Genomic DNA, 282917 nt, shown 5'->3' with positions numbered 1-282917 from the left:
GCTAACTGGCAGACCCCAGCTGATCCTTGAGGCTCAGACCTGGACCCACTTCCCCCCCAGGAAGCTCCCTAGGCCACGTCCTTGCTTCTTGGGGTCCTCCTCACACCCTGAAAGCAGCTTACGTCACAGCCTGTGGAAACTCTCTACTGGACCGTGCCCCTAGTGGACAAGAGAAATAAAGCTTCTGTATCTCGAGATCCCCAAAGCCAAGGTCTGCCATGTGGGAGGCATCAGGAAACGTGTGCAGACGAACAAAACTGTTATTGAACAAGCACTTCCTGTCTAGGCACATATTTACTGCCTCTTCACTAGGATGGGAGCCCAAGGCCCGTCTCCTTTATCTTTGTTCCCCAGGGTCTAACACCGCTTGACACGTAAGAGGCAGCAGGGAACGGGTGTGGAACAAATGAATGAACAAGCCCTTCCTCCCATCCATCAGAGCTGCCTCTTGCACTGGGAGCTCCATGAGGTCAAGGAGCAAATCATATTTCTAGTGCCTCTGAGCCCAGCCTAGGGCTTAGCCCAAGGGAGATGCTCGGTGGGTGTTTGTAGATGGATGGAGGGAGGGAGGGATGGGCTGGTGGGGATTGGATTTACTGATCGATGGAAGAATGGAAGGCTGCACGGGGTGATGAATGGGATAGGTGCATGGAAGTGTGGGTGGGTAGATGGGCGGCAGATAGATAAATGGAGAAATGGAAGATGTGTGGATAGACTAGCGTCCAGGTTGAGAGTGCGGGAAATGGTGCTTTCTACGCCCTGCCCCCTCCACGCACGCACCAAGCCGCCATTTTAGAAGAGCTAAAATGGATCCAAAGAATGACTCAGCTAGAGTTTCCAAGTGAAAGGTATTGAGGAGAAAAAACGGGAGAAGAAGGAACCTCTGAGCCTCTGAAACGTGCAAGCGAATCCCTGTAAGTTGGCCATGCTTTCTTGCACGTTTCCGTTACTTCTCGAAAGCCTGCCGTAGGTAGCGCCCCCGGGTTTGGTCTGGAAGTGGAAAGAAGTTTCCGATGTGGACTCTGATCCTGGGCTGCTCCCAGTGTGGTCAGAGAGTCAGACATACGCCCTTCAGTGGGTCCTCTTGTAAATGGGGTCTACTGACTCCTTTGCTGTGTGACTTCAGGTGACTTACCTGACTTTTCTGAATCCCGGTTTGCTCACCCTGCTTTGTAGGGTTGTGGTGAGCCCGTGATTATGAGTCAGGCCTGGACTACAGTAGGTGACTGGTAAACAGTAAGCCGGGCCTCCGCACGTGATGCTGGCTGAACTTCTCAACTTTCCCATCTCTTCCCGTCAACTCAATGCAGTCGCCCACAGTGAGGGCCACGAACCAGTGAGGGGATCGGACTGAGACGTCCAGTATACTTGGGTTCAAATCCAGCCTCCCCCGCTGCCCAGCTACCTGGTTTCACACGACCCCCTTGCCCTGTCCGAACCTCAGTTCCCACCCCTACCTCTCTGGCCTCCTGGCTGTCGCGCCTGCATCCAGCAAGAGAGGCTGAGAAAATGAGTTTTCTGGCATCTACCTCGGGGAAGCGTGGGCTCCTAAGGTGGGCGCTGTCCCCCCAGATCTGCTCTGAGACACAGAGCAGGGTGGAGGGAGGTCTGGAACTGCAGGCGGGAGATACCTGCCTCTCACCCCATCTGGAGGAGAAGCATCATCCCATCGTCCCCCACTATGGCACCGTCCTACCTACTAATGTGTCCAACGGTTTATACTCTGTGACTTCACTCCCTTATTGTCACTTATTTTCTTGTCTATTCTCCCAGCACTGATAATTGTCAACTCCGTGAGTGGCAGGCCTTTCTCTTGATCACTTCTGTGTCCTCAGGGCCCAGTCGGGCACATAGTTTGTGTCAAATAAATGGTTGAGTAACTAAAGATAGATGATTGGATGGATGGATAGGCGGATGATGGATGGATGATGGATGGATGATGGATGGATGGATGGATGTGTGGAGGGATGGACGGATGCATGTGTGGGTGGACGGGTGGATGGACGGATGGATGGATGGATGGATGGATGATTGGATAGATAGTTTGATGGATGGGTAGATAACGGATGGTGGATGGATGGATGGATGGATGGATAGAACGTAGATGGATAGATGATGGATGGTTGGATGGATGGATAGGCAGATGATGGATGGATGATGGATGGATGGATGGATGTGTGGAGGGATGGACGGATGCATGTGTGGGTGGACGGGTGGATGGACGGATGGATGGATGGATGGATGGATGATTGGATAGATAGTTTGATGGATGGGTAGATAATGGATGGTGGATGGATGGATGGATGGATGGAACGTAGATGGATGGATGATGGATGGATGGATGGATGGATAGGCGGATGATGGATGGATGATGGATGGATGATGGATGGATGGATGGATGTGTAGAGGGATGGATGGATGCATGTGTGGGTGGACGGGTGGATGGACGGATGGATGGATGGATGGATGGATGATTGGATAGTTTGATGGATGGGTAGATAATGGATGGTGGATGGATGGATGGATGGATGGATGGAACGTAGATGGATGGATGATGGATGGTTGGATGGATGGATAGATGACTAGCTGGATGCATTAGAATCAATTGAAGAGCTTAAATGGCTCCCCCACACACACACATGCCCCAGCCCTGCTCCAAAAATAAAAATAAAAGCCAACACTTAATGAGTGCTTACTGTATACCTGGCCCCATGTGCAGCCTATGATGTAGGGCATTTCACTGAACCTCCCGGCCACCCTCTGAGCTAGTCACTAATACTAATCTTTCTTTTTTAGCGGACCAACCTGAGGCTCAGAGAGGCAGCCACTGACCCCAGGTCCCACAGCCAGGAGGAGGAAGAGCCAAGGTTCAAGTCGAGATGTGTTTGGTTCCGGAACCAAGCTTGGCCTCGCCGGGCCAGCGCTCCCCAGGTGATTCTGATAAGCGGCCAGGTGGAGAACCCCTGAGCGGGGCAGTGAGTTCTGGGAAGAGTGTGCTGGCTTTGGGGCCAGCCGACGCCTGCACCGCCTTGCGGCCTGCCTCCTCCTCATCTCGGACACGGAGCGGGTAGCACTCCCTGCCCCGCCCCCCGGGTTTCAGGAGGGGGGAATGAGCTGAGCAGCGTGCCCACCAGAGAGCAAGCTCTGGGGACACGTCCTGCAAACCCCACAGGTACCAGCAGCGGCCACGCTGTTAGTCCCTGGACTGAGGGCCGGGGGCCACCCTGCTCCTTCTCCCAGCTCCCGGGGGGAGAGACAAGTCCCCGGCTTCCTAGCACAGAGCTTGAGATGCGCTGCGGAAGACCCCTCGGGGACAGTCGGAGGCCACAGCGTGCGGGTGCAGAGCAGGGGTGCTGTGGCAAAGTCCTGCCTAGACACCCGTCCCGCACAAACACGCGTGTCCACAGGTATGCGACACAGCTGACCCCTGCCGTGCAGCTCACGACAGCGACAGCCAGGAAACAAGCCTGATAACGGTAACAGCTGATGTGTGTTTACAGCAGGATTTCTCAACTCAGAACTATTGACACTGGGACCGGATCACTCTTTGCAGCGGGAGTCTGACCCGCGCATTGTAGACTGTTAGCATCCCTGGGATCGGTAGCACAGCCCCCGTCCCCCGGTTGCCACGTGTCCCCTGGGGGGCGAAACCCCTCCCCTGGCTGAGAAGCTGGGCTCCACAGCTTGCTCTGTGCAGGGCCCTGGTGCACACACTTCAGGGAAGCGACCTCCTCCTGCAGCCCCTCCCAGCTGGAGACGGTTCCACTGTGCAGAGGTGAGATTCGCGGTCTGGCCAAGGTCGGGGCGCGGACACTCCAGGAGCGCTGTGATCTGAACCTGTGACACGTCCCAGGCCCCTCTCTTCCGAGCCAATTTTTGCGGGTTCCTTGGGCGTTTCCCCGGTCCCAAGCATGTTGTCTGGGACTGGATGTCGTCTCATTTCTGCTTTTCCCATCTGGCTGCCTTGGCACGTTCGAGAACAGACTTGCGGGGCACGAATACTGGCTCGAGCAGATTCTGTGACGTGCGCAGCATTGTTTCTTTTAGGAAGTTAAATGTGCTCAATTATCAACGACCTGGAAAATGCAGAATACAAAGAAAAAAATAAAATGTCCCACCGGACTTCCCACAGAGGCCCACCTTTCAGCAGCTTCTTCCCCTGAGGAGCTCCCTCTGTTTTGAAGTTTTGTCACAAAGTTGCAGTCTCACGATCTATACAACTGCAAATCCTGCATTCCCCAAACTACGAAGCTGGTTTTTTTTTCGTGTTGTTACAAAATCCTCTTGGACGTTGTTTGTAATTGTTGCCGATGGTGGCAGAGACCCCAGTTTCTCCTCCATTCCCCTGACCTCTCCCTCTTCTTTCATAATAGAAATCTCAAGTTTTAGCTGGGCACGTGGCCACCCAGAAGAAAAAAAAAAAAAAACTACGTTTCCCAGCTGTGTCCATGTGACTCAGTTCTGGCCAATGAGACATAAGTAACTTCTAAGTAGTGTCCTCAGGGCGAGGGTGCCTGCTCTTCTTCCTATCCTCCTTGCTGCCTGGAATGCAGATGTGATGGCCAGCATCTGAGTGGCCATCTTGGGCCATGGTGGCGCAACAAGAGAAAAGACACGCGAATCCCTGACGAATTTATGACGACACCCTACCAGCCCTGGACTGCCGCCTCCACACTTCTCTTACATAAGGGAGAAACAAACTTCTGTTTCATCTAAGCCCCTGGCATCTTGGGCTTTTAGCCGCTCAAAGAGGAACCTAATCCTGAGTATTGCACTAATATTTTGCTGGAGGAATTGTCTCTAATTCTTTTAGGAATTACCACCTAATTAGCTCAACCGTTCCCTGGTCATTGAGCATTTAGGTAGTTTCTGACTTCCTGCTACTCATAGCCATTATCCCAGGTGGGCCCCAAGTCAGGACGGCAGGCTACGCAGCCAGGTACGAGCTGCCCAAGGAGCCTGCTTTGTTGCTGAGGACCCTCCCACTGCATCTGCTAGATGCACAGTGCGTTCTCCTCCACACCTCCCCTCCTGTCCTTCTCTTCTGTTTTTAATGTTCATTTATTTATTTATGAGAGAAAGAGAGGGAGAGTATGAGCGGGGGGAGGGGCAGAGGAAGAGAGGGGGACAGAGGATCCAAAGCAGGCTCTGCACGGACAGCAGAGAGCCTGACACGGGGCTCGAACTCGGGAACCGTGACATCATGACCTGAGCTGAAGTCAGACGCTTAACTATACCTGAGCCACCGAGGCGCCCCCCCCCGCCCATCTCTTCTAACGGCACATCTCAAGGAGGCCTGTCTCACTGGTGAAGCCCAAACCCCACGCCTGCCCCAAGTTGCAAGGGAGGCTGGGAAAGTGAGTTTTCTGGCATCTCCCTCCGGGAGTGTGGCCACTAGGGAAGGAGTTTCCCTGAAGCGGGTACGCAAGGTGAGGCGTGGCCAGAAAGCAGGGCGAAGCTGAGCTCACTAGGCAAAGACCCGCCAGGCTGGGGAGGAGTACGGAAAGCCTTCTGCCATCACTTTTCATTTCTCCTCCTCTTATCCCGAAAGGACAGTAGGCAGAACTAAAGAGGACCACTGGTGTCACCCTGGCAGTTTACCCAGCTCTGCAAGGGATGCGGCAGAGCCGGGGGCCCACGTCTATCAGAACGCAAGCCTGGTTCTCGCCCCTCGGCCCGCTACCCACAAGTCCACCTGGATGTCATTACCTGATGTGAGTACGTCGCCCAGACCAGTGAGCACATCCCTCAAGAGGAGGGCCCGTCTGCCTTACCCAGTGTAGTACTCCCAGCACCCAGACAGGCCCTGGCACACACTAGGTGCTCAAGAGATAAATCTTGAATGAACGAATGAATGATGGCCATCAATCTTCAGCCTCGGAAGGAAGCTTGGAATCCTGAAATTAACATTTACTGATGCAGCCAGTATTTCCTGAGCACCTACAAGGCTCGTGCCCTGTTTGAGGTCCTGGGGATACTGTAGGAGAGAAGGAAAACTAAGTTCCTTCCCTCAAAGTGGGGGAGATGAACAGTGAATAAGAAAACCCCAAAATACTGATATAACTTAATAGGATAGGATAGGATACCAGATACTGATAAATGTTTTATGAAGAAGCGTAAAACTGGATAAGAGATGCTAATTTAGAAAAAAATGGTTACACAAGTACTCTCTGAGAGGGTGACACTTGATCAGAGGCCTGAAGTAGGGAAGCTGAGTAAATATCTGTGGGAAGCAAGGGAACACCCAGTGCAAAGGCCCTGAGGTACGAACGAGCGAGGTGTGTGCTCTTTGCAACGAGACAGCCAGGGAGGCAAGGGTTACACCATTTCCCAACTTCAACAAATCCACAGAGCCCTTAACGGTCGGAAACAGTGGGGTGGGGGTGGGATGAGTTCTTGACTCCTAAGCCTCTCTGGAAAAACATGATGTCGGGGGCAGACAGTAAATCTTGACTTGTCCCAGAAAACAATGGGCCCACAAAACCAGTGAAGTGTCAGGCTGAAAGTAAATGGCCAAAGGGCTGGGGCACAGGAGGATCATATGGGATTTGTTAACAAATCTGCTTTTGAAAAAGAATTTCCCAGTTAGGGGCAGAAGCTTCTGGCCAGCATCAAAAAGACGTTTATTGTGGTGTCTCCATGTAGACATGAAAAATGGAGATTTGCTGTCTAGCTGGAGATGTGGGAAGATGTACCCGGTAGGTTAAGTAAGATAAATAAGTAAGTAAGTAAGTAAGTGAGTAAGTGAGTAAATAGGTCACGGGGTAGTGTCATATATTGTACAATCCCTTTTGTAAACTCATTCATTCACTCATTTGGAAATTGTCCACTGCAGGCCTACTGTGTGCCAGCACTCTGCTGGGTGTGGGGGACCCAGGCATGGCCGTCCCTGTCTCCTGGAACTCACGACACAGGGGGGAAGGCAGAGGGTCATCAGATCAGTACACAAATACATCATCAGCAACGTGGGTCAGCGCTAAGAAGAAAAGATGCCTGGTGCCCAGACGTCAAGGGACAGAAGAAGCCTGCGAGGGTAGACTCCAGAATGTCGAAGGGGTCGTAAGGTTTCAGGTAATTCTCTTTCCTCATGTTCCCTTTCCTTTTGATGGTCTGTATGTTCTCGGTTTTTGGTACCGTCATGCTTTGCAACTGAGTAAATTAAAGCACACAAACAAAACCCAGATGAAGAGAGGGGTTAGGAATCACGGGTCTAAAGGTGACTCGACACCAGGAGAGGAAGGAAGGACACACAAGAAACTGCCCACTGTGTTTGCTCCCGCAAAGGGGACCCGGGGGCTGAGGTGGGAAAGAGCCTCTCCCCTCGCTGGACACCCTTTGAACCTTTTGAATGTGCGTGTATGTTTTTTGAAAATGATAATAAAATAAGCCAAGATCTTTTGAAATAAAACTGCAAGTCGGGTTCTATTTTCATGAAAAGTGAAAAAGCAGGCCAGAGCAGGATCTCAATATAAAAACATTAACTGAGCTGAATTTCCACGAAAATCTTAGAGCGGTTCTCTTTGGGCGACCTTGGTTTTTTTGTTTTGTTTGCCTTGTTTTGTTTTTTCTCGGTACTTTTCTGTGTTTCCTAGATTTAAAATTAGAAGAATAAAGGAGACAAGAGAAAAGGTGACTGTTCTCTGTAAACATGGTTTTGCTTCATCCCCGCCGTTGCTGTCTAAGGCGTGTATGTTTATCATGCCCATTTGATAGATGAGAACACTGAGGTTCAACAGGTAAAGCCAGTGGCCCAAGGTCACACAGCTGGATCTGGGCGAGGCTGGTCTAACCCCGAAGTCTGTTTTTAAACCAGGGTGCTCAGATGCCCTTCAAAATGTCCTTCAAGGAAATGGCATTGCTTTGAAAATCCGAGGGGGGAAAACCAAACAAACCAGACAAGAAATATTACATTTTTTAAGCCACTTATTCAAGCTCTGATGGGGCCTGAGACCAACTCGGCAGGGGCACTGTTTACATTTCAGGCGGGGCACTCCTTCATCGTGCCTGGCTGTACCCCCATGACAAGTCCCTGCCCCTAAAACCCCAGCTGTGTCACCCACATCTGTCACCCGGAACGCCCCTCACACCTCTCCAAACCTCCCCGGGTTGACGAATGCTCGCTGGGACTGAGCAGGTGGGGTCTGGGTGAAGGAGGGGGATGTGAGAGGCCGCAGCCCCCCAGGCCCTCGGGCCAGGTGGCCACCAAGCGCCATCCGCTCTTGGGCCAGCTGAGGCCAGGCCGGGAGGACTGCAGCCCGGAGCTGGGAGCCGGGCGGGCAGCCACCGCAGTGGGGACCGGGAAGGCGTGCACTCCCTCCGCCTGCCCGGCAGCGGCCCGTGGCCGCCCGCCAGGCCCTGCCTGACGTCAGGCTCTGACCAGGGACATAATGTGCTGGCTGCAGGGAGACAGGGCCGCGAGGCGGGGCGGTCGGAGAGAGGCAGGCCAGGCGGGGAGAGAAGAGGAGAGAGAGAAACACAGTGAGAGAGCGAGGGGAGAAGCAGAGATGAGAAATACAGAAACAGAGAGAAGGAAACACACACGCAGAGACAGAGACAGAGAGACAAAGAGGGAACGACGGGGAAGGGGGCGGCGGGGCAGTGGGCAGGGCCGTGAGGTTAGCGTGGGAGACTCCAGACCCGGTGACTCAAGCCCTTGGAGCCTCTGGCTCCTTACCTGGGCAATGGGAGCCTTACTGGCTTGTGGAGGGGGCAGAACGCCCTCCCCGATGGGGGTGGGGGGAGCCAATCCGCATAAAGTGTTTGGGCAGAGCCCTGAGCGTAGTAAGTGCACAAGAAAGTGGGGGTGACGGGAGAGGGGGGTGGGGCAGGGAAGGAGAGATGCTGGAGGGAGGGAAGCGACCCCGTGAGAAACAGCCCTCCTTCCACAGGGACCCCTTTCCTGCGGCCGCCGAGCACCTCTCTTCCCACCCCCTTCATGACTCGGGCAGCCGGCCACCAGCACAGACCTTGGCCTGGCCTTGCCTGTCTCGGGGCCCAGCCCCCTGTTTATGGGCTCAAGAAGGCCATGATCCCAGGGCCATCACGTCACCAAAGCCAAACAAGGCCAGGCCTGGTCACTGCGGGCCTTCCAGCCTCATCACCCCCTTTCCCAGCTTAATTATTAAATGGCCCAGCAGGGCTGAGGGGCTGAACCAGCTAGCCTCCTGGGTGTGGGCAGCTGTGCCTCTGTGTGCCCGTCAGTCAGGGGCACACACTCTGGAGACCCCAGGAGGAACTTGCAAAGTGCCTTTTCTCTACTCCCACTTTTTCCAAGAGCCTTCATTTTCCTCACCCCTCACCCTATTTGTCAGAGTTCCCGTTTATTGAGCACTTACTGTCTGCCGGGCATGGTCTTTAACCCTCCTGAGAGCCCCAAGAAAGGGAGTGCTATTATTATCCCATTTTTCAGATGAAGAAACTGGGCTCAGGGGTTGCAGTTCCTTGCCCAAGGCCACCTGCTAAGGAGTGGCGGAGCCAGGATTCCAGCTTGGCCACCCTCTTAACCAGACAGCAGCAGCTCCCGTGCCCCGAGCAGCTGCTGAGCGCCAGGCCCTGTGCCAGGCTCTGTGCCCACGTCACCTCTCAACCCCCAGGAGGGCCCTAGGAGGCAGCCGAGGACGATCTTGGCCCCCAGGAGACGTTAGGCTCTATCTGGGGACATTTGGGGCTGTCACGACTGGGGGGATGCTGCTGGCCTTGGGTGGGATGGAACCCACGGATGCTGCTTAACTCCAACAGCACAGAATTATCTGGTCCCAAGTGTCCCTAGCACCGAGGTCCCCACCACAAGGTGAGCCCTGTTGTGCTCTCCATTTTACAGATGGAGAAACTGAGGCACAGAGAGAAAGCGCCTCTTGCCCAGGTGGCCCCCTCCGTGCTCCCGCTCTCCATCAGAAGAAGCCACTGCTGCTCCTGGTGGCTCCTGTCCTCAGGAGAGCCCTGGCTCTCTTCTGGGCCCACATGAGTCCTTGCTTGCCTAGTATAGATGATGCCTCACCAACTTTTGACATCTGAAGGCAGTGTCTTAATCATCGACTAGGAAGATAAATCAAACCAAAAAGTCACTGGGAAGGTCAGAATGCCTTTAAGTGAACGTGTATTTTATTGACAGCAGCGTTGAGGGACATTTGAAATTGGCAACCCACGGATTCATGAAGCAAGTCTTTTCTGAGCACCTACCGTGTACCAGACCCCGTCCTTGGTGCCGAGGTCCAGCAGAGGAGCACGAGCCCCTCCTGGGTCGTCAGGAGCTAACACTCTAGTGGGGGAAAGTGGACCATAAACAAGAAAGAAGACCAGGGTCATTTCAGACGGTGGCAAATGTGGCTGTGAGGAGGCGGAAGGGCTGTTACAGAGAGGTGTCCGAGAGGGGCTTTCTGAGGAGGTGAAGCCTGAAGGGTGACAAGGAACCAGCCTTGGGAAGAGGCAGAGTGAAAAAGGTTCTAGGTAGAGGGAACAGTGTGTGCAAAGGCCCTGAGGCAGGCGTTTGCATGGACCGTTGAGGCACAGCAGGGAGGCCTGTGGCTGGAGCCAGGTGAGGGCACAGGAGAGGAAAAGGAAACGAGGTAGAGGATGTGTCAGGGCTTTGCATGTACTTGGGGGGCGGGGGGGGGTGTGTCAAGGGGGTCAAGGGACACAGGTTAGGTTCTAACAGGATCCCTTTAGAGGCAGTGGTCAGCTGAATGATGTCCCCCAAAGCTGCCCACATCTTAATCCCCCAAACGTATGAATGTTAACTTTCTCAGGCAAAAAGGAATTTCACAGCTGTGACTTAGTTACAGAGCTTGAGGTGGGAGATTGCCCTGGATTATCTGAGCGTGCTCAGTAGAATCATGGAGTCCTTGTAAGATGGAAGCTGGCGGTGGGGGGGGGGGGGGGGCAGGAGGGGGCGGTGAGGGGGCGGCGCCCGAGTGGCTCAGTTGGTTAAATGTCTGACTTCCAGCTTCAGCACAGGTCCTGATCTCCCAGTTCATGAGTTCGAGCCCCGCGTCAGGCTCTGTGCCGACAGCTAGAGCCTGGAGCCTGCTTGGGATTCTGTGTCTCCTCCTCTCTCTGCCCCTCCGCTACTTGTGCGTTCACTCTCTCTCTCTCAAAAATAAATAAATACACATTTTTTTTTTAAATGGAGGCTGAGGGAGGGAGGTTTGACTACAGAAGAGGAGAAGGCGGGGAGAAGAGAGAGAGAGTGACAGAAACAGACTGGAGGGACACACTTAGCAGACCTAAGGAAGGGGCCACAAGCCACGGAATGCAGGTGATCACGGGAAGCTGTGAGAGGCAAGGAAACATCATCTCCTGGAAGCTTCCAGCAGGAACCGGCCCTGCCAGCACCTTGACTTTAACCCATCAAGACGGATTTCAGACTTCTGACCTCCAGAACTGTGAGAGAATACATGTGTGTGGTTTTAAGCCTCGAAGCTTGTCATAATTTGTTACGGTGGCCAGAGGAAATGAATGCGGGTGCTGTGTCGGGGACAGCCCCGGGAGGGTGAGGCCAGAGCAGGGGGCCTGACCTGGAGGCTACTGCAATAGTCCAGGCAGGAAATGAGCAGGGACCCAAGGAAGGGGCGGGATCCAAGGGAGACTTCAGGAGCCAGAACGGGCAGCTTTGCTGATGGACTGGACACTTAGCGGGCAGGAAGGAGAGAGCCAGGGTCTCTGGCTCCCTCAGTCATCCCCTGGCCGGGGCCCAGGATGGAGAGCTGGCCCCGCGTGGCTCCTGCTCTCAGGGAAGATTCAGCTGCACGAGGCCCAGGAATAGTTACAAGGTGATGGGAGGGACCGGGCTCAGCTGCCCCAGGACCTTTCATCTTACACCCTTCAGGCCTCTGCCCCGGTGTCCCGGCTTCAGAGAGGCCTCCCTGACCACCCTGTCTCAGAGAGCCCCTCCTGCTCTCTCTCCCTCCCCCTGCTTTAGTTTGCTCTGTGTATCTTCCTGTCACTCTGGGTGCTACCTGTCTGTTTCTTTGCTGGCTGGCTTCCGTGCTCCGTGGTCGGCCCATGAGAAGGACTCCATCCAACTTCTCCAGCACCGACACGAGTGTGTGCAGTGAATGAACGAATCCCCATTTTCCAAGGGGGACACTAAGGAAAGCTATAGCAAAGGAAGCGACACTCTCAGGGTCACGCGGTTGCTAAGTGTGGAGTCAGGATCTGAACCAGGACGCAAATTCCAAAGTTTGCGTAAGTAGCCTGCCTCCCAACCCCAGTGAGGCCGCCTGCAGTCCGGGAATTTCCACTCTGTGGGTATAGTGCTGGTTCCCTCCTGAGGTTTCAGACGTCTTTAGTACAGCACCTCGGGGCACCCGACCTGGCCCGGGGTGTTAGTAGGTAGGGAAACTGAGGCTCAGAGAGGCTGAGGTCTTCCCCGAGGTACACAGCTTGCGAGTGGCAGAGCTGGGATTCAGCGCCCACCAGTCCCTCAGTTGGGATCCTCTCTCACATTTCCAGGGTGCTCTGGCCCCTGAGAAATAAGGCAGAGCAGGTACAGCCCCTGCCGCCCATTGTCCAGGCCAAGCCTGGAAGAAGCCTGGCAAAATACCTCAAGTTGGGAGCTTCTAGAAATGAGGGTTGGGGGATAGGACCTGGGGCCCTGCAGGCAAACCCCAGCTCTGCCTCTCCTCTGCTGTGTGGCCTCAGGGAAGGGGCCTCCCCTCTCTGGCCCAGGGTTCCTCCTGTAACTCCAGCTGAAACCCTGGACAGGGGCCTGGGTGGCTCAGTCGGTTCAGCGTCCAACTCTTGGTTTCGGCTCAGGTCGCGATCTCACGGTTCGTGAGTTCGAGCCCCACGTCCGGCTCTGTGCTGATGGTGTGGAGCCTGCTTCGAACCCTCTGTCTCCCTCTCTCTCTGCCCCTCCCCCACTCGCACTGCCTGTGTCCCTCTCAAAATAAATAAATACACTTAAAAAAAACAACCCTCTGGACAAAGTAGACAAAGACATATCGAGCACATTTTAAGATAAAAAGACGCAGCATGTACTCTAGCTGACGTTTTGCAGTAGAGCATGCTGTTAGGACATACAAATATAGTCAAAATAACATATAATAAATTGAATTTTAAAAATCAACAATAAACAAAAGAGTTTATTTTTCTCTCGTGTGAATGAAGTCCAGATGTAGGCAGTTCAGGGCTGGTTTGAAGACTCCACAAAGCTGTCCCAGGCTCCTTCCTGGTCACAACTCTGCCGTCCTTAGGGTGTGACCCTCCTCATGATCCAAGGTGGAGGCCACAGCGCCAGCCTTCTCGTCTGCCTTCCAGGGGGCAGGATGGAGAAGGAAAGATGATGAGCAAAGGGTGGGCCACAGCTAAATCCCTAGGAAGGATTCCAGAAACTGCCAAGCACACTCCTATTACGACCCATTGACTGGAACTCAAGTGTATGGCTGCCCCTAGCTTCTAGGGAAGCTGGGGAAAGCTGTCTGTATTCTGCATGGCCATGAACTCAGCTCAAGGTTGATCAAACATTTGTAAATAAACAAGATAATTTTAGACAGCGATACATGCCGTGAAGGAACACAGCAGGGCAAGCTGAGGGAGAACGGGTATGGGAAGGGTCTGTCCCGGGCCACAGGGCTGGGACCCGAAGGACAGGAAGGCCTGGGGGAGAGCATTCCAGGCACCCGGAACAGAAAGTGTGTGCCCTGAGGCAGGAACAAGCCCGGTGTGGTGAAGAAACGGGAGGCCAGCGGAGCTAGGGTGGGGGTGCGGGTACGGCCTGGAGCAGCGGAGCTCAGCTGGGCTGGACCCCGGGGGAAGCTGTGAGGCCCAGCGTGGCATCTGGGACTTTTTTTCCAACTACAGTGGGGAGACACTGGAGGGCTGAGGCTGAGAAAGGAGACCTGATACGATATCCCTTTGAGAGGAAGCTGAGCTCCCGAGGCCTGTGATATTCACCTGGAACCCTTCTGAGAGCTTATCATTCAGTCATTCAGTCATTCAGTGAACGGGCTGTGGTGGCCGAAATGGCCCTCCCAGTCTCCGCTCTCAGGAGAAGGGCAGACAGATCCAGAAACAGAGCACGTCAGACCCAGCCCACAGATGGCACTGAGCGCTCTGAGGGAAAGATGAACAGGACCACAGGAGGGCCTACCTTTGCTGGAAGAACAGAGAAGGAGGTGATCCTTGAGCCGAAATTTGAACCAGCCGGAAGCGTTACCTTGGTGAAGCCTGGAGAAAGGGAGAGAACATTCCAGGTGGAGGGAACAGCCTGTGCACAGTCCTGGAGAGGCAGGAAGAGAATTGCGTGTTCGAGAAATTCACCGGTCTCTGGCCTGGCAAGAGGGAGGTGGGTGGGAGAGGTCAGCAGAGGTCAGATCTCAGAAAGCCAGGAGGAGGGCTCCAGGCTCGCATGTGCTGGGCAGGATGATTTATTAAGCGCTCTGACCCCAAATCCCTGGGATGGGCCTGTGGTCGGATCCAAGACAAGCAGGGGCCTTGCTGTCCTTGGAGGCTGTTTACAGGCTCGCTGATGACACAGGCTGCTCCCCTCCTGTGGCTTGCAAGTCACTGGGCACTAGAGGCAGGTCTGTTCCCTTGCTCTCAGCCCTGACAGTGCCTCTGACTCAGCCTCCTGCCACAGCCACCCCTCCCATCACCGCCGAGGCCACGATCTCACCCTTCATCCCTCCCTGCTAAGGCTCCACAGGACTGCATGACCCTGGCACTTGGAAGAGATTCTCCAGCTCCAATCAGACCTGCCCATTTCACGGAGGGAGAAACTGAGACCCCCACAAGGAAGAGGCCCTTCCCCCAATGTCTCACTCCAAGGTTGGAAGAGAGCCAGGGCCTCGCCCCAGGCCTCCTGACACCTGACCCTAAACCTCTTTTAAAAAGAAGAAGAAGAAGGGGGGGGGGGGGGAGGCAGTAGAAAAGAAGGAGGAAGGGAGAAAGAACTTGAAAAAGTAACGTTTATTTATTTTTTGAATCCTAATCGCCATTTTTTAAACATGTAATGGATATCAGACACGGTGTAAGCTCGAAACATGAATGATCTTAATTAATTTCCATAAAGCTTTAAGGGACAACTATTTTCCCTCATTTGATAGAGGAAGCTCGGCTTAGAGAGATCAGATAACTTGCCCAAAGTCACCCAGTTAGTGTCAGAGCCAGGATTTGAACCCAAGGACTGTGACTGCAATGCCTTATGATTTTCATCATTACAGTTTTTTTTTTACATTTTTAAAAATTGTATTTAAATCCAAGTTAGTTAACATATAGTGTAATAATGGTTTCAGGAGTAGAATTTAGTGATTCATCACTTACACAGAACACCCAGTGCTCATCCCAAGTGTCCTCCCGAATGCCCCTCCCCCATCTAGTCCGCCCCTCCCCCACCTCCCCTCCAGCAACCCTCAGTTTGTTCTCTGTATTGAAGAGTCTCTGATGGTTTGCCCCCCTCTCTGTTTTTATCTTATTTTTCCTTCCCTTCCCCTAGGTTCATCTGTTTTGTTTCATCTGTTTGTGAAATCATATGATAAAAAGTAACGGTTAAATGGGACTTAGTGTGAGCCCTTCCCAGGGAAAGGAAAGGGACTGGCCTACAGTCCCTTGGTCCCAGGCAGTGACTTTACCTCTGCAGCTTGTTCTGTGGAAACCTCACAGCTACACAGTGAGATGGATGGGTATGATTACATCTTCTAAATGGTTTAGAAAACAGAGGGGCACCTGGGTGGCTCAGTCGGTTGAGGGTCCAACTTCAGCTCAGGTCATGATCTCACGGTCTGTGAGTTCGGGCCTCACATCAGGCTCGCTATTGTCAGCATGGAACCTGCTTTGGATCCTCTGTTTCCCTCTCTCTCTGCCTCTCTCTCTCTCTCTCAAAAATAAAGTCAACATTTAAAAATGGTTTAGAAAACGGAGAGCCTCTGCAATCCGCTTGTCATCACACAGCAGTCATCTGGAAGGGGAGAGATTCGAACCTAGGTCTGGCTGCAGTTCCTGGCCCCCAGCACTCCCCACTTGCCAAAGTTGCCTCTCCTCTGCTCCCCTCCTCACAGGGTTGCAGGCTCCTCTTTCAAAGCTACACAGCAGAGACTTTTCCTGGCTGTCCACAAGCCTACAGATATGTTTCCTTTGGCCCGTGTGGCATTTTAATAAAATCTAAGCCAATGTTCACAAATCAAGGGATTTTTACATGAAAACCCAGATTTCAACCTCCCTTAAAACACTGGGAGATCTGACTGGGCTGGGCCCGTGTTCTGTCTGGCAAAAATCAACAGGGTGTGGGAATGTTCGAAAGGGATGCCCCAGTTCTCCACACTCCCCACCTCTCCCTACTGCCTTCCTGGCCCTTAGGCTAAATGCCAGTTGCCTTTATCACAGTGCAAACACAGTTGTTTTCCTGAGAGCTGGGAAGTCTTCTCAGTACCCATATTTCTCTCAAAAAGAGGAAAACAATAATCCAAGAAGGGTCAGGGTCTTGAAAAATGGGGGAACACATATTTCTTTGTGGAACTGAGGAATATTCCTTGGTGTTTATTATACAAGCGAAACGTGGCTGAGCCCCCATACCACTGTTTAGATTTCTTTCTTGGTTACTCTAGTAGGATTGTCAAATTTAGCAAATAAAAATACAGGATGCTCGAGGCACCTGGGTGGCTCAGTTGATTAAGCATCTGACTCTCTCTCTTTTTTTTCTTAATTTATTTATTTATTTTGATGGGGGGGGGGGGGGAGGGCAGAGAGATGATTCCAAGCAGGCTCTGTACTGTCAGCACAGAGCTGATGTGGGGCTTGAACTCACGAACTGTGAGATCACGACCTGAGCCAAGATGGAGAGTCAGACGTTTAATCAACTGAGCCACGCGGGTACCCCAAGCATCTGACTCTCGATTTTGACTCCGGTCATGATCTTTCGGTTCATGGGGTAGATCCCTGGGGGGGGGGGGGGGGGGGGGGTGTTCTATGTGCTGACAGTGCAGAGACTGTTTGGGATTCTTTCTCTCCCGGACTCCCTCTGCCCCTCCCCCCACCTCTCAGAAAATATATGTAGGATGCTCAGTTAAATTTGAACTTCAGATCAGCAATAAACTTTTTTTTAGTATACGTATGCCCCATGCAACCTTTGGAACATACCTATACTAAAATATTTTCTTCCTTTATCTGAAATTCTACTTTAACTGAGCACCCTGTATTCTATCTGGTAACCCTACCCACATGCTTTGACAGTGGCTGTCTAAGGGGCTTGCATTTGAGTTCAGGTTCCTCCTCTCCTGCTTAGGTGATTCGGGGTAAGCCCTTGACGTTCTTTGGGCTTCTAATTGTGCATCATAAATAACAGCGTGAAGACTCAATGAGACAATATATGCAAAGAGCTTAAGACCAAGCCCGGCTCCCTGGACGCGCTCCGGAAACGTCGGCTTCCGTCTCGTCATCGTTGGTGCCTACCCAACAGCCACCCCTTTCTTCTTTGCTGGCCGAACCCCGGTTTGTGCCAACCACGCTGTGCCCCGCCCCAGGTCATGGATGTGATTGGTCTAGCCACCACGACACGCCCATTCTGGCCCGCTAGTGATTGGTGTGAGGTGAGCACGTGACCTGGTTCTGACCAGTAGGACGCACCGGGGGCGGAGGCAGGAGGCGTGCTCCCGGGAGATTTTCTCAGCCGGGGAGGCGTGGCCGTGCTGCCCCCGCCCCACTCTTCCCGCCTTGGCCGCAGCTGTGGGAGAAGGGGACGCTTGACCCTGGCTGCCATCTTATGCCAGTGACGTGGCACCGGGCCAGCGTGCTGAGGATGGCAGAGGGCAAGGTCGGAGGGCTCCGTGGCTGACCACACCGAACTTCTTTTAAAAGAAATGATAGATTGGGGCGCCTCAATGGCTCAGTCGTAGGAGCGTCCGACTTCGGCTCAGGTCATGATCTCAGAGTTCGTGAGTTTGAGCCCCGCCTCAGGCTGTGTGCTGACCCCTCGGAGCCTGGAGCCTGCTGCGGATTCTGGGTCTCCCTCTCTCTCTGCCCCTTGAACTTTGGAGTCAGGTACCAGGCGTCACGTTCCAGTTATGTCACCCCAGGTGCCCTATCTGAAGAATGGAGGGAAGATAAGTATCTCCTTAATGGGGCTGTTGTAAAGATGCAATGAGTTAGTGTAAGCGAAGTGCCTGCGAAAGTACGTGGCAAGCTGTACTAAGCACGTCGCTGTTAGTCATCGTGATTCTTCTGGCGTCAGAACCCAAGTCAAACATCCTCCAAACGCTGCGCCACTCCGAGTTGATAATTCCTCGAAGAATCGAAGCTCCAACGTAGAAGCAAATGTTGCACCCCTTGAAGTTGAGTAACTGTCGAACGTCCTCCCAAGGAATGCTTTGTAGGTTTCTTTATATGTCATTCATCCTGCGAGGATCCGAGCAGACTCATTGGGCTGCTCTCCATTAGCTTCCAAGGGAAGGGTAGGGTGTTGGCCACTCACGGAAAGAAGGGACAGTCCTGCCATCTGGGATTTAGGCAGAAACTCCAGGGCCAAAATATGATGGGCAAAACGTAAGTGTACCAGTTAGGAATGCCTTCGTCCGAAAACTTCAGAATATTCCACTAACACTGGTTTAAACAGTAAAGGCATTTCATTATTTCAGAGGATGAAAAGCCTGAAAGTAGATGGTGTCAGGGTCAAGGCAGCATCTGTCTCGGTCATCTGTCTGTGTCATCCAGTATCCAGCCATTTGCAGCCCATCTGCTTGGCCATCCTGGGTTTTAGCTTTTGTCTTTGGTCTTGTTGCCTCATGGTCACAAGATAGTTGCTCCAGTTCCAAGTGTCACATCATTTAAAAAGTTCGAGACACGAAGGAAGGGTTGGGGAACAGTGGAATCTCCCTTCTCCTCCAGCTCTTTCAATCTGGAGAGGAAAGTTTTCTCCGCAATTTTTTTGGAGGGATTTCCCCTTACGTGTAATTGACCAGAACTGGTCATGTGTCTGCTCCACACTGCAAAGGAGGCTGGGAAAGTGAGTTTTAGCAAACGGGAGGTGTGACAGCAATGGTAACGTGACTGTTTCAGCCCAATCTTAATCCCTCCTCTGGGGCCGAAACTATCCGCTCGTATCCCTAAATAAAATCAGAGTGTCTGCATGTAAACCTCAGCTTCTGCCAAAAATCCCACTAACACCACAGTAAAGAGATTAAAACAGAAGAGGATGTAAACACACAAGGGTAGAGAATAGGCAATGAGAAGGTGAACTAGCAATGATGTGGCCCAGGTTTTAGAAGCTGGATGACAGTGTTTCTCCGGGGCTCCTCATCCGGGGGTCTTAATCCTGTGTCTGCCAAGAACAAGCTGTGCAGCCTGGGGAAAGATGCTTCCCCTCTCTGAGCTTCAGTTTTCTTGAGGTTCAGGGGAATCTTTCTGGCTGGGAATTTGCCTCAGCACATCTCCTACTAGGGAATGGAGAAGAAAGCAGGGCCATGAGTCCCTTGCTCTGCTTGAGAAATGATCCTGAAAACGAGGTCACACCTGGATGACCTGAAAAGTGTGGGTTTCAGACGCTGAAAGAAACTCATCAGTCCGGGAGGTGCAGGGAGACTTCCAGCGTCGTCCCCCAAAGGAGACCCTTGAAACTGATAAATTGCAGTAGACGATACTAAAAGGATGTGTGTGAACGGGGTTGAAGGATAAGGCTCGCTTTAGGCACCTACGCTTTATATACATGTTTTTACTTTATTTAGTTATTCTCTGTGGGACCTTGAAGAAGCCACTCAACTGCTCTCTGCCTTACTTTCTCCATCTATGAAATGGGATGTGGTCGAGACTGCCAGTTGTCGCTTAGTATCCATCCTCCCCTAGTCGCCTAGCAATAGATTTGTAGCAGATCCTGGCGCTGCCTCGATAAAGACTACATTTCCCAGCTTCCCTTGCAGTTAGATGTGACCAATGGGATGTGATCCTAAGATCTGGGGCCAACTTCCAGGTTGTAGTCTACAGGGGAGGGAAGTGCCTTTCCCCCTTTCCTTTTCCCACTGGCTGGAGTGTGGATGTGAGGCCCAGGCATCTTGCACCAAGAGACCAGGGCAACACCCCAAGGGACTGTGACCGCATCACGCTTCTGCGGCTACCCCCGCCGTCCCCAACCTCTCCCAAGGCGGTGAGGGACACGTTCAAAACCCTGCCTTCCTCCCCACCTGCCCGTCGCCACCCAGGCCAGTTTCCGGGTGGTGGGCAGGGGGCACGGTACCACCCAAGTGCGCTCCAGCATTCCCAGGCAGGGGAAAGAGAGCAGGGCTTTGCTCCTGGAATGCAGGGCGCACACCATCAGGCCGGCCCAGCCGAATAAGAGAGGGCCGGACGCTGAGAAAGCCTAGTGGACTGTTGGAGAAACTGTGTCCTAGAGAAAAATGCAGAATTTCCTCTTCCCAGTTTCCCGGGGTGTGGTGAGCCCAGCCTCCTGAGTTGGGAGGGGCAGGCTTCCAGAAGCTTCCATCCTGGCCACACAAAAATCAAGAGACTGGAGCAGGAAGTAGTCCTCCAAGGAACTCTGAGGATTCACCGAACACTCGAGAGGAAGTGGTGCCCACGCTAATGTGCTCGGAGGCACTTTTCTCTCTGTTCGTCCATCAGTAAGTAGTCATTTATTTACTTAAATACAGACTGCGCCCCTCTGCTCACCGACCCAATGGCTCCCAGTCACCAGCGCCTGCGTCTGTTTGCTAAGGACTCGCTTGGGCCACCAGAAAACCCTTGGAGCTCATGCGGGATGAGCAGATAATGCCCAAGGGTTCATGCGTCTGGCAGCCACCAATGACGGGTGGGAGATAGTGGACAGAAACCCCCGTTTCCTCACCTCTTGGTGGGAATACCATGGAGGCATGTTCACACAGGTTCCAGGGCTCCCCAGTGGGATAGAGCCCCAGTTTCCCAGCAGTAACTGGTTCAGAATGTACCCTGGATCGGCTGCCTTCCCTTCTCTGTCTCCTGTCCCCACTCCCTTACTTCCTGGGATCACCTCCCAAACAGACAACTTGAATCCTTGCCTCAGTGTCTGTTTCCGGGGGCACCCAGCCTGAGACCTACATGTACTATGAGTGAGACACACAGCTAACTTGGGGATCAGAATGGACGTGTGTGTCCCATCTGGGAACTCAGAAGGAGACCCAGACAGCACCCCAACAGTTATGCAGAAGTAGAATTACAAATCATGATGAAGGTTGCAATTGTGAAGAAGCACAAGACCTCGTTGTTAAAACCCTTTGATGGCAGCCCTCTGCTCTAGGTCAAAACCCAGAGTTCTCACTGAGGGCCCAAGGCCCTGCACAACCTGCCACCACTTTACCTTTCTGGGCCCACTTCTCCCCGCAGTGGTCCAGCCACAATGACCTCCTAGCTGTTTCTCAATGTTCCTGCCTCAGGGCCTTTGCACTTGCTGTTCTCGCTCACTGCTATGCTTTCCCCAGACCTTTCCCATGACCAGCTGCTGCTTCTTGATTCAAATCTTGATTCAACCATCACCTCCTTAGAGAGGTCTCCACCCCCTCCCACTGGTCATTCTCACAGCATCGCCCTTTCAGTTTCCTTCTCAGCACATGTCTGTGTACTTGTTTATTGGGTAATCCCTAAATGTGAGCCCCGTGAGGGCAAAGGTGGTGTCTCCGGTGCCTGGAACGAATCTTAGGGCTGAGTAGGTGCTGTTCATTGGGTAAGTGGTTGGATGTTGAAGTGATGGAAAGAAACAATGAATGAATGAATGACATAAGAACATTTGACAAGGGGACCAAATCTTGTTCGGAAAACCAGGGAAGGTTTCCCTGAGGAGGTGACACTGGAGCTAAGATATGAACAGGGATGGGGTATTAACTGGGCCAAAGAGGCTGCAAAGACTACCCAGGCAGAGAATGTAGTGTGTGCGAATGCCCAGAGGCAGATCTCAGAGGTGACGTCAAAGCTGTGCAAGGTAACAAACCAAATATAACCCAGGACTTTTTAATATTTTTTTTTGAGGTACAATTGACATGCAATATATTAGTGTCAGGTGTATGACATAATGATTCAATATACAAATATACAAATATACTGCAAAATGTATACACAAATATACTGCAAAATGTATATACAAATATACTGCAAAATGATCACCACATAAATGTAGTTAGCATCCATCACTAGGAATAGTTACAAAAATTTTTTCTCGCCTTGAGAACTTTGAAGATCTCTTAACAACTTTACGACATGCAAAACAGAATTATTAGCTATAGTCACCATGCGGTGTATGACATCCTCATGACTTAGCTTATTTCATAACTGGAAGTCTGTACCTTTTGACCCCTTCGCCTCTCTCCCCCGCTGCTGGCAACCACCAATCTGTTCTCTGTATCTATGAGCCTTTTTTTTTTTTTTTTAAGATTCTACATGTAAGTGAGATCATATGGTATTTGCCTTCCTCTGTCTGACTTCTTTCACGTATAGCATTATGTCCTCAAGGTCCGTCCACATTGTCACAAATGGCAAGATTTCCTTCTTTTTATGGTTGAGAAATATTCTATTATATATGCAGATGTATATATATACATATAGATGTATATCTGTGGAAACATCTTTATATCCATAGATCTATGGAACCATATCTGTATCTATCGCATGTTCTTCATCCATTTATCTGTTGGTAGACAGGTTGTTTCCATGTCTTGGCTATTGTAAATAATGCTGCATTGAACATGCGAGTGCGGACATCTTTTTAAATCAGCGTTTGCATGTCATTTGGATAAATACCCAGAAGTGGATCTGCTGGATCATGGGTCAGTTCTGCTCTAATTTGTGGAGGAAGCTCCATACATTTGCCCCAGTGGCTGCACGAGTTTACATTCCCCCCAACAGTGCACGAGGGTTCCCTTTGCTCCGCGCCCTCGCCAACACTTACTATTTCTTGTCTTTTGGACGATGGCCGTTCTGACAGGTGTGAGGCAGTACCTTACTGTGGTTTTGATTCGCTAACGGTCGGTGATGTCGAGCGTGTTTCTGTGTACCTACCTGTCGGCCGTCTGGGTGTCTCCTTTGGGAAAATATCTGTTTAGATCTTCTGCTCGCTTGTGAATCGGATTGTTTTTTTGCTATTGAGTTGTGTACGTTCTTGATATAGCTTGGATATTAGCTCCTTATCAGATGCCGGAGTTGCAAGTATTTTCTCCCATTCGGTAGGTTGCCTTTTCGTTTTGGGGATGGTTTCCTTTGCTGTGCAGAAGCTTCTTTAGTTGGATGGAATCCCACGTGTTCGTTTTTACTTTTGATGCCTTGGCTTCCGGTGTCAGGTCTAAAACGTCACCCCCTAGGCTGATGTCAAGAAGTTACTGCCTGCGTTTCTTTCTAGGAGCTTTATGGTTTCGGGTCTTACATTCAAGCCTTCGATCCACTGGCATTATTTTTTGTGTATGGTGTACCTTCACACCTACACACGGGAGTACCCGGGGAGCAAAGCAAGCCTGTTGCTCTGCCCCTGGAGGTACGAGCAGGGAGGGCAGACCGCAACCAAAGAGCTGGAAAGATGTTTGTTCCCAAAGATGGAGTTGCCCTGAGAGTGAAATCACACTGTAGACTCTCATTTTCTAAAACACCCAGCTAGATGCTGTATAGAAACACACGTAGCACACACACACACAACAAATGAAGAACTCCCTGAATTTTCCCCATCAAAAGGAAGTACTGTACATAGTTCCTTTTCGTTTTAGTAAGTCACTTAATCATCCTGCACCAGTGCGATCACCGTGAACACAGGGTTGCACTTTCCTAAGTTCAAGGAGAAACGAAACAGGTCTACACCGTTTAGATGTGCAGCATAGGCCCACAGACGTTCTCCCCAGTTCCGCCCTCCAGTTTGGCACGGCCAGGCCCAGTCACCTAATGGGTTCTACATGGAGAGCTGGGAAGGTGCCAGGTTCCATCTCCTGGCCTCCCAGTTTGGAGCCCACATCTTGCCCCTGCCAGCAGCCAGAAAAAGGCTCCAGCTGGACAATCAGGCCTCCCCTCCCCTGTGCGGCCACAGCAGAGTTGGCCTCACTCCATGGCCCCATTTCCTCCCAGTGTCCATTACCAGCATCTCCAGAAGGGACTTTTCCCCCTGCCTCACTGGGGCCTCCAGGAGAGTCTGCCGGCCGCGGGCTTGGAGATCAAAGATGCTGTCTCTTCCCCAGGGAGCTCAGCAACTGGCAGGGACCAGAGGACTCTGAGACCATCAAGCCTGACTTTCTTCTGTCTCCCGGAGAGGAGGAGTCACTTGCCTCCACACATTCAGGTCCTTCAACAGAGGGAATTTAACATGGGAACTGGTTACATGTAGAGACTGTAGAGACAGGAGACAAGACAGAACCTCAGAACCCAGCGGGCCGCTGAAGGCTAGGACAGTTTGCAGGCACCAAGTAGCATGTCTGATGCCTGAGGCATGGGTGGGGGAGAAATGCCCTGGCTTCTCTCCTCCCCTCCCCTCCCACCCTCCCATGCCACCTCCCCCAGGCCAGACCCCGGAGGAAGCCAGAGGGCAGGGCTTGCCATAGACATGCTCCTCAGATCTCCACCCTGGACCTTCTTACCAGCATATCCTGGGGATCGAAAGCCCAAAAGCCTTTAGGAGCCTGGTAAGAGTGAAGGGGGCCAGGTGTAAGGAAACCACGTGGTACCGAACAGCAGCTGACTCTCATCTCAAGGTGGAGCAGACAGCAGGGAGGGGTAGAGACTGGGGCAAACTGGTGAGCGTGTGTCCCATCTGAAGGGGCAGCTCCTCCCCAGCTGCACGTGACTCCTGCCAGTGAGGAATGCAGGCCCATGGCTGCCAGATCATTCCCTTTTGTTCCAGAGAAGACGGGAATTCAGATATTTGTAGGAAGTCTCCCAATTTCTAAAGGTTGTCAGTCAGTCTAATCCCTGTGTGTGTGGCTTTTCAACACTGTGAAGAATAACCCAAATACGCATCCGTGGCTGGAACTGGCAGTTTGTGACATCTATCTCACAGCCTTGGGAAGGATGGTGTCCCACCACAGCCTACCAGACAAGACTATGCACTGGATGAATGTTTGTTGACTGACTGACTGACTGATGACTGGCAGTGGGCTCCCTGAAAATCTCTGAAATGGGACCATCAGTCCAACAATCCCCATCTCCATTCCAACGCAACTTTACTTTTCCACGTCACCCTGTCAACCGTGTGCCTTTGCATTTCCATAACTACTTAGGTCAACGAGTTGTTGAACTTGTTAAATACCTACTCCGTGCCAGGCTCTGGGAAACAATTCTGATGTTAAGTTGAATTAGCTGAGTCCCTGCCTCCAAACTGCTCAGAGTGCGGGACCGTCCCATGAATAGGTGACCAGAGCCAGGGGCTGCGTGTACCACGTGTCCTCTGTGCCTAGAGCAGGGCCCAGCACGTGGCGGGAGCACGACGCATTCCGTACAACCGGGTGAACGCAGGACAATAAGTTACACTAGCGTGTATTCTCAATAGGGGCAAAAAAAAATTGGGTATTACAATGGCCTGTGGCCCTCCAAAGGACCAGAGCACATAAGCAGGTACATAGTTTTTCTGTGTATTAAAATTTCACTGCGGGAGAGGAGACGGCAGTTAGGAAAAAAGTATATTAAAAGGCTCCTGGAGGGGCACCTGGGTGGCGCAGTCGGTTAAGCGTCCGACTTCAGCCAGGTCACGATCTCGCGGTCCGTGAGTTCGAGCCCCGCGTCAGGCTCTGGGCTGATGGCTCGGAGCCTGGAGCCTGTTTCCGATTCTGTGTCTGCCTCTCTCTCTCTGCCCCTCCCCTGTTCATGCTCTGTCTCTCTCTGTCCCAAAAACAAATAAAAAACGTTGAAAAAAAATTAAAAAAAAAAAAAAAGGCTCCTGGAGTGGGGGTAGGTTGAGAAACGCTATTTTAGAAGGAAGCGTGGGGCTATGGGAGCACATAGTAGGGGCTCTTAATCCAGCCTGAAAAAATCACAGAATGCTTCCTGAAGGAGGAGGCATTTCAACCCATTCTGAAAGGATGTGACGGTCACCTGGGTGGCTCGGTTGAGAGTGAGACTCTTGATTTCGGCTCAGGTCACAATCTCATGGTTCGTGGGATCAAGCCCTGTGTTGGGCTCTGTGCTGATAGCACGGAGCCAGCTTGGGATTCTCTCTCTCCCTCTCTGCCCGTCCTCTGCTCACGCGTGCACGTTCTCTCTCTCTCTCTCTCAAAATAAATAAACATTTTTTGAAAGGATATGGAAAAGTCAGCTAAATCAGCAGTTAACAAACCTTGTCTGTAAAGAGCCAGAGAGTAAATATTCAGACTCATCAGGTCCGTTGCAACCACTCCATTCTTCTGTTATAGATCAAATGCAGCCATAGATAAATACGTCGACAAATAGATGTGGCTGTGTTCCAGTAAAGCTTTACTTACAAAAGCAGGTGACGGGCCAGACTTGGTCCCGGCCTGTAGTTCACTAAACCCTGATCTGAATGAGGAGAAAGGGAAAGACACCAGAGGGAACATCTTGAGCAAAGGCACAGAAATGTGAAGGAGTGTGGAGAATTAGGGAAGAGTCGATGTGGTTTTTCTTGTCCCTCAGGCACAGAGACACCTATATTTACACAAAGACTGTGCTCTCACACAGGCTAAACACAGCATCCTGAATTAGTTCAGTCCCCAAGTCTTTATCAAGTGCCTGCTACATGCCAGGCACTGTTCTGGGCACGGGGGACGCAGCAGTGAACAAGATCACCCAGTGTCCTCAGGGCCTAAAGCCCAGCCAGGTACACAATTTTTGTTAAGTCAATGTATTGAGTAAATGGGTAGATGATTGGATGGATGGATAGATGGATGGATGGGACAATAAACATTCAGACAAATGAACTAACAAATCAGCACAGTGCTTCCTCACTAGCTGTGTGACCTCGAAGAGGTTATTTAACCTCTCTGTGCCCCCAGGAGTTGATACGAGCGAAATGCAAGACCAGCACACCCGTGGCTGCTTTATAAATATAGCTGCTGGTATCATTGAAGGTTGACATGCTGCTAAGTAAATACGTGATTTAAAAAACTGCTAAGTGCCACACAGAAACAGAGCAGGTGCGCGCACGAGAGGTGAGGAGGGTGAGAGGAAGAGGAGGGGACTGCTTTGGATCAGGTAGTCCGGGAGGGCCTCCGAGTGGGTGGCGGTCAAGGCCGTCCTGGCCACATCCTGTGAGCATATCCCAGAATTGGAGGCGTTTGTAGCCCCATGCCCTGCGGCCTTGCAGAGGCAGTTAATTACAAATACCTGCCTCTTGGGAGTGCAGGAAGGTGTCTTCTCTAATTAGAGTGTGTGTGGAAAGTGCTTTGAAATCTGAGGATAAAAGGGAGGAAGGGGTGAAGCTCTGGTCACAGGGCCAGGGTGCCCGCTGGGAACCCAGCCAGGACTGAAGTCTGAGGACCGGACTCATGCTCTCTCAGGCCTGTCCGGAGCTGACCCTCTCTCAGGTCCTAAGCGGGAAACACACCCTCTTAGGGCAGGGGCTGGGGGGGGGGGGGGGGGGCAGCAGCGCAAGGGTGTTGGAGCCAAAGTGGGGATCACGCACTTAAAGCGGCGGGCCCAGCGTGTGCCCACTCGGGTGCTACGTCGGTATTAGATGTTCCCAACCTTTTCACGTTATCGCTTTCATTGTTAGTGTTACTGTTGTTGCCACCTACTAGCTGGGCAACACCGGGCGAGTCACTACCCTCTCTGAGCCTCAGTTTTCTCTTCTTTAAAATGGGCTGATCATGGTACAGCTAGATGCAGGCAAAGCACGTGGCACCGAACAGAGATGGGAACGCTCCTCTTGGTGGGCACTCAGGAAACCACTGCCCTGCACCAGGCACCGCCTCAAGCGCGTTGTGCGTGTTAACGCATTTCATCCTTGCAGAGACTGTCCTCGTTTTCCAGACAAGGACCTCAGGGCCACCAGGGCCGGCCGTGCCCCGCCCAGCTCAGGGGGCACCGATCACACAGACCACGACAAGAACACCACCCTTGAAGCTCCGACGCACAGAGAGGTTGAGTGACTTGTTCAAGGTCCCACAGCTAATGTACAGCTCAACCGGGATTCCGGAGCTTGGCTCCTGACCCTGAATCGCCATTGGCCATCAAGACGGTTGTCGTCATGGCGGGTTTCTGAGATGCAGGGAAACTGGTGTTCCCTTTGCCCGGCCGGGCAGGCGCCAAGTCTCAGTCGGTCTTTTGTTTCTCTCTACCCCAAAAGTCTGCATATTTCTGGGGACTTTTGATATTTTTCTTGTTTTTGAATTTTACAAGAGCAATACATCTGTGCTTTGGTTTGTTGTACGTACTGTAATCTAAGGAAACGTGTGAAAATGCCAGGACCTCAGACCTCAGACCCCGGCACTGGCCGGGTCCCCCTCCATAATCACGTGCATAAGGCCTCCACCTGACAGACGGGTTTAGAGAGGCAAGGAGACTAGCCCAAGGTCACCCAGGTAGGAAGCGGCAAAGCTGGAACGGACCTACCTGACGCCAGCCTCTCCTTAATCCCCGTGTCTGCCCTCCCACACTGGAAGCCCGTGAACCAAATGCAGCCTGCGAACTATCTGATTTGCCCGCATGGTGTTTTCATAAATTTAGAACTTCTCATCAGCACTTAAAGAAAGGGATATTTCTAGGAAGAATGTTCAAAATATTTAACCAGACTGGCGTGGGCATCGGCTGTTCAGCGTGGACACTGGCAGTCCAGTCACAGCTGTGGGTATTGCAAGAAAAAGAAAAAAAAAAAAAATCAAAAGGTCTAGAAAAGGTGAAATTATGGGCACAATCAAAAGATGAGTGGTTGTTGCTCAGGGTGAAATGGGAGAGGACGATGGATGGGCAGAGCAGAGATTTGTAGGGCAGGGAAACTACTCTCTATATACAATGACAGTTACACGTCATTTTGTACCTTTGTCCAAACCCACAGAATGTGCGACACCAAGAGTGAACCCCGACATGAACCAGGGACTCTGGGTGATAATGATGTGTCCGTGTGGGTTCACCGATTGTAACAAAGGTCCCAGCCTGATGGGGGATGTTCACTGAGGGGGGGGGGGGGCAGGGAGTATATGGGAACTCCCTGCACTTTCCACTCCATTTTTCTGTGAACCTAAAACGCTCTAAAAAATGAAGTCTACTTAAAACAATCAGAAGGTCGGACTACCCTGCTCCCACATTGTCATGGGGCCACAGTGGGCTAGGGCCGAGCCCCAGCTGCCCCCTTAGATGGAGTGTGTATGCTGGGGCCCGCCTCCCTCCAGGCGTCACCTGCCTGGTCCCTGCCCGTGACTCAGGCACAAACAGGATCCTTCAGAAGTTCTTGGTGTAGGAGAGAACGGGACGCGAGTGTGAGGAGGAAAACGAGGAGGAAAGAGACCCGGTGACGGCTGCTCTCTCAGACCCTGCTCATCACCTCCCTGGGCTAGAGGCTCCCGTGTGCTTCCCATGGGGCAGAGTGAGCCACTCCTGATTCACCGACATCTGTCCGGGCCTGCGGCGGGCGGGGACCCGCTGTGGGACCGACCGTGAGACAGCGGCGCTCTGCACCAGGGTGGGCAGAGTCCAGGCTTGGCAGTTTGGAATGATGCCAACCTGTGCATTTAGAATAACAACAAACAGGGGCGCCCGGGTGGCTCAGTCGGTTGAGCGTCTGACTTCGGCCCAGGTCATGATCTCGAGGTTCGTGAGTTCGAGCCCTGCGTCAGGCTGTGTGCTGACCCCTCGGAGCCTGGAGCTTGCTTCAGATTCTGTGTCCCCTTCTCTCTCCACCCGACCCCTGCTTGTGCTCTGTCTCTCTCTGTCTTTCAAAAATGAATAAACTTTAAAAAAAAAAAAAAAGTAAAAACAAATGGGATGTGGGCAATCAGAAGGTGCCTTACTCCTCCGAGGAACTTATCCCCAAAAGCACGCCCTTCCTGATAAATCAGATGGACTTTTAGTAGTTTACTTATACACTCACTCGTTCATTTAAGAAGCACTGAGCTCAAAGCATGTCCGAAAGAGGCCTGGGAGTAGAGATAATAGACAGTTGAGGGGGGGTGTTCAACTGTTGTTTGTGCCTGACCACCGTCCATCCCCTCACCTTCTGGAGCAGCACCCTGTTTTCCTTTGGAGAACCACTCCTCCCCAACTACCACTCCACGTGGCTCAAGAGGGAGCAGGCATTCTTTACGACAGGAGCAGTAGGACGGATCAGGCGTGGGTAACGAGCATATTCCATCCCCAGAGCCTGGAGATTGGTTCTGACAGGACATGGGACCCACGTCAGGCCAACCAGAGTCAACCCCCAGACATGTGCTGGGGCAACACAGAAAAGTCTGTTTCTATCTCCTTGGCTGGCTGACCTGGCAGAGTGGGAGCCCAGGGAATGCTGAGGACTATCTTTGCCACCCTGTGGGGTGACCCTGACACGAAAGAAAAAGGGGTGAGAGTTGGAGAGAGCATGAAAACAATAGGGACGCGTCTGGATCCAGCCATTCCTGAAGCTGAAGCCCTCTCTAAACTTCATTTGTGTAAAACCAATGCGTTCATACACACGTTTTTGTTTTTGTTTTCCTTATGTCACTTTGAGTTGGGGTGGTTTCTGTTGCTTTTCAACCAAAAGATCCAGACTGTACAAGTGGGTAAAAAGCTATTTCCAGGCTGGAAAACAAATAGCTACAGCAAAAACAGACCATGAGAAATCCATGTCAAGTGCTCTGGGAGTTAAGAGGAGAGAAAACTAGACACACTTCAGGCAAGGGACAGCCCTTTGTTTTCATCCCACAAAAAACGTATAATTCATTCAGAGTTTTGATATTCTCCTACCGACTCTTTGCTGAATGGCTCACCAGGCATCAGGCCCTGTGCTGAGGCTTCTCCCAGTCTCTTCATCCTCACAAGCACCGTGAAGTAAACACCTCTGTCCTTGTTTTACATAAGACAAAAACTGAGGCTCAGAGAGGTGAAGTGACTTGCTCAAAGCCACACAGCAAGATGAGGAAGCACGGACTCCAAAACCCAAGCTTTTCACCGCTCTGCCGCCCCGCCCCATTTTCACGTTGCCAACCGTCTAAAGTTCTGCCCCCAAACGTGTTACCAAGCGGTGGGAAACAGACACCTGGAAGCAAAAATAAAGTAGGCATGGAGATGTGTCACCCACAGCCCCTTCCAGGAAAGGCCTTGCGGGCTCAGCCACGGCGACGGTGGTCCGCACGCAGCTGCCAGCTCCTGCAGGGAGTGCCTCGGCTGCGGAGTGCCACCTCACCCCCGATCATGCCCTTCGGAGGTGACCGCTCGGAACATTTAGAAGAAGGGTGTCCAGCGGGAACGGAGCGAGCGGGAAGTAGGGGAGGTCAGGAGAGGAGGCGAGGGAGGAGCAAGGAGGCGGCTCACGCAAGGCCTGGAGAACCGTGCGCGCCCCCCCCCCCCCCCCGCCCCCCGGCGCAGGAGGAGCACGCAGGGCCCCCGGCTCCGCAAGGAAGAATTTCTAGATGGCGCTCGCAGAGCATTAGCCCAAGCGCAGGGCCCCGGGAGCGTGGGGTGCCGTGACGGCCGGGCCGCTCCCCCCGGAAATCAGCCCCGGAGTCACGGTTTAGGAGTCGGATTTTATTTTCCGTCCAAGTGAGACACGACGCGTCGGAGGCGGGATTCAAACTCCGGTCTTAACTCTCACAACTTAACGCCGTACCCGGGAGGCCCACAGGTGGAGCGGCGGCTCCAGACGCCCAGACCTTGGGGGACCAGAATGTGGGGTTCGCTGCCCTGGGACCCTGCGGTCGGCAAAGCCCACAGCCACCGCCTCCTCCCGCCTCTCGCCTTTCACAGCGGCGCCCACGTCCTCCCTTTCCCAGCATCCCCTGCAGCGGAGGCGGGCATGTGACGGGTCATGTGACGAGCTCTGCCCAATGAGACGCGAGGAGAGCTCTTCCCAGGGTTCGGGGAGAGATTTCCCTTCGGCGTCAAGGGGGCCGGGGTGGGTGGCGCTGCCGTCCTTCCTCCTCCTGGTGCGACAGGGCCTGAAGCGGCTGTCCTGGAGCCAGGAGGAGAAGGCGTGAGAATTGCGGAGACGCTAGCAAGAGCCCTCATTTTCTGGAGCGGCTAACTCGAGACCAACAGCCGCCTCCCTCTGAACGTCTTAGTACGTGGGGGAAGTGAACTCTGGCTTGTTTGAGCCGCAGTCAGTTGGATTTCCAGTTCCTTGCAGCCAGATGCACTTCTCTCGGTCTCAGCCACCTCCTCAGAACTGTGGGTCGCCCTGGGTCCCCGCAGTCGATATGGGGATACTGAGGTCTGGCACGGAGAGAAAACTTGCTCGGATCACATGGTGGAGTCACAAGTTTACTGACTCACCGTCTAGTGCTCGCTCCTTCTGTTCACGCCACACCTCCTGTTCTGTTTCCTTCCATTCAGGCTGCCCGTAGACATGACCAACAGCTGCTTGGTAAAGTAAACATAAGGCAGAGATGACCTTGCTCTTGAATCCTTCCAGTCTCTTACATAAATAGCCCCCAGGCCACTGTCACCATGCCTTTGGACCCAGGACAGCTTCCCACTTCCTTTAAAAAGATGAGATGACCAAATGTAGGGCCTATGCTCCTGGAAAGGTGTGAGTCATGAATCACGGAGCAGAGAGTTCACAGCCAGGATTCTGCCGATCACACTGGTGGTCCAGTCCCCCGGGCTTGCTCTGAGCCTGTTCTCTGAAGCACTGACTCATCTGCAGCTTGCGGTCAGCTCTGACGCTCAGATCATTTTCTGCTCTTCTTGTGCCCAGCTGGTGGCCTTTAGTGAGGGGCTGTCAACTTTCTGTCTTTGCCCATGTTGCCTTTCCCCTGTTTGTAGAGGATTATATGAATACTAGAGAAATCAATATCATAATAATAACAATGACTATATTGAAGCACTTTATTTTTTTTAATTTTTTTAAATGTTTATTTATTTTTGAGACAGAGACAGAATATGAATGGGGGAGGGACAGAGAGAGAGGGAGACACAGAATGGGAAGCAGGCTCCAGGCTCTGAGCCGTCAGCCCAGAGCCCGACACGGGGCTCGAACTCAAGGACTGCGAGATCATGACCTGAGCTGAAGTTGGACGCTTAACCGACTGAGCCACCCAGGCGCCCCTGAAGCACTTTAAATGCATTAAAATTTTTTCATTAGAAATCACTAAGATAAGTATCGTTACTGTTTTTTTGGTTTTTTTTTTTTTTTTAATGGACAAGAAAACAAAGGCTGTGAAAAGTTAAGTCACTTGCCCAGGGTAACAGAGCTAGGAGTATTTGGTGGAACTGGAAGGTGACCATGAGTGTATTTGACCCTAGGGTTTAGCTCTAAAGGACAAATCCAATTGGATCCATTAGGGCAGTTAGGTGAGACTATAAAAACTTTGTTTATCTAAAAGACATCTGGACACTCTAGGGTGTATTTGCCATGTTAAGGTTGTCATAAAGGACCAAGGCTCTTTGTACCCTCCTTCTCCCCCCCCCCCCCACCCCCCATTGAACATCAAGTCAGCAACTTATCCCTAGGCTGGTCACCTAATGGCACAAGATGACTGCCATAGCTCACTCATCACCTCTTCACACACCAGTGTTCAAAGCAGGAAGGAAAGGAGAGGAAGGTCTCTCTTCATGTACCTCTTTCTTATCAGAGAGGAAATTCTTTCCCAGAAGTCCCCAGCAGAGTTTCCCTTGGGCCAGAACTGGGTCATATGACTACCCCTAGACCAATGTCAGGTCTGGGAGAATAGGTTGGCCATACTTGGCTTGAACCAAATGTGGCTTAATTCCCCGGTGCTGGGCAGTACCTTCCTCAGGGTTCTGTCAGCAGGAAGGAAGGGGGAAATGGCAGTTGGCAAGGCAACCCCTAGTGTCTGATACCCCAGCACTTAAAAATATTTAGGACAGTCGCCACTGTTGGTTTGCAAGATTATTGTAGGTGGTACACGGATGAAGTTGTGTGTGTGCGTATGTCTGTGTTTTAATTTTAGTATTTATTAAGTATTTACGAGCATTTGAAAAATTACATATATAACTAATTCATCAGAATCGTGAATTCATGGATATCACTTCTCCAGATGAAACTATCTAAGGGTCTTAAATATACATATATGCGCTAAAGAAAAATGTTCAGTAAATAATAGTTCATTTACCTCAAGATATGGCAATTGGAAGGGTAGGAAACACTGTTCTATGTTAGCCTGCTTGGCATTTTTTCCAGCTTCTCAGAGGCCTTCTGCCTTCAACCTCCCTCTTGAGGAAAATAAACACCCACAAAGATTTTTGCATCATCTGCAAATATGATTCAAATGAAGCCTCCAGCTCAAATCTAATCCAGGCTTCCTCGGCCGGGAAGGGCAGGCTTCTTGACTCCCAGCCTTTGCTGGTATTTCACCTCTGCCTTAGTGGTTTTATGGTTTTACTGGGTCTGCCCCTCCTGTTGTAAGCTGCAGCAAATCCTATTTCTGAAAGAACGAGATATAAATAATAAACAAGTTGACCACCTGAGATTTCTTGTTCTTGTCAGGAATTGTCAAGCTTTCTTACAACACGAACTCCTTTCCACTTAAGAATTTGGGGCTTCGTTGTAAGAACCGGGTAAATAAAGCATGGCCCAGCACTACAGTGAGAGATGCAGGAGCTTTTGTTAAAAGGAATGAGGTAGATCAGTGCGCTGATTCCAAAGATCTCCAGGCCCCCAGGGTTATGTGAAAAAAAGGAGAGCAAGATGTATAGCCTACACCAGGAGCCAGAAACTTTTTCTGGAAAGGGCCACGTTGTAAATACTTTGGACTTTGCAGGCCATGTGGTCCCCGCTGCCACTGCTCAACAGAAACAGTGTTACTACGGCTCCTAGCCCAGGAGCAGCTGTAGACGACGCGTAAACACACACGGACAGGACCGTGTGCCAATAAAACTTTATTTATGGACGCTGAGATTTTAATTTCATATAATTGTCATGCGTCATATGGCACTTTCCTTTTGATTTTTTGCGACCGTTTAAAAATGTAAGAAAATGTGAAAACCATTCTCAGCTTGTAGACTCCACAGAAGCACACAGCAGGACAGATTTGGCCTGAGGACTGTGGTTTGCTGGTCCCTAGTATAAACCTTTATGGTGCAAAAAGACATGATAAAGAAACATAGGAAACGTAGGGTGCCCTACTGCGGCACGTACACGTGTGTGTGTGATGTGTGTATTTGGAGGAAGAGAGAGGAGAGAGTTGTTGAGATATCTAAGGACACACAAGAAACTGGCAACGGTTCAGTGCTTCTCGAGAGAGGATCTTGGAGAGGTCAGATCAACGTACGAAGGACACATTTTTCGCCTCAGCCCTTTTATACTGTATGGATTTTTCTCCATGTGCTTGGTTCCTTGTGCAAAGCAGAAAGACTTTGCCGAAGCAAAACAGGATTCCACTGGCGCCATCAATGAAAATGGAATGATCTAAATAGACACATACAGGGGCGCCTGGGTGGCTCAGTCGGTTGAGTGTCTGGCTTCAGCTCAGGTCACGATCTCACGGTTCATGAGTTCGAGCCCTGCATCGGGCTCTCTGCTGTCAGTGCAGGCCCGTTTCGGATCCTCTGTCCTCCCCCTCTTTCTGCCTCTCTCTTTCTCTCTCTCTCAAAGGTAAATAAACATTAGCAAAAATTTAAATAGACACCTATATAGGCCACAGCACAACTCCAGGGGGCGCCACTTAGCAGGTCGTTCCTAGAATGGAGCCACCAGAGTTGTGCAAAGCCCACCCTGCATAGCAGCACTGTTGGCGACAACATTAACACCAAGAATTCGTACCAAGTAAAATTAGTGAGCAAATATTGCGGGAGTCGATTTGGAGTGGAAGCGGGAGGAGGATCAATAAAATCTCTCCGTTTCCGTTTCGTGCTGTTCCTCATCCGGGCCACAGGAAAACTAATGTTCTGGCAATGTTCTCTTCTGATCTTTGCTCCAGGGTGGAGGAGAGATGCCCGGGGCCCCGTACAAATATGAGGGTGGGATCATGAGTTTTGAGAAGAAAAAGGAACCCGCCCCAAATAAGATCATCTCAAGAACCTAAATATGAAAGTGTCATTTGTTTCCCAAAAAACACTTCGAGGTCAAGTCTACTCGTTCAGCGCCGTATCTTGGAACTCCGGCCAGCTTCCCCAGAAATTCGAGGTTCTCGAAAGTTCACGTGGAAACATTTTGACCCAGGCGAGACCACGAAAGGCAGCCCCCCACCTAGGTGAGCAACAGGTGTGGATTTTTGATCAGCAATGGTTTATCGAGACATGTCACATAAATATAGAGGTTCTGGCTTCCGCTGAAATGGAGCTCAGCCACCTGGGCCCACATTCCCACCACATGGAAACTTTAGGCTGTGGGCAGGCGGGAGTGGCTCCTTTCAGATAGGACCAAGGCCACCAGCTTGCCAACGTCCCCACCATTCCCCATCGCCCTCCATCAGAACTGCTTCAGTCACTCCTTTTTTATTCTATTTTTTTGAGAGAGAGAGAGAGAGAGCACACGTGAGAGTGGGGGAGAGGGGCGGAGAGAGAATAGCAAGCAGGCTCTATGCTCAGCGCAGAGCCCGACGTGGGGCTTGGTCCCACAACCCCGGGATCATGACCTGAGCGGGACTCAAGAGTTGGATGACTGAGCCACCCAGGTTCCCCTTGCTCGCTTTTTATTTATACTTCATTCACTGAGTACTGTGTGTCAGGTACTGGGTTTACGGATATGAACAAAACGCACAAAAATTCCCTACTTCATGGAACGTACATTCCAGTTGAAGAGCAGACAGAAAGGGAACACGGACAATGAGTTAAAAAAGAGAAGAAATTGTGGCGCCTGGCTGGCTCAGTCAGTGGACCATGTGACTCTCAATCTCGGGGTTGTAAGTTTGAGCCCCATGTTGGGTGTAGAGATTACTTAAAAATAAAATCTTTTTTTTTTTTTTTAAAGAAGAAACAATACATGTATATTTAATGCTAGATAGTGATAAATTCTATGGAGAAAAATAATACAGCAAAGGTGGAGAGGAAGTGTCAGGCCAAGCAAGGCCTGACTGGGAAGGCGACATTTGAGCAAAGACCTGAAAGAGATAAGGAGGCGAGTCTTGAGGAGACCTGTGGGAAGAATGCTCCTGCCACAGAGAATAGCATGTGCAAAGGCCCTGAGACAGGACTGTTCCTTGTATGGTCTGAAGAGTAAGGAGGCCAGTGCATCTAGAGAGGAGTGAGAGAGGAGGCGAATGAGAGAGAGAAGTCAGGGAGGTGACAGGGGTGTGATTCTTGAAGGGCTTCATAAGATCTTTGACTTTTACTCTGAGTGAGGTGGGAGCCATGGAGGTTTCTGAGCAGAGGACATGGTTGGACTTAGGTTTTGACAGACTCCCTCTGGCTGCATGAGGTGCATGGACTGTGTGTGTGTGTGTGTGTGTGTGTGTGTGTGTGGAGAGGGCAGGGTGGGGGACAAGACCAGAAGCAGGGAGACCAGTGAGGACCTACTGTAATCATCCAGGCACAAGATGGTGGAGGTGGGGAGAAGAGGTTGGATTCTGGACATACTATTTCCCACCTGCCCCCTTTTGGCTTTTGTCAGAAACTTCCCTCACTGACTCTGCTCCAGCCACAAATGTCCTTCCATAATGAGGCCTTTAATCCCCTGAAGACACAATGAGTTCATTTGATTATTAAATAGTCCCATTTTACAGATGAGGATACTGAGGCATAGGAAAGTTGCTCCTGTACGCATCACGTATGTTCTAAAGAGACTCACGGAAGCATCTCCTCTCCCTCATGATATTTTTCTTCTTCATTTTTCTTCAATAGCTTCTTTGCGATAAAATTCACATACTGCAGGACTCATCCTTTTAAAGTATACGATCCAGTGGGTTTGGCATATTGTCAGAACTGTGCAGCCATCACCACGAGCTAATTTTAGAACTGTCATCACCCCGAAAAGAAACCCTGTGCCTTTAGCAGTCACTTCCCATTTCCCCCTCTCCAGACTCTGGCAACAGCTAACTGGCTTTCTGTCTCTGCGGATTTGCCTCTTGTAGACGTTGCATATAGTACTCTGTGTGTGTGTGTGTGTGTGTGTGTGTGTGTGACCAGCTTCTTCCACTTAACGTGTCTTTGTGGTTTGTCCGTGTTGTGGCATGTACCTCATTAGGTATTCCTTATTAGGGCTAAATAATACTCCATTGTATGGGCATGCCACATTTTGTTTTTTCCATTCATTTGTTTTTGTGTGACATCCATTTCATTCCTCTTGGGTGTGTGTGTGTGTGTGTGTGTGTGTCTGTGTGTGTGTGTGTGTTCCTAGGAGTGGAATTGACTGACTGGGCACAGGATACCTCCGTGTCTAACCTTTTGAGGAACTGTCAGACTGTTTTCCACAGTGGCTGCACCATTTTAAAATCCCACTGGTCGTGTGTGGGGTTCCAGGTCCACCACATCCTCCTCCTGCTGTTCGTACAGAGTGTCTTTGAGTGGTGAGGTCTCTCCCTCCCTACTTGCCTCCTCCCCTTGAACCTTGGGTGACCTTTACGACTACATCAACTGCCAGAGCACAGTGGAAATGATCCTAGGTGACTTCCAAGATCAGACCGTAAAAAGACCCTGCACTCCCAACTTGCTCTTTGGAAAGCTTGCCCTGGGGACCCAGCCGCCATGTTGCAAGGAAGCCCAAACTAGCCCGAGTGAAAGGGACACGCGGAGAAGTCACATATAGGGTGTCTGTCTTGGCCCAGGCAAGGAACCAGTTGCCAGTCAAACAAGGAAAGCCTCCAGAGGATGCCAGCCCCCGGTCACCACGTCATCCCCAGCCTTCAAGTCTTTCCGCTGAGACTCCAGACCTCGTGGAGGAGAGACCAACCCTCTTGCTGGGCTTTGTCTGAATTTCTAACCCGCAGAATCTGAGAGATACCAATCCGTGAGACTAGGACGACTCTTTTACGCCACTAAGTTTTGGGGAGTTTGTTAGGCAGCAGTGGTAACCAAAACACACAGCGGGCAAGGGGCAAGGTCAGATTCCATCCCCAGTCTCTCTGCCCTCAGGGCCGCCCCTTGAACCACCATAATGGCTGGTGACCCGATGGGTACCACCCCACAGCACAGGCCGGGAGGAGGAGGTCAATGCTCCCTTCCCTGACCTCAGTGTGCCTGGTGACAGACATCCCCTGTCTCAAGCTGACCAGAAACGTCTTCCTTTCGCGTGTCAGTCTGTTGCTGCTGCCGTCGTTGTTGTTCAGTACACAAGAATGGTTATTCTTTGTAGAAAATCCAGAATAAACAAATAAGGAAAAATAAAGTCCACCGGTCATCCTCACCAGGCAGGAAGAGTCTCCACGAAACCGTCGACTCTGTGGTAGAATCATAACATACAGGCATTTAATTCACACAATGTCACCTTGCATATGGGGCTGAAAAGGGAGGGGGGAGGGGCAAACGAGAGGGAGGGAGGGGGAGAGAGAGCGGATCTAAATAGTGCGGGTGAGCAGACAAAGCCTGTCTTTTCTCAGCCTAGTTCCAAACACAGAATACCCAGTGGCTATTTCGATTTGCTCGGAGATCATAGCGCACCATGGCTGAGAGAAAATTTGTTTCCCAGGACCACTTTGACTCGACATGAAAAGAGACCTCCCCCGCCCCGCACCCCGCCAAGAAATGGGATTGCTTTACACGTATAATTTTGTACCTGCCTTTTTGCTGTAATGACATGCTCTGAGCTGCTTCCTGTGTTAGCTACTTTCTCCCGGCCTTCTTTGCAAAGAGGGAAGTTTTCCTGGGTTCACGCACTAACTTGGTCCGTCCCGGAACACAGTAAAAGTAAAATTCTACTGAAATACCGTGAATTTCCCCATCATAACGTTAGTTCAGTGAAGGACACCAGACAGGAAAAGAGCACATGTTGTATGATTCCCTCTATATAAAGTTCAAAAGCTGTAAAATTAATATATGGGGTTAGAATTCAGTACAGTGGTTAGCTGTGGGGGGAAGGGGGATTTAAGGGGAAGGGACATGAAGGGGGCTTCTGGAATGTTCTGTGTTTTCATCTGGGTGCTGAGTTTGTCCACCTGGTAAGGAATCGCTGTTTGATGTGTGCACTTTTCTGTGCACTTAGAAAACACACACACACACACACACACACACACACACACACACACACACACGGTGTTCTCAGAATATGGGCTGTGCTATCTGGAAATGCGTGTTTCGTGTTTTTGCCACATGGATACATATGTGGATGTTTAGAGGACTGGATATGGAGTCGGGAAAGCCCGGTCTGAATTCTGATTCGGCCACTCTTACATGTGTCACTGTGGGCCAATTATTTAACCTCTCTGAGCCTCAGTTTCTTCATCTGGACCCCTTCCCATGTCCACAAGGCCCAAAGGATCGGCCTCTGCCCAACCCCCCAGCTGGATTCCCCACCGTCTGTCTGGCTCCAGCTCGAAGCTCCAGCCACACCTGCCGTCATCCTGTTCCTCCCACAAGCAAAGCCTACTTTCAGGGCCTTTGCACTGGAACTACTCTCGCCCCGATTGTCCTGTGGATGGTTCTTGTTTTTCATTCATGTCTCCGTTCAAGGGTCCCGTCAGCCATCCTCGACTACATTCCCTGGTCTCGTTTTCTTCTCAGGGGCTCTAACCGTCTGAAACCGTCATATTCGCTTTTTGTGTGGATGTTTCTATCTACTTGTTACTGTTCAGTACTCCCTGTAAACCCATCGACTCCATGAGATCAGGCATCTTGATGAACTTGTTCTTGGCTGTGTCCTCATCACCTAAAACAACGTATTTGTTGAATTAATTAAGCAGTCTACACAGTGATCTGACTCCACTTTATAGAATCCTCAAGAGGTTCAATGAGATGATGTTTGGAAAGTGCAGCTTAAGCAGCTAGGTTTATAAAACGCAAGAAAGCACGAGAGAGCTTTGAAAGCCTTGTTTGAATGTGGTTCCTGCCACTGAGGGAATCTAATGAGGCTTAGGTTTCCCCTTGAGCTAGACCTTCAATAAACTGATCTGTGCAGGGGCGCCTGGGTGGCTCAGTCGGTTGAGCATTCTACTTCAACTCGGGCCGTGATCTCACGGTTTGTGAGTTCAAGCCCCGCATCGGGCTCTGTGCTGACGGCTCAGAGCCTGGAGCCTGCTTCGGATTCTGTGTCTCCCTCTCTCTCTGCCCCTCCCCTGCTCACGCTCTGTCTCTCAAAAATAAATAAATGTAAAAAAAAATTTTTTAACTTGATCTATGCAAAGTCTCTAAACCTTCTGCAGTCATTCCCCGCCCCCTCATCTTTGATGTTATTGGCCATTTACCTAGAATAAAAATCACTAATACTCTTATTTAGTTTATTTATTTAGATAACAGTACGTTGCCATGGTATTCAGTAATTCAAAAGGTACAAAGAGTGTATAATGAGAAGTCTGTCTCCCTTTGACTTCTGCCCTGGAGGCAGCTAATACCTCCAGACACCCCGTAAATGCTTCCAGAAATTTTTTCTGCATAAACAGGCATGCAGAGATATATGTGCCCACCTTTTCTGTTTATACAAAAAGGATCTGATTATACACAAGGCTTTATGGCTTTGCTTTTTTCTTCCCCCCGCTTTACAACCTAGTTCCATATCACCGCCTATGAAGTGGTTTGTTCTTTTTAAGGGCTGTATGCACTTTATTATTTATTGATCCGTCGTAGTGACAGACGCTGGGGGCGGCCGGTCTTCTGCCAACGTGAGCAGCGCTCCGGTGAACGTCTGGCACAGGCATCTGGGCAGGAGAGTCCTGGCGTCCTCCTGAGCCCGGTAAAGGAGGAAGGAGCCCTTCCTTACCCTCATCTCCACCCTTGCCCCCTGCATCCACCCTTCCCGGTGTTTGTGTTTGGTCTTTTAAAGACTTTTTCAAAATTGACTTTGGCTTCTTGGCCTGAACTCTGAAGTGTTTGAGCTGATAAGATAGCGTGCTTGGCTGAGGGGGACTGGAGTAAATAGTTACCTTAGAGGCCCTGGGCCCGAGCGGAGCGGAGGAAGGGGCCGCGGCCCTCAAAGCCCCTCCCCACGTCTAGCAGTGGGTGGTGTGGACGGGAGGAGGCCGAGCCCCAGCCAGGTCCCAGGTAGCCTGGGGAAGGGGAAGGAGTGGGAAGGTGGCTGCACGCAGGCCCACTCCTCACCCCTTCCTTGCCACCTTCGAGAGCAGCACGGAGAGGGCCCAGCAAAGGTTGGCTTATTCTCCCGGGCTTCTCCTAAACCCAATAAGACCCGTGGGCAAGTTAGAGCAAAGTCTTGGCACACCTCGAGACCCGGGTACATCCTGAAGAGGCCTGGCACCCCGAGGGGCCCGAGGGGGCCACAGAAGGGGCCCTGTCTCCACGGCTGTGGCAGAGAACATTGGCACTATCTTGAGACACCTTGTGTTGTCCGCTGTTGTCTCATTCCGAGGATTTTATGTGCGCAGCGTTGATCTCGGTCCTGGGCCACGGTCGCGAACAAAGCAGTCCAGATTCCCACTTTCCAGAACTTTCTTCACTCTGGAACAGCAGACAGGCGACAAACAGGCAAGAAGTGCCCAGGGGGCTCTGTGCTGCAGTGGGGGACAGACTGGCCGTGGGGGCCAGAGCGAGTCGGGGAAGGCCTCCCCAGTCCCGCCACACCCCAGCTTCACACCCCTCTGCGGCTCCCCGGGGTTCCCAGGGCCCACAGCTCCTGCACGATCTGACCCTGCCCACCTCTCCAGCCGGATTCAGTGCCATCAGCTTGTCAACCCCCCATGCGCGCCCCTCCCTCAGGTTCTCGTGTCACAGCCGCCCTCTGCCTGCAGCGCCCTCCCCTCCTACGTCCTCCACCGGAGTATCGTCTCCTCCAGGAAGACTTCCGTGATGTTCCTGCACGGACCGGGAGCCTCCTCGGGGCTGACACGTGTTCCTGTACATTCCCTGTTCCAGCTCTGATCACTCTGGGTAGGGGTCACCTGTTTGTGGGTGACAGAGTGGCCCAGCATGACCAAAATCTGGATTCTGTGACCGGCCCACCTGGATTCAAATGCTGGCTGCTGGTCTTAGCTGTGCTGTGTCGGGACACAGCTTTCTCATCTGAAGCTGTGGGCATTATGGTGAGACGCACCTCACAGGATGGATGTGAAGAAGAAGGGAGATCATGCAAGTGACGAGAACAGTACCTGGCACAGAGTTTGCACTGGGTAAAGGTTGGCTCGATCGTGACACTGTCCCCCTCCACAGCCTGTAGCTGGTGCTCGCTTCACGTTTGCTGGAAAAATAAACGCAGCCCTTCAAATACGTTTATGAAGATGAGCCATGGAGGGAGAATACTTGGGATAGAATGGAGAAGTTTCTAAAAACACAACACCAAATAGTTGGGCAGTATGTTTTCTAACTATGCGCACGCACACACACACACACACACACACACACACACACACCCATACCCCGGTGTAGGAGAAAGAAAAAAACAGAACGTTCAGCGTGGTTGAATTAGAAGGATAGGACAAAGAATAATTTTTCTTCTTTCTTGTTTGATGTGTTTTTTTTTCTAATCTTTAATAAGCATGTTTTCAATTTAAAGGGGAAAACATAACAACAAATCTGGAGAAGAGAGAGCCCGCGAGCCCTTTCTGTTCCATACAGTTTTCCCACAAACCCAGGGCGGGGTGGGCGGGGCAGGGCGGTCCGAGAAAGGGCTGCCCTTTAGAAGTGAAGCAAGAGTGGGAAAACCAGCGCCTTCGGGGTGGCGAGGGTGTCGGCCGACCAGGAGGAAGTTGTGCGGAAGGAGGACACAGCAACCCGTCTCCCAACATGGGGCGCCGTGGGACAGTCTGGGCGCCACTGCCCCCAGGAAGCCTCCCCAGACCGGGCAGCCACCCTGCCTGCCGCCACAGCCCGTTTCCCTGCAGCTTAACGCGTCGCATACCGCTGTGTCTGTCAAGGCCTGCCTTGTGCCCCACTCCACATGCATTGCCGGACCTCCCCTAGTCCTGACAGCCTGCCGGGGAGCGAGTGGGAGGTGACTGCTGCTAGCCCCATTCCACAGAGGGAGAAACTGAGGCTCAAAAGATTTAATACTTGGCCCAAGGTTGCCCTGCTGGTAAATGTCTGAACTTAACACCGTTTGGTTCCATCCTCGTCTGTGCTCGCTTCTCCTAAACTAGATGATGAGTTTCCAGAGGAAAGGAACTGAGTCACAGTTTTCACTACGTCCCCAAGGCCTGGCCTAGGGTCGAGCACACAATGCGGGCCTAATAATAATGGTTGAGTAAATGAACCAACAAATGGATAGGTGACTGATGGATGGATGATGGATGGAATGAATGGATGGCTGAATATGAAAAAGAATTAATTACATAAAAGACGATGAAAGGCAGAGGACTCTAAAAGGATGAAAATGTTTGTTCCTGTACATCGAATATGCCCTTCCAAAAGGTTGCAGCTGTCAACTCTGAGGCCAAGTCAGGCTCCAGACGTGTTCTGTCTGGTTGTTGCAGGGTTTTAAATATTTTAAATTAATTGCCATTATATAAAAATCAGAAAAGTTCACATTAGAAATCTAGATGTCTGGCTTCCCTTGAACAATCAGGCCAAAGAGACTCTTAAAAACTGAGAACAAACTGAGGGTTGATGGGGGGTGGGAGGGAGGGGAGGGTGGGTGATGGGTATTGAGGAGGCCACCTTTTGGGATGAGCACTGGGTGTTGTGTGGAAACCAATTTGACAATAAACTTCATTAAAAAAAAAAAGAAAGAAAGAAAGAAAGAAAGAAAAATCAGGCCAGTGCATATACTAGGGACCCCAGGGCCAGGGCTGGTGGGGCCGCGCCCTTTAGGACACCTCAGGCTCCCCCGGTCCCCCCTGCATCGCTGATCTTGAGGTTCAGTATCAGCTGCCGTGTATCATTACACTTTGCGCTCGTGTTTTCTCATAGCACAAGGATAAGGAGACTGAAAAATCTGTTGTACATGACTCTCCATCAAAAGTGGGAAAATGAGGGGCACCTGGGTGGCTCAGTCAGTTGAGCATCCGACTTTTGGCTCAGGTCACGATCCCACGGTTCGTGGGTTCGAGCCCCACGTCGGGCTCTGTGCTGACAGCTCGGAGCCTGGAGCCTGCTTCGGATTCTGTGTCTCCCTCTCTCTCTCTGCCCCTCCCCCATTCATGCTCTCTCTCTGTCTCTCCCTCTGTCTCTCTCTCTGTCAAAAATACATAAACATTTAAAAAAAAAAAGTGGGAAAATGAGGGGTGCCTGGGTGGCTCAGTCAGTTAAGCATCTGACTCTTGGTTTTGGCTCAGGTCATGATCTCACGGTTTGTGGGTTCGAGCCCCATGTCGGGCTCTGCGCTGACAGCATGAGCCTGCCTGCGATTCTCTCTCCCCTCTTTCTCTACCCCTCCTCTGCTCTCTCACTTTCTCTCAAAATAAATAATCTTTTTTTTTTTTTTTTGAAAAGTGGGGAAACGGAAACAGGTAAAGAGGAAACCTGAAAGAAGTCTTTCTTTGGAGACGTAGAGGATATTCCTGCAAATCTGACCCGTGAGCCGTGCCTATTTTCCCGAGGGCCAGGAGAGGCCAGTGGTTAAGGGCACAGATGCCAGAAACCGACAACATGGGTTCAAGCCCCGGTTCCAGCACACACTGCTGCTTGCGTGGCCTCGGGCAACTCACCGAATCTCTCTGGGCCTCAGTTTCCCCCTCTGTAAAGCAAAGATGGTGTCGGTCCCCGCCTCCCAGGATGTTAATGAGTAAGTTCCTATATGTGAGGCTCTCTGTGTGCTTACTTATGCACCACTGGCTTTGGTGGTTGATGGGAACTGCCTGGGCCCCATGGGTCCACAGCAGGGGTTCTCAACCAAGGGCCATTTGGCAATGTCTAGATTTGGCAATACCTAGAGACATTTCGGTCTGTCACAACTTGAGGGGAGGTGCTACTGGCATCTAGTAGGTAGAGGCCAGGGATGCTGTCAAACATCCTACATCACACAGGACAGACTCCCACAGCAACAAAGGATTATGCAGGATTCCTGGTCCCAAAGGGGCCACATTGGGGTCAGACATGTGGAAGGCCCTAGGGCTGCCAGCGGTGGTTCCCTCAAGGGAGATCAAGGCTGAGGCCACTGCCTTGGGGGGTAGCAGGAGATACTCCCTCTGGCCCTGAGCCACCCCAGCCTCCAGGATCTCAGACCCCAAGGGTGGTCGGTCCCCTTCCAGGATGCCTGGACCCAGCCTGTTCCCAGAGCCACGGACTGGGCGAGCGATGTGTCCCTGGCGCCACCTGGTGGCTCCGTCCCTGAACTGCATGATACTCCCCAGCCTGAGGTAGTGGGAGGGAGGAGAGGAACTTGTCCCAGGGCCACCTTCATCCAGGTTCGTTGGAAATATGGAGATTTAAAGTAATGGAAGGTGGCAGCCAAGGCCTGGGAGACAAACTGACATGGGTTTGAGCCCCAGCTCTTCCACAGACCAATAGGGAGACCTTGGACACATCCCACCGCCCCCCTGGACCTCTTACTTCACCACGGAAGATTAGATTAAGTGACAGACAGAATAGATGGCACATATTACATGCTTCCTAAGCCTCCTCTCTGACACTTGTGTTCACATAAATCCATAATCTTGTACCTTTGATAAACTCCCAAGGTACCCAGGGGACTTCTAAGTAAATATCAAGTACATAATTTTGGTGCCACTGACACATCCACTGACATGGAAAGGGATCCACAATATATTGTCAAATACCCACAGGCCTCAAAAGCATTGTGCACAGTGGGACCCCCATTTTTGTTTGATAAATCCATATTTTTTTTTTATTTTTATTTTTTTAGAGAGAGACAGAGAAACGAGCAGAGGGGAGGGGCAGAGGGAAAGACAGAATCTTAAGCAGGCTCCATGCTGAGCGTGGAGCTCGATGTCATGACCCTGAGATTATGACCTGAGCTGAAATCAAGAGTCGGACGTTTAACCGACTGAGCCACCCAGGCGCCCCGATGAATCCATATTTTAAAATACGTACATTTGTAACATATACGAGAAACAAAGACCTCATTGTCTTAGTGTAGAAAGAGCCCTTGCAGATGAATAAAAAAGATGATCACGCGACAGAAAACCAGGCAAAGGACGTGAGTGCTTGGCTACCAAAGAAACGCAAATGGCCTTTACATATATTTTTAAATTCTGAATGTAGCACAAAAGGAAAGACTATGTGCATTGGAAGTATGATACATGCCTTTATCCCCATCTGCAGGGCAGAGATGGAGAAGTCTGATAACAGTTGGCCTTGGCTGGAGTGTGGGGAAACCAGTGCTCACGTAGGTTATTGGTCTGAATGTCAATTGGTAGGTATGACCTTAGAAAGCATTTAGGCAATAAGTGTCAAAATTTTAAAATGCACTTGCCCTATGACTGGGTAGCTCAGTTACTAAGAATTTATCTTACAGAAATAGATCCACATACATAGAAAGACTCCTGTGAAAGGAACACTAATGGCAGCATTGTTTGCACAGCGAAAGACTCGAATCGCCGACCTGACTATCACCAGGGACTGTTTAGATAAATGATTATATTCAGACAATGGACTATGTGAAGAATGCTCTCCTACTGCTGATCTGGAAAGATCTCCAAGGTATATTGTTAAGTTTAAAAAAAAAAGAAAGAAAGAAAGAAAACCAGCGCAGAACAGGGTGTGTAGTGTGCTTCTATTTAAAGAAACAACCACAGGAATTCATGCACATGTTTGCTTATCTACATTCTGGATATCTCTGTGATGATCCCCAAGAAGCAAAACCAGGATGGCTTCTGGGGAGGGAGCTTGGAGTTTTGGAGCTGCTGGTGGGGGCAGAGGAGGGGGGTGAGGATTATGAGATTATCCACTACAAATCTTTGGTACCCTCTCAATTATTTTTCATATGAATATGTTTCCTTATTTATGTTTTAAAATGTTTAGGGCACCAATCGATGAGAGAAAGAGAGAAAGGCCTGGAAGGATGTGCTCCAAAGTATCTCTGGGAGGCTGATGTTAAGAGTGACCTTTATTTTCTTCTTTTTACTTCGATAGTTTTCTAATTTTTAAAAATAATTATCAAAGGGGCGACTGGATGGCTCGGTCGGCCAAGCGTCCAACTCTTGACTTCCGCCCAGGTCACAATCCCAGGGTCGTGGGTCTTCGCTGACAGCATGGAGGCTGCTTGGGATTCTCTCTCTCCCTCTCTCCCCCTCCCTTTCCCTCCCCTCCTTCTCTCTCAAAGTAAGCAAGCTTTTTCTTAAAAAGTGAGAAATAATGCAGCCCTCCTACCATGCACTCGCTAGGTATTAAAACCCAAGCTTCTAACTCAAATCTGGGTTCAAACCGAATTCAAATGGGCATTTTCTCAGCTGAGCACGTGTTCTAGGCTCTTGACCTGCGTTTCCTCCGCTCTGATATGCGAAGACCATAGGGGTGCAGGGAGGCTTGTGGGAGACAAAGCCGGTCAAGCACTTAGATCCTGGTGTACGCAGCGCGACACGCACAATGGGCACACAGGGAACAGGAAGGAATTCTGCGCACGCAGGGGCGACAGGACGGATGACAGGATGGAGGCCCTTTGCTTCCCTGGGGATCAGTTTGCATCTACTGGCTCTGTCCGGAGTCCCCAGGACACGGCCCAATTCCGCGGGGCAGTCTCCCGACAGTTTGGAGAGAGTGACACCAAGTGGCCAAACTTGGAACTACACCCTCAGGCGGCAGGTTTCCCCGGAGCAGCTCCCAGTCCCCTCCAGCCGTGGTCTTGGCGCTGGGCCTGAACCTCCCTGGATCTCAGTGTTCTCAGCTGGAAAATGGAGATAATGCTGCCTACCTGGCAGAGCAGAGGCGAGGATTAAATAAGGTAACCCGCAGACCTCGTCTGCGGGACCATTACGTCACGCAACTTAGGGTGGGCCCCTGGGGGAGGGAGGGGTGGGCATTCAGGAAATTGCGCAACAGAGCAAGCACCTCCGATGGTGGGGCCTTCGAGATCATCGTCCCTCAAACTGTTCGTTTCCTTCCACCCTCCCCCCAGAGTGATTCTAAAGCGGAGTCGCCCGAAGTGTGGACAAGTACCAACGGTGCTTTGCGGGAAGTTTTTAGTGGGTACAGAGCTGCCCCCATCAAATAACATCCCATTTTCCTTCGATCTTTCTGATTACATCTCGGCAACAGTGTCAGATTGATACTGGTGTGCCTTCATGCCTTTCCAAGGCTCACCCATCTCCCGTTTGAACGGAAGGAGAGCAGGCCTTAGAGCCTTCGGAAGGCACGGCTGTTTGGCCACAACTTAATAAAGTAAATGTTTTCATAAATATTTATTTTTTGTGGTCACCTTCTACTGAGGGCAAGTGGTGTTGGTTTTCCATTTATAATAGATGTGGTAGATTGTGTGATGGTCAATGTTTATCAGTCCTTCCTACTGGCAGTTCCCTGGTGACTCTCTACTGACGTCAGGCTTGGCTGCGTGACACGCTCTGACCAACAGAATGCGCGTTCAGCTTCCAGGCAGAAGTCCTGAGAGCCAGCATGTGCTTCTGTCATTTGCCCTTTTGTGTCTGTCAGAGAGATGGGCAGGGGGGAGGGCAGGGATGGGCTGCTTCTTCAACCTGATTCCCAGAGTGTAAAATAGACACATGGACCACAGCTGCAGCCAACCTGCAACCGAAATGAAATATGCACGAGAAACACACCTTCGTGGTTAACAGCCCGCTGGGCTGTTTGTTATTGCAGCCGAACCTAACCTGAGTTGCCTGCTACAGTAGAGATAAAATGTCTCCACTGAATATAAATACACTTAAGTAAAATTACCATGTTCATTTAAAGAAAAACATTAAGTAGATAAGGTGACATGCATGAGGAAGGTCGTGGGTGGATGACTAAAGTTTAGAAAACACCGGTGCTGGAGTTTTAAACGTGAAAAGTTGTTACCCTAGGTTGCAGGTGGCTCATTCCAGAGCCCCCCAAATGCCTCCCAACTCACATTTTAAACTCCGGTCCGCCTCCTACCACATAGCCAGAATGAGTTTTCTAAAGCGCCGATCTCATCAGTTTCCTCTCCTGCTCTAACTTCTTTGATGACTCCCTCGTGCCCTCAGATAAGTCCTCAATCATCCTCATGGTGTACCCGGCCTATCATAGTCTGTCCATTCATCTACTTCTCTCCCTCCTGTGCTCTCTGCTCTAGCCACACTGATTTCTTTGTTATTCTTCAAACACAGCAAGCACGCTCTTGCCTCAGGGCCTTTGCATCTGCCATTCTCTCCACTTGTGATGCCCTTCCTGGAGATAGGAACATGACAATTCCCACACTCCGTAAGGTGTCTGCTTAAATATTATTTACTTGAAGAGTTCTTTCCAGACCATGCAATAAAAAATAGCAATCCCTTATTCTCCTGCCTCCGTATTCTGGATTCTTTCTCCATATCACCAATTACCTTCTGACCATTTTACATATTTCTCTCGTGTCTGTATCCCCCATTAGAATATTGGCTCCCTGAAGGCAAGCATTTTGTCTGGTTTTTGTTGTCATTTGCTCGTTTGTTTGTCTTTTTGCTGTTGTAGTCCCAGTGCCTAGAACACCACCTGGCACATAGCAGGTGCTCAGTAAGTACTCGCTGAACGAAGGGATGAATACGAGTTGGCAAAGATGGGCACCAGCAGTGCTAGGCCCGTGGCGCCAGCTCCAAATCCCTCTGATTAAGAACTCCTGTTGCTAATGGTTCAGAATTGAGTCTCATTGGCTACCTCAGATCACATGTCTCTCCCTGAACCAATCGCCACGGCCCAAGAGAATGGAATACACTGATTGGCCAGGCCCAGGTCCAATGCCCATCGTTCAGTCCAGAAGTAGGCTGGGACCGAGGAGAAGCAGGAGTGTTACCTATGAAAACTGTGACGCTGTTGTCGGAGAAAGAGGAAAGGGATGCTGGGTAGGCAAAACCAAAAAGGTAAATGATTCACCTGGCTGAGCCCCCTCGGACTTAGCGAGGGTTCTGTGAACGAGTAGCCTTATTTGGGATAAAGTTGTAGTCAGGTGGGGGGTGGATAGGTGTGGAGAAACTCTGTTAATACCAGAGCCAGAGCTAGAGTAAGGAGCAGGTGAGCGCGGCAGCCCCTAGATGCCAATGTATCCATGGCATTAAAACCTTGTTGAAAGAGATTAGAAGTTTGGATCTAGAAGTGATCTTGGGTTTCCGCATGCGCTTCTTACATAATCAACAAATATTAATCTCTCTTCTGACACTGAGGATGACACCCTTGAGAAGAAATTTAAAAATAGACATTGTTGGCTCTAATCTGTTACTGTTGATTAGTTTGAGAACCCACATGTGCTTATTGCATGATATGACCATAAGGCAGACCACAAACCCCACAACCAGCCAAGTGGGGCCTCCTGAAATTGGCAGTCATGGTCAGCTGAAATTCTGAAACCATATGGCATCGTGCTGTTATTGGGAATGAGTAATCTATTTGGTTCCAGCACCGAAATTCTGAGCTCTTTAATAATGTCTCCAGTGGTAGAGTCTGGGAGTTGTCCCCCGATATCAGTTTTCCCCTTTTATAATTATAAAGCAGCACATGGCTGCTCAGAATGAACTACACTTCCCAGCCTCCTTTGCAGCAAGGAGTGGCCATGTGACTGAGGCGTGGCCAATGGGATGTGAGCAAAACCTGGAAATGCAAACATGGCGGTCAACCATTTGGCTTTCGGGATGGGGACAGTATGCCGCGGCTGCTGGACAGCAAGTTAGGGGCCCAAGCCCCTGACAACCTCACGGTGTAGAGCCACCACCTTAACGCAGGCTTTTGGGGGAAAATGCACCTTGTATTGTAATTTCTGTCTCATGTCTCTGGACCCCACAGATGAAATTGTATCCAAAATAATACACCTCTGAAGAAGTTGGTCTGGCTTGGAAAAGCCCAGAAAATACACACATGACAGAAAAAAAGGAACAGAAAGAAGCACGCAGCTTTGATTCCCGTGTACCAATGTATTCCTTTTCAATACACACATACATAATACATACTTTCAGTACGTGCTTAACACCATCTCAAGGGACATACCCTGCCCGGGGCCCCCCTATAACTTAGCTTCTGTAACAAAACTGTGCTCTGGGACCTTTAACTTAAGTCCTCCCGCCTCCTCATTCCCAAAGTTGGCCGGCTACCGGTTGCATATGGGCTGTCTTTTAGAAATACAGATTCCTGGGCCTTGGCCAATTCATTTGAAGACGTGGAATATTAGGAATTTGTAATCTTAACAACACTCCCCATCTCACTAGCTGTGTGGCCTTGGGCGAGTTATTTAACTTCCCTGTGCGGCTGTTCCCTTGGCAGTTGGAGGGAGACAGTCATCGTGCCTGCCACCGCGGAGCTGTTGTGAGGGCACGTGTATGTCCCGGGTACCAAACACCTAGCCTAGTAGCTGGAACGGAGTGGGAACGACATGTGTTACCTACCGTTACGCCCGTTGGTGGCAGTATAAATCGATGCAAACTTTCTGGAAGCCCATTTGCACTGTCTACCTGTTGAAAGCTTAGCCTGCGATCACTCTCACCGTCTGCGTGCACAAGTACACAGCACACACTTACTCAACGAGGGTGGATTGAGCACCCACAATTTAGTCAGGATGAAAGAGGCAAGGCTGCAGTAACAAACCCCCAAATCGCAGTGACTTAATACAGCCAAGGTCTATTTCTTGCTTTCGCGTCATGATGCAGGCTGAGTACCCTTCACCTTGTTGCCGTCTAGAACAGGTGGTCTTGGAGGTGGACACGGTGGGCAGAGCGAGCTAGAAGGTTTAATGGCAGGTTTTATGTTTTTTTAATTTTTTTTAACGTTTTATTTTTTGAGAGACAGAGCATGAGCAGGGGAGGGGCAGAGAGAGAGGGAGACACAGAACCCGAAGCAAACTCCAGGCTCTGAGCTGTCAGCACAGAGCCCGACGCGGGGCTCGAACCCACGGACCGTGAGGTCATGACCCGAGCCGAAGTCAGAGGCTCGGCCAGCTGAGCCCCCCGGGGCACCCTTCTAATGGCAGTTTTTAAAGACTGGGCCAGGAGCTTACATCACTTTTGCCCATCCCGTTAGACAGAAATGAAACGCACGGTTGTAACCTAATTGCAAGGGAGGCTGGGGAAAACAGAGAGAGTATGGATGTTGAGTGAGTGTCGTCTCTGGGGTATCTATTTACAGGGGACTGTTGTGGGAGCTGGGGACCCAGAGGTGAGCAAGACCAGGAGGCTCCCAGCCTACACAGAGCTTCCCTTATAAAAACCTCTCTTCTGAACATGACTCCAGGTATATATCATTTTGTGCTTGAGCAAGATTATCTGAAGGAAACATTTGCAGAAGACATATACATTTGTCACTTTGATAGATACAGTCCAACTGCCCCCCCCCCCCCCCCCCCCCCCGTAGGATTGTGCCAGTTTTCACTTCCACCGACAGGGACAAGAGTGATTCTCGTCCCGCAGCTTTGCCAACACAGGGTGTTATCAGACTTCTGGATTTCTGCCAATCTGATAGGTGAGAAATGATCTCTCTGTGTACTTTTAATTTGCATTTTTCTCATTGTAAAGGAGGTTGAACACCCTTTCGTATGTTTATGCGCAATTTGTATTTCCTTCTCCGTGAACTGTGTGTTTGGGTCCCTCGTCCATTTTCCTACCGACATTATTAAAAGACAAAATGAAGGGGTAGAACAGAACGCATGTTGGAATCACTGTGGTAAATTAAGAGCAAAGCAATATTTTGGCATACACATGTACGTATTCTTGCATAAAAGGTTGCCACAAGCAACCACAGGAAAGTGTTAAGAAGGGAATAAGCTTGATGCCATTTTTTTAAGGCGTGAGCTTTAAAAGGGTTAATTATTTCCCGGCCCCCCGGGCGGCTCAGTCGGTTGAGCCTCCGCCTTCAGCTCAGGTCACGATCTCACGGTTTGCGAGTTCGAGCCCCGCGTTGGGCTCTGTGCTGCCAGCTCGGAGCCTGGAGCCTGCTTCCGATTCTGTCTCTCTCTTTCTTTCTGCCCCTCTCCTGCTTGCACTCTGTCTCTCTGTTTCTCAAAAATAAATACACGTTAAAAAATTTTTTTTAAGGTTATTTCAGTTCCCTGAATTTGAGGGTGATTTGTTTACGCCTGAGTGCTATTTTTTGAGCCTTTCTGAATGACATCACTTTTCTAACCATGTACAAGCATTACTTATATTTTTTGTTAAATGTCAATAAGGGTTATCTGAACTTTGTTTTGCCTTTATATTTTTTTCTATTTTAAAAGTTCTAATATATGTTATTTTAATTCAAGAGATTTTTAGAAGCACGCTGTATCTGCAAAGAATCACCATCAGGAATTGAGGCCAGCCCCAGAATTCAGCTCAAGTCCTACACTTTATATATATAAGTGCTCAAGAAAATTTGTTGGATCGAAAGAAATGGAAGCTTCTCTTTAACTGAAAGATCCCAGATGTGGAATTGCACTATTCTTTTATTTTTAAGATCAACAGGAGAGAGAAACTGGAGTTGCCTCGCCTGGGATTTTTCTTTTTTTTTTTTTTTTTTCCCAGGTGAGGAGCCTGGTGCCTTTGTCCCGTAAAGTCAAAAGCTTTAGGAAACACTGGAAGGGAATCTGAGAAGGATGCCTCCCTCTCAGTGCTGCCTGGGGTCCCGAGGTTTTATATCATTGGTTCCGTTGGGGTCATGTGCCCGCCCCAGCCAATCACCAGGGAGCGGACCACTGATTGGTCACACCCCGTTCCTGAAGCCAGAGGTGGAGTTTACACTGCCCAAACCAGGTGGACCAGGGAACCCTGGCTGTGTGGGTTTTGCCCAAAGGAAAATGGGAGTGCTGATGCCGGAAGGAACAACAGATGCTGGAAAGCAAGGGCAACGTCACCTCCACCGCCACATCACCTCCACCGCCACAGACACCTACCATGCCAGCTGCTGGGGACGTGGTGGTGAACAAGGCAGACATTGTCCCAGCCCTCAAGGAGCGAACATCTTAAAGAGACGGCCGGGGGTGGGGGGGGGGGGCACCCAGATGTTTTTCAACTTACAGACTGCAGTCAATTCTGCAAAAGCCACAGACAACGGGCTGAGTTAGAAGATACCTTGACTAGGTTGGTCAGAGCGGAAGTGAGACAGGATGGATCAGAAGAAACAACCAAATAGTCACAGATGAAAAAAAAAAAAAAATCAAGGTGGATTCCTGACTTCACACCTCAGCCAGGACAAACTCCCACTAGATCATAGACTTGAACGTATAAAGTGAAACCACAGATGTAGTAAAATAACCCAGGTATTGAGTATTTTGGAACTTCAGACTGTAAAAGACGTTTTCAATAAGGAAGCAAAGCCCAAATGTCCTAAAATGAAAGATGGACAAATTTAACAGCCTAAAACTGTTAAAAACAATATTTATGGCTAAAAATAACCTTACTAGATGAAATGCCAAAAGACAAATTGGGCTTATTTGGGCTAATCACAAAGGGCTAATTTACTTAACATACAAAGTGCTCCAAAAAATTAATAAGAAAGAAACCACAGACAACTCAGTAGGTAAATGGGCAAAAAAGACTGTTCACAGAGAAGGAAAAACAAATGGCTTGTCAGGTATGAAAAGATGTTCAATTTCATGCATAATAAGAGAAATGAGATATCATGTTCCTCCCCATTAGATTAGCAAAACTCCCAGCTTGACAATCCACTGTATTGGGATCAGAAAATGAGTGGGGCGCCTGGGTGGCTCAGTCAGTTAAGTGACCAACTCTTGCTTTTGGCTCAGGTCATGATCTCCTGGTTTGTGGGATGGGGCCCTACACTGGGGTCTACTCTGACAGCTCAGAGTTTGCTTGGGATTCTCTCTCTCCTCCTCCTTTGCCCCTCCCCGGGCTCATGCTCTTTCTCTCTCTCAAAAATAAACAAGGAAACATTAAAAAAGAAACTGAGCCACTCCACATTAAAAAAAAAAAAAAAAAACAAAAACTTTAGCAATATTCGTTCAATGTAAAATGCCCATATCTGTTACCCTGACAATTCTAGTTTTAATCATTTCTTTTACAGGTTCGTCGATACATACACTAAATGATGTATGTATATAGTCATTCACTGTCATGTTGCTTTTAATTGCAAAAAAAAAAAAAATAGGAAACTGCCTACTGATAGCAGAATAAATGAGAGTCTGTCTGCACGAGACAGTGTTCCCTGGTATAAAAGAAAGAGGTGGCTGTGAGCGGGTAAGTGAAGCTCATGCCAGGGTTTCCTAAGAAAACAAAACAACTTGCACAACCATGTGCTTGGCATGTCTCATTTGTAACATTTTAAGGGAGTGGAGGGGAAAAGAATATATATTCGTATTTGCTCATACATGCAAAAAACATATTAAAAGGACAAGGAAGGGTCTAATAACTGGGTGCTAGAGGAAATAGCATATACAAAAGGCCCCAAGGTTAAAAAAAAAAAAAAAAAAAAAGTGGGGGCGTGTAAATTCCAAGGATTAAGAGTGTGCCTTGGAAAGATGACATATGTTACAGGTGGTGGCCAGATGCTCCAGAGCCTTGTAGACCACCATTTAGGAGACTAGTCTTGGGTCCACATGCAGCGGGAAGACATTCCAAAGAACACGACCCAATTCAGATTTTAAGAACATCTTGCTATCGTTTGGGAGAAATTGTTGGAGAAAAGCAAATTGGAAGCAGGGAGACCAAGTAGGAGACCGGACAGTTTTCTACCGGAGAGAGAAGGTGGACTGGACCTGGCCGTGGCCATGGAGATGGCGAGGAGTGGACAGGCTTAAAAGAGAGCTCCAAGTTGGAATCCGGGGTTGGGTGTGGCACCAGAAGGGGCAGTAAAGCCAAGGGAAGGCTGGAGCCTGACCTCTGGCTCACGTGTAGGTGGTGACAGTGTTGACTGGGCTGGGAAGGGGCCTAGGGTTGGCTTGGGATGGAGGTGCCCTCCAGGATGGGGCATGTTAAGGTTGAGATGTCAAGGTCGGTAACACGTCTAACTGGAGACATCGAGTGGGCAGTTGGGTGCTTGAGCCCGCAACGGGGGAAGCCGGGAAGAACTGACGCGACCTTCACAAAATAACAAGGGCAGACCCTGCGTGGATTCCAAGTTGGGGCCCCACGCCTACCCTAGACGAGGGTGGACGCACACCTACCCAAAGTCAGGTTCCAGAGTGTTCATAGCAGCTTTAGCCACGACAGCCCTACGCTGGAAATGGCCCAGGTGTTTTTCAACAGCAGATGGATAAATAAATTATAATAGAGAAAGAACAGATAGATAGAGATGATAGATAGGAGATACAGGCTAAAATAATGAAAAAGAAAGCTACTGACACACCCAACACCATGAACGAATCTCACAGACTGTGCAGAAGAAACCAGGCCCAAGGAATACATACAGTATAATGCCAGTTATAAGGATTCGAGAATCAGCAAAACTAATCTCTAGTGATAAAAGTCACAACACGGGTTATGTCAGGTGGGAGAGAGACAGGGAATAGACTAGAAAGGCAAGGGGAATTGGGGTGTGGGAGTTGAATGTTCTAGAAATGAGTGGTGATTACCCAGGTGCGAATTTATGGAAGAAGCGTTTTAGTTATGTTATACCTCAATTTTAACTAAAAGAAAAAAATCTTAAAAGTGGGGGGGGGGCGGCGCCTGGGTGACTCAGTTAAGCGTCCAACTTCAGCTCAGGTCATAACCTCGCATGAGTTTGAGCCCCGCATCAGGCTCTGTGCTGACAGCTCAGAGCCTGGAGCTGCTTCAGATTCTGTGTCTCCCTCTGTCTCTGCCCCTCCCCTACTCATGCTCATGCTCATGCTCATGCTCTGTCTCTCTCTCTCTCTCAAAAATATTAAAAAATATTTAAATATTGTTGAAGAATAAGTGGACCAGCATTATCATCTTAGTAAAAATCAACATAATTCACTTCAAAAGAGAAATAATTTCAAAAGTGCTGCAATTATCTTATTATTTTTATACCACTTTTCCTCAACTTTAGAAAAAAAACAATACTTCTAGGGATAAAAGATTTTTTTTAATGTTTATTATTTTGAGAGAGAGAGAGAGGAGAGAGAAGGCATGAGCAGGAGAGGAGCAGAGAGGGAGAGGGAGAGAATTCCAAGCAGCCTCCATGCTGTCAACACAGAGCCCGACGCGGGGCTCAATCTCACGAACCATGAGATCATGACCTGGGCCCAACTCAAAAGTCGGATGCTCGGCAGACTGAACCATGCAGACGCCCTGGGATAAAAGTTTGTTTGACTTGAATTTTGAAAATTCCTTCATCGTCATTTCTTTTTCTCCTGTTAAATGAACAAAATTAAATTTAAACATTTTTTCAGTAAGTCATGTCTTCCATTTAAAAAATACTATCTTGGTGGCCCAGATGCTTCTGAAGGTGGGGGGAAAGGGCCAGACTGAGCATAGGGGCCTCGGCTAGAAGTTGGTATAAGGCACCCAATCCCCCAGCCAGTCTGTAGAGCCAGGCGACTGCCCCTCCCTCTTGGCAGAGGTCTGGGGGCCACGTTCTGCAGACAATGGGATAGAGAAGAGGTGGGCGTTGGGACATCAGCCATTGCTGAAGCTAGGGACGAGGCAAGGAGCTAAAAAACAGAAGGGTCAGACCCAGCTCCCTTTCCTAATTCAGCTTCTAGAACACAGGCAGCCTGGCTCCAGCAGGAACCCTGGAGAGCCCTCTGTGGAGAAGTAGAAGTGGGCCCACTCAGCAAAAAGTCTGATCGATAATGACATTCGGGTCCCAGAGTGAAAAAGCTGGCTCACTGCCCAGCCACATTACAGGGAAACGCACGCAGCTTCCAGACAGTTCTTAGAGCCTCTCCTCAAATACGAAAAGAGCTCCAAAGAGTCCCTGACATCTGAGAAACACTTCTAGCATGAAAGACAGAACAGCATCAACGAACAGTAAAAGGGGTCTGGAAACAAACGGAGACGTCGCAGGGAGCAGACGAAAGGGCACCCAGGGAGGAACCCAGAGTCCGAGATCTGCATCCCAGCTCCGTACCCTTGGGGTTGCACAGTGCATCACTGTATATGGGACCCTGTCCCTGGACAGTGTTGACAATAGAACCCCACGCTGAGGGGCTCCTGGAGGGCAGAAAACCATCCTGGCTGTTTCGTAACACCCAGGTCTAACATAAGTCTATTGAGTTGGCTCCTTGTAAATGTTTGTTAATCAAATACATGAATTCATAAGTGAATCGGTAGGTGAGGAGAGAGTGAATATGTGTCCAGTGAGTACGGTGTCCTTAGCACTCCCACAGCCATCAGAAGAGCATCGTAAAACAGGCAGCATAATATGGTAGCTACGCACACAGGCTCTGGAGGCAGAACGCCTATTTCAAATCGCTTTGAGCCGCTGTTCCCTCATCTATAAAATAAAAGCGATAAGAATGATGGAAAGTGTCATTGTGAGGATTAACTGAACGCATAATAAGCACTTAACAGGGGTCGGACCAAATCTTGTCAGTTAGAATTAGATCTGGCTATAAAAAACAGGAAACCCAAATCAGTGACTTAAACAAGGTGGAGCGCCCTCTCTCCCTCCGTGTCCCTGTACACATGGATGTAAGAAATCAAAAGGTGTGGTGTCCAGGGTTGGGATGATGAACAGTCATCGGAGTCCTAGACTTCTACTTTTTTGCTCCACCAGCTTCAAGATTGCCTCATGAACCAGAACAGCTGCCAGAGTACCAGCCATCAGGTCCACAGTCCAGGCAGGATGAAGAAGGAAGCAAGGGTGTGTACCTGCCAACTATCAGCTCCACCCACCAACTTCTGCTTGCTTCTCCCCTAGCTGCATGGGAGACACATTACTGCCCAGAAGGAAATCAGGGTCTGTTAATGGGGAACGCACTGAGAGAGCAGCCAGCCAGCTGGCACAGGAAGGCTCAATATTCACTGTTATCAGTGTGGTTAGCCCAATTTTAGAGAGGAGAAAAGTCAAGCTCAGAAAAATTAGGGAATCTGCCCAAGGTCTCATTCAATTCATTCAAGAAGTGTTAACTATATGCCTACTATGTGCTGGTCTCTTAGGATACAAACGCGGAATAAGACATGGGCTCTACTCTCAAGGACACGAAACCCAGTCATTTTCAAAGAGCATGGCAAGAGCCCTCGGCCAGTGGCCCAAAGGACGGAGCACGCAGCGTGGAGTGAGGGCATGGTGCTGGCGTCAGGGAGGGCTTCCTGGAAGAGGCGGTGATCCTCGCCACGGGGATAACAACTACACGTATTTCACAGGGCTGTGGAGATTAAATGAGATCTGTGAGTGCAAGCTCAGCACAGTGCTGGGCACACAGTGTTCAAATCAAGGCAGCGCTTACGCTCCTACATCGTCCTCATTATCTTGCTCTCTTTGCAGAAGTAAAAATGGCCACGTCTTAACTTCAGAATATCTTACAGCTGAAATTGTCGTCAAAGGGCATTGACCTCTAATATGTATTTAAACAGCAGAACAACAGGAAATGAAAATTCCTCCTTTTCTGTTGACTCTAGGCCAGAAACCGACCTTTAGGAATGATAAATTCATACCCTCTCGGGAAAAGTTAGATTTTTGAAAGCCGGTATCTGAAGTTTTTATCTTAAGCACTTAACCACCGTCCTCTCAACTCAGTCATAGGAAAGAAACAATAAAGGATTAACAAAAAAAATTTTTTTAAACATCAAAATAAGGTTTGGTCCTCCAGAAAAGGCCAGAAGGACTGAACCTCATTCACATTTTACTCAAGCAAGCCCAAGAGAAACCAAGTTGCCTAGAAGAACAAAAGGCAAAGTCAGGAGCTGTTTAAAAGCAAGCTCAAAGTGAAACCAGATTACGTGGGGGCCACGGGCGGGCCTTTAAGCTGAACCTCAAAAATAGCGTCTGTCCCTGGATATTTTGGGAGTGTCCTCGGCAGAGCGTGGCAGGAGCCCGGGGCCTCTTTGGACATCTCCAAGGACGCACCCAAAGAATGTATCACCCGGCCTCCCCTTGACCCCAAGCCCCACCCGGGGCCTAGCGCTGTGTCAGCAGCAGCATAAACAGTACAGAGATAAAGGGAGATATTTAAACACCCAGAAATCATCTTCTAATTTAGGAACTGAGCTACAAAATATCTGTCTCCCTTAATGGCTTGAGTTCAGAATTTGGATTTTGAACCTCTTCCCCTGCCAGGCTGCCAACGCATTTTCATGTATTAATAGACAGCAAGCGTGAGGCTTCAGGGACAGGAGGGCTGTTGGCCTTGGATGGTCTGGAATCAGAAGACGAGGACCATCAGAGCCCTTTCTGGGCCTCTTTGTTTACGCTGCACCTTCCGGTGCGGCTTCGAATCGCCTCATCGTGGCTGCTATTGTCACTGTGATAGATTAAGTACTTTAAAACTTGGAGTGTGGAATCCTTTAATTACGTCCCTCCCTGCATCCTTGTCGGAGGCAAGTTAGAATTGCTCTCCCTGTTTTGCACAAAAGAAGATGAAGGCCTGGGTGAGTGAACAAGTTCAGGGTCAAAAATTAGCACGAGGGACATGGCAGGATGTGGGTGGGAGTCGGGCAGGCACTGATTCCAGCCCAGTTTAAAATCCTGGCAGGTCTAAATTCGAGACGTGTGCTTTATTCCCCACAAGAGGCGGTTGAGGAGTGTGTGCGTGTGTGTGTTTTCTGCGGGTGTCTGTGTTTCTATGTGTGTCTGTGTGCCGGGATGCCTGTGCGATGTTATGTGAGTTGGTTCGTGTGTATTTTGGTGTTTGTGTGTCTGTTTGTGTAAAAGGAGGAGGAGAGGGAGGACGATCCAGAGACAAGGAAGAGAATCAGTTAGTAAAGCTCAGAATGGCAAAGCCAGAAGGCCCTTAAGAATCATCTGGTCGAAACTAAGATCTCCCTGTTAATTTCGGCAGGTGTGAGAATAGCAAGGCGATTTCATTAAAAATGTGATTATCACATATTTACTGGTGAAATGACAAGGTCCCTGCTTTAAATTTGCTTTAAAATACTCGCGCAAACTGAGGAGAAGGAATAAAAGTGAGATGGGCGAAACGTGGGTAATTATTGAAGATGGATACTGAGATGTTAATTACATGATTCTATTTTTGTGTATGTTCGAGATTTTTCACAATACACTGTGTTTTAAGTTTATTTATTTGTTTTGAGAGAGAGAGAGAATCCCAAGCAGGTTCCACACTATCAGCACAAAGCCCCACACGGGGTTCCATCTCATGAGCCATGAGATCATGACCTGAGTCACTGCAAACTATCATCCTGCAAATGTCACTTGTCAAAACCTTTGTAAAAATTGAACTAGTTGCCGGTGCATACGAGGTGGGGGGGGGGTGCACCTGGATTTCCAGCTTTTCTGGAAAAAAACAGAAGCTCTAGTGACTCTGATCCCATACTCCCTTTCAGTAACAAAGCTGGAAAGCACCCCTTTTAGTTGGGAGCTTTTGTTCTCACTTTGCCACAGTCCCCACCATCCTCTATTACCCCTGACATTAACACTGCCTGTCATCATTCTCCTGTCACTGTTTCTCTTTTAGTAGAAATAAGAGGAAAGCGAACACATTCTCTTGGGACAAAGACTGTTACTTGCCACCCAAATGTCCAGTCTCCGCTTCCTTCTTACTAACAGAAACTCCTACGCTATGATGGGTGATGGACGGTATATTCAAAAATCACATTGCCCAGCTTCTCTGGACTCCATGAGTGCCCTGATTTTTCTCTCTCTCTCCTTCTTTTAGAGTTAGCTAGGTTTATTTTGTTTAATATGAAATTTATTGTCAAACTGGTTTCCATACAACACCCAGGGCTCATCCCAACAGGTGCCCTCCTCGATGCCCATCGCCCACCCTCCCCTCCCTCCCACCCCCCATCAACCATGCCCTAATGTTTCTCAATCAGGGATGATTTTTAGTTGTCACAACTGGGGAGGGGGAGACTACTGACATCTAGTGGGTAGAGGCAGGGATGCTGCTGAACATCCTACAAGGCACAGGACAGCCTCCCATAATGGAGAATTATTCAGTCCGACACGACACGTCCCTAGTGCTGCAGTGGAGTGGCCAGTGTGTTGTAAATTAAGCTGATGGTGGGGCTTCCAAGAAAGGCCTCTGGCATCTTGCCATTCTCCTCCATTTTCCCTACAACGCAAACGTGGCTGGAACTCAAGTAGCCGTTTTGTGACCTCAAGGAGGGGCGTTCCATGCTAAGGACGGAAGAATGATAGCCCCGACGACATCACATGGGGCTACCACACCTGCCAGAATGCTCGCCTCCAGCCTGGTTTTATGTGAGAGAAATGCATCTCTAACTTGTTTAAGTCACTGGAGTCACGTCTCTGTTACTGTCAGCCAAGGGCGGAATCTACACGATGTATCTCTGTGCCTGATTCTCTATGCTAGCGAGGCGAGGAAAGATAGACAAGAGGGCCGAATGTTTACAATAAAAAAAGGGGAGGGGCGCCTGGGTGGCTGTCGGTTGAGTGTCTGACTTCGGCTCAGGTCATGATCCCACGGCTGGCGGGTTCGAGCCCCGTGCCGGGCTCTGTGCTGATAGTGTGGAACCTGCTTCGGACTCTGTGTCTCCCGCGCTCTCTGCCCCTCCCCCACGCATGCTCGCTCTCTCTCTCTCTCTCTCTCTCTCAATACATAAGTAAACTTGAAAAAGCAAAAGGAAAAAGAATGTGGTTGCCAGAGCCACGCTGCCTTGGTTCAGACGCTGGTGCCACCATTGACCGGCTCTGTGACTTAGCTCACTTCAACTCTCTGTCCCTCAGTGTCTTATCTGGAACATCGGGATGATGATAAAGGCATCTACCGCTTGGGATTGTTAAGAGAACTCACATCAGCCAGGGTCCCGGCAGGAGGAGAATTGTAAGAATAAACTGTAAATGAAGGTGTGGACGGGGTGTAGGAACCTGCAGGGACACAGCAACACCCCAAGGCTAATAACAGAGGGCATGTTACCACCAGGTAGCAACTGGGGGGGACGGGGGGCTCCAACCCCTAGATAGAAACGGTGGAGTTGTTATCACTTGGGCCTGAAGGGCCAGATCTGGAGAGAAGGAGCCCTATGGAGAGGGAGTCTGAAGGACTTGTGACCTTCAGTTGAGGGACACAGGAGCCCCTGGTGACCCAACAGGACAGCTGGGCAATAAATACCCAGACCTTCTCTGCTTCCTTCTTCCTATCTCTTGCCAATGTCTCTCATTGGTCAAACCCAATCAGAAGCCAGCAGGCATGAGAGCCCGTTGATGTTGTCCACACAGGCCACTGAATGGAGTGCACCGAGGAGGAGGCTGGAGACCAGGGCTTTGCATCCCCTACTGTGTGACCGCAAGCTTCTGGGTTGTGCAATTGTAGGGAACAGAAATGGCCTCTCCCTCTCCTTTTCTCACTCGTAGGAAGGGATACGGATATGATGGCGGGAGCTCAAGCAGCCCTTTTAGGCCACAGAGTGGAAGTCACGTGTCGAGGGTGCTGAACAAGATAGTAAGAATCTGAAACCCTCACCAGGTAGAACCACTGAGGCCTACCGGACACTAATCCCCGGACTGTTTCACGAGAGAAGATTAAACTTTTATTTTGTTCAAGCCAGTTATTTTGGCTTTTATTACAGCAGCTGAACTGATATCCTTAGTAGTACAGGATTTAAATCAGGGATTTGCTCAGCTTTTGGAACTATTTTAGGCTGAGCTTTTTAAAACAAGAAGTGACTGGAAAGTTACCGACTCTGCTCAAAAGTACCATTAAGGAATCTGTTCTCCAGGGAAATGCAAAATAATACAGTAGGGGGCAGTGTTTGGTGAAGAAAAAAAAAAAGGACATCAAAAACTCCTTTGGAACTGAGATAGTAAGTCAAGATCACTTGCCAGGGTCGCAACCACTCCAAGCTCCCAGGAGATAGCTCCCTCCCGCCAGCTACCAACCAAACCCTGAGATGAAATCAGCTTGCACCAGTGTATTGCGGGCATCCCTGAACCCATCGTGACGGCCATTGGACTTCAACTGCTCTGATTGGCTGGTGCTAGGTCACGTGCTCTGTGGGCGTGGGGTGTAGCAAGAGCCTCCTGGACAGGGAGCCCTCCAGGCCTGGGTAGTTGGGCTCCGGGATGGCAGGGAGCTTGGCCCAGGAGGGACCGCGGTGGATGCAGGAGAGTCCCAAGTAGCCAACATCGTTTATACTCACCTGTAGAAAAGAAGGAAAATCTAGAAAATAACCTAAAGTGTCATGGTGGCGGGAATAGTTGCTGTGGGATTTCCCATCAGCCGCTCTGCAAGATTTGTTTTTGGCAAATGAGAGTATTGAGCCAGACTGGCTAGAGACCCAAGGGGCATTTCCAAAGCTGCAAACAGAGTATCCCCTGTGTTTCCGTAATTTCGTCAAACTCAACAAAGGAGTTCAAGGGAAATACAGGAGGCGATCATGTACCCAAGGGGAGGGTGTGAGGCTTGTCATGAGGGCTGTCCACCCAGTGAATGAGAGCCACTAGCTTCGGCTCCAAATGCAGTTCCTCCAGGAGTGCGGTTTCCTTGAAAAACGGCATGTTCCGCCCTGTTCTTTGGGGAGATTTAAAGCAAGACTGCGATCGGATCCAATCGGTATCTTAGTCCGGAAACCCCCAGAAGCCGAGCTTGTGTCTTCCTTGTGGTTTCCCCAGAGGAACCCTCCAGGACAAAGATTCAAGGACAAGTAATTTACTTGGAAGGCGAAAGATACACCAACAGGGAAGAGGAAAGTGAGCCGGGGAAGGGAGGGCAAAGGAAGTCAAGCAAGTTATCAAGACAGTTACTCCTGTGGGCAGCTGAAGTCTAATCCTGCCAGTGTAGAACGTGTGCCTAGGAGTCACCGTGCCTGAGGGAGCAGGGCACCGGGATATCCATACGGCACCTCCTTCCAGGCGCTGGTTGATGGCTGGCTGCTGGGGGCTGGGGGAGGGAGCCCGAATTCTCCAGCACTTGTAGCCCGCTCGACTCCAACAATGGGGGGAGGGCGGGTGTGCAAACTCACGCAAAAGAATGCAGATGCTAGCAACTGGAAGCTGGCACATGGAGCTGGGCAAATGGTAAGACCCAGGGCGTACAGATGGTCACTGCTGGTCCCGAGAGGCAGAAGTTTCAGGAGACGATCTCAGGGAGTGGGAAAGGGAGATGGGGAAGGGAGGACCGCCAGGAAAGGGCATGTCAATGAGCTGGTTCCCTTCCTGGGCACCGGGGGCCCAAATCCCAGGGGGGACCTTTGGGGGACGATGTGGAGCGTCCTTCAGAATTGTCTAGCGCAGCAGCAAGGAAGCCGGGACACTTAGGAACAGCGCCCGTCTCTCCGGTGGAAGGCTGTGGCTAGCGTCATCACCTCTCAGGCGCTTCTCCTGTGACCTGCCTTGTGCGCGCCAAGCACACAGGCCCTAGGCAGGGAAGCCGATGCTGGAGGTTGGAAACCATACGCAGCAAGCTGCAGGCAGTCTCCCACGGTGGAGGGGTCAACGGGCGCCCGTGCTTGGCCAGGAAACACAAGACGAGGCGGGAAAAGGCACAAAACCAACGTGGACAAAGTGCAGAACACTTGACATCCCTTAGCGCACTTAGGCGTGTTTTTATAATTCCCCTTTTACGGATGAGAAAACGGGGTCAGACGGGTGATGGGACTTGCTCTCGGTGGCCTGGCGGTTAAGGGGCAGCCCGGGGAAGTCCAGCTTCAGGTGTACCTGTGGCCCACCCAAACCCCAAGCGAAGTTCATCTTTCCAAAATTTTCTTTAGCGTTTGTTTATTTTTGAGACAGGCAGAGCACGAGCGGGGGAGGGACAGAGAGAGAGAGGGAGACACAGAATCCAATGTGGGGCACGAATCCACAAACCGCGAGATCATGACCTGAGCCGAAGTCGGCCGCCCAACCGACTGAGCCACCCAGGGGCCCCGAAGTTCATCTTTTCAAATGAGATACTTCGGTGCCGATAACAATAAAGACGAATGAGTCAATGACCCTTGCAATTTCAAAACTGCAGTTTTCGTATTATGGCTCATGGGGACTTTCTCAGTGTTGGCACTGGAACAACTAAAAGAAATATAAATCGTATACTCGTGGTATTTGTGAGCATAACCATAAATGGCAAGGTCAGCATATGTCCCTGGCTCTGCCATTTAATAGCTGTGTGGCCTGAGGAAGTCCCTTCATCCCGCTGAGTACCAGCTTCCTCAATTCTAAAATGGTAGTAAGACCTGCCTCATAGGGTTGTTGGGAGAATTCCGAAAGATTCTGTGTGTAAGATGCTCAGGGCGCGATGTGGTAGTTTCCTGTGGCTGCTCTCACAGATTAGCACAGATTTGGTGGCTTAAAACAACAGAGTTATGATCTTATACTTCTGGATGCCGGAAGTCCAAAAAATGGGTCTTAAGGAGCTCAAGTCCAGGTGTTGGCAGATCTGCATTCCTTCTAGAGGCTCTCGGGGTGAATCCGTCCCCTTGCCTTTTCCAGCCTCTACAGACCAGCTTGGCTCACGGCACACCCTCCATCCTCAAAGCCAACGGCATGGTGTCTTCTGATCGAATATTTGTGAACATTAAAATAGAACAATCTTAATTATATATGTATTTATTTGATATTTATGTCGATTATGTATTGTTTTGGCGGTCAACTGATGCAGGGCAGACCACCCCAAAACTCCGTGGCTTAAAAACAATTAGTGATCACTCACAGTTCTGTGGGTTGACGAGGCTCAGCTGAGTGGTTCTCACTTGGGGTCTCTCATCCGGTTGCAGACTGATGGAAACCAGGGCCCGTGCCACCTTGACTTGGATGGGACGTCCAAGGTGGCGTCTCAGTGCTCTCTCACTGGAGTAGCCTGGACTTCATCCACCGTGGCTCAGGGCTACATGAGACAGGAAGCCCAGAAATGGCCCAACATCAACTCTACTGTGTTTGATTGGTCCAAACAGACACAAGGTTGTGGCCAGTCCAGATTCAAGGGGGTGGAAAACTAGACCCCACATCTCGAGGGGAGAATTGATGGCAGCCATCTTTGAAGGCAAGTTAATGTCTGTTTTACTCTTCCTCAACCCACCCCTCCCCCATACCATCCCAGGAGGTTACATGCTATCCCCCTTCCCCCTATCATTCTGGGGTGTCTCCCTCTTCGCCTTTGAGGGGAATACCACTGAGGAAGTGCATCGCAGTTTTGTGGGTTTCCGGACAAGACATGAAACTTGCCCCCTCCAGCAGCATCAAGAGTCAAGTATTCTTTGAGACATTGAGGTGGGCTTTTTCGCTTTGTTTTGCTTGTTTAGTATCCCTTCCCACTTCCTGTCCCAGGATCCCAATCTTCCTGTGGGGGAACTCGTGGGGGGGGGGGGGGGTTGCACTCTATTAGCCTCTGAATGGGCAAGTGACCTGGACCACCAAAAAAACCCCAAAAAAAAACCAAAAAAAAAAAAAAAAAAACTCTCCGAAATTTTCATCTCAAATGGAGTGACAAAAAAATTCTGAAAAAAGTTTGCAATGGACACTGTAGGTGACTCCCCACCAGTTATATTGTACCCCAGGTGCAGAGAGGGCCCGGTTAGTCTATCTAGAGGTTCCCCAACCTCTGTACTGTTGACATTTGGGACAGATCATTTTCTGCAGTGTGTGAAGAAGGGGAGGGGCTGTTCCGGGCCTTGTGGGATATGCATCTGTGTCCCTGACTTCCACCCGTGAGAGGCCACTGACACGACCCAAAAATGTCTCTCCACGTTGCCAAATGTCCTCTGGGGGGCCAAGAGTCACCCGCTGTGTCTCTTGCTGATGACTGATTCAGGGGTGAACAGGCCCAAACCAGCTGGGCCACTGAGACACCTGGATAGATTTCCTGGGCCTCTCTTTCTTCCCTTATTGGATGTTAATAACGTTACAGCCTGATTACTACTGGCAGCCATTTTGCAGGCATGAGGGAACGAGCTTTCAAAGGAAGTTAATATGTGGATGGTAGAGGGAAGAAAGAAAGAGAACCCGGGTTCTCAAGTACATGCTTAAACCTCTGAGTCAACCAGCCCCAGAATTGCCCTACCTACCAACTTCCTTTCTGCTTGAGCCAGTTTGAGTTGAGTTTTCTGTTACTTGCAGCCAAAACATCCTAAGTGACACATCCTCAGAGAAGAGAATACTAGCCAGTTTATGCAACCAACCCCCCACCCCCACACCCCTCTCCCCGCCCAGGGCATCCTCTTTCCAATCCTTTCCAAACTTGCTTCGGGAGCTTTCCCTCCAGAAAGTTCTTTCTCTCCTTCCATTTCTACAAAGTGCCTTGCGTCCTTCTAGCAAGTTCCTCTTCTGTTCCTGTTGGTCAGAACCAATTTCGTGAGTTGTAGTGGGAGAATTCTATTACCTCAGTTGACTAATTTCAGCCCCAACCCGCGCCCCTCCCACCATTCCCGGCCACCATAACACCACCACAGAGCTACCTTGGAACCCGTTTGCTGAGTGTGACCGACTCACCTCGTAATTCACACATTTCTTGAGACCTCAGAAAGACTGAGCCTCGTGTGATCAGGTTGATGGGCAAATCAACACAGAAAACAGTCTGGTAAGTTCTAAAGACAACACCACACAGCAGGGTTCGTGCCAAAGGCAGCCCGGTGATGTCACCCCAGAGCATCCGGAAGACTGCTAGATCCAGCAGGGGCTGAGAACTGGGTCAAAGGGCAAAGAGAAGGGCAGGATTCCATGGTCAGAGAGAGTCCCTGGCTCCACCATCAACCCCGTCTGTGGAAGGAGCTGCTTCGCCCTCAGACCTTCAGCTGCCTCGTCTGTCAAATGAGCATTATTGTATTAGCTTGTCAGGGTCGATGTGCACGTTCACTGAGATGACACGTCAGACCGGTTTAGTGATGTGTCCCGACTCGTTGAGGTGCAACTATGAAATCGTTTTCTTTTTATGATAACTATTACCGAGTATTCTAGCATTGGCAGTAGAGACCAGAGTAGAGGTAGCAGCAGGCTCTCACAGAGCGCCCCCTAGGCACCAGGCACTTCCTTTCTGCGTGAGCCAGTTTGAGTTGAGTTTTCGGTTACCTGCAGCCCAAACACCCTAAGTGACACATCCCCAGAGACGAGAACACTCAAAATGACCTTAGGAGGCAGGGACCCACGTTATTCCCATTTTATAGAAACAGAGACACAAGAAGGTAGGTAATTTGCCCCAAATCGTGCAGCTCTCTTGGGTTGGGTTTCCTTAACCTACTTTCTGCAATTCCATGACTCGTCAGGCTCTGGTGGTTCAATTCAGCTTTTAAAGCTCAAAACGCTTCAGGGCACCTGGGTGTCTCCGTTGGTTCCGCGTCTGACTCTCGATTTCGACTCAGGTCACGATCTCACGGTTCGTGAGTTCAAGCCCTGCATTGGGCTCTGTGCTGATGGCATGGAGCCTGCTTGGGAGTCTCTCTCTCTGTCTCTCTGTCTCTCTCTCTCTCTCTCTGCCCCTCCCTGCTTGTGGTCGTTCCCCCCTCCCTCTCTCAAAAGGAATGAACTTAAAAAAAAATCAAAATGCCTCAAATTAAACTAGTAGTCTCCACCACTGAGCCACAACTACCCCCAACACAAATGAATCTCATGGCCGTGACGTTGTGCGAAAGAAGGCAGAAATGAAAGTGTGCACGCTGCATGATTCCATTTACGTAAAGTTCGAAACCAGACAAAATGACTCCACGGTGTTAGATGTCAGGATCATAGTCGTCCTTGAGCAGGGGAAGGGATGGGAAGGGGTGCAAGGTGGCTTTCTAGGGGGTCTGGTAGAGTTCTGTATCTTAGTCTGGACGCTGGGTATAGGAGCATATTCAGTTCGGGGAAATTCTTTCAGCTGCGTACTTACAACGTATTTCTTCTTCTGCGTATGCGTTCTGTTTCAACAAGGAGCACTTGAAATAATTTCAATCTCAGATTCAATTCAGAGTTCTTTCACACCCTCCTTCCCTTCCATCGCTCAGTTCGAGCTAGACTCACAGCTCTAGGGACTTGGAACCGGGGGCCAGGTAGGAATGGGATGGGATATGCCATTTCACTGAAATGGCTGTACAGCGAGCCCTGAAGAAAGGCGGCTGTCCCCAACTGCTGGATGACCTCTGGACTTAGCCGAGTGATTCAGAGGGCCAGAAGGCTCCTAACATCACTTTGTTGTATACGAAAAGAGCCTGGCACAAAGCAGATATAATTGGGGACCCTAGATGGAAACCCAATATTTGTAACATCTTGAGGACTAGAGGCTGGGATGCAGTGCTATTTTAAAGAGGCTAGAGGTTCGTGGAGTCAGAGTTGGTCAAAGAGGTCGCTTCTATTTGAAACCTGTCTGTTAGACAAAAGGAAAAGTCAAAGTGTTCTCTCTTAGGCTGAGTTCCTCTAAAAGCCAACTCCGAGGCAAGGATTTGAATGCAAGTAACTTATTTAAGAGGTGATCTCCGAGGGCACCAGTTCAGGAGCGGGGAAATGAGATGGGGAAGGGAAGGGACATTCACGAGCAGATCTGCCACTGTGGGCAAGCGGGGTTCCCTCCCCTGGGGGGACCACTGGGAGACATTGCAGAACCCGCCTCTGAGTTGCCCCACCTGAGGAACGAGAAGCTGGGGCACTTCTTCACCAGCTTCCACGTGTCACTGGTTGAGAGCTGTCTCTGGAGACACGAGCTCCCCAGCACTCCCGGCCAGACCCTGAGGGGAGCCGAGCCCGCTCCTGTGGCCAGAGAAAGCTTCCAGCCGGGGAGCTGCAGGCACACACACGGTGTGCCGTGGATGTGCGGGCAGGTTGTCAGCACCACCGCTGACCACCTACCCCCAGACCTCTTCTGCGGAGAAAACAAACGCTGACCGGCTTAAGCATGAGTCAGACCGGGTGTTCCTTGCGGCCAAAAGCATCCCACACCGGTACGTGAAGGGCAGGGGGGAGCTGGAGAGGAGACTGAAGCAATGATTTAGAGCCAAGAAGAGGCAGCGGCAGCCAGAGTTCGAGGACATTGTATTTGGATTTCTAGAAAGCACCATGGAGCAAGGTGACTTGATTTGCAGCTGCCTCATAAGATGGGAAGTAGGCCACACTGATTGGTTCTTTTTTTAAAATCTTTTTATGTTTATTTTTTGAGAGAGAAAGAAAGAGAGCAGGGGAGAGGCAGAGAGAGAGATACACACAGAATCCGAAGCAGGTTCCGGGCTCTGAGCTGTCAGCACAGAGCCTGACGCAGGGCTTGAACCCATGAACCGTGAGATCATGACCTGAGCTGAAGTCGGACGCTTAACCAACTGAGCCACCACACTTGATTGGTTCTTAAATGGAGGAATGACCCCCTCTCAAGGGCGAAGAACTTGGAAGCAGTTAAGTTTGATAGAGAAGAAGAGAAAGTGTCAGAGACCTGGAGAGAGACAGAGAGAGACAGTGGAAGAGAGGAGAGGGGCTGAGGTGGGGGAGACGGAGGGTAGAGAGGAAGAGGCGGAGAACTCAAGCCACATGAAGACACACACACTAAAACGTTCACAGTGAGCCTCATAAGCGGTGTCTCCTTCACATGCGCTTTCCAAGACTTGTTCATTAAATGTGTATTACTTTTGTGATTAGAGAAAGAACTGAGAAAAAAAGCGAAAAGAAAAGAAAAGAAAAAGAATTGAGAAAAAGAAAAAACGCCCCGCCTCCAATGCTAGAATTACAACCCTGAGCGGAGGGAGAATGCCTGCTCTAGATTGCTTCTGTCCTTACTTCCATGTTTCTGGAAGTGCCTTAACTTCTCTCCCCCCTCTCTTTTTTCCCTTTTTTGAGAAGACCTGGGTCAGAGCCAGCTCAGTGCTGAATCAGAGCTGAGGCTGACCGTGGGTGGGTTAAAGGGATTTTAAGGAGAGGATTAGAAGCTGCTTTGCAAGGAGAGTTGGATTAACTTTTTCTTCCTGGCTCTATTTCTGCAAGAACTGGCTTGTCCCAGAGTAGCGTAGGAGGACAGTGAGGAGGGAGATCAGCTCTGCTCAGGGAGGTGATAACATTGGGTTTAGATGATTCATTCTTTCATGTATTCATTCAACAAGCATTCGGGGAGCACCTCCTCTCGCCCAGGTCCTGAGCTACCCTGGAGATGTGCCAGGGTGAATACCAGACAGTCCATACCTGTGAGGGGCTCCTAGTCAGCTGAAGAGGGACACTTGGGGGCCTGATAGGACCAATACGAGAGGATCAATCCATTCCAAAATAGAAGTTTGCACGAAGGCTGAGGTTCTGCTTTTACTCCACCCCGATACAGATCTCACTCCTGAAATGAAGAAGTAAGGAACGGCGGGAGGTTCTTATGTAGGACAGTGGTGACAAGTTGGCACAGCTGGTTTCCAAGAGATCTTGACTTCCAAAAGAAGCTGGTGCTCTGGAGAAGGAATGCGGTTAAACTTGAGACCCATAGGGCTGGAGGAAGGTGGAGACAGAAGACAAAGGCAGTGGATCAGTTAGCGTGTTTTAGGCTGCGAGTAACAAAAAAGCCAACCCCGAGTGGCTTTAACAACAAAAACACGTATGGCCTTTACAAAGGGCCGTACGTCGGGCTCAAGAACCCAACGGGGTTGCCAAGGATTCGGGTGCTGACTATCTCTGTGCCCCTCCAGCCTTAGCCTGGCAGAGGCACACTTCGTCTCATGTGTCTCTCTTACAAGAGGGAGAAATCGTTCCATGGGAACGATGGGTAGGTAGGCAACCAAAAGTTTCTGCCACAGCCCGGGTGAGGCCAGCTTCAGAGCATTAACATTGGTTGGGTGCTGTTTATGACTCCAGCTATCCCCCAGAGTTCCAGCGTCCCCTTTAGTATCTAACAAACAATAGGACCCCATGACTGTAAGAAGACCACACTTTTATGAGGTTCTTCGTCAGCGCCTCTGGTGGGATGTTCACAGGTCTCACCGACCATCCCTGGCACTGCTTGGCAATCACAGTGAGCCTCCTCTCTCAGGACTTCTACAGCCCCCATCTGCCATGTTTTAGCCGCCACCATCCCGACCCAGCGGCAGTACCCAGCTCTCTTCCCTAACAGACCCCAAGATCATGCCTGGGTTAATTAGAATATAGGTTCAGCTACTATAGCTGAGACCACCACTAACAGTGGCTTAACCAAAGCCGTTCATTTCTAACAATCAGAACGATGAGGGGGCGCCTGGGTGGTTCCGTTGGGGAAGCGTCCGACTTCTGCTCAGGTCATGATCTCGTGGTTCATGAGTTCGAGCCCCGCGTTGGGCTCTGTACCGGCAGCTCAGAGCCTAGAGCCTGCTTTGGATTCTGTCTCCCTCTCTTTCTGCCCCTCTCCCACTCACCTCTCTCGCTCTCTCTCTCTCAAAAATAAATATAAAAATTTGTTTTAAAAAAAGAACGATGCTCATAAGCAACCAGGATAACCAGACCCATGCGTATCGATCGAATATCAGCTCTTTTTTTTCTGTCTCTCTCATGTAACAATCTGTGTGTGATCAGTCTGGGGATGATAGGGCAGCTCCACTGAGTCAGGGTCCAGGCTTCTCCTACCTTGTTCTCTTCTTTCCCTTGCACTGTTGCCCTGGAAGGCCCACTATGTCCACATTCCAGGCAGCAAGATGGAGGACAAATGTGAAAGAAAGAACTTCCCCTGCCACCCACCCCCAGGACCTCCTGAGTGTGATTTAGAAGTGAATCACAACAGGGGGGCCTGGGTGGCTCAGTTGGTTAAGCATCTGACTTTAGCTCAGATCACGATCTCGCGGTTTGTGAGTTCGAGCCCCGTGTCAGGCTCTGTGCCGACAGCTCAGATCCTGGAGTCTGCTTTGGATTCTGTGTCTCCCTCTCTCACTCTACCCCTCACCCACTCACATTCTGTGTTTCTCTCTAAAATAAATAGACATTTAAAAAAATGATTTAGAAAAAGTGGATCACATCACTTCCGCCCATGTCCCATTGGCCAGCATGTAGTCGCATGGCATATCTAGCTGCAAGGGAAGCTGGGAGATGTAGTCTTTTGCTGGGGAGCCATTTGCCTGGCTACAATCCTATTTCTAGAAAAGAAGGGGAGATATGATATTGGTGACAATATCTGACCCAATTGGTGATAATATCTGACCCAAAAGCTAAGACGAGCTCATAGCAGGGAACGAAATTTTATTGAAGCCTTGGAGATAACAGGTGGGAGCCACAATGCAGAAAAGGAACACAGAAAAGGAAATTGTAAACAAATAGTTCCTGCAGCCCATGTACCTAGATCATGCTTTCCCCTCCCACCAGTCTTTACCCTCCCTTCTCTCCAGCCTGCCATCACGATGCGGGAGCCAGCCTGTCTCTCACGGAGAGAGGTTTCCTGATCCTTTCTTTCTAGAATTTTAGAACCCTCCTCTTCCTCACCTGCCCCAGATATGGGCAGTGGGGAGAGCTCTATCCACTGTGTGGTCTCCCACAGCTAGGTGAGGCCAGCTTCAGAGTTTGTAAGCACATTGCCCCTAGTCTGGGTCCCTCTGCATTCGGTCACTCCAAGGGTGGGTCCACTGGACCCTCCCTCTGGAGGGGTCCATATGTCCCCCTCCAACAAAGGGGAAAGAAAAGTTGGGGCCAGCTCTTCCCTCTCTGCACAGTCGGGTCTCAAATGGAAGGCTACTCCATCTTCAGTTACAGAAACTACTAGAACAAAAGCCTGATCAGAAGACACACATCTCTCCCAAGGATTCCCAGAACATTCCTATCTAAATGTAAGCTTAGAACTTCATTCCTTTTCTCTAAAAGGCTGCTGTCTTTAGACCCACTCATTATGCCAATCCTGCTGCGTGACAGTGGACAGGTTACATAACCATCCTGTTTCCTCATCTTGAAATGAGGTTCATGACAGCCCCTCCCATGGGGTTGCTGGGTCCAGAGAGATGGTGGAGGTAAAGTACTAGCTTAGCACAGAGCAGGACCCACAGCTAACACCCAATACACGTAGCTAGTCTAATTTCTGTTACTAAACAGTAGTATACAATCCAACATGGGGAATCTGTATCTGAATAATGTCGCGGTTTTAGGACTTCCCCCAAGTGCAGTGGTTCCTCCCAGAATATAGGGGAAAGACCATTCCCATTTTCAAAGACAGAAACTGTTTCTAACCCACTTCAAGAATTTGAAAATCTAGGGGCGCCTAGGTGGCTCAGTTGGTTAAGCGTCCGACTTCGGCTCAGGTCATGATCTCGCGGTCCGTGAGTTCGAGCCCCACGTCGGGCTCTGTGCTGACAGCTCAGAGCCTGGAGCCTGTTTCAGATTCTGTGTCTCCCTCTCTCTCTGCCCCTGCCCTGCTTGCGCTCTGTCTCTGTCTCTGTCTCTCTCAAAAATAAATAAACATTAAAAAAAAGACTTTGAAAATCTAGACCTCGCCTCCAGGACTAGCTACATAATTTGGGTGCCCAGTGCAAAATGAATACACAGGGTCCCTTGTTCAAAAATTATTAGGAAGTTCAAAATCTTCATCAGGATGCACACAGATTGCACACCCACGAAGCAGGACAAAAATTAGAGATGGAAGAAAGCAGAAACCATGGTGTGAAGACATCTCGAAGCCCGTGGCAGCCTGCTTTTTCCACTCAGAACACAGTCATAATAGCAACAGCCACGTTCATTAAGTCCTTGCTGTGAACTGGAGGCTGGGCTGGCACCATTTCGTCTGACCATTACATCCCTGCCCGAATGGCAAAGGTGGAAATCCGAGGATCACGGAGGATAAGGAACCCGTCCAAGGGCACACAAGCCCAAGTCAGCCGGATTCCAGGACCTGCGCCCAGAACCACTACCTGTGCCATAAAAATGCCTCCCCCCCAACCTCCACCCCTCTAAACTGGAGGGTAGGGGAAGTTACAGTGGCCTCTGGAAACCCTCTCCGACTCCTCCTTTGCTGAAAGCATGGGGCCTGGTCTATTTCCATCCTTGGGTCTAACTTCCCTCCTGGAACCTTCCCCCCTGCCTCTGACCCTCCTTTCCCAGAACACACGTGATTCCCCTAGCTGTCCCTGAGCGCCTTTCCCTCCCCCCGCTGGGCAGGGGCCCTGTGCCGGACAGGCAGCTCCAGATCAGATTTATGTATTTATTTTTGTTTTTATTTTTAATGGCTTGGGGTAAAGTCTAAAATATTTTCCGGGGGGAGTCTTCATAAGGGTGGGGAAGAGCCCAGTAAGGATGTGAGTGAGGAGCTTCTGGAGTGCGAACCTTGCTCCGAATTCTGAAACCATGTACAACTTCTGTCTATTGACAGAATTTCAGACGTGGGAGCAGCATCTAGAGGATGAACCTGGGTTCAAATCCTGGCTCCACCCTTTCTCAGCCACGTAACCACACCACCATGTTGTCTTGTCATAAGTGACAATTATTATCATTATAATTACCTCTTTGTTGTCATGATTATTTGTTTAGAGCTCAGGGGAGTTCTTGAGAGACGGGACAGCATCCATGGCTGACAGCACAGGTGCTGAAACCGGTCTGCCTGTATTTAAATCCCACCTCACTATTGATAGCGGTGTGACCTTGGTTAGGAAGTTGGCTTCTCTGGACCTCAGTTTCGTCATTTGCCAATATTTCCCTCGGACAGAGAGACTGATGTAGAGATAGCATGTGAGACTCAGTTGACCAAGGAGATTCAAGACCAGACTTGTGCTGAGACCACCAGGGAAAAGAAGTACTCTTTCCATTGGAGCTGCTGGGTCACCTTGATGACCTCAGGGGAAGAGTCTGAACGTGAAGGTAACACAGCAGGAAGCAGATGAGAGAGCTGGAGAGACAGCCATGACAATATGGCTTGAGCTCCTGGATACAGCTATACCTGAAGCAAGCCACCTTTGGACTTCTCAGTTTCATGAGCCGATAACTCCCCATTTTGTGAAAGCCACTTTCAGCTGGGTTTTTCTCACTGGAAAGCATCCAGACTGACACCAGGGGGTTAAGCAACTTGCCCAAGGCCTGAGAGCAAGTAAATAGGAGAGGCAGCATTTAAAGGCTTCTAATCTGCTGTGCCCAGGCCAGTGTTCTGTATTTGGGTATTCACTGATTTTGCCTCTTTACGCTCCCTGAGCAGCCATTTTCTCATCTGTAACATGGGATAATGCCAGGTTTGCAGGGCTGCTGGGAAATATAAAATGCAAGATCACACTATTATGTAGTGCTGTCTGTGGCTGGAGACTGAAACGCTGCTCATCCAGTCTCCAGTGCGTGGACCTTGACTTTGTTCCCAGTTAGCTCTTCAGTCTCAGGGATGTGTTTAGCCATACGTCCAGTCAAGGTGCCCAACTGTGTTAGGTGCCCAACTGTCTGTGTGATTTTCAGGCAGAAGGACCACTTCGTTTCCTGGCCCTGTGTCCTCATTGGTGTACAAAGGGACCTGGGTGACCCTGAGGACTCTTGAGCTCTGAGTCTGTAAAGTAGAGATAAGCCCTAACATCTTGTTCCGGAACCTTCCAAGGATTTGTGTGTTCATGTGGGAATGACCTGTTGCTCAAGAAAGACAGCATTGAACCAAATCAACGTAGTCTCTTTACCTTATGATGTTTACATTTAACACATAAAACACATAAAACAAATATAGGACATAAAACCACACGTTAGCAGAGGGAGAAAATATGTCCTCAAATGCCTAGTAAGTGCTAAGAGGGAAAAGTGATAGAGTGATGAGACATCATTTATTAGAAGGCATCAGAAAGGGCCTCTCTGAGGAAGTGACATTTCATCAGAGTACAATTTGGTCTCGCTCTGGATTCCAAGCTCTTAACCCTGGGCTATCTCCCAGAAAAATGACCAGGACAGATTTTATCAGGAAACTCACTGCCAAGTTAGGAGCAAATGATCCTTTGGAGGCTTGGTAAACAACCATCCTTCTCCACTGACAACTCTTTAGGACTTTTTAAAAAAGCTGATTGGGTCATTGATTTCCTTCATTAGCTAAATCCACAAAGGAAAGGCCCAAGAAATTGTGTGAGCCCATTCCTCAGGCATGTTTGCCGGGAAAAGGTTTTAGCTGTCATGACACATGGTCATTTGTTTATTTTCTAAACAGTCATCACTAAAAGATTCCCAATCATCACCATCAAATCTCTGAGGGATACCAGGACTTGGCTGGTTCTAGGCCAGGCCTTGGCAGGAACTGGCAGAGCTTTATAGACGAGAGGCAAGCCTCAGAGAGCCACAGAAGACCTTGGGTCCCTCCGCCCGACCAAATATCAAGTGCTTAGGACACAGACAAGAAATCAAGGTCCCGGCCCCCATGGAACATTATAGTGGCGGGCAGGAGAGGGAAGCAAGCCAACAAATAAATAAACAGGAGAACTTTAGACAGAGATGAATGCCGTGGTGCATAGGTCAGAGAGTGGTCAGAAAAGTCCTGTCTACAGAGGTGACATTTGACCTGAGACCTGAAGGGTGAGAAGATCTGTAAGAAGAGTGGTCCAAGCAGAAGTTATAGCTGGTGCCAAGGTCCTGAGGTGGAAACTAGTTTGATGTATCGAGGACTGGACCGGAGTAGAAGAGGGGAGAATGTGGGGAGGTGGGAAGCAGCCAGGTCACATGGGTCTTATGGGTCAGTGTTAGGATTTATTTGGGTTTCCTTCTAAGAAGGATGGGAAACTATTGGAGGGTTTTACCAAGAAGAGCTTTATGATCCAAACATTAAAAGCTCTATCGGGCTACTTCTTTGTGAATGAATGGATACAATGGGATTAGCAGATACCTGAAATTAGGGATTTCATTCAGGATCAATATTTGTAACAAAGTTGCACCCTCTGCCACTGCAATAGGTTCAGGGGGGCCTCCAAAAAAATATGTCCAAGTCCTAACCCCCAGAATCTGGAATATGATCTTTTTCAGAAGAGGGGGTTTTGCAGATGTAATTAATTTAAGGATCTTACGATGAGATTGTTTTGGATTAGCTGGGATTGCTAGATCATCCTGGAGTAGGGTAGGTCCTAAATCCAATGATGGGTATCCTTGTAAGAGTGAGGCAAAGCGAGATTAGACAGACAGAAGAGGAGAAGATATAGAGAAGAAAACCATGTACAGATGAAGCCAGAGAGACGCCACAAGCCATGGAACATTTGAAGCTGCAAGAGGCTTCAGAAGGAGCACCCCCGGCAGCACCTTGATTTCAGACTTTGGGCCTCCACAACTGTTTGAACATAAATTTCTGTTGTCTGAAGCCGCCACATTTGTGATCATTTGTTACAGCCGCTCTAGGAAATTAATACAGCCACTAAACAGCCCAAACTTGGACCCTGCTAATGTTAGCTTCTTGCAGCACCCCCCCCCCCCCCGCTGCCCCCCACACACAAAGAACCTGTACATAGTTTTGGATCCATCCACGTTGAGACAGTTCCAGTAACTGGCTGGCACTCCCTGCAGGCACTTGGGCCACCTAGACTCCAGAGTGATATTTGACTTATTTACTTAGCTCAGCTCGGGAGGACAGGAATGAACCAGCTCTGTTCTCTGTGCGTCCAAGGAGCTCTCAGTTCTTTGAGTTCCAGACAAACTAGCACTCAAATAAATAAGGGCAGGGAGAGTGCAGGAGCCTGGAGAGTTACCTAAACGGCCAAGATTTAAATCAGGCAGTTTCCAAATGTACGGGTTCCCAAACTTTTCACCAGAATGGGCATCTTCTATTAATTTTCCCCCATGGAATACTCAGTTTCTAAAGACATTGGCTATGAAATCAATTGCATTTATTCAATAACCACTTGTTTACCTCTACCATTTGTTATTCTTCGTAAGTATATAATAACGTGGGCTATTTGTTGATCCACTCACTATACTAAAAGCGGTATATGTAGCAATGTATATACTGTGTGTTTAAAAAAATTTTTTTAACGTTTTATTTATTTATTTATTATTATTATTTTTTTTAGTGTTTATTTATTTTTGAGACAGAGAGAGACAAAGCATGAACGGGGGAGGGTCGGAGAGAGGGAGACACAGAATCTGAAACAGGCTCCAGGCTCTGAGCTGTCAGCACAGAGCCAGACGCGGGGCTCGAACTCACGGACCGCGAGATCATGACCTGGGCGAAGCCGGCAGCTTAACCGACTGAGCCACCCAGGCGCCCCACGTTTTATTTATTTTTGAGACAGGCAGAGACAGAGCATGAACAGGGGAGGGTCAGAGAGAGGGAGACACAGAATCTGAAACAGGCTCCAGGCTCTGAGCTGTCAGCACAGAGCCCGACACGGGGCTCGAACTCACGGACGGCGAGATCATGACCTGAGCCGAAGTCGGCGGCTTAACCAACTGAGCCACCCAGGCGCCCCTATACTGTGCGTTTTATATACAGTCATTCTGTCTTCACACCACCCCTATTATCTTCATTTTACAAAGGAGGTAACAGAAGCAGAGAGGTTAGATAATTTGCTCCAAATTGCACAGCGAGGATTTAGTAGAGCTGGAATTTGGACCTGGGCAGCCTGGCTCCAAAGCAAACGCTCCCCTGGAGACCTGGTGAGAACCTTGGCTTCCGCGCCAATGTGCAACGCTGCTAAGGACAAGTGATTTTGCCTCAGTGCACCTCAATTTCCTCGTCTCTAAAATGGGAATAATAATAGTGCCTACATTGTGGGATTACTGTAGAGATTAAATGAGAATGTGTACTTGGGATGCCACACACAGTGCCTGCCACAAAGCAGTCAGGGAAGGAGCTAGAATTCAACCAGTGATATCAAGCAGCTTCTCTGGGCAGGCTGGAGATGGGAACGACGAACAAAAGATGATTTGGTTCCTTAGGTTCTCTGACCCCATGGAGTTCACCATCTTCACATAATGTGCCAAGCTCAGAAATGGAGGACTTAAAGTAGAACCCACGGGAAGGCAACCTGAGAAGTCTTTCTCATACGTGCTTCAAGGATCCCAGGTACAGTAGCTGGAGTTGCTGGTGAATAATACAGATTCCTGGTATCTGAATCCTTTTAAGGTGATTCCAGAAATCTACATTATTCAACGCGTGGATGTACTATGGGATTTGTGCTCCACCGAGTCCAGTTCGAGCAGGAGTTCCTTGCTACTTTGAGAAATACTGACAATCATTCCAAGACCCCAATCCATTCATTTCTGTAGCGCCCAGGCTAGGAGACTTCAAATAGAAATCTTGCGTTTCAGACAAGGCGCGTACCCTCAGAAAAAGGGGCAGACATCTGGCCTAGAGATGGAAGGCATGCAGCCCTCGGCCCATACTCCAGCTTGCAGCACTAAGGCCAGGGCCTTGGCGCTGCAGGAAAGATGCATGACTACTTCAAGGTCATTCTGACTCAACCGGCCGCGTCGAGACTTGAACCCAAGTTCCACTGGGGCCTCGCAAACGCACGCTAGGTGGGCGGGACTCCCGGGGTCGCCTAGGCAACGGGCGCACGCCACGCCCAAGCCCCGAGCCCCAGGTCTGGAGGCGGGGGGGAAGGAGGGAGCGCACGCTGCTGGATATCTCGCGGGGCTGAGGCCACTTCCCCAGCCCCTCCCCCCGACTCCGCCCCGCGGAAGTGCTTGCCGAGATTTTCGAGTGCTGATTGGCTCTCTCACGCGAGGGGCGGAGCCTGCGGCAGAGCGGTGCGTACTTCCGGCTGCCGGGTTGACATGAAGAAGCAGCGGCGACCAGGACGGCAGTAGCGGCGGGAGTCGAGGCTTGCCGCGGGGCTCGGAGCTGAGAGCGCGGCGCGGCCTAGAGCGGCAGACCGTGCAGTGGGCCCAAGAGGAGGCGCAGCAGCCGCCCTGGCCCGTCATGGAGATGGAAAAGGAGTTCGAACAGATCGACAAGGCCGGGAGCTGGGCGGCCATTTACCAGGTGGGGTAGCGCCCCGGGGCGCGGCAGGCCCCTCGCTTAGGCCGCGTGAACCTTCCCCTCAGACCCCCGGGCCCCGTCCTCCCTCTGGGTCTCGCCCTCCGCCTCGGCCCTGCCGCTTGAGGATTCGGTCCGACGGCGACGGAGGCCGGCCGCCTCTCTCTTTGTCCCTCGGGTGGGCCTGCGTCTCTCCCGGGCCTCACAAACCCCTTTGATCCCCCCCACCCACCTCATATCCTCCTGCCCGGCTGACCTCTCAAGCCTGGAGGCCGCCGGTCTGGGTTCTCAGCGCGAATCCCTCGCACCCTGACCCCGCCCCCCTGCTTAGCCACTCTTTGTCCCCTGGGGTTGGTAGAACACCCCCACGACTTCCTTTTCCAGACCGGACCACCCCAGGCTCTCTTCCTTTGTCTCCCTGGGGGAAAGGGTTACTCCCCCCGCCCTCCTTCGCATTTCCTTTCCCCCGGTCTCGGTGTGTGTCAGGTCCCACGGATGACAGTCCCCTTCCCCCTTCCCGTTCATTCATTTAGTGGACATGCATTGACGTGCCTGTTCCATGCCGGGCATGGCCCTGGAAGTAGTATTTGCAGAACAAGACAGACGAGACCCTGTTTCTCGCGGAGCTTAGAGTCGAACAGGGCCGTCAGACACACGAGCAAATAATTTCGGGTTGCGGCCAGTGCTGTGAAGGAAACAACACCGCATACCCGGGTAGAGCCGCTGCGCGGAAGGTGGGTGGGCTACCTCGGAGGGGATCAGGGGCGATCTGTCCGAGGAGCAGACCAGCTTTGAGCCGAGTGAGAAGCAGCGGCAAACCCTGAGATGGTCTGGCTAAAGCGCTTTGCAGCCAGAAGGCCTGCAATACCCACTCCTCTTGGGCCAAAATGAAATACCTTTCCAGGCAGGGAAGGGCAGCGTTGTTGCCCTCTCTAAAACCGCTTCTTTCCCCAACGGACGTCTTCTCCTCTTTGGCATGGCTGAGTCTTCCCGGTCCTCCTTTCCTTGTGGGTTGGGCGGTCCATAAATGAAAGTTAGGAAGGTAGGATCTCACCTGCCTCTGCAGCACCCCATTGACAACACGAAAGGGCCTGCTTCCGCAAGCAGCTAGATCCTGTAAGGAAAATACGCGCTCCCGATTAAATGTCATTGCGGGGGTTGCGAGGATTCACCAAAACCACACTTGGCATTTTAAGTGAGCGATGGACAGAATGGAGAGATTTTGTTACTCGTGCAAAGGGAGAATGCACTTTATTCTGCTTTCAGCTTATAGGCTCAAAGGGCAAATTGTAAGATCCATCAGCTGGTAGCATTAAAATCTATTTTGAGCTCCACTTAAAAAGGAAAAAAGCTTTAAGCAGTGCTTTGGTATGCTTGACTAACAAAAGCCTTTTTTTGGCAGGCTGGGCTTCATGTGGATTTGCATCAAGCTTATTTGACAGGATTCTTCTTACTAGGACTGTAATGGATACTAACTTCTGATAGACTAATATTTACAACCACTGTAATCTATATAAGTATGGGGAATCAATATATAAAATTTGTATTCTGTCTGGTCTCTGAGTTAATTGAATGAATTCCACTAGTGACTTTGAGAATGTGTAGACAGATTTTCTGCATCAGATTTAATACAGTAGAATCCCAAGTGGCTTTAAATGAAAAAATTGTTAGTTTAAGTGTTGATTGTGACACAGCCCATCACGAGTGAAGGTGGCCTCCGGGAAGCGCTGGGGAAAATCTTTTGTAGTGGAACTGGGTTGGCAACGACAGATTTATGTTACAAAAAGTTCTTGGTTGATTTTTATTTCTTACTGTTTTAGGGCAGAGTGGGAAACCCATCACCCAAGCATTGTCAGTACTGTGTTATCCGTGCCACCAGCTTGAAGCATGTTGGTCTTCGGTTAATTTCCCTCCCTGTTTGTATGTTAGCCTACCACTTTTGAACACCAGGAGTTAGTCAAATGGCATCGTGTGGAGATTCTCCCAGCATCTTCGTGGATTGCACATTCCTGGAGGTGGTTTCTTTAAAAAAAAAAAAAAAATTTTTTTTAATGTTTTTATTTATTTTTGAGACAGAGACAGAGCATGAGTGGGGGGAGGGGCAGAGAGAGGGAGACACAGAATCTGAAACAGGCTCCAGGCTCTGAGCTGTCAGCACAGAGCCCGACGCAGGGCTCGAACTCATGAACTGTGAGATCATGACCTGAGCCGAAGTCGGACGCTCAACCGAGTGAGCCACCCAGGCGCCCCAGAGGTGGTTTCTTTTTATTTTAGAGAATTGTCTGCTATAGGATTTCTCACTTATACCAGCCAGATATTTTTCTTTTCTAAAATTGAAATCAGAATCTTCGCTCCTTTTCGAGTTTGGAGGCGGCTCTTTATTGGCAACTGTAGCATTTTTAAAAACATAGAATACAAATGACCTTGAGTCTCCAGTGGCAAAGTTCCCAAAGTATGTGTCAGTTTACCAAAAGCCATTATTTTCAAGCATTCAGAAAAATGTATTTACTGTTTGGTAGAAAATAGAAGTAAAAAAATTAATATTTTACAGCATGGCACAATGAGGGTAGCCTTACACGAAGTCATTTTGAGCTTGCTTGTTGGTCTATTGTGATGAGAAAAGTAATATGCAATTTTGGCTTAAAACTTTGTAAGTGAGGCAGTGCGGTTGTTTCTCACTATACTTTCCTAACTAAAACAAAAGATGCAAAAACTTGGAAGCAATTGGGAAAAGAACAAAGGGCGAAGTAGACTTTTGAATGTGGAGGAATGTGGCTGCTCAGAGAACAAATGCTCAGGCAAGGATTCTGTGCTGCTCAACCTGATAAACTGAGCAGAAATGAGTGTTTAATTGTCAATCCTGACAGCACAGGTACCAATAAGCATTTAGTATCTATAAAAAATGAGCTTTGATCGCTTATGTAGATGGCTTTAAAACGTGTTGTCTGTCATTTAAGCGATTGTCTGTTTTGAACAGTGGACGTAAGACTTAGGGAGCCCGGAGTTTGAGGTGGGCTGGCTGGCCGGAAGAGCAGAGAGACTGCAGACGGGGAAAAGGGATTGGTATTGGGAGCTCGAATGAGAGGGGAGAGGGCTGCAATGAATGAAAACGGCTAAGAAGCTGTCCTCCGTGTGTAGTTTAAGGTTTGGGTCAGGTGTTTTGCCGTGTGTCTTTTCTCCCGTTCTTCGATTCTCTGACACCATTTCTGTTCACCATTTTCCGGCGTGAATGATTTGATTGTTTCAGATAAAGAAGATTGCAACAGTAGCTCGTGACTTGAAGTCAAGATTTATCCCATGTTAGAGGCAGGCTTTGTAAAATGGGCCACTCTTCCAGTTGACATTTGTTTTTATAGCTGCTTTCATTATGAAATGCGATCTAATGCCTGACTAGGTTAAAACCATGTTGTAACAGTAGTTCACTAAAATTCCTACTGCTGTATGCAGCTTATGTTGTTACAATTCCAAAATGATGAATGTTAAAATTTGCCAATAATTTTTATGTAAATACCATTCTCTTCAGGGAAAAACTGTATTTTGTGTAGAGGAGAAAGATCTATACGCTATGACTCACTTAAAAAAAAAAAAAAGACAAACGGAAGTGACACGGAGAGATTGGGAAGTTCTAGTCATCTTGAGTGACCCATCAGATCTAAATGTTCTCGTGTAGCCCTGGTTTGAGTGAACTAAATTTAGGTGTCTGATCACCACTTTGGAAATGGTGTGAAAACCTTTGTCATTGTCTGGACTCAAACTAACGGGGAGCACAAGTAGAAAGAGTGGAGGAGAGGACGCCTTGTGATCATTATGTCTTTGGCATCCCTGGCATGCTTATAGGTATACTTTGGTACTTTGGGAAGTATGTAAACTGTATCAGGAGGCTCTGAAAAGGCAGCTGGGCCATCGCGGTAATACGGCCGTTTCATTTGCCGTGATCTCTCATGGGTGGGGAGAGGGAGGGCACCGCATTTGCATTTCAACATGAGCAGCTTCCCCAAACCTGTAAAAATGCCTAGGATTCAATAATGTAATTGAGTGTATACTGCATTTCATCATAAAGGCACATTTAAAAATGTCTTCCAAGAAATTTTCAGACTATCCAGTGTTGAAATAATTGTGCCTTTTCTCCCCCCTCTCATGCCCCCCTTCCCCCCACTTTTTGAATGGCCTATTTTCTGACCTTTAAATTGCAATTTAAATCCTTTTGGCGATTTATGTCCTATGCGGTGGTTTGAATTGCAGGTACTTTTTTGTCAGCCTGCCTGAGCCCATGCATATCTTTGCCCGAGCTGGCAGTCCTCCCCGGTGTTCATGTTTATTTGTTCATTTTTGTTACTTTGTCAATTTGTTAGTTTGTAACCAACAATACTGACTAGTAGGCTGGGTGTGCTTCCTCCGGCTGCCCACGTTCTGGAAGATGGGAAGACTCGCTGGGTCCTTCTTCCGGAAAATGGGAAGTCTAGCTGGGTTGTTGTTTCCAAGACAATGTAGTTTGGTACCAGTCATTTGATGTGCGTGTTTTGAATATCCATGAATGCTGGGGACAGTTCTCGATTCCCTCTACCGCATCGCGTGGATTGGTCACCGTGGCGTCCTTCCTACTATCCCAGTGGTCTGAGTTCTCAAATTTTGCCTATAATAATTCCTGTCGTTTCTAGTTTCACACTGCAGAAATGAGGGAAACCAGTCATGAATTGGTACGGTGCCCACATGGTCTCCTTGCACCTCCTCCCCGCCCCTGTCCCGACCGTGTATGTTCTTCACAGTTATCACTAGAGTAATTGTGTCTAAAACAGACCCCAGCCTGTCACTCTGCATAACTGCTTCTTGGGCTTTCTTGACCCCTGTAAGGTCTAGACTGCGTAGCATGGCAGCCGGGTTCCGGCCATCCTCTCCCTGGCCCCTCTATTGTAGCCACGCCAGGAGTGCAGCGTCCTTCAGACTCCTCTTCCGCTCGTGCGTCTTGACTTCCCCCTTTGTCCAGGCTGCCTTTCCCACAGTCCGGCTTGCGCTGCCCGGCTCAAACGTGTGCCTCCTTGCTTTGGATTTTGCTCTCTCACCTGTGTGTGTGTGTGTTTCCAGACAGCTTCGTACGTGCCTCATCTAAAGCCACTGTTCCTTTCTATCCGGGCCTGTGTCCTCTGGAGTCCACGCTGTTGAGGTCAGCTTTTCCCCTCTCTCACTCCTCTTGGCATCGTCTGTACCTGGCACCAAGTGCCTAAGAAATGTGGGGATTAAATTGGTTGGCAGCACTTTGCCAGGCCCTGGCAAAATATAAAGCTGAACAACACATGTTTCCCAGCTCCCATTCTAGGTGGGGAAGGAATGATAGAAACAATTAGATTATCCGCACTAGTACTAGGAGCAGAGGTCAGTCTTGGAGAAAACCACCAGTTTTAAGGTACGGCCTCCTGAGGCAATTTAGTACTGCCTGTGGTGGTGGCTTGGAAGAAGGGCTTCAATTCTTACCTAGGAGGAGCGGACACCGCCAGCTTCTTTCGCAGGAACTTTACATTTAATAACGAATTTGCGCTTGCCCTCAGGCAAACTTAATGGGAAAATTGGAGGTGCTAATATCTAACATTTATTGAATTACTCTGTCCTCCTCCCTGTTGACTTGTTCTCATGTGCCTTCTAGAAGGGCTGTGCATGTAGTTGGTTTGTAAAGTATTTTTGATTATGGCATATAAAATACGGTTCTCCATAAAGTAACATCCCTTATGAAGTCTTTGATTTTTTTTTTTTCCCAAAGTGTAAATGGTAAAGGCAAACATTCTTGGTCTTTGATCAGACCACCCTTCTGCCCGGGAGAGTAGCTTAATCTTTTGCTTTCTGTTTGGTCCCAGCTCTGCCACTAAGTATGCTAAATGGGCTCCTTCCTTTCTTCTTTAGTCCGTTCCTTTGTCAAAAATGATCCTGGCCTAACTGATCTGAGTTCATGTCAAGTGATAAAAGTCTTCAGTGTGCTCACAAAGAGAATTTAGTGTTCCCGAAGGAATCCTTGTAAACGCTGTAGTGGTTCCTCGGTTTTGTAAGGTGTGTGGGTGTTGGTGAGCACAGTTAGGCTCAAAAATTTACAGGAGTTTTGTTAGCATAGCTGGAGCTTCAGAAGAATTTAGTCTTTGTTTTTTTCCCAAGAGGTATTAAGCACTTTTAATAAGAAAGGTTCACTTGACCTGACACAAGAGATATGCTTGCAGTTTTTCTCTAAGTAGCAATTGGGTGGTTTTTCCTGTAAGAGATAGAGGAACTGATTCTTGAGAATTTACGAAAGATTCAACCCCAGCTAGGTACGCGAAGAGTAGCTGCCCTTTATGATGTAATTTTAGAAAGAAACCTACATGTGGTCTAAACTTCATTTGAATAGTATGATAGTTTACACAGCTGCCATGTTGGAGAAGAAAGTACCTAAGTCTCCAGCGTTTTAGAAATAATTCTTTGTAGAAGTGGGCTTCATGGTTTCCTAGCTGCTGCCCTTTTAACTAGGCAGCTTGACATAATCACGAGTGTCTTACTGACAGTTTGTAAATTGTGAATGTCTGAAAACTGGACCTTTCCAGTTTCACATGGTAGATTTTTTTTTTTTCTTCGAAATAAGCAGCCAAGGAAAAAAGTCCAGTTCCCCAAATCCATTGATTGAGGCGGACGAGTCACACTGCGGACAAAATAGTAACTGTTGATGAATGATTTCTGGTATTAAAAAAAAAAACTGTGACATGATTCAGCTTGTAGTTCTTGAAGGCTTATGATTCTACCCAAGGCAGTAGGTTTCGCAGACAGTCCTTGGTAATTAGGTAGAATTGGTGCTTCAAGCTGCCATGTGCACTGACAAAGTACACATGGCTTGTTAGCAAAGTGACACTTAAGGGCTGTATTTTCTCCGGAAACGTACATGTATTCCTTACTGCTCTTCATCTGGTGCTGTGCCAGGAAATTCAGGATCCTAATTGAGGGTTGACCACTTGCTGAAGTAAACCTTCGGGCCCGTGTTGGCTTGTGTCCTGGGCTCCTTCTCTTACTTGCAGAAGCTTCTTCCCGAAGACTGGGTGAGACATGTTTTCTTTTACAGATGAAGAAGGAAAAGCCTCGACTGTGTTTGTGGCTTTTGTGGGCAAGCGACACCACTTGCAAAGATAAGATGAGCATAGCAAAACTAGGTTTCCAAAATTGTGTTTTTAAAACGTATTGGTTAGTGATTGGAGAAGGAAAAAGTCTTCCTGATCGCTGTTAATCTCATGAAATGGCCCCCCACCCCCGACTTTTCTTACCTAATCGATCTCTTACTGGTGTATCTCTTCCTTTTGAGGAATCTCATTTTAAAATTGCCACAGTAAGTTTCACTAAACAGCTTAGCTAGTTTTTATTCTGATGAGGACTGATTACTCAGAAAATGATACACTGTCGTAGATGGCTTACAGGAAAGCAGACATCAAGTCATTATTCCAAAAAGTTGGAGTTCTCTTAAGCACAGGAGGTTACTTAAAAATGTCCGTGGGTGAAATCATTTCTGAATATAACTTCACTCAAGAGAGCAAATAGGCAAGCTGCATTTAACATAATGTGGTAAATCAGCTTTAAATTCCCTTGATGGTTAAACATTTGTCACGGTTATATTTATCTTCTAGATTTTGTACCGCTTCAGTGTTCAAAGAGGGCTTCGTTTGCTTCCGCAAGGGTGAAGGAAAGAAATGCCTTCACTCGGTCATAAATATCCATAAATATCGTAGATATTTGTGTGGCTTGGAGAGAAGGTGCCTCTAAGGAGACACTTTGTGGTCTTCTTGAGGGGAGGAGATTTTGTTTGTTGCTTCTTGGTTGTTGATTCCCGTTGGTTTTCCTCTGATTTGAACTGCCTTTTAATGGCGTCTTAAAGTTAGGAGCCTTGCCATTATTCTTCTCCACGACATGGACACCCACGTCCCTGTTGTCAGGGTCGTTCTGATCATCCTCGGAGGTGGGGTGAAGGGGTGAAGCACAGGGGTGCGAGGTCAGGTTTCAAGCCCCAAGCCACATTTCTGGAGCAATCTCTTCCTAGTACGCCAGGTGATGTAGCCACACTGAGGGATAAGCTGGTCATGTCTGTTACGCCTTCCTTGAGAACCCACGTCCCTGTGATGCTGGGTTTTAATGAGCCCTTTGTGTGCCCGTCATGGTACTGTTTCCAAATGTATTAAATATTCCTTCACATCCTACTGACAGTTTTTCTCAATATACCCTGGGAATATCAGCATCACCAGTGGTATTTTATTTCATCTGTCCCTGCTGCGGGTCTGCCCAGGTCTTTCCCTTGTCATCCTGCCTGCTAATGAGAATGCTCCTGGGGCTTTGGGTGACAGTGTATTCAGTGCGCCTCAGACAGAGGTGGTTGGCAGATCCTGTACTCACCTTTATTTGACCACTTGTTTCCATCCTTTGTGAGCTTGTATTTTCCCCAGAAAACTTACCAGAGCATAGTCATCGTGCAGAGAGGATGACCGTAAAAGAAGCTGAAATGTAACCGAGTCCTTTTTTTTTTTTTTTTTTTTTTGCGAATGTGTATTTGTCAACTACGCTTCCTTTTGCAACTTGTTCCACTACTTGATGACAAGAAACTTTTGTGTTTCCCAACCGACTTTGTTTGTTGGAAGCTGTTGTTTTTGAAAGTAGGAAATAAGTGGTTTTGGGAGATGGAGGCAAGCTTTGGTTTGAAGTAGGAGCTGGTGTGTCCCTAGTTCTCGGTGTGAAAGGCAGCTGGAGATGGGTGTGGTCCGTCATCTAAAATTTCCTATCTTCAGTTTGAGGAGGTGGTTACCATTCTAACCACTTAAGAACAGCTCGGTACTTGCTGGTTTATTTACAGGGCAAAACTTAGCTCGAATGGTTTCCCTCGTACTTGCCTTCAAATTAATAAAATGTCATTTTTTAGTCATGTTTACAAGTCAGGGCTGTTTTAGAAGGAGGAAAGGATACAGCTGGAGTTAAAGGGGTAAATTAGCATCACACCCCTAGTTTTGTAAATGCTTCTAGTGTTTGATTTTTGTAGGTTGATCATAAGGAAGTGATAAGTATGTTAGGTTATTTGTGGTTTGAGCTAATTTTAGTCTCTGTTCACAGCTTGCTTTATATCCTTTGACATTAAAACACGCTTTCTAGAAAGACACATTTTGAATGTAGGACACAGTCTATATTCTCCACTGGCCTGCATTTCACAAAACATTTTCTCAGGACTTTGGAAGTTGGACAGTTTGAAGCCTAGTAACATTATTTAAAATCATTGATTCCTTTGCTTAGGGACATACATCTCTGCTTCTCCAGTGAGTGAATTAGATTCTTTCGTAGAGGCTTGGGGCTCTTGCTTCAAGCCGGTGGCCAGAAGGGCACAGTTAATGTTAGAGGATTTTCAGAAGACCACGACGGACTGTGAGATGTGCTAGGCAAGCACGGCTCCGAGTGGCTGTTTGTCGGAAGCCTTCCCCACCCTGCCCCCGCGGTCGATAGGATGTTTTGCTCCTAAGGGCTGGGCCTTAGATCTGCCTCCCGTGCTGGTCGGTTTCACACAGAACAGTTGTGTTTCCCAGCTCTAGTCCCAAGCTGCCTTGCTGCCCACCCTTAACCAACCGCCCTGAACATACATCTCCCCCGGGATTTGTGAGGTAATGGAAAAAGACGCCTGGGTCTGGGTTCTCGGTAGGCCTTTGACTGTTGTGGGGCCTTGACAGAGGTACACGCAGAATCTGTAAAATGTGGTGATTAGACCGGATGGCCCTACAGCATGACCGGGAGCTGGCATTCTACAACCGCACAGTCACATGAGGAGCCAGGAGAATGGGGCAACTTTTCCGGAAAACTTGGGGCTTCGTGTCCTACTCTTGCCGGATTTGGCAGCTCTTTATGTTATGTGCTCCCCTTTACCTAATGGTGAGATGGATCTTTAAATTTTCATATTTGCTCAAATTAAAACTTTAAAAATCCACTATTACGTCTTTAAAAGTAATGGAAACGCCCTGTGAGAGCGTAAATCAGATTATTTTATAAAATTGCTGCTTACCACGTTGATGAATGTCGTTTCTTTAGAAACTGCTTCCTTAGAAATTCTTTCTGTGTCTAAAAAGGATTATCGGGTTTTGTAATTGGACTTAACATCGCCCATCCAAGGGAGAATCGCACCGCCTGATCCACGTTCTCTCCTCATTCACAATAAAACCCCGTGAATAGCCAACGTTTACTGGGTTCTGTTATGTGCCCCAGGCAGCGTGCAAAGTGCTTTACGTGCAGTCCCGTACGTGGCACGCCACCAGTTGGTCTTTAATAGCAGGAAACGTTTGCGGAGGACAATGAGGTGTCGGAGCCTTGATGTTCTCCTCTGCCGGATCTCCCGTGTCCCGTATCCAGCTTGGCAGCAGCTTCGTGGCCACGTTCATGCTGGCGCACGGCTGCCACGAGAGACGAGGAATTGTGCGAAGCTTCCTGATCTGTTAGGACATGGAAGAGATAGTCTGTAGATTTAGACCGTTACTCCGTTTTCTGTCCTCTTGCCTACCTGTCACAAACTAGCCACCCACAGCCCTGTTTTGCTTGGTCCACACAGTGGTTTTTTCCTTAAAAAAGTTAAAATTTTTGTCATTATTTCTAACTCAGGAGAAGTCACATACAAATCTGAATTTCTGGTCTTCTCCTGAAAAATCTGAAGACTACACTGTCTGAGCCTACCTTGGCCGTGGCCTGCTGGGCTGAGGGGTACCACTCCCGCCGGCCAGACGTGTGTGTCCTTCGGATGACCGCAGCTCCACGGCAGGTCACGCTGTCCTCCCTTATATGAACCACCCAGTCCTTGGAGGTGCTTGGGTTTGCGGCCTCTAGTCCAAGTTGGTTAGCTCTTTTTTTCTCTTGGCATTTGATATTGGTATTAGAATTAAGATGATTTAAAAAGTTTAGCCTTGCCGAGTAGCTGGTACATTATCATTAGGTGCGGATCAAAGCACAGGAAGGCTAGCCAGAGATAAAGTTTGATGACTCGTGGGAAAATGCCCAGGAGGGTGCCCTTGACATTAAAATCTTAAAGCAGGTGCTTCATCCTGCCCTTCCTCTTTCCCTTTTCATCTTTAGCCCCCTTCTGCTATTTTGAGGAAGTTGGGAGCCGCCACTTTTTTCCACCTCGGGTGACTGAATGTAAGTGTATTTTCGTCCCATGTTCAGCTCTTTCCACGAACTATTTTTGATGAGCAACTTGGAAATTGGGTGGTTCCTATGGGACTTGATAAAAAGAATGAGTTGCCCAAATATGCTTGCATTGAGAAATCGAAGAAGTGTTTTTAATGACTCGTTTTGTGACTTGGATAGGGATGATACCGTTTATCATGTGTCTGAACTCATGATTAGATGGCTTCTCTACCAAGGGATGAAATAAATGGCAGCCATCATAAAAGTAAAAGAAATATAACGGTTACAAAGAAGGTGTGTTGCTAAGGGCTCTAGCCCTGTTCAGCAGCAGCAGGACAGGTTGTATTGTACGTCATGCTTTTTCTGTGACCCATCTCGAGCATCTTTTTTACTCCGTAGAGGTATGTTGTAGAGGCCGAATTAGACCGAGCAATGGATTGTTTACCATTCGGATTCTTTACCATTCGGAAACAGTCAAGGCCTTCGTTCCGAGTTTTGTACCTTTCCCCCCAAAGCTGAATCCCAAAAGGAGATCCCAAGACCAGGTCAGTGTTTCAGCACTCCTAAATCATGTGACGTGATGGCATTAGCCATTTTATACTTTTCTGTATTCGTGAAATGAAAATCAGTAACCCGAAGGCCAATTTCTCCATAAAGCTTTTCATCCACCCCCATTTCCTCTTCTGTTCTTAGATTGTAAGCTCCTTGCAGGCAGAGTCCATTCATTCAGTCATTAAACAAATACATGAACAGCTCCTAGGTGCCAGGGCCTGCACTAGACAGTGAGGATGAGCACTGACCAAGATACAGTTGGTTCTTGCCCTTAAGCTTAATAGTCCAGCCAGCAAAGGGGCTGAATGGGGACAATCCCAGTTCGGAGCGATGAGAGCTCTCGCTGACCCAGGCCCAGGCCACGCTCAGGAAGAGGTAGCCAATCCAGACTGAGAGCAGGAAAACACAGATGGAGGAGCTGTCAGGCAAGGATAAAAGATAAAAGTAATGTCTAAGTGGAGATCCCAAGAGCAGGCAGGAGTGAGCCCCGTGTGTCCTCCCGACCCCTAATCTGGGCATACTCCTTCTTGCCCTTCCTTCCCGTTCAGTATTACATTACCTACATTTGAAAGCATGGGAACATGTTTAACTTTCTTCCTCTTCAGTTTTAACCCTCCTCCTTCCATCTCCAACACACAATTCATGTGCGTTTGTGTGCCACACCCCCCCCCCCCCCCATATATTTCCTCTCTCCCTTCTGTTCTGTTTCCTGTGCCATTACTTCTTACCTTGACTGTGCTAATCGCCTCTGAACCCTTCTAATAGGGTGGAATAGTGGAGGTTACATCATGCCGTTGACCACATGCCACCATGTAGTGAAGTCCCCTTCCTCGGGGTGGGGGTGGGGTGGGGTTTGCCTGCCATCAGCTTACAGCCCGAGAGCACTGGCCTCAGTGTGCTGCGCTTAGTGGGCAGGTAAATGCAGTGCGTTCACTGCAGTGATGGGTAACTTTGGTGTAAAGAGTGTATGCAGAGCCTCGTCATTCTGTATAAAGAGCAGAATTATTATATATTTTAACAGGCATAATAAAGCTTCCTCAGAAGAATTAAGTCTGGGCCTGACTCACTAAGAATAAACGGACAATACGTGGTTAGACCCCTGATTTGCAGCTGATACTATGAGAATAAAGGTCTCAGTTCTTCACTGTGAATTTTAAAGGATATTTTTAATGATGTTGGCTGGCTCATCCCATTATGTGGTCTATTATTTATTAGCAGTTTTTGGTACACAGATGGCTTTGGGTGATTTCTTTCAAGTCAGGTACCGTATAAAATAACATAAATTTGCTGGTAATTATTCTCCTTTTAAATGGCTAAGTGGTAGGCTTTAATTTTTAGGCATTTAAACATTTTGGACGTGATTACAAATTGTGAGACTACGATTGCTTAAATTTAAACATGAAAACGATCATGTTGAGAAATTCTGGGGATTTACTGGTTGCTGCCTGTTTGTCATTCACACACTTACTACACCCTTCTCGCTCTATAGAAGCGGTCAGAATTAGTATCTGCAAACCATCATGGTTGTGAAACCTTTTCCCTCTTTTCCTTCTTGTAATTCTAGCTGTGAAGATTACGTGCAGAAGTAGTCCTGGATTTGATAAAAAATAATTATTGATTACTTAAAGAAGAAGACCGTTTCCTTTATCAATAGATGGCAGAGTAGAATAAAAAGACATTTTGGCTATTTTTTCTTTAACCGTGAGCAGGATGATTGTGTGTGTGTGTGTGTGTGTGTGTGTGTGTGTGTTCGTTCTTGTTTTATTTTGGAATCATGTACATGTATGTAGAATGTACAGAGCAGAAGTAGATGTATGGAATGTAAAAAGAATAGTTCACAAGCCTGTCAACAGAATCACTAAGATCTAGCCATTATATGACCAAAATACTGAAAGGCAGGGGGAGGGAAGCAACCATTTTTAAGATAGATGTGAATGAGAAAGAATTATAAAAAGGCATTCTTTATATAGAAGTCTGGACACTGGATGTGACCCCTGGTTCGTTGATTTTGCTTTGTCTTCAGATTTGCCGAGGAACGTGAAAACACTTGGGTTGGAGGGGAAGTTTTGGGGGCGGGGGGGGTTGTGTGTGTGTATTTTGGGGGGGGGGATTTTTTTTTCACATTTATTTATTTTTGAGAGACAGAGACAGAGCGTAAGTTGGGGAGGGGCAGAGAGAGAGGGAGACACACAATCCGAAGCGGGCTCCATCCAGGCTCTGAGCTGTGGGCACAGAGCCCGACGCGGGGCTCAAACTCACGAACCGTGAGATCATGACCTAAGCCGAAGTCAGAGGCTTAACCGACTGAGCCCCCCAGGCGCCCCATGTGTGTGTCTTAATCGTAGGAGTCCTTCAAGCTTTTTTCCTCCTAGTCAATAAATGGCCATATTGGGGAATTGTTTAATTACTTGCCTTTATTATGCTAGTTGTATTTTAAATGGGTCCCTCTGCATCCCTCCCTCCTCCCCTTAATTTACCTGGGTCACAACATGTCTTCCGTTTCAAGGCTGCTGTCTCCCCTGGGCCATGTCAGTGTTCATTTGGGCGGTCCCCCCGACATCCCTACCTCATCCGTGGGGACTGCATGTCCCTCTCCTGTCACTGCCTTCCTCTGGTAGGCAGGTCCTGGGCCTCGGGATCTGCTCTCCCTTAGACGTATCATCCAACCCAGACCCTCCTGTGGGGGTCACAGCCTCCACTCTGACCCTCCATTCTGCAGTCACAGCCTCCTGTGCTCCACACCCTCTGCCTCTGGGTTTTCTCCTTCATCTGGTTTCCAGGTGCTCCTCCCCAGCCCCAAGCTCTCTCTTCCCTTCTTACATAGTTGTCATTATTGGAGTTGTCCCTCCAATTTGGCCTGTCTGCTCTCCATTGGCATCCGTGACCAGCTGTAGCCCTGGACCAGCTTTTGTCTCCCTGTGCCCGGGCTCCTAAGTGCTAACTGAAGAAAATCTGTGTGGGGAAACGGACCTGGTCTCAGAGGTTGAGCCACTAGGAATCCCGTCGTCAGCCTCAGGCCTGTCTCTCTCAGCTCCGGGCCATCAGGTCTGAGACTTGCCGCCATCCTCTCTACTTCATTTGTCTCACGAGGTCAAGGAGCCTTTGTTCCTATCTGGGGCCACCCTCATGTCTGTGCTCTGCACACCTTCTGACACCTTCCCCTGTCACCTGGTCAAGGCATCTTGCCCTAATGGTCTAGTGTCACACTTTAGCCCTCCCTCTCTATTGCTCTTCTTACTTCTAAGCATTCTGAGGCTTTCTTCAGCTGGGACTGTCCCTCCAGCCACTGCTCTTTAGTTTCCTTCTCCAGTGGAAATGTTTGAAATAAATAGGTCACTGTGTCCATTGTTCACCTTCCAGGCACTACTACTCCGGGAAGTTAGGGCCCCACCCTGCCAGGCCACGAAAATAATTCTTTTTTTTTTTTTTTTAATTTTTTTTTTAACGTTTATTTATTTTTGAGACAGAGAGAGACAGAGCATGAACAGGGGAGGGGCAGAGAGAGAGGGAGACACAGAAACTGAAATGGGCTCCAGGCTCTGAGCTGTCAGCACAGAGCCCGACGCGGGGCTTGAACTCACGGACCGTGAGATCATGACCTGAGCCGAAGTCGGACGCTTAACCGACCAAGCCACCCAGGCGCCCCGAAAATAATTCTTGAGAAGGTCACTCTTAGCCTCTTTGTTGCTAATCCAGTGGAGTCTTTGCATCCTTATCATAGTACTGTTTAACATGGCTGACCTGTTTGCTTCTGGAATGTTCTCTAATCCCTGTTTCCATAACTCTGTCTTATTTCCTTTTTCTCTCCTTTTAATAGCTTCTCTGTCTCTAGCTAGTCCTGGCGCTCCCTCTGGGGCTGCTCCTCTTATCCTCTACTGGGGAAGTTCCTCAGGGGGTCGTCCCGTGTCTCCCTCTCCCCCACCCCCCCTTCATCTGACTCTTGTTCTTCCGGGGGCAGTCTCAGTTAGTCAGGAAGTAGTAATGGCCCTTGATCCGGGGCATGCACACACACATTCTTGCACTCTGGTGTGCCTTTCAGAACCCCCTTAGTTCCTGAAATGGTAATGCTCTCTGTCTCTCACAGAGCCTTTGCATACACTGTTTCTTATGCCTAGAACCTTCTCCCTTGCTAATCCTACTTCTTCCCTTCAGTCACATCTTGGGCATCCTCTTTTTGGATGCTTTCCCTGACTTCCCCTTTCCCCGGATCCGAGTTAGGAACCTCTCATAGGTCTTCCCGTGGCCCCTGTATTTCCCTTTCATAGCATCTTGGGTGATTGTACTGTGACTGTATCCATGGTTCTGTAGCTGCTTGCTTATTGCTTTGCCTATTTTCATGTAATCTGTCAAGTCTTCAAAGGGGCAGGACTGCTTTTGTCTCAGTCATTTGTATCTTTTCATACCCATTTTAGCACCTGATGTATAGAAAGTACTCAAAAGTAGTTCCCGACCCAATAGATGAGCTATGCTGTTTAGAAGGTTCATGAATTTGAAACTGCTTGGTAGGGAGACATCGAGCTTACAGTATCGCACGAACCACGCGTTACTTTGTTTTCTCTACTACACTTTATGTTAGTTTTCTGCGTCTGACATACCCCCCCTTCCCCAGTGAGATTAGAAGCCCCTTGTGAGTGACAACCGTGTGTAATTCCTGGTGTCCCCCTCACAGTGCCTTGTATGTCCTTGGACTTCATTTCACTGGGCCTGATCCCGTGTACATACGTACGTACTAATACGTGTGTACGTATATGCAGTACACTTAATGGAACGAAGTCTCTTCTGTAATCCGTCCTTGTCTTCCTCGGGTGGCCCGCCTCTGTGCCGTGCACAGACCCTGCCACTCCGGAGGGGCGCTTTCCCTGTGGCTTAGCAGCTTGCTGTGTTCCAGCATGCTGGCCAAGTATGAGCGACAGCTGTGGTATGAAAGTCTCCCTCATTCAAATTTCATAGGTTTGGTAGCTGAGACTGACCAATGCTGACAGGAAATAGAGGCATTTATTAAAAGCCAGAGAGTTGTCAACTTGCAGGAAGCAAAGCTCTTGTTAGCATATGATTTTGTGGTTGGTTTGGTGCAACTCTGTAAAAGTAAAGAAGGAGGCAAGAATGGGGGCTTGTGTGCTTGGGTCTCTAAAGTTAGATCCTTTTTCCTAAGTAAGTTGCCTTTAGAGTTTCATTTGTTTGGAATTTCCTGAGATGTTGATCTTGCCAGAAAGTTCATAGCGCAAAAAAAAAAAAAAAAAAAAAAAAAAAATTCTGGGCAGGTGAAGCATTTGCATTTGAAATGACATCTCTGTTTTTGTTTTCAAAACTTTTTCTTAACATATTATCCTTGGTTCAGCCCTGAAGATTATTCTATTATTTATGGATCTCAACTTTTCCCTCATCTTCTGGATCTTACGAAACGAGTGGTATTATTTGAATGGAGAAGAGGAGGAAGGGAATAAAAATAAATGTGAAAGTCTTGTTCTTGCCTAGGCAAGCTTGGCTTCATGGCTTGGAGCGCAGTGACACATCCTCGTCTGGTGAAGCAGGGGTATTTAGGGTTGGTTTGGCTTCTTATTGTATTTGATTTTTCTTTAGGTTTGTCTTTTAAACTGGAATTTTTATGTGAGTGTAGTCAAATTTAGAATAAAAGCACTTAGTTTTGTAATTTCCAGAGCACTTTTTGCAGAGCAGCTACTTTAAATTTTTTTTAAATGTTTATTTATTTTTGAGAGAGAGCGCGCGAGCGAGCAGGGGAGGGGCAGAACAAGAGGGAGAGACAGAATCTGAAGCAGGCTCCAGGCTCGGAGCTGTCAGCACAGAGGCCCACACAGGACTCAAAACTTGTGAACCACAAGATCGTGACCTGAGTCACCCAGGTGTCCCGCAGAGCACCTATTTTAAAACACGGTCATTATGGTAAACGGGTTGGGGCAAGGATTGTTCTTCCAGTGAACTGAGACCCAGTGTGATTCAGTGGTCACAGAGCAGATCTCTGACCCTGACCAGAAGGGAATCCTGTTCTTCCTGGTCCACTGTGTTACTCTCCTGGAGCCCCGGGATTGCCTTTTGTCAGAGTAACTGAGTCTAAACAGAATGGAGATTTCCTGTTAGATTATAGCACTTGCCTGCCTTCATTCTGCTTATCTCAGTTAGAGCAGCAGATCTGAACCGTCAGTGTTATTTACTGAGATTTTTTTTTTTTTTTTAAAGTAATCTCTACAGCCAACGTGGGGCTTGAACTCACGACCCCAAGAACAAGAGTGGCTCTCCGGACTGAGCCAGCCAGGCACCCCTATTTACTGAGATTTTTGTTACATATGAAAATGCCTATAGGTAAGGTTGAAGGCCAGAGGTGGAACAGTTGAGAGCAGAGTAGAAATAGCTTTAAAGACGGGGTCGTGGGCAGGAGTCTCACAAAACGTGTCGAAGATTGTGTGGGAAGCAGTAAGCGTTTGTGTTCCACTGTGTTGGGTTCGAGCATACTTACTCAGTCCCCACGTTGCAGGCTGTGTGTTGCTGAGTCCCCACCCACGGTCGTCCTCTTTGTCTCGTTTTCCCCCTTCCTTGCTTCCCCTCCTCGCCACCCTCTCCCCCCGGGGCTGCCGCAGCCACCACTAGCAATTAGCGACATGTTGGATCTTGAGGCCGCTTCCCTATAAGGATACAGGGCCTGTGGTGTTGGCTACAGACATGGTAACCAAGCTCTGTGGGTTCCCTCCCGTGTACCTCGTGAGTCTGACTGCCTGCAAGCTAGCAGTGAACTGCCTCTCCCGCCGTCTGCTCCATGTGTCGTTGCTTGCTGCCTCTGTATTTAGGGTGCGTCTAGAATCTGCCAGTGCCAGTTGAAGAAGATGATAGGAGCAAGCACATGCTTCAGCAGGGTGGGAGGGGTGTTCATCAAAAGCCGGAAAATCGACTGCAGTGTCTGTCAAGAAGAACAGGGTCGGTTTGTGGCAGAATTTTGCGAGTTTGGTTTTTCGGTTTTTTAATATCCCTGTAGAGTCCTTTTTAAGTCGACGGGCCTAGGGAAAAGCCATAGCCAGTCACATGTGTTCGAGAGTGCCTCGAAAGGTGTTCCTCTCCGAAGCGTCCCCTCCAGTCTTTTTGGGTCAGTACGCAGGAACCACGTTCACATGGCTGTTTCTGGCTGGCAGAGACTCAAAATGGTAACCAAGCATGAAAGTACAGACGGGCCCTGATACACAAATGTGTCTGCTTCGGAAGTTTGCAAGTTGGTTGTCTGGGACTCTGGACGTATTTTTCTATAGAGGCAGTGTTATAAATAGTGGGTAAGCTCCAAGCTCACCCATGGAACCTTTTTAATCTGGAGTACATCTGAAATATTCCTATTAATATAACAGATAATTTCCCCATGGAATTAGTGTACATGATAATGATTACATACTACTTAATATTAAAATCACATGATAGTGATTTCACAAGTAAAAACCCATTCTGGATTCCATCTAGGGGGTAGTGTGTGTGTGAGTGTGTGTGTGTGTGTGTGTGTGTGTGCGCACGTGTGTGTGCGCATGCACGCGTGGAGGGTGGGGATGGGTATGTATTGATACATCCTTTCCCTTGCAACGCTGGCACTCAGAGGGATTTTTCTCCTCACCTCCATGTAAGTATGGACTCCTGTGGCCTTTGGAGGCAGACTGGATTCAAGGTTGCCGGGGGTAGATGAAAGCTGAGAGGAACACACTTAGGCTGGAGTTGAGGCCTAGTCTCTTCCTTACCCCTTTTTTTCCTCTGGGGTCCCCAGGCATTGGCCTGTTTTTGCTTTGGTTGCCATTTTTTTTTTTTGCTTCTGAGCAGGGTTTCTGCCTCTGGTCTATAACTGAATCCCCTGTCCGTCTCCTGCTTTTGAAAGAAATCTATGGTCTTTTTGAGGTTTTCTAAATTAAGTGTTGCGGCAGAGTTATCACATGTTATTTCTGCTGTGAGAAATTATAGAATCCCAGATGACTAAACTTCATAAACTACATGTATTTCATTCTCGTTCTCCTCTATTGTGTATCCCATTGCAGAAAATAACGGCTTTTATAATTAACATTGCCGGGCGCCTGGGTGGCTCAGTCGGTGAAGCGGCCGACTTCAGCTCAGGTCACGATCTCGCGGTCCGTGAGTTCGAGCCCCGCGTCGGGCTCTGTGCTGACAGCTCGGAGCCTGGAGCCTGCTTCGGATTCTATGTCTCCCTCTCTCTCTGCCCCTCCCCTGCTTGCTCTCTCTCTCTCTCTCTCTCTCTCTCTCTCTCTCTGTCTCTCAAAAATAATAAAGATTATAATTAACATTGCCTCCCTCGGTTGTATTTCTGATTTCTGATTCGTTTTCACAGGAGACCTTGCCAGGACAGGACAGGACACTGCAGTGCACTTCCTACTTGCGGCCTTTAAAACTGTCGCCGCAGTATTTCAGAGTCCAAGCTGTCTGCTGCCAGGATGGGATAAACCTTGGGTGGGGCTTGTCTATGGTCTCTCTCTCTCCTTTCTTTTTTTTTAAAGTTTATTTATTTTGAGAGAGAGCAGGGAAGACGGAGAGAGAGAATCCCAAGCAGGCTCCACGCTGACAGCACAGAGCCCGATGTGGGGCTTAACCCACAAACTGCAAGATCATGACCCGGTCAGATGCTTAACTGATGGGGCCACCCAGGCGCCCCTTGTCCGGGGTCTCTTAGGGCTTGATTTGTGTTTCCTAAGGTGTAAAGACAGTTGACGTTTTGGGGCAGGGACTGGCAGCGTAAGGCGGTGTGCAGGCCGGGCCTAGGGAAGGACTGAATGGCATGGCAGGGCCTGGCCCTGGCAGTGTTGTGGAAAAGCATTTGCTCCAGAGCTCTCCTCTCCTGCAGATATCCTCCCCCGCCCCCCATCCCGTAGTCACTCAACCTGTACCTCGCTTTTGTCCTCAACCAAACACTGCCAGGATGCCGGTGGGTTGGCTGTTAGCTGGAGGAGAGGGTGAGCCTGAGTGTCCCCCTTTAACAGCTCACACTTTTTTTTTTTTTTAATGTTTATTTATTTCTGAGACAGACACAGCGTGAGTGGGGGAGAGCAGAGAGAGAGGGAGACACAGAATCCGAAGCAGCCTCCAGGCTCCGAGCTGTCAGCACAGAGCCCGACTCGGGGCTCAAACTCACAAACTGCGAGATCGTGACCCGAGCCGAAGTCAGTCGCTCAACTGACTGAGCCACCCAGGCACCCCAACGGCTCACACTTTTAAATGGGCTTGTGGAGACCAGAGCTGGAGATTCCCTGCTTATTCACACACAGATTTTGTCCCTGATTTGATGGCTGCCATTTCCCTTCTCAGCAGACAGGGACACCGCGCACACCAGAAAGGAAGGCCTGATGTACCATTTCTGAAGGGTGCAGTCTGGCATCATTGTGATCAAGACGATGGGTCAGGTGGAGCCGCAGGAGGAACGTGGCTGTTCCCCAGAACTACAGATGGGGTCACAAGTGCGTTCTGGTGTCGTGTGGTGGAAGTTTCTGGCATTATTTTTCCCCCTTAATAATCATGGGCAAAGGGGTGCCTGGGTGGCTCAGTGCTGACAGCTCAGAACCTGGAGCCTGCTTCAGATTCTGTCTGTCTGTCTGTCTCTGTCTCTCTCTCTCTGCCCCTCCCCCACTTGTGCTCTCTGTCTCTCTCTCTCTCTCTCTCTCTCTCTCTCTCTGTCTCAAAAATAAATAAACATTAAAAAAATTTTTCTTTTAAATCACGGGCAGAGAAGAGGGGGAGGAGGTTGTCTGGTCATAGAGGCTGTCCTCTTAAATAGCACATCTTGCTTTTAGCAAGTTTTATCCAAATGAGACTTTACATTTTTCTCTGATTTACTGGCAGTTCTGAAAATGTGTAATTATTTTTGCCAGAAAATCACTCAAGCACTTAAGTCTTTTTTCTACCTGTGCAAATATGCTGCGTTCTTTTAAAATATATCAGCCATGGGTTACCCCTAAGATTTTATACATTTTCGAATTCTTTTTGTGTTAAATAGGTTTCTGGAGACTTTTGCCTGCCTTTTGAGGATATGTTTTGCGATATAGAATGACTGCTTTATCTTGTCTTGTAACCTTGGTTATTTTTCTAACCACTAAGCATTCTTGTTTCTGCATTGAGAAATCCTTTGGGTAATTATAAAATCAGTAGATACTTACAAGTATCTGTCCTTAGTCACACTAACTCAAAACCTGATCTCCAGCTCTCTGACTTGCCCTGACATCCAGCTGGTTGCCCAGTACTCCACCTTCATTCTTTTTTTTTCTAATGTTTATTTATTTTTGAGAGAAAGACAGAGCATGAGTGCGGGTGGGGGCGGAGAGAGAGGGAGACACAGAGTCCGAAGCAGGCTCCAGGCTCCGAGTGGTCAGCACAGAGCCCGATGTGGGGCCCGAACCCACGAACCGCGAGATCGTGACCTGAGTCAAAGTCGGACGCTCAGCCGACTGAGCCCCCCCAGGCGCCCCTCCGCCTTCATTCTTAGGCGTATGTCTGAACTGCCCTCATTTCCTCGTCTCTTCCCTTGACGGCATCCAGGCCTTCCTGGTCTCTGGCCTCTCGCAGTGGCCTTCAGCTGGTTTCTTGTTCTCTTTGTCCCGGTCCACCTGAGGAATCCTCTGCCTAGGGGAAACTCAGGATTTGGTTATAGAAAGAAAGCCACTAGAAAGAACCTCATCAGCTTCTGATGTGCCAAGTGGTGGTTTTTTTGCAGCACGCTATTCCTTTTTATACTTAGCAACATTTTACATGAAGTAATGTTCTTGTTCCTCATGTATATTTATTTTCTTCTTAGCTAGCATGTGAGCCCTCTAAGAGCATTGGGCTCGAGTCTTCACATCTTTGTGTCCTCAGTACCTCAAGTACTCTGGTGTGTGGCCCACATCGCCTCGTGGACTTGTATCGCACCCACATTTAACCTTCCGTAGTTAAACCGTACGCAGCGTTACCCTCCACACCCCCCGTGGAAGAAGAGAGAGAGGGAGAAATTCCTTTAAATGCCACATTGTCCTGTCAGACTACACCGTGATATCCTGTGTAGGGAAAGAGAGGCCACGGTTGAAAGAGAAACAAAAGAGGTTAAGATCTGAGCTTTACAATATCTATGGCTTCTATGCTGGCAATTTACGGTATTTTTTCCCAGGTCAACCTTAATTGCATGCAGTTTCGCTTCTTGCTAACTATAGAACTTAGTTGCTGTTCAGAAATGGTTGTGGAATTAAATAAACCATATGAAGGACTCCGCGCTTGAGAGTACTCTACCTAACAGTTATTCTTGCCCAGAAGGGTCCTCTAATTTCCCTAGAAACCATTACGACGGTCTAATGCAAATTTATCGAAGTCATGCTGGCGCGAAATTCATCACAGCCTAATTGGGCAGCTCTGGTTGCCAGGCAGTATGCTAGGCACTGACGAGGACGGGAGTGATCAGGAGCGTAGACCTGTGGTCTTTTTCATGGTCACAGGGGGTAGACGGCATGTAACAGTCACACCGATGATTAATCTTGTGGAGGAAGTGCCGTGGGAGAAAAGTAAGAGGTGCCAGGAGAGTGTTGAAGCTTGGGGCTTTCAGCTGGTTTGAAGGGGTCACTGGATGCTTAAGCGAGGCCTGAAGGAAGGGGTGGTGAGCCCTTTGGTTAGAAGTGGCTTAGCAGTTTGCAAGGACACAGGGGAGGCATGTGTGGCCAGGGTATTGGTCTTTAGAGTATGTCGTCTCTTGACGTAATGATTCCTGGAGGTTTATTTATTGCTAGAAAGTCCCTTGGATTATACAGATTTTAGAAATTAAGGATTTGTTTCGTACTAGAAGCCTGTGATTTGTGAAGTCATATCACTTCTACTCCTTGAGATTTTGTAAGGTATTTGAAAAAAAATTTTTTTTAATGTTTATTTTTTGAGAGAGAGACAGCGTGCGAACAGGAAAGGGGCAGAGAGAGAGGGAGACACAGAATCCGAAGCAGGCTCCAGGCTCCAGGCTCCGAGCCGTCAGCACAGAGCCCGATGCAAGGCTTGAACCCACGAACCGCGAGATCATGACCAGAGCCAAAGTCGGATGCTCAACCAGCTGAGCCACCAGGCGCCCCTGAAATTTTTTTTTAGTGTTCATTTTTGAGAGAGAGCGTGTGCAAACAGGGGAGGGGCAGAGAGAGGGGAGACACAGAATCTGAAGCAGGCTTCAGGCTGCCAGCACAGAGCCTGATGCGGGGCTCGAACTCACTAACTGTGAGATCGTGGCCTAAGCCGAAGTCAGATGGTGAGATCATGACCTGAGCCGAAATCAGATGCTTAACTGACTGAGCCACCCAGGCACCCCTATAAAGTATCTGTTAAAAGTCTGAAGTCTTGAATATCTCCTTTTAACCTTGTTAAGAATGATTATATTTCTAATTTATACTGGATTCCATTATAAAGTAATATGTTCACTATGGAAAACAAAGAAAAGAGTAAAAATTATCTTTATCCCTATCACTGTACAATATAAGTACTATAAACATTTTGTCTCTAATTCTGTCAACCGTTTTTTTTTTTTTTTCCTAAAGATTTTATTTCTGAGTGATTTCTACACCCAATGTGGGGCTCGAACTTACAACCCCGAGATCAAGAGTCACATGCTCTACTGACTGAGCCAGCCAGGCACCCTGTCAGTCATATTTTTAATTATCATTTTTATGGAGATAATTGTAGATTTGTGTGCCGTTGGGAGAGATAATACAGAACGCCTTGCACACTTTGTCCAGCACCCCCTGCAAAAGGTAGCATTGTTCAAAACTATGTCACAGTCAGCAGGATAGTGACATTGATACAGTTTGCCCATCTTATTCAGATTTCCTCAGTTTTACTTGTACTCAGTTGTATTGTTTTCCGTAGACTCTTGTATCAGCAAAAAGCTATTTTTGATGGTTTACTTCTACTTTTTTATTCTGCTCCTTAAGAGCGTCCCTCCCCCTAATCTTATATCCCTGTCATGCTCATGTGTTTTCTCTAAACCTGTTTAAGAAAGCAGTTACCTGTGAGAGGAATAAATAGGTCGGAAACAGAATTGTCCATCCGGTTGTACTTTCCTAGCCTGCTGATTGTTTATGGACTGTTAAGCTAGCTTATAGTTTCTGACCTGGCTGCTGAAAGATACTCTGGATTGTTTCTAACCGAGAGAGAACCATTTAGTGCCATTCGGAATGGACTAAAGTCAACATGTCTGAAAAAGGCCCAACGGTGATAGAAATGTCAAGTTGCCTGTAATTAAAAAAAAAAAAAAAAAAGTAGAAGAGAAAACATATAGGGAAAGTACCAGTAATACAGGAGGCTTTGAGAATCTTTGCTGTCACTCTTGAGTGAATGTTCTCAGGTGGTAACAGATCATCTGACGATCCATGACTGCTGCTCTGTGGGACAAATAACCCAAAAGGTATGCGCCACCCACGTTGTTACAGATACGGGCAGTTGACTTTCAGTGGTCATATGATTTTCACGTGTCATCTGGTTTTCAATGTTGTTCAGATTTTCTTTTTTTTTTTTTTTTTTTAATTTTTTTTTTTTTCAACGTTTTTTATTTATTTTTGGGACAGAGAGAGACAGAGCATGAACGGGGGAGGGGCAGAGAGAGAGGGAGACACAGAATCGGAAACAGGCCCCAGGCTCCGAGCCATCAGCCCAGAGCCTGACGCGGGGCTCGAACTCACGGACCGCGAGATCGTGACCTGGCTGAAGTCGGACGCTTAACCGACTGCGCCACCCAGGCGCCCCTGTTGTTCAGATTTTCTAAATGAGGATTTTTCAATGGGGGGGGGGGTGTAAAAAGGAAAGAAACAGTAGATGGGTGAAAAGGAAGTTGTTTTAGAGTGACTGAGTTCAGAAAGCATGACAAGAGCAGGAGAGAAGCCATCGGGATGGTTGATACTGCTTGCCCAGTTGTATGGGCTAGCTCGAAAGCACATCGGGCAGATAGTTGACTCGAGAAAATGTAAAAGCAGGGATAACAGCCATTAGTGTCTTTATCCAAGCAAATGGGAAAAGCCTGAGGAGAAAAACTAGTTAGGTATGATTGTGAGGTTAGAGTCTGGGCAGTGAGAGAAGGCAGAGAGCTTTTTCTGTCCAGAAGGACAGAGGTTAGGCTCTCCCTGGTGAAAAATAACTATTGAGTTCTAGCTGGCCTTGTTCAGCAGCTCTTAATAATTAAAATGTAATAACATAAGAATAGAAGAAAGCTACGAGAACCTAAATCTCAAACCTGTTGAAGTGCTCAAGTTTTGCTTTAATCAATCCAGCTCTTATTGAACCTTGTTATGGAGGTTCTAGGTAAAGTAATACGACAAGAAAATTAAATTATTGCAAAAATATTGGGGGAAGCAGATTTAGTCTATTTGCTAACGTGATCGATATGCCCGGAGAACGCAGTTTTTTAAACAAACAAACTACGAGTAGACGAAGGCAGGTGAGGTGGCTGGATTACGAGATTCTCTTTATTCTAAGATAACGTGTGTAGTGTGAGCCTGTGTGTAAAAACCAGCAGAAAGAATCCATGATTTATGTCTGCATGTGTTTGAAGAGAAGTTTGGAAGAGCAGACACTACTAGATTGTTAACCTTGGTTAAGTTTTTTAATTATAGCTTTGTATTCTCTACTCTGGACGTGTTATTTTTATAATTTTTGAGGAGGGACTTTATAAATGGTTAAGTCCTTTGGTATTTAAGAATTTTTGTGTTTTGTAATGATTCCTTCTATACCAGTATCTTTATTATGTACCCTGAATGTTTGGCTGTCACTGGGTTTCCCTTCTGTGAGCAGCATTGACATTATGTAGTGGTCATTCCTGTTCTCTTCTTTCTTCCCCGGCATCTGATTTGAGGTACTCTCAGGTGATATTTGAAGATTCTCAGTTGATACCCATAAAACTGATCAGCAAGATAAAAACTCTTCCTGGGATGCCTGGGTGGCTCAATAGGTTGAGCGCCCAACTTCGGCTCAGGTCATGATCTCACGGTTCGTGAGTTCCAGCCCCGCGTTGGGCTCTGTGCCGACAGCTCGGAGCCTGGATGGAGCCTGCTTCGGATTCTGTGTCTCCTTCTCTCTCTGCCCCTCCCCCGCTCACACTCTGTCTCTGTCTCAAAAATAAATAAATGTAAAGAAATAATTGAAAAAAGATAAAAATTCTTCCTGTTCTGCTTCCCCCATTCCCTTTTGATGCTTGTTCTCTACATTATGACACGGTACATTGTCCTCCTTACCGCTGACCTTGTGTCTGAAATCTAGTAAATACTAATGCTCACTATCCGTTCTTCCCTAAGCTTCCCTCCTCGGTTTGGTTGCCTGATGCTCATTCTCTACCAGACTTCTCAGGAAAGGTTTATGGAATTAATGGTGCATGTTCTTAACAGTGTGTCTGCAGCCTTGATATTTGAAGGCCACTTTGAATATAAAAATCTTTGGATCACATTTTATTTCCTTACATAACTTAAACGTGTTACTCCATTATCTTCTGGAGCAAAAGCATTGCTGTGGATGGCTGACAGCCACGTTAGCCTTCCTTTAAAAGTAACTGGGTCTTTTTGCTAGATTCTCAAAGGATTTTTTAACCTTTTATTTCAGAGTCTGATTCATTTATTAAGTCATGCCATGGTGGTAGCTATTTCAGTCATTCTTCCCCCAAATCTATGTGTTTTTTCAATGTATAATTTCAAACCTTTCCTTTATTTAAATAAACCTTGGGAATGCCTTGAATTAGAGTTTTCAGTATTTTGTTACATTGCTTTGGTTTCTTTTTTCAGGGACTTAGCCTGTTATGTCTCTGTTTGATCTTCTTTGCCCATCATCTGTTTCTTTCACTCTCTCTCAAAAACTTTTTAAATATTTCATCATTTATTTAAAAAATAAAAAACTATTGGGGCTCCTGGCTGGCTCAGACAGTTGAGCATGTGACTCTTGATCTCAGGGTCATGAGTTTGAGCCCCACATTAGGGGTGTAGATTACTTAAAAAAAATTACTAAATACAATTTTTTAATTTTTAAAATTTTATTTCAAAAAGTTTTACAGAAAAAATTGTAGTAATAGTGCAACAAACCTATTTGTCTTTATTTCTTTTAAAAAAAAAATTGTATTCAAGTCCCCCTGATGTTTCTTTTAAGGCGTTAAACATGTTTGTTTGCTCTCGCGGTCCTCCTTGTTGTGTCTTCATTTCTGAAACTATATCTCTGTTTTGTTTTTAATTCTTTCCTGATTTCTTTTCCTTCTCTTTTCAAATCATTCTTTTTTCCGGCCACCTTGATTCTTGATTCCTCACTCTCGTCTGTATTGTTCTTCTATAGCTTCTACTGCTCTCTTAATCTCTGTTGGCTTATTGGCTTGGTTTTCGTCTGTCTTGGGCGTCTTTCCAGCTGGCTTTTATTTTCTTCGGAGATACTGCTGTGTCCCTTATTCTCTTTCGTCCAGTGATGCTGTGTGAGAAGCTCAACTACTCCTTGTCTTCAGATCATTTTTAAGCGAACGGTTTCCTTGTAGTTTGAGGAAGGAAGGGGTGGGTCCCATACATGCTCTAGCTCAGGGCTCTCCGGCTCCCTCTTGAGATGCCTTTGTGAAGTTATTTTAAACCGACCTTGGACTTTCTCTAAGATCTGCTTCCCCTGTTCCTCCCATCTGACTTATCTTATCTCAGCCTTCTCTTTCCTTAGCCCCTTTTCCCCATATCTTGCTCACTTTGTTCTAGTCCTAGACGTTTCTCCTCCATGCAGGGCTTTGTCCTAGAAGGGCCTTTCTGTGCTCAGTTTTGAGAGTCTGTGGGACCTGGATGCCCCAGCGCCTTGGGTGGAGGAAGAGCCTGTCACAGCCCGGGAGTTGGAACCCGCAGAATTTGTTTCCAGTTTGGCCGCTAACACAGACTGGCTGACAAGCTTTGCGGTGAGCACCTGCTGGTGACCTGGGGGTTCCGCTGATCCCAGAGCTGTCAGAACCCTCTGGGGTCTTGAGTCTCCTTCCTCCCACACAGGTGCTATGCCACTGTGGCTCTCAGTGTCTGGTCCCTGCGTCCTGTACTTTCAGGACTGCAAGGGTGCCTTGCCACTGGTTTTGTCTTAGTTGTCCGAGTTAGTCATCTGCCCTTGTCGCTTCGTGTCTCTGTGTGGAGGGCTCAGGAGGAAGGGAAAACCGTGTCACTGGGGCTACCACCTCCCAGATCGTAAAACCAGAGTAAGCACTCAGAAACCTGCATCTCAGCCTGTCATCCCCCTACTTGGAAAAACTGAGTCTTAAGAATCTTCTTCGTGAAAAGTTTCAAACGTACAGAATAAGAGAGATGAGTATAATGAGCCCTGACCTATCCGTCACCTGGTTTGAAAAATTACAAACTCAGGGCCTGTCTTCTTTCATCTAAACTCCCCACCCCCCACCCCATTAACCCCTCCTAGCCCTGATAGGTTTTGAAGTAAGTCCTAGCATCATAACAAATACTTCTTTTAAAAAAGAAGACCAAAAATTGAGTACTCAGGGATAGGAGAAGCCAGAAGCACCTCTCCTTTGGCCTCGGAGAGGAAGATGAACTGTCAGTGAAAGGAGACGATGATACCATCCGGAGTCTGGGCCAGATGCCCGTCGGCCTGGAAATGTGTTCAGAATACAGCCTCTGGGGGGCTGGTCACGGTGGAAGCTCTGCTGGGCACAAGGAGCTGGGCACAAGACAGTGCTTCCCATTCCTGCCTGAATAGTGTTGCTAGCGGAGGGTCCCCGTATGTCGTGATTTGGGAGTGCTTTGCACTGAGTCCCTCCCCGGCCTGGCTTGGCAGCTCCCTGTGAAATCCTTCCTGTCGTCCCAGCCGTTGACCCTGCTGCATCCCAGATTTGAGGGAAGGGTGTACATTCTGATGGAGCGTATCCTTCTCCGGGAATGTATCCCATCAGAAAATGGTTCTGCCTGCAGGAGACATGGAGGTGGGGGTGGGGGAGAGGCACATCCTTCCAAGAAATGTTTCTCTCACACCCAGCCATTCCCTGGGTATCCTAGCAGGAAATTACTCATTGCTGGAAAACCACCCTTGTGCCCTGTGCTGAGGAGGTCAAAGAGAGAGCAGAATTCTCGAAGTTAGTTGGGTCATCACTACTTTCTTACTGCAGTCATGATTTTGTATTCCACGGTTGTCCTCATGCTGTTGCTCTTTTCTCAATTCCGGATTCATAGCTCTCCCTTGGTGGTTCTGACCTGCTTATCATTAGCACACTCACCTAGTAACTCCTTATTGAGGGCCCCGCTGCAGGAATCGTGCTGTGCTGGGGAACAAGCTCGACCTGGTGTCTGCTCCTTTGAGCGGCGGAGACCTCTGTATCATCTTTCCCGGAAAGCCTCTCCAGCCCCGTTGAATGCAGGCAGGAAGTTTAGGAAGTGTTGTGTGTGCCCTGGGCACACCGATGTGGGGCACAGGCCGCTGTAGTGTGGTACGGGCCTCCTCTTCTTTCTGACCTTGCTGTGATTACAGGAGCTGAGTCAGTGGCCCAGGCGGCGAACTTCTGAGGTTGCTCTGAGGAAGAATGGTCATCCCTTTTACACCCCAGGCCTCAGTTGCCAAGGTTTCCTGTCAAGCAACGTCGCTGGGACATACTGGGCAAAACAGCTTGGATATAACCGTCTGATTTATTTCCTCCAGTTGACGCCAGTCCAAGCCTGCAAGGAGAGGCGACTGGTCCGCAGAGCCAGGGCGAGCTCTTTCCTCCGCACCAGGTCTGGCCGCTCCGCCGTTAGCTACTCCTGAATTTACTGTTCCCATTTTTGCTAGCCAGCCTTGGTGTCTTTCCCCTTTTCCTTTGGAATAGATTTCCCGTCTGATCAGTACTTTCTGCAGTATTTGATTGTGACTACAGGTGCTCTAACCCCACTCAGTGGGAAATTCATTGAGGAAGGGACCGCGACCTAACCACCTGCCTCATCAACATTTGGCACAACTTGAAACGGAAGGGCAAAACCGGGCTTGCAAGTACAATGATATATTGTGGTCTTGATCCTGAAAGTCGTTGTCAAAACTTGACTTTGGTGTCTTGTGTAAGAGTTTGCTTTAAGGAGTAGATTTGTTTGGCAAAGCCAATTACCTTTAAAAGAACTTTACGGTTCTGGCCTTTTAGCTATCCTGCCATCTAGTGAATGTATCTTAGGAAAATTTTATACTGTTCACTCTGAGTAGTCTTGCCAAGATTGCTTTTCGGCACAGTAGGGAAACAAATGTTCTGCTAGTGATTTGCTTGAGTTTATATAGTGCTATTACATGAAAATGTCACTAGATTTAGTGTCTCTAAAGTTCTTTATTTGAAAAAAAATTGTTTTTAATGTTTGTTTATTTTTGAGAGAGAGAGAGAAAGAGAGGGAGACAGAGACAGAGCACGAGCAAGGGAGGGGCAGAGAGAGGAGAGAGAGAGGGAGACACAGATCCAAAGCAGGCTTTGAGCTGCCAGCACAGAGCCCGATGCGGGGCTCAAACCCATGAACCGTGAGATCATGACCTGACCCGAAGTCGGACGCTTAACCAACTGAGCCACCCAGGCACCCCTAAAGTTCTTTATTTATCCTGATTGTTTGATCCATTTGGTCCTTTGGATTTGTTTTCCTGCTAGTCATTTTGTGAGAAAGAATATCTAGCTAATTGTAATATCTTTAAAGGATATTACCTCTCCAGTAGCTTTCAGTTATATATGTAATCATAGTGACTCCAGTTTGTATCTAGCAATATGTGTATGGATTTTGGTTTCTGTATAGTTTTAGTTGTGGCATTAAGATATTGAGCAAACCCTCTTGAGGAATGGTTGGGCATCCATCAGCCTTCAAAAGCTTCTAAAAATTGATCATATGTTATTAGCAAAGGTTTACTGCCTCTTTCCATTGTGTAGAGAATGTACTTTTTATATATTCAGCTCTAAGAAGGGAGAACCCAAAAGCCCAAGGCTTTTGACTGGAGAGGAGGAAGGGATAGAACCTTTAAAAAAACAAACAAACAAACAAACAAACACCTCATCTCACTAAATATGTTGAAAAGGTGGGAAGATGTACTAATTTAATTTGCTAAGATACTGCTACTTGGATATTATCTGAAAGTTGCTTTTTTAATGAAATACACTTAATAAAGTAAAATAAACTAAAATTTGCTTTGACCAGAGTTAGAAGTCAAGCAGCTGACATGATGAGCTATGTTTTGCCATTATGTTTGTAATCGAACTGCTTATGAACATGGTGAATAGAAATAACTTTTTAAATTGTTATATTTGGTACAAGTTTATATGCGTGGTAATGCATACTAGGTAAATATGGGAGGCGGGGATTTTTCTATCAGAGCCGTCTTGCCCATTCTTTCCTTACGGAAGAAGAACGAAGTAACAGTATTCATTCTAACTACAGAACTACTATTGTAGGTTTTAAAAACTCCCTATTATTTTAATCTCTTATGTTCCTTTTGATTTTTAGTTTGCTAAATAGTTGCAAAAAATGAGTCTAGGCTGCATCACCATCTTTAAAGAACAACTCTACCTAATTGTCATGGTTCGTCTATCTCTGAAAAATAGTGATTTGTTCATTCTGAAGTCAGAATTACCAAATGCAGCTGTGTTTTGTTACTGTTTGAATTTAGGAAGAGGAAGGAGGAGCTTTCTGTAATATACAATTTGAGCTGCTGTGATACACAAGCACAGATTGCACTAAGTGCGGTGCAGCTGGTAAGCTGACTGAACCAGACTCAGTGTGAAGTTTAAGGGCTAATAATGGGTGTAGTTGATAGTTGTAGCAGGAAAATAAACTTCAGATAGATTAAGATTAAATGTTTTTTTTGAAAAGTGACATTACCATATTGAGGAAGAAAGATTTTCTACTGCTACGAGCAGTAGAGGAAATTGCACAGGAAAAGGTCAATAGATTGGAATGCATACAAATGTAAAACTACTTTTAAACTTCTAATTGCACAGGCAATGCATATTCCCTGTAGGAAATACGGGAAAGCAATAGGAAAAAAAAAAAAAAAATTCATCATCTTGCCAACTAGCAGTAGCTGCTGTATTGCTAATATATTGACAGTTTTCTGATCATCCTCCCACATTTAAATTTCATTTCCCATACATAAAGGGTTTTAAATGTACAAGTAAATTGGAAAAGTGGTTTCCAGCACTGACAGAATTGATGGCTTTAAAATATGTAAAGAGGTTGGGGCGCCTGGATGGCTCAGTGCGTCAAGTGTCCAACTCTTGATTTCAGCTCAGGTGGTGGGTGATCTCACGTGATCGAGTCTCACGTCGGGCTCTTTGCTGACAGCTCTGAGCCTGCTCGGGATTCTGTCTCCCTCTCTCTCTGCCTCTCCTCTGCTTATGTGCGTGTGTGCACGTACTCTCTCAAAATAAACAAACATTAAAAAAATGAAATATGCATCGAGGTTGTATGAATAAGAAAAATGCTAATATTCTCAAAGATTGGTAGGCAAAAGACAGAGATCACTGTGTGTACATCATCCAGCGGACACTTAGCACCTGCTGTGAGAGCTGTGCTTCCTGGGCACGCATACAGCTGCTGCAAGGGATAGACCTGTGACATTGTTGTCTGTGTGTTTTATGCCAACGTTCTGAGGCATAATCAAGATACAAATTAAAATGAGTGGACAACGTATTTCTTCTTCATTTGATTTTCAAAAACCAAGGTAGGTGAATGTATCTATGAGCTTGAGATGGGCAAATATTTCTTAAGACAGCCCAAAAAGCGAACCATAAAAAGGAAAAGATTGATAAATTGAACTTCAGTGACATTAAGAACTTCTGTGCATCCAAAGCGACCATGAGGTTGCAGAAGTAGCCCCAAATTCCTCCCACCCCTGTCTGCCTGCCCCTCCCAGTGTGATTCCCAAAAAGAGGCAGAGAACCACTTTCGAATTTGTGTTTGGCTGTGTGACTTGCTTTGGCCGATGGAATACTGGTGGTCACAACACAAGCAGAGGCCTGAAGAAGTACTTGAACATTGAGCCTTGCCCTCTCTTGCTGCTTTCGGCAATTCTACAATCACTACTCTGTTAACAAGCTCAGGCTAGCCTGTTGGATGATGAAGGACATGTGGCTTACTTCTTGCTTATCACCCTTGTCAGCAGCTAGCCAAGCATCAGGTTTGTATGTGAGTGAGGCCATTGGGCCACCAGCTGACCACAAGTGCATATTTGAGTCCAGTCAGTAACACATGGAACAGAGACAAGCCAGCCCAGCTCAAATGGCTGACTTCTAGAATCATGAGCAAATAAGCAGTTGTTGTAAGCCCTGTGTTTTGGGGTAGTTTGATCCACAGCAAAAGCCAGATGATCCAGAGGAAGATACTTGTGACATTATATGACGACCAAGGGACTTGTGCCCAGAGTCCATCAGGAACACTGCATATTGTTAAGAAACAGACAGCCTAATAAAGCGAGGTGGACAAAGGCTACACAGGATGTCACTCCAACTATATGACATTTCTGCAGTAGGCAAAACTACGGGACGGTAACAAGATCAGTGGTTACCGGGGGTTTGTGGGGAGAGAGGGCCAGCTGACTAGGTAGAGCATGGGGATTTTAGGGCAGTGAAAATACTCTGTTTGATATCGTAATGGTGGGTGCATGCCATCATACATTTGTCAAAACTCCTAGAATTGACAAAGCAAAGAGTGCCGCCTTTCTCCAAAAACGCTTCAAGTATCCTCTGGCCTATAGCAATGTGCCAGTGCTGCTCCTCGTCCAGATGTGTTGGGAGTAGGTGCGTGTGACGTGTGCCACTAGTTAACGACTTTTCAGTGCTGATGTAATGAATAAGGGACTTTAAAATAACTGCGTTAAAGTGGCTGTAAAGTCATTCCCATGGTGTTACTTGCTTTCTTGGGTAGTGATTTCAAGTAACTCTGCGTGTTGCATGACTTCATGGTACAAAAACAAAACTGCGGGCTGTGGGCTCACATGGGTTTTTGTCTCTTGGAACCCCATATTAAGACTAGCTTGTCTTGATATGGTAAATAGTAAACAGACGCCAAACCGATGACTTCAGTTTTTGTCAGCGGGTCCTCTCTCAACAAATTGGCCTGAGGAGATTTTCTCCTAAAGCCCTGAAGTTTTGGGGACCTTTGCTGTTTGTGTAGCAACATCCTTAAATTAGCTTTATGTCTGTGGGGTTGCATCTCACTTATGAATTAAGGTCTAAAGAAAAAAGATGAGAAATCTGTGCTTAGATCAGGTTATCTTTAAATTGCCCATAATGTCTGATGCATGTGATTTTTTACCTGTAGTGTGGTACTGTTGCTCTCAGGCACATTTCAGTGCTGGAACCCTAAACTTAATCCACAGGAAGAAGCAAAAAAGACAGATGCAGGTGCCCGTAGAGGCAGGGGCTTTTGAGCCAGTCATTCCGCCTTCCCAAGAGTGTTCAGACCCTGAACACTGGGGAGGGGGGAGTAGGTAGAATAACGTCCAATTGCTTGGGGGCTTTAATCTGCCTGTGTTCTTGTTAATCCTGTATACCCCTGATGAGTCGTCCCAGATGTGTTTGTGAGAGGTCCACATGACAGCACCTAGCTCGAATCGAGCATCTGTTTATCTGGCAGTCTTCCCTAGGGGAATGCAAGGTCCGTGATGGCAGGACTTTGCCTCTCTTGTTCTTCTTTATATCCTTAGTACATCCTTATATGTACTGCCACATAATCAGTACTCAGTAGATACTTAGATGAGTTGAAGGGACTCATAGTGAATCTAAGCCTTGCTTCCTTAATCCTTACACAGAGTTCTTTGGAAAGCCATATGGGAGAGCGTGGTTACCTGCTTCCTCTCTTCCCCAAATTCTCACTTTATTTTTATGGCCTCACTGAAGAACTAATCACTTCACAGTGCTTTTAGGCATTGGTAGTGCCTTCCTTCTTCATCCTGATCCTCATAATGGTGTCTAGAAAAGCATATTACATCTAGAAAGTATTTAGAAAATTTACTTGTTTGGCGATGATAATGCAGAAGCCTTGGTTCAGGCAACAGAAACTTGGAATATTAAAGAAATTCTTAACCAGCGCTGTTCTCATTTTGATGTTGTGTTTGCCTCCTGTTCACACTCCTCAATTATCCACGGGAGTATCCTAGCAATTTTATAAGCGTTGTTCTCCGTCGTTTCAGAGTGGGAATATTGTTTGGGTTCCTAAGGTCCCTCCCTGTGACCCCTGAGCTTAGGGAAATTAACCAGGGAGGAGGAAGCTGGTGGTTGGCAGTCTGGTTCCCTGTAAAGGAAGGTGTGAGCCTTCCGCTTTCATGTGTCTGCCAGGACTTGTGTCCTTACTCAGCTGTAGCCCTGTCCGCCAGCAGAGTGCCAGAACCCCAGGGCCTGAGTGAAGTACTTAAACTGTCCTTATGGAAAGCAGAAGGTAAACAAAACAGAAGCGAAAGTAGGTTCCGTTTTTGAGACTGTTCTCTTACAGGAATGGCTTTGTGGTTCTCAGCATTTAAAAAGGTACTGGTTCCAGTGTGTTTTATTGACATCAATTACTGTAAGTCTGATTCATTTTCTGCCTATTGATTTCTGCCCAAGGTGAAAGTCATGACATTTAACAGAAAACGTAAGTGATTTAAAAAAAAAAGTATTCTTAGGACTGTGAAAATGAAGTTTAGAGTCCGTGACACTTAAAAAAGCAGTTTTTATACCTCTTTGTTAATGATTCTATTTCATGTACAAGTAACGTAAAGGTCGCAGTAGCTTCCTATAGTGAACTCAGTGTTGTTTCGGAATTAATTTTATCTGCGTCAAAAGTTTTCAGTAGTAGAAGACCATGTCAATATGCTCTCACTAATCACAAGGTTTTCTCAAAGGTAAGATCCTTCATTTCTAAATGAGTCCTATGACTGCAGCTGGAAAATAATTTTCAGTTCTGAAACTGCATAAGACCTTACAGAATCAAAAATAGCTATGAACCACAAATACATAAAGTGACTTTGTTCTTTTGTAAATGCCCGAGGGTCATCATCAGTGACAGGGGTCCCTTTCTATGTTTTTAAGATCTCTTACTTTAAATGGCTATGTAACCATGGAGTTGTTAAAAATGGAGTGATAATGTTAAAGCTCTGTTAAGCTCCCAAAAGATACTCTAATTTAAAGATTCTTTATCCTTAATAGTTTGCAGCTTAACCCCGACCCTGCCGCGTCTGGGTACTGACTTACTGTTCAGGTTGCCCTGTGGCCGTCCTCCTCTGTCTAAACTGCTCCTTCACGTGTCCTATTTCTCATACTCTGTTCCTCCCTCCTGGCTTTCAATTTACTCCTCCTTTGACCGTGTGCAATATAGCGTTTATTAACTGTCCGTTGAGGTTTTGTGTTTTGTTTCTGTTTTTAAATTTCGTTTCTAAGATTTCTCATTTGTTCTTTCCTATCTACTTCTTCTGGTTTCATTTCTCCCTCTTTTTACTCATGACATCTTTTTAAAAAATGATTCCTTCATTTATCCCCGGTCTCAAATACGTTTATCTATGAAGTGCCTGACAGGGTGTATAATAAATTTCACGGGGGATGGACTTATTTTCTAGCCGATTTGTTGGTTTATCTTTTTCAGAACCAGTACTATTCTGTGTTTTTGGTATTGTGGCACAGGCCATTTTGAGTGGGAGGGCTTTTGTTTCCTTTGCATTCATTCTTGTTCTGTGTTTGAGCCGAGCTCTGCCTTTGTGTTTTTCTCTGTATGTAATTGACCATTTTTTGTATTCAGAGCAGAGGGTGTACATCAACACGTGGAATCTGTTCCACCTTCTCCACCAGATTGTTCCCCTAGCCAACTTGATGAAGGGTATTCCATACCCCCCATCCCTTATCCCCTTGCTGGGGGGGCGGGGGGGGGGGGGGCTGGTGGTGGTTTGTAAAGCAGTTTGATTCTGCTTTTTTCCATGTCGTTTCCCAGATGGACATAATTGTTCTTTTAGTGATTTGTAGCTCCATTATTTTAACCTTGCCCCAGACCAGCGACCCAACACGGCCTCAGATGCTGGCAGGGATGATTTTTGTATATCTTGCTGCCTTTTACGTGCTGATCAGTTTTCCCTCCTTTCTCTGGCTCTCTTTCAGGCACCGCTGAAGATTCGGAGGTGCTGGGTTTACTTTTCAGCATCTTTCTTTATCTAATACATAGTCATTTTAAAACCTAAACCAAAACAGCCTTGGTATTGGTTAGCTAAATTTTAAGCTCTTGCTTTGTTATCTAAATGTTGTAGTTTGTCCTTAAATTTAATGATACTGAGTATATGGTTTCTCGTATGTCAATTTTATAAAGGTAAATATAATAAAGACATTTTCCTAAGGTTTTTGTAGTAAATAATATCGTTCTAGTAACTTCCATATATAGAGAATACTGTATTGCTTTTAACTCGAAATACCTTAGCCTCTGACTTGGATGATTTTTATATTTCTTAGAGTTACACAGAAACGCTATACTTTGTCAGACAGAAATCTTATGTTCTCCTTAATAATGAGATTGATGATTAACAAGATTTGTCCCACATGTTCCTTTGAAGATTTGGTATTTAAAATTTTAGGCTGGCACCCCCTCCCCCTGCTTCTATATATATCTCCCTGTTCAGCTGGCAGCCGCAGCAAGTGTCCAGGAAACGTACACCCCTGTATGCTCACTTACTGCATTTTAAATTCTTGCCTTTACTGCGCGTCCGCATTTCCCTTCAGTCTAGCTTGCCTTGTCCATCTCTGAGAGCCAGGACCTCCATAAAGTACTAGGCAACAGCTCGAAAAATCAAATTAGGCCGCCGTTTGTATAGTGGGGGTAGGGGGGCATATAGATGTTGAAGGTGCTGAGGGACTTGGTAGTTCACCTCAGTCCTGGTGATGAGTGCACAGCACTCCTGGAGGTTTTTCTTCCTTTAGGCTTTTAAAACAGATCACTGTCAGAACCATTAAAAGCTAGCCCTTTCCGCTTTGAATCGATGTATTAGTAGCTATTCCAGTGCTATCTTATCGTAAGACTCTATGTCCCAATTGCAAAGCAAAATAATAATTATTATTACTCTAGTAACTTTCATTTTGTAACATGATTGAAAATAGGATTGGATCAGACATTTGCTAAACAGCCTCCCTTTCAAGTACATTTCTGTCCCACGATGAAATGAAGCATTTGGTGTAGAAGCAAGGACTCTGATTTTTGGGAGCCTTTGGGGCCATTCGTTAATTCAGTCCACAAAATCTAGTTGAGTCCTCTGGGCCTGGGCCTGGGCTTAGGAGGGGTGGAGAGGCAAGGACCCAGGCACTTCTGTCAGCCTCCCAGCTGCTGATGGATGCCATGCTGCCTACCTCGTCACATGTCAAATAGTTTAAAAGTGACTAATGCATTTTACCGTGGAGCCAGTAAGGGACACCCAGTTGTGGGACTGAAGACAAAAGGGTGTTAAAACCAAACCTGTACTTAACGCAATGATGTGCTTACTATAAACAGGAAACTATGTCTGCAAGGCTGGGCTGGCTTTTATGCCTGTGTGTTTTAAGATAAAAATTAGAAATCTCAAACAATGTCAGCTTTTCACCCAAGTTTTACTTCACCTAATTGGATTTGGGAGGTATTTGAATAATGGATGGTGAGCTTTCATGAGTACATACAGAAATCAATTCACTCTGGGCCCTAATTCTTTCTGTTACTGGAGCTTTCTAAGTATATGAGTCCTTCGTATTCACTGGGAGGTTGTCGGTTACCTCGTTAAATGAGTGGGTCAGGATAGGAATCAAGAACTAGCCTTAGAAATTATTCAGGTAATGTTACTTTCTGTCCTGTTCCCTTCCTTGCCTCGTGTAGAATTTCTGGTTCAGCAGATGTTTTGTTTATCATTTATCAAGCATTTGTAGCACAACTTTCTAGCCCAGCTCAGTCATACTTTTGGAAGAATTTAATTTTTTCTCGTGAAAAATTTAATTTTCTTCATGAAAATAGTTCACTATGGAGATGATTCAGATCAGTTTGAGTGCCCAGTGCCTGTATAAAATGATAATGTAATTTCAGTCATTTACCTGTAAGCTTTGACCAAACTTGAGCCTGCTTCAGTAACCCATTATCGCATTATCTCTAGGAGAGCATGAACCTTGGACATCTATTACACATGCTGTTGTCTTCTGTCACATTTCTGAAATCTACACTAAGAATATGAAGTAGGCTCTTGAAAAGCCAGTAAAGAACTGGCTAAGAGAGGGTGAGGGTAGGTAAAGAATCTATTTGTTCTGCGTTGGTATATTTCATGAAATGAGATCCTGTCTCATTTAAAATGCTGAGGTACACTTTGATTTGGAAATGTTGGCATTTCTCTTTAAGGGATGCTTCTGGAAACCTGTTTAATGGCAAGTTTTTTATTTCCCTCTTGGCTCCCACATTTCCCCTGGCATTCAGCTTCTCATCATCCACTTTAAGGGTTTTATTTTATTTTATTTTATTTTCTCTGTGGAAATTTTACACACTTGTTAAGATTACTTAATCTCGGTCAGCATAGTAAATGATGTAAGGATATGTTATGCTAGCGATGGAAGTCTCCTTAAACTTGTTCATTAGTCAGTGTTCTGCTCTTTCTACAGCTGTTGGAAAGTTAGCTTACCTTCACTACGGTTTTACATTACAGAGATCTTATTTTGCTTTAATTCTGTGAAGGTTTTTGGTACAGTCCATTTTACTTCCAAACTGCTGTTATTAGTTGCCTTTAACTTTAAAGGTACTTTATCACTCCTCAAGTTTAAGACTGTAATCCCGGCATTTTATTTTACTAAATGAAACGTAAATGGCTTGTATTCAGAACATGCATGTATTTCTCATATGATAGATACTGTAATGTAGGGAAACACTTAAATGGGTATATTTTCTTATTTGTAGGTTAAAGTTGGTTAGAAAAACTTTACTGCACTTAAGATCTGTGCGTTTCACTCTTATGAGTTTACCTTCATTTTAAAATCAATTTTGAAAAAAGTATTGTATGAATACCTCTTATTTTCTCAACATCTTGACCAAATGACCACTCCAAATTCTACTTCCTCTTCCTCAGGCAACAAAACAGTATATATTAATATAATCCTTTGGCTGAATAAAATCAGTTGCCCACAGTTACTCATATCTTGGCCCTTATTTCCTCAGAGTGAATATTTGCTGGTTCAGTGGTGTAACTGGATCAGTTATTTCTTCGGTCTTTATTCAGTCGCACCAGCTGGATTGACCAAGTTTTTTCACACACACACCCCCCCACCCCCAAGGCCGAATTTGTATCTGCTGCTACGTGCTTCCAGTTAAAGAGAACAACAAATGTGAGACTTAGATTTTTACTCCTTTGAGTTATTTGTGTTGTATAGCATTTCCCTGCAAGCTTAATTTCATCCACAAATGATGTGATGAGTGTGTTCTGCTGGGTTATTTTGCTTAATCTCAGATAGGTTTATAATCCGTAAACATGCTTTTTCAAATTATTAGTTCATTTGTAGTGTGAGTCAAAAACACCCCCCGCCATTTTGCAGTTCTTTAAATAAGTAGAATAGCAGAATGGGGGATTTTTTTTTTTTAATCCAAGTTGATCTACATGTGATCTGAGAAGCGAAAGAGGACCATAATAGGTCTGTGATAAAAGCCGTTGCTCTCTTGCCCACACCTCAGCCCATTACCGCAGTCTCTTTGCTCGAAACCATTTTCAACTCTGCTGAGTCTCATTTGTCTATGTCTCCCTATTTCCAAGGAAAATGTTTATTTTCTGATTCATTCATTTAGACCTTTACACAGGCAGAGAGGATTTCATTTTCTTGAACAGCCATCCTTTCTGTTTTTTCCTCCCCTTTGCTTCCCCTTCCCCATTTTCCCAGTATCTTACACCTTTTGGTTAAAACGATATTCATTTCCATTATTTGCCTACACACATAGTCACAGGTAGCATTGTCCTGTAGTTTCCTCTTTAAAGTTTTCCCGTAGTTAATAATTGCCGTATGTACTTTGATTCGCGTGGCGTTCTTTCTGCCTGTTGATTCTTCCCGTGCCTCTTGTAGCCTCTTGGACGGTTTTCCACCAGGTCAGTCAGCACTGACCAGTAGGAATGCACCCCACATGTATAATTTCACCCTTTCTAGTGGCAAAAAGGTAAAAAGAAGCTGAGATTAATAGTAGTTCGTTTAGCCCAGGATGTCCAAAATGTTACTTTAACGAACACCACTGAAAATACTTACGATACTTTAGTTTCCTTTTTGAATACTGTCATCAAAATCTGATGTGCATGCACTTCAGACTGCTACTATTTACATGCTCTCAGGAGCCACATGCAGGAAGTGGCTGCTGTAGTGGACAGAGCAATTTCAGCTGATTTCTTGGTTTTAGTTTTTGTCTTAGAGGCTTTTGTACTGGACAGACACCTCCATTCTCTTGGATTGTTTGGTCTCTGGGCCTGACACACACAGCTGTCATCTTAGGAACTCCTTCTGCTTTTCTTGATTGGATTCCCTATTTCCTGGATTTCAGGTCTTCTCCTTACTTTTCTCTGGTGGTTTCATTCAGTCATGGTGGGTACAGTGGACAAAGGCATGTCATTGACCCATTCAGTCTCCCGAGTCACACTGCTCCAGTCTGGCCCCCTTGCTCCGAGGTCTGGTATATACTCATCATCCTGCGAACACCTCCCTCCACAGTTTCTTTGGAAATTGCCTTTGCCTTTGGTCTTGTGTCAGGTTTTTGGTTGTTTTTTGTTTTTTCTTTACTACATCTTCTATTTTTCTCTTTCTGGGCTTATTTCTTCCCTCACATGGAAGACCTGATGCTCAGTGGATTGCTGAGGACCAGAAGCATGGGTGGTAAGGTGTTTGACATCTGCCTCTGTGCAATGTTTTTATTACACCTTCTCACTTGATGACAGTTGGGCTGGATATAGAATTCTAGGTTGGAGATCATTTTGCTTCAGATTCTAAAGGCATTGCTCCATTGCTGTCTTGCTTTCAGTGTTCTGGCAAAGTCTGAAGTCATTCTGATGACCTTATCCTTTGAAAGTGCGTTATTTTTTCTTTTCAGGGACTTATAGGACATTTTCTTTGAGAGATTCTGGAATCACGTATTAATGTGCCTTAGTATAGATCTGTTCTTACTATGATGAACACTTGATAGGTCTGAAGATTTCCTTGAACTATTCGTTTTTTGTTTGTTTTTTTTTTTTTTCTTTGTATTTTGTTTTGCCTAGTTTTCTATCGGGGGTTTTTGGGGGATAGGTGGTGCTTTCCTTTCTGGGAGGATTTTCTTCTACCTTTACCTAACATCTTGTTCTTAATTCATGGATACAATATCTTTTCTTATCTTACTGAATATATTCATCTCTTTTTTAAAGTTTGTTTTCTCTGCAGTTTATTTCTTCCAAGGGGCTTTTTTCCCTGTCATTTTTCTTGTAAATCTATTTGATATTAGAGGCTTTCCTCTTAAATCTTAGAATCAGTGGTTGTCTGTGCGTGATGAAGAGTCGGGGCTCACAGGGCAGATTCAGAGCTCTGACAGGTGGAAGGGGCTCATTATCCCTGACCCAGGCGCGAGCCCTCTAGCGGGGCTGTTGATTGGTTGTTGGTTATGTGCCCTGGTGATAGTATCTTCCGGTCCTTCCTCTTGTCTGCTCACATCACCTAGAAAGCACTCTGCCTCCTGATTTACGTCCTCCAAGAAATGATTCTCCAGAGTTCTGTGGTGCGTGGTGGCAGTCACCCAGCAGCGCGGAAGGGGTACGGCGGGGTTGGTGGAGATCCCTTTCTTCCCAGACAGCCCCAGCCCTGAGCCCTGTGGCGAATCCCATCCTTCCATCCAGAGGCGGCACTTCTGAGCCTCTGCAGGAGTCTGTGCTGGAAATCAGGGTGGTTCGCTGCTTTTCCCCATTGCTGGCTTGTAATCGAGCTTTCTCAGACCTGCCAGCTACTAATAAGATTCCCAGCTTCCAAAATTCTGTTGTTGCTGTCTTCTCTTGTTCTCCCTTGTGAGTTTGTCTTTTTTTTTTTTTTTTTAATTGTAGTGAAATATACTAACAAAATTTACCACTGTAACCATTCTTAGGTGTACGGTTTAGTGGCAGTAAGTACATGTACATTGTTGTATGAGCTTATCTTTTAATAATAATAAAATACAAGTTAAGAAGAAAAGATTTCTAAATGGGAGTATAGTGGTGTTTTAGGAAAGCAAAGTTAGATGTGTGTGATCAGCAGGAGGCATACTTTGGGTCTTCTGTTACTCCAGATGCTTGCTGTTAATCAAGACACTCTCTTTCCGACCCGTTTGGTATAGTGGGATTTGTCCGTCTCCTGGGAAAGCAGTCGAATAGTTGTTGGCATAAAGGTGCATTTTATCTGCCCTCAACAATTGTAGCTTTACACAAGGTTACAGATGGAACTCCCAGGCATGACGTTCAAGGCTCTCCGCGATCTGGCCTACCCACCCACGTGCTCCAGCCGTCTGTCGTTGCTCCCGCCAGCCCCCTCACTGTTCCTTGCAGAAGATGTGCACTCCAGCCTTCGCTGGGCCGGATGTTCCCGAACGAAATGCGCCCCCTCCCCTCCCCGCCCCGCTCCTTTGCATCTCCCTGCTGTCTTCCGCGTCTTTCCAGCTCCCAGCCCCACGCCTTCCTCCCACTGTGGCCATGTGGTTGTTCCTCTTCTGTTTTCCTCTCATGACCTTGTACGTGCCTCTGAATTATCACCTTGCATTTCCCACACTGCCCAGCTCTCTTTGATGTGTGTTTCTCTACTGGGTCTTCTCAGTGCCTGGCACATAGCCCGTGCTCGGTCAAACGTCTGGATGGATTCCTGGTGCGAGAGAGTTCAGAAGAGAACTCTTTATCTTTTTCTTTAACTTTTTTTTTCTTTGCAGGATATCCGACACGAAGCCAGTGATTTCCCATGTAGAGTGGCCAAGCTTCCTAAGAACAAAAACCGAAACAGGTACAGAGATGTCAGTCCCTGTAAGTATTCACATCGCCATTACCAGTCTCACTGCTTCCACTGCGTCGGCTTCTCAGTCAGGACCCCTTGAGCCCCAGGGTTTGGCAACAGATTGATAGCAGTAGAGGTTTATGACTTGATTGTTTCCTATTATAAAGGCATTAGAGACTTACAGTGATGGTTCATTTTTTCCACGATTGTAGAAGGAGTAAGATTTCAGTTTCTGGAAAATGCAGCTGAGTTCAAAGCACCGTTTTTAGCTTTGACTATTTTTATGATGAATCCTTTTCCTACCAGCTGAAGCAGAGTAGAGTGGGCACAATATAACCTTTTCTGGATGACTCAGCAACAGCGTTATTAGACCCCGAGTGAGCGTCATACTGAACTGTGACGGTGCCCCGCCCGGGCATTAAGGAGCCGGAGCCGGTCCCCCTCCACTGAAGACAGCTCTGCTCCTCACGTCCCACCCCTACCGCCAGCACCGGTCTTCTAGCCCTTTCTTGCCATTAGCTCTCATTGTGCCTGCCTCTGACAACCTCCGCCTTCGGAGTGACCGGCTCTGAATCTGCTGCTCTCTCAAAAGGAAAGAACTAACCGTGTTAGAATTTGGGTAAAGCGAGAAAAACTGGAGCTGAGTAAAGAGCACGACCTTTGCCGTTTCCTCTAGGCCCCACAGAACCTTTTGCCTCCCCTCCCGGGTTTCTAGACCCTGTCCGTCAGGGAGGGTTGTGGCTGCCACCGTCCCCCGTGGCGGTCCCTTCCATCTGCCAGGGACACGGACGACTCTGGCCGTCATCGCTCACGCTGGCACTTCCCGCATGCCTGCGAAGTCACGCCTGCCCCGCGGCAGTGGGTGCCGCTGCTCAGTGCTTTCCAGGGGAGTTGGCAGCGCTCCCCCCCGCCCCCGCCCCCCAACTGTACAGCAGCAGGTTCCGGGGAGGGGAGCGGAGGTGCGCCTAGGCTGGCACCACGCGGTCCGCCCGTGAGCGCTGCCCCGGTTCCCTGCCCGGGGGTGCGTCTCAGCCTGCCGCCTGCAAGCCGTGCGGCTTCGGGCGAACGGTTCCCTTCTCCGGTCTTCAGTAAAGCGGGAGCCGCGCGGGTCTCAGGACTCCGTGAAGGTGAACTAGAATAGCACGAGCCGCTTGGCTCCGTGTCTCGCTCATAAAGGCTGGCTGCGCTCGAGGCGGTTGCTGACGGGCGAGCGGAAGGCGCACGCCAGGGGCGGCCGCGGTGGAGGGCGTCAGGTGGCACGTGATTGCGCTCCAGCCCCCGACGCCCTTGGCTAAGCGTGTCGCGGCCGTGGCACCTAGTGGGCTTTAGTAAAGAAACAGCGCTCTCCTCCGGTGACGGTGCTGTGAGGTCCCGGCCAGCTGCGCCGTGTGTCACAGAGCAGTCCTGTCGGCGTCCTTCACACGGAGCGAGGACACCTCCCCCCCCGCCCCCCCCCCCCAGCTTTGCTCTGCAGTACGACGGAGTAATGTCGTCTTAATACTCCTCTTCTGCTTTCTCCTCAGGACTCCTCTAAATGGATTCCTGAGCCAGTTTTCCACAGAGAAAACACAGCATTTGAAATATTCTTCCCGGGAAACAGCTCGCAGCTTTTTCACCCCGGTGTCCCTCCCAGTTTTTCTTTTTTTCCCCCACCTCCACTATCCAGCAGGACAGATAATTGGCTTTTTAGGGCCATGGGGGATCGGGGGAGAATGAGTCAAGGTAGAAAGTGAGCTTGTCGTCTGTCTTCCGTTTGGCAACTTTGAAAAAGCCCCAGCAGCTCTCAGAGGAGTTGTTTTTCCAGGGTCACCCGGTGCTGTGGGAGCCCAGTCTTCTAACCCACCAAGGAGTTGTATGGTCTCATAGCCTTTTGGGGGATCTTTTGTCTCCATGACTTAAATGCTACCGAACTATCCCAAGTTGTATTACTCCTCTCTGATGAGAAACATTCTTCCAAATGGTGGCTAATTTTTCAAAACATTTCTTAGAAATCTTTTAAAAAAATGTTTAATGTTTATTTAATCTTGAGAGAGAGAGAGAGAGAGTGCGTGAGCAAGGGAGGGGCAGAGAGAGAGGGAGACAGAGGATCTGTGCTGACAGCAGAAATCCTGATGCGGGACTCAAACTCCCAAACCGTGAGGTCACGACCTGAGCCGAAGTTGAACCCTTAACCAACTGCCCCCCTCCCTCCCCCCCACCAGGCACCCCTTCTTAGAAATCTTTTACAACAAAAAGCCCCAAACCATGTGTCCCCGTTAACTTGTCCTTTCCCATTGGTAGGGAAGAAAAGATACTATTCATGAGCGGTCACCCGAGTTCATCATCCCTCGTGTCAAACCAGAAATAAAAATGCCCACCTGCTCTTGTTAGTTGCACTGGCAGGATAAGGAAAGTGGCCTCAGGGAAGCACTGCTTTTGGGACAAAGTCATGGTAAAAGGGGGAAAAAAAGTGGCCATGTGTTTTCAGTAACCTGGGGCAGAGCTTCCAAGTGAGAATTTCTTTTTAAAAACCATTCTGGGGGGCACCTGGGGGGCTCAGTCAGTTGCGCATTGGACTCTTGGTTTTGGCTCGGTCGTGATCCTGGGGTTGTAGGATCAGGCCCTGTGTCAGGCTCCGTGCTGCGCATGGAGCCTGCTTGGGATATTCTCTCTCTCTCTCTCTCTCTCTCTCTCTCTCTCTCCCTCTCTCCCTCTCCCCCTCCCTCCCTCCCTCCCTCCCTCCCTCCCTCCCTCTCTCTCTCCCGCTCTCCCTCTCTTTGCCTTCTATCCCCCCCCCGCAGAAAAAAAAAATTAAATGAGAAAAAAACCTATTCTGACAATTACATTTAATGTACCTTCAGAGTTTTGGATTCAGGGTTTAGTTTTTCCAGTGAAAAACTCTCTTTTAAATGTCTTTGGTCATGACGGTTTCTGAATTTGAAATATTTAGAATCACTTAAGTATATGTTACACTTGAAACTTAAAAGAAACAAAAACAAAAAACCTTATATGAAGGAATTAAAGATAGCACTTTTCACACCACTCTATATTTAGGTCATTTTCATCTTCAATCCATTAGACACAGGGTAGGTGGAGATAATGATCATAAATCCTACCAACTGCAGCTCATTGTACCAACTAGAGCTGTAGGGGCTAGGTGAAATTTTTGGTGGATTTTTTTCTCTTAAAGATTGAAGCCACTATATTTGATTACCTAGTAAAAATATATATTAGGCATCTGAGCACAGATCCCTTGACACCCTCTCCCCATAATCTCCTGATTTGTGGCGCAGTGATAAGGAAGATCTGACCTAAGAACAGGTTGCCCAGTTAGGACATAACCCATGTTTTAATGTAGTTTGTCTGTTACTATTTAGCATTAGCTTTGAAACACTTCCAGAAACCTTTCTCAAAATACTAAGTTGTCCCCGTAGTGATGACTAATCTCAATTAAAACACCATGGCCTCAGCCAGTGTGAACGCCCTTAATGCCACCAACTCACCTTTTTCACTTTCCCCATGGGGTGCGCTGCCTGTGTAGACACTTTGGTCCTCCAGGACTAACCTTTGAGTTCTGGTTTGCCTTTCAGTTGACCACAGTCGGATTAAACTACATCAAGAAGATAATGACTACATCAATGCCAGTTTGATAAAGATGGACGAAGCCCAAAGGAGTTACATTCTTACGCAGGTGAATGGATTGTCCACATTTTTTTAATGGCTCTTGGCCTTACTTGATATCAGCCTAAGAACTTTAGAGTACTGTCATTTATACCTCAAATAAGATCCACCGCATCCTTTCAAAGGTCAGGTTTTACGCAATCCAAAACAGCAACGAGGAAGGAAAAGAATCTTCCTTCAGAGATTCAGGTTGGTTGTCACCCGCGTCTTTTCTGGGAAGTATGCCACTTGCTGGGCTTCTAGAAAACAGCACGAAATGCCACAACTGCCTGTGGTCTGTTGATAGAGGCAGCAGAGCCGTGGCAAGAGAAGCGCCCGTACCTGTGTTGATTCCATAATTGAAGAGGGTTAGCAGTAGACCAGTAATCTCTGCCCAGGTAGCTACTCAGAATTTCTCAGCATGGTCCTCATTCTTTGGCCCAGAAAAAAAAGCATCCTTAGATTATGTGGACAAGCATGCAAAACCGTTCAAAATTCCCATTGGCTTTTGACATTTTTATGGGAACAAATCATAAAAATGATCTAACACTTGATCTTCTTGTGAAACACTTACTGGCATATGACCCCAAGACCACGGGTATCTAGGAAAGACGATAAAGAAATTTCTTTTTACTTAATTTTCTCAAGTCTTAGTCTGTTACCTGTAAGTTGCTCTAAACACTCTGTGTTTCTCTTTTTTTTTTTAATTTTTTTTTTTTAATGTTTCTCTTTTTTTTTTTTTTAGAGACAGAGCATGAGCGGGGGAGGGGCAGAGAGAGAGGGAGACACAGAATCTGAAGCAGGCTGTAGGCTCTGAGCTGTCAGCACAGAGCCCGACACAGGGCTCGAACCCACCAACTGTGAGACCAGGACCTGGGCCAAAGTTGGATGCTCAACTGACTGAGCCATCCAGGTGCCCCTGTGTTACTCACTGTCTTAATCAAACAGCAAGGGGAAACTACTGGAGTGTTTATTTATTTTTTTTTTTAACGTTTATTCATTTTTGAGAGACAGAGAGAGCGCATGAGTAGGGAAGGGGCAGAGAGAAGGAGATACAGAATCCGAAGCAGGCTCCAGGCTCTGAGCTGTCAGCACAGAGCCCCATGAGGGGCTCGAACTCATGAACTGCCGAGATCATGACCTTGAGCCGAAGTTGGAAGCTCAACCAACTGAGCCACCCAGGCGCCCCTCTCTCTCTGTTTTTTAATCATAATTTTTGCTTTCTCGTTCTATATCAGTTTATCATTCTTTAAAAAAAATTTTTGGGGGGCACCTGGGTGGCTCAGTCGGTTGAGCATTCCGACTTCGGCTCAGGTCATGATCTCGCAGTCTGTGGGTTCGAGCCCTGCGTCGGGCTCTGTGCTGACAGCTCAGAGCCTGGAGCCTGCTTCGGGTTCTGTGTCTCCCTCTGTCTCTGCCCCTCCCCTGCTCATGCTCTGTCGCTCTCTGTCAAGAATAAATAAACATGAAAAAAAATTTATTAAAATTTTTTTTTAGTGCTTGTTTATTTTTGAGAGTGAGAGAGACAGAGCGTGAGCAGGGGAGGGGCAGAGAGAGAGACACACACGCAGAATCAGAAGCAGGCTCCAGGCTCCGAGCTGTCAGCACAGAGCCTGACACGGGGCTCAAACCCACGAACTGCGAGATCATAACCTAAGCTGAAGTAGGACGCTTAACCGACTGAGCCACCCAGGAGTCCCAGTTTATCGTTCTTTTATATGGCTTTGGCATATAGGGTGATTTTGAACATCGTACTTCTGTTTAACATTTAGAGATTAAAATAACAGTGAAGCCAGAAAGCATATGAACAGAGGCTGCTTTAGGGCAGGGAGCTGGGTCAGAGCAAATCTACCGTGGCCCTGCCTTACTGCCCTGTCTTGTCCTGTTCCCCTCCTCTCTGTCCATGAGGACAGTCAGTCTGAGTGCCTCCCAGTGTACAGAACAACAGCCATGCTGTGTTCAGTCCTGGGACCCATTCAGGAAGTTCTTGGTGTATGCACAGGGGGCGGGCCTTTACAAGGCCTCAGGTCAAAGTCTTCCCAGCACCCCTGGGGTGGTTGGGGTAGAGTGATAAGGAAGGAGATCCTGGTGGTGGCAAGCTGGCGGGAAGAGGTTGAGGGAAAAGCAGCTTCTTGGTAACTTCTCTTTTTAGAAGAAGCCAAGTTTTTTACTTCCTGATTTCAGCCGTTCAACTTTGGTGTGGGGTTAGGCAGTCCAAAGCAAAGATAGATAGGGGTATAAAGTCAAATGGAGCGCCAGGATATCACCATGGAAACTTTTACACCACTGCCTTCCCCATCCCCGTGCCCTAGCAGTTATTGGCACATCTGAAGGTCTCTCTGTTTTGTCAGGTGGTACCATGGACATATCTAGCTGCCTGCACGTCACCCTTTGCCCTGGGATTTATAAAAGGGACTGAAGTAACCTGGCCCCAAAGTTATACCTCTAGACAGTAGGAGTGAAACATTTTCCAAGCTACAAAACCAAGAAAACCCTGCCCATTTTTTATTTTCGGTGTTCATGATGCAAATAATACAAGTCTATAGTCTTTTTTTTTTAAGCCAGTGATGTGGAACTATAGAGAATGATGGCAAAGGTGCCTCTGTTACCTTCACAGTGAAGTGTTGGCTAAGTTGCTGTGTCTCCTTTCAGATTTTATAGGATTTAAAAAAAATTTTTTTAACGTTTATTTATATTTGAGAGAGAGAGGGAGATAGACAGAGCATGAGCAGGGGAGGGCAGAGTGAGACAGAGACAGAATCTGAAGCAGGCTCCAGGCCCTGAGCCGTCTTCACGGAGTCCGACGTGGGGCTCGAACTCAGGAGCCGTGAGATCGTGACCTGAGCCGAAGTCGGACGCTCAACAGACCAAGCCGCCCAGGTGCCCCACTTACATGATTTTTCAGTCCCTGAGACCCATCCTAAACTAGGGTGATGGGAGGTGGGGAAGGTGGCAGGCTGGGACCTGGTGGGAGCCGCCCCTGTGAGGCCTGGCCCTCATGCCCAACTTGCAGGATGAGAGACCTAGTTGGCCAGCCGGGAGGCCTGGGGCTGTTGTCTGAGGCTCTGGCTGGAGCGCAGATGTGTCCGGTTTAGGCAGCAGGAGGAAGAGGAGTTCAGGAAAGTGAGTGGGCACTGAGGGCCCATGTGGTCAACAAAGGTGTGGTGAGACTTGAAGGGAAAGGAGGCAAAAAATCAGGAGAATTTGGATGAAAATAAGTGAGACTGGAAACCATTCTAGAAGTGGTGCTGGCCGGAGGAGGTGATGCGTTCTGTCACGGTGGTGAAAGGTGATGTCCTTTCCAGGCAGTACTAACAGTTGAGACAAACTGGAGGCGTCCATACTCTTGTATCCAGTAAACACCTATGCCTACTGCCAGTCGGCCCGTACCCCACCATGTCCCGGTGCCCACGCTGGACCCCTTGGGCTACCTAACTGATCATTTGTGACTACATCTTTTATGTTCTTTGGTCCAAGGATGAAGGTGGTCCGTAGTCAGGCATCATTTTTTTTTTTAAGCTTATTTATTTATTTTGAGAGAGAGCATGCATGTGTGAGCAGGGGAGGGGCGGAGAGAGAAGGAGATAGAGAATCCCCAGCAGGCTCCATGCTGTCAGTGCAGAGCCTGACGTGGAGTTCGATCCCACAGACCGTGAGATCATGAACTGAGCCGAAATCAAGAGTTGGGTGCTTAACCGACTGAGCCACCCAGGTGCTCCGGGTTCATCATTGTTTATTTTTTTTAAGCTTATGTATTTTGAAAGAGAGACAAGGGCACCTGGGTGGCTCAGTCAGTTTAGTGTCTGACTTCAGCTCAGGTCATGATCTCATGGTTCATGAGTTCGAGCCCTTCATCGGGCTCTGTGCTGACAGCTTAGAGCCCGGAGCCTGCTTCAGATTGTGTCTGCCTCTCTCTCTGCCCCTCCCCGACTCGTGCTCTGTCTCTCTGTCTCTCGAAAATAAATAAACATTAAAAAGGGAAAAAAAAGAGAAAAGAGACAACACGAGTGGGGGAGGGTGAGAGAGGGAGGGAGAGACAGAGTGCCAACTGACTGAGCCACCCAGGGGCCCCTCATCGTTAGTAATAGTGATAATAGCTAACATTCCACTGGATGTGTACCATGTTCCAGGTGCTACGGTAAGACCTTGACATGAACGGATATAGTTAATATTCCCTTCACAGCCTTGTGAATAAGCACTATGATTGGTTGAGTGAGCTGGGTGGAGAAACTGAGGCATAGAGATGTGAAGTGACTCATCCCAGGTCACGCGGACGATCAGTGATTGGAGCTGAACTGAAGCCACCAGAAGTGTCACCGATGATCACTTCCCCATACTGCCTCTTCCCAGCACCCACTAGCTTTGTGCCATATTCCACTCACCGTCAAGAGGGGCCTCAGTGGAGCCCCTCTGCTAGCCAGCTCAAACCGGAAAGCAGAATCCGCATTTTCTGTCTTCTGCTGGTCAGCCCGGAACCAGCCCTGAGAGGCAGATACAACCTTCCACCACCACTAGGCAGGGAGGGTGGCACCTGTCCCAGCCTCAGCTGCCCTCGTGCCTAAGGGCACTGTCGTCGGCCGACCGCCAGTGGTGAGCTCTCGGTGGAGCGAGTCAGTGTAACATCACGCACACTTTGTGGATTGTGTATTTGCAGGGCCCTTTGCCCAACACGTGTGGTCACTTTTGGGAGATGGTGTGGGAGCAGAAAAGCAGGGGCGTGGTCATGCTCAACAGAGTGATGGAGAAAGGCTCGGTAAGTGACGGATTTATCTGCTCTTTACGTTACCGTCCGTAAGCGTGCCGGTCCGTGAAGTTGTCATTTTTGTCTGAGTCGATTTCTTGAAATTGCTTTTGTATTTCTTTTACGTAATGTCCTTTTTAGTAGAAAAACTTAAAGAAGTGATATACACATACATGTTTATTGTAAACGAGTCAGAAAAGTAAATGAATTAAGAAGAGGGGAAAAGGTCCCAATTGCCCTTGACCTATCCCTCACTCATCAGTCAGTCTCTCTCCAGAGTGTGTTCATATTTGTTCAGGAACACCCTAGCCTGCGTGCATCTGTCCCTTGAGTCACCGCCCTGGCCTTTCGACTTGTTCTCCTCAGCGTATCCTACACCGAGACCAAGTGTCACCACCCCTTTTCCCAGCTGAAAACCCTTGTGGGGCTCCCACCGCCTCCTGGGATGTGCCCGTTGTGGCTACAGGACCAGTTAACCGGGACCCCGGTTTCCCACATCCATCCCCGGACTCCAGCCAGAACACACGTCTGTTGTTTCAGTTCTCTGGACCAGTCTGAGTCACTGTCCCACCCCAGCCCTCTTGCAGGTATCTCCAGTGGCTTCCCTCGAGTCAGCCACGGCTCATGCTCTCCCGCCCATCTCATCGTGTGGGTTGCCCGTTACAGGCCCGTCTCCCGTGCGAGGTGATACAGTGTGCGGGGCACAGTGGCGTCAACGTAGCGAATAGACGCCACACCCCTGCTACCTGGCTCCTTCCCTCCTCTCCCGGCCGGGGGCTCTCCAGCCTTGGCAGTGGAGGCCCTGGGAGAAAGCGAGCAGAGGAATGCGGACACCAGTAGGAATGAGTGGCCAGGAGCAGAGAACGGCGTGTGCCCAGGCTTTGCCAGGAGCCGGCCCTGTGCTCTGGGGCTCACCCGGGCCACTGCGCTCACGGCTGTCCTGGCCGCCTCGGGTCCCGGCTTGCCAGGAGAGCAGAAGGCTCCAGAGAAGCCGACCCTCCAAAGAAAGCACACTCGTGGCCCTAGAGGGTAAAAATACAAGTGCAGAGAAGTAACATCGAAGGGGACTTGAGCTCCCCCACGGAGCCCCCCCCCCCGCCCCCCCCAAGAACCATTCGTAGTTACAGCCCACGGCACGACGGCGCATGTTGAAAATCAGGCTTTTTGCCTCTGCGCCCTTTTCTTAATCTTAAAGTATTTATTTGCTCGATAACAACAGATGGAGAACTTACCTGAGCGTTCAAAGAATGAAATCCTGCTTCTTAGAAAATTGTTTTCAGTGAAAGTGGTTTTTCATGTTTTCTGCTTCAGTGGCTTGATTAGTAAAATGTGAAGTTACAAATGTGGAGCCACCTCCCACCTGTCACCACTCTTGTCAGCAATTTAGAATAAAGAGACAAATGTTAGGTTCCCACAGTATACACTCTCTGCGAGGGAAAGTGAAACGTGGTGGCCTGGCCACACGTTCAGCACCCGGTAGCATCCAGGGTCTCGAAACATCAGCACCGCTGACACGGGAGGACACGGGAGGCTGCTGGGCAGCGGCCCTGGCCTCCACCCACGAGATGCCGCTAGCCTGCCCGCCCCACCGGCGGCAATCAGAAGGTCTCCAGACATTGTCCAAATCTGTGCAAAATTGCTCCCAGTTGCGAAGCACTGTTCTGGATGGTTTTGAGGGTTGGGAAGTTTCTTTTTTATAAATTTTTTTGGGTTTGTTTGTTTTTTGAGAGAGGGAGGGAGCACGAGTGTGAGCGGAGGAGGGACAGAGAGAGAGGGAAAGAAAGAATCCCAAGCAGGCTCCACACAGCGCGGAGCCCGATGAAGGGCTCCAGCTCCCAAACCGCGAGGTCACGACCTGAGCCAAAACCAAGAGTCAGACGCTTAACCGACGAGCCACCCAGGCGCCCTGAAGGGTAGGGAATTTTAAATCGAGTTGTTTATCCAGAAATCATTGGATATGGTAGCATTTCCTTTTTATTTGGTACTGAAGGTTTGGGCGAAACCTCTTTGCCGCTGGCACAGTCCCGCAGGGGCGCTGTCGTGACGTCGGCACTGCGTGCTGCTCACCGGGCCTGTGCTTGGTTGCCCGCCGTCCAAGGCTGACCGTAAATGGACCATCCATCCTCTGACAGTTTTTCCCCTTGGCCATTGAAAGAAAAAAAGGAAACCTGGCTAGTTGATTCTCTCGTACTTTACTGTGATCGTGTGACGTTAGTCTCGGTTTTCCTTTGTAACTGTCCTTCCCGCTCAGGGTCGTGCACACCGACGTGGAAAGTGGTGAATGGTTTGAGGTTCTTAAAGCTTCTTGGGGTCAGCAGTTTCAGTCCAGCGTCGATATTATCATCCCCATTAGAGCTGACTGGGGAAAATTGTAAGAGGCTGCAGTGCCTTATTTGCTTAGCTAATCTAATTATAAACCGTGCAGCCATCCCACGGTACGAACCAGCTTGCAGAGCGTTTCCGTGTGATGCGTATTTGTTTTCTGGTTTCCTTCCTTCTCTGAGTAGTGTAGGACATGCCCCTCTTATTTCTGGCAGAGCTGGCCGTTAACCCTTTTGGGACCTTGTGCTTCCTGGAAAACAGTAGTGCGGGAAATGTGTGTTAGACTGCGCTCATCCAGGTACCCGAAGGTCTCGGTTCGATTTCCAGCTTGAGCGGAGACGTGTCCGTGAAGAGTGTGTATGTGGGGAAGGGCAGGGGTGGTGGCTGTTTAGGCAGGGCGGACAAGCAAGGTGCTGTTTAACCAGAAGCACCGCCTGTATCTCTCTCCCGAAACCCCAGCTAAAGGTGCTGTTTGATTTCAGTGCTTTTGCACACGAGACGCTCCGGATTTGTATCACGGGAACTTCAGGCTTCATCCGTCTGCTCAGTTAGCTCTCTGGCTTGTCACTCCTTGGGAAAGCCGACTCCTCCGTCACAGGGTCAGCCCAGGTGTCATTCATGGATTTTTCTAAAGGTGCCTGGCTGTTTTGGAAGGCCGGGGCCTCTGTCGCCCATCCAGCTTCCAGGTGGTAACGGCAGCCACGACAGCCACCGGCGTGTTGGTGCTGCCACGGTGACGTTTGGTGCCGACCCAGGACGTGGCACGATTTGAATCCTGGTGAAGGACTGCTTTCGAGTAAGATAAATCTCCTTCTCGGGTTGGTGTGTGTCAGTTTAAAGGCTAGCAGGAAGTAGTGATCTCGTGCTTCAGTTTTTTGTTTTGTTTTATTTTGTGTGTTAAAACAAAAATTCGTACAGGAAATGACAGCAAGCAGAGCATGGCATGTTACCGCGAATGCCTGAGAGCTCTTAAAAATAAACACCGCTCGATGCACACTTCGTGCGTGCCAGGATTGCACACTTCTTGCGGACTTTCTTTGGAGGTAGTAGGCGTCCAGAATCTCGGGCTTGTACCTGATCGCGGAGGTTTCTTAGGCTTTATATGCAGTTTTGAAAGTGAGTGTTTGCTGTGTGGAGGTGAAATTTGAAAGACTCTTTCTTCCCTGCCCATGAGACCCGAAAGCATTGGCCTCTTCTTTGGCAGCGACCGGCCGTTCTGCCTTCCCGCTTCTCTGCTCGCTCGTGGCCCTGGGTGCGTGCTCCAGCTCATGCGGTGTTGCGCCCGCCAGGGCAGGCTCTTTGGTTCTGGGCTCTTTAGGAGCCGCATGGTCCTGATGGTTGGAAGCGTGGAAATAAATGCATCCTTTAAACCTCTTCTGTCGCCAGTGCTGGCTGCCCTGCCCACTTTGGCTGAGCAGGGGGCCTTGCCTCGTCGCTGATGCTTTGCGTCCCGAGCGGCAGAATTACCTTGAGGCCGACAGATTGGCCGTGTTCCGGGGGTTCATCTTTGGCGTTCAGTGTCAGGGAGGTGATCTGGGTGAAACTGGCCGGGTCTTTCAAACAGGCCCTGTCCGGGCTCTTTCGAAAGCCGTGTGGGCCTTCTGTTTCGGAACAGTGACGTCGATGCTACGCTGACATCACGATCTGGTGTCTGTTGGGGTGTTTCTCCTTTTTCTGTGGTTGCAGAACAGCTGCAGCTGGGCCGCGTGCGGCTTCGTTAGAGCAGGCCTGGTGGGCCTTCGTGCTTCTGTCTCTGGTCTGCTGAGGAGCATCCTGGCTCTTTGCTGCCCAGGGGACGCCGTGGGCTCCTGGGCCTTCTGCCAGAGTCACCGTGGTCTGTCCCTGCCCCCCTGTTGCTCTTCTGGCACTGGCTTCTGGGCAGTCACTGCCTGGGAAACCCCAGTCACCCCCCCAAGTGCACCCCTGTCAGAGGCCACTCCTTCCGTATGGTTTTCCCTGATCTCTTTCCTGTAACCTCAGCTGGCCTGGAACATTATTCCCCTCTTCTGAATTCCCATTGCACGCCCACAGGGGTTCCTCCTGCCACACCACCTCGTCACTGCTTAGCACGAACAGTCTCTCTCCTGACCGGCAGGCTGGCCCTGCAGGGTTCCTTCCACCTCCTGTGGCATTTCAGACACAGCACCCTGTGCCTCGGAGAAGGTACTGAGTGGGCCAGCGCGTGTTCAGTTGCAACTGGCTTGGATTTGTGCCATTTCCCAAAGAGCTGTTTACGTCCACTGGTACTTCATGTGGCGGAAATCATGTCTTTGGGGGTTCCCTCTTTCTGGGCACCTTGTCTGACTTTGTGGTTCATAGACCTTCAGCTTAGCCCCCATCTATCAGCTGTTTTGGTCCAAAATGTTCACCAACAAACAGAAATGTCTGCCGTGGAAACCTAGTTGAAGGTATGCCGCTAAATTTGAGTCCCAATTTTTTCTTGAACTCTAAATAAAACCAAATTTGGGGGGTTTGCTTACTTTGAAGAAAAAGTTCATGAGCTACATTTAAATGAAGACCTGAAATTATTCCTGAAATTCTTAAACTAGAAAATCAAAAGGATTTTTCAGCACCCACCCAAACCAGAATGAAAGGGTGGGATACAGCAGTGGGTGATCCCGAGCCCCGGAGGAGCCCGTCTCCTGCCTTCTCTAAACATCCAGCCTGTTCACCGTGTTCCACTGTCTCCTCTAGACGTGGTTATTTTCCCCAGGGTAAGGAGTCTACGTTGTGCCAACGGCACTGACCAGTTCTTGGTAGTCTTCCAGATGGCTGTGCAAGTAGAGTCTGTGAGAGACTAAAGCTTTTGTACGGTTTGACTTCGCTTCATAGATGGTCTGGAAGGACCAGACCCCTGGAGCGCCTCATGGTGGGGAGAGCCAGGGAGCGGCTGCGTTTGGAGGTCCGAGCCCTCTCTGCCCAGCTAGTCCTGGTTTGGGTCTTCACCCCCTTCCCGTCTCCCCAAGAGGCAGGTTGTGCTGACGGTGACTTCCAAGGTCAGAAAACTCCCGGTTTCCCCGTTGGGTTGTCCTAAAGCGCGTGGAAGGCACCTTGTACCTCCCTTCATAGGAAAACCGTCCGTGGCTCACAGTAATGCATCCTTTTCTCTTCTAGTTAAAATGTGCGCAGTACTGGCCTCAGAAAGAAGAAAAAGAAATGATCTTTGAAGACACAAATTTGAAACTAACCTTGATCTCTGAAGATATTAAGTCGTATTACACGGTGCGGCAGCTAGAATTGGAAGACCTTACAGTGAGTATCGCACGTGCTGTTCCGTACTTCGGACGGGCCCTGGCTGAGATGTCTTTTCACCTGGGTCATACTGCCTAACCCCGGTTTTTCCGGTCCCTCCCTCGCCACAGAGCTCCCTCCCTAAACTGGAACGCCAGTTCATCACGGCTTTTAGGGAAAGGGGGGTTTCTCATCTAAAACTTCTCCGTTCCTGTCTTTGCAACCGCAGAGGGACTGAAACGGTGGCCTGCATGTCACGTAGCAGCCGCTGCCTCTTTTGTCGTCCACGGTCTCTTTAGCGCGAAGCGAGGGAAGAAGGGCCCTTCTGGGGCTGAGTTCACGGTCGATGAGGTCTTGGGTTTGCTCGTTGCGGAAGAATTTATAACACCAGCTGCTGGCTGTCATTGCAAGCTGGTCTTGAAACGGGCCAAGGCGCGGGGCTGAGAAGCTGTACCGCACAAGGCCCGCGTGGGGGTTCCAAACAGCCCAGCAGGAGCGCTCGCCTTGTGGGGACCCTCTACCAGTACTCGCAGCCACGGGCGGGAGCTCCCAGCAGCTCCCGGGGACGTCCGCAGCGAGGGCGGCCAGCCACCACCTTCTGGAACGTAGCTGCGTGGGGTGGATTCCTGGCCCCGCCGTGTCAGACTGTCAGACTTCGGGTGGAGGGGCATCGTGTCTCCCCGTGTCTCCGTTTCCCCTTCGCTCAGAGGGGGGTTTTGTAAGGGTTCAGAAGGTAACATAGGGGAAGAGGTAGAACAGCACTGGGTCAGCAGGTACCGTGGAGTCGAAGTAACGGGTTTGGCCCGGGAGCAGCGCGCACCCACAGATGGAAGGGCAGGCGGGATCGCGGCTCGCCGGGCTGCGCCGAGGTGAGTCTGCCCCCGAGGTTTATTCACGTGCCAGTTTTAAACTTCCTGCTTTCCAGTGCACATGACTCCTGTTGTTGCATTGCTAATTGAAACAAGATCTAGCCCTCCGCGCGGGTGACCACGAAGCAGAGGAGAGGTTGAAGTCGCGTGGCTTCCGCGAGCACCGCGGGGCACTTCCCGAGTGCTGTCTCTTCTCTGTGTGACGGCTCTGCAGCCGTGATCCTGCTGCAGCCACACACGCGGGCTCCAGGGCTGTGATTTATGGAGGGGTTTGACGGAGGATTTTCAGGAATAATGTTGGCAGCGTGTTGGAATGTGCCTGGAGGATTATGCACTGGACTTTCTTCTGCATGCTCTTTAAATTTTGCAAGCCTAACACGAAGCGCGACTTCTGGTAAACTCTTGAGACGATATCTCCGGCTCGTTGAGGGAAATGGAATTCTGACCGAGCAGAAGCGGCCCGTGCTGTGTTTGCAGAATACGTGCAGCAGTGTGGAGGTTTTGATGTTGAGAAGATCTGGTCGCTCTAACAGACTTTGTTTTGAAAAATTCTTTTCTCAGCCGTGTGTCTGTTGAGACACAGGTCTAGAATGGATTCCTTGAGAAAGAGGTGGGCAGGTGTGCGAGAGGGGATGAACAGGAGATAACCGTCCCTTTTTAAGGATTGAAAGAAAGAACTTGCTTTTGGTATATTCCCCCCCCCCCCCTATTTTTAAATCTATTTTTAAGTGTTTTTCTTTCCCTAAAAACCAGAAAGGGCATTTCTCATTTTCAGCCACCCAAGGAGACCATTTTCTAGGGAGGAAGAAAATGGCATTGCCTAGTGTGGTTCTATAAATCATCTTCATGTCACCGGCAGATTCTTCCAGTTCAGCAGAAGGGTGTCTGTGTGTCAGAGCTGGTGCAGGGTTACATATGTATATGTGTTGCTGATGTAAAGTCACTGGGGTTTTCTGTAGGCTCTCTCATACGTTTTCATCCCACTGAGCCCCAGGAAGGCGGTCACAACTAAAGCTAAGCTCTGGGAGGGCAAGGACAGTGTCTTTGCCACATGGCTGGCACATGGCAGGCACTTTGGGCACATTTTGTTAAGTGAGGGGAGGCATGGCATTGTTGGTGAGCAGGCCTCTGGCCCAGGCCCAGGCCTTTGCCGCCAGCTGCTCTCCAGGTGACCTAGGCACTGACATGGCCCTTGGCACTGCGTGGCAGGGAGATAGATGCTCAAGGCGGTGTGGTTCCTGTCTGCATGTCTTCTTCCTGTGCCCACTTTGGCGAGGCCGGCGGGCGTACCTACCCCATAGTAAGACTGGCTCCCGTGAATGGTGTGCCCTTCGCCGAGCAAAATCTTGAGTGCTCTCCTCCCACTGAGAACTACGTTTTGATCATTTCTGCCGGAGGCCAGGTGTCCACCCTGGGGGTGGACTCTTTGTAGGTTCAGAAGGAGGAGCAGAGCTGAAAGTGGCACCAGAGGGCCACTCTTCTTGCTGTTGCACTGGGAGCAGACCGGGCCAGGGGAGAAACACTTGGGGACGAGGACCAGGGTCTTCCTTGCAAAAGTTCCTGCCGCAGGCTCTGAACACAGGGGCTCTGGAGTCCAAACTGAAACTCCTGCTTCCTCACTTAATGGAGGGTCAGCCTCCGAGCCTCAGTCTCCTAACCAAGAAGAGGGGAATAGTGGGCGTACACGCCCCCAAAGGGTTAACGTGAGAATTCAGTGAGCTGATGCGTCTGGCGCTAGAACGCGGTGGGGCGGGTTGGGGCTGGTGGGGTCGACACCCTCCTCCTCAGCTGGGTCATCGAGCCACACGTGGCAGCCACCGAGCCTTGGAGACGGAGCTGGTTCCTTTTTTTCTCTAAAATGGCAAGAAGCCCGGGATGACCCAGAGCTGGTGCCACATGCACAGAGTTACGTTTTTCCTCTTTCGTGGGAAGCCTTACAGGGCTCGAGGACAGGACCGCCGTGGGCGGTGACGCGGCATCATTGTGCCTCGTGGGGCAGAGAGAAATCACTTGTAACCGTGAAGACGGCAGAGGTGATAGGGGCACCGGAGGAGAGATGTGGGTGAGGATGTTCCATATGCTAAAGGAAGGGACGTCAAGGCAGGTGTCCAGTGTCGGGCACCTCAGTGCTTGGAATTCCTTGACTCGGCGAGTGGACGGGAGGAGATCCGGAAATGTGAGAGGTGAAGCTGCTCTTAGAGTGAGATGGGGGCCTGGTGGGGGCGACTCTTCGTGCGTACTCGGAAGCAGTGATTTCTGTACAGATGATTATCTCAGAATTGGCATGAGGTGTCTTTTTGGTTTTGTTTTTGTTTTTCTTTCAGTCTCAAGAAACTCGAGAGATCCTACATTTCCACTATACCACGTGGCCTGACTTCGGCGTCCCAGAATCGCCAGCTTCGTTCCTGAACTTCCTTTTTAAAGTCCGCGAGTCAGGGTCACTCAGCACGGAGCATGGCCCTATCGTGGTGCACTGTAGTGCGGGCATCGGCAGGTCGGGGACCTTCTGTCTGGCTGACACCTGCCTCCTGCTGGTGAGGAGGCCCCTGAAGACCCTGGGAAGAGAAGGGAACCCATTGAACATCTCTTGTGGCCTCTGCCCACGGCTTCTCTGCCATGGTCTCTGCAGTGAACTAGCAACGATCTTCCATTTTTAACACTTGCCCTCCTGTGAAAGTAGCTCTACCCTAAGAAGCTTTTGTTCAGGGGGATATTCTTCAGTTGAATTGCAGAATCGAGGAAGGTCCAAAGAATGCTCTTCTCTCATTCTTTCCCCTGTGCTCTGGTGGTCCCCATTTTGCTGCATTTACTCACATTGTCTCCAATTCCGCCTCCCCACGGCCATTTTTGGCTGAGTAGAAACCAGAGCACTCCTCCAGAACATGGAAAAATCACATTGTACTTGAGAGTCGGAGCTGACTCGGGGTGTCTCCTCTCTGGCTTTCAGATGGACAAGAGGAAAGATCCTTCTTCTGTTGATATCAAGAAAGTTCTGTTAGAAATGAGGAAATTTCGGATGGGACTGATCCAGACAGCAGACCAGCTCCGTTTCTCCTACCTAGCTGTGATCGAAGGTGCCAAATTCATCATGGGAGACTCTTCAGTACAGGTAAGCATTGCTTCCGCTTTTCATCCAGGTGTGTTGATCTCGAACTTTTGTCTCTGAAGAAGGAGGCTGTCAGCTGTGAAAGTTCAAACCCTAGCACGTGTCAGAAGAAATAGCTGTCCTTCGTGTTTAAAAAGCTAGAAAGCTGCGGAAACGTTCACCACGTTCCGGTTTCTGCCTTTGACGTGTTGACGTAGAGAACGTTGATGGGGAGAGTAGACTTTATTTTCGAAAGATTTCACCTTCCGAGTATATGTGTCTGCAGCCCCAAGGAGCAGAGAAAGCCCCTCACCTCTGCTCGCCTAAAGGGGAGCAGATTTCCTGACACATCAGCCCAGTGTGAATACGAATGGAACTTTCTCTCGCTGCTTTCTCCAGGAGCAATGGAAGGAGCTCTCCCACGAGGACCTGGAGCCCCCACCCGAACACGTCCCCCCTCCTCCCCGGCCGCCCAAACGAATCCTGGAGCCACACAATGGGAAGTGCAAGGAATTCTTCCCAAACCACCAGTGGGTAAAGGACGAAACCGGGGAGGATAAAGAAGACTGCCCCGTCAAGGAAGAAACCAGAACCCCCTTAAACGTCCCTTGCAGCGTGGAAAGGTAAGGCGAGGGGGGCCTGGCTTATTGGGGTGAGGGGATGTGACCTTCCAGTTGAGAAACGCGTGTTGCCATTGAAACCCTGTGGACACAGCCTCCTCTTGGCAAGCGTAGCTTCTGTGTCTTTGAAGAATGAGGCCCCAGAGACATCCAGCCACAGGTTGGTCCGGTGAAGTGACCCAGTTCGGTGGGGCTCTAGCACCACCTTGTGGCACCCATTGGAACCAGAGATTCGCAGGACAGTCCTGCTCGGAAATGACCTTGCCCTCCCTCAGGCTTCCAGCCAGTCCTGAAACGTGATATCCAGGTTAGACCGTTACACTTTCAGCCCCCAAATGGTCCTTCTGGAAGTTTCACCTTTTCGTGTGCTCTTGATTAACTTAATGCCATTTAACCAAGATTATTGAGTACCTATTGGTACACGTGAAGTACTGAGATCGCTAGAACATGGCCCCTGGTCTGTGTTCTAGAAGATTCTGTGGGGACAGAGACCGTAGGTTATGGTTGGGAGCCTGGGGACAGTAAGGAGACGGAAGTGCAAGCTGTGGCGGTCAGCCCTAGCAGCGAGACGCTCAGCCTTCTCCGGGTGCTCAAGGAAGGCTGCCCACATGAGGCGTGGAAGCTTGGAGAACAAAGGGAGGCAGGCCTGAGCCAGAGCCTCTGGAGGCAGTGCCCTTGGTCCCTGATTTTTGGATGAGTGTGTGCTGTGCCCCCAGCATCTGTCCACGTCTAGAAATTTAGTGCGTGGCAGTTCGCAGACAGGTGTGCAAGAGATGTACAGGTGGAGGTGTTCGTTGTGGCATCGTTTGCAATGGTGAAGAATCAGAGCTGAGCCAGTTGTATATCCAGGGATTTGATAAGTTGTGCTTTCTCCTACCTTGGGATGTTCTGGAACTGTTAAAGGACAGGATCGGGAATTATACTCAAGAAAGCAGGTTGTACGTGGTGGGTGCCCCAGTGGTCCTCTGGCTACATCGATCATCAGAATCTTAACCTGGGCACCTTGCTAAATGCTGGTTGCCAGGCCCCAGTCCTGACCTATGAAGTTGAGTCACCAGGGTCCTCCTGCAGCTGGGTGCCTGTCACAACAACATCCCATCTGGTTCTAGGGCTTGAGGAAGGTCTGTGCAGCGGGGCCTCCCAGAGCAGGTCCAGGTGACGTGCAGAGCGATAGCTCGGTGACGGTCCCCCAGGGAGACTGTGCCTAGCTTCCAAGGGCCTCTGGTGACGTTCTCAGGGCGGGCCAGTGTGCTGCATCTGAGGGCCTGCTGAGAGTCGAGGGTGAGAGAGGAGAGAGCTGACACGTGACTGGTGTCCAGTTTGTCACCTGTACTGGTTGAGACTGGCGAAGAGTGGTGGCTCTCACACTGTGTATGTGAAGGTGGTAGGGAGGGAAGGGCGGATCTGGGAAGATAGAAGCCAAAGAGCTCCAGGAAGAAGCGCAGCCATGCTAAGAACGTACCTGCCTCCGGACAGCAGTGGGGGCCCGCGTGCACACAGACCTGGGCCCCGCGGCCAGGGCTCGCGGCTGCGTGCCAGAAAGCGGGTGCTTTGTACCGCCTCCTCCTGTCTCCTGGGAAGGGGGTGCCTCAGGGTGGTCCTGCCAGTCACACAAGATGCTGCTGGGGTAGAAAGACCCTGGAGTGGCCTGTGAGAAGCAGGACGTGTTGTGGTCAGGGCCTCTCGAGGGAGGCCAGGGTGGAGGAAAGGGAGAGGCCTGGAGGAGGTGGTGAGGAGAAGGGGGGCCTCTGTTGGCCTCTCTGAGACAGCCCTGGAGCGAGAACACCGTGCACATCGTCCCCACAGGGTGTCTCTGGCTCTCCACCAGAAGGGCAGCCAGGGTCCTGTGTGCAGGATCCCTGAGCAGCGGTGCTCCTGGCAGGATTGGGTTGATGCTGGGGACGCGAGCCTGGCACAGGGCGGGCTGAGGGGCAGAGGGATGTGTGATGTCCCCAGGTCAGCCAGCAGCGACAGAGGCTCCTGGGGAGAGGGTGGTAGAGTGTGGGCCACACCATTGCCTTCTGTGATCTAGAACAGAACGTTCTCCAAGCAAACCCCAGGACAAACAAGCACCTGTCTTTGCACCAGTGGCTGTATTTGTCCTCGGAGTCTTACCCACCCCCATCACCAAGGAGTCCACTGGTCTCCGGAACCATACCTTGGCGATGGAGACCGCCTGGGTCTCGGGGCGGGTGGCTGTGGGGGTGCCAAGTGGGCTTCAGGTCGGTGTCCCCATCGCCAAGGTTTCTTTACACATGGCTCGTTTTTTTCTTAGAATTCCAACTGTCATCATAGCGTCCTCGGCATCGTTTTCCCTAGAGTGGGTAACCAGTGTCCGTCCCTCTCCTCCCTCAGCACGAGTCCAGACACTGAAGTCAGAAGGCGGGTCATGGGGGCAGGTCCTGCCCAGGGGGAGCCATCACCGCCCAAGGAGGAGCAGGACCAGGCGCTGACTCCCTGGAAGCCCTTCCTGGTCAACATGTGCATGGCCACGGTCCTCACGGCCGGCGCGTACCTCTGCTACAGGGTATGTTTTCACTGATGGACGTGCTGGCAAGACCTCGTGTACAGAAAGCACTGGCCGACAGCCCGGCGTTAGCATTCAGTGCTGTGGAAGGATCTGAGCCAGTCTCAGAAGAAACAGAGCAGAGGTTTTTAAAGTCTGGAACTGTGAAGGGCTAACGAGAGAATTGAGGATTGATGCACCGGGGTTTTAAGGAGCCCTGTGGTCCCAAGAATATACGAGTCTAATCTCAGGGCCTTAACCTATTCAGGAGTAAGTAGAGAAAATGCCAAATACGTGTCTCTCTGTCTCTCTCTCTCTGTCTCTCTCTGTCTCTCTCTCTTTTTTTTTTTTGCGTGTGTTATTATTTGTTTTTGAAAAAAAATAGAATTACAACACATTGTTGTTTTTAACCTTTATAAAAAGCAGCTTTTGTTATTTCTGGAAAAAAAAAGAGACTAGGCACTTACAAAACTTTCTTGTACCCTTAGGTGGTGTAACCAGATACACAGTTTATATTTGATTTCCCAGGGAAAGTCTCCCACACTTTTCCGAATGTAAACTCCTTTGGAGAAGAGGGTTTAAGGGTTTAGGGCACCCTCTTGCTCAGTCGCTTCCTCCGCTGTGTGCATACTGAGCTTGGACGGTGCCCGCGAGCTTTCCTGTCGTAAGAAGACAAACAACAAAAGGCCATCTCTGGAAAACAAAACCCAGCTTCTGCTTTTGCTCAGGGTGTCCCCGCCGGTTTTCCATTGTTCATTTCTCCGTTGATCCCTTCTTGTTCCAGCCATCTGGGTCATGCCCCGCCCTCGTCACCCCGCCTCCATAGACGGGGTTTCTCAAGGCCCCTGCCTCAGGGTCAGAGGTCACAGCAGGGTGGCCACCAGCTTTGCACCCTGCCCTTGAGATCCAGAAGGAGCAATTTCCACTTCCTTCGGAATATAAAGTGAGGGGAGGAGGGAGGATTGGCCTCAAGACACTGCTCCTGGAAATCACCTCCCAAGACACTTTTAAATCCTTTTGAACATCCTCTTTCCCAGCGACCGTCTTTGAGTAGATCAGACGGTTTAGCAACGCGCAAGCCATTTTTTTCCTTAGGGGTGATTTTGGGAAGGGGGCCATTGTAAAAGAAAATCGAAACCCCCTTCCCTGGAGGCCAGCTTGGGGGCGGTGGCGTGGCGGCCGGGGGGGCGGCCTGGGGCGGCCGGGGTCGTGCAGGGCTCTGCAGCTCCGTGGGGGTGGGGCCGGGCTCATCTGAAAATGTTTGGTTTCATTCCAGTTCCTGTTCAGCAGCAGCACATAATCTCCTCCACTCCACCTCCACCCCACTGTCCGCCTCCGTGCGTAGAGCCCGCGCCCGCCTAGCAGGCACGCCGTGGTAGGTAAGGGCCGAGGACAGCGTAGCCGGCCGTGACCTGGACGGACGTTTGTTCTGCACTAAAACCACCCTCCCCGGGCTGTTGGTCTTACCCCTTTTGACGGTGTCCCCCCTCCCTTTCCTTTGAGCACCAAATCCGCAACCCGTTTTTTGAGGAGAACGAAGGAGAGTACGGGGCCGGTGGCCTGTGCGGGTCGCGAGGCTCGCCCTGCCCGGAGCGTGCTCTCGGCGTGGCCGGCGCGTCCGGGTGGGCGGGCATACGCTGTCCTCCCGCGGACCTCTGCGGAGACTCCACTCCATATTTATTGTTTGGTTTTTCCCCAAAGGCGTCCGTAGTGCACTAGCATTTTCTTAAACCAATAATGTATTAAGAACTTTTGATGTCAGCCTTGCATCAAGGGCTTTATCAAAAAGTACAATAATGAATCCTCAGGTAGTGCTGGGAACGTTAGATTTTGCCATGAGCCTGCTGCGTCAGACCAGTACTAGGAAGGAGGACGGTTGTAAGCAGTCGTATTTCGTGGCATTGTGGGTAACGTGAGAAGAGGTTTGGCATATGTTTATAGGACATGGGATAATATATAACGAACACTTGGATATTTAAGATACGTGGTGTGAGATTACTTTGTCCCAGTTACCCCCTCCCAGTTATCTGCTAGAACCTTGTTCTCAATCACTGCTTTCCCTGTGTGTATTAGAATATGCATGTATGGTCGTCTTGTGTCCTGATCCAGTACCACGTGCTTGAAATACTTAGCTCTCTGCTTATTAATGTGCCCCGTGTACAAGTCCAGTCTACCTTTGCATGACCTGATCGTTACGTGGCTGTGGTTCCTAAGGCTGTTGCTGAAATAATCACCATTCCGCAATGGGGTGATGTTTTTCAGTAACAGATATTTGCCTAATACCTGGCATGGCACTCTGGTGACTTCCTGGTGAGGCCCCGGCCTGTCCTTGTCCAGCTGGGTCCCACTGTAACTCAGACATTCCAAGGATATGGGAAGCCATAGTCCCACCTCACGCTCTGGACATTTAGGCAAGCGCGGTCCCGTTACCCCCCCCCCCGCTCCCCCTCCCCGACACCTTGGGGATCAGCCTCCACTGTCAGAAGTTGACGCTCTTCTCGAGCAGACCGTGATTCGGAACCAAGGCAACTGCTGGAAACCGCACTTCCTGAAGCAACCCGGGTGTCGGGCCCTCGGAGTCTGCCTGCCGCCATCCCGGTCCAGGGGCCTTGCTGAGAGCCACGTCTGCCCCCGCCCTTGAACCCTGGGGACTGATGGTGCTCACGACTCTTCCTGCAAGGGAACTTAAGACCTCCACGTTAAGTGGCTTTTTTAAACGAGAAGAAGAAGAAAAACAAAACAAAAAAACAAAAAACAAGGCAGCTGTAGCTCACGAGCTGCTCATTCGCCAGCATTTTCACGTGTTGCCTTTCACGTGTCAGAAGCCCGTGCAGAGAAATTCTGTGGTGGGAACGTTTGCGGCATCACTGTGCAGAGCCTTGGAGAGGTGCGGGTGAGGCTGAGATGCCAGGCTGTCAGCATTTTTGAGTTGGGCTTGTGTGTTTGTTTTTAAAGTCCTGTTTATGTATGTAGTAGTTTGGGTGTGTGTATATAGTAGCATTTCAAAGTGGATGAACTGGTTTAAGCTCCTGTCCTTGGAAAACAGATGGCTCTCCATCTTGTTACACGTATGTTAGAGAAGTAGCGAGCTGCTCTGCTATATGCCTTAAGTCAATATTTACTCATCAGGTCATTATTTTTTACAATGGCCGTGGAATAAACCATTTGTACGAAAATAAAAACAAACGAAAACAGCGAGGCGTTCTGGTATAATACCTTTTCAGGTGTATGTATACACGGCTGCATGATGGGGGGAGGGAGGGGGCGCGTCTCAGGGTCCTGTGACCTCACAGAACTATCAGACTGTACAGTTTTCCAACTTGCCATATAAATGATGGGTTTGCGTTTTAGTTGCAACAATAAATTTTTTTTTCTAAAGAACACGGATTTGGGGTGCCTCCCATGCCTTTGTTTAAGGGGCCTGAAGCAGGACGGGTACCTCCTGTTTCTTTTCTGCTGCCGCCCGCGGGAAGCAGGTGCCGTGGGTCGGGTGGCCAAGGGTCACTGTGGCCTCCTGTGGCCTCCCGGGGTTGTGCGCGCCATTGGGCTGGGGGAACGCTCCCTTCCTGGTGAGTTTATTTGGCACTCCGGGCCTCCGCCCGGCTTCTTCGACAGCGACGCCACCCACCTTTTGAATGTGCAGGCCCCTGGCTACCATGGCAGACGTGCACAGGACCTGCTCAAGAATGCGTCCCCTGTCCGGCTGCCTGGGAGACCCAGCGGTTACCGCTTCCAGCGCCTCTGGTGAGCCACGCGTGACGGACGGGTGACGCAGAGGCAACGGGATGGAAAACTCATGTATGCGGTCTGCCTTTAAATCTCCTCGAAATTGATCTGTTGACTTTCTGTTGTGAAGTAACTTCAGACTCCTAAGATGTTGGTAAAATATTGTAAAAATCGTTCGAGAATTCCCTGTCCTTCGAGGTTGTGTGACTGGATGCCTGCTGCTGAGTAAACGGTTCGTGCTGTGGGCTCCCAGCAGGATCCACGGGACTGGGGGGTAAAAACAGACGATGGTCATGTGACCTGTGGCACACCCACAGAGGACTGTGGCCACGGGACTGCGGTGTCACACCCACTGTCACCTCAGTCTGTTTCAGATACAAAAAGGGCATCAAAGCGGTCATGAAGCGGTGGGATGCCAGTGTAGCGAAAAAAGCTGAATCTGTAACTTTGGTGCAGAAATCACATGAGGCCAAAGGCTGGACAAGGAAGGGCCACGCGGCTCAGTGTCCGTGTAGGAGCGGGCGCTCAGGGAGCCTTCGGCCGCACGGGGGGCATAGGGGGCTCCAGCCCCCCGCCTCCCTCCTCACCTGCTTGTGCGGGAGAACCCGGCCCACGGGGCTGCACGTGGTGCAGGAGGGGCTGCTCTTTTCCTCCCTGGGAGGTTTGTGGAAGCAACCACTGCTTTGTGCTTTTTTCGGGTAAAGTGAGACACCGATAAAATTCATTTTAATTGCAGTTCAAAAAACTGAACATAGGAACAAGGCAAATAAATACGAAGTTAAACCGAAAAGCACAGAATATATACAGGAAGTTTACATGAGAAGGTTGAAGAGTCCAGAAACCCCAATGCCATTGTCAGGAGTCACGTACCCCAGGTTGTCTCTGCGGCTCAACACAAAAACAGTTCAGGACACATTTGAGGGTTTTGTTTTTTTTTTTTAACAGACTTAAATAAGAAACGAATCTTCTTTCTTTAAATACATTCTTCAGTGAAATCTTTCTTCAAACCGGCTGATGGCTTCTGACCCAATTTATCAAATCGGCCCTAAGTTGACTTCCGTTCAAAAGTTCGATTCCATTTTGATGAGTGAGGTCACGGTGAATGCTTTTACTGACACGACACAAGGTTTCCTGGCCAATGATGTTTTCTTCCTTGTGCTGTTGAACACAGTGACGATAAGGTCCACGGTCTGCAGGCCGCCACCAGGCTCCACGGCGGCGTTTGGACTACTGCTTGGGTTAAGAGCATGAATCGTGGAAACCCTGGCTCTGTCTGTCTTCCCACCTTGCCCGGCTTGCCAAGGTGACGGCTTGCTGCCATGGAAATGACCCACTGCGTCCTCCTTAGCGAGGTCAGTCAGCCCGCTTGTCTCTTCACTGCCCGTCTTTATTGAACCAGCAGTGCTGAGCAGGCCAACCGGCAGGGAGACTTTGATTCCAGGCCTCAACCCGCCTGGCCTTGGCCCCTTCGGGGTGCAGCTGGCCGGGGAAGGTCAGGCAGATTCTCAAAACTGAAAGCTGGTCGTTTGACTCAAGTCCAACAGCCTTCAAAGTGCCGCACGTCCCCTTTTCCTGCTCCTATATGCAAAGTCCCATTTGTGCCCCTGGGCTGCGTGACTGGTCTGGGGACTGAGGGAGCACAGAGCATACCCCCACCCACAGCTCTGGCCCTGGGTCAAGGCAAGGCAGCAGCAAAAACAAAGGTGCCAGCTGAGGCTTCTTAAAATACAGTGATTTCAATATCCGCTTCCTGGCAAAAGGCTTCTCCTCTTGGTTCCAAGCAGAGTTTGTCCATCTTCTCAAAAGCTGAGCGTCCTTTCTCCCCTGAAATATTAAGGTGATCGGTCACTGGATTGTCCCCCACCTCAGCGTTCCTGCTCTGGTGAACCCAGCTGGCCTTAGTGGCAGAGGCGGGTGGCATTTGGGGAGCTCCTGCTGGCCACTCGCGTGGAGGGACCCGGTGCCTCCCCCTTACATTCAAGACAGAATTTGCTGAACTTTATTCCTGCCTCGCACCTGGCTCTCACTCCCAAGGATCATAAACTGAAGCTGAAGAGAGAAATAAGGCACTTCATGCCACCTCAACCATGAAGGAAACCCATCTTGGCCAAGTGCAGTTACGTGGGTCGCCGACAGCGCTCGGCCTCTGTATTGTTTTGCATCTCTGAGGGCTGACCGTGGCCCCTCTAGCACAACCTTCCAAAGGTCGTCGCGAACCCCACTGTATCGCACACAACGTTTGATGCTGGACTTTACCGAATGACAGCGTGGCTTCCCGGGCTGCTGTTCGCACGGCCTCCAGGTCCGACTGGCACAGGCTGGCGATCTGATCGATGCTTTCAATGCCCTGTTTGAGGTGAGGGGAAAGAGGACCCATCAGGCAACATTTTAGGTAGCAGGTGGAATCTACTTTTTTGAGCTCTGTAAGACCAGCCCTAGCATGGTCTTTGGGGCCTCAGGCCCTTCCTTTTCTGAAGGCTTGTAGGTTTCTTATGTAGCCTCAAGTTCATCAGAAGGGCCCCCACCTTTTCGATTCTGACACCTGCTGCTGAGTCAGGCCATCAGCAGAGCTTTATGGATAGATTCCTTCTAGAAGGTCTGTCTTGAAAAATGGGAAGCCCTGCTTCCCTCTGGACCTTCCCACCTCCCCCTTGCTCTCCTAACTCTACCCTCTTGGGCAGGCCGTGAGAACATCAGTCGGAGGGCACAGCTGACCCTGGCTGCTCTCCAGGGCCAAGGACCAGAGTGCACTTCGGCCTCTCCTCCGGAGCACCCCTACCCCCTTACTGGCTTGGCTGTTCGATTATAACCAGATGGTCCTCCTAGAACTTCCCTTGGTTTTGTTTTTTTGTTGTTGTTTGTTTGTTTTTTCAGAACGAATGGGGTGAGTTCAATCTATTTTTCATCAAGCAAATTGGCGATGGTTTTTTTTTTAAATGAGACTTCCAGATGCAGGTGGGTTTGAGGCAAGATGGACATCCTCTCATATCTGCTTTAAGTGGGTGAGTTGTACCTGGAGTCTCCAGAAGTTTCATATTCTCCGGTCTGGAGTAACACTTTGTAGAGTCCAGCCTAAGGAAGTAATTCAGAACTCTCTATTTTTTAAAAGCGTTACATGCCAGGATGCTCATAATGATATTATTTATAGTAATAAATAGATGACAAAGCTTAATTTTCTACCACACAAGAGTGGGGGGGATCTGTCAAGGTAAACCCTCAACGGCCCCTTCATAGAGACTTCTAAAGCACTGCCAGTCTACCACTAAGAGTTTCTGTTTTGCTCACTGTTTTTAAGCTATATATGTAGCATGATCAACAATCTAGAGACATTTAAGTTTAAGAGAGTGAGTACAAGTGGGGTAAGGGCAGAGAGGAGAGACAGAAGCCCGATTCAGGGCTCGAACTCAGTGAGCAGAGGGATCATGACCTGAGCCGAGACGAAGAGTCACAGGCTTAACTGTGCCAGCCAGGCGCCCCCAGCATGATCGACAATTTTAAATACTCACACACACCCACAAAAGAAGTGTAGCAAAATGCCAACGGTACTTTCTACTAAGTATTGGGATGAAGGGTGACTTCTACATTTCTGAATTTTACACTTTCTTTCCTATAACGAGCTTATTGTGCTTTTAGAAAATATTAAATCGAGGCCATTAAAACACAATCCTAGACTTCCAAAGTGAGTCCCTAGGGCCACCTGCTGCTTCAGGCCGAGCCAGAGCAAACGCTCCTTGACTACTGTTGAGGGGCCTCTGCTGGTAGCACTGAGGTCTGCTCTAAAACGAGCTCTTCAGGGGCGTTTTTTTGTTTGTTTGTTTTTTTGTTTGTTTTTGTTTTTTGCTGGCGGTAGTTTTGGGGGGAGGGGAGGGGTATTCCCAGTGGAATAATTTTGAAATGAACCAACTGGAACATTAGCCATAAGCAGGCTTCTCTCCGCCACGGGCGAGGACAGGTCAGACTCACCCTGAGGTGTTTTAGCGCCACGCACGCGGCCTGCTGGAGTTTCCCATCGTTCTCCATCAGGGCGTTGGTGTAGAAGACCAGAGCCTGGAGAATAAGGTTGCCGTGAATGGGGGGTCAGCCGAAGCCATGCTGCCTGTGGCTAATCCTTCTAATGCTGGAGGGCTCCTCGAGCCCTGCTTCCCCTTTTCTAAACAAAAATCGGGCTGTGATCTATTCATCTCTGGGCCAGGCGCACCCAGTCCCAAGACGTATGCTGTGGCGTTTGGTGTCTCTCTAATAAACACACTGGTCCCTGGGCTGATGGTAATCAAAATGAAGAAAGCTCTTTTCATCTAATAGTATTTTCCAAATCTAGATAAAATGCTGCATCGGAGCGATCCGATGTCTGGCCGGGGCCACTCGAAGAATTGGACGTGCAGAGGGAGGCCCGAAGGCCGAGCACCTCTTCCCTTCAGCCCTGGTCCCCGGTCCCGGCAATGACCCCGCCCCCTCCGCCACATCCGCCAGAAAAGAGCTGCATGGGCTTCACGAGACTCTGCAGGTTAATTAGGAAGCGTGTGAGAAGGTACCCGGCCTTTGGGTGGCCCGAGACTACAGTCAGGCCTCGGTATTGCCCTCCTCTACCTTGGGGGCTGGTACCGTCAATCTAGAGTAGTCACAGGCCCAGGAACCTGAAGGGCAGAGGGGTCCGGTTTCTTGGTTTTCAAACGGACTGAACCCAACGAATCAGCCAGCCACACGTACTAGCTGAGGTGAGGCTGGCTGTCAGAACCCTAAGGAAGAAACGCTCTCCGTGCAAGCGACATCTCAGACCAAACGGGAATGTTGGCGTTGGCGGCACAGATGCACGAGGCGGTAAGACGTGAGGTCCCGTGGGTCCCTCAGGTTGCCGCCAGCAACCCCAGGTCCCTCCCCAGGGCTGGCGTCGCCCAGGGCAATGGCCTGAGAAGGACCGCATGCATGCACGTGCCAGGGAACCTCCCTAAATCTAAACATCCTGGGACACCTGGCTGGCTCGCTGGCTCGGGAGGTGGAGCAGGTGACTGGGTTGGAAGTTTGGGTGTAGGGATTACTTAAAGTAGAATCTTTAAAAAAACAAACAAAAAAAACCTCGCAGCGAAGGCAACCCCCTTCAGAACATCCCTTGTTATTTTTCCGAGAGAGGAAGCCTGTGTCCCCCTGGCTGTCACACATGTAGCCATGGGGCTGCCGCCTCCCCGCCTCCCACCACCGTACCTTCTCCCGAAAGCTCTGGTTCCGTGCCGCGCTGGCCAGGCGAGCACTAGCCGCCCTGCACACCCGGGGGGTCCCGTCCAGCTGCAGCAGTGCCCAGGCCCGCAGCGTCTGGGGCAGGGGCTGGAGCTGGCCCAGCCGCTTCCCCTGCAGCTTCCTGATCGTCTTGACTTGCCCCGCACACTGCAGCTCCTCGGCAAGTGTTACTGGAAGAGAGGAGTGGGCCCAGGGTCCCTCTGACTGCGGTCGGCAGTACAGCTGCGCATTTGTTTGGCCACCGCCGTGTTCGTGTTCGGGAAGCAGATCCCAGGGCAAGCCCCCATGATCACCAAGGCGCAGCCTGGATCGGCCTCAAGGGGGTGCCTCCTGGAATCTCTAGGAATGCTTTCCGGCAAGGGGTCAAATCACCCTGAAAATTAATAAAACCTCAGCCCGTACTTTTCAGGACTCCGGCCAGCCACCCGTCACCCTCCTATCCAGCTCTGACCTCTGCCCTGTGCTTTCTAAAACCTCCTTCCCTCGGAGGTCATCTCCCTGCGTGGGCTGAGTGTACAATCTAATTCCATCTGGGGTTTCGAAAGAACAGCCGGAGGGGAAAGACGCAGTGGCTCGAAGACACTGGCTTCCAAAGAGCCAGGACAGAGGGTCCCACGGACGGAGACTCCTTCGTTCTTGGCGTTGCTTTGAGGCGCCCTCCCTCCCAGCCCCTACCTTCTTTGGTGAGCTGGGCAAAGTGCTTCTCTAGGTCAGACACCCCCTGCCTCTGCAGGTAGCTGTGAAACTGGAACCAGGTGACCGTCTGTTCTTCGGGGAGCCCGGCTCCGGGGAGCAACCCACCACAGCTGACCACCTGCTCCAGGAGCCTTCGGCATGCTGGCGAAACAGGAGAAGGCCGTGAGGAGAGACTGGGCCCCGTGGAGCTCCGCCGCCGGGCATGGCTGGGGCAGTTTAAAGGCCTTCTAACGGCATGCGGACGGGTGTCCCTCACTGTGCCTCCTGTGCCCAAGAGAAGGAGCACGCTGCGGCTGGGGTCCGCAAGCCCCACATGTAGTCATTCTTGGGGTGCACTCCATGCCCGAGGCTGGGGACTGGGAGTATTCAGGCCAACTAGCAGCCGGATGCTGCTGGCTGGAGCTTCCAGAGGCCCTGGAAGGGAGGACGGCTGTCAGCTGTCAACAGAGAAAGATGCTCTGCTTTCTGAGGAAGAGTCCAGCCAACACTTTAAGACACCTTTATCCTGCCGACCTTTCTAGAAGCGTTCTTTCCTAACCCCTTTAAGGTTCTGGTGGAAGCCGTGCGGTCCATCCCCAGACAGATGTGCCAAAAGGCTAACATTTGCAACTTCAGGGCTTCGCAGACCCCTTCCTGTCCCGGGAAGAGGCGGTGACGTGTAGCTGAGAAGCGCCCTCCCTCTGGTGCCATGGAGACAGAGACAAAGACGGGGCTAGAATGAGGCCCTGGGGCGGGAGGGGGTACCTATTTCCAGTTGTCCCGGGTATTTCCCTCGGACTCTGTGCAGAAACGTCTTCTTGAGTTGGTTCAGCAGCGTCGTGCCGGAACAGGACAGGACCCTGCCGGGCTCAGTGCACCCTCTCCACAGCTTCAGGCACCCCTTCCTCCGTGTGGCCTGGGGGACAACTGAAAGCCCGGGTCGGGACCCGACTGACGGGAAGGCCGAGCAACCGGGTGGCCCCAGGATTTCCTTCTGCTGAGGCCTGAGAGGTCAGGGGCGACAGGGTTTCGTGCAGCTTTCCTTCCCACATCGCAGCCTGACACGCCAAGGACCGGCGGCTTCGGCCGTGGATGCCTTCCCTGGGCCCGTACCGCGGTCCTCGCAGCTCGGACAGCTGCTGCCACCAGCCTCTCCTCACGGGCAAGGGGAGGCTCCGTGGGGGGCAGAGGCAGAGCGGGGGTCACAGCTGTTTCTGGGAGTGCGTGCCGTGTGCCTTGAACGCGTCCTGGCGGTTACCTCACGGAACAACACTACCCAGTGGCCTCCTCTTTAGACAGGTGGGGAAGCTGAGGCCCAGAGAGGTGAGTCATTTGCCCAGAGCCACACAGCCCACCGAACTAACTCCAAGGCTGTGTGGCCTCCCTTCTGCGCCCCACAGCGTGTACGTCTGAGCACAGCCCCGCCACTACCCCAGCTCGTACCCTCTGGGCGCCAGTGAGCTTTGGGCATCAGGACGGGAGACGAGGCTCCCCTGCCCTCCAGAGCCCATCACTTCGTGCCGTCCACACGAGAGCGGCCCGTGGGCAGCGGGCAGTTACTTACTTTCTTCAATGGATGCTGCCTTGCTGACCTTCTCAAAATCCAGCACAGAGAGCATCTCCAGAACCTGCTTTTGCTGCACAGCTTCTTCCAGAAGGCATTCCTGGACCATCCTCGACAGGTTAGGAGAGGCAAGTTTCTGGGAAGCAACCCACGATGCTCCAGGTTAGCACAAACATGCCCTCTAAGGCCGCCGATCACGACCGCGGCCCCCACCTGCCTCCCCCCAGCTTTTCTGTGCCGGTGGTAGCTCTCTGACTCCCGTCTGGGGGTTCCTGCTTCCCCAAGGTGGCCGAGATGATGGGATGCAGGTTGCGGCTTCTGGGGGCCTCCTCTGCTACCAGAAAGGGCCAGCCTGCCTGAAAGTGAAGCCAGCCAACGCAGGAAAGCAGAGCTGAGAGAGACCCAGTTACGATGTTTTTTGAAATCCTGGATCCACCTGGGCCTGAAGCCTACCCCAGGGCCTTTGAGTTCCATGAGCCAAAAAGTTCCCTTTGGTTGAGCCAGTTTGGATCGGAGCTCTGGCAGCTGCCACAGAAAGCCACAGCCGCTGCTTTGGGGTCAGCACTTGGACTTTCAGGAGAGCCACGTGACCTTTCACCCAGGCCTGGACCTTCCACAGAGGAGCCTCCCCAGTCTCACTGGCTCTCTTCCTTGCACCGTGCTCCCCACCACCGGCAAGATCAGATCTTCGCAGAGAGGACTCCCGCCCCCCAGCCCGGCTTCCCGGCAGGCCGCCCCACCCCCCACAGCCCGTGGCCACACCTGCAGCAGAGTTTTGCAGACGTGGAGGTGGACGGTGAGCAACATGTCCAGCTCCGGGGTGCCGGCCGTCAGCTCCCGAGGTGACGCTATCCGTGCTGGCAGCGGGGGCGGGCTCCTGTCCTTTCTGAGTTGGATTGAGAAGAACTGGGTGACCGTGCCAGTTAGCGGCTCAGCTCCCTCCGCGGGTAGAGGGGACCCTCCCTCCCCGGGGAGCTCCGATCAGGGAGGCCCGCTCCAGGGCCCAGGCAGATAGAGTTACACCGAGGAGAAAACCAACAGAAAAGAAAAGGCAAAAGCCGTCAACGAGGGGTGGCACGGGCCCTGGAGACTGGGGCGGGGGACGCGGGGGGCCACCTCCGGGATGTGTGATCTGAAGGCAGAAGGCTGCGGTTCAAGCTAATCCTTAGCTCTGTGACTCTGGACGGGCCTGCCCCCCTGGCCTCAGCGTGCTCATCTGTGAAGTGGGGACAGGCACACCCAGCTCCGGGCAGTGAGGGGTCAGGGTAAGCCTGCCAGCAAGCATCGCACCCGGCACCACGTTGGCCTCGTGGTGGAGGCCGAGCCCGAGGCCTGAGGAAGGACGGACGCGACACCGGGATGCTGGGTGGGATCGTGAGAGGAGAAGACGAGATGTACTGTGTGTCCTGTCTGGTGCTGCTGAGATTCGGGTACAGGAGCCGGGCGTGAGCAGGGCAGGTGGGGGTGGAAGTTTGCACAGAAGAGGGGGCCCATGTCCCTGCTGCCCGTTTGGTAGAGGACAGAGGTCCTACTGTGTCCCTTGTTATTTTGTAAGAGAAGAACCCAACCAGGCCATTGCCCGCAGCTCGGGACCGTGCTGGGGGGTGGTCGTGCACTCAGTGGTCAGCACGCCCCTGCTCTGTGCCCAGCGGCAGGCATGCAGGGGTGGGGGGGGCGCAGCAGAGGAACAGAGTAAGTACCAGTCGGGACCAGGGCGATGGAAGGCTGAGGCTGCAGGGGCCGACAGGAAGCGCGGAACTGAGGCCCGTCGCCAGGGTCGGTGCTGGGAGGGGAGGGCGCCTACCTGGGACCCTGGCAGCCCCCACACAGGGACAGCTCCTGCGGGGCGAGGTCAGCATTGAGGAAGGCGAAGCTCTCCAGGATGCACTCCATCAGGCTCTCGGAAGAGGCGTGCTCCTGGCGGGCGCCACGGGGCTGTGGACAGAGCGGCAGGACCTTAGGCCACAGACCGTCACCACCGGGTCCAGGTCATGAGCACCGCCCCTCGGAGCCCAAGTGCAACCCCCCACATCAAGGATGGGCACAGGGCTGCGGAATCCCCCGAGGCCCCCCCCCCCCCCCCGAGTAGCCTGGTAGGTACGGCTCCAAAGCCCGAGGGACACAGACCCGAAAAGCCTCTCCTGGACTCACAGACGCCCACAGGGACAGGGCGAGAGACAGGAGTGAGCAGGCAAGTGATTGGGGTGGGGGGAGCCCGAGAACACGTGTCCTCCCCCAAGAGGCCAGACTGCCACCTGCTGCTTGGGAATGTGGGGCCAGACCGTTCACTTTTCTAAGAAAAGCTGGAAACCTAGATTTTTGTGGGAACCTGCTAGTTTTTTAACATTGACAGCTAATCCCAAATCACTGTAAAAATAGGGTGTGAGTCAGGCTCAAAGGGAGGCTCAAAGGCTGCCCGGTGAGCTTCTAGATTTCAGGGTCTCTTCTCCCAGGGAGATGTGGAAGGAGAGGATGGTTGAGGCACCCCCTGACTGGCAGGGATGAGGAGAGTGCTGGTGCCACAGGTCCTGCCACGGGCTGAGTCCCCCAAAGGCAGATCCCTTCCTCGGGATCTAGAAATCCATTGCTGGAGATTTTGGTCTCCCCTCCATCCAGGGCAGGACCCCAGGGCTTGCTCGGTCCCCATCCCTGGCACGCCCAGGCCACGTCCCACACGAAGCCACCCAAGGCACAGCCTGAGCAGATACCGCCTTAAGAAGCAGAACTAGGCTCCTAAGAGTTGAGCCCGCGGAGAAAACCTTGTTATTCTCTTGTTAGAGAATAACAATGGCTACTTGCGGATCTTTCCTCCAGCAAAAAAAAAAAAAAAAAAAGTACGTTGGTGTATATATGTGCGCGCAGCGCGAGCGCGCGCTGCGCGCACACACACACACACACACACACACACCACACACACACACCAGTTCTCATTATTCCAGGTGGTACCAAACCATTGCTCCTAAGAGAAATGCAGAGACCACTAGCCTCCGGTCACATTTTTATCAACCCATCAGTACAGAACCTCATTTCATGAGTACTTCTGTTTAAAGACACCTTATTTATTTAAAAAAAAAAAATTTTTTTTAATGTTTATTCTTGAGAGACAGAGTGTGAGCAGGGGAGGGGCAGAGAGAGAGGGAGACACAGAATCGGAAGCAGGCTCCAGGCTCTGAGCTGTCAGCACGGAGCCCGACGCGGGGCTCGAACTCACGGACCCTGAGATCATGACCTGAGCCGAAGTCGGACGCCTAACTGACTGAGCCATCCAAGGGCCCCGAAGACACCTTATTTAATTTACACTGACAATTCGTTCACACTGAACTCACACCTGGACGAGGCTTATGTAACCTGGATTTTGTCAGTGAGGCCCTGCACAGCCTTCCTGGGCTCACTTCACGAGGTCGGGCCCATCCAACAGCTTGAAATCGCCAAAAGAGAGGGCAAAAACGTGAAACACGCGGCACAAACTAGACGGCAGAAAGGGCACACGCGTTGGGACCGGGCTGCAAGAAGAAGGCAGAGTGTGTGAACCCTCTGTGAACAAGTGAACCCCTGGTTCGGCCCCAGCCGGGCACGTGCATGGCAGGTGACTCTGCACGTGCCCGCAGATGACCGTGAGCGCATCACAAGTACTGATTTTGGAGTTACAGGTAAGCCATACAGCAAGTAGATGAATGAGAAACACACAGAATCCATGAATGGTGAGGACCGACTACGTGTATACACACACACACACACACACACACACACACACACATTATACACATACACATCAAACTAAAAACTATGGCCTATGCTCACTTTTATTCTTCGAATTCGGTTTGGTACAAGAAGAAAAGCTCCTCAAGTACGTTTAAAAGTATTGCCTGGGGGGGCCCCTGGGGGGGGGGCTCAGTCGGCTCAGGTCATGATCTCACTGTTGGTGAGTTCGAGCCCCGCGTCGGGTTCTGTGCTGACAGCTCGGAGCCTGGAGCCTGCTTCGGATTCTGTGTCGTCTTCTCTCTCTGCCCCCCACTCACACTCTGTCTCTCTCTCTCTCAAAAATAATAAAACATTTTTTTAAATTTTTTAAATAAAAAAATAAAAGTATTGCCTTACTGCAATATTATTTTAAGGCTTTTATGTAAAGGAGGTATGATTTTTCCAAATACAGCCATGTGACAGAAGCTGCGTGTTGCAGCCTCAAATCATTCCACACAGAAAGGCTGTTAAGAAATACAAAAGAAGTGACTTTTTTTTTTTTCTTGAAATTCTCCGGCAGCTCCTTTTCAAAAGAACGTAGCAGTGATAAACAACTTTGTTTTGAAGTTCAGTTTTTAAAGATACAAAGTGAAACTTTCTGTCACTGGTGCTGAACGTTGGAGGTGGGTGTGTGTGTGGCCTACACAAGAGAGCGGTTTCAGCAAGTAACTGATGCTTAAGTAGCTGCCACTGTTGCACATTTTGTTGTCCATACATTTAAAATGATGTAATAGGGACGCCTGGGCAGCTCAGTCGGTGAAGCGTCCGACTTTGGCTCAGGTCATGATCTCACAGTCTGTGGGTTCGAGCCCCGCGTTGGGCTCTGTGCTGACAGCTCAGAGCCTGGAGCTGCTTTGGATTCTGTGTCTCCCTCTCTCTCTGACCCTCCCCCGTTCATGCTCTGTCTCTCTCTGTCTCAAAAATGAATAAACATTCAAAAAAATTTTTAAATAATAAAATAAAATTATGTAATCAGAAAAATCGAATAAATCTGCCCAGGCCAGCACTATTGAGAGCCACCCGAGGGCAGCTCCTGCCACGGGCCCTGTCGAGGAACAAGCTCAGAGTAGGGTGTGTGGCTGCTCGAGGCCTCTTGTGGCACCAGCTCTGACCCTAGACACGCCCCGGGTCTGGGAATTGAACGCCCAACCTCAGCCCCGCCTGCCTGGGCCAGAAGATGCCAGAGGGGGCCAGGTTCTCTGGCCAGACAGGGAGCAGGTTTTCTACCCCGGTCCCCGACTTCCACTTCTAATCGTCCTCCCGGCCAGTGAAGGCCATCGTTCTCCCCACTGGTCAGATGAACAGACTGAGGCCCAGAGAGGAGACGTTGCCCAGCTGGGTCACGGGGGAACGAGGCCAGGATGCCGGCCCAGGCTGGCTGCCCCCAGAGTCTGCTCCCGGTCGTCAGGCGCTAGTAAAGCGGGGCTGCTGGCCCTCCAGGAATAAACCCACCTTCAGCCGGTCCCTGCAGCCGAGAACCTGGTACTCCAGCTCCCGGAGCTGGGGCTGGGCAGCATCCATGGACCTCAGTAAATCCAGAACCTCTTGCAGCGGCCCCTCGAGGGTCACCCCAGGCCCATCCGCTCCGTCCTCGGCCTCTCCTTCGTCATCGTCTTTCTGGCTACCCGGGACTGTATGCTTGTGGAATGGGGAGCCCCGTGGCAGGCTGGGGCCCTCTGTTCCCAAATTCCTCCAGCCAGGCTGCTCCACAAATGAGCCTCCGGCCAGGTGGGCCATCTCCGGCAGGAGGCCCAGGGATTGGGGGTCCTCCTGGGCCTCCTCTTCGATGGAGGTGTTGGGGCCAATGGCCACGGGCAGGAGCCCCACGTCTGAGGTGGATGCCGATGTGCTGGTCTCGGTGTCTCGGGGGTCCTCAGAGCCGAAAGAGTCCATCTCGGGCAGCTCCTGACTCCGGCTCCGCAGGCCGGACCCCCGAAGGTCGCTGTCGGACAGGTAGCCGAGGATGGAAGGGGCCTTTGGCCCACCCAGCAGCAAAGCCTGCTGCGCTGGCCGCTGCAGGACAGACTGGGGAGGGGGACACAGGACCAGCCTGACTGCCGCACCAGGGACTTCCTGCCACCCCAGCGGGGCTTCCCTCCATAAAGACTTGCCCCGCACACGCGCATTGTCAACGTGACTGGGGTCCACCAAGGTGATCGGCGAACTAGAGGTGTTGACGGGACCCTGCAGCCCCATCCCCCCTCTAACCCCCCCCTTTCCAGCCCCTGAGGCCACTTTGCTGCTTGTCACATCCTCCAGGCTCCACACCTTCCTGTCCCAAGGCCTTTTAGAATGACTGCTCTCTTCCTGGAACATTCTTCCCATATGTCTTTGTGGTCATGCTCTTGGCCCCTCAGGTCCTTACTCAAATGGCACCTTTTCTGGGGACCTATCCCTGGACGCCCTGTTTTCAATAGCAACTCCCACTTTGCCCCAGAAGTCCCCTCTCCCTCCCTGGTCTGTGTTCCCGTGGTCCTTAGGCCCTTGATCAGCCGGCGCTCCCTGAGGACACTGTCCCCAGCTGGCCTAGAACAGAGCCTGGCACAAAGTTGTGAATGAGCGAACAGCTGACACCAAGCTTGCCCCGCTCTGCGGCACCCCCTCACTTCCCCTTACCAGACAGACCAATAATAATGTCTGATGTTCCAAAGCACCATCTGTTTTTATCAGGTGTTCTTTGAAAGCTTTCTCATTCATTAACTCACTTAATCCTTGCAAAACCTCACCACAGTGGTGCCGTTATTTTCAGTTCTCGGATATAGAAACTGAAGGCCAGAGAGGTTGGGTGACTTGCCCAAGGTCACACAGCAGGTGAGAGGCATAAATAGCATTTGAACCCAGCCGTTCCGGCTGCAGAAGCCGGACTCTGGACCACGTATGATTTCTTTGACTGTAATATGCTGGGCGCGCCATGGCCAGAATACGGAAGAGGTTGACAACAGTAGCTGGTGCTAAGGAAGGGGCCCAGATCCCCGGAGGTCACAGGAAAGAGATGTTTTACTGGACACCATGTCAAGGTATTACCTACTGGAAACGTACATTAAATTTAATTTTGAAACAGACTATGGCTGGGGTGGTAGCACCACACAGAGAACCCCATTCCAGGCTTCCAGGAGAACCAGCCAGGCCTCGAACCAAGTCCAGAGGCCCCCAGAATGGAGGGCTGACAGGAAGGAAAACAGGACAGACCACCACCCAGGATGATCCCCAAACCAGGGAGCACGAGTCCAAAGGGGGACCGGAAGTGCCCGGCTGCCGATCCCAGCCCCACGTGCTGGCCCCTGGGGAGTCGCGCCCACCCACGGTCCTGGGGTGACCACAGCATCCCTGCCCTGGTGAGGCTCACTCACCAGGTAGTACCTCTCTCGGAAGCTGGGCGTGCTTGGGGGTGTCCAGTTGTACAAGGAGCCCTTTCTGCTGCCCATGGAGAACTTGCCCGTAGGGCTGGGCGACACCAGGAAGCTCTCGGTGTCAAACGGGCTGGAGGAGAGAACAGAGGGCCGGGGTGTCGTCAGTGCCTGGGAGAACGCGGCAGCACAGAGAAGACCTCGGGGGACTTAAGAGGAAATGGAGGTTCGGGAGGGGCCTGGCCTCGCCTGGGGTCACAGTCACAGCCTAGGGATTCCAGGGACACATTCTCAACCCCCTTGGGAACATCTCACCACCCTGAGGGCCCTTAGCCCCATGGCAGGGGGCAGTGACTGGCCACCAGACATGTGAATGACACCCCCTTCAGAGGGCCCCTCAAGAAGCTGAGCGGAGGCACAGTGGATACTCCGTTCTGCCATTTTCTGGATAAACAACGTCACCATCCCTCTCATCCCGATCTGTAACAGGGGTGCCATCATTTATGGAAGGACCTCTGTCGGTCATGGTCACACGTAAGGCTGAGAAGCCAAGGTGGGTGTGTGAAATACAGGGGAGCTGGGGCTCCAGCCTGGCCCTCACCCAGCCTGCCCTGGGAGCCAGTAGGTCTGGGTAACCTCCCTGCCGCACGGACACCGGCTCGCTCTCCTTTGCACAAAGGCCTGGCTCCTGCTCTGTGGGTTCTAGACGCTTCAGGCCAGCAGGACGCTTGTGTCCTTGGATTTGCCCAGCCTCGCATCGGATGGTGCTGGGCCGCCCGCGACCCTATAGACTTGAGGGCCTTCCCTGGAAAGAATAGTGTGCAGCCCCCACTGGACGGATGAGGACACTGAGGCTGGGGGTTCACCCGGTTCACTGGGAAGAAAGCGGCCTCTAGTGGCCCCAGGCCAGATGGAGAGACTGGGCAGAGCAAGCTCCAGAACGGAAGAAGCGTGCCCCAGCCCCTTAGCTCCTGCTGCACCTGCCTCGGGGAATAAAGAGAATTCTCTCCAAACACGAAGTTTCATTTGGGGCAAAAGAGCCCTACTGACAGAAAAACAGAGCCTTTAGAGACCACCAGCATTCACTGAACGGCCCAAGAAGGTGACGAGTCGGCCCCCCCAGATGGGCACTCCCCCTTGCCACCTGCGATGCCCGATGGAGAGCCCCCAACCTGGAAAGGACGTGTTTTCGTGAGCGTCCCCATCCGTGGGGTCTGGGGTCCACGGGGCCTGGTGGACGGCAGGGGCCAGTGGGGAATGAGGTGGTGGGAGCAGTGAGGAGAGCCCTCCTGGGGAGGGGCAAGGCTCCTCCCTGGAACCCAGCCCAGAAGGTCACCGGAAAGGGTCCTGGCCAGCATAGGCGGTTCGTTGAAGGAAGGGAATTAAGACTCAGAGGGGCGGGGGCAGGGAGGGTGGGCAGAGGCTCCAGCCTGGCCGTGGGGCCCAGTGAGGGCAGGAATGCCCACAAGTGGATGCTAGGGTGTGGTCAGGCCACCAGAGGAGCCAGCGAGGCCCTCTTCCTTCTGCTCTGGGTGGGAGTCCCCTCTAGGTGGGAGTTTGGGGCCAGCCTCGGGGAAGGACATCGGGGCCTGGGGAGGAGGCCGGCCCCCTACTCACTTCCACAGCACCTCCAGCTGTAGCTTGATGGTGCCCAGCTCTGTGATGTCCACCACGATCACCTGCGGCCTGGTCGTGAAGAAGTCAGTGATGTCACAGGTGACTGTGCCCACGGCCAGTGAACTCAGGCCCCTCAGCTCTGTCACCTGAGGGGGTGGGAGTTGTGGATGACGCCTGAGCCCAGCCTCTGGGCACCCTATCCCCGCCCCTGCGCCTCACCCACCTTGATCTCGAAGTTCTCGCGCAGCGTGGGGATGAAAACCTTCTCCTCCTCCTCCCAGGTCTGGCTGTCGTCAGACTCGATCCGGCCCTTCAGCTTCCAGCGCTGGCGGCCCAGGCGCATGAGCACCTGTGGGCCCGAGAAGGGGCGGGTCAGCAGCCCCAGGGAGCCCCTCCCCCGCGCCACCTGCCTGGAGGCCCTTCCTGCTAGCTGGGAGGGGATGGGGACAAAGCCCAGCTGGGACCCTGGTTCTCAGCAGCTCCCGCCCCCCAAAGGCCTTATGGGAAGCCCTGAGGACTGACGCCCGAGTGGCCATACCTCGTACTGGTCTCCGGGACAGAGGCGTGCATAGCCCACGAAGCCTAGAACAGAGACAGGCTAGTCTCTCCGCCCTGCTCTGCCCCTGCCCCACGGACCACAGGTCCTCCCTGGGGGATCCCCTGCCCACGTGTGGGTATCACCTTCAGGGAGGGATAAATCGTCATGACAGACAGCGGACAGGCCCGGGCCCTCATGTCCACCTCAGGGGATGGGACTTGGCTGAGGTCACAAGTCACGTGAGTGGAAACCCAAAGTTTTCCTGGACCCCTGGGACCCTGACCAAACCCCCAACCTCAGCAGAAGTCCCAGGACCCCCAAGACGGCCTGACACCCCCTCCACCCCCCACCAAACTGGCTTCTGCCCACCGACCCTCGTCTGTTACCTTTCATCCTGATGTGGAACTCTCCCAGGTGAACCTCCAGGGCCCCCTCGATAAGCCACATGTCCTGCAAAGCCCCACACGAGGCGGCTCACGGCCGGCCCCTGGGCCCGGTGAGGTGGGGGAAGGGGGGCCCACGGATCCCGCCAGCCGGAGGCCCCAGGGAGCAGATGGCAATGGTCCTCGGGGTCCAGCCCCCCCAACACACACACACGTAGCCCTCCGCACCCCTCACTGCCCCCCACCTCGGTGCACTCCTGCAGGCTGCGGCCCAGCTCCTGCAGGCTCTCCCGGGAGGCGCGGCTGGGCGGGCACCTGGAGAAGGCCCTCTGCATGTTGGAGGCCCCGTCGCGCAGGCGGCACTGGATGCAGTAGCCCTCGTAGAGTTCGTCCACCTGCGGGGGGGCGCGCAGGCTGGTGGGCGCGGGGGCCCCAGGCCTGCCTGCCACTCTCACCCTCGGGAGAGGCCGCACTGCCCTGGGTCCCCTGCCCCGGAGAGTGTGAGCCCCTGGGGGCAGGGGTCACATCGCTCATCCACTCCTGTGCCCGGCGCCCGGTGGACGCCTGCGCACGAACCGGCTGGGCGAAGGCATCGCTTCCCCTCTCCCTGCCCCACTTTTGGGCTGCAAAACAGGGGAGGTGGGTTTGTGATATCCTGCCCGGCCAGAACATGGAAGAGTTGGTAGGTAAAAGCTTGAAGGGCTTGCTGTGTGACCTTGGGCCTGTCTCTGTCCCTCTCTGGGCCTGTACTCTCCCATCTCTGCAGTGGGGTGGTTGGACTCAGTCTCTCACCCTGTGAGCTGGAGCATGAATGCGGTCTTTTAAACCCCACAATCCTGGGGAGCCCAGCCACCCCCTGACCCACCCCCCCACCCCCCGCCTCAGGGCCCAACTCTTGCATTTCCTGGGCCTCCTTGGCTCCCCCCCCGCCCAGCAAGCCCCAGCCCTGCCCCGTGACATCCAGGAGGCAGGCTGACCTTGCTGATGTGAAACTCCATCTTCCGGATGTGCCTTTCCACAGAGCGTGTTTGCTTCTCCCAGAAAAAGAGAAGGTACTTTGAAAGTAGCCTGGGCCACCCCCTCCCCGGCCCCCACCCCCTGCCCCTTCCTCGGGTCCTAACACAGAACTGGGCTCCCAGCCAGGCCAGCCCCTCAGCATCCTCGTGGCTGAGCCCGTTTCCCCATTTTACAACTGGGGAGGAAACCTCCCGTAGGATGGCCTGAGGGACGAAACGCGGGCAATGACATCAGTCCCCCATGAGCCCACCTTGCTTACCGCAGACAGAAAGTCTCACCCACCTTGTCCAGGTCGTAATAGAAAGCCTGTGGGAAGGAGAGTGGGGAGAGACAGGTGTCAGGGCTCTGGGTGCTCCTCCACGACCCACGTGGCTACATCCCAGGGGCACCTGAGCTCGGAGGTAGGAATACCAGCAGCCACTCCCTCCTCTGGGCCCTGAAGTCAGCGGCCCGGTTCCAGACTGTTCCAGGCCGAGGGGGAAGAGTGGAAAACGCATGCGCTTTGGGTGAGGCAGTTCTGGGCCTGGCTGTGTTTCCCAGCCGTGTGTCCCAGGCCAGTTACTCAACGTCTCTGAGCCTCTACCTCCTCATGGAAAATGGAGTGGCCACAGAACACATCACCTGCCCCGCAGGGTTGCTGTGAAGGGCAAAGGATGAGGTAAGCCCTCAACAAAATGGGGGTCACTGTGATTTGATTGTTTAAGGGGTGATTTCAGCCATGGCCAGAAGAACCGAATGCAGTGGGAGTGGAGGAGGCAGCCAGCGTCCCCCCCCCCACCACCACCCCAAAGCCTGGGGGTTCAGGCTTTGGGAAATGCAAATCCAGACTGGTCCAGCCACGCCAGGGGCCAGGGGCCAGCCAGGCAAATCTCAGTGTAAAGGGCCAGACAATAAAACTTTGGCTTGGGGGGCCGCATGGTCTCACCATGGTAGTCTGAACTCAGCCACAGACCACATGTCAGTGATGGGTGTGGCCCGTGCTGATAAACTTTATTTCCAAATAGGCCCTAGCTCGCCCGAGTAGCTGAAATCACTCTATTTGAGCCTGGAGGCGTTTCTACAAGGTTGGAGCTTCACCGGGGAGAAAAAGCAAGACGTGGGGGAGCGGGGAGAATTGTGATTTCATTCTTCTAACGCTGACCCAAACCTTCCATGCGCTTCCGTATGGATGTTTACATGACGATGGGACCGGGGAGGAAACTGTGGAAGGTGAACCACCAGATTGTCCTCAGGGGTCGAACAGCGTGGGACACAGAAGACTGAGGGGAGAGCGGCATGCAGCTGGAAGGAGGGAGGGATCAAACCCTCCAGAAGTGTGTGCTTTCCCACGAATGCATTTATGAGAAACGATACATGTGCGGTTATGAGAGGAAAACTCCGTGTTAGAAATAAAGAAATGGGGAAGTTCCCGAGGCTTTGGAAAGAAAAGTAACTGTGCAGGAAAAGTCAAGAAGCAGCAGTGTCCAGGGAGGCGGGACCCCCCGTCCGTCAGCCCACTGTGCGGCCCCGGGGCGGCCACGCCTTCCCTTGCCTCAGTGTGCCCATCTGTGAAATGGGAGTAGCGAAAACGGATGAGCCTTTATACGGCTGCCCACCTCACAGTTACTTCTAGAGCCAGAGAGTGGAGGTGGACCCTGCCCGAGACTGTGGACTCCTGAATCTTGAGGCAGGGGGCAGGGGGAGGGGGGAGGAGGGAGGGCAGAAGCTTCCCAACAGTCCGTGAGGTTAAATTCCGGGACTGAGATTTACACCCGTGATGCGGGCAGGGGGGGTGAGGGAGAGTCCGTCTTTGTACCCCAGGGAGGCTGCTCGGGCGGGAAGGGGCAGGGAGAGGTCTCACCAGCCTGGAATTCCTGCGGGTGTCCTTGTGGCGCCCTGACAGGTAATCCAGCTCGGCCTGCTGGGTGCACAGATACTCCCTGCGAGGAGAACGAGGAAGAGGAGTTTGCAAAGTAGCCAAAGAAGAAGAAGAAAGACACGGCCGGTGCCCAGGGTTCCGGAGTGGAGGCAGCCCCAGCTGCCGGCTCGGAGAATAGAGGTGGTTCTGAGCCGGCTCAGGGGTCAGAGGGGCGGCGCCGTCTCGCCCACCGGAAGCCGGGCCCCAGCTCGCTCAACCTGCAGACCCCACACGCTGGGGGCTGTGTGCCCAGCGCTGTGCAGAATGAGGAACCTCTCCATTGACAGGTGCTATTGTTATTATGCCCATTTTAGAGATGGGCAAACTGACCCTGAAAATTGGCAAATAACTCAAGCGCAGAGTCACAGCAGGGACGAGGCCGAACCCGGGTCTGAAAGCAGCAGTGGCCTCCGGAGGCCGCCCTCTTCACCCCAGCCCACGGGGAGGTCAGCGAGAGCCCGCCTCCCTCACGGACGAAGACAGGCCATCCTGCTGTCGGCCTGTGTAGGGCCAAGGACCAGAGAGGGGCTGGAAGACCCATTCTGGGACGCACAGAGAGAGCTGTGTGGCTGGAGGGGACGCTTCACGTTCTTTTCCAGCCAAAGAGCCTTAGACGTGAAGCGTGAGGTCTGGACTCGGGAGCCACGGTGAGGCCCCGTCCTGCTTCATCAGAGTTTACTAGGCCACCCCAGGAAGGTGACTCGCCCTCTCTGGGCCCACTTGCACCACCATCTGCCAGGCCGCAGCTCACTCAGGGGGTGGGCTCCCCAGGAAGAAGGGGGTGCTGTTGAGTGAGCCCAGACCGGTCTCCAACGTGAGGTCCTTACAGGAATCACCAGAGCGGTCCTGGGAGATGCGCCCCTTGAAGACAGGCTCCAGGCACCCGGCCCCAGCTCCCGCTCCGCGCCAGTGCAGGTGGGGCGTGCGGTGCGCCCCGTGGGTGGCGGATGACAGATGTCCCTGGGCTGGCGGTCAGGGCTTGGCGAGGGGGGGCAGGTGACCTTTCCCCGGAGCCCGGGGTGGGTGGGGGAGGGTTGCGGACAGAGGGCGGGTCGGCACTGGCCCCGGAGCCCCACTCCCTGCTTCCTGGCCGTAGGATCCTGGACGAGCTGTGTCCCCTCTTTGGGACTCAGTTTCCTCTCCGGGAAAAGGTGAGGAGGCTCTCTGATAGCGTTCTTCAGGGATTCAATGGCGAGATGCCGCTGCTGCTGTTGTCACTGCTATTAATTAGTGAGAAACAGAGCAGGATCGCAAGAGGCGGAGGGCGGGACAGGCCTCCGGCCGGAAGGAACGGCCGCGTGCGATTCAGGACACGCGCATGCGCGCTGAACGAGGAACCTGGGGCGCGGCAGCCTCTGCGGACGCTCCCCTGCCCGGGAGCTGCTCAGCAAGGGCCACGGCACAGGTACAGGAGGGCAGATGGGGCATTTGGGGAACCAGTGGAGGCGGGGAGTGAATAATAGAAGAGTCTAGAAAGGTTGAAGGTCAGAAAGGACCCTGAATGCCCGCCCGAGGGTAGTAGGGAGCCATGGGAGAGACTTGAGCAGAGCAGGGGTGGCAGGTGGAGAAGGGGTAGGTGGGGACGGGGCTGGGACAGCAGCAAGGGGGCTGCTGGGAGAGAGGAGGCCCCTGGACTGGGCGTCACGGAGTCGAGGAACCTGGAGGGGCTACGTGGCGGCCCCCCCATGTGACTTATTCACGGGGCAACACTGCACTGAAACCACAGTTCTCTCTCGAGCCCTGACCTCTTCCATGAACCTCGGGTTTGTGCCCGAACTACCTCTTTTCATCTCCACTTGGACGATCTCTCTCTCTCTCTCTCCTCTCTCTCCCCCCAGTCCCTCCCTCAGTCAATCCCGTCTGCTCCACCTTCAAAATGTATCCTGAAACTGACCCTGTCCCCTGCCCACCCACCCAGCTGCCACCTGGTCAAGTCCGCCATCGTCTGCCACCTGGACCCTTGTAGTGACCTTCTTACAGGCCTCCCCGCCCCTCGCAGCCCATTTTCCACGTACGGCCAGAGAGTCTTGTTAAAACTGAACTCAGACCACACCCTTCCCCCCCCCCACCCCGCCCCCCCGCGCAGAACCCAGCTCACCCAGAGTGAACACTAAGTGCTCACGGGCCCCATGTCATCTGGTCCCCATTGCCCCCAGACCTCCTCACCCTTGCCTCCCTCTCTCAGCTCCCATGCCGGCCTGCTCACTATGCCCCTAATGCTCTGATCATGCTCCTGCCCCAGGGCCTTTGCACATGTGGCTCCCTCGGCCTGGAATGTTCTTTATCCATTACCTGCTGGGCTCACTCCTTCACCCCTTCAGGTTTTTGCTCAAATGTCACCTTCTTAAACGAGACCTTCTTTGAACCCCTTATTCAAAATCAGCCCCACACCTTACCTTGATTTGTTTTCTACCATGGTACTTCCCACCATCTGACCTATTTCTGTATTTTGCTTTTCTGCCCTGCTTATTGTCTGTCTCCCATTAGGAGGCTCCACGGGGGCAGGGATTTCCGTGTTTTATTCACTCCCACACCTTGTGCCTGGCCCTCCGTTAGCCCTCAAGAAAAGCGCATGGAGTGGGGCGCCTGGGTGGCTCAGTCGGCTACGTGTCCGACTTGCTTCCGGCTCAGGTCGTGATCCCACAGTTTGTGAGTTTGAGCCCCACATGGGGCTCTGCACTGACAGTGTGGAGCCTACGTGGGATTTTCTCTCTCTCTCCCTCTCTCTCTGCTCCTCCCCACCCCCCTCAAAATATAAACAGATACACTTTAAAAAAAATAGGTGGAGTCAGTGACCGAATCTTCCTGTTCTGGCCTCTGCCCAGCTAGCCAGCCCAACTCTCTCCTTCACTCAAATCCAGCCACCCGGGCCTCCTGCCCTACACTCTCCTACCTCAGGGCCTTTGCCCGCGCTGTTCCCCCTGCCTGGGACGCTTATCTCCCAGAGCCCAGCACAACCGTCGGGACCTCCTTGGTGGGTCTCCTCTGCCTCTCCATCGCCTTCCTCCGCGCACTCGGGGCTGCTGGGAGTTCTGTTACTGCTTACGTCACTTCTGTTTGGCCATCTCCCCTCTCCACCATAAGCTCCCTGAGGCCAGCATCCCCCCCGCGGCGTTCACTGTGTCCCCAGCGCCGAAGGGTGGGCCTGAGCGCGTGGCTGCACCCGGGACGCGCTTGTGGACTGCAGGAGCTCCCTCCTTGGCCTCTGGCAGACAAGACCCGACCGTGTTCTCTGAGGAGAGGCGGAGCGGAGAAGCGGCAGAGAACGCCCGTTTCAGGGACAACAAACACTGGTCCTTACTTGAGGCCTCTCTTGAGTGCTTCGAAGATCTTCTTCACCTGCTGTGGCTTGGGGTCCGGGCAGACAGACCCCTTCCGCAGCGTGCCGTACATCTTGGAGGATTTGGCAGGCATTCGAGCTCTCACGGAGTTCCCGTGGATGGACTTTCTGTGAGAAGGAATGAGGGGCAGAGCTGGGATCCGGACAAAGCCCTCCCCAGCCGGGGGGGGGGGGACCGGTGGCCAGAGCCCGGGGCGGTCAGGAGGCCTGGCTGAGTCCCGCCCCGCCACCGCCGAGCCGTGTGAGCTCAGGAAAGTGGCCGGGACTCTCCGGGCCTCGGTTTCCTCATCTGCAAAATGAGGGCTTGGATTTGAAGATTAAAAGACGAAGAAGAACCTGACGCGAGACATCAACGCAGCGGGAAGTGCAGTCGGGCAGCCCGAACGCCAGTGTTTTCGGCTCAGCGTGGTCTGTCCGTCGGACAAAACTACTTGGGAGGCCAAATCGTAGCCGTGGGGCGTTCCCGTGGGTGGGCACTTGCTAGCTTTGCCTGCACAGGACCCACGCCTCTCCCTCTATTACTAACACCCCAGTTTTCCTCTGGGGCCCCTCCCCAACTCCGCTGTTCATGCATGTGGTTTGGAGGGAGGTGGCTTGACAAATCACCACACACACAGACACACACACACACACACACACACACCTGCACACACATACACAGGCATTCCGAAGCAAATGCATGTCTCAGGCCTGGAGTCAACATACTCCATTTCCCTGGCTCAGGGAGAGGCACAGGACACAAATCTGTCCAGTAACCCTGCCAGGAGTTTGGTTCCAGATTCACAGACAGGAAAAGGATTCTTTCTTCTGACATTGCTATTCCGGGGGAACATACACCTGGAACAGCCAGCCATTCCCTTTGCATCATGTAGGGGGAATGGAGGCAACACAGGGAGGAGCAGGTGGAGGCAGACCAATTCCACACGACCATGAGCTCCTGGATCCAGCTATGCCTGAAGCTAGACCTGCCCGTGGAATTTCACTTACATGAACCAGTTGGTTCTCTTTTCTGCCTAAGCCTTTTGGAGTTGGGGTTGGGGACTGAATGATCTTAAAAACTGATGTCCCCAGGAGCACCTGGGTGGCTCAGTTGGTTGGGCATCCGACTTCGGCCCAGGTCGTGATCTCACAGCTTGTGGGTTCGAGCCCCACGTCAGACTTTGTGCTGACAGCTCAGAGCCTGGAGCCTGCGTCAGATTCTGTGTCTCCCTCTCTCTCTCTGACCCTCCCCTGTTCACACTCTGTCTCTCTCTCTTAAAAATAAATAAACATTTGGGGCGCCTGGATGGTGCAGTCAGTTAAGCGTCCGACTCTGTTTCGGCTCAGGTCACGATCTCATGGTTCATGAGTTTGATCCCTACGTCAGGCTCCATGCTGACAGTGCAGAGCCTGCTTGAGATTCTCTCTCTCCCTCTCTCTCTCTGCCCCTCCCCCCCCACACTCTCTCTGTCTCTCTCTCAAAAAAAAAAAAAATAAACTTAAAAAGATTTTAAAAACATAAACACTAAAAAAAAATTTTTAAGGAAAAAAAAAAAAAAGAACTGATGTTTCCCAGCAGTGACAGCTGTGTCTCTCAGCCCTTGAGGGGTACACCAGCGTTTCAGGATTGATTACAGTAGTACAGGGTTACAGTCCCGGGCTGGTTTCACTGGCACCTAAGCCCCTTCTAGAATCCTATGCCTCGTCCACTGAGTGCAAGACCAGGGCTGCCTCCGTCCGTCCTCTTAAAGACATTGTTTCCCAGGTATCCCTGCACCAGACGTGGCTTCAGGACTCCCTTCTCACGGGAGAAACAAGAGTGGAAATAACACTCGAACGTCTGGGTCAGTCTCTCAAAGAAGCTTCTAGCTTTTCCTTCCAGCTGCCTCCCTCCCTGTCTTCCTCTCGGGTGCACTGAGGAGCCTGCTTCAACCTGTGCTCTAAGGTTCCTCGGGGATGGAGACAGAGGGGGAGGGAGGGGGAGAGACGGAGAGGGAGGGAGGGGGAGAGAGTGAGCACGAGCAGGAAGGGGGGAGGGGAGCAGGGGGGAATAACCAGTTTTATTTGTTTTTTTGTCAAATGTACTTCACCTCTACACTGAGGTACTACCCAAGCCTCAGTTATTTATCTGTCAAATGGGAAAACAATAGACCCTAAATGAGAGAGCAGTGCTGGGAATTCTCTGAGACACCAGGGGAAACATTCGGCACAATGGAGGCAGTGGGTGCCTAATAAATGCTTGCTACCGTTATGATAATCACATCCCATCTGTATCTGTCCCTGCGCCCACAGCCTGGAAAACAGTAGGTGCTCAGTAAATACTGAGCTGAACGGGACGAGGGAAATACAGCGTGTCGTGGGGACTAGAGAAGAGAGAGTTGGGGGAGCCCAAGGGCTCAGCGGGACCTCAAGGGAAGAACAGGATGAAGGGTCGTCCCAAGAAGGGTGTTCTGAATCGGGGGACAGTGAGTCAGGGTGGAGGGGAGGACGCGGTCCAGTCTGTGTGTGATGCTGGGCGGACAGCAAGGAGAAGGCTTGACCGAAACAGAGTGAGGAGACCCTTCCCGCCGTGTGGGAGCCGAGGAGGGGGAGCGGGGAGGAGTGGGTCAGCTCCCAGCTTCACAGACCTGGACGATGACAATCCGGGAGCATCGTGACGGTGCCCGGATAGAAGGTGCCCCCTGAGTGTCTGTTGCTTCCCACCCCTGCTGTAGGAGCTTTAAATAAACATCGATTTAAACCCCATTGCAAGGTAGGGAACCGGAGGCTCAGAGAAGTGACTTGCCCCAGATCACGTGAGTGACAGAGCTGGGACCCAAACCCAAACATGGGCAGATTCCCAGCCCGGGATCTGAACCACCCCTCTGGGGGCAAGGGGCAGGGTTCCCTCAGGGTCCTCAGAATCATCTGGAGGACCCAGGCTCAGATTGCCGAGCCCTCTCAGCAGAGGCCCCAGTCTCAGGTTCAGCAGGTCTGGGGCGAGGCCTGAGAATCTGCATTTCTAACACGTTCCTAGGTGCTGCCAGTGTTGCTGGTCCAAGGACCACGCTTTGAGGACCACCGTCTTAGGGGATTCACTCGGGACACATCCTCCTGCTGGAAACCCAGGTATACATCTCCCCGGGAGCCCTTCAGAACTTGCTGCACTTTTGCGGCCCCAAATCAAGGGAACCGGACCCCCCGACTCACTCAAACACTCACAGAGGGGCTTTCTGCGAATCAGGCACCATGGTGGGAGCCGAGGGCCTGGGGTCCTACCCTCGAAGACTCCCCGTCCCCGGGAAGAGGGGAGGATTGAGGTCTGGAGAGCCAGGCAGGGGGCAGGCAGGGCACAGCTTCCAGCTCCTTCGGCAGGCCTGACAAGTTCACTCTGGCGCCCCAAGAGGCTGAACGGGCAGCCAGGCTGTACATCCAGCCCAGCCAGATGTGGCACATTCCACACACAGATACAGACACCTGCTGTTGACTCAGCAGAGAGGAGCTGCCCCGGCCGCCCCTCCGGTTGGGTTCCCTACCCCGGGAATCCTCTCCATGTTACATGCCAACGATCCAGAAATAGCGATCCCTGGCCCTGCCCACGCCCTGAGAACTGGGTCCTAGGGGATGTTGCAGCAAGGAAGGATCGGGGGGAGCAGGGGACTTGCCACGCTGGGAGCTTATGTTGTCTCATGAGACACAAGCTCCTGGTCAACCACCCATGGACAAATCCCAGCCCCGGGGGTCATAGGTACTTAACCTCCTAGAGACGCAGTTTCCTCATTTGTAAAGGGCAGAGAAGAGTGCCTACCCCATAGACCAGTCATGAGACCATCATTCACTCAACAAACATTTACTGAGCACTTACGGCACACCAACCAGCATTCAAGGGGCTGGAGGTAAAACAGAGACCAAAGCAAGTAAAAGCTGTGTCCCCGCGAGCTGCCATGCCAGCTGGGGGAGGCGGTGGGACAGCCGGCACAGGCTCTGGAGCTAGGTGCCCGTGTCTCTATTCGGTAACCCCACTTACAAGCTGTGTGACCTTGGGTAGGTTAACGAACCTCTCTGTGCCTCAGTTTTCGCATCTGTAAAATAGGGCCCGGGGAAAGCGTTGCTGTATGCGTTAATAAATGTAAAGGGGTTTGAGTAGTGCCCGGCAAAGGACAAGGGTTCCGTATGTGTCAAAGTTAAAGAAGACAATAGGAGCGCCTGGGTGGCTCCGTTGGTTGAATCTGACCCTTGACTTTGGCTCAGGTCACGATCTCATGATTTGTGAGTTCGAGCCCTGCGTCGGGCTCTGCACGGACAGTGTAGAGTCTGCTTGGGATTCTCTCTCTCTCTTTCTCTCTGCCCCTCCCCCTGCTCGCGCTCTCTCTCAAACTAAATACATAAATTTAAAATATAAATAAATCAGTAAGATCATAAATATCCAGGCCCTCGAAGGGGCTGCCCTCCCTCCGCCCTCCCCCTGCCTGAGGCCACACCACCCACCTCCTCGAGCAGGCCGTCCACAAAGTTGACATGCCAGGCGGGCAGAGGCGGGCAGGGCTGCAGCCTTCGGAGAGGCGGGTTTCGGACGGGCTCAGGCCCCTGGCAGGTGGGGTGCGCGAGCAACTCTGGGGGGGGGGGGAGGGGTGCCGCGCAGGAGCCCAGCTCACCTGCCAGCTCCCAGGGGTCCCCGGCCCCCGGGGGGTGCGTACCCTCGGCCGGTCCCCGCTGCCATCTACCCGGAGACCTCCTCACCCTCACCGCTGCGGCCGCGCCTGGCTTCACTGGCTCCCGGGGAAGCTCTGAGCTCAGTGCTCTCGTCTGAGGTTCAGCGGGACGGGCGCGGTGCCGGGCTGCTGGCTCAGCCGGGGAAGTGCAGCCTTCAGATGGCGAAATCGGGCTGCGTGTCTGGCCCGGTGATACAGCCGCCAGGGCAGAGGGCGAGCTCCGGGGGCGGGTGTCTCACCGGCTCTGGGAGCACTCAGTAAATATTAAACAGCCCCTGGCATGCCAGACAAGCTTCCGGAAGGACACGTGCCACCCGGTGGCCCCAGCCCTCACGTGAGGCCACCGGGACGGTCTTTCTGCCTGATCGTCGAGGGGAAACACTTTGTCGGAGGCCCGGTGCACGGCCGCTGCAAGTGCGGGACCTGGGGGCAGGCGGGGCTGGGTGTGGCCGGGGGGCAACGATAGGGCCAACTGGACACGTTTCAGGCGAGGACTCAGTGGGCCGACGGTGTAAGCTAACCCTGTCTCTATGCCTGGTGGCCCTGGATGGGCGGGCATGATGAGGAACAGAGCAGAGCAGGGAGAGCACCTCCACCATATCCTTTCTCCAACCTCCTTTCCTTGAAAATCAAAGGTTTACTACTTAGTTTTCACACCCCCGCTTCCTCTCAGCAGAGGAATTCCTGAGGTGGTGAGGACCTGGCAGGGGCTCCTAGCTCAGGAGGGTACCCTCCTGACAGCCTGGGGGAGAGGAGACCTGGCTGAGGAGTGACCGGAAGGGGGTAAGAGCAGCCACGCCTGTGAATCGGGGCAGAATGGGACAGCATCATTCATAGCAATCATTCACACCTTAGTATAAAATTTCCCCACCAGATAGATCACTTCCTCAGGTGAATTCTTTGATTATGGAATAAAAAGCCATGTCCAGAGTCAAAAGGGTTTCAGGTGCCAGGGCAGGGGCAGAGGTTGGACAAAGGGGACATCAATGAGCTTCAATCCCCAGCTCTCCTATCTGAGGTTATTTTTACCTGCCCTGCCCCAGCCACTGGGTGCCTTGGCAATGTGTCTGTGATTCAGCCTGGTTGGATTACCTGAGAAATAAGGCCAGAAGGTGAGGCCTGAAACCCAATCTAGGCCGTCCGGCCCCAGAGCCAAGGGTCCAGACTCCTGGGAGCCAAGGGTCCAGACTCCTGGGAGCTGGCCAGAGACAGGAAGTTAAAAATAGATGCGCTCTTCCCCATCCTCGTGGGCAGCTTCTTCCTTACCCTTGGAAAAGGGCACTGAGGAGACTAGATGCCACTCAGGGACCTCAGAACCCACCCAGGCTGGTGGCTCCAGAATTCTCCAGAATTCTCAGAGCAGGAGAAGGAGAAGGAGCCACCAGGAGAGTGGCTATTCCGGGATATTTACAGCCATCAAGGTCATCTGTCTTAGACCAGGATGCAGACCTTGCCAGACGTGATCTTGTCTTTGCTGATGGCCAGTGAGCCATAGCGGGACAGGGTCAGACCTCTCTGTCTTCTTCCCGCCCAGAGTGCTGACCTCAGGAGTCCTGGGGACACTACCTGGGCAGAGCTCCTGACTGGGGCCTGTGGGAACATTCCCATGGAGGCAGGAAGTCCAGAAGCCCCCCAGGGGCCTGGCAGGGGGAGAGCTGCAGGCAGGACCAGGCACAGAATTCATGAGGCCCAGTGCAAAAGAAAATGCAGGACCCTTTTTTCAAACTGTAGTAAGGGTTTCTAGATGGTGGGGCACCTGGGTGGCTCAGCCGGTTAAGCATCCAACTCTTGATCAGCTCAGGTCACGATCTCACAGTTCGTGGGCTGGAGTCCTACATTGGACTCTGTACTGACAATCTAGAGCCTGCTTGGGATTCTCTCCCTCCTCTCTCTCTCTCTGCTCCTCCCCTGCTTGCACTCTCTTTCAAAATATATAAATAAACATTGAGAAAAAAATTGAGAAAAAAAAAAAAAGGAATTTCTAGATGGCAACACCAGAGCATTACGTGAGCACAGGGCCCTAGTGAGCACACTGATTGTATACTCACGCAGCTGGCCTTGGCTGCCAGGGTCTGTGAAACCCCCCCTTCAGCGCCCCCCACTGCCAGACCATGGTAACAAAATCCCCATAGTGCCTCTGTGTGAGTTAGAGAAAGGTACCCCACCCTGGGTGGGCCAGCTGCACGCCAGGGCACACAGCTTGGGAGGGTTACATGGACTGGATGGCCCCCTTGGCTGGGTGACCTGTGCAGCTGTCTTTAGCAGCCCTGATTACAGACCCCATGGTGTAGGGGGCCTGGTGACGCCCAGAAGAGGCAGCTCAAAAGTGGTTCTGTTAAGGAACATGATCATTCCCTGGCCAGTTGACTTAATCCTTCTCAGCCGCACTTATGGAGTGCCTAATGTTTGCCTTCCTTGCGGTGGCATCCACGTTTTCTCCTCTTGGAGGCTGGGCGTCAGAGGGACTGGGTGCTCACTCTCTCTGGGGCTGTGTTTTCCTGTGCTTCAGCTCTTTACTGCGCCCCCCCCCCCCCCCGCCGCCGCCTTGCACCTTGCGTGTCCTTGCTGTGGCTCACAAAGCCCCGCAGGCCTCCCTCTCTCACTTCTATCCCCCAAGACAGCCACACACCCACTTTCTGTGCCTCAAAGCTCATCCCCACCTCGGGACCTTTGCACTGGCTGCCCCTTCCACCTGGAAGACGTCCCCAGCCCTGCATGCTCTCTGCACGTGAACATCAACTTGTCTTCTCTCTGGCCTTAAAGGTGCCCCTGCCTCACTGAGGGCCTCCTCTGAGAGCCCTGCCACCCTCCCACATCCCCGTTTTAATTCCTTCACGTGCCACCAGCTGAATCCATCTGGATTACTGTCGGCTTATTGTTCGCTGCCCTGACGGGAGGGCGGGGCCCGGTTCCGTCCCCAGAGCCCGGGACAGGGCCTGGGCAGAGTAGGTGCTCCATAAATATTTGGAGAACGAATCAGGGATTCCTAAGCACGCTTCCAGCTGAGACCCTCCAGGATTTCAGCTCTGAGACCCACTCCTCCCGGGCACGTGCTGGCACTGAGCGGCCAGGAGACAAGTGGGCGAGCTGGGAGAGCTGGACCTCAGGGACCAGGCATCACTGGGGGGGGGGGGGGGGCGGGTGTGCAGCTGAACCCCAGGGAAAGAGCCACAGGAAGGCCCGGTCTGGGGCACGGGTGGTCCACCTCAGGACACGGCAGTGAAGCCAAGGCCCAAAGGAGATTAAGCAGCCCCTGGCCAGGTAAGGAGGAGTCACAGGAGGGGCCAGGTGGAGGGCCCGGAGGAGAGAGCGGCCAGTGTGACAGGGAGATGTTTGTTAGGCCGCGTGAGGAGTCCAGATTGCATTCTCAGCACATGGGAACCCCTGGCAGGTTTCGGGCAGGAGAGGGCCGTGACGAGCCCTGGCCAACCCTGCTCGGCTGGGAGTCCTGCCTGTCCCCCACATTTGCTCAGCCAGGCAGATGTTTGGGCCCCTCGGGCTTGGGCCACTCGCGATGCCTGAGGGATTGCCCCACCCCTGGGCGGGCAGCTCCCCAGGCTTGCACAGTGCCCGACATGAAGCCCAGGACCAGTCTGTGGCCCCCAGGAATGGAAACGAACCTTCCTCCTGGGAAGTACCTGCAGCCGAAGGAGACTCGTGGAGCAGCCATGAACTCACGTCCAGTGGGGCAGCCCTGACCCCAGGCCCATCTCTGCCGTTCCTCCTCCTTTGAAAATTTCCTGCAAGCACCTACTGTGTGCCAGCATGTGCCGGCTGCTTGCCTCGTGTCACCTCATCGTACGCTCACGACAACTCTGTCGGGGAGGGACACTCGTGATCCCCATTTCACGGATGAGGAAACCGAGACTCCGAGAGGTGAAGTCACTTGCCCCAGGTCACAGAACTGGGATAGGTGGCCCCACGTCCCATTCTATCAAACAGGAAGAACATTCCATCCTGACCCCGCCCCCAGACTAAGTTCCAGGGCTGAACGAACCAGTCTTGCTGTGTGACCTTGGGTGAGCAGCTCCACCTCTCTGAGCCTGTTTTCTGATCTGCTAAGTGGGCCTGATAAGCTCACGCAGGTGACTTCCAGGACCAACTGCCAGGAGCATGTGAGATGAGACGGCTTCGGGTCTCAAGGAAATTACAGGTTTCTCCCAGCACCAAGTGTCACACACGCGCACACACACACACACACTGTCCTGGGCTGCAGACTTGGCGTCAGAGAGAGCTTCAGGGTCACAGGCTGCACAAGACGAGCCAGCCCTGTACCCTCCTCACGGGCAGAACTTACGCGATCCTCCGGCTCTGTGCGCTGCTGAAGCCCGCGAAGGAGGCGCTCCGGCCCACGACCCCCACGGCCCCCGCGTCCCCAGAGGACAGGAACCGCAACCTCACCGACATGGCCGTCACCTACAGGGAGAGGACAGGAGAGTCAGCCTCGCACTGCCGCCTGCCGAGTGCGGGTCGTGGCTGGTCCCCCTTCACCGTGGTCCCCAAGGTCCTTACAACAGCCCCACAAAGGGGGCAGCTGGTACTGTCCCCAGCTCACAGATGAAGCTCAGTGAGGCTAGGGAACTGTTTGGGGCTGGCAGCAGGAGCGAGATTCGAACCCAGGTCTCTGTACTCTGTGCTCAGGTTCTTAATGGCTGAGCAATGCTGAGGCTCCGGCAGGGGGGAGTCAGCTCCTCCTGAAACCATACCTGACCTCTTCTCAGCTACTCCTCTCCAGTAACCCTCACCCCCCTCCACAAACACTCATGGAATGCTGTGTGCCAGACACTGTGCTGGAGACACGCACTGAGCAAGACAGGCAGAGTCCTTGCCTTCCAGGGCTCCCGGTCTGGCAGGGAGGCTAATGAGCCACCAGTTACGGTGGGACCCAGGGGGTACTCGACTTAGCCATGGAGGAGGTGATCAACTGCTGAGAAGGAAAGGCTGATAAGGGGAGAAGGAGAAGGGAGAGGGAGGGGAGGGTATCTGAGGCAGAGGGAACAGCATGGGCAAAGGCCCGGGGGTACAGAGGACACGGCATAATCCAGAAACAGAAAGAAGAGCTGTGGTTTGGGCCGTGACTCCAGGGGAGGCTGGAGAGGCCAGCAGAGTGCAGCTCCTGCGGGGCCTTGGTAACCCCAGGGAGGAGTTTGCCCTTGCAATTGGGCAAGGGTGACTGGGAGCCATGAGAGGGTTTTGAGCAGGGGTGACAAAGCCCAACTCACGTGAGGCCAAGCTGCTGGCATCCAGGCCCTCCAGAATCCCTGGATCTGTTGCCCCATCTCTGGTCCAGGCTGCAATGAGGCCAGCCTAGAACCCTGGCTGTCTTTTCTTTTTTCCAAACCGCCTCTAGGTTGGAAAAACGCCACCGTATCCCTCAGGAGTATCGCCGGTGCCTTCCAGCACCGACAGTCGAAGGTTCTTCTGCATATCTGACCTGAATCTCTGCTGCTGCGTTGCTCCTCGGCCAGGGTGGAGACAGTCCAAGGATTCAACCCCACTGCCGAAGCCAAGCCTCTAAAAAAGCTCCACTGCACCACCTCCCTCGTATCGCTGCTTGGTAAGGCCCCTGCCTCCCAACATCCGTCCACCTGCCAGAGTCCACGCCTTTGCTCAGGGCTGGGCCTCTCCCTGGAATAACGTTCTCTTTCGAGCCACGTCTGTCCAGCGTCCCGCCCTGCATTTTATGTGTGGTCAGCCCCCACCATAGGCTCCAGGGCCCCCCTGGCAGATCCGTGCGGCCCCCACAAGACTTCCCCTCCTCCTAGGCTCCCCCCATCCCCACCCCACACTGTGCTGTACATCGCGCTGAGGACTGGAAACCGAAAGGCCAGACCTGCGCTCAGACCCCAGCTGTGCCACTCGCCAGCTCCGGGCCCCGGCGGTCACGTTTGCAAAGCGGAAAGTCAGAGAAGGACCAAGGAGACCGTGCGCTGAGGGTGCACAACACAGAAGGGAAAGAGCTGGTTGTCTCTGTGCCGTTGGCCGACAGAGGCCCCCGCCCCGCTGGGGGCTACAGAGGCGGACGAGCCCGGGGAGCGCCCTCCAGCCCTGCCGGGGGAAGCTGGCGAGTGTTTGCTGAGCACCCACTGTGTGGCAAGCCCCAGCACCAAGGACTGTCACATGCTGTGGATCCATGAACAGCGGCCCTGACGGGAGCCACCGTCTGTTGAGTGCTGTTACTAAGTCAGCCCTGCGCTAAATGTCTCACGGAAATTATCTTAGCAAATCTACGCAGCCCCTGAGGCCTGGGAGCTGTTGCTGACCTACTTGGATAGATGGCGGCATGAGACCCAGAGAGGGGACGAGACTGGCCCAAGAAGCCCGCGTGGAAGCAATGAGACAAGTTCGGAACCTGAGTGCGAGCGGCTGCAGACGCCATCACTTCCGACTGTGCGCAGTCAGACGTCCCCGTCCCGCCTCTAGATGTCCCAGCCCCACAGGGAGGTCCCCACACTCCCCGCCTGTGCCAGGCTGCTGCCAGCCTGGACCAGCCCCTGAGCGTCAATCGTTACTTTCTTGGGAATTTTGGTAGCTTGAAATCAGCCACGGCAGGAATGTGTACACCCTGGATGTCGGCAAGTGCTACAAATTTGGGCTTTTTTTGTTGTTTTTTTTTCCCCTGCAGGTTAGTGAGCTTCTATCAGTACACCATTGCCCTACCACTATCGGTGTGTGCTCAGGGTGGCACCGGGGACCTTCTCGAACTCTTGAGAGCCCCCAGCCAAGCTGGGCAAGGGAATAAGGGGGTAACAGGGAGGGAGATCACTGGGGTCACTGGTTGCAAAGAATACTCTGGTGCCAGCCTGGGGACTGGGGGCTCGGGGCTGGGGGCTGGGGACTTGGGGCTGAGGGCTGGGGACTGGGGGCTGCAGGCTGGGGGCTGGGGACTGCGGGCTGGGGGCTGGGGACTGGAGGCTGCGGGCTGGGGACTGGGGGCTGTGGGCTGGGGGCTGTGGGCTGGGGACTGGGGGCTGCGGGCTGGGGACTGGGGGCTGCGGGCTGTGGGCTGGAGGCTGTGGGCTGGGGGCTGCGGGCTGGGGGCTGCGGGCTGGGGGCTTCGGGCTGGGGACTGGGAACTGCGGGCTGGGGGCTGGGGACTGGAGGCTGTGGGCTGGGGACTGGAGGCTGGGGACTGGAGGCTGGGAGCTGGGGGCTGCGGGCTGGGGACTGAGGGCTGCGGGCTGCGGGCTGCGGGCTGCGGACTGGGGATGGGGGCTGGGGACTGGAGGCTGGGGGCTGGGGGCTGCAGGCTGGGGACTGGGGGCTGCGGGCTGGGGACTGGAGGCTGGGGGCTGCGGGCTGGGGACTAGAGGCTGGGGCTGCCGGCTGGAACACCCTTCCCCTACCTTCCCTGCTCCATCAGTTACAGTAGACTGCGGATGGCAACTTCTCTGCTCCCCCATCAGACAGAGAGGGACCTGCAGGCGGGGCTAGAGTGTTCTCTGGTGCTTGGAAGATTCACAGCACATCCTTATGGGACCAGAAACAGTGCCTAAAAGGCTGGGCCTACTGCTGCCACCGTACCAGGCTGTGCAGCCCATGGTGCCAGATAAGTGGAAGCCTCAGGCTAAGGATAGAGATAAGGATGGGGATAAGAATTTCCACTAAGTGCTAGATTCCAAGGCAGAGGCTGACAAACATTTTCTGTAAAGGACCAGATGCCAAAGTTTTTGGCTTTGCAGGCCATATACTCTTTTAAATACCCACAACTATTTACCTCTATTGTTTTAGAGCAAAAGCAGCCACAGACATTATGTAAATGATGAGCATGACCACGTTCCCATAAAACAGTACTCACAGCTATTAATGGTTGACCCGTGGGTGCCCAGCACCCTCCGTGCTACCGACTCTAAGGGCTTAAAATCTGATTTAATTCTCCCGACATTATATAAGGTAAACACGATTATTATCCTCATTTTGCAGATAAAGAAACCGAGGCTAGAGAGCAGAGGAAACGACTCATCCAAGGTCACACAGGTAGGAAACAACAGAGTTGGGATTTGGACCCGGGCATAACGGGCCTTAAAAACCTGGTCACTTCATTCAAGGTGGCACCTGTTCCCCGGGGGGCTGTGCTGAGGACATGTCCCCACCCAAGAGCCAGACCCAGGCTGAATGGAAGCAGGTCACGAAAGGGACCTGCCAAGCTAGAAGCCTAGCATTGGGGGTGGCCAAGAAAAATCAACCCCATCCCCTGCAGGCTTCAGGGTGTGGGAGCCCGGGTCCCTGGGGGCTTCTGGGGACCAGCATCAGTTCCCAATCAGCTCAGCTGCTCCAAAAGGGAGGCCAACGGCCACCCCCAGCCTCCCCCACAGGCCCTGATGGGGTTAATCCTGGCTGTTGACTGGTTGGCCCCCTGCGATCTCACCCAGCTGGGTTTCTTGCTGCAAAAACATCTCCCTTCTGGCAGATGGGCTGGGATGGCCAGGCTGAGACCCCTAAGATCTCAGGAGCCTTCACTGGGCAGCCCCTGACAAGACCCCGTGAATGCTGGTCACTTTCGACCAAGGCTGATATTCTCAACGTTTAATCAGTGACCCAGCAGGGGCACTGACCACTCTGAACAGAGGTCGGCACTCAGAGGCTCAGGACAGCCCTGGATATAGCTGGCACTCTGCGGGGCAAGAGAGATAAGCCAGAGACCTCGCTGGGCCCCTGAGCAGAGGAGAGAGGCACAGAAGTCATGCAGGTCCCAAACCTTTGGTGGCAGACAGGACCGCCTCGTCCCCGTGCGTCCCTCGCTGCCTCTCGCTGGCTCGGTACCCTGGGGCAGCACCCGCTTAGACGGATGGCTTGGACACAGCTGGTGAGTGCAGCAGGGGCCAGGACACCTGGAGGGGCTTCTCACACAGCCAGCGGCTCCCCAGACACTGGGACCATCGTCCGGGACCTCCTCCCCGAGGCGCGGCTGGAGGGAGCCTGAGCCCACTCCGCTAAATCTGGCCAGCTCACTGCTGGCCAGAACCGCCCGCCAGCCCAGGGAACCTACAATTTCACCTCATTTGGAGGTGATGCTTCTAAATTTAGCGGCGTGGGCTCTCAGGGCTGGGTGGCTTTTATGCCTGAGTCCCTCACTTAGGGCTCTTTTATATCCGCTCAAATGCCAGGCAGGGCTTAGTTTGCTTATAGGAGTTTCCAAAATAGTCCCTTTGGTTTAGCACGAAAGGAAATGGTAAAATAGCCCAGGATGAGGAATGTGAGTTTATACCTAAGAGGGATGGGCGACCCGCCGAGGCCGCTCTGGGAACCAGACTACTGTCTACACCAGATGGAGGGCAACTCCCTCGTTTCACCGGCGAGCACGCCCAGAGTGGTCACGTGACTTGCGCGGATCACCCAGAGGTGAATGGAAGGGCCAGAAGAATCCACGCCCCTCCCCCCTGCCAGCTCCACGGCTGCAGACACCTCCAGGCCTCTGCCCAGGCCGTGTCCTCTCCCTCCCTGGCACGCTCTTCCCCCAGGTCTCCCGGGAGGATCCCTCCCGGCTTGAGATCCCGGCTGAAAGGTCACCGCCTCAGAGAGGGCCTCTCTGGTGCCCCCTGGCGACAGCGGCTTCACTCTTCACCCTGTTTCAAATCCTGCAGAGGACTCACTGCCGTCCCAAATTGTCTTGTCAAGGTGCTTGGCAATTGTGTGGCCCTCACAGGAGTCCCAAGCTCCGTGGGGACAGGGACTTTTTGGTCTTGGTCACAGCCGTATGTCCCAGGGCCTCACCAAGTAGGGGACCCCAGTAAGTACTGGTCCGTAAGTGATTGCTTGAATAACTGAACGATTGAAGGACATCTCTTCAGACCTGTGTCTAGGGCTCACTTACTTGATTTGTTCATTCAACACACACACATATCGAGTGCCTACTGAATGCAGGCACTGGGCATACGGCTGTGAACTAGTCCAGTAGGAGACAGGAATTAGGGTATGAGGTTGGACTGTGGTGGGGAACTAGAGGCGTGGGGGGCAGACAAGGATCCCTCACCCAGCCAAAGGGGAGTGACCGGGGAGACCCCCTGGGGGAAGCGATATGTTGACATCTAAAGGAGGGGGAAGAGTTGGCAGGGGGAGAGAATGGGATGGAAGAGTGTGCCAGGTGTTGGGAACAGCATGTGCAAAGGCTCAGAGAAAGGGTCAACTAGATGAAATGCAATTAGATGAACTTAGTACAGTGTGTGTGGCTAGAGCATCAGGTACAAAAGAGGATCCCTGAGGGGCTGAGTGGGGGCCAGGCCTCTATGGGGACGGGGGTTTAAGCTGCATCCAGGGAGAAGTAGGCAGGACAGGCCTCCAGCACCCTCCGGATTTGGTAATGGCGCCCTTGAGTTCGTTCACTTACTGAATATGCCCTACTGCACACCTGACCAGACAATGCTATGTCTCCGTAGACGATGAATGAGTGTCTGCTGCATGCCAGGCCGTCGAACCCCGCACCTCCGTCCAGGGGCTAGGGGCAGTCACACTGGAGACACCTCTGTCCCTTTGGCCCAAGGCCCATGTCTCCTGGGCCAGCACTGACTGCCGTCTGGGGGAAGCTCAGACACCCTGTACGGCCTACACCAGCTTGACCTGGGTTTTTGCCCTCTGCACTCGATCCCTCACCCACCCACCCCTTGCTTCCGCCACAGACAAGACCCAGACATTTGATGGTCCCTGAGAGGGAAAATCCCACGGCCGAGCCACAGAGGACAGAAGCCACGTTAGCTCTGACACCCGCCAACTCGGGCTCCCCTTCTCTCTGGGAGCCCCTGGGGCCCCGCCCCTACCAGATGCTTTCAGATGCTTCTCTACCCGCTGCAAGGAATCTGCTCACCTCTCCTGAGCCAGGGAAGCGTGCCCAGGGGATCTCTGCATATGATCTGGAACAAGTTCCCTCCTCTCTGAGCCTCTATCTCCCTGTCTGTAAAGGGGGAGGGCTGGGCTAGAATTCGGGGTCCCCCAAGCGCAGGCCCGTCTGAGCCAGGTGAGGAATGCATAGTAGAGACCGTGATTCACCTGGCAGGAGAGTCATTCTTGCCTTCGCCCCCTTCCTCTCCTGGCTCCCCAGCCATCTGACACTTGCCCCCCCGTTCAGCCGAGTTCAGAGCTGGCGCCGGGCACACGCTCAGATCGCATCAGGTGTTTTGTTGCCTTTCTTTTAAGGTAAACTTCCGTTTAGAGCAAACCGTCTTGTGTACGATATAGAGTGGTTTTCTTTAAGTGAAAGAGTGATGGATTTGAAGGACGCTTGGTTTAAGTAGGGCAGGTAGGAACCCAGCTTCTTGGAAGCCCACGTTTCTGGGTCCCACCGTGGAAGTGGGACCGGGGGGGGGGGAGGGGAGGGGCACACCTGGGTGTGCCCCTGCAGATGGCCTGATGGAGTCAGATGAGCAGACAGCACCGGTTTCTAGTGGAAAAGAAGAGGAAGCAGCATCTTGGGGAGCCCTCCCTGTCCCCCCAGAATTCATTGTCCCAGGGCTGCAGGGCAAGTGGAAACTTCCTGGCGGTTCAAGACGAGGCATGGGGGTCGGGACCCAGGATCCAAGAGGGCCCCTTGCCTCAGTTTATCACACAGTCTACAGTCCCCTGTGACCTTCCAGCCCAGGGCAGCCCTGGGAGGTGTCCACGACCCGCCCCAGCTCAGGCCGGGAGGCACAAGAGGACCAGTCACGTGAGTGGACAGATAGGCTATCTCATCAGGCTTCACGGCGCACCTGTGACCGTCTCACAGCTGAAAACCCTGCGCAAGGCCACCAACGGCCAAGTGCGAGGGAGCCCAAAGGGCTCAGCCATACGGAGGAAATTTCCGTGGCAGGAATCAGGAATATGGTTTTGAGGAATAATGACACGGGAAGATAGAAGATGTTGAAAGTAAGATGTTGAGGACAAGAGACCAAGATGTCAACGATACACGACATGCTCTCCGTTTTATTTCTCCATCAATGCCTTACCAGCATTCTACCGTGGGCACGCATTCCCTCACAAGCAGAAAAAAAAGAAAAAAGTTGATTTGAAGAAAACAGAAAGATTGGTCACGTGTCCCTGGTTGCACAGTAATCAAGCTGCCAACTGGGCTCCGACCTAGAGAACAATGCTTTTCAGGATGAAGCTGGGGTCACAAGAGATGCTTTTCTCTTAAAAAAGAAAGAAAGAAGGAAAAACAAACTTTTAAAGGTCCACGAATATCATCTACACTCCCAGCTAACGCCAGGGGGCTTTTGCGAGGTAAAGATGACTCATGAATCTCTGTGAAATATCCAGAGGGTGTTTTGATGTAAATGCCCCCCCTCAGCGCTCTGAGCTCACCGGACGTCACCGCGGGGGGTGGAGGGGGTCACCCGGAAGAGACAGCACCCCTTTGGGGACAGGGCCTCCTGGGGCCGCCGTGGGGGCGGGGGAGCGTGGAGCCTGTGGAGCTGGGGGCACGTGGCTGGAAAGACGGAGCCCCGATGCGGGATAACAGAGATCGGGGGGCAGCCAGACCCCTTCTCACACAGGTGAGGCGGGAGGGACTGAGCCAGAGGCACGGTGCAGACGGACCCCTCCCGGCAGGTCGGGGTGAGGCCACACCGTGGTCACGGTGCTTGGCCAAGTGCCTCTGTTTGACGCTAAAGAGGGAACCCGGCAATATTGCTAATGAGAACCGGCTTCTGCCACGTTCTGCGCTAAGAACCAGCTCCTTTCATTCCTGGTCCCCGGCAGGCCTGGCCTCGGCTTCGCTCTGAGCGGCACCCCCTTACCGTGTGCCGGACGCCGGGCCGAGAGCTGGACACGGCACGTCTCCCCCACAGCACGCCTCTGAGGTGGGCGCTCTTCCCACCCCCGTTTTACAGACTGAGAAACTGAGGCTCGTAGAGCTGAGGTGGCCAGAACTAGCAAGTGGCAGCGTCCCATCTTCGACATCTCGCCTTAAAACACTTGCGTGTGGGCAGTGTGACACAGGTGTGCGTGCCCCTCATCCACGTCCTAGGGGTGACCGAGCAACACGTGTGGGACCCCCATCAGAAGCCCTCACTCCAGAGTGGTTACGGGAGGGTCTCAGGCAGAGCTCCACTGACACTTTGGGCCAGAGCATTCTTGGCCGGGGCGGGGGGGGGGGGGGGGGTACCCTGTGTATTTAACCCCTGGACACCAGGAGCACCACGCCCTCCAATGGTGACAACCAAGAGCGCCCACAGACACTGCCACGTGTCCCCTGGGTGGCAGAATCACCTCCAGTGGGAACCACTGGGTTAAAGCAGCTCTTCAACTCTTGAGGGTTCGTGAATTAGCGTCGCGGGCATTCGGGGTAATTTTCACGCGTGAGAGTGGAGGCGTTGAAGGCGCGACCTTCCGTGGGTGGCAAATACTTCCCCCCTCGTATGAATGGGGGGTAGGAATCTGGGGGGCCCAGCAGCCCAGCATCTTCAGAAGGGGCCCCGGGGCTGCAGCTCCCATGGGGCCTGTGCCAGCCCAGCCCCCGCACGCACGCACCTGCACACTCACACCAGGATGCGGACAAGGGCCTGGAGCCTCAGAGCGGGGGCTGGAGCTCGGAGAAGAGGTTGGTGGCCCCTCGGGGAGAGGTTGGTGGCCCCTCGGGGTGTTTGCTGTCAACATCAGAGTTCTGAATGACACCTGCCTTCCTCGCAACCCCCGCCCGGCAGCGAACAGAGACCCTAAGGCAACCTGCTCATTTTGTCCCAAAGCACCCGACCATTGATGAACACACACTGGTTTGGGGCCACTTAGCACAGGCAGGACTTGGATTCAAACCCAAGGGCCGCCTCGGTCACCCACTCCGCTTCGGGCACTGGATGATCTGCCCGAATTCTCCACGGTCGGGGACACAGACGCTCCCTGCTACTCACCCGCACAGCTGGACATCGGAGCCACCTCTCCTAAACCGTCAGGACAGAGAAAGAACGCCATTCCCGACTGCTGTCTCTGCTCACCTCTGCAGTTAGGTTCCTTTCCCAGAGCACCGGGGACTCGTGCACGGGGCCCACGAAAATGGGTGGATTACTTTTTAAATCAGAAGATAAGAAATGAACTTTCAGGGGCGCCTGGGTGGCTCAGTCGGTTAAGTGTCCAGCTGTTTGTTTGTTTGTTTGTTTGTTTGTTTTTTAGCGTCCAGCTCTTGATTTCGGCTCAGGTCGTGATCTCCAGGTTCATGAGATCGAGTCCTGCGTTGGGCTGTGTGCTGGCAGCATGGAGTCTGCTTGGGATTCTCTCTCCCTCTCTCTGTGCCCCTGCCCTTCTTTCTCTCCCTCTGTCTCAAAATAAGTAAATAAACTTAAAAAAAAACTGCCTTGAAAAAAAAAGAAATGAATGTTTAGGTTAAACAGAATGTTTTATATTATAGTGTATATGTGTTACTATTTCTATATTAATAGCATGTATTTTACCCATCCTTAGGCCAATTCAGTGGTAAATACACTATTTAATATTTCTTATACAGGAAGAGTCCTGTGAAGGCCAAGGTGCTGGGGACTCAAGAAAGTCGCCACGGGCCCTGCCCTTTGCCCTCTGCTCGCCCTCCTTCGAACCTGTCTGACTCCAGAACGATCCTGCCATCTCCAGCCCACAGGCTCCCTCCCCAGCTCCTTCCCACCCACACCTTTATTTTACAGATGCAGCGAGCCCATCTCTCCTCCCTCCCCCTGCTCCGGTTTACCCTCCACCCTCCCTGCTCCTCCGGCCCAGGCAGAGGGGCTGAGAGAGCAGCCAGGCGGGGCCTTACACTTGACCTCGATATGCTCCTTTGACCCTCACCAAAACGTGATGCCGTAGGTTCCACTTTGTCCTGTTCTGGCCCTTGGGATCTGGAAGGTCAAACCCAGGCAGCCTGGCTTCCAGGTCAGCCTCTTATCCACAGGCCCTAACTGCCAGGTTTCTGGAGTGGGCAGGGGCCCGGCTGACGTCACGGAGCCTCTGGGCCACCACCACCCCCAGTCTCCCACTGAGCACTGTTTAGATTCTCCTCTTCTTATCAACTTGGATCCCTCCCTTCTCCCACCTCACTCGGAGTGTTGTTTTGGGGGGGGTGGGCAAGTGGGCTTTTCACCCTCCTTTCCCTGGTTCCTCATGAGATCGAGTATTTCTATATGCTCATTATCTTTAGAATCTCCTCTTCTCCACTTCTCAGTTCATAATCCTTTATCCAGCTACCTAGCTATTCTTAGTGACTCTTCTAGTTTTCTCCCAGCCCCTCACGTGCTTTTTAACTTGTTCCTAATGGTGTGTGTGTGTGTGTGTGTGTGTGACAGAAGCTTCAAATATTTATGTGACCAGATCTGTCAACATTGTCCTTCTATGTTTTAAGACTTTGGGACTTTCTTTCTCCACCTCTAAGATTAAGTTTCTACTCTCTAGACCACTGAAGTCTAGCTCCCTGGGTGAGAATTGTGTCTCCCTCACCAGGCTGTAAAGCCCTCAAGAGAATCTCCCTCCTCCATAGAGGCCCTTGGCCAAGAGCTTTCACTGTCTGCTCTGCTTCTCAGAAACACCCTGAATCCGTCCCCTCCTTTGCATCCCCCTCCCCCTGGGCCAAGCCCCCATCACCCCTCTGCCTCCACCTCACCCTCTGCCTCCACCTGAAAATGTCCATCAGGTTTCTTACACCCCTCCCCAGGCTTGCAGCTTCTGGACACATCTAACTAAAATCTCACCCCCGGAACTGCGCCCACAAAGCTCTGAAGAGGCACCCGCCTGCAGAGAGGCCTCGTTCAGCAGTGCCTAAGGATGGAACCCAGATCGGGATGGTCAGGAGCTCCCTACGCACTGCCCAGGAAGACAAGAGCACCTGTTGTGCCCCTTTCGCGCCCTAAAAAATTAATCACAACTGGGGCTTGTCCTAGAAAAGGCAGGGGGTAGGTTGGGGGTGGGGTGGGGGAAGACTTTCAAAGCCTTGACACTCACCATCCCTCCTATTTCCACCCATTCCCACCCAGCCTGGAGGGCAGGCGGGACGAGTTGTCATCCCCCCACCCTGTTGACAACTGCAGTGCTGCGGCTCAGAGGGGGCAAAGGGTTTTGCCAAACTCACACAGCCGGGGCGGGGTGGGCAGGGGGGAAATACTGGCATTCAAACACATTTTGAGCACTTAAGTGGTGACAGGTGAGGAGCTAGGCTGCACAGGGACCACACTGGAGGACCCTGGGTGGGTGAGGGGCTGTAACTGAGGAGCCCGGTGAGTATGAACATTTCAAGCCCCCCCACTGCGGTTGTTCACGTGTCTTCTATACCCCACGGTTGCCTGTAACCCCAGTCCCTGCGTCTGGTTGAGATGCATGGCCCAGCGGTGCAGAGTCAGCCTCCTGGATGCCCGAGCTCCCCCGCCAGCAGGTCCCGGGACTCCTGTGCAGGCGCTTGGGCTGGTGGACGGGGACTGTTTGCTGATGGAGGCTGTTAACAGCACCGGAAATGGTCAAGGGTTCAACGAGAGATGAGCCATCTGGTCATCTCAAGGTAAACAGTTTATAAGAGACAAAGCAAGCCAGCCTGCCGTTTTGGTTTTTCTTTCGACGGTGCCATGTGCACTTTCCTTTTCCCCCTGGTACCAACTGCAGAGACAGGCTGTCCCAGGCCCCCTGACCCCAGCTCAGTGCCACCCTGGGACAGGGAGGCAGGAAAAGTCAGATGTTTTCACAACTTTTCTTGCCCCGTTCTCAGGACTGAGTGACTTTATGCCAGGTGGTTAACCCACAGTGTAAGGAGAGTGGATTTCCTCCCAAAGGAACAGGCTTATTTTCTAGAACCCAAAGCCTTCAGTTTCAAGAATCTTCAGCCTTAAATCCATTTCCTGTTGGAAAAAGACCCCTACTGGTCTCCCCAGGTATTGCAGCCCTGCTCTACCAGCCACTAAAAATGCCCACAGAAAAGGAAGAGAGGGGCTCTGTTCACAGAGAAGCCAGTGGATTCTCAGGCATACAGGATATGTATGTGGCTTAACAGCCTGAAATAAACAGTTTGTGCTGGAATTGTAATCCTGGAGTTTCCAAAAGTGTTGCAAAACCCTCCAGGCAGACTCTGGAGTTTGTGTACTACAAGCTGTTTATCAATTAATTCCTTCTTTGCCAAACATTCCTGCTTGGCCTACTGGGAGATGAGTTTGGTGGGAACGCATCTCCAATTTTGTAATGAAAATCACCAGGGAAAGCGGGCTCATGTTACAGAAGATATAGCTGGAACAGGTGGTTCCCATAAGGACAAGGATAGTCCTAAGTTTTGAGCTCGTGTAATAAAGAAGGGTGATATCTGGGGACTAGGAGTTGGGGACCCTGCACTAACCCAGGAGATATACATCCACAGATCCACAGGGAGGGTGATGATTATAAGTCTTGAGGTCCAAAAAAAAAAAACAAGTTCAAGTTCAGACTTTGCCCCTTTCTGGCTCTGTGACTTACCCTCTGAACCTTGGTTTCCTCATCTATAAAATCATCGACATTACCTTACATTACTCCTTTTACAGTTTTCTCTTTATTAAAAGGAAAAACCAAACTATAACTTATAGCTTTTTTTAAAGTTTATTTATTTATTTATTTATTTATTTATTTATTTTTGAGAGGGGATGGGCAGGGGCAGAGAGAGAGAGAGAGAGAGAGAGAATCCCAAGCAGGCTCTGTGCTGTCAGTTCAGGGCTCAAACTCACGAACTGCAAGGTCATGCCCTGAGCCTAAATCAATAGTCAGAGGCCTAATCGACTGAGCCACCCAGACGCCCTGATTTATAGCTTTGTCTACTGCTTTGTGCCACAAGGTTAGAGACCTGAGGAAGTGTATTAGTTTTCTGTGGCTGCTGTAACAAAGGACCATAAAGCAGGTAGCTTAAAACAACAGAAATGTATGGTCTCTTCTGGAAGCCAGAAGTCCAAAATCAAGGTGTCGGCAGGGCCCTGTCCCCTCTAAAGTCTCTAGGAAATGGTCCTTCCTTGCCTCTCCCAGCTGTTACTGGTGGTCGTCTGTCCTTGGGCCTTCTTGGCTTCTAGCCACACCTCTCCAGTCTCTGCCTCTTGGGTCACGTGACCTCCTCCCAGGGGTCTCTGCCTTCACAAGGCATCTCCCTCTTGTTCTAAGCACACGGTCACTGGACTGGGGCCCACCCTAGTGACCTCATCTTAACTCGATTACATCTGCAAAGACCCTATTTCCAAAGAAAGTCACATGCATCAGTACAAGGGGATAAGACTTCAGCAGATCTTTTGGGGTGGTGGGGGGGGGGGACACACTTCAACCACAACGGGTAGAAAACACTTTGTTTAATGCAGCAGGCTAAGGGGATTCTAGATGTGTCAAGATGGGCCCCAAGCATTGGTGGGTGGGAGAAAAAACACTAGTTCAGTATGAGAAAACACAGAAATGTGCTTGTTGGTGACTGACAGCTGGAGAAGGGGAGGGCTTTGGGGGATGGGAGGGAATGAGACATGAAATTCTCCAGGCAATGAAATTTTGGGATGGGGATTCTGAAATTTACTTCCAAGTGTGCTCCCCCTGGCTTCCCATTACCCCGAATTCTGTAGACTTTCTCTCCTCCTGATGGCAGGCACCCCTTTTTCCTTCTGAGGACTTAGTTGCTTGTTTAAATATTTATTTATGGGAGGGGAGAGCGCAAGTGGGGGAGGGGCAGAGAGAGGGGGACAGAGGATCTGAAGCGGGCTCTGCACTGACAGGCTGACGACAGCGAGCCTGATGTGGGGCTCGAACTCATGAACCACGAGATCATGACCTGAGCCGAAGTCAGAGGCTCCACGGACTGAGCCATCCAGGCCCCGTGAGGACGTAGTTTTTGCCCATTTACTGTATTCCAGGCCTGTGCGCACCCCCGGTGACCTTCTGGGAGACCCCCTCGGCTCAAATTCACCAGATTCTTTTCACGGGCTCACAGCAGCTGTCTCTAGAGTCCGCTCTCCCGGCAGGCTTGTGTCAGCAATAGTTTAGGAAAAACGAAAGAATTGGAGCAGTGTCCAACGTGGGATAAAGGGGAAAAAGACAGCAATTTTGGAAGAGTGGAGGGTTTTTAAAAATTAACATGTCAGCACAAAGGTACCTAGAAGAGATGTTAAGACCCTCAAGAATCCTTGGGGGCAGTGAGGGAGAGGGTAGGGGCCAGGGTCCTGGGTTTCTCACTGGGGTCTCGGGCCTTGGTTTAAATATAAAAGGGGGTACCCCACAGGAAGTCTAGAAGATGTGGGCCTCTGGGGGCTGACGCTTGAGGGATCCAAATGCCTGGCGCCCGCTGACACAGGGCAGTGATGGCTGTTACCTGACACACTGTCCCCTGGAGTGCATGGCCCCTCGCTTTTGGCCAGCGCCTCACAGCCTCGGCCAAACCGCCTCCCCCGCGGGGAGGCTGGGCCCCTGCCAAGCTGGGCCCTTCCTGCACACATGCTGTTTTGATTCTGCGCCCCTCTGGCTTTATTGGTTTTTTCCTGCTAAATGAGGTGAGGTTTGCCCAGCCCAGTGGCAATTCCTGTAAAAGCTGGAGTTTCGATGACCCAATGTGGCGAGTTTACAAGGAAGTACTCCCTGTAGGCTGGGCTGCCTGGAAATGATGCTTCGTCCCTTCCGGGGACAGCAAAGAGGTCTGGGGGTTCTAATGGGAGGCGGGGGTACTATGGGCGCCAAGAGCCCCGGGCTGGGGGTCAGAAATCTGGACGTCAGCCCTTGCTGGGCTAGGTAGGCGTTCTCCTCTCTCCGGTGGGTAAAATGGGGAAAAAGCACAGACCCCACAGCATTGCTGTTGGGCTCCAACGGGATTACAGATGTAGAATCGGTCTGAGAGCCATGAAGCGCTAACAAATGAAAAGATGTATCGATATAACTGTAGCTATTGTGATCATCATTATTAGAACCTAAGATCTTCTGCGGCAGGCAGAATATTAAGATGGCCCACAGTGACCTCTGACCTTGCCTAATCCTTTCTCGTTTGAGTGCGGATGGACCCTGTAAATATAATGGGCTATTGTGTTACCTTCTATGGCGAAAGGGAGGCTATCCTGGGTGGGCCTGACCTTATCAGGTGAGCCCTTAAACAGGACTGGCTCTTCTAGCCGAAAGATGTTTAAAGTAGGGGAGGGATTCGGTGTGAGGGAGAGTCTGCATCGCTGGCTTTGAAGACGGGGGGCCGTGGGGCAAGGAATCCTGAGGGCCTCTAGAAGCTGAAGGTGGCCCCGGCTGGCAACGAATAAGGAAGCGGGGACCTCAGTCCCGTAGCTACATGGGGCCAAATAACGCCCACAAGAGTGATCTTGAAGCGGATTCGTCCCCAGACCCCTCCGGACAAGAACCCAGCCTGACTGGTATCTTGAATCCAGCTTTGCAATGCCCTCTGCAGAGACCCGAGCCCCACCAACTTCTGCCCTCCGGAACCGGGAGCTCCTAAACGGGGACTGTGTTAAACTGCTGGGTTTGTGGCAGCCCGTTCCACGGCGGTAGGAGACCAACAAATTCTGCCGAGGGAAGCCTTAAAATGGAAGGCTCGCCGTGTGCCTAGTGGTTGGAGATGAGGCTCAAATCCTGACCATACCGTTCACCGGCTGTGTGATTTTGGCCACACTATCTCCCTCGCCTCCCAGAACCTCTGTTTCCTCATCTGTAAAACGGGGATGGAAATTACATGTGCATGAAGCTTCGGAGCAGGGTACGTCATAAGGGCACGTAGGAAATGCTCAAGAAACACGAGCACTGAACGTGTGAATGATTAGAAATGAGCTGAGAGCTAACGACAGCACACCTGTGGTCTCCAGAGCCCTGTCCCCTACACCAAGGACATGGGAATGAGCCCTGACCCAGTGTCCTGGGAGTTACAGGATTCCCCTGGGGAATCAGGACCCTGAAAGCCACAACTTTGGAGACAGTAGGTGGTACCGCATGACATCCTCGGGGACACAGAGAGCCTTGATGCAGTTCCCTCCTCGAGACCCCCTCTGCGCTGGCTTTTCCGAGGAGGAAATCTGCCACTCAGCTCCTGTCTCATTCTGGGTAAAGGAAGCCTGGGGCCAAGCCTCCTTCCTTGAAAAGAGGCTGATCCGGGACCCAGGGAGACAGGAAGGTCCAGTCTCCCAGTTCTGTTGCCGGCAACGTGCCCTCACCAACCCCACCGCACCCCCAGATTCTGCTAGGCTCTGAACCCCGCAACCCCTCCAACTGCTCCTGTGGCCCGGTCCTCCGAGCGGTCCCCAACCCTGGCCACCCACCCTCACGCCCAGACTCAATCAGTGCACCTGCCTCTCTGTTCCCTTGGACCCGGCTGGGCAGCACCAGCGGTGGACACTGTAAGTTTCTAAGTAAACGTCACTTGGCTTCTTCCCCAGCAAATCGAATCCGCGGTGAGATGCCTTTCCGCCCCCACGAGGATGGCCATAACCTAAGCAACGGACAACAGGCACCAAGGAGGACGTGGAGAGGTCGGCCCCTTGGACACCGCTGGCGGGGACGTAAGACGTGCGGCCACTTTGGAAGACAGCTTGGCTGTCCCTCAAGTGGTTAAGCACGGAGTTACAGGACCGAGCTGAGCAATTCCACTCCTCGACGTGCACCCGAGCGAAACGAAAACGTCTGTCCACGCAAGGCCTGCACGCGAACGTTCAAAGCAGCTCTACTCTTGATGGCCCAGGAGCCAAAACTACCCAAATGTTCCTCAGCCGACGAGTGGATAACGAAACGTGGTATATCCGTACAACAGGCTAATGTCCAGCCGTACAAAGAAATGAGGCAGCCATATATGTCGCCCTGTGGATGAATCTTGAAAACATTACGCTGAATGAAAGAAGCCAGACACAGAAGGCCACATAATATATGATTCCATTTCTATGGAATGTCCAGAACAGGCAAAAATCCATAGAGACGGAACATAGATTAGTGGTTGCCAGAGGCTGGGAGCAGAGAAGGATGGGAGGGGGTGGTGGCTGCTAATGGGGATGGGTTTTTTTTTGTGGGGGCAGCGCACTTTGTGAACTTCATGGTACGTGAGTTCTAGTTCGATTTTTAAAAATAGGCTTAAAAAAAGTCTCGACAGGTCATTGCTGGCCGCGCGGCCTTGGGCAGGTGACTTGGCCTGTGCCCCCAAGTTCCCCATCTGTAGAACGGGGCCATAACAACAGCACTCCGTCGCGGGTCTGCTGAGATTGCATAAGACAACGCAAGAAAGCAGTGCTCCGTAAAGAGACGTTTTAGCATTCGTGTTAGGATTAGTCACTGGACTAGCATAAATTTGGGGCGGTTTCTGGACAGTCTGCCTCCTCAAGCAACTCTGCTCCCTTATCCGCATGCTGCCTGGCTGGTTTTCTTCATCTTTCCACCCCCTCGACCTTGGACCTTGGCTTACGGTGCTCCTGCTGTTTCCCGCAATGCCCTGCTGGTCCTTCGTGGGCGGGTCCAGCGCTGGCCCTCGCCTCGAAGCAGGCCCCCAGCAGCACCTTTTCTGAGCCCCCTTCCCCGATCCACCCTAGCCATGGGAAGCTCCATCCTCTTCCAGAGGCCCTCAGAGAGAGTCCCTTTGGCAGACTGAATCCCACTCAAAAGATTTCATTTCCCGAGCCAGGCTCCAAGCAGCTCGAGGAGAAGGGTTACGTCTTGCTTAGTGTGTCCCAAATTTCATGCATTTACCACCGTTACGATTTCCCCACACAGCAGTACCACCTCTGGTACTTATTGATTTATTTCTACTTATTTATTTATTTCAAGCGTATTTAGTTTTGAGAGAGAGAGAGAGAGAGAGCAGGGGAGGGGCGGTCAGGGGGGTGGGGGAGGACAAGGGATCCCAAACAGGCTCTGTGCTGACAGCAGGTAGCCCGATGCGGGGCTCGAACCCATGAACTACAAGATCATGACCTGAGCCGACCTGAGCCGAAATCAGACGCTTAACCGACTGAGCCCCCCAGGTGCCCCTGAATACCTTTTAAAAAATCAACTCGCTTTTCAAAAACGAAGGCTGTTTTGGAAGGACAATTGAATCACAACTGTGAAAGAAGAGCCTGCATCATTTGCCATCAACAAAAACATAAACAGGAAGTGGGAAATATTCACACCGAACCCAGGGCCATGTTCAAGTGCAGGTAGGCACGTTACCTGCTAAGCCTGTTCTTTCAAAGTGGGGAGATTAGTAGGTCTTAGGGAGGCACGAAGGACGTGACGAACAACAAAAAGACTTTCTCTTTGGCCTAATCGGGACTGAAAGATAATTGAAAGGGGGCTCACATGATCTGTGAGTCACTGTTACGTGATATGTGCCCCTCCTGAATCATCTTCCCTCCTCTCCTGCAGCTTGGGATTTAAATATCACCTCCCAGTGAGGCCTCTCCCAGCCCCTCATCTAAGCGGGACCAGCCCTGCCCTCCCATTTCCCAATTTCCCATCACTCCTTTGTTTTTCTCTTTAGCACCGAACACCAGCAGATATCCTATTCACTGTATTTTCCTTGCCTTCTGGCTGTCACCCCACCTAGAGTGCACGCTCTTAATGGACCAGCACTACCAGGAAAGGACCCGGAACCTAGGAGGCATTCAGTAAATACCCGCTGGACGAATCGGTTAGTGCATGGATGAATGAATGAATGAACCTTGTACCTCCAGAAGCTTTGTACTGTCTTATACTAAGTTTGTACCAAATCTTAACCCTTGGGAGGTAGCCCAATAAAGCATTGTTGAGCATGCAACTGAGTGAATGAATCACTCCGTCAATCAATGAATTTTTGTCTGGGTTGTAAAGCTCCCAGCTTTTGAGATAACCCAGGCTTCTTCACGTGTATGTGTTTTCAAAGTCCCTGATTCTAAATTCCTCCCACAGACTGTCTCCAAGGACCGAAAGAACGGAGCCTTTGCCAAGAAAAGAGGCTGGATTCTCAGGCCCTCCACTTTAGGTCAAATAGTGCTGCTTTACCAGGGAAAGAAAGTTAGGGACCCCAAGGAGCTGTGGGAGCTCAGGAGGAGTGGGGAGAGCATTCTCCAGAGACAAACTCCTTCTTGCCCCCCTGCCCAGCCACCCTGGCACACGGCTGCCTGGGAGAAACCAGCCAGACACGCAGGCACGCTGCAGTTACTAAGTGATGCTAAGTACATCAAGATGGGCATCCTGACGCCAGCCACTCTGAGCGGATCTGGAATGAATTGGGGGGTTGTTACGATCGCCAACTTAAGCCTCTTCTCACAGGAAAAATATTTATTTCACTGAGCTCTGCTTTTTGGAAAGCTGCGCCTGTAACAGTCTGCATCGATCGAGCAGAGTTTTGGCTACTGCTGGCTTCGTCTCTTCTCCTGTGTTGGGCTGTGTGTGTGCGTGTGTGCATGCGTGCGCGCGTGTGTCCAGTTTAATACACGCTTTTTCTCCCCCCTGGTTTGGGGCAAAAATACACACCAACGTGAGGAGAAAAGTAAGCACTCCCATCCCTCCCAGGGGCCGATCAGCCTTTACTGCGCACTTTTTTCCAGTGCTTTTCTACTCTTGGAGCCGAGGGCCGGGGTTTGAATCCCAGCTCTGCCCCTTGCTGGCCGCGTGACCCAGAGAGTCATGTTACCACTTGGAACCTCTGTTTCCTCATCTGTCAGATGGAGTAATAGGCCCGCGCCTTTGGGTGGGAGGAGGAGATGAGAGGAAATGTATACAGAGCTTAGCAGAGTTTCCAGCACATAGTAAGTGCTCCATAAATGGTACCTATTTTACGGGAGGAATCTATATAATTTTGGTACGTCATTATTACACGTCCCACTAGACCCCAACTGCACGGAGGAATATTACTTTTTAGCTGTTGCTCACTTGACAGTTCGTTCTTTAATTTGCATTTCAAAACATTTCACCCGCTATTTTCCTAACGCTAGCTTTATCGGCTACAGGGCTGAATGGTTACTATATGCCAAGCACGCGCTAAGGGCTCTGCGGGCAATATTTTAATCACACTTCTGGTTTATACCCAGACTTGAACAGACATCTGCACACCCGCGTTCACAGCAACGTTAGTCACAATGGCCGAAAGGTGGAAGCGACCCGAGTGTCCATCACCGGATGAATCGATAAATACAAGGCAGCCTAGCCACACAACGGAATACTGTTCCGCCTTAAAAAGGAAGCGAATTCTACAGGGAAGGCTACAACGTGAACGGACCTTGGGGACATTGTGCAAAATGAAGTAGGCCGGTCATAAAAGAGCGATTATTGCATGATTCCTCCTAGATGACGTCCTGGGAGCAAAGTCACGGAGACAGAAAGAAGGGTGGGCCTGGGGAAGGGGGATTGAGGAGTTAGCATTTAATGGGGACAGAGTTTCAGCTGAGGAAGATGAAAAAGTTCTGGAGCGGATGGTGGTGATTGTTGTTCAGCAACGTGAATGTTCCTAACGCCACAGAGCTGCACACCTAAAAATGGGTAATGTGAAACATTAAACAAAAAATTATAAGGGCGCCTGGGTGGCTCCGTCGGTCGAGCGTCCGACTTCGGCTCAGGTCACGATCTCGCGGTCCGTGGGTTCGAGCCCCGCGTCGGGCTCTGGGCTGACAGCTCGGAGCCCAGAGCCTGCTTCAGATTCTGTGTCTCCCTCGCTCTCTGCCCCTCCCCCGCTTGCACTCTCTCTGTCTCTGTCTCTCTCTCAAAAATTAATAAACTTTTTAAAAAATTATAAAAATAGGTAATGTGGTCCATTTTATGTTATGTATATCTCACCACCACCACAACAAAAAAATCTTAATCTTCGTAGCATTTTGTAAGGTAGATTTTTAAAAAAATTTCTTTTTAACCTTTATTTATTTTTGAGACAGAGAGAGACAGAGCATGAACGGGGGAGGGGCAGAGAGAGAAGGAAACACAGAACCTGAAGCAGGCTCCAGGCTCCGAGCTGTCAGCACAGAGCCCGACGCGGGGCTCGAACCCACAGACCGCGAGATCGTGACCTGAGCCGAAGTCGGACGCTCGACCGACAGAGCCACCCAGGCGCCCCAAGGTAGATGTTTTTATTACCCACTGCCACCCTCATTCTTTACAAGATAATGAAACTGAGGCTCAGAGAGGTTGAACGCTTTTCCCAGAGTCACACAGCTTCTGAGAAGTAGAGACAGGCCTAGATCCCAGGTCTTACTCTTCAAGCCTGCGATGCCACAAGCACTCTGTGGACACAGGAGTCAGAGGGAAAACCAACCCAACTCAAGGGGGCAGGCGGAATTAGCAGTGCCAGACTGGCCCTCAAAGTTCAGAGTTCAGTTCTAAATTTATCCTCTGACCTTCTTGTGGGTTCTAAATTTGGCCAAACAAGTTCTTCCAGCCTAATCGATGACGTAAGTGCAGGTGCGGAAGATCAAACCTCCTTCCTGGTATGAAAGTAATAAAATAATGCAGATTTGTTTGGAAAAGCCACCCCCCCCGACCTGTCAGCAGCCATTTGGGTGACCCTGGACCCACTGGCAGTGCAGACACGTAGCAGAGCCCAAGTCTGCGTTTCTCCTCCTAAATGAACAAGAAACAGAGCCTCAGGAAGTAGCTAGACAAGAAAATTCTAACCAGAACCAAACTTAAAATTTTCCTGAAGTTATTAATTAAGAACAAAACAAGACTCTTCGGATAGTCTCCGGTCAAGGGGGGGCATTGCCGGGGCTGAGCCCCCACTTCTCCAGGAGGTATTGGGATGGCTTCTCAGACATCTTGCCTCTACTGAAGTGGAACAGACATGTGACCCTTGTGGTCCGGCCACCGATATCTGAACACGCCTCGGACACCAGACACTTGAGCTGAAAGGTCATGGATATTGGGGGTCGGGGTAACCATTCTGGGGGGCATGTGCACACAGATGTATATAGAAAAGGGGTTGGTGCTGGGGCACTCTGGATCCCAGTGTAAGTATTGAGTGGCTGGATCAAACTTTATCTGAAACCCACCCTACCACTGACACAAGCCGACAAAATCTTTCTTCAAATTACTCTTGTTAGGTTGTCTGGGGTTTTTCCTTTTTTTTTTTTTTCTTTTATGATCAAAAGGAACGTCTCTATAACTTTCCCATGCGTCCCATTTTTACCTGAAATTGTTAGAGTAGACGTATGACACGGAACCACACCAAAGCAGGCGGAAAGCCTTTGGCAGAGTTTAGGATTCCAAGCAGTGTCCCTGCATGTCCCAAGTAACAAGTTCCCCTCTTCTGGTCTGAAGCACTTGGAGGAGGGAGAAGAAGGTTAGGACTTTGTTGCAGGGACATGCTGTCCCCGAACTTCTCAGCCTCCGAACTGCTGTTATCAGAATCTCTCTGAATGTCCTGGACAAAGGGTGAAGCCAGGAACTCCTGAGGCTAAGGGCAGTTCCGGGGCCTGAGAGAGAAGGGCCAGGCTGGGGCTGGGGCAGAAATATGTCTTCCGTTTCCCTTGGGCCCCCACAGCACAGCTGTTGTCCGCAGTGAGGTTAGCCAACAACAGGGACAAGGGACATCCACTGGACAGGCAGTGCCTCGGGCGCAAGGCACTACTGGGGACAAACTGAGTCTCACCGAGGCAGAAGGGCTTAGCAGTGAGTGGTGGCCCCGGAATCTGGGCCTGGGTCTCATGGCTCCAAGTGGGGCACCTTTTCCAACTCACTGCAGTGAAGCTTGGCGACTGCCGGCTTCCGCTGCGGCCACATCTGCCCTCACACTTCCCTTCCAGCTGGTTCCTCCATCAGCAGCCCCTCCAGAGCCTCTCTGAGGGGCTCCAGGGAGCTGACTGCTGATGAGGAAAAGGATTGGCCACAAACCTGACTCTCCTTCCAGCCTCTGCCAGACCCACCGGAGGCGTGGGTGCGTCCAGCCTACCTGGAAGCCTCTGCTTTTGTCGTCAGACAGGGCTGTCTTGATGAGGACCAGACCCCCTGAAGAAGGGAAAAGCCAGAGAAATTAAAAGTAGGTCTCCAAGAGGAAATCAGCAATAATAATTGGCCACATCTGTGAAATTGGGTGCTTCTCAAGGGCCAGACGCTGGACCTGGGTCTAAGCCCAGGAGTGGACGTCACAGGTGCTGCCATAATCGCGGTGGTCCTACACCTGCGGGAACCGTTGGAGGCCTCCGGGCACAGCCCCCTTGGGTGGTTCTCCGTCCAGGGGGTCCACCCAGGACCCTCCTCTCAGATGCCCCACCGCCTCCACCGTCCGGTTCCTAGCGCTTCCCGCCGGCTCCCGGAGGAGTCAGCTGCACGGGAATCCAGGATGGATTTGAGTCCTGGCCCCGCAGCTCACCGGCTGTGTGACTTGGGGGAAATCCGTTCTTGCTGAGCCTCAGTTTTCTCACCTGGACCTTGGGGGGGGTCTTGTTGTAGACCAGAAGTTTCCACCTGTCTGCGGGCCGGGGGCTCAACCGAGGGAGCCATGACAGGCATTGATTTATGCCACTCAGCCTCCAGCATGACATTTTCCCAAGTGCACACCCTGTCCTCTCTGGGAATGATCCGAGGGCAGGAAGCCCACGTGCTTCTCGGTTCCCACCCAGCACCTTGCACGAAGCCGTTGCCGGGAACGACGCTCTTCGTGGTTCTCAAATGACTCCCACTCTCCGTTCTGTTCCTTTTCACGGCCCGTGGAGTGCAGCTCCGTCAGAACCAGGGTCAGGCGGACCCGACCTCAAGCCCTTACTCAAATGCGGCCACGGAAGCTCTGGTCCCTCTCTCCAAGCGTCCGGTTCAACATCTGTTCCTGGGGAATAACCCCCTCTGCTTCCTAAGGTCGCCTTGTGCATTTCAATTAAGACAGCATACGAAGCTCTTGGCTTCCGCTAAAGTTGCTAATTGAGTTCGTGCATCACATATCTCACAACAGGCTCTTTGGGGTCAGGACACCCGTCACCTTCCTGCAAAGAATCGGCCGGTTTGGGGCACCTATTTTCTTCCTCTGATTGGGCGCGGCCGAGCGGGGAAGAAAACTGGCTATGTCAAGACTTTCTCTCTGCTTCCTCTGGCTTCCCTAGACTGGCTGCCAGCCACTCGTCCTCCCCTCCAAGACCACCCCCCCCCCCCCCAGAAAGGAAGACACCTTCAGCATCACCCCCAGTTGAGATTGTGAGCCTAGTGGAGCACGTTACCCGGTTTTATGGCATTGAAGGCAGGGCATCCCAAAGCCCAGCGAGACATCTGCGACGGACAAGCGGTTTGACCCGTGGGTTCCCCGGGACTCGCCCTGCCCGGCTGCTCCTTGAGCTGTGCTCGTCTCCAGACAGCGCTCGGCAAGAGAGGTCAGCGGCTAAGCTCTCTGGCTTTCCTCTGACCTCGAGTCTCTTTGTTTGCCTTGTGCAGCAGCGGTCGAGAGTGGAAATCTCCACTCAGGGACGGGCCTCCTCTCTGCTAGAATCAGGAGAACGCCACAGGAAAGGAGGCTGCCCAAGGGTCGGGAGGTCCGGTCACTGAGTTCCTACATGACACTGGCCAACCCTCAGCGCTTCCGTTTCCTTATCTCCATCGGCCGAGAACAGAAATTGCAGGTAGGTCTCGGCTCACGTTAGAGAAATTGAACGGTGGGAGGCACTCCATAAACACCCCCTCAATACCCACTGGCGGAGGAGACAGGTTGCTTCTGGTGGAGCCTCGGGGTGGATTCTGAGGCTGTGTTTGGGCTCACTGAGTGGTGGTCGATTAGCAACGTCTTCCAAGAACCGAAGGACGGAAAGGAGGGTATATTTGGTGCCACGTACTCAGCACCCCAGGCTAGGGGCTCTGTAAGGTTCCTCCAAGCCCGAAATGGTTCAGAGTCTTAAGATCTCATCGGATCACGCAAAACCTCAGGAGAGCTCTCCGCTGATTTGGCCTTTCTCCTAACAGCACCACACTTCTCAGTGCCCATCACCGAGGCCCGTCCAGATCACCACTTCCTTAGAGCCACGATGATGGATTCCACCAAGGAAATTTCCACTGAGCTGGGTCACTGAAAATCAGCCCCACGACCCCCTACTCCCACCCACCCCGATGGATCCAGCAATACCTGATGCTAAACCTAATTCTAGATTTTTAAGTTACATGAGCTAACGCATTCTCTTTTTTGCTTCAGCAGTATGAATCGGGGCTTTGTCATTCGTAACTCAAAGGGTCCTAATGCACAGATTCTTTCTTTTTCCCAAAATGAGGACCAAAAAAGGGTTTCGCTAGAATGAGAGTGAGGACGTTTGGGGCTTTGCTTTTGTTTTCGTTTGAGCCACCCAAACAAGAGGCCTAGAATGCCGAGAAAGGACACCAGCTTCTTCAAATGCAGAAGACTGGGAGACACCTGCTGAGCGGTCTTTGTGATAAGATAGCCTCAGCTTTGGACAAGTAGAGCCGAAAAGGGGCCGAGTTGTCTGGAATATCTTTTTATTCGCCTCAAAATGTAGTTTTCGTGAATGGTTTTTCCTTAGTTTGTTAGGGCACGGAATCCAGCTTGGTTGAATTTTGTTTAAACACATTGGCATAAATCATAAATACCCTTGGGAAAGAACATTAACCAGCAACCAGCAACATTAACATCCCTCCACCCCCACCCGTCTCCTCCAGTTAAATGGACTGGAACCTCTCCACCTTGTCCCCAAAGGAAACTTCCCTGCCTGTCCTAGAACATTTCAGAATTGGGCTCCTGCTGTAAGTTTTAACATATCCTCGCCACAGCTCAGCCTCCTGGCCGGGCCCCTCCACAGTGAGAGGAAGGCAGGGACCTTGGCATGGGAACTAACAGCTCTGGGCATTTCCGGAGTCTGGCTCTTGAAGTTTTTTCCCGGGGCAAATTCTTCCCTTCCCTTCCCGCCTCCCCATTCAGGAACCTCAGCGGTGGGAACATAGCAAAGGCTTTGGTACCGAACAGATCCGGGGACAAAACCTAGTCTGTCACATTCTCGCTGCGTCATCACGGACAAGTTGCTTAACCTCTCTGAGCCTCAACTTTCTGCAAAACGGGGATGATAATACCACCCGCTATGGAGGGCTGTTTCAGAGAATTCGACATTCTAACGCTTGCACAGCCTGACACAATGTCGACGGGAGCACTTGTATTAGTAGTCGCGGCATTCTCACGAGTTTTGTTCCTCCGTGTGGACGCACATCTTCCTGTGGGTTCCGCTGGGTTCAAATCCCAGCTCTGCCATATGAGAGCTCTGTGACCAGGAACAAGATTGGCTGAGGGCAGAAATGAAGAAGGATGGAGGGGAGAGAGAGACACAGAGAGACGGAGACTGATGGCAAGCAACTTCTGCAGCATTCGGCCCCGGGGGTCACGACCTGCGCTCCCCGGCCGCCCCGGTTTGAGACTCTCCATTTTCCGCCTGGTCACCCTTGGAGATCTATCTGCCCCATTCTTTCAAAAGCGAGGGATTGATCTTTGTTCCCCAGGAGGCATCTGAGGTCCCTGTCTACAGACAGGGACTGAGATGTGACAGAGGCTCTGACCACCGACTCCGTGCTACTTTGTTACACGGCACCCGAACAGACTAAGACAATTGTCACTCACTGCTCTGAATGTTTCTCCTTCGGCACATTTGCCACAAGTCTCACGACTTAAGTGCGTGATAGTTTCTATAACAAGTAACACTTTGAGAAATGGGACTGTGCTTTCCTCTTGGCCTCTTGGGGTAAACAGTCCTTCCCCTTGGTCCTCGGCTCTCCATCTGCCTGGGGAAGATGTGCATCCATCCAGAGGACAAAAAGCAGGATCGTGGCGATATTCAGTTCCTTACAAATCAAAACAGATTTTGCCACAAGACAGTAGACTTAAAGGCCACCACGGTGAGAAAACATTTATTGAATGTCCTTTAGGTACCAACTAGCGTAGCAAAGGCACAGTACTTTCCCAAACTGTCAAGAGAATAGAGGTCTCCCTTCACCTATGCCCCCAGGCTTGCTCCCTATGGCAGAAGGAACACACGCATGGATGAAGGACTTCATCTCAGCTTCATTCTCAGCTTCAGCCCAGCGAGTGCAGAGGCACGTAGGAGGGTGGTGGCACAGGGTATGGACACAGGGGCTACTGGGGCTCAAATCCCAGCTCCGCCATCCAAGAGCTCTGTGACCAGGAACAAATTATTTCACTTCTCCGTGCCTCAGTCTCCTCATCTATAAAACGGGACACGTCACTTCTCGGCCTTTTGGCTAAGATCAAGTGTATAAAACAGGACACAGGCTACTTCCTCAGTGTTGTTAGGCATATCTAATGAGTTACTGCTTAGTATAGACTCTGATATATAACGATTCTAAGTATCAGTTGCTTCTTTATTATTTATTTACTTATTATATTTGTTTGTTTAATGTAAGTAGAGCCAGCTCCAAAGGCAGAGCTTTGCACTGATCCTCTGGGGGCTGGAGGAGGAAGTCGCAGAGAGGCCACTGCCCACCAGTTTAATTTGGGAGATCAGGAAAATGCTGCAGAGTTGCAAGGAGGGAAGCCTTCCCCAGTGTTGCACTTTCGCTGGCTACACGAGTCCTCCCGTGGCCGGGATGGGACTCCGGATGTTCCTTTTCATGGGGGAGACGCTTTGTTAGGGTCGTGAGCAGCCCCGATGGGTCCAGATGCGGTGGAGGTGAGGGCTCTGAGCCAGGGAAGGGACAAGTCAGCCAGGCGGGGCTCGGGGCCTAGACCGTGCGTTCTTCCAGCCGCCAGCTTCAGCCTCAAGGGCCAGGAGGGCCAGTAGTGATTCCCTGGCAACAGACGTGGCTGGAGACCTCGCCTCCTCACCTCCGCCTGGGAGCCTCGGGGACTGTCCTGGGACTCCAGACCCCGTGCCACCTTAGGGGGGCTGAGGATGGAGAAGGAAATCTGAGAGCGAGCATGACCTAAAGACCTAAAGTAGTGGATCAGATTAAATTGACCAGATTAGACTAAGTCTAGCGTTCTTCCTCGTTGCCCCGGGACTGGGGTTGGTGAGAAATCTCAGCTCAGTTACAGGATACAAAGAAAGGACACTTTTTTCTGCAGAGGCACGTGATAGCGTGGCCTGAGATGCAGCCTCCACGTCAGTCCCCCAGGATGCCGCTCCTGGGGGCGGAACCGCACCTGTCGGAACGGTGGGAGGCGTTCCATAAACACCCCCTCGATCAGCGAGGGTGCCATTCAATCCTGACTCTGATCGCGACCAACAGGTGGCCCGTGTCTGGGAGTGGGGGAGGGGGAACTCTTTTCTCGGCTTCCTTGGGGGAAGGGGGTAGAGGGGGGTCCCGCCGCCTGGCCTTCATCCTCCTCTTCAGCGCGAGCGGGCCCACTGACTTGTCTCTAAGGAGGGAAAGTGACCAAAGTGACGCGACGCCACCTCCACCATTGGAGACTCAACCCTGCCCACGTGGGCGCATACACACGTGCACATCCCTAAGCACGCCCACGTGCGCCCGCACGCCCACGCGCATGCGCACCTGCACCCGCACGCACGCCCACGGGCAGGCGCACGCACGCGCCCTCCTGGCCGGCTCGCTACGCTGGAGACGGGGACGCCGTGGCAGGGAGCGGAGGGCCGCGCGCCCGAGAAGAAGTGAGTCCCGCCCGCACCGCCGAGCGAACTGGGAGGCAGATCCTGCCCCTGAACCTTGAGACGCCCGCCCGGAGCCCCGCCGACACCTCGACGCGCCTGTGACAAAGCCTGAAGCCCAGGATCCGGCCGCCGCGCCTGCACCCCGACCCGCAGAAACTTGTGAGATCGTAGACGCGTGTTGTTTTAAGCCGCTAAGCTGTGGGGACATGTGTTACGCAGGGTAGATAACTAATCCAGCCCCTCATTAGCGCTGTGCCCCTGAACCAGCTACTTAACCTTATGTGTGTTCCTTGATCCGAAAAGGGGCATCGTAACTGCACCCCCACCTTACAGGTTCATTGTAAGGACCAAGAGAATGAATGAATGAATGAATGAATGAATGGGACACCTGGCTGGAGCAGTGAGTTTACACAATCAGGAAATGAAGCCTGAGGGGTGGGACAGAATGAAGCTGTAAAGAGCCCCCAACCCCACCCCGGGCAGCTGCCACAAGGCCGAGTGCCCAGCTGGGCCCCCAGGAAGGTCCCTCACCAAAGTGAAGCCCCACCCCAACCCTCACTTTGTCCCAGCGGGTTTCTCCTGGGGCTGGAAAGGACCAGTGCTCAGGGGTGCCTGTGGCCGGGCGCCCAGCATCCTTCGCCCTCCACCCAGCCATCCCTACCCTGGGCTCTGCCATCCCTTCTTCGGGGATTATGTTCCCCTTGGGGCTGCTGTTGCCCAAAAGCTGGCCAGGCTCGGCGCCGTGGAGACAAACAAGCCACAGCATCTGATAGCTCTAGAAACTGACCCCCGTGGGAGAGCCGCAGCCAGCTGGCATGAGTCCCAGGAGCTGGCCACGGCTCCTGGGCATCGGTCCTGGGGGTGACGGGGGCTTTAGCCTTCCCGTGGCAACGGATGCCTGACTCCAAGTCAGAACAGACTTTAGACTGGGATACATGTCACAGGGCCTGGGAGTCTTAACAAATATCATGTCCAGCCCTCCTTGTCCCAGGTCTGTGTCACCCCCAGACCTGAGCTGGACCCATCATGGTGCCCACCTCTGAACCCCAGTTTTGAGTGCCCAGAGATGCGTACGTCTGTTCCCCATCTCATCCGGGGTTGGAGCCACTTGGGCAGAAGGGGCACAGAGGCCACATGGCCATTGTCTGTCCTGCTCTCGCTCCTGAGCTGGGGATGCGAATCAGACCCTTGGTGTTCACAGGCATGGAGACTGGTTGCCAGCCCGTGGTAGTGGCTTGTGGTGACCCATCCCTCCTCCTGGGTCCTCCCCACCCAGGGGAGGAGGGTCCCCCCCTCTGGCCTAGCTGGGTGACAGCCAACATGGGCCCTGGTCTCCCAGTGAGGGGCAGGTACTAGCAGGAAGCTCCTGCACAGCGTGCGTGAGCAAGTTAGGAGCCTGGCCCTGACCCACGGCCAGAAGGCACAGGGCTCCTTGCTTCTCGTCCTGATTTTGCGTCTTCCCTACCAGTGCCATACTATACATCACAACGATTGGCAGAGGAGAATTTGCTCTGTGCCATTAGCTCCAGAAATCCCCATAAGCCCCCAAGGTCGGTTCTGCTATAATCCGTTTTACAGAGGGGCTGTCTAAGGCCTAGCTGGTCAGTGGGAGAGGCAGGATTTGAACCCAGGCAGTCTGGCTTTGGGACAGTGCTCTCTGTGATGTGGCTGGCTCCTACAGGCTTGCCAGCCACTCTCTCAGCTGCTAACACCCCCCCCCCCCCCCCGGCAAAGTTCTGCCGGCTGGCTGGCTTTGTTCTTAGAGAGCCCCTGATCTGCCCAGGGGCCTCCAACTTTCTTGCTGGCTAAGAGAAGGCTCCTGGCTCTTCCTGCTGACAGAGTGGCTATTTCCCGGGCCCAAAGCCCCAGTTGTTGGAAATTACAATCCTTCCTCGTGGCTCCCAGCTCATGGCTTCGAGGAGCTCCTGATTGCACATGTCTCCCATTAGCCAAAGCAAGTTATTTCTGTGGCCGTGACACAGGCGTGTTAAAAGGTAAACTGTCATACATCGTCTGGAGGTGTACTCGTTTGTCTCTGTCAGGCCCCATTCCGGCCCTGCCAGGACCCTGCGCTCCCCTAGCTGTCAAAGAAACAGCTTCATCCTGCCTGCAAAGGCCTTCGCCAGGCCCGGCCCGGCCCGGCCCGGCCCAAGAAGTCGGGGGTTGAGGACCTGACAGAGGGAATCACTTTGTGAGTATTTAACAGCATTGTCCCGATGACGAATAAATCACACCTTAATGGACCATTTTTCAATCTGTAACCCCAAGTCAGGACTCCTAAAATGTTACCAGATGTCAAGGATGAAATGGATGCCTCCGGCACGCTCCTGCACGCGTGAGGGTCGCACGCCTCCTACCTGCTTCCTACCCGCAGGAGAGACGGGCACTAGCGATCTGAGGCAGAACGCAACTTCACGTGAAGACGTGAGCCAACCCCCCCCCCCCACCCGCCTTTTATAGCCTCTTTGTGGGAGATGTGTCTGGAGAGAGTGGAGAGAGGTGTGGGCCAGGAGACAGCGTAGCTCAGATGGCTGGGATTCTGGGAGAGAGAGTACAGTGACTCGAAGCCCTTGGAATGGGGTTGGAGGGTCTCAGAACCTTGCCAGCTTTGGAGTCAGAAAGAAAAGGTTTGCTCCCACATTTGCTATTTAGCAGCTGTGTGACCTTGAGCAAGGCAGTTCATCTCTCTGGCCTCAAACAGGGATAATCCTAGAACTCGCTTCACAAGGTTGTAGAGACGGGCTAAACGGGGGAAGGAATGAAGAGGGCACAGAAAAGTGCTCAGCACCTCGTATGTGCTGCACAAACTGTGTGGTGAGAGACGTGTTAGTAATAGCTAATGTTTACTAGGAGCAGTGTCCCCCCAGAAATTCACGTCTACCCAGAGACCTGGAGTGTGACCTTACTTGGGAGTCGAGTTTTGCCGATGTGGTTAGTTAAGACGAGGTCATACTGGACGGAGGTGGCCCCACATCCAATGATCGGTGTCCTTAGGAGGGGAAGGAGGCCACGTGAAGCCAGTGAATCGATGCTTATTCATTTGTTGACCCGTCCGGGGCAAGTCCAACAGCAGCCGAGGCCGGCACCCGGGACCAGCATCTTCTGGCCCGTTCGACACCCTCAAACAACCCCTGAGGTCACCCCTGGATTTCTGCGATCTGGATTTGCTATCATTGCTGCTGCTAAGTCGGGGTGTAGGGTGGAACGGGGCAGGATGCAGGCCAGACCACCCGTTATGGTGCCGTCCCAACAGCAAAGATCCCCTCCGCTGGGTCAGGAGTGTTTTTCCACCAGGAAACAAGAACAGTTCATGTGAGTTTGTTCACCCTTTGTCCCAGGATACAAAAATGTGAGAAATGCACGAGGGCTCTGGCCACAGAGGGACACTGCATCTCGCCCCCGAGATCCATTTCCTGCACAGGGCTGAGGGTCAGGGCAAAGACCCCTGCAGGGAGAGTCAGGACGAGTACCGCCCTGCTGTGCGCTTGCCGTGGGGAGCCAGAGAGGCTCCCCTTTCTCTGGGCCCTGGTTTTCTTATCTGTAAAATGGGGGTGGTGATGCCTGATGCCTGGTCCCTGAGCTCACAGAGTTAAGCTCTAGCAGATGTCATAACTGCAGGTAAGGTCCTCTTGGGCTCTTTTCCTCTTGTTCTCCCAAAGAGGTCAACCGCATGAGACATGAGTCCCTCTCTCAGTGCCTCCCCCAGCCCCCACTTTATAACAAGCCGCCTTGACCCTGGCAGTCAGTCCGTATGTATCCACTAAGCACCAACTGCATGCACGATGCCGTGCCCGTCTCTGGGAGGATATTTACAGTTGTCAACACTGTTGATTAACAGTGTCAGCAATGGCCACTGTTTATTGAGCATTTGCTAGATCCAAAGCCTTGCGTGCTTTGCCTCTCTTAATCCTCGCAGCACATCTGTAAGACGGTGTCATCAGAACCCCGGTTTTTGAGAGAAAACTCCGTTCGGAGGGAATACGACTTGCCCAAGTCCACACGGTTAGTCTGGACTCCCTTTCTACCCTGCTTCCAAATGAGTCATTACCGCCTGCAGGCGCCCACAGCCCAGTGCAGTGATGAGACCCACCCATAATGAGACATTCCTAACACAAGCTTGTACTTCTCATGTCTGACATGGTGTCAGACACTTCATAGTGTTATGTCACTAAGACCTCCCAAGACCTTCCTGAGAAGTTGTTACCGTTATTATTATTATTATCCTGCTTAAACAGATGAGGACACACAAGTCCAGGGGGTTGTGTGGGTGGGAGTGCTAGAAAGTTAGGACCAAATCCAGCCTTCTTCCGCGTCTCAGATTCTCAGTCACTACTCATTTTTGCCTCCCTCAAGGGAGCTGGATACCGTTGGTGCTCAATCAGTACAGAGACAGACAAGGGTGTTGGAATCCAGATCCCGGCGGGCTTCCTGGAGGAAGAGGATTGCAGAGGATGGGCAGAACCTGCATGGCACAGATTTCCTGTCTCCAGACCACCTCAGGGCATCTGTCAGGAACCTGGGAGCTGGATGGCCCAGCCGCAACCTTCTGAAACTCACTTCGTGGCGCCTCACTCCCCTGAGGGACTCCAGAGGAATCTGTCCCACCTCACCCCGCCTCCCACAGGCCTGTCTGCATGCCAGGCCAGGGCTGGCCCTTCACCCACAGACCTCTCATTCTGCAGGCCCCAGCAAGGAAAATCAGAGCCAAGGTTATCGTGGGGGTCACATACCTTAGGGGAGGGGTGGGTGTACAGAGCCACAAGTTATTCAGTGCAGCATTATTTGGGATCACAAAAGATTGGAACCGGTCTCACGTCCATCAGCAGGGGACTAGGTTAAGGTACTTTGGCGTGATCACCTACGACTCAGGTGTCCACGGGGGAAGAGCGGGAGGCTTGTGAGTAAATACTAAAAGCTGACATTCATGAGGGACTTGACCCTCTCCCGAGTGCGTTAACTCATTTGACCCTATGTCAGTCTCAGGAGGAGAGACCGTTATCGCTTTAAAGTGAGGAAACCGAGGCACCAAGAGGTCGAGTCCCCTGCCCACCGCTCACGGCTCTGAGCAACACAGCTGGGCTTGGTGCAGGCGGTGCGTGTCAGAGCCCCGCTCAGCAGCACCCTGCCGCGTGGCCTCCTGGCTCCCCTGTCCCAGGGGCCCCTCTGCCGGGAACTCCCCGGAACCTGGGAGAGGAGAGAACCACACAGGTGACCTTCAGCACCTCCCGGCCCACGCTGGCCTGGGGGAGCAGGTGTAACCAGAGGAGCCTGACTGAAGCCTCCCTCGTCTGCAACAGATTGTGATAACTCGGACGCGGTGGTAGCCAGCTTCTCTCCACAGTCAATTATGGCCAGCGGGGGCCCACTGGTTATTTTTATAGCCTTTCCTGGAGTCATGACAAGGAAAACTAAACGAGCCACAGGACCCCTTTCATCACTAACAGCCGGGTTTCACAGTTGGGGGTGGAGGAAGGACAGAAAAAAATCACTTTTTTCCCCACTTTGGAGCTAATCAACAGAACTCAAGGCTGGGCGGCCAACGTGTTGGTGTTGAGAAAAGCTGTTCTCGAGCAGAACTAATTGGCAACAGGAATGGAATCTTTTCCCCCAAAAAAGTATAAACACGCTTGATCCCTGGGAATTACCCTTTGGAATAGGTATTCCAGACATGTTGTGTGCAACTGCACGGCCCTTCGGCTCACACAGGCGAGGCCAGAGGCGGCCTGCACTGCTCGTGGCTCAGCCTGGTCAGCCTTGTGCTCAACGGGATGGTCACAAAGGCCAGTGGCCCAAACCAGCCCAGCCCGGAGTGGACATTTGCTCTCCTGCTGCCCCGTACCCCTTCCTTCCTCCTAGAAACAGCAGTTGGCTGTGGGATACCTCATGCCCTGATTTGCAGACGCTGGTTTGGGTGGAATTCATCCCCTCTCTGCTCCGGGGCTGAGCCCTGGTAGGTGTAAGCCAGTGAACAGATTCCAGGAAATTTTTAGGAATAGGCACACACCCCAATAAGAAACAATAAGGTACAAAAAGGAATATTTAATGACGCTTCTAGAGAAGAGAGCTCTTGCCATTTTTAGAGGTGCAGAGAGGTCGAAGCAACCTACCCAGAGGCACACAGCATAGTAGAAGGGGATCCAGGATACGAACCCAGGTCTGTAGGATTGAGGAGTTTTTTTTTGACATTTGACTTCTAGGCTCTACCAAGAGGTGGCGTAACCTCGCGAGGAAGCCAGACGAGACGGATTCAGACCCATCTCTGCGGTTTACCACCTGTGTGACTTCAGGCAAGTTACTTAACCTCTCCGCACCTCAGTTTCCATATCCGTGAAGTGGGGCCTAAAAGAGCACCTCTATCTGTGGGCTCTGAGGGTTGAATGGATTAACAGCAGTACATGTAGGGTATGAGCAACTGTACCTGTCACGGAGTGAGGATCTGTCCCCACCCGCGACACTCTGTTGCCCCCACACGGGAAGAGCCAGACCGACTAACGGCTAGAGAAGGGGAGGAAGGCGAGAGCAGTGCTGTCCGGGCAAGCTCTGTGATCCCTGCTCCGCGTTTTCCCCCCTGTGGCACGGCTCTCGGGCTCGGCTCCTCTCCGGGAACAGCCACACCGCAAAGATATGAGACATCACGAACCCGCGGCCCGGTCGAGGCTTTTGGATATTCTTAGACCCAGAGATGCACAGTCAGTGGCAGCGGGGCCCGTCCGCGGTGGTGGTGGTAAAGAGCGGGGGGAGGTGCCACCCGGTCGCGTGGCAAAAAGGAAGACGTCAGACAAACGCCCTGTGGTAGGGGGCTCGCGTGAGTTGGCACAGCCACGCCGGGAAATGGTTCAGGACGTTATTTCCCGTCTCCTGCACCCCAGCAGTCGCGCTTCTGGGAATGCGCGTGAGACCCACGCCGGCGTGCACGGCCCGGGACAGGTGTAAGAACGCTCAAAGCAGCGCCTTTCAGTTGTGCAGACAGACAAGTGGGAAGCACCCCAAATGCCTGCGGACGGGGAACACAAGTGGCGACGTGCCGCGTCATAGCACGCGACAGTAGAAAAGAAAGAAACGAGGAGCCGTGTGCCATCACGGGGATAAATTTTAGTGGCAGACGCTTTATGAAAACATAAGTGGCGCAAGACAACATATATCTTTTTATAACCTTTAAAATTAGTGAAAGTCAATGTATCATTTTTGTATAAACGCAGAAGCTGTATAATTTTTTTCTAAACAAGGGAAGTCGGGATGATGAAAACACTGCAAGGGGACAGTGCTGTCGGTTGTATGACACTGAGAGTGTGTTCGATGCCATTATAAACTTGAAAATGGTTAAAGTGGTAAATTTTATGTGTATTTTTGCACTAATTGAAAAAACCTTTTTAATGTTGATTTGAGAGACAGAGAGAGCATGCGCACGAGTGCGAGCAGGGGAGGGGCAGAGAGAGAGGGAGACAGAGGATCCAAAGCGGGCTCCAGGCTCTGAGCTGTCAGCACAGAGCCCAGTGTGGGGCTCAAATCCACAACGGTGAGATCGTGCCCTGAGCAAAACCAAGAGTCGGACGCTTAACCGACTGAGCCCCCCTGGGTGACCCGCCACAATTTTTTTAAAAAACCATAGGAAGGTAAACACAAAATTTAAGCTCATACCTCCTACAGCGGGAAGGAGCATGTAAGCAGATGTAAATAGTTGTGAAAGTTCTAGTTCCTGGGCTGGATGGCGGCTATACAGGGGTTTTTTTGTTTTTTTTTTTTTAATGTTTATCTCTGAGAGAGCAAGACAGAGCACAAGCAGGGGAGGGGCAGAGAGAGAGGGAGACACAGAATCCGAAGCAGGCTGCAGGCTCTGAGCTGTCAGCACAGAGCCCAATGCGGGGCTCGAACTCACAAGCTGTGAGATGATGACCTGAGCTGAAGTCGGACGCTTAACCGATTGAGCCACCCAGGCGCCCCAATATACAGGGGTTTTTATAAATAAATGTAGTGAGACTGCTTGATGGAAGGGGGTGGGACCGTTCCAGGGCCTCTCTCAGCATGTCTTGAGAAGGTTATGATTAACTCGCTTCTACCTGACGTCCGCTTTATAAGTCGAGGAGAGCTCTCGGGACCAGGGGTCTAACGGCTGCTGGACCAGTGAGCAAGGCCTTCAGCCATTCCCTCTGGTGTGAACCAGGCATGGGACTCTTTGGTCCCTGGTGGGTGGGGACACCGGTGGTGCATTTCGAGGGCATGTGTATGCCACATGCTTCCTCCTGCAGCGGATTCCTGCCCCCTCACTCGTTTGGAAGGCAGTGCTGGGCATGCTCCTCAGAGGGGGGCTCCCAGCCACACAGGGGCGGGGATGGTGGGTCCAGCTCAGGGGATAGCCCGGTGACAGCCCCCTGGCCACAACAGAATCCCATACTCTGCCTGATTCCCAGCGTGTCCGCACTCAGGTGTGGAGATGGTGTTGTTCACAGGGCCCTCCGTGCCCACCTGAGATAGATGAGAGGGGTGAGCACAGGGGCCACGTGAAGAGTCCAGAATGTGAGCTGGGGTTGGTCTGACAACACATCCAGTGATGTACAATTCAGCTGACTCTCACTGTTATGCAAATGAACGGCCACTGCATAAGTTGGCACAGGCTATTAGAATGTGGTATTCATAAATGAAATGTAGTGTGTGGCTGGAGATTCCTGGTGACCCTAATTCAGGGTTCTCCCAAAAAATCCGACTGCCTTGACACCCTTGGCAACATAGCAAGGCAGGTATTTCCACAAGTATTAATTGAGTGCCCACTGTGTGCCTTTATTGAGTGCCTACTCTGGAATATAACACTGAACAAAATAGGCAAAAAAAAAAACAAAAACAAAAAAACCTGTGCCTTCAGGAAATTCACATTCCAGTAGGGGACATTTAAGAAAAGAAAATGATATAGTATGCTAGATGATGATAAGTGGTAAGGAGTGAGCCATATGGAGAACGAGTGTCCCAGGCAGAAGGGAAAGCAATGCAAAGGTCCTGAGGCAGGACTGTGCCTAGCACAACTGAGAACAGCAAATGTAGCAAGGAGGAGAGCAGGGGGGGTAAGTCACATCCTGCTGGGCCCTGTGGGCATGGTGAAGCCTCGGCGTTTTACTCTAGGTGAGGTGGGACCAGAACTGAGAGGCACAGGGTGTTCTGAGCAGAGGAGGGACGGGATCTGATTTCATTTTAACAGGACCCCACCGGCTGCAGGTAGAGAACAGACTGTCAGAGAAGCAAGAAAAGCAGAGACACCAATGGGGAGGTAACTACCACAGTCCAGAGACAAATGGCCTCTTGAACCAGGGTGAGGGCAGAGTGGGGACAGGAAGCGGTTAAAGGAAAAGCCAATAGAATTTCTTTTTTACTGAAAAGTGGAAACAGCTGGGTTCTACTTGTGTGTTTTGGGGTCAAGAAAGTTTGCGATGTGGTTATCAAAATGGATCCCTTCTTCCAGCTTCCTGGGGCTTCTGATACGCAGGCATTGAAAGGAATGTTTTAAGGACGCCTGGGTGGCTCAGTCGGTTAAGTGTCTGACTCTTGGTTTCGCGAAACTCACAATTCATGAGTTCGAGCCCCGCGTCGGGCTCTGTGCTGACATCGTACAGCCCGCTTGGGATTCTCTCCCTCCCTGTCTCTCTGCCCCTTCCTGCCTCTTTCTCAAAATAAATAAACTTTAGAAAATTTGAAAGGCATGCTTGAGGTCTCCATGAGCTAACATGGATGAACACTCGGGGTATATTGGCGGGTGAGAAAAGGAAGATACAAAATAGAATAGATAGAAAGATCCCATTTTTGAAAATTGAAATTACAAAAAAAAAGAAAGATGTGAAAATAGGTGAATGAATGGTCTGGAAGGATAGACACATGACTCTCCACTGTGGTTACCGGGAAGGGGGGCCACTGGGATTTAAGCTCAGGATCGACCTCCGGACCACACAAAATAAAATAAGTGTAAAACCCACTTTTAATTCTCTTTAAAATTGCAATGAGGGGCGCCTGGGTGGCTCAGTCGGTTGGGCGTCCGACTTCGGCTCAGGTCATGATCTCGCGGTTCGTGAGTTCAAGCCCCGCGTCGGGCTCTGTGCTGACAGCTCAGAGCCTGGAACCTGCTTCGGATTCTGTGCCTCCCTCTCTCTCCGCCCCTCCCCCGCACTTGCTCACTCTCTCTTTCTCTCTCTCTCTCTCTAAAAAACAAATAAACATTAAAAAAAATTGCACCGAGCATGGCTCTGTTCTTGCCATCAGAGCTGTGCTTCTCTTAGCCCATGACCCCACCTGGGCCTCCTCCTTGGCCTCGACTGTAAGAGACGGAACTCTGGAATGAGAAATACTTTCCTCTCCTTGCTGGCTTGGGAGATCTGGAAAAGGCCCACCTGGCTCCCAGGGTTTCTAAAAATAGAAAGTTGTCTTAACTTTCCTATAGGTTTGGCTTAGCTGTTCCTTCTACTGATTCCAAGATGCTGTTTCTGTTAGAGAATCATGCTTTGTGCATGAAAATGAAGTGCGGTGGGGGCGAGCCCTTAAGCGGATGGAATTAACCCATGAGGGGTCGCCAGAAATGCCCCCACATGCAGAGCCAGTGAAGGCAGCGAGGAGCCCGGGGCCTTTGCCACTGCCCGTGTAGACGACACCTTCTACCCTACCCAGTCTCTGCATCCATTCCAGTGCTCAGAGGGGAGGAGAGGAGTTGGACTGTTGGTGTGTTCTAGGCAAGAGGAGGAAGCTGAAGCATTTGTGTCCTGGCTTCGAGTCTGGAGTCTTAACTCTCATGGAGTGAGGGCTGAGGATGGCCCAGGACAGGATTTCTGAGACCCTGAGCACAAGCATATGTGCTGCGGGGCCATTGGTGTGCTGGTCAAGTTAACACCCAGCCTCCAGGGGAGATCGAGTGTGCTTGCGCGTGTGTGTGTGTGCGTGTGTGCACCTAGATACCCACATACACACTTAGGTTTGTTACAGATTGTACTGAAGTAAAGGATGAGTCGCACACAGTTTACAAATACAGATAAGATGTGTGGGCTTCATACGCTCAACTGATTCACCCAGGGTGGTTTTGTTGATTTTTGCCCCCAACTCTTGTACCTGTAATCAGCCCGTGGTCACAGCTGATGAGTGAGGGCAATTCTGGAAATTACGTCTGGAAAAACACCAGTTACAACTGATGAGTGAGGAAAGCTGGTTGGGATCTTCCATCCCCTTAAGGAATAAGACCAAACTGATACAACGAAGCGTATCGGAGTTGCTTCATCTGTCAGCAAAGGGAGCAAGTGCCTTCGTTTTTCTTCACAAGAAACGGCCGCGGAGGTGCCACTTTTATGCCTAATCTGCGTCATTAACGTTTCCTGTCTCCTTTCTCAAATCTAGACAGTGAACAGATCGAGCCCTGAGTTGTACTGTTACCAGTTCCCGTGGCGTAACGACTCCCGCCGTGGCCGATTTCCGGCTGCCGACTAGAAGTCACTCCGCCCGGCCTTGGGGACAGACATGCAGCGGCAGACAGGTACCGCGGGAACATGCCTAACAGCGACGCGTCCTTTCAGAAACGGAAAGCGATGGGCTTTGATTACTTCCTCCCTTTGCAGCATCATTTATTTGGTTACAAGCTCATGAAATTTAATTTTTAATAATGGCTCTGTTTGGCGAGTTCACCAGGTTTCTGAAAATCTGACACTTGGCTTTCCAGAGCCGGTACAAGCTGGCTCCAACACACCGCCGTGTAGGGAGCACGTGGCAGAGAGTGTCCCGGGTTGGGGAGGAAGCTCTTCCCTCCGTCTCTGCCCAGAACCCAGAGCGGCTTGGGTACGGAAAGGGTAGGGGCTCTGGGAACCTCAGACGGACAGTGGCCTTGGGGGCAGAGGCAAGAGGAAGCCGGAGAGGACAAGCAGGGCAAGAGCCCAGTCGGTGGGCGTATGTGAGACACCACTCTGCAGCTCCCCAGAAAGATCTGGGGGGTCCTGGGGGCGGTGCTGAGTTTCCGCTGAGGGGTAGGTGACGGCTTCCCAGCCAGCACGCATCTGGGCTCAATCACTCCCCACAAAAGCAACCCGTTCGGCTCCCAAAGGCCTGTGACCGCTGACGTCAGTAACGAGGCACTTTGCGCCATCGGTCTCTTCTTCAGGCCCGCCTTTGTGCCAGCCTCCGGCGCCTTCCTGGTGGCAGGGCTCTGAGGGAGACCGTCCTCTCCTAGAAGCTTGTTGAGCACTTAAGTGCCCTCCAACCAGAGTCACAGAGTTTTAGAGTCGCAAAGAGATTGCAGAGATTTCCTAAAGTAATCCCCTCGTTTTGTAGATGAGGGAACACAGAGGCCCAGAGACGGGAGGTGACAGAGGCCCAGAGATGGGACGTGAGTTGCTCAGGGCTACAAGAAAAATCCAGGGCAGAAGTGGGTAGGGTGACCTATCGTCCCTGTGTGCCCGGCACCGAGGGGACTGCCGGGCCCCCACCCAGGTCTCAACTGGAGCCCAAGACAGAGGGCCTGAGCCAGTCGCTGAAAGGAAGGAGGCCTGAGCCAGAGGTGCTGCAAGATGGAATTTTCCAAGAGAAGAGAGGAGAGGAGGCCACATCGTGGTGCTGGGATCTCCAGCTCCGCCCGGAGGCCTGTTCCCCGTGGGATCTCCCACCTGCCGGCTGTGTCATTGTAACATGCGTCCCTCCGTGCCAGGGAGACGCTCTGGGACTTTCATCTGTGTCTTATCTCTGGCTGCCGCTGCCACAGCTGTGGGGATGTCTATGCAAATAGCCGCCGATAATATTAATATGTGATTCCCCCAGGGGAGGCGGTGGAAAGCTCTGTATGTGTTTCACAATTCTGTTCCATCCAGAGGAGGAGTGGGGGCCCAGAATGATTCGAAACAGATTTTTGGAAAGGCAGAATAAAATTGGAACAAAACCCAGTAGAGGCATGTGCCACTCTCCCCACGCCCAGCCCTCTCCACCCCTGCCTGATACTAACCCTCCTGTCCTGCCCCCAGGAGCCTCCCACGGCAGGGGAGCAGGGTGGCGGGCACTCTTCCTTCAAGCCGGGGGCCCCTGCCGATCCCAGGACGTGGGCCCCCACCCTGGGCGGACATACCGTCCGGAGGTACAGCCTGCTCAGCCTGTGGCTTCCTCTGACTTCCCTGCCCCCCTCCTACAGGGAATGCTCCCCTTGACACCCCCTCCTCCTCCACCCCTGCTTCCTGGGGAGATCACAGAACCCTAGAACAGGAAACAGCCCACTGGAAGCAGAAAGTGCAAGTCAGAAAGACAGAGACCTCATTCCGATCTCTGCCGCTGACCAGCCGTGTGACCTTGGGCAAGTCACTTCACTTCTCCGAGCCTCTCTTTGCTCAGTGTACAACGAGGGCAATACTACCAGGCGCACCAGAGGCTCATGGCGATTCCTGGGCTGGAGCTTCGCAAATGCCAAGCACGGCGCCTGACACTGGCAGGTAACACCAGAGACACGGTCCTAGTGAAAGCCCCTTGAAGATCAGCTGTCGACCCACGCCGCGTCAGCGAGGAACACACGGAGGCCCGCCTCCGGGAAAGGGAGAGAACTTGCCCGAGGCCACACAGCGGCCCCTGCAATCCCATCCCGCCTCTTCCTCACAGCCTCCCTTCCCCGGTGGAGCACCAGGGCGGAGTGTGAGGGGGGCCGCCCTCCACACCTCACCTCCCTCTAGCGTCTGGTCCACACGCCAGCACTCACCATGGAGCAGGTACGGACTTTCAGGCCCGGTCACGCGTCCTCCTCCAGGCAGCCCGGCTTCCTCTGCCGCCCAGGCGAGTGTCGGCTGCCGGTTCCCATCCGGGGCTGGAGTCGAGCGAGGACCCGGGGAAGCCAGTCCAGACTGGCCACTCAGAAGGTCGCTTCCGAGGAGCCCTCTGTCCCCCAGCCTTCCTTGTGGTGCCGCAGGACGTGGGACGGCACGCCGCAGGGCTCCGATAGCACGGCCCGGCTCTTATCTGGCCCGTGTCAGGGTGCGGGCAGCCGGAGCCGGGGTTCCAGGAAGCCCGCCTGGGGCCCCCCCGGCCGGCCGCTCTCCCCGGATGCTGCCTGCTGCCGTGGATGTAGCCGATTGCCCGTCAGTGTCACTGAGCTCTGCCACGGAGGATTCCATGCTGGCCCCCAGCAGGCGGGGCCCCCACCCCTTCACGTCCCACCCCCCACTCCCATCTTGGCAAGGGGACGGGAAAAGGCAGCTAATTTCAAGTCCGCACAGCGCTTGTGGTCGTGTCCTGAACTCTCCACGATTAATCACGGAGCATCTGATTTCTGCTTTGCCTCAGAGGGGGGTGTGGGGACGCCTGGAAGTTTCTGTTTACTCCACTCTGCGCCGGGGCTGTGTGCTAATCACAAACAGACAGGGACGCAGCCTTGCCCTGCCTCCCCTGCCTCTGCCTCCTCTTCTTACCTTGCCACTTTCAAGTCCCCTCCTCGCTTTCTCTCCTTTTCCTCCTTTCTTCCCTCCTCCCCATGCGACCCCCTCTGTCTGTGGGATCTGATCCTGCACACACCCCTTCCTGTGCTCCTTGTTTCCCGGGTGTCCCATTGTCCCCTCTGCACCTCCCACTTCTCCTAGGGTGCAAATTAGCTTGGCCCTTTCCCTTTATGTCTTTAGAGTTAGTGGCCCGCTTCTTTTACTCCCTTTTTTCCTTTTTTTTTTTTTTCTCCAGCCTAATCTTTTCAGGGTTTGCCCCCACCCCTGCCGCCCCTGTTACATGTGTATATACGACTCCTACAGACTTGATGGTGTCCCGGTCAGGGGGTGGGGTCCAAACACGACAGACACACAGGCGGGTTCCTTTTGTCACCTTGGCACATCAGCTTTCGGATTCCGCTCGGAGAATGGACTCGGGAACAAAGCCCCCATTGACCAGCCCTGCAGAGGAGCCTGGCCCTGCGGAACCATCCAGCCTGTAACACCTAGAGATGAATTTCTCTCTGCCTCCCCTTGGCTCCCTTCTACCCCCTGCAGCCACTGCAAACGAGGAGCCGAGGAGCCGGGAGTAAACAAACAGCTCCCAAAGAACAGGAACTGCCACCCCTCCCCACAAACACACACATACTCCGAAGAGTAATTTGGATTTGCCAAGACCTTTAAAAACCAGAAATAAGCAAACAGCCGCCACCCAGAACATAACTTAGGCCGGTGCCTACGGAGGCGTGCACGCAGAGGTTTGTTAAAAAAAAAAAAAAAAAAAAAAAAAAAGTTTGTCATAGGAAACAATTGAAAATGGATTACTACAGAAACACATAGCAAGCCTGGAAAATCAGTCTTAAAGGATTTGAACCAAACTGGGTTGTGAAAAGGGACTCACGTATTACTTGTGTCCCAAGCAGCGTCCTCTTCCACACCCGTATGCGGAGAAGATTTCATCCAACCACGCGCCCCCTTGGACTAACTCAAAATTCTATAATGCGCCAGCCGAGAAATGAACAACAGTGCTGAGGAGCGAACCCAGCAATTCTGCAAACACTCAAGTGTGATCACCTCCAGTTCGATCGGGGACCCCTGAGCCAGCAGTGACTTACCTTAAGGGCAGAGGAGCTGAGTGAGTGTGGAGGGGGCTTAGGTCTCCTGGAAATGAGGACAGCAGATACGTATTAGAAAGGAAAGAACTCGAAAGTGTGGAACTTGGCTTCAGGAAACAACGTCACCGACTCCAACTCCTAAAACACGAAAACCATTTTGAAACACCTGACGGGGATGAATCCAGACCTTATGGAAAGAAAAGGCCGCTGAGCAGGCGGTTGTCAGTTTAAGACGGTCGCCTCCCCCATCACCAATGACACGCAGGGCCCCGTCTCGTGGACACGACAGGCAAGCGGACCTCGTGTCCCATGCAGGGAGCACCTCTCATGCTGGTGGTGGGATTCTCGTCATGTGCCTGCTTGGCTGTGGGAACTCAGCAGAGTCACTGCAGAGAACACGAGTGAGACGTACTGCCCATCTCCGAGCCAGGGGCACCCAGCTCCCTGGTGTCACCCTCCGGTGCAGAAGGAAGCTCCAGGTTTGAGCCCCGCGGTCTCAGACGCGGCGTTTCCAGCTGTCAGAGTGAGTGGCATAGGGAGATCATGCCCGGGGCTGCCCAAGACGACGTTAGGAGACACACAGCCGGCAGGACACGATGCTGAACCCCATGGTGGGAAAGCCCTTTTACTCCTCTGGCAGTGTTCTTCCAACCCCATCTGGCCTATGAGAAAGTCTCAGCTTCGACCACCTCTCCAACATTTACTGATTTTCCTTTTTAACAGGGAAAGCAGGCCTCAGGCTCGGGTCATTCAGCAGCCAACAGCATCTAGCTAGAATGGTGTTCGGCCAGTGATAATGGAGGACGGACAAAATCCTAATAGGACGTGGAGCAGTGTTAATAATAACGTATTAATATTAGTTCATTAGTTGTGAACAGATGTACGACAGTCATGTAGAATGTCAGCGAGAAGGGAAACAATCAGAAGTTGGGTGCGGGGTAAGAGTTCTCTGTACTTTCTCTGCAACCTTTTCATAAATCTAATACTATCCTAAATTTTAAAGTTTATTTTTTTTTAAGTTTATTTAAATATTTTTAATGGGCTCAGATAAAAATAAGTTCATGCTGGTTTTTTTTTTAAGTTTATTTATTGTTAGAAACAGAGCATGAGCAAGGGAGGGACAGAGAGAGAGGGAGAATCCGAAGCAGGGTCCAGGCTCTGAGCTGTCAGCACGGAGCCCGACGTGGGGCTCAAACCCACAAACCGTGAGATCATGACCTGAGCTGAAGTCAGATGCCTAACTGACTGAGCCACCCAGGAGCCTGCCCCCACCCCGACTCTGCCATGCTGGTTTTAAAAATGTACATACGGCGGGGCGCCTGGGCGGCTCAGTCGGTTGAGTGTCCCGAGCCTTCATTTCGGCTCAGGTCATGATCTCACAGTTCCTGGGTCCGAGCCCTGCGTCAGGCTCTGTGGTGACAGTGGGGAGCCTGCTTAGGATTCTCTCTCTCTTTTTCTCTGGCTCCATCTGTCTCTCTCTCTCTCTCTCTCTCTCTCTGCCCCTCCCCCATTCATGCTTTCTCTCAAGATAAATAAATCAACTTGAAAAGGGGAAAAAGTAAGTAAACTTACAGAAAAGTCTCGGACCCACAGTCCCAGAATCTCCTCTACAGGCTCTGTGGGCACACGCCTTCCAGTTGGTACAGCATTTCCACTACCTTCCAACTCTTTCTCCATCGCTGTCCGTGCTCCCCTCAAGGTGTTTACCATCCCACTTTCAGGCTGAGTATTTCGGGGACAGAGACGAATAAGGAGGAAATGTTCTAGCAGGAGGCAGATGTGTAAATAGAACCCAGATGCCAAGTGCTAATTTCAGCCCAGGTAGTAAGTGCTGGGCGGGGCAGTGCCTTTGAGAAAGAAGGGGATGCCCCCCAGGAAGTGTGTCACCAGGGAAGGATGAGTAAACAGAGAGGTTACGTGATCTTTCCAGAGAACCTTCCTTCTCGGGCCCTCCGGGTAAAGCCAAAACGTGCACCGCAGAGCCTCCTAGCCCTCTCCTGCTTTGCCCCCGTGCCTGAATACACAGAATACACATCAGAGTTCTTAAGGTGCCAGCCCTGTCCTGCGGGTTCCCCCAGCTCCCTAGTCCTCTCTCCCCTTGGGCTTCTCTCATCGGCCCTCCTTGGCTGTCACCTAGTTAATACCTTAACCCTTTCCTTGCTGGCACCCGCCAAGAGGCACGGTCTCCCAGAGCTTTCTCTGAGCCCCCACTCTGGGTGCGGAGCCCCTCCCGGTGCTGTCCTTACTGCCTTATCATGGCAGAGCTATGGCAGCACGCAGGCCCTGGGGTCCAGTCGCGGCTCCTCCGTTCCCAGCTGTACACGTGGCCTTGGCCAAACCGCTCAACCTCCCCAGGCTTCTATTTCCTCATCTGTAAAATGGGAACAACCATACTGCCTCAGTGGGTTGTTCTAAGGATTAGATGAAATAATACCTTCCTGCTTAACGTGCAGTCTAGGGACCAGCAGACTAGAGCGTCTTAGTAGGGTCCCACGTCCCACCCCAGACCTCCCAAACCAGATCCTGCATTTTCCCAGGGCCCCAAAGTGATTCACATGCATGTTAAACTTGGGAAGCATGAGACACTATGCGGAAAGTGTGTAGGTTGCCGGTCTCGTCATCCTTCTCCACCTGGCCCGTCCTGACCAGGACAGCCATTGTGCCGTTACATACTTAGTGCCCAGAGCGTCATAGGTGCTCAGTGACTTAGGGCTGAATTCAGCCATTTGTCCAGGTCTCAGGAAGAAGCCAGACTGGGGCCCAGGTGGTCTCACTCCTGTCTGAGCCCTTTTGGACTCATGACTGCCATCAATGCCCCGGCATCCTGCAAGTTAGCAGGGACAAAATCTGGGGTGGTGAAAGGGTCTCCCGCTCGGGAAGTGGGGATGTGAGCTTAACAGAAAGAACAAACCCCCAGACTCATCCTGCTTGGTGAAAGCCATCACTTTCCTGGGAGTGACGTCAGAATCCCCCTGCTCTGTCAGCCCTGTCAACCTTTAGCACCGATGAGAATGTCAGGTTCCTGGATTCTTCCTGGAGATAAATATCCAGATCCTTCATTCCCAGGCTTCTCCACACTCCTCTTCCCTCCAGGCACCTCTGCTCCACTGTGACAAACTACCAGTTCATCAGATAGACGACGGCGGCGGCTCTGTTTGGCTGGGGAAACCTTTAGAATGACAGGGTCCTGCTCTGGCCTCGGCCGGGGCCGTAAACCTCGGTTCCGCAGAGGAATGAATTCGCCCTGAAGACCGGAGCTTTATCAGCCGAGGGGGTTAGCAAAGGCCGAGTCCTGACCTGAAAGAAAATCCCAGACACCCTGCACACTCCCTTTGGGACCCTCCAGAGTCAAATATTTTCAGAACCAACTCCAGTTAAGTAAATAGTGTTCTGCACGTGAGTGCCCACAGGGTTTCTCAGAGGACCTGACATTCTCCCCTTGGTGACTGTCGTTTCCTTACAAACATAACATTGAAAGCGATCTTTGCATTCCCAGAATGACTTCTCCAGCTGAGGAATTCTCTGAGTCTCCTTGAGTTCAGGGCTGTTGCTTTGTTTTGTGCTTTTACGACAACACCGCCTAAATGCATCCTGTACAATTTGATAAGAGCCCCTTGCCCCCCCTCCCCGACCGTGCGTGTCTTTCTTTGCCACAGACTTCTAGTAAACTCTTCAAATATGCGCTGCCTAAATTGAACCCTGATGCTAGGAGCACTAATGGGGCACCCTCTTCAAAGCAAATCTCCACAACCCAACAGTTTACATGTTGCTGGAAACAATGGACTTAAGTGCACAATTTATTTGGGTTGGCTGGTTTCATGCTGGTTGGAATCTGCTTTGGGGGAAAAACAAACCCTGCATGTGTTTAGATTTATAATTTATACCGAAAGCACAAATACCTCGTAATAGGGCTAAAATGAGGCGCAGTTATGAGCAGGAGGCATGCACATGTTGGCTTTACTCTTTCGTGGACGTACTAAGATTATAAACGGCTTTTTCAGTTAAGCCTCCGCCTCCCCCACACCCCTCGAAAAAAGCCCATCCATGGCAGAAGGCTGACCTGTGTGCAAGGGCCCTGACCTGGTGCTGTCCAGCGGCTTGCACGGACCACCTCACTCCACCCTTGCCACGGCCTCATCCTGGGCGTCATGATCCCCATGTCAGGGAGGAGGAAACTGGGGCATCGGAAGATGAAGTCACTTTCCCAAGGTCCCACAGCAAGTAATAGAGCCAAGGTTCACACTCGAGGGGTCTTGCTCTGGAATCAGAGCTCTCAACCCGTAGGTAACTTTTGTAGTAAAATCCACGGAACCGCTAGCCGGGATGCTCCATTAACTCGACTTTTTGTTTCCGTTGAGTTGGAAGAGAAGGCAAGTGGCAAGAGAATAAAATGATATCAGGACCTAACCAAAGCAAAAATAAGGCCCCGCTCCCCAAATCAAACCACACAAAATCTGGAAAAGAATACGTTCAGCCTCACCTCTACCTTCTGCACCTCCGTCTCCAGGGCCAGGGAAGGAGATGCCAAGTCCCAAGGGGAGACCCGGGGTCCCAGGGGACCTCCCTCAGTAAGAGAGCCGGCGCGGCCCTTCGGATTCCGGAGCCAGGAGCAAGAAGAGTGCGCGCCGGGGAGAGCGCCGTGGTGGGTCATGACAGCAAGGGCCCCCGGTGAGGATGCCTCCCTGGGTCCACTGCCCTTTGCAGGGCACTGATGCCACTCCGTCTAAAAGCCTGTGTCTCCACCCACTTGAGTCTGGGCGGCACCGTGACTTGCTTTGACAGAATGAGATGGAGGTCATGGTCCGCCAGCTTCGGAACCAGGCCTCCCCCCTGTGCTTTCTGCCTTTGCTTTCACTTGCTTGGAATTTCGAGACAACAGATAGCGAAGAGGCCTGGGCTAGCCTCCTGGAAGACAGCCGTCCGTGTGGAAGGGCATCACGGTACCTCCGCTGACAGACCATTGCTGGACGTGTGGGTGAGGCCGCCTCGGCCCCTCCAGCCCCAGTCGAGTTGTCAGATGACTGTAGCCCCACGAGTGAGCCCGGGAAGGCCAGCGGCCCAGCTGTCCAGACCGCCACCCCACGGAACAGGGAGAAACGACCACCTTACTTGTTGCTTTAAGCTACTAAGTTTCAGGATAGTTTGTTACATAGCAGCTAGAATGGAAATAATTGTTAACACAGTTGAAATGAAAGTTCTTTACTGAAACCACAGCTGTAAAGTGTATTCCCATGACCATGTCTCTAGCACAGCAGTTTCTGGAAGATTCGTGGAAGCGTGTGTTGTAACATGTCCTCAGCTCACTTCTGAGGACACTGGTAGCCCAGTGGTAATTTCGCTTCTGTCTGCATTTTAAATATTTGATCATTGTTTTCCATATGAGAAAGGAACCCTCATTAGCACTGGCAACACAGATAAGTTTGGCACGGTGTTCTGAGAACTTTCAGGACAACAGAGGAAGTGGACGAGAACGCCATTAGACAGGAATTCGTTCAGGAAACATTTGAGTACCAGGCACTACGTTTGGGGCTGGGAACACAGAGATGAGAAGGTCACAAACCCAGACCTCGCGGGGTCCCTGTCTAGCGGGGGACACGGACTTTCACAAAAAGAAAATGTGAACGTATGGGCACAAATGGTGTCCACTGCCGTGAAGAAATAGCATGGGGAGCCCAGAAAGAGAGCTCGCCTGGTGAGAGGAAGCCCAGAAGGTTTGCTGGGTTAGTGAGGTAATCCTGGAGCCCAACTTTGTTTTACATACAAACACAGAGTGGGGTTTGTTTGTTTTTTGTTTTTAGTTTATTTATTTATTTTGAAAGAGGAGCAAGCTTGAGCAGGGGTGGGGAGAGAGAGAATCCCAAACAGGCCCCATGCTGTCAGCCCGGAGCCTGACATGGGGCCCGAACCCGGGAACCACGAGATCATGACCTGAACCAAAGTCAAGAGCCGGATGTTCAACTGACTGAGCCACCCAGGCGCCCCAAACCAAGTGTTTTTTACATGGTTTTTATGATACTGAATTTCCTGGGATGCTTTCACTGTGTAAATTGAGAGACGACTGAACTTTGCTTTGCCTGGGAATTCACATTGGTCGCCCTTCTGCAGGAACAGCTCTGGCAACAGTTCAAACTCAGCATGCTTATGGCGCGTGGCTGGCTAGCACCCCACACCTAGATCCACCTGTACCTGTAGCTGTCACCATCACAGTGTACCTACCTGTGAGCTCAAGTGCCTGGAGACTTCACCAGGACTTCCAGCCTTACGACAGAAATGATTTTGTTGTCCCTTACTTTCTACTCTCCTTTATTTTACAGTTTGAGAATTCCATGTACATGTTCTCCTGGTCCAGCTAGGTAGGTTATATTATTGAGAAATTGCATTTCAGGGGTGACAAAGAGGCATTGAGTCTGCTAAGGTGGGAACCACAGGCGTCTTCAAGACCTTCCTTCCGGAGGACAGGGAAGCAGGCCAGCATAAGAACTACGTTGGTAGTTGTGGGGTTAGCGCCCAGAGAGCCAGGGGCTGCATGATACAAGATGTGGCCGGAGGAGGAGGTGGGGAATCGGGATCGTCAATACGGTGCTGGTGGGGATGTGAAATAAGTGCAGTTGCCACGGACAACGGTCTGGCAGTTCCACAAAGGTTAAACCTAGAACGTCATCTGAACCAGCAACCCCGCTCCAAGGCGTATCCCCAAGAAAAAGGAACAGGTATGTTCACACAAACACTTGAACGCACATGTGCACAGCAGCATTATTCGTCATAGCCGAAAGCAGAGCGTCCATCAACTGGTGAATGGATGAACAAATGGGGTCTGTCCATACGGTGGAATATTACTCAGCCACGAAAAAGGAGCAGAGCACTGACACACAGTACAGCGTGGGTGAATCTTGAAAACATGACGCTGAGTGAAAGAATCGAGACACAAAAGGCCACAGATTGTATGATTCCATTTATACAAAATGTCCAGAATAGGCAAATGGGTAGAGACAGAAAGCGGACTCATGGTTGCCTGGGGCTGGCGAAGGTGGGTGGGGAGATGGACAGTGACTGGTAGTAGGTGTGGGGTTTCTTTGGTGGGTAATAAAATGTTCTGGAATTAAGTAGTGGTAAGAGTTGCAGAACTCTGTGTGTATATTAAAAACCACTAAATTGTATATGTTTTTAAGATTTTATTTTTTTAAAAAAAATTTAATGTTTATTTTTGAGAGAGAGAGAGAGAGAGAGAGCATGAGCAGAGCAGGAGCAGAAAAAGAGGGAGACACAGAATGTGAAGCAGGCTCCAGGCTGTGAGCTGTCCGCACAGAGCCCGACGCGGGGCTCGAACTCACGGACCATGAGATCATGACCTGAGCCGAAGTCGGACGCTTAACCGACTGAGCCACCCAGGCACCCCAAGATTTTATTTTTAAGTAGGGGCACCTGGGTGGCTCAGTCAGTTGAGCATCTGATCTCACGTTTTGTGGGTTTAAGCCCCACATTGGGCTCGATGTTGACAGCTTGCTCAGAGCCTGGAGCCTGCTTCGGATTCTGTGTCTCCTTCCCTCTCTGCCCTTCCCCTGCTCGCACTCTGTCAAAAATAAATAAATGTAAAACAAAATTTTTTTTTAATTAAAAAAAAAGATTTTATTTTTGAGTAATCTCTACCCCCAGTGTGGGGCTCGACCTCACAACCCTGAGATCAAGAGTCACATACTCTACCAACTGAGCCAGCCAGGTGCCCCCTTAAATTGTATACGTTAGAAGGGTGAATTTTATGGCATTTGAATTATATTTCAGGCAAACAAAAAGATGAAGCTGAAGAGATAGATGGGGCCACACCATTCAGGGCACTGTGGCCCACGCTGAGGAGTTTCTGTCTCCAGCCTCGGACTAACGGGAGGTTTGGGGCACCAACATGGCAACATGGGTGTGCATTTTAAATTGTTTTTTTTTTTTTTAATGCTTCATTTATTCTTAGAGAGACAGAGCACGAATGGGGGAGGGGCAGGCAGAGAGGGACACAGAATCGGAAGCAGGCTCCAGGCTCCAAGCTGTCAGCACAGAGCCCGATGTGGGGCTCGAACCCACAAACCGCGAGATCATGACCTGAGCCGAAGTGGGACGCTTTACCAACTGAGCCACCCAGGCGCCCCTTCGGGTTTGCATTTTAGAAAGCTCTCTGTGAAGGGTGACCTGGAGGTGGGTTCAGGGGATGGCCTCGAAGGGCGAGGGAGAGCCAGTGTATGGAATGGGTCCTGGCCCCAGGCTGGAGCAGGCTGGTGGAGGACAGCCGTGGCAAAAGCAGTGTGTGGGGACCGCTGTCACCGGCACAGTCAACGCTGGGAGAAACGGCTTTGGAAGGTGGCATCTGGGAGGAGGTTCTGGAAGAGGCAGCATCTGAGCAGAACTCTGTAGGGTTGATTTAGGGCCATGCAGAAATTCAAGGGGACCGCTTGGAAAAAGGAAGCAAATGGGCAAAGGTTTAATGTGGTTCCATCTGGCCAAGTAAGAAGGGAGACGAAAATTATGCGGGTTCTCTAGAAAAACAGAACCAATAGGAAATATAAAGATCTGTATGTGAGGAGATTTATTATAGGAATTGACTCATGAGGTGATGGAGATCCAGAAGTCCCACAGTCTGCCCTCTCTGAGCTGGAGAACCAGGAAAGCCAGTGATGTGATTCAGGCCGAGTCCGAAGGCCTGAGAACCGGGGGAGCCGATGTCTGGGGACAGGGGAAGGGGGATACCCCAGCTCAAGCAGAGAGCACGTGGGCCCTTGCTCTACTGTCCTGTGCGGGCCCTAAACAGACGGGATGGTGCCCACCTGCACTGGCGAGGGCGATCTTCACTCAGCCTGATTCACGTGCTCCCCGTTTCCAGAAACACCCTCACAGACACACTCAGAAATAATGTTTTACCGGCGCTCTGGGCATCCCTTACCCCATCACGCAGACACAAAAATCTCTTATCGTGAGTCTGCTCCGCGTCAACCTGACAGCCAAGTGCATCTCCTTAAACCATGCTTAATTTCCTAACAAAGACAATGACTAAGTCCTAATTCTGCCTAACATGATCCAGCCCTCCGGGGCACCATCGGGCCACGTCTCCCAACTTCCCTCCTCGCAGGAGGCTGAGGTTCAGACAGTTGACGTACCCCTCGAGTCCCACGGCTACGAAGGGGCTGCCTGGCCTTTCATCTCAGTTCTGTTGGGGGGAGGGAGGGGGGGGAGCTGCCCAAGGTGGGTTCAAGCCAACTTGTAGCATGTGGACTTTATTTTATAGGCAATAAAGTCATTCTTTCTCTTCTTAAGCCATAAAACTTCGTCGTCTTTGCACGTCTGTTTTGAATTACACATTCCAGTCCCTCGAATCTTTTGATAACAAGTGTCCTTAAGGGAGAGGTTGTGCTCGTGGTTCGGAGAACGTAACCCGCTGCAGCACAGGAGACGCCTGAGGACTCTGGACACCTATACGCCGGGATGTGCAACACGTATATTTCAGCGTCCGAGAAACCGTGGCTTGTGAACGCTCTGTCCGTGGGCCGACGCAAGCCGTGGCTTAAACTCCCTGGCTTTGCTCTGAGCAGTAGGAACCAAAAACCAATACGTATTTGTTGAAGTTCTGTTTCATTCTGTTTGGATTCCAGGTGTTGAGATACAGTCGTGTCTTTTATGTGATGCTTTTTTTTTTTAAAAAAAAAAGGTACTTAAATCTTTACGGTTTAACAGCCATGGAAAAAGTCTTGACATATTTTCAAAGGGAAAGAGGTGGGGCAGGAGGGAGGTGACAGAGATAGAAGGTAGAACTGGTGCAAACCAACCTCATTGGAGGCAACCAGGACTTCTGAAGGGAAGGAAAATCAGCTTGCTTTCCCTTTGAGCGTTTATACAATCCGGGACACCCAGAGGGAGCCCGTCTGTGGGGCACATGTGACCCTAGGACTCCTCGGGGGGCTGCAGTGCACAAGAGGGTGACGGCACTAACAACAGCAGAATTGCCTTCCAAGGTTAGTCTGTGCTTTTCCAGAAAGTGCAGTGTCTCCCTACCTGCCTCGGCAAAAACAGCCGCTGGTCCTCTTTAAAAAGGCAGGTTTGGGGCGCCCGGCTGGCTCATTGGGTAGAGCGTCGACATTGGGTGTAGAGATTACTTAAAATCTTAAAAATTAAAAAAAAAAAAAAAAAAGTCAGGTTTAAGGGCCCCATCCCAAACCCGGTGAGACAGAATGTCCAGGAGAGACAGTTAATTGAGCAATTATGGGCGAGTTCCTCAACTCACACGGGCCTCGGTTTCTTCATCTTACAGTAGTGACAGGAAGAGCACCCAGCCACAGTGGGGCTGTGTGAACATTTAATCGGCTTTCAGGTGATGAGCTTAGCAGCGTGCTGGCACCCGGTCCACACTGTTACCTGCTTACCTCCCATTTTCTGTTCCAGGTAAGGCACAACTCTGCAAAGTCGCCCTCTCTAACCTCCATCTCAGGAGGTGCCCAGTGGTGGCAGTCCCTGCAGAATCCAGTCTGCATCTTGATCGAACCTTAATCAGTACATCGCACCCGTTTCATGCGTTGGTGACACTGCCGCTGCCATCCCGTTGGCCGACCCTTCACCAGGGGGAGTAGCGTTTGTATGCTTGGGTTCAGTCTGAGATGGTCAGCGCCTCTGAGAACTGAGCTTGGCCCTTCAGCAACATGCATGGGGCCACTTAAACGTGGATTTTTTTTTTTTCAACAAATATAGCACAGTACTGCAAGTTTATTTCTCTTCCTTGGGATTTTCTTTTCTTTTCTTTTTAATGTTTATTTATTTATTTATTTATTTAGAGTCCCACACAGGTTCCGCTCTGTCAGCACAGAGTCAGATACGGGGCTCCATCCCACGAACCGTGAGATCATGTCCTGAGCCGAAACCAAGACTGGGGTGCTTAACCGACTGAGCCACCCAGGTGCCCCTCTTCCTTACGATTTTCTTAATCACGTTTTCTTTTCTCTAGCCGACTTCATTGTTACGATACAATATATAATACCTGTAGCATGCAAAGATACGTATTAACCCACTGTTTATGGTATTGGTAAGGGTTTCCAGTCAACAGTAGGTTATTAGTAGTTAACTTTTTGAGAGGCAGAAGCTATACATGAATTTCCAGCTGCGCAGGGCCGGTGCCCCCAACTCCCACATTGTCCAAGGGTCAACTGTACATAGATTTTGATTGATCACCCTCGTTTCCCCGTGAGCGCTCACTCTGGGCCAGAACTGTTCTGGATTGCGGAATTAAAGTAGGAAAAACACAGTCCGTGCCTACACGGAGCTCACACTGTCACAGGGGAGGCAAGTAATAAACAAAGCCAATAGATAGGTCCAGAATCTATCTGATCCTTTCTTACTGGAAGCAGAGCTGGAAGAAGGGAGGGAGTGGCAGAGGGAACGTCAAAGGCCCTGAATGAGGGGAAGGGTGTTGGTAGATAAGGTTAGGGAAAGGAGGAAAGATAGAGGCTCTCTGGAGGCTATTGAGAGAAGTTTGCATTGACTCTAAGTGAGATAAGAAGCTTTCAGGGGGCTGCCACCGGCCACCACGGGACGTGGTCCCAGGTTGTTCCGGAAGCTTTCTGGCTTAGAGTCAAGAAGAGGCTATAGAGGGGCAAGAGGAGAAGCAGAGAGAGCAGGGAGGAGGCTCCTGCAAGAGTCCAGCGAAGAGATGGCGGCGACTTGGTCCAGGGGAGGAGATAGGAAAGTGGTGGGAAGCAGTTGGCTTCTGGAGATATTTTGGACGTCAGGCCAATGGGACGGGATGTGGGTGTGAGAGAAACAGAGGAGTCAAGGATGATGCCAGCAGTAGTCACCTGCAAGCTCCAAAAGCACGGGCGGACAAACCTTGATGAGAAGGCGTGTGGAGAGATCAGGAGTTCGATTTGTATTGCATGAAGTTCGAGATGCCTAGTAGATAGAAATGATGAAGGGACCAGGCAGGCAAGTAAATATATGCATGGGTTCAGGGGAGAGACGGGGAGATAACAGCGTGAAGGCCATGAGCGTGTAGGTGGTGTTTAAAGCCGTGACGTTGAGGGCTGACCTGGAAGAGTCCTAAGGAGAAGAGGTCCAAGGCCTGAGCCCTGGGGGTCTCAGCATTTAGAAATGGGGGCCAGTCACCCAGGCGTCACTAGAACGCAGCAAGAGGCCGGGCCGTGCGCGTGCCGGTTACTTCCGCGCTCGCCGGGCAGGTGGAAGGTCCCACACGGACTCACCTTTTAAGGGAAATTTAAAAACAATTACTCCTCTTTTTAAAGTAGAATTTGGGACAGATGGCCATTGGCGTCTTTGACATTTCATGGGGCCCTCGTAATGCACCCCTGGGCTGGGTGAGGGCCCCCTGTGTGGGAAAGAGTTAAGACACTCGGGGCTCCAGATCTGTGTCACCACTTCCTGGCTGTGGGACTAGAGACAGGTCCCTACACTCAGCGGGCTCTCATTTTCCTGGTCCACAAACGGGAGACACTAAGGGTTCCTATCCACCTCCTCAGAAGGAAATGACATCAGGCCTACGGAGGCCTTGGCTTTACACAGTCCACGCTCCCTGAATGGCCACCATTATTGTGGGAACAGAAGGCAGAGGGTCCGCAGGGCTGGGCGGAGAGCCCCGGTGCTGTGTGAAGGAAGGGGAGGGGTGTCTCTGGCCCCGGGGCTGCAGAGGAGCAGATCAGATTACTCCACCCCTGCAGCCCTCAGACCCGGCCTTCCCAGACCTGCCTGGGTGTGGGGCTTAGTGCCTGCAGGCTGTCCGGAAGGTCTGCCCTGGGGGTTACACCTCTAGCTACTCGTCCTGAATGAGGCAGCCGCGTAGAGGTGGGGAGTGACGGGGAGACAGGGTTCACAGCAGACTTCTGGCCTCGGATGGCCAGAGAGGGTAGTGATGCCGTGAATGGAAACGGAGCGCGCCGAAGTCAGAGAAGCGAAGACAGATGATCATACTTAGGAGACCAGGAATTCCGAGAGAAATGAGAGCAAAGGGAGTGTCCGAGGAATTTTGGGATGCGGCCACCTCTTGTCCTTAAATCACCTCTTCAGAGCAGCTCACCAGCGATAAGTACAAATGACTCTGACCTCAATTAAATCTCAACTCTGAGAACAAATTAGCACCCTGGGAGCGGCTGGCGAGGGCTCCTCTGGGTGGACAGACCGCACGCTTCCAGCTCAGACTGCCCTCTGATGGACGCCTCGGCCGCACATCCTGGTCCCTGAACTCCACGAGAGAAGGAAAACGGACACCCAGCCTTTCCCATCCAGTTATCATCCTACTTTCGCGATCGCTCTGCGAGAGACTCCTGTTTCCAGGGTGGGGAAACGGAGGCACAGAGAGGCTGAGCACCGTGCCCCAAATCTCAGTCGGAGCAGAGCTAAGCTTGGAGGCCAAGTTCCGTGCTTCACTCACTAGACTCAGCTGCCCCTGGAGGTGACAAGAATGACTTGGTCACGTGGGACCGGACGTTCCTCCCAAAGGGGCCGCCAGGGCACCCAAGTCACAGTCCCTTTCTTACGCGACTTAAGACCCAGTCTTAAGGACCGAGGTTCAACTCTGAGACAAATACGCTTGTTCAAAGCCTCTGCTCCTGGTTCTGGGCAGGGCCCCAGGCCAGTCAAGGTAAAAAACTGTAACGCCGTTAGAGGCTGATAAAAAACCGGGGGACCTCGCTGGACAGAGAGTCAGGAAGCGGTGTTCTTGGCCGCGTCTTGAACTCACGTGTGACTTCCAGCAAGCTCTTCCCTGGTTCGGCCTGTTGATCAGCAAAAGGAGGGGGTAAGTTCAACAGGGCACTTTCCGCCTTTAAAACCTGATGACGATGGGCACTATCCCTCAGGAGGGCAACTTTGGCAGTCCCCACACATTTAAATGTGCACACCCACTGATTTCTTGAAACGGGTCTAAGAAATACAGAAGTGCACGAGACAGATGCTTAGGATGTTCACTGAAACACTGAGTAATGATGACTTAAGTGTCCACCATCACAAGACTGTCTAAACGAGTTACAGCACACCTACACCTTGGATGGCAACGCAGCCTGGAAAAAAGGAAGAAGGAATGTAAGTAATAATGAAGTGTCACCATGATATATTCATGAGTGAAACAAGAAAGATTTGTCCAAAAAAATGTGGTATGTGCACATTGGTATATGTATAACGAAAGATCTAGGAGGAGAGCAAAGGGGAAACTTATTTTTCACCTACAGAATGCTTTACTTTCTTTTATTTTTAATTTTTTTTTTTATGTTTATTTACTTTTGAGAGAAAGAGAGACAGAGGCATGAGCAGGGGAGGGGCAGACAGAGAGGGAGACCCAGAATCCGAACCAGGCTCCAGGCTCCAAGCTGTCAGCACAGAGCCCGACACGGAGCTCGAACTCACACTGCAAGATCATGACCTGAGCCGAAGTCAGACGCTTAACCAACTGAGCCACCCAGGCGCCCCTGGAATGCTTTACTTTCATAATAAAAATTATTTTAGAATCTTTTACTCAGTAGAGTAGTGTACATAATAAAAGGGAAGTCTCATATGGACTCATGTAAGCGTTCAAGTTCTTGAACTGCCAGAATAACCCGACGAGGAGAGATCTGCAGTGTTGCACAGATTCAGGTGTGTGCCCAGTGCTTTACGCATCAGCTACAGCCGCCAACCTGAGGGGTGGCCTCTTTGACAGGTGGGGAAGGGGAGGATTTGCAGACTGATTTTCGAGGCTCTTTCTACTGCACACAGGACTGAACCCTTTGGATTCCTACAAACCCATTTATGTTCCCGTCTTCCGGGGTCTCATCCCCAGGAGGACACTTAGCAGACTGTATGGTAATCATGGGCTCAAGGGCAACACTCTTCAAAAGGGGGCCTCTGCCGAACCTTAACTAAAAAACTGGGGCTTACATTTTATAGGTCTTTGGGATTTTTTAATTTCATTCTTTTTCCGGCAATTCATTTTTATTATATTTTACAAAAATATGCATCTGCAGTGATTGGAAAATTCTTTAAGACCTGGTCCTTCTGGGGGCGTCTGGGTGGCTCAGTCGGTTAAGCATCTAAGTCTTGATTTGGGTTCAGGTCATGATCTCGCGGTTCATGAGTTCAAGCCCCGAGGAGTCTGCTTGGGATTCTCTCTCTCTCTCTCTCTCTCTCTCTCTCTCTCTCTCTCTCTCTCCTCCTCCTCCCCACCTCAAAATAAGTAAATAAACATGAAAAAAAATTTTTTTAAAGCTGATCCTTCGGCAATATCTCTGAGAAGCACCGGGCTGCTGGAGAGAAGAGAGTTGTCCACACGGTCACAGGCACTCCATGTTTGGCATCTGAATGAGCAGATCGCTGAATGAATGTGTGTGTGAATGAGCAATAATAAGGCACAGGGAAGAAAATGCCCAGAATCTCGGTTTCTCATTTAGGACCATGCAGAGGACCATGCAGAGGGTGAGAGCTTAGGACTTCAAGGTCATGGCCAGACTTAATAGGAGCATCACTAAATGCTCACTCTTCTGACTTTGTTTTTTTAATGTTTATTTATTTTTGAGAGAGACAGCATGAGCCGGGGAGGGGCAGAGAGAGAGAGAGAGGGAGACACAGAATCCGAAGCGGGCTCCAGGCCCTGAGCTGTCAGCACAGAGCCCGACACGGGGCTCGAACTCACGAACCGTGAGATCGTGACCTGAGCCGAAGTCGGACGCTCAACTGACTGAGCCACCCAGGCGCCCCTCACTCTCCTGACTTTAAATATGGAGCTGGGAGATCTTTTTCCCCAGGGCATGGAAATGACCCACCAGGGAAAAGTAAGGTGAGGGCCACGCACAAATAAAAAGCAGCATTCACTGCTCATGATTATAAAGTCAGACGAAGTTTGCAGACTAAGATAAACATTCTCCTTAGCAGCCTGAACAAGTAACAGGAAACACAAGCCACATGCACAAAACTCTTATTTTAAGCACTGCTGTTTAAGAGGAAACTTTTGGACCATTTACCTCAGGGCAAAGAAATTGAGGAGTGGGCAGGGTGCCACCCTGGGGCACAGGCTCAACTGTGAGGGAAACGACTTCAGCCTGAAGTTTTTGCTTCAGAACATGGGCAAAAACTCCCCAGTCCAGAAGGCTGCCGGGTACACCTTGCTCCATTTTGAGATTTCCCACAGGCGCTCTCCAGAAACAAATAGATCTTCATTATACTCTCTTTAGAGACCTGAAACTAGAAAAATGACATCTGGGGGCTCCTGGGTGGCTCAGTCGGTTGAGCGTCCAACTTCCGCTCAGGTCATGATCTCACGGTTCGTGAGTTCGAGCCCCGCGTCGGGCTCTGTGCTGACAGCTCGGAGCCTGGAGCCTGCTTCCGATTCTGCGTCTCCCTCTCTCTCTGCCCCTCCCCTACTCGTGCTCTGTCTCTCTCTGTCTCCAAAATAAATAAAAACATTTAAAAAAAACTTTTTTAAGAAAAATGACATCTGCTCGTGCAACAGAAAGCAGAGTCAGAATGGCCCCGAGTCCTAAGCCCTTCCTCTGTGGGTGCAAATGTCTAGACAGACCCTTATCTTCCCCAGCTCACCTCGGTCTCCCCATGTGCGAATGGAATGATTGCAGGACCCGAGTTAACGCGAGGAGTAAATAAGAGAATGTGCGTAGCGCAGTTCGCTCAGGCCTGACATGGCGCGAGTCTTCAACCAACACTAGCTCGGGGCTCTCTCTAATCACGGACCAAAGTGCAAGCCCAAAAGAGTCTTGGGCAGTGACAGGTGCCATTTATTCAACCCTGGCCCTGGGCCAGAAACAATGTTAAGTGACACGTTTACAGTCTGGTGGGATTCTTGGTACAACTTCCGAGGTAGCTACTCAGTATCCCCTTTTAGAGACGGGGACTCAGGACTTGGACAGCTGTGGGGTCCACTGTCCCAGCTCCACCAGCCCAGAGGCAGCCAGGCAGGAACTGAACCAGGCTCCTCCCCAGCTGTGCTCCCAATCATCACCCAGCTCTCATGCCCTTGACTTCCTGGGGATGAGATCGTGGGCATCGGCTTTGGCTAGCTTTGTTGTTGTTCTCAAGCCTTCATCATTGGTATGATTTTACAAAAACTTGGCATTCCCTTGAATTTTTTTAAAAAATATGTTGAGTTCTTAAATGTCCCCGGGGCGTGGGGCAGGGAAGGTTTCCATAAGTGATTTAGTTCTCTTCTTAATGCTGAATTTAATAAGGCAAAGTCACTGGATCTCCATTAACAAGTTGAGTTGTTTGTTGGTTTATTTTCATTTTGGAAACTCCTCTCCATAGTGAACCACTCTCCCTCTGCTGAAAAAAATCCCATGAGGAATTCTGATCAGATGCCGGGGCTGTGGGGCAGATCCCCTGGGGAGTATCAAGTTTCTAGAAGGCTCCTAGAAGGCAACAAGTCTTGCAACCTGACTCTTAAGTGACTTTTTACCTGTTGGATTATCTCAGGGCAAGGGGAAAAGGACACAGGCATGCTTTCTGCTTCCAAGCATAATTATGTATTTCATAAAGGAAGAGAGATTTTGGGGCCAACAGTTGAAATTCACTTGACCCTATAGAAGGCCACAGAGAAGGGTGAGAGCCCCAGAACCCAACTGCCATTTCTGCCCCTTGTCTGTGTGATTCTGGGCAAGTTACTTAACTTCCCTGTAACTCCGTTTGCTCATCTGTAAAACGTGGGTGATAACAGTAACAGTGCCTAAACCCATGTTTCCGTGAAGACAAGATAGGGTTTGCCAGAGACCGAGAGGCCTTCCCAGAACCCTCAGGGATAAAACCGGGGAAGTCCCAGGCAGACCAGGGTGAGTTGATCACCCCAGGATGAAATGAGAGTACGGTCTAAATGCCTTAGGAACAAACTCTTGCACGTTTGCTGCCCCATAGTCTTGGCTGCCCCGTAGTTACTGTTCACGGCTGCCTCCAGCCACGGCTGCCACGGTCCTCGTTTATTTATTAGCCGCTCTGTAGGGGCCTTCTGTGTGCCTGCAACACCTCTGATACCACACCCCCCAAGTCCCCAGTAAATGCTTCTTGCCGTTCGCAGAACAAGCTCCAAGAGAATTTATCATATGCCAGGCAAGCAGCTTTTCAGCAAATCTTTATCTCCCTCAACCCTCAGGCAGCATCTAACTTGCAGGTTAAAATGGAGAAAATGCTCCGTGGTGACAGAGGCAGAGACGGGAGTGACGTGTCCATACGCAAGGGACGCCCAACGATTGCCAGCAGCCACCGGCAGCTAAGGAGACAGGCCTGGACCATTCTCCCTCACAGCCTCCAGAAGGAACCACCCCCGGCAGCACCTTGATTTTGCACTTCTGGCCTCCGGAACCGTGAGAGCACAGACTTCTGTTGGCGGAAGCCCCCTCCTCAGTGGCACTTGGTTACGGCAGCCCTGGGACTTCACAAGCCAAGGCCAGACCTTCACAGGCTCGTGTCCTGACAAATGCAAGGGCCTGCCTGCCCTTCACTGGTCTCCCTGCCTGCCATCTGTCTTCCCGCAAGGCTGGCTCAAAACACCAGCTTCTGGGGTGCGACGCTTGATCCCAGGGTTGTAAATTCGAGCCCCACTTTGGGCATGGAGGTTACTGAAAAACAAAATCTTTAAAGCAAAACAAAAAAAAAAAACCCCACCAGCTTCCGACTCCCGGGTCAGAAACACCCAACGACACCCAATGCCTCGAGCACACTTCCCGAACTTATTTGAGGGTCAGAATCCCACAGACGGTAGTTAAAATTCCAGGCTCCCTGGCCCGGCTCCGGACCTCCAGAAATGGGCTTGCAGAAAGGGAGCCTCAGGAATCTGCATCTTTAATGAACACCCGAGATGATTCTTAACCTCAGGCACAACTGGGGGCAGGCTGGCCCACAAGATAAAATCCAGACGAGATCAAGGATCTTGGGTCAGCGATTTCCACACCATGGCACCAACCTCCTATCCGAATGTCACTTCCCAAGGCCTTCCAGGCCCTCTGTGCGGCGTGCCTCACGGTCCAGCTTGCTCATCACCCCCTACACGAGGATGCTTACGTACCTCGAGAGCGACTCTGGCCTCGCCGCTCTCCTCCCTAAAACTGCTCTGCATTTCCTCCCGCTTCTAAGTCTAGAATCTAGAATCCGAATGATGCCACAGACCTTAAAGTGTCTCTGATTATTCGGAGACAGGCTTCCAGTGAACTCGGGGTAAAACCCAGACTCCGCATCATCCCCTGCAGGGCCCGGCCCGGGGCCACCTCCGGCACTCAGTCTCATTCGGAGCCGGTCTCCTTCGGCCGCCGTGAAGTTCCAGGCACGGGCTTCCCTGTAATTCCTCAGACACACCACGTTTTTCCCCGCCTGGATCCTTGACACATGCTCTTTTTCCCGCGACCAACACCTTATACTACTAAATATCACTCCCTTAGAGCTTTCCCTACAACGCATCCTAGGTAGAGTACACACACACACACACACACACACACTTCATTTACTCTCAGTCACCACACTCTGTTCAGTCAATGGCCAACACCTAAAAATCAGGAAGTTTCAGGGGCACCTGGGTGGCTCAGTCAGTTAAGCATCCAACTCGGTTTCCGCTCAGGTCGTGATCTTGTGGTTCATGAGTTAGAGCCCCGTGTCAGGCTCTCTCTGCCCCTCCCCTGCTTATGCATGCTCTCTCTCTCTCTCTCTCTCTCATTAAAAAACGAAACAAAACAAAAATCAGGAAGTTTCACATAAAAATGGCCAGCCTCTTAACGAATTGGAAGCGCTGCCCGTACAGAGCCCGCATTCTCCCACAGCCACACAGAGTGGAGGTGAGCCCTTTGCTGGAGCAGGAGGCCTCTGCAAGCCTGCCCAGGCCCTGCACCCCTTTCACTTACCTGCCTGGGACATAAACAACCGCCTTTGCGACACTTCCTTGCCCCCCTCCCAAGTTGGGCTCGCTTGCTTATCATCTGTCTGCCTTGTGGAGAGAGATGGCTTTATTCCCCAGTGCAGCCCCAGCGTCTCGCCCGTGCCCGACACCTAGCTGGACCTCACTAGACATCAACTGATTAAATGGGTAAATGAATGGATGGATGTCCTGCCTCCTCCCTGTGTCCCATAAGCCATACCATTCATTTTGCCATTTAATTATCCCCTTCCCTGCATCACTCATTAATTTGCTGCCCCCGGTGCCTCCCTCCTCCATAGAGCTTATGAAAATACAAATCTGATCCTTTCATCGCCCAGTTGTAAACTTTTGAGAAGTCTCCCGGCACCAACTGGAGAAAGCATAAACTTGTCACTGTCACGGAGGCATCTGAGGCCCTTCTCATCTGGTTTCCACCTACTTCTCCAGCCCCCACCTCACGAGAGGGCCATCACCCAGTACGCCCACACCCCACGCAATGGCTCAGGGAACACACCATGTTCTTTCCCCACCCCCACAACTCTGCAGCAAAAGCTCCCTTTCCCTGGAATGCCTCCTCCCCCGTCCCACACCCGCCCCCCCACCCCCATGCCTCTAGCAAACTCCTACTCATTCTTCTGCCCTAGCTCTAACCAAAGTCACCTCACTGTGAAACACTCCAGAGCCCCCCAGGCTGACTTAGTCACTCAGTCTTTTCTGCACCCCCCCCCCCCCTTCATACCCTGGCCTTAGCCGTGAGTAATGGCTCAAAATAGCAGCTGGTGTCTTCAGAGTGCCTGCCGTGTGCCAGGCACAGAGTGAGCTTTATCGCTTTTAATCCTCACGCTCATGCTGAGCCCCTGCCTGGAAGGAAGCCTCCCCCCTACCCCCCTGCCCCTACAGCGCCCCCCCCCCCCCAGACACAGGGGATCACTTTCTTCCCTCCAGCTTCCTTGAGAGGCCATCCCTGCCACCCCATGTTAAATTTTCTTTCTCTTTCCACACCTTACCCCACCCCCAGGCCTCCCCATCTCCCTTCCCTGCTTTAATTTTCTCCCTGACTCCTCTCACTAACACACACACATTTTGATTAATTAATTTGTGTATTCTATCTCTACCCCGTGGAATGTCAGCTCCAGGAGGGCAGGGATTTTGTCGTGTCTCCTTTATGACTGCCTGCCTACCACCTAGAATCAGTGCCTGGCACGTCATAGCCACTCAATAAATACTTATTCAAAGAGGGTAGATCTCATGACTATCTTCGGTTTATTCCCAAGGGGAGTGGCCTTTAGAGAGATCAAGGTGAGTCCCACAGAGGGCTGGTGGCTGAGCCGAATGTGATCTCTGGGTGGTCCACGCCCAACAGCCGACCACTGCCCTTAGCTGCAGTGGCCACCGCTTCCTGAAGAAATCTCTCCATCCCTGACTTCTCAGTTAGACGTGGAGGCAAGAACTCTTGCCTTGGAGTTCTTGCCTTGTCCTTGGAACTCTTGCCTTGTCTTGGAACTCTTGCCTTGTCCTTGGAGGCAAGAACTCTATTCGTATTTGTGTTTCCTTGCCTGGTCTGTGGTTGGTGCCCAAGGATGTTTGCTGAACCAATCTGTTACGTGAACTGTGAAATGCTAGATGGTAGGAATCGTATCTTCACTTTTTATCCTTTATCTCCACGCGAGAAGCAGTGTCCTATACATAGAGGCTTTCCTTATTGCACTAATGAATTGTGTTATGGCCATAGGTAGTAAAAGTAATTAGCAATAATGACAATAATAGGCAACATTTATGAAGCCCTTAGTCTGTGCTAGGCCCTGTCCTAAGTGTACAAAGGCACAGGAGTGAAGACAATTAACTAACTCTCTTATGATCCCCATTTCACAGATGAGGAAATGGAAGCTCAGAGAGGTTAAGAACTTGCCCGAGGTCACACAGCTAGGAAATAGCTGAGTGTAGGATTTGAGTGTTGGCACCTAGGAGTCACGTGCTTAGCTACTCTAGGCTGCGTCCCAGCCTCTCTAAGAGAGATCCATGAAAAGGCCACCTGTGTGAAAACTGGAGTGGCTTATTACACATTTTTGTTTTATTTCAAGGGATTTCTTGAAATTCCTCCAAAAGCTTTGGTAGGTAGGCATCATTACTTGCTAAGTAGTAACCACCAGTATATATGTTGTATTTGATGGTTGGCAGAGTTCACGTACAGTTTCTCATCTGATCCCTACAACAATGTGATGAGGTGGCCACTGCCGTCTCTCATAGAAGAGGAATCTAAGGCTCTGAGCAGTTAAAGGAACAAGGCCAAGGTCACCCAGCCGGTGAGGAGCAGAGCAAGGGCTCAAGTTAACATCTATCACTTGAAAAACTGAGGACTTGAGTGTTTCCAAATAGAAAGCTCTTCCGGTGTTACTTAAAAGTCAATAAGATAATCCACGGGAAAGCACTCGGCACGGCTCCTGGAACCAGGTAGGACCCTCATAAATGTTAATTTTGATCGTCTTCTCAACACCTCCTAGGAACTGGAATATTTTAGCTGATGACTGCAGCCTGCCTGTTGAGCCTGATGGAAAGATTACACTTTTCATTCTAGTTCATCCCTGGTAATGTTGAAATGATGATCAATCTCTATTATCCCTGGGGTGCCATAGAATGTTAAGAGCTGGAAGGGATTGTGGAGATGAGCTCATCCAGTGCCTGCATTCACAGATGGAGAAATTGAGTCCTAGAGAGGGAAAAAGTCAGAGGGCAGACTTCTCAAGAGCAGGGCTCTTGCACTGTGCCTGGCACATAGCACCTCCCACAAAGATGGGCTTTTACTGAAGACAAGGGCATCTAGCTTCTTAAAGGCTACGGGAGATAATTCATCAGTTTCCTGAGCTTTGAGCACATCCACCCCACCCCCACACAAAGTACCAAAGTGTTAGAAGCTAGTAACCAGAAAACCGATCACGTGACTTCATTCCACCTCTGCTAAAAGGCTTAAAATGCTTTGGTGAGTAGTCTGAGATTCATAAACATACACTTCAACTCTTTCTCAGAGAATTATTAACCAGCTCCCTCTCCATCAAAGCTGGAACTTGAGCAATCAAGGAGAAAAAGAGCAGGCAAGAGAAACGTCTTGAATAAAATCTTTTTTTTTATTTAAAAAACATTTTTTTTAATTTATTTTTGAAGGAGAGAGAGAGAGAGCATGAGTGGGGGAGGAGCAGAGAGACAGGGAGACACAGAATCAGTAGCAGGCTCCAGGCTCTGAGCTGTCAGCACAGAGCCTGAAGCGGGGCTCGAACCCACAAACTGTGAGATCATGACCTGAGCCGAAGCCGGACGCTCACCTGACTGAGCCATCTAGGCGCCCCTTGAATAAAATCTTAACACCAGTATATATGATTTCTTGGCACCTCTCTCTTCCCCCCCGCCCCAAGAGTTGGAGGATGAAGGAAAGAAAGAAGTGTTATTGTATAAAACATGAATCAATAAAACTAATCGTGGAAAAGTACAGACTCTTTCCACCTCACAAGGTAGGTTCCAAAAGAAAACAGTCGTGTTAAGTTGGAGACGAACTTAAAGACAGAAAGTACTGAAAAGGAAGATGCAACAGAGATGTAACCCTCATTGGTTTTTCCAGAGGGCAGAGACGGGCTGGAAGGACACAGTGTGTGGCTGTGATTATCAGCGGTAGCCGATTGCTAACTAATGATTTTGAGAACCTGTAATTTATCGAGTTTGTGTCACACCTTACTTGTCTTGCTAACTCACTGGGTACTAATTCTCCGACGCATGGGACCAGCTTTTATTCCACACGTAAGTCTTGAGCAGCTTTGGCTTGAGGATTTGGGGGTGGGGAGGGCTGATGGAGAGAAATGAGATTAGGGTTCGGTCTTGGAACTAAAGAAACAGAAATATAAACCCTCTGTGCTGTTTCTCTGGGCTTCATGCTTCTCAAGTAAGGCTGAAATGCAGGCCCTGACAACGCACTTGTGGCCACAACAGCTCTTGGAATGAAAGGGGTCCCCCTCCTCCACAACACGTTTATCAAATTCAAACTATCCTCCACATTCCTTCCTTACACAGCTCAGGCGCACCTATGACGCAAGCCTCAGAGCAAATTCCGCTCAGGAGATCCAGGAAGCTCTGGCCTGGCCCTCCCTTCTAGAAAGGAAAGTCCAAGAGGGATGCCACACCCAGAGGAGGGGAGAGAGGACGTGACAATACCTCCAGGAATGCAGGGCCCACGCAGGTGTGTTGGCATCCACGAACTTCCTTTTGAAAAGGGCCTGATAAATCAGGACGGATAACAGGAATAAAGCTCAGCCAGCCACCCAATAATCGCTCACATTGAACTGGGGCCCTGGCTTCCAGGGCACGGCGACTGGGGAGAGGAGGGTGACAGCTGAGAATAAAGGTTCCTAAAGGCTGTGACAGGTTTTTCTCTTCAGTGGTCCTAAAGTGGGTTCCCTGGGTGTCCCTGAGACCTTTTTAGGGGATTTCTCAAACCCAACACGATTTTCACAATACTAACACAGTCACTTCCTCTTGTCACCCTCGTTGTCTCACAGGTATATACAGTGGTGTCTTCTGAAGGGGCATGACATGTGATGATTATCACCCTGATGACTGTTGGAAGGTGTGCTTTTGTGTTCCTGTGTTTGGACGTCGATGAACAGTAAAAGACGTGAGGCACATAAACAAAATGCTTGGGGGCCTCTATAATTTTTAAGAGTGTCAATGGGTCTTGAGACCAAACTGTGGAGCTGCCCACCTCATTTCCAGCGCACGTTGAGTCACGTAGCAGGTGCTTCTGAACAGATTAGAGGTGGCAGGCCTTATTACTATCTGCTTGGGGTGGAATCCTCTCCATCCCTTCTTCTACCCAAAGTGACCATAAAAACCTTAAATTCCCTCAGGGACACATGGTGAACCGAACCCCCTCCCCCACCGCCAGGGGGAAAGACGGGCTTCTCACCTTGGAGCCCAGGTGGGGCAAAGTTAGCACGGGGAAACCACACTCGCTCCACGCCGGCCCGGGGCAAAGACCTATCTGGGTCAGGTACCTTGCTACCTGCTGAACAGTGAGTTGACGTGGTTGATGTGGTCCCTGCCTCCTCATTGCTTTCGTCCTGGGGCGGGGCCAGATTACTCCAAAAACATGAAAAAAACCCGAAACCTGCCACACACGTGCTGACAAGGATGTACAAGGTGTCAGACGGGATCTGAGGTAGGTAGACGGTGAGGGGAAGGCCCTGAGGACTCGGGTGGGACCAAGCACCCTAAGCAATTCGTCCTGGCCACGGTTAGGCAGGGTATAACCGTTCCTGCCCCCAGCCCCAGGTGGGCGCAGGGGAGGGGTCAACAGCTCTTTGTGAGCCGGTCCCTGGTGGGTCCTTCTTCAGGGGGCGGGGACTTGAGGGTCTTCTGCCCACTTCCTGGGCATGGCCAGTGCTTAACAGCGTCCCTTTGAGAAGAAACCTGCTCTGGGGCATTTGGAGAGAAGGGTTCAGTCTTTTACCAGGGACACAGCTCTATCACTCCGGTGGGAGAAAAGGACATTGTCCAGAGGCTGTCATTGGCGCAAAGAGCAAATGGCCAAGAAATGGCTGGAGGAGGGAGAGAAAGACTTCAGAGGTTAAAAATAAACAAGTACAAAATAAGCAAAGGAAAAAAGAAAGCCCTGGAAGGCCGGTCTGGAAGTCCTCAGGGAAGCCGCACCGGAGGGGAGCCATCCTGGTCCTCGACTCTGTTTCCCTCCCTCACGGCGCCCTCTCGACCTCGTGGGACCTGACGGATTGCAGGAAAAAATCTCTACGGACAAAACCAAGCCTGAAGAGCCCTGATGCTCTCCCCTAGTAACTGTTGCAGAGGCGAGAAAACTTTTATTTTGTAACCAGACTTGCAGCTGGACGCCGAAACGACCCAACCGGGTGGTGGAGGGACGCTGCTGCAGGGTGCAGCATCCCAAAGCGGACGAGGGGCGGGGACGGCGGGAACCGAGCAGCCCCACCCCACTCCTGCAGCCCGCTGGGCCGCGCAGCACACCCCCGCGCCGGGCGCGCTCTCGCCGGGACTGGGCGATCAGGCGCGTGCCTGCGCTTGCGCAAAAGGCCCACCCGCCCCAGCTCCTCTCCAGGTGCGCTCGCGCTTCCGGCCGGCCTTCCCGAGGCGGAAACGCCGGAGCCCGCGCATGCGCTTTATGGATGTCCTGCTAGGTCCGGGGAGGAGGCCCAAAGCTTCAGGTGATCCCGCCCCTCCCTCGCAGCGCGGGGCCAATCGCAGGGCGGTGGGCGGGATTTTCGAGAAGGCGGTCCGCCCACGCGCTTCGCGAGGCGGGTATCGATTGGTTGGCGGCGCGGGCGCAGGTGCGCGCTTCCTATTGGGTGTGGGCGGAGCGCGAGCCGCCGAGGCTTCTGCGGCGACTGCAGGTGAGCGCGCTCACGCGCCTCCGCTCCGGCCAGGCTCGGGTGCGCGCGCGCGCGGGCGTGCGGGGGAGGCGGCCGAGAGCGAGACTGCGGCGCCTGTCGCCTCTGCTCCGCCCCCTCCTCCTCCTTCTCCGCCGTCGCGGCCGCCGCCGAGGCCCGGAGGGAGGGAGTCGCGTCCCCGCCCGCCGCGCCGCCAGTCGGACCCTTGGTCTCGCCGCGTGAGGAGCCAGCCGAGCGGAGCTCTGCGCGGAGACACGGGCCGCGGCCGCCCCCTCTGCAGGTGCCTGTGAGGAAGCGCCCGGGCCGCAGCCGCGTCCCCAGCCCGCCGGCCGCGCACTCGCTCCCTGCGCTCCCGAGGGGCGGCCCGGCCGGAGGAGGCCGCCGCGGGGCCCGGCCTCAGCATGAACCGCAGTCACCGGCACGGAGCGGGCAGCGGCTGCCTGGGCACCATGGAGGTGAAGAGCAAGGTGCGCGGGGCCGGGCTGGGCGGAGCCGCCGGCCGATGGGGGCCAGGGGAAGGGGGGTGGCCGGGGCGGCCTGAGGGGGCTGCCCGTTGTCTGCAACCGCGGGGGGGGGGGGTGCGGCAGTGGGATTTGGAGGCAGGAGGTAGCGGAGAGAAAACTTGGTGAGAAGGGGGCGAAGGTGGGGCTTGGGTTTGCCCCTAGCCCAGGTGGGAAGACCAGTGGAGCACTTAATCTCGTTCCTTAAATCTCATTCCTGTGCGGGGATGGGAGCGCTGGGTGGTAGGAAATCTTTGGGGGGGAATTCTAGCTCCTGGTCTGTGAGTCCAAAGTATTTGGAGCCCGCGGGGCCACAAAATGTTACCCCTTTCTGCGGTTCAAGGGTGCATCGAGTTGGTGAAAGGGAGAGCCCAGTGAAGTCAAGAGCCCTTTTAAAGTTAGCTTTGCTTCCTGCTAGGGATTTTTCCAGCACTAACTTTGGTAGGCGTTTAATCTACAAAATTAACACTATCACCTTTCGTTTGAGTAGCACTTTACAGTTTGAGGCTGGATGCGCTTTTCATTCCATCGTGCTACCTTTTCACATCAAGTGTTTTCATTCCTGACCGAGCGGTATGCCCGTCTGCTGAGGATTCCGTCCCTGTCCACTGAATTCCTGAATCGCAAGGCTCCCTGAGCAGGGTAGTCTGTAGGGATTAGTTAGAGCATGCTTTCCAAAAGGGGGTTTTGAGCTGGAACCTGGAGGTGTTGGGCAACCACATTTTCAAGCAAAACCATTTCCATGAGTTGAAGAGTCAAAAAGCTTAATCTAGTTTGCTTCTCAGAGAAAACAGAGGGCTCAGAAAGGTGATGACTTCGCCAAGCTCTGCTTTCATGACAAAACCTGAAAGCCTTTTTACAGAGTAACTTCTACGCTCCATAGAATACAGATGTTTATGAGAACGTTTAAAATAGAGTTGAGAAAACCAAAACGCGGGTACAAGCCTGGGAGAACAGTACAGCACGTATCCACTTAAAAAATAATGAAACGTCATTGAATGTAAGACTACTTAGGGCAAATACAAAATCAGGGAGCCCGTGGATAGAATGGTTTTATTGTCTAGAGTTGATAAGCAGAGTTGTGTAGGTTGCTGTAACTGAGATCCTGACATCAAGAATATTGGCATGAATTTTTTGTAACCTCATTTAACGATGCTATTTGTGACTTAACTTGTGTATCAGGATAGGCACTAGTTGCAAAAACCGTTGTTTAATAGGGACAGAAATGCAATTACGGCAGTTTAAGGAATACACTCTTCCCTGTGTCCTCCATGGAACTGTCATAGCAAATTGGAGGGACATGCTTAAGCTAAGGGTTAAGATGACTCCAGATACACAGACGTTTTTCCTGAGCTGCATAGGGGCAGTAGTGGTTCTGTGCCCAGTGGTTGAACTTTCTCAGGCATTTCTGTTATAAATCTAGGTTGCGCCTGTGGGAGTTGAGGTTAAGAAAAGAAAAACACTTATGATATTGCATAATTTTAAAATTCAGTTTGTGGTCCTAATCTTGGTAGCAAGTCTTTAATTTTTTTATCCTAGGAAAAATGAGTCGAGATTCTACGTGCACTGATAAATACAGTGAAGTGGTAATTTATCTCTTGGACTAGAAACCTGGAGCATTTGGGGACTGGAATTTCAGGCTTTCTGCCCCTTCTCTGCTGTCAGCTGATCTGTGAATCTTTCCCACACTTATGTCTGCTACATGTTACCTATTTGACCTGCCAGGCTGCCCTGTTAGTGAACCTCCTCTCTTAACTAGAGTCAAGGCGCTCTGAGAACCCGCACCAAGTGAAGTGTGGCTCCATCATTGTTCTAGCTGTCGATGAATAGACACAGCATTAGGTCCTGTTTTTAATGTGTCTGTGACACCTTGTGTTTTAAATAGATATTGTTGACACACTTATTTTCAGTGGATTAAATTAAACACTTGTCCTCCTTATCATTTAAAAAATATTTGGACAGATGTTTGAAACAGTATTTCCCTTTGTCACTGCTTTGGTGATATCAGAGCTTTTTACAAAACTGATCCTCAAGAGGTTGCAGCCAGGACCAGGTGATGTGCAGATCCACGTTTGGGAATCTCTTTTACTTCTGCGTAGAAAACAGTGTGTCAACTTAATTATCTTTGCGGACCTAGGAGAGTTCTTAATCAGTATTGAAGGGGGTATCCTTTAATAACCTTGGGACAGCTCCTGAGCTGTACATTTTCTGATTGTTATTCGTGGGCAGACAATATCAAAATTAACTTTGCTTTTCTCGGATGTACCAACAGATGCTGAGAGAAGGTGTCCATTCTCCCAGGGGAGAAGGCCAAATTCTGTGTGGCCAGGACAAAGTAGACTGGGCTAAAAAAGGGTTATAAATGGTTCACATAGTGGATAGTTGTTGAGTGGGTCTTGATTTTCTCTCTTAGTATTTTTCTTCACGTAGTCAAAAGTTCTCTTGGTCCTGTTTTTCTGCAAGAAGCATAACAGTTTCTCTTGTTTGGTTTTGTTTTCTGCTAACATTTGCAAAAGGGCACAGCTGCCGTGAAGCCATACAGTTTTTCATTGTTTTTATCCTAACATTTAAGGAAGAGAAAAAATGTTAAGCAGAAGCTTTTCACCCAAAAGCTTTAGCAAAAGCAAAGACATTGGAGCCCTGAAATGTTCAGTTGTTAGATGTTACTCTTATACATGTACCAGGAGAAGTGATAACCCTGGCATGAATCAGAAAACACTAGCAATTCTGCCTTATGATACCAGAATAAAGAAAATGGAGGAGAAACAGACTTTTGATAACATCGTAAGACTAGCTCTGATATGAAGGGTGTTGCCCAGTTTTTATTTACCTTGAAACATGAAGGTGTGACTAAACTTTTTGAGAGTTTTAGGTATGAGTCACCTTATATTCTTGACAAATGCTGGTGTTTGTGTTTCAAGAATGTGTTTTGGAAACTTTTTAAATTATTTATTAGAGGTAAGAGTCAGCTTTAGGGAGTTTTTAACTTAATTTAAAACTAGTGAGCAGTGTGGGTATTAGTAAGCAGATGAACTTCTTAAATACAATAAGGACAGTGACTTCAGATATCCCATAGGTCCTTGGGAAGATGAATTGACACATTTGTAACCTCTCAAATTATTCTGACGGTGACTTTCTCTGCATGATGCTTAAGGCTGTGTTAGCATTACATTACATTAGAATACATTAATATTTCTTGTTAATAGTAGATATTTAGAGGAAAAATAAGTTCAGTGGTAGAACATATTTGGCAAACATTTGTTTAAAATTGAAAAAAAAAATCAACTGTAGGACTGAACTGAGTCTGTAATATCCGGTCTCCACAGTGATTCCTTAAGAGTGTGATTATAGTTACATAGCATTTCTAGACTTCTGTGGCCAGGACACTTTTTGAGGAAGGCTGATGAACCTTTCCTAGGTTTCCACATTGAGGAAGGTAGTCCCATATTAAGTCATAGATTCTGTTCATCAGGGACTAGATGAAGCCAGTCCTTAGTGTTCAATAACAGCCACTTTAATCATCTGGCATTTGGAGAGCAGAGATGTGATTCTAGAGTAGGGAAACATACCCGAAAATCAGAATTGTGAAGGTAAATATTGGGTCTGATAGAGGTGTTTCTTTGATCCCTTAAGACCTTGCTGATGTCATTGTCCTCTTTACCCACTAATTGGTGAGCTCCTGCTCCCAGCCCATCTATAGGGCTCAGCACTGTGCCAAGCACATAACCACTTCTTGTGTTAGTTATGTGGGTGGTTGTAGGATATACATTTTATGTATTAATAAAGCTTCTTTTTTCCAGCATTATCATAGGGAAGATACTCCTTATCTCTAGACCTATTTCTTATATACCTCTATTTGTGTGGTAGCTTAATGCCAAGAAACTCAAAGCCCCTTTTTTATATGTTGCTGTTAATTCTTGCCACTTCCTGCGAAGTCATAATCCCTTTTATAAGGGAAGAAACTTAGGTACTTTTTGCTAATGACCAAAATAAAGACTTGGGCGCATCTTTGTTACCACACGGCCTGAGTGGGGAGAGTACTGCCGGTCGAGATCTGGGCTCCAGACCGGTTTGAGCTGAGTCACCGTTGCAGGACAGTCCCCAGTGAGGCCTGCGTACCCCAGGGGTTGAAGTGAGCCTGCATCTCCTGAAGGGAGTGCCCCTCAGAGATGCAGTGGTGAGAAGGCACATTCCTGTGCCTTTCTTATGCTGTTTTATCTCCAGATTGTGAGGGTTCCAAGGACTGTGTCACTGCCACTATCTTGTTTATTAAGGGAAGTACCGTGCCTGTTAATTTTCCTGTGGCCTGCATTTTCAAATCGGGTCCTGTTACTTATTTTGTTTTTAATTAATGTGTTCATTGTATTTATAGTTTGGAGCGGAATTTCGTCGGTTTTCACTGGAAAGATCCAAACCTGGAAAATTTGAGGAGTTTTATGGATTACTGCAACATGTTCATAAGATACCCAATGTTGACGTTTTAGTAGGCTATGCGGACATCCATGGAGACTTACTACCTATAAACAATGACGATAATTATCACAAAGCTGTTTCAACGGCCAATCCACTACTTAGGATTTTTATACAAAAAAAGGGTAAGTACCACTGTGTAGAAGAATTGTTTTAGAAACAGAAGTAGTTTATTTTCCTCATTGATAGGATATGCATTGAATATTCACTTTGGTGAATAGAGTTTTGTTCATTCAGAAAGATGTTTTGGAAAGGCTATGACTTTGAAATCAGAGAAACATTCTAATTTTTTTTTTTTTTTTTTTTTTGGTGGCAACGAACTCTCAGATGCTGTGTTTACTACTTAATAGATACCTGAAGGAAAGTTACTTATTTAGGATGTTTTTCACAGAAATAATGTTAGTTAGTTATCTGGAAAATTAGATAGGAAGCCATTATTTTGGAGGAATTTAAACACTGATATTAGTCTTGCAAAAGAACATTTGAAAAATCATTCTGTGGGACAAGCATTTTCAAATGTACTTTGAGTCTTAAAACTTTTTTTTTTTTTTTAAACTTTACGGCCTCCTTCGTGTCTGCCTGTCTGCACATGGGCCTGATGTGTGGGGTTTATTCCTTTGTCTTTGGTAAATGAAGAGGTTTAGAAAGCCAGTGTGACAGCAGCAAGCTCAGTCTTGGCGGGATAATGAGAGCCTTTCTATGTTTATAAACCAACCCAGAGAGCAGTTTGAGAGAATGGGTGGGGATTACCCTTGAAGGTGAAACTTTATTTCCAATCGGTTGATAAGCCTTGGACCACTCCCAGGGCTTTGGGACCGCACTGGTCTTATAGCTCTGCTTTTCTAGGTTTGGAGGAACTAAAGTCCACCGACAAACCTCCGAGGGTCACATTTACGCTGTTCACAAAATACTTAGAAGCACACACGTTAATTTTCCCAGAGACCCCAGAGATGGATTGCGTAGGAACCTAACAGTGGTGTAGTACAATTAGAGTATTAGCCTAGGAAGATTAATTTGGCTGTTGGGGATGAGATGGAGTGAGCAGCGGTCTTAGAGGAGAGGACAAGTAGCTGGCATGACGAGGCAGCCGGGAAGCTGCCCCGGTGGAGGAGGCAGGTGAGGAAAGGGGCGAATCTGGTACTTGAGAGTCACTGCTCCCCACTGCATGGTGGGGACATGAAGAGGACTCAAACAGAATAAATAGGTTTCTGGGTTTGAGTCTGATGGCTGGGACAGTGCCATAAACAAGCAGAATTTGGAAGAGGGACATTGACTTGGAAAGAAAATGGATTTGGTTTTAGAACAAAAAAGGCTTATTTGGGGGGGTGCCTGGGTGGCTCAGTTGGTCAAGTGCTGACTTCGTCTCAGGTCATGATCTTGCAGTTTGTGGGGTTAAGCCCCACGTCGGGCTCTGTGCTGACAACTCGGAGCCTGGAGCTTGTTTTGGGTTCTGTGTCTCCTTCTCTCTCTGCCCCTCCCCATTCATGCTCTGTCTGTCTGTCTCTCTCTCAAAAATAGACTAAACATTAAAAAAAGGGGGGGGGGGGCTTATTTGGCTGATGAGTTTTAATTGTGTCATATAGGAAATTGGAAGTAGGAGACTGGAACTTATGATCGAGATCTAGAGGCTCGTCAGAGAAGATTGAAAGTCTGGAAAAGTGATCATTGAAATTCTTGAGAGTGGACATCAGGTCTCGCAGGGATGAAGACAGGAGTGGGCCCTTGTCTAGTTGTGTAGAGACTGTTGGAGAGGAAGGAACGGCAGTAGAGGAGAGAAGACAAGACATTCAAGCGGAACTTGTGTTAAGCAGAAGAAGCTGAATCATTGAGTGGTAGGCCTTCCTTGTTAGCCATTGTAATTTTCATTAAAAACTTCATTGCTGTTTGGAATGTGTATTGAAATGAGGAGTGACTATTTTTAAACTCCTGCCATCCGACAAAATTTTGTTGGATTATCCTTTTTGTTAGATTTTAGGAGTTGGATTATACCACTACGTGTGCTTATTACTGGAATAGTGACACTTAATGATTGTGGGATTAATCCTGATGTCTGGTAAGGGAGGTTATGTTCTGCTATTTGCTTTTTAAATATGTTTCTATGTGAACAAAAGTTTTCTTTGCCCTAGAAGTAAATGTCCAATATAGTGAACAGCTCTTAGAATTTGATTTAGAAATAGGCAGTGCATTCAACAGAACATTTTTGCTTTTAAAAATACAAGTGTAATTTGGGGCGCCTGGGTGGCTCAGTCGGTTGAGCGTCAGACTTCGGCTCAGGTCATGATCTCACAGCTGGTAATTTCGAGCCCCGCGTCGGGCTCTGTGCTGATAGCCTGGAACCTGGAGCCTGCTTCAGACTCTGTCTCTGTCTCTCTGTCTCTGTCTCTCTCTCTCTCTCTCTCTCTCTCTCTCTCTCTCTGCTCCTAACCCACTCGCATCCTATCTCTGTCTGTCTCAAAAATAAATAAACATTAAAATTAAAATTAAAATGAAAGTGTAATGCAAATAGGACTTAAGGAAGGCAGAAAAGTAAGCTGGTCGAGTCATTCCTGCTTCATAACCCCCCTTCTCCCTTCCCACTCTACCCAGAATAACATCCTTCCTGCCTTGGACTTTACAACGTCATCTTTCTCTGTTCCCCTACTCCCTCATCACAGCCCACCAGGCTGGCTTGCTTTCTGGCTCAGATTTGGAAAGCTTGTTGCTCTCTCTGTGTTTCTGCTGTTCTTTTCCCCTTTTCCTTGCTCCTCCCATGGCTCCCTCCTCATCATTCAGATCTTAACACACATAACTTTCTTCTAGGAGTCTCTTTGGACCACCCTAGCCAAAGCCCCCTGACCCTCCCACCTTTATCAGACCTGAAGTCACCTTATGTAAGGGCAAGTTAGTTATCTTTACTGTCTGTCTTACAGACTTGCTCATTGCCCTGTGATTCACGGTGATACTTTTTTTTCTTTTAAAGATCAACAGATGCGTAAGTAGAAAGCTGATTTTATGTAAATGATAATCAGCATTAAAGTCAGGAAACTAATATAAAGCATGACATTACATATAGTAACATTTCACTGCTTAATTACAACACATTTTCTGTTTTCTTGGCTTGTTGATCCCAGTTTAGGAATCGTTAGGGCAGCAATTACATTTGATATGGTACCAAGTGATTTTAAAAAACAAACTTCAGAACCATTTAAAATTTTAAAACTGTGTCTTTTACGGTACATCTTTAATTGAAAATCTGATGCTTCTAAGAGTTTCTTTGAATTGAAAGGTCACAGTTGAATGCATAAACTATCGTTACATATCTTGAAAGGTTTTATGTTTTATAATAATTTGTTGTTAGAAGAAAGACCCCATCTCTAGGGCTATTATCATCCGAAGCAGAACCAAAAGAAGATAAAGTCTCTGGTATCTTAAAAGTTGTATTCACAGAGAAGATTGCCAGATCTTTTGTCAGCCCCCTTCCCCTGTTGGAGTTTAAAAGCTTCGCAGCTCGCATGACAGGCAGCCAAGTCTGGGATCTGTTGTGGTGCTCAGACTCCTCCCCAGATCTGATCAGAATATCCACACCACAACTTCGTGGTCTATTACCATCAGTTTTTGTATGATCTCAGACAAATGCATTTTTATCTTGGATTTATTCAGAAGAGTTTGCTGGAAACACTAGAAGGGCCTCCCTTTACACACTCTCTCACTTAAGACATGGTCTTGTGGCCCAGACACCTGGTCAGGCACCCCATTCATCTCTTAAAACTGTGCACTCGACATTATTCTGCAGATGGGCTTTAAGACTCCATTTCAGTGAATCAGGGTTCGACTTAAAAATGCTCTAAAGGATATGCATTTTAATTGTAAATTGTAAAAAATGGTTTAAAGGTGTGGCCCAAGAAATAAGGTCAAATAAAATAAAAAGAAGAAATTGTGACACGAGTTGCTCATGACAGAAACCTGGGTGTCACCTTTGACACATGCCTCCCTTTTGCTCAGGCACCGAGCCTGTTAGTATTAAAACTGTTCTAATTATTTTTCACGTTCGTTTCCCCATCAGCACTACCTCTGCTCCAGGCCAGGGGCCATCCAAAATCACTTCACGGCTCCCCGTTTTCTCCCTCAGGGCCATTCTCCAGTTTACAGCCTGGGTGAGCTTAGTAGAAAAACCCAAACCTTTGGTTTTCTTCCCATTGCCCTTAGGCTGAAGTCCATAATCCTTAACAACCCCCCCACCCCCCAGGCCCTGTTTGTCTGCAGGGCCCCTGCTGCCTCTAACTGGGCTCTTGGCTCCTTCTCCTCCCCTCCCCCCCTCTCTCTATTGGACTTCTTCGTCTGCCCCATCCAGCCCTTCTCTATATTCGTTGGATCCTGTGCCTGGAACATTCTTCCCTCCCTTCTACCTGATTAGCTACTGGCTTCTTTTCCAGTCTCAGCACAAACCTCACTTCCCTGGAGAAGCCTTGTGTCTCCCTGCAAACCAGGCCAGGCTCCTACGGTGCACTGTAGACAAACCACACTTCTTGGCTCCTTCTAATAACCTAATTGTTTGAAATTCGGGTTGCCGGCCCCTCTTGTGGAGTCCCCTCTTGTGGAGTCCCCTCTTGTGGAGTCCCCTCTTGTGGAGTGCAAGCACCACGAGAACAAGCCCCCACCTTCTCTTGGTCGCAGGATCGGCCTGGCTACATCCTAGTGCAGCTTCGCGTTTGGTGATTGGTTTGCTTATATTAGGAAGTGAAGGGATTTGCATACTTTGAATGTTGCTTTAGGTGATATTTAATCCTTTTAAAGCTGCCAGATCTAGTTCATTTAACCATTTTGGATTAGAACAAAGGTTGGCAAACAAGGCTTGCTGGCTGTTTTTGTAAATAAAGTTTTCTTGGACCACGGCCACACTCATTCCTTTACGTACTGATCGTGGCTTTTGCAGCAGCGACTATATGACCTGCAACACCTAAAATACTTACTCCAGAGCTCTTTTGGGGAAAAGTTTGTCGACCCTGGAGGAGGATAATTTCAGAAATTACTTCCTTCCCTGTCTTCTCATCGAACTTCAGATGGGTCATCGTGAACTTTCTTGATTACTGTGAACTGTTACTGTGTTTACTCTACAGGGGTGCTGATGGGGTTTATAGGAGGGTTTGGGTTTTTTTATCCCCCAGATTTGCTTTAACACCGTAGGCTTTTATTTCGTGTATCTGTGCCTGCCCTAGGTCACTAGCGGACCCTTACCCCCTGTTCTGAATCTGACTCACGACTCAATGTCCGTTAAGGAATGAGACAGCCAGGCCTTTCGGAATTAACTGTTGCAAGAGTAAGAGGTCCCGGGGAGTGGCTGCAAGGCTCCTCTCTTAAGTAAAGCACAGGAACTTTCTGTAAGGAAGGGAGACCCGCAGTTTGGCTCCTGGCAGGCATTCCAAGTGGATCCGTGATGATCGCAGTTAGCTGACGCTGTGGCTGAGAGACGGGCTTGGGATAAGGGAGGTGTTGAGCCTGTATCATGTACTGTTGCATAAGCCCGGGTTTTTACGGCGTGGGGGGCGGGGAGGTTGCTGTGAACCAAGTTTGCAAACTTTCCATCTCATTCTGAGTTCAGTGCTTTGATACACAGACTCAGGTAGAAAATGAACTCCCGGTTCCCAGTGGACAGTCACCTTTACACTTTAAACTAACACTCTGCACCCTGGCTTCCTGCCAAAATATTTCTTTTCCCAGTGGCTAGAAACTGATTAGCTAGATGGGAGAACAAAGGTGCCTTTGTACTGGGGCATATTGCTTTTGAGAATTTAGCAGAGAGCATTCAAACAGTCTGGATGCAATGCCAAATTATGCAGATTTAGGATTGTTTTTTCTTTTTTGGGGGGAGGGCGGGGGTCAGGTTTCCCATGTAGGCAACTTAATTTTGTTCCAGTGTGTACAGTGTGGAATTTTCCTTATAAATATTATGTAGGTTTTTTTTAAATTGATTGTTTTAAAATGAAAAGATACTTTTGGGAAAATACATTCAGTAGAAGACTGTTGTTGATAGTCTTTGCCAAGTGTTGCCAAAAAGATTCTTGTGTCACTGGGTTAATTTCCAAAGCCAAATTATAAATAAATTTGTCTCTGTAGGAACATAGTATGCATATTTTATAAATGAAGACAGAATTTGCCCCAGGGGGAAAAAATGCCAAAAATTAAGGTACCCCTGGTCTTGTACATTTATCTGCAACTAGCCTTTTTTTTTTTTTTTTTTTTTTTTAATGTTTGTTTATTTTTGAGAGAGAGACAGACAGGATCTGAAGTGTGTTCTGCACTGACATCAGAGAGCCCGGTGTGGGGCTCGACCTCATGACCTGTGCCTAACTAAGTTGGACGCCTAACCAACTCGCCACCCAGACGCCCCTCTGCAGCTAGCTTTTAAAGAATGTTCAAGCCACATGAGAAAAAAATACCCAAGTTCTCCATATTCAGACCCACACCTGACACTTAATACTCATTATGTGAATGCGTAAGGTATTGGCCAGATAAGAAAATCCAGGTCCAGTCTTTCTCTGTATTTTGTACTCTTAATGGTTATTTTGTACCCTTGATTTCCTGGTTTATAGAGTAAAGATGGAAATATTTATCAATAGAAGGTGAGAGTGCAGGGAAAGAACGGAAGCTAAGCCCTGTACCACACAGTACAGTGATCTATTCTCTGTAGCAGGAGCTGAGGCTAAGATTTTTTAATTTCTTCTCATTGGTCATTTTTGAAACATGATTTCAAGTTTTGTACCTGTGGTCAATTTCATTTCCTTTTCTACCTCATTTTCTGATGAGATGTTTTGTTTGTAGATGCCTTCCTTCAACAGTGTGATTGAAGAATACCTATCTGGTTTTAGGTGCCCTGTTTTCCCTTAGTTTACATCAGAATTCTAGATTGCTGGCTGGAAGAATGAATTCAAGCCCGCGGATGTTATTTGGCTCAAGCTGGTTTTTGTTGTTATTTAATTGGGTATCAGCATTTAAAAATGAGAAATTTTTTACCTAAAAAAACAAGGCTCCGTGGCAAATTGGATTTGGCCACACAGATTTCTTTAGTGGAAGAAAGATGCCTGCAGCAAGGGGGCCGTGCCGCACGTTAAATGAGGCAGCCAGCAGCTCCGGGCTGCCAGGGTCCTCCCTCCCGCCGGTTGTGTCCCCGCCACCCAGACAGGTTCCTTTGCCCCCCGTTGTTTCACACACGGTGAAGAAAAAAGTTAAAAATCTTCCACTTCAGCGTCTTTCAAAGTGGGAAAATGGGAGATGAAGAATTCCCCCCTGGAAAGCTGGAAGAGAACATTCGCAGAAGACCAAAATCCCTAAGTTCTAGGTCTATATTCCTCTTATTACATTATCATTTAATGCATATTATCTGCCCAGTCAGCCTCTCATACAGGTTCATTCTCTTGATTTACCTTGGGATTCAAAAGTGTCGCGTTTTACATCGAGGAGAATCAGAAATAATGCAAACTGGAGGTTCTTAAATGAAGGGAAAATACATTTTATGTAACGCATTTGAAATGATGTTTAAGAATGGTTTGTAAGACTTACCAGAATTGTGTTTGCCCTCTTAATGCTTAATAGCCTTTGAGCTTGCTCAGATTTAACTTCAGCATTTGCTTCTTTTGTGATGTGTACTTGAGAGGGCCACCTAGTGGTTTCCTTCTGGTACAGCAGTCTTACCGCTGCACTACATTTTGATCTGATTAGAAGCTAATATTTAAATTGTTTGTGTACCAAATGCATGTGAGTTCTCCCTTCTGTAGAGATTCAACTGTAGATAAGTGGGTGTTTTTACAGTATCTCTATAATTATCGTATTTTATTTTTAAACAGAAGAAGCAGACTACAGTGCCTTTGGTACAGACACACTAATAAAGAAGAAGAATGTTTTAACCAACGTATTGCGTCCTGACAACCATAGAAAAAAGCCACATATAGTCATTAGCATGCCCCAAGACTTCAGACCCGTGTCTTCTATTATAGACGTGGATATTCTCCCAGAAACACATCGTAGGGTTCGTCTTTACAAGTACGGCACTGAGAAACCCTTGGGGTTCTACATCCGGGATGGCTCCAGTGTCAGGGTAACACCTCATGGCTTAGAGAAGGTCCCAGGGATCTTTATATCCAGACTTGTCCCCGGAGGCCTGGCTCAAAGCACAGGACTGTTAGCTGTGAATGATGAAGTCTTAGAAGTCAACGGCATAGAAGTTTCAGGGAAGAGTCTTGATCAAGTAACAGACATGATGATCGCCAACAGCCGCAACCTCATCATCACGGTGAGACCAGCAAACCAGAGGAACAATGTTGTCCGCAACAGTCGGACTTCTGGCAGCTCTGGCCAGTCCACTGATAACAGCCTTCTGGGCTATTCCCAGCAGGCAGAGCCGAGCTTTGAGCCAGAGGATGAAGACAGTGATGAGGACGACATTATTATTGAAGGTGACGGAGTGCCGCAGCAGATTCCGAAAGCTGTTCCCGCTACCGAGAGCCTGGAATCACTAACGCAAATAGAACTCAATTTTGAATCTGGACAGAATGGTTTTATTCCTTCTAATGAAGTGAGCTTAGCCCCCGTCGCAAGTGGCACAAGTACAGAAACACGTGCTCCAGATCAAAAACTCTTAGAAGAAGACGGGACGATCATAACACTATGAAACCTTTGTCTGAATGTCTTCTGAGTGAGGATGCCGTAGGGACTTGTAAATTCGGTAGTTTAAAGCATATATACCTCTGAACCAGTGACCTGGAGCAGGCATGAGAAAAATAATATTGCAAGCTTAAAATGTTATTAAAATAGTAGTTTGATAATTGTTAATACAAACTTGGGTTTGTCAGAGGTGAGTTTAAGTCTAAAAGGGGCCTTTGCTAATGAAATTATGTGCTTTTGCTATTTTGTCTACAGAGAACTGGATGTCAGGGCGCGTTCTCAGAATTACGAGAGGGCCAGATCATTTCCGTTCAAAGTGGTTGTGTATTTAACCTGCTGTGCAGAGCCCAGTTAGCTTTTTCTTTTAACTATATATTTTTTTAATTCTAATGTGAAGAAGTCCGATTCTGTCCTTTGGTACCTTGGGGACCTCAGCTCCTATGTTTCTTGTATTTTATCTTGATTTTTTAATGTTATTCCTCCGTTGCTAATTGTTACAAGTAATTTTTTCAAATGCCTTCTTTCCCCCCTAATTTCTAAGAAATCGAACCAATTGACTGTTTTTAGGAATTGCTTCCTAGGTCATAAAGCATTGAAGCCATGGTCTTGAATTAAGAAACCGTAACAGTTGTCCAGGTTAAAAGTTTGTTCATCCTTTAGCTTTCCTATTTACGAACTCATTCCATATGTGTATGACTTACGTTGTCAAAGGCAGTTCCATCAACTGGTGATACTTGAGACCCCCTTAATCTCTTCTGTCTCATTCCCATCTCATTGGAAATCATTCCTTTTGTCGTTAGTGTTTTGTTGGCGTGCTTTTATACTCTTTTCACGTATTTGAGTAGTATGAATCACTTTGGATTAAAAAATGCACCCAAATTAAGAGATTTTTACACACAGGACAAACTTGTGCACTTTTTGTATGAGATACGTGGGTTTTCCTTACTGGGATTTCTAGGGACACTGCCTACACTTTATGAGAAATAATATAGTATTCACCTTGGACAGGTAGCATTTATTGCTATTAATGTTATGAGGCTATTTATTATTTTCCGATGCACCCACTTAGGACAAGTTGGAGGTAAGGCTGCTAGCTCCCAACCCTCGCCTGATTCCACTGGACAACGTGCACAAGCACCGCTTGTATGTAGCAAGTAAGAAGACTGCGGGGCGCACACGCGTGCCCTGGGGCTTACGGAGTTTCCTCTGAGTTATTTATTATTAATTTTATGGTAAGGCTAGGACAGATGGGTACCTTTGTACCAACTGTGTGCTATTGAAACAATGAAGAACTAAATGGCTCCGTTTTGAAGGATATTTTCTCTCTGGGAAAAACACATGAAGAAGTCCGCATTAGATGAAGGTGGCTGGACTCAGAACACGTCATGTGTGTTGCTCACGGCACCACTAAACTGACAACTGCACATTATGTGACACTGTACCTTTTCGTTGAAGTCACCCGACTTCTTCCGCTTCTATACCACTATTTTTTAACGGCATTCCAGCTCTAACATTCTGTGAGTTGATACAAATTTGACTCTTGAATGGCAAAATGTTAACACATAGGTTAAATTTCATGCGTATTTTAAGCGGTGCAGGGGTTTAACATTTTAAGTAAAAATCCTTTCACACACTACCTCTCTCTCCTTTTTTTTTTTTTTAACAAAGTTTTAACATCAGAGCTTCTCTCTTGGGAAAAATACTTCAGGGCTTGACTTTTTGTACACATTTTAACTATAAAGTACAGATTTGTCTTGTATGTATTCACGAAAATGGAAATCAAAGCTGCTAGTGCTTTTTATTTTAATTATCCTGCTAAGGGCATATATGAGTGGTGTTTTAAGGTAGATTTCTCATTTAAATTATTGGTGACATAACTGATGACTAGACGTATTGTAAAGCCAGTATGGACCTTGGTTGTACACTAAAATGCCAAATCATTGGCAGTCTCAATTATTCCAGGTATACCTAATTAACAAAAATATCAGTGGACTCCACATAAAATTTTGTAGTACTAAATGTCAAGCCTAACTGTGAATTTTGTTCTGTATCTTGAGTAAATTTATGATGTTCTCATGAGCTATCAACAAAAATATATGTACTTTTGTGAACTATGAATTTTCTAATTAAATTTTACATGCAACATGATTTTTACATGAATGATACTTTGTTTAAACTATCAAATGTCAGTATTTTACTACAATTTTATTATAAAATGTACATTATCACTAAATGAACTTTGATTTTAAAAATCAAATTAGCTTTAGTTGTATATTATTTTTTACAAATAAAGATAGACTTGTATAAAGGATACTTTCTTGTTTGCAAATATATGAATAGTCCCCCAACACATATTTACCAAGCACTCACTATATAAAATGAATAGGAAGAAAAATGCTAAGCTTAATAACAGTATTCTGGCTTCCTTAACTTCTAATGTTTAAAAGATAAACACCAAATTGTATACACATTGACTGCAACCATGTCTGAGCATATGATTATAGGAAGATAGCATTTAAAATGTAGCTATTCGGATTGTGTGAAGCATTGTGTGTGATACTCATTCAGAGTCATCATTTGGATTGTTAGAGATTATTTGAAACAAGACAAAAGTAGTTTGTAATGGGACAGTTTATCTTCTGAGATTCAAATTCACTTAGTTACGCTTTTTATTACCACCCTATATGGCACTGCCTGTACAGATTGGATTCATTCCAGTTTAAACTGGACCATGGAAGAACCCTGAGATAAATCAGACCCTCCTCCTGAGCCCTTTCTGATCCCAAATTCATCACTGTCATTAGCTTAGCTGATCATGTGTGCTAACTCTGCCAACCAGTGGGGAGTATGATCCTTCTGATTCCTTCCCTCGACTTAAAAACATTGAAAATCCTCTGAGTAAAAACTCAATAATCATATACATAGATCTCTTCACGTCATTGATTGGTACAGATCGGTACAGATCGATTTCATTCAATGTGTGATGTTTATCTCTGGGTGTCAGTGTCCATGAAACAATGGTGTGGAACTAAAATACCCCTATAACCCCCCAAAATATGACCCCAGTGCTGTTTGTTCTTAAATCCCTTCCAAGTTTCTAGTTCTGGGTCAAGAATTGAGTTTGAAGGAAAAACATAGAAGTTTGCAAGGAAAAATTAGCCCCTCTGTTCTGATTGCGTGTGTTCAGGTGCTGGAGCTAATGGTTGGCGACAACTGGTTATTTGGTTTTCCCATCTTTTGGATTGATGAAGTTTAATTGTGGGTGATGAAGCTTTGAGAGTGTGTATGTCGTGATTTGGCAGCTGAGCTCCCAAACAGAGTGCGTTACTTAGAAGACATTGAAAGTCTTGACTTTGTATTTGTGACAGTGTATCATTTAGTGATGGTGGCTGTTACCTGTGGGTAACTGGTGCCTCCTGTTCTGGTGAGATGACGTATGTGCTACCGAAGAGCTGTAATTGGCTGCATGTCTGACTGTCTACTAGAAGGTAAATAGAAAACTAATTGGTTAGATTCAGTAACTTCAAAGTCCTAATAAGTATATAGCTTTTAGTTCCCTAAAAACCGTTAAGATTTAGATAACATTTTAAAAGATAATGTTCTTCCTAAATGTTATTTTATAAAATTTGTGTATTTTATAAATTACTATTAAAATTCAGTGGAGTTCATATTTTATTGACAATCTGTATTTAGCTTTCTCATTTTAGGAAGCTCTCTTTTGGAAATGGTATTCATTACAACACCAGTGAGTGTTCTTCATGTAATAGGAAATAATTATTTTCTACTTTATTATAATTAGTTCCTTATAATCCCAAGGAGTGGATAACAGAGTTACTTAATACAGTGTTAGCAAAGGTAACTTCAAAAATTTTTTTTTCATTTTACGAATAATAGGTAAATTCATTCTCCGTATTTTAAAAAAAAGCTGAAGTTCCTTTCTGGCCACTAAGCATACTTATCTATCCTATACTTTGTTATAAAAAAGGAATTCAAGCATTTAAAATAAGTGACTCGAAGGGCACCTGGGTGGCTCAGTCCGTTAAGCAGCCAACTTCAGCTCAGGTCATGATCTCATGGTTCGTGACAGCAGAGAGCCCACTTTAGATCCTGTGTCCCCCTTGCTGCCCCTCCCCTGCTCGTGGTCTCTCTCTCTCTCTCAAAAACAAATAAACATTAAAAAAAAAACCTAAGTGACTATAATTTATAATCCAGATAGGGACACGTGAGTGACTGAGTGTGCTATCAACTCTATGGACAGGGCGATCGGGGTGAACCGGAGGTGTCCCAGGTAAATTGTAACGTGAGTCACCCTATTAGAGATACTACAGTAGGATGGCTTTCAAACATTTTTTTAAACCTGTAACAGTAAGAAATGCATTGATTTTTGTGGTCGAACAAATATATAATTGCAAGTGTCACAAAGTAAAACTTCATTACGTGAAAAATGCTCTGATTTCCTATTCCATTCTTTAAAATGTTTGTTGGGACCTCCCCAAACAATTTCAGAATGCGCTAGTTTGAAAAACACTTGTGAAGCACTTTGCTTTCCACTTAAAGAGATTTGCCATAGAAAATACTAGTATTCTTCTTAAGGGAGTTGGCAGCAGCATTGTATTGCTCACTTTTATATTTTGAAATGATTTCAGGCGTGGGCAAGAGCTGCATGAAAATATGGCTTATACCCTTCACCCAGAGTACACCCACATTTGCTTTATCTCTCTGTAGTTTCTCCTGAACCATCCGAGATTTGGTTGCAGAGATCACAGCCCCTTAACTCCTTAAAGACAAACACATACCTCTCCAAAACATGGATATTCTCTTACACATTCCTTTATACAACCAAAGTTCATTTATCAAATTCAAAACGTGTAACAGTGATACAACAATATCTAATACACGAGGCATTCTAGAATCTCACCAATCGTCCTCCAAACAACCTTTACAGAAAATTCCCCTCGATCAGGATCCAGTCCAGAATCCTGCATCCTGCTTAGATGTCACATCTCTTCTCTCTCCTTTCATCCAAAACAGTTCCTCAGCTTTTCTTGGTCTTTCGTAATGTTGACTTTTTTGAAAAGTAAAGACAAACTGTTTTTGCAGATTGTCCCTCAATTTGGGCTTGTCTGTTTCCTCATCATTAGATCCACGGTATGTGTTTTGGGCGAGAATACCGCGTATATGATATTCTGGCTTCACTGTACCGCGTCAGGAGGCACACGTCCGTTGATTTCAACACTGCAGACGTAAAAACAATTTTTTTGGTTTTTTTAGTAATCTCTGCACCCTACATATAGGGCTCAGTCTTACAACCCCAAGATCAAGAGTAAGCAAGCTCCGCTGACCCAGCCAGCCAGGCGCCCCAAAACACTTTCTAATGGGAGAAGCCGCTCACATTCTTGTGTTGCCCTCCTTCTAATAATTCTTATGCTGATAAACATGAACGGGTACTTAGGAAAGACCTCTGCTTTCAACATCTGTTTGCTGTACATCTTGGATTGTTTTCTAATTGAAAAAAAAAAAAAACAAAAACTATAGAAACATGAAATGGCCTGAATATCCCTAAGTGTCCTGTGCCCGACTACATTTCTGGACCCAGGGATTCTGTTTTCTGGCACTGACCCGAACGGAAGGAAAGCACCCCCAGTGGAACCCAAATCACACGCGTCTGGAGAATGCTAATTGGAGGCTTCTGCCTTTGGATTCTGTGAATTATGAATCGACGCAACTCCAATTGCTGAAATACCAAGACTTATTGGCTACATAGCCGAAAAATCAAGGCTAGAACTCCGGCACAGATATGATCTAGCCGTGCTGCCTGATAAAACTTCCTCCAGTGATGGGAACGTCCTATATTTGCTCGTTCCAAACAGTCCTCGCTAGCCCACACGTGACTACTGCACATTTGACGTGTGCCGAATGCAGCCGACATGCTGAATTTTTAAGTTCATGTAATTTATTTTTTAATTTTAATTTTATTTTTTAAATTTACATCCAAATTAGCATATAATGCAACAATGATTTCAGGAGTAGATTCCTTAGTGCCCCTGACCCATTTAGCCCATCCCCCCCACACCTCCTCCAGGAACCCTCTGTTGGTTCTCCATATCTATGAGTCTCTTATGTTTTGTCCCCTTTCTTGTTTTTATATTCTTTTTGCTTCCCTTCCCTTATGTTCATCTGTTTTGTATCTTAAAGTCCTCATATGAGTGAAGTCATATATTTGTCTTTCTCTGACTAATTCCGTTTAGCATAATTCCCTCCAGTTCCATCCACATGGTTGCAAATGGCCAGATTTCATTCTTTTTGACTGCCAAGTAATACTCCATTGTATAGATATACCACATCTTCTTTACCCATTCATCCATCAGTGGACATTCGGGCTCTTCCCATATTTTGGGTATTGTTGAAAGTGCTGCTATAAACACTGGGGTGCATGTGCCCCTTTGAAACAGCACACCTGTATCCCGTGGATAAATACCTAGTAGTGCAATTGCTGGGTCATAGGGTAGTTCTATTTTTAATTAAGTTCATGTAATTTAAGTGTAGCCACGTGGAGCTAGCGGGTACTGTATTTTACAGCACAGGCAAGAGTCTCTCTCCATTTCTTGCTTTCCTCTGCTCTTTTCCTGGCAATTGCCCACTTGTGGTGGCGAAAACGACCTCCGGCCACTCCAATGTGTCACACAGCTCACCCGGAAGGGAGCCCCTCCTCCCCACTGATCAGAGCCACAGCCTCCGAGCCAATCTGCACGGGCTCTGGCTGCGTCATGGGCCCAAATCTGGACGGGGTTGGCGAGGGGTGGTTCCACAAGGAAGCGGAGAATCTGGGCACTGCCGCCACAGGAAAGAGGAGAGACCACAGGAAGTGAGCACAGTGGTTACCACTTGAAGTTCTGTTTGTAAAGTATTTGGGTATACTTCAGGTTTTGCAAGGGAGAGAGTGAAAGCATGAAGTACTTTGCAAAGGTAAATGAGGACAGAGAGCAGTCCTCTCTCTATCAAAGGAAATGGGGAAGGTGGAGATTCGATTTGGGGGTCTAATGGCCGTGTTGGGAATTTGAAGGACAAGTTGAAATCTGATGATGACAGCATCTGGACTTGTGTTTTCAGGTATTATTGTTTGCTTTGATTTGCTTTGAATCTGATAGAAATCTGATATATAAAGAATACATAAATCTGGGGCGCCTGGGTGGGTCAGTCAGTTAAGCGTCCAACTTCGGCTCAGGTCATGATCTCGTGGTTCGTGAGTTCAAGCCCCGCGTCAGGCTCTGTGCTGACAGCTTGGGGCCCACTTTTTGGATCTTCTGTCCCCTTCTCTCTCTCTCTGCCCCTCCCCCACTCTCTCAAAAACAAACATTAGAAAAAAGAATACGTAAATCCAATAGAAACTTTGATTGCAGATGGCAGAAAAGTTCAAGTTTTATTATTTTTGAAATACAGAAACGAGAGAATCGTGGTCTTAGAGCAGTGGATAAATTGAAATGTCCAGGGGCAGGGAGGGGTGGGCAGGGCAAGTGAGCTGGTAAACCGGAGTCCCCGTTTACACGTAGACACGCGCTCACACACAGAAAACTGTCCACGGTTGTCACGTGGGTATGTGTGGCCCCGGTGTTGCCAGCCCTTTGAACTTTTCAGAAGGTGTCAGAAATCCAGAATTTCAGTGAAACAGCCTGATTGTTTGAAAACAACTTCTGAGACAGGCTGGCAGTTCGCCTCCCCGTCTCAGAACGCTCAGAGACCAACCCTACCAGGGGCCCTGTTTCCGCTCCTGTGAATCTATTCCCTCGAAGGTCACTGTGAGGCGAGGGCGAGGTAATGTGCGAAAGGGTTTGGACGGTACCTGAGGACTAGGAAGCACTCAGCCAAGGTTGGCTGCTCCGTCCGTGTCTCAGGGAGATGGCTGGGGCCCAAACGGATTGAGTGAGTGGCCGGAGGCAGTCTCCTCGTTCAGTGCGACTCCAGAGCGTGGTCCCAGGACAGCAGCATCGTATCACCTGGGTGCATGTTGGAAGGAAAGGCAGGTGCTCGGGCCCACGTCGGTTCTACTGACTAGAACCTCCGCTGGAGGGCGTCGTGCATTTTCACACGCTCTCCCCAGGTGCTTCTGGCCCGCTAAAGTCTGGGGAGCTCTGAAATCCAGCTCATTCTCTCTCTTTTCTTTAATTTTTAAAAAATTTTTTATTATTTTATTAAGGATTTATTTATTTTTGAGAGAGAGAGCACGCGCACGTGAGCGGGGGAGGGGCAGAGAGAGCGGGACTGAGGATCCAAAGCAGGCTTTGTGCTGTCAGCACAGAGCCCGGTGCAGGGCTCGAACTTGCAGACTTCCAGATCATGACCTGAGCCGAAGTTGGACGCTTAACCGACTGAGCCACCCAGGCGCCCCTGAGATCCTGGTTATTCTCTGTCTCCTTCATTCTTAGCAGCACTGTTTTAATGAGCATGGCTCAAGGGTCTTCTGAAAGTCACGAAAATGATGAAAAGCCTGCATCTCCTCTTGTGTAAACTGTGCTGTTAACTCACTCGGCAGAGTAAGCTTCAGTCTCCAGCCCCCTCCGCAGAGGGTCCTGCTTCCTAAAGTAGGACAATCCGATTGATCAGAACTGCAGTTGGGACTGAATGCATGACTCCCCACACAGATCGTTACAGGGGTGCCGAGAAGCAGCCTCTGCAAACTTCAGGCTGCATTTTTGCGCTGGGTTATCTGCTGAGAAAGAACTAGAAAAGGCTAGAGCCTGACTCACAGAGCAACCCACAGATGGGATCTGGGCAGCATTCCTTCCTTGCCCGTTTGGGCTCCGGCAATGCGCAAAGGAGGAGGAAATAGCACGCGCCCGTCGTTTCTGACTAAGACCTGGAGCAGGTGACACTCCAGCGAAACATGACACACGGCACTGTTCTTATAGAACATGGGGGTTCCGTTCCCAGGCCTCGTGTCCTGCCAGGCGCACGAGCCTTCCATCTATGGGAGCTAGTGAGTTGCTTATCAGGTTTTCTCCAACATTCCCGAGGCCTTCACCTGCTGCCTCAGGTATGTACCCGCGGTGACTCAGGCAAAACTCTGTATGCTTAGTGACTCAGAAACTAAATCATTAACTTGGTAAATGCCTGCCGAGCGTGGGGAAAGGGAGCTTGGAGACGGCTTCAGAATGTGGGTCTTCCGGTAATGCCAGCGAGGACGGCCGAATGAGAACAGCGGTGCCGAACCGTGTTGCTTCTCAGGCGGGCCACGTGCTAAACGGATAGTCCCCTGGAGTCAGGATCTCCAATCAGCCACTCTGAGAAGCAGCACCTCACGGGGATTATAGAATGTGTGCCCAGAAATGTAGATTTCATTTCTTTGAATTCCTATCCGGTACAGCAGAAAAACGTGCAAAAGGCTTCTTGACTTAAAAACACACCTACACACAACTTTTGATTTAAAATGGGGTATATGCAAAAAAAATAATAATGATAAAATGATTTAAAATGGGGTATATGCATTCCACACACACACAGTGCCACACGATACTTGAGAAGGGATTCCAAACAAACCTCTCCCCAAAATGGCCATCGTCGTAATCTTTCAGTCCCCCGTGGAAGGCAACAGTAAAACCTCGGCAATTTAGTTGCGACACAAGAGGGTTTTTCTAGTGAGCTGGCCTGGCCGTCCTGCCTGCACCCCCAGGGTGTCTTGGCCGGTGTTCACAGGACCCGTGCCCAGTGGGGCTGGCATGTGCCTCCAACAGCCAAACAGACCGGGCCAGGGGAGAGGGAGGGGACAGTCAGGGAGAGAGCCAGGAGAGGAGGCAGAACGGCTGGGGAGGGCTGAATGGGCTACATCAGCTGCTGACAACTCTTCAGATATCTTTGTTGTCCTTTCCCGCTCCCTGCGTGGACACCAAGGGGACACAAAACCCCTTTGCCGGGGCACCTCCGAGAACTCATAATTGTTTGTTTTTCAAACGGCATGTAAGGAGAGAGCGAAACATCCATGGGTTTGAGGGATGACAGAAACAATGCAGAAGGTGAAGTCACCTTGACATCCCTTAATCAAGCCGTGAAGTTCAAGTTCAGCCTGCCAAGTCGTCTCTTATTTTAATCATGGTTTAGAGCTTTTCCTCTTTAGAAGAGTTTGTGTTTGAATGTTGGTGGCCGTTCTAGGACAGATGGATGGCCGGACTGATAATGCTTATGATGTCTTTCCTCTTTTAGCCATGCGAAGGCAAATAATGGTTAAGGATGGATGAAATATTTAACAGCGGCCATGCATAATTTATCCCTGAGTGGGTGCTCATTTCCAGCCCAGTGCTTGCCTCTCAATTAGGGCTTCTCAGAACATCAAACCACTGTCTCCTTGGCAAATTGACATTCTGCTTATTTTTACTCCTTTCTTCCTAAGACTCATTGTTTTTAATTTTTCTTGTTGAAGTACTCATTCCTAGATGTCGTTTTCATCAACAGGAAACGAAAGTAAAACCCATAGGCAGGCAAGGTTTTTCCGTGTGGTCATTTCTGGGCCTGGGGTGGGGGTGGGGGGTGTGGAGTTTACTCAGAATTTCAGAGATGTACCCAGGAAGGAGAAAAATATATTTGTACATATAACTATTGCTTATGTAGACTGTTTAAGGAAGCCGTGTGTCCACTGGAGTGATATATGATTTCAGGAGAAATCTTAGGGAAAAAAAGCGTATATATAAAAGAAAAAAGTCACCTTTCCCCAAAATCACTTTGCAGAGATAACCACCCTTAAGTTTTTCAGTACATATGCACATCAAGATATATTACCTGGCATGTATTTTGACCAAAACAGGATCCACAGCAACATATAAATTATTCTGTAGTTGGCTTTCTTCGGAGGACAATATATTGGGAATGTCTTTGCTCTGTCAATATCGCTCTGCATCATTTATAATGGTTTCATCGTATTTCATAGTATAGATGAGCCGTCATTTTGTAAGACCAAGTCCCTATTGTGAGCTGTTTTAATTTTTTCTCGATTCTAAACAGTGCTGGGGTGAACAGCTTTGTAAATACACCTTTTTGTTCTTTGTTCCATTATTTCCTTAGGATAAATTCCCAGAAGAAGAATCCTCACGTCAAAGCATACATGTTTTTTTTGGAAAAGGAGATCTGGCTCAAGAAAGTATCCACTTTTCTTCCAGAAAGGCTGCTCTCCTTGACATCCTTACCAAGGTTCTGTGTGAATCTTTTTCCCTCCCCAACCACTAGATTTGTTTTTAAGCTCTTCCTTATTTAATAGGGGGGAGAAAGAAGCTCATAATTTTACTTTGCAGATTTTTTATTATTAGTACAAGGGTTTTTTTTTTTCATTGTTTATTTGTATTTATTTTATTATCTTCTCTATTTGGGTCCTTTGTACAACATCGAACAAATCGAGGTCTTTTGTTTTTGGCCTTTTGTTTTTTTAAAGTGGGCTCCATACCCAGTGAGGGGCTTGAACTTATGATCCCAAGATCAGGAGTCGCATGCTCTACCGACTGAGCCAGCCAGGCGCTGTGGCCTTTTCTTGATATATACACGTTGTTTTAAATATTAAGGAAGCCTTTGGGCTCATTTTTTCCTAATTAGTCATTTGCTTCTTACCGTGTCTATCTTTGGTTTTTGTATTTGATGTATAGGCATCTCTTATTGTACAAGAATCTCTTATCTCTGAAATTATCTCTGATTTATAGAGATAAATTACTTATCTCTATAGTAAAATCCCTTCGGGGCGCCTGGGTGGCTCAGTCGGTTAAGCGTCCGACTTCGGCTCAGGTCATGATCTCGCGGTCCGTGAGTTCGAGCCCCGCGTCGGGCTCTGTGCTGACAGCTCAGAGCCTGGAGCCTGCTTCAGATTCTGTGTCTCCCTCTCTCTCTGACCCTTCCCCGTTCATGCTCTGTCTCTCTCTATCTCAAAAATAAATAAACGTTAAAAAAAAAAAATTAAAAAAAAAAATCCCTTCATTCTTTCCTCTAATAGCTTCAATCTCAAAATTACATAAATACTTACCCAGATTGTATCCCAAGTGTTACAGTACTTTTTTTTTAACTTTTTTTTTTTAATGTTTATTTATTTTTGGCAGAGAGAGAGAGAGAGAGACAGAGCATGAGTGGGGGAGGGGCAGAGAGAGAGGGAGACACAGAATCTGAAGCAGGCTCCGGGCCCTGAGCTGTCAGCACAGACCCTGATGCGGGCTTCGAACTCACAAACTGTGAGATCATCATCTGAGCCGAAGTCGGTTGTTCAACTGACTGAGCCCCCCCAGGTGCCCCATTTTCTTTCTTTATTTTTATTAAGGTCTCCACACCCATCATGCAGCTCGAACCTGAGATCAAGAGTCACGTGCAGTACTGACTGAGCCAGCTAAGTGCCCGTATTTTCCCTTATTATATAAAAACAGCAGCCCTGTTGTACCATTTGCTTTCCCCATTTAATATATCTTGGTAATTTTTCCATACCACTAGATAAAATCCTTCCCCATTCTTTTTTTTTTTCATTCTTTTCTAAATATAAACTTACCATTTTATAATTATTCTAGATTTACAGGAAAGTTGCACAGAGAGAACAGCCTCACTCACCTCCCTCTGATGTTAACATCTTACAGAACGTGGTGCTGTTTGTCACAACTAAGAAATTACCAATGGTACGGGTCTTGGTCTGCTCGGGCGACCTTAGCAAATACCACCGACTGGGGGACTTGACCAACGAAAAGTTCTTTTCTCATAGTTCTGGGGGCTGGAAGTCCAAGATCAAGGTGTGCTGGCACAGTTTCGAGTGAGACCTCTCCTCCTGGCTTGTAGATGGCCACTTTTTTCTCATTGCGCCCTCCCCTGGCCTCTCCTCTGTGCAAGAAAGAGAGGTGGAGAGAGAGAGCTCTCGGGCGTCTCTTCTCGGGACACTAAAGACACTACTCTTATGGGATCAGGGCCCCGCCTGCTGGGGGTTTCCTCTTCAACATATGAATTGGTGTGTGTGTAAGGGGAGGCGGGGACATAAACATTCAGTCCATAACAGAACATTACTCTTGACTAAACTTTAGACTTTATTTGGATTTCACTACTTTTTCACCACTGCCTTGTTTTCTGTTCCAGGATCTAATCTGGGGTGCCACCTTGCATTTAATCCCCATTCACGTCTATAGCTCCCTAACATAAAACCAGTCTCATATATTAAACAATCTCCTAGCGATGGACCTTTAGTTTGTATCAATATGTTTTACCATTGCAGCTAAGTAGCAATAACTGTACTCACAGGTCATTTTTGCATATATTGAAATATATCGATATAAATTCCCCCAAACGGAAATATGGAGGGAATAAGCACACACACTTGTAATCTTCATAGATACTGCTGGCTTGTCCTCCCTGGGGGTGTGTCCAGTTATACTCCAATTAACAATGGGTATCAGTGCCTGCTTTCCCACAACCTTGCTAATCTTGTGAATTTTCACCCATCTGTTGGTTGAAGGACGGATCTTATTATGAGTGAAACCGAACCTCTTTTCATGTGATTCTGAGCTTCTTGAATGAACTTTTCTTCCAACTATCGTTTCATATACTTTGTCCATTTGGTGTTTTTCTTACCAGTTTCCAGAAACCCTTTGTAGATGATGGGGAGTACCCTTTGACCACGATATGGGCTGGCAAGCAATTTTTCCCAGCTGGTCGCATTACTTTCCCCAACAACCAACTTCACTGAGGTATGATGTGTTTCAGTAACGTGTACTTTGAACATACAGTTCAATGAATTGCAACAGATATACATCCATAGAATCACCACCCACCACCGCGACTGAGGTACAGAATATTTCTATGACCCTTACATTATTTTAGAATATGCTTCCAGTAGTTTTGCCATACAGAAACTTCTAATCTTTCTATAGTTGAAACTTTTTTTTAATGTTTATTTATTTATTTTGGGAGAGAGAGAGAGAGAGAGAGTACAAGCGGGGAAAGGGCAGAGAGAGAGAGGGAGAGAGAGAGAATCCCAGGCAGGCTCCATGCCGTCAGCACAGAGCCCGATGCAAGGCTCAATGCCACGAACCGTGAGATCATGACCTGAGCCCGAATCAAGAGTCAGACGCTTAACCAATGGAGCCGCCCAGGTGCCCCTAGAGTTGAAACATTTTTTGTGGCTCCTGAATTTTGTGTTATAATAGGACATGGGGGCTTTCACATTCTGAGATTGGAAAATAATTATTCTTTCTTTATTCTATCATATTTGTACCTTTGCTTTTTACATT

The 282917-nt window shown here is 50.4% G+C and overlaps 3 protein-coding genes and 8 long non-coding RNA genes across 15 annotated transcripts in view; 8 read left to right on the top strand and 3 right to left on the bottom strand.

Moving 5' to 3' along the window:
- LOC109272286 (uncharacterized) overlaps positions 1-10596 on the top strand; it is a 13979-nt gene extending 3383 nt beyond the window's left edge. For both annotated transcript variants that reach the window (XR_008417698.1, XR_008417699.1), the window contains 3 exons: positions 2797-5714; positions 6836-7071; positions 10112-10596. This is a non-coding gene — a long non-coding RNA (uncharacterized LOC109272286). The remainder of the gene's footprint in view (positions 1-2796; positions 5715-6835; positions 7072-10111) is intronic.
- Positions 10597-66692: 56096 nt separating this feature from the next.
- LOC109272281 (uncharacterized) lies at positions 66693-69716 on the bottom strand. The gene is made up of 3 exons (XR_002082381.2): positions 69376-69716; positions 67601-67774; positions 66693-67444 (listed from the first exon to the last, which is right to left on the bottom strand). It is a non-coding gene; the product is annotated as an uncharacterized LOC109272281 (long non-coding RNA).
- Positions 69717-82435: 12719 nt separating this feature from the next.
- Positions 82436-151614, top strand: PTPN1 (protein tyrosine phosphatase non-receptor type 1). 2 transcript variants are annotated; one of them, XM_053890140.1, is made up of 10 exons: positions 82436-82669; positions 127153-127243; positions 130784-130884; positions 135508-135606; positions 141031-141168; positions 144341-144550; positions 144964-145125; positions 145501-145724; positions 148077-148248; positions 149504-151614. In XM_053890140.1, exons 1-10 carry the CDS (start codon positions 82607-82609, stop codon positions 149525-149527), a joined length of 1284 nt encoding a protein of 427 aa, XP_053746115.1. In that variant the 5' UTR covers positions 82436-82606; the 3' UTR covers positions 149528-151614. The 2 variants fall into 2 exon arrangements, with proteins under 2 accessions (XP_053746115.1, XP_053746116.1); XM_053890141.1 differs by having other exon boundaries at positions 82552-82669; positions 127153-127223.
- A 1048-nt stretch (positions 151615-152662) lies between these two features.
- RIPOR3 (RIPOR family member 3) lies at positions 152663-227122 on the bottom strand. 2 transcript variants are annotated; one of them, XM_053890137.1, is made up of 22 exons: positions 227012-227122; positions 184272-184390; positions 175266-175412; positions 171908-171986; positions 170350-170373; positions 170028-170081; positions 169296-169445; positions 169054-169117; positions 168668-168711; positions 168353-168478; positions 168130-168275; positions 166516-166645; positions 164618-165190; positions 161229-161359; positions 160187-160310; positions 159425-159560; positions 158626-158787; positions 157861-158022; positions 157153-157355; positions 155917-156000; positions 154210-154300; positions 152663-153777 (listed from the first exon to the last, which is right to left on the bottom strand). In XM_053890137.1, the coding sequence occupies exons 1-22, from the start codon at positions 227012-227014 to the stop codon at positions 153674-153676; spliced, it is 2856 nt and encodes a 951-aa protein (XP_053746112.1). In that variant the 5' UTR covers positions 227015-227122; the 3' UTR covers positions 152663-153673. The 2 variants fall into 2 exon arrangements, with proteins under 2 accessions (XP_053746112.1, XP_053746113.1); XM_053890138.1 differs by lacking the exons at positions 184272-184390; positions 227012-227122 and adding an exon at positions 179918-180178.
- Positions 173297-194193, top strand: LOC128773451 (uncharacterized). 2 transcript variants are annotated; one of them, XR_008417694.1, is made up of 5 exons: positions 173297-173369; positions 178300-178391; positions 185325-185531; positions 187898-187951; positions 194051-194193. It is a non-coding gene; the product is annotated as an uncharacterized LOC128773451 (long non-coding RNA). The 2 variants fall into 2 exon arrangements; XR_008417693.1 differs by lacking the exon at positions 194051-194193 and adding an exon at positions 190591-191699.
- On the top strand, positions 203087-207034 carry LOC128773452 (uncharacterized). The gene is made up of 3 exons (XR_008417695.1): positions 203087-203450; positions 203708-205279; positions 206931-207034. It is a non-coding gene; the product is annotated as an uncharacterized LOC128773452 (long non-coding RNA).
- On the bottom strand, positions 206943-209162 carry LOC109272279 (uncharacterized). The gene is made up of 3 exons (XR_002082379.2): positions 208936-209162; positions 207678-207733; positions 206943-207048 (listed from the first exon to the last, which is right to left on the bottom strand). It is a non-coding gene; the product is annotated as an uncharacterized LOC109272279 (long non-coding RNA).
- Positions 213336-224799, top strand: LOC128773453 (uncharacterized). The gene is made up of 3 exons (XR_008417696.1): positions 213336-213486; positions 219525-219618; positions 224690-224799. It is a non-coding gene; the product is annotated as an uncharacterized LOC128773453 (long non-coding RNA).
- Positions 227123-239029: 11907 nt separating the features above from the next.
- LOC109272280 (uncharacterized) lies at positions 239030-253348 on the top strand. Its single transcript, XR_002082380.2, has 3 exons — positions 239030-239254; positions 252744-252909; positions 253229-253348. It is a non-coding gene; the product is annotated as an uncharacterized LOC109272280 (long non-coding RNA).
- A 1715-nt stretch (positions 253349-255063) lies between these two features.
- Positions 255064-270840, top strand: PARD6B (par-6 family cell polarity regulator beta). Its single transcript, XM_053890142.1, has 3 exons — positions 255064-255552; positions 259958-260180; positions 267876-270840. Exons 1-3 carry the CDS (start codon positions 255487-255489, stop codon positions 268697-268699), a joined length of 1113 nt encoding a protein of 370 aa, XP_053746117.1. The 5' UTR covers positions 255064-255486; the 3' UTR covers positions 268700-270840.
- An 8714-nt stretch (positions 270841-279554) lies between these two features.
- Positions 279555-282506, top strand: LOC109272648 (uncharacterized). Its single transcript, XR_002082546.2, has 3 exons — positions 279555-279867; positions 281214-281318; positions 281767-282506. It is a non-coding gene; the product is annotated as an uncharacterized LOC109272648 (long non-coding RNA).
- The last annotated feature ends 411 nt before the right edge of the window (positions 282507-282917 follow it).

Source organism: Panthera pardus, unplaced genomic scaffold, assembly GCF_024362965.1.
Source record: "Panthera pardus isolate Hobbes unplaced genomic scaffold, ASM2436296v1 HiC_scaffold_25, whole genome shotgun sequence".
Classification (NCBI taxonomy): domain Eukaryota; kingdom Metazoa; phylum Chordata; class Mammalia; order Carnivora; family Felidae; genus Panthera; species Panthera pardus.
Note: the sequence above shows the minus strand (reverse complement) of the source record. Positions and strands in the feature narration are given on the sequence as shown.

Excerpts from the sequence above, each read along its gene's own strand:
- RIPOR3 (XM_053890137.1), bottom strand. Across the intron at positions 170,082-170,349 it reads TCTATTACGACCTGGACAAG|CAAACACGCTCTGTGGAAAG; the intron begins GTGGGTGAGACT and ends TTCTGGGAGAAG. Across the intron at positions 158,788-159,424 it reads GGCAGCATCCATTGAAGAAA|TTGTCCCCCAGGCCACACGG; the intron begins GTAAGTAACTGC and ends CCGGGCTTTCAG.
- PTPN1 (XM_053890140.1), top strand. The coding sequence starts at position 82,607 with ATGGAGATGGAAAAGGAGTTCGAACAGATCGACAAGGCCGGGAGCTGG. Across the intron at positions 141,169-144,340 it reads TAGAATTGGAAGACCTTACA|TCTCAAGAAACTCGAGAGAT; the intron begins GTGAGTATCGCA and ends TTTTTCTTTCAG. Across the intron at positions 145,126-145,500 it reads TGGGAGACTCTTCAGTACAG|GAGCAATGGAAGGAGCTCTC; the intron begins GTAAGCATTGCT and ends TGCTTTCTCCAG.
- PARD6B (XM_053890142.1), top strand. The coding sequence starts at position 255,487 with ATGAACCGCAGTCACCGGCACGGAGCGGGCAGCGGCTGCCTGGGCACC. Across the intron at positions 255,553-259,957 it reads CCATGGAGGTGAAGAGCAAG|TTTGGAGCGGAATTTCGTCG; the intron begins GTGCGCGGGGCC and ends TTGTATTTATAG. Across the intron at positions 260,181-267,875 it reads GATTTTTATACAAAAAAAGG|AAGAAGCAGACTACAGTGCC; the intron begins GTAAGTACCACT and ends ATTTTTAAACAG.